Source organism: Crotalus tigris, unplaced genomic scaffold (assembly GCF_016545835.1).
Source record: "Crotalus tigris isolate CLP2741 ecotype Arizona unplaced genomic scaffold, ASM1654583v1 scf7180000024384.25900115:4084858, whole genome shotgun sequence".
Taxonomy (NCBI): domain Eukaryota; kingdom Metazoa; phylum Chordata; class Lepidosauria; order Squamata; family Viperidae; genus Crotalus; species Crotalus tigris.
In genome coordinates, this window is record NW_024100554.1 from 2,903,322 (window position 1) to 3,191,679 (window position 288,358).

The 288,358-nt window shown below is 38.0% G+C and overlaps 3 protein-coding genes and 2 long non-coding RNA genes across 7 annotated transcripts in view; 3 read left to right on the plus strand and 2 right to left on the minus strand.

Moving 5' to 3' along the window:
- The first annotated feature begins 1,916 nt into the window (after positions 1-1,916).
- LOC120301495 (dendrocyte expressed seven transmembrane protein) lies at positions 1,917-34,822 on the plus strand. Of its 3 annotated transcripts, XM_039328878.1 has the most exons (5): positions 1,917-1,969; positions 7,026-7,081; positions 25,174-25,667; positions 33,525-33,851; positions 34,365-34,822. In XM_039328878.1, the coding sequence occupies exons 1-5, from the start codon at positions 1,950-1,952 to the stop codon at positions 34,455-34,457; spliced, it is 990 nt and encodes a 329-aa protein (XP_039184812.1). In that variant the 5' UTR covers positions 1,917-1,949; the 3' UTR covers positions 34,458-34,822. The 3 variants fall into 3 exon arrangements, with proteins under 3 accessions (XP_039184812.1, XP_039184810.1, XP_039184811.1); XM_039328876.1 differs by lacking the exons at positions 1,917-1,969; positions 7,026-7,081 and adding an exon at positions 23,461-23,535 and having other exon boundaries at positions 24,622-25,667; XM_039328877.1 differs by lacking the exons at positions 1,917-1,969; positions 7,026-7,081 and having other exon boundaries at positions 24,537-25,667.
- A 721-nt stretch (positions 34,823-35,543) lies between these two features.
- DPYS (dihydropyrimidinase) lies at positions 35,544-85,266 on the minus strand. Its single transcript, XM_039328923.1, has 10 exons — positions 84,879-85,266; positions 78,359-78,517; positions 76,375-76,554; positions 73,980-74,169; positions 65,097-65,253; positions 63,121-63,262; positions 55,217-55,359; positions 40,321-40,528; positions 38,895-38,993; positions 35,544-36,825 (listed from the first exon to the last, which is right to left on the minus strand). The coding sequence occupies exons 1-9, from the start codon at positions 85,122-85,124 to the stop codon at positions 38,922-38,924; spliced, it is 1,497 nt and encodes a 498-aa protein (XP_039184857.1). The 5' UTR covers positions 85,125-85,266; the 3' UTR covers positions 35,544-36,825; positions 38,895-38,921.
- Positions 85,267-88,762: 3,496 nt separating this feature from the next.
- LRP12 (LDL receptor related protein 12) lies at positions 88,763-133,209 on the minus strand. Its single transcript, XM_039328862.1, has 7 exons — positions 132,816-133,209; positions 113,326-113,382; positions 99,546-99,681; positions 98,134-98,336; positions 95,630-96,728; positions 94,678-94,810; positions 88,763-92,645 (listed from the first exon to the last, which is right to left on the minus strand). Exons 1-7 carry the CDS (start codon positions 132,892-132,894, stop codon positions 91,785-91,787), a joined length of 2,568 nt encoding a protein of 855 aa, XP_039184796.1. The 5' UTR covers positions 132,895-133,209; the 3' UTR covers positions 88,763-91,784.
- A 99,365-nt stretch (positions 133,210-232,574) lies between these two features.
- LOC120301537 lies at positions 232,575-234,126 on the plus strand. The gene is made up of 3 exons (XR_005554935.1): positions 232,575-232,613; positions 233,017-233,085; positions 233,979-234,126. It is a non-coding gene; the product is annotated as an uncharacterized LOC120301537 (long non-coding RNA).
- Positions 234,127-270,033: 35,907 nt separating this feature from the next.
- Positions 270,034-288,358, plus strand: part of LOC120301501 — a 53,583-nt gene continuing 35,258 nt past the window's right edge. Inside the window, exons 1-2 of the long non-coding RNA XR_005554919.1 lie at positions 270,034-270,072; positions 286,686-286,850. This is a non-coding gene — a long non-coding RNA (uncharacterized LOC120301501). The remainder of the gene's footprint in view (positions 270,073-286,685; positions 286,851-288,358) is intronic.

The window sequence follows — 288,358 nt, forward strand, 5'->3', positions numbered from 1 at the left end:
ATGTGACGACCTAGCTTTCTGGAAAAGGCTCTAATGCTGGGAAAAATGGGAAAAAAGAAAAGGATACCCAGCCCAAAATGGGTGAACCCAGTCACAGTGGAGATAAATGTACAATTGAAACACTTGAAAGGCCAGGTTAGAATAGATCATTATGGAGAAAATCGATTTGGTTTGTAGTAAAAAAAACAACAACAATTGGGTGCAATTCAAGGTGTTGGTCATCACCTATAAAGCCCTACATGGCATTGGAGCAGGTTATCTACAGAACTGGCTTTGCCCCATCACTTGTTCAGGCAGGGAAGGAATGCTGCAGAACCCATCAGTCAAGGAGTTTCATTCGGCAGGGTCTAGAAGAAAGCCTTATCTGTCATATTATGGAACATCTTGTCCACAGAGGTGAGAAGGGACCCCACTCTCTTGGCCTTCTGCAAAAGGGTCAAAACCTGGCTCTGTGGCCTTGAGTGGACGGCACAGAGGACCATGCAACCGTGAGGCTGGCTAGCTCCATGAGAGCCTCCTGTAATAACCAACATTAAATGGCCATCTTGGGATTTTTACCCTTTTGCAGTTTATGAGATTATTCTATAGTTTTAAAGAATTTTTTAAAAATCCTCTTAATTTTAGTTTTTATATGTTGTTTTATTTATTATATATTATATTGTATAATAATATATTTATTATACAATATACAGTATATATATATTGTATTTATAATTTAAGTTATCCTACTTCAGGCACATTATGTGAAGAGCTAGCTCCCTGGAAAGGCTCAGAGCCTCTCTTCGAGGGAGATGGCAATTTAGAAATATAAAATACAAATAGATAATAAATAAAAAATAATAAATAGAATAAAATAATAAAATAAAACATAAAATAAAATATAAAATAAAACATAACATAAAATAAAACATAAAATAAAATAAAACCACATAACAAAACAATACAATAATAAAGTAAAATAATAAAATAAAAATAATAAAATATAAAATAAGCAAAAAAGCAAGCAATGTCACAGATTCTTTTATCTATATCCTTAGTCAGTTGGACCCCAAAACCTTAGAGTTCCATAACTCCAACATGCAAATAACTCTACCACAGTATCCACCACATCAGGCTGCTTTTCTGCTTTGCTGTTATAGCTGCTGATTGCTGGGCTGTCTAGCAAGAGGCCTTATATGGGCAGGGCATTGATGCTAACCAGTTTTCAGGCAGGCTGTCCTCTCATAAATAGCTTCCAGAAACATGATGTGACTTCTGGAGCACTTAAATAATTTAATTATACAAGGGGCTGCCAAAGTATGATTTTTCCTTATCCCCATTCTGAAATTCTGCTCATTCCCAATAGCCAAATCAGCTTTTATCTTGTGCCCATATTGTTTCTTAGCCAACTCTTTAACAATTGCAAAATGGACAAAATGGTGGAGTTCTGGACTGAATTTCAAATAGTGTCCCCCCACCCTTCCACTTGAATTAACATATTTTTTATATCACCATATTATTTGCAGGCCTGATATAAAGCTGAAGTATGTTTTCTGCCACAAAATGCTTGTCAACATTTGAATAAGTTGGTTCTTATCTCATTTACACTGGCACTGAAGTGCCATTGATTTGGTTTCCAAGAATCCTGCAATTCATGGCCTGCTTCTACAAGCTCCAGGTCATGGACTGCTTGCAAAAGGTCTGGTTTTCAAAATTGTTTTTTGAAGAACTGTATAATTATATTGGATTACTAGGAATATTATTAAAAGTCACTTGTCAGTTATAGTAAGTAATGGGTCAGGCTGTAGAAGCCTGACACCTCTCCAAAATCAGCCATTCCTAAATGTTATTAAGTAAAAGGAAGAAGGGTTAGATTAGGCAATTCCTGCTAATTTATCATGACACTCTAGGACACTTCTTTATTGCAAGTCTGCAGTGCTGCTTAAGACCAAAAGCTAATCAGAACAACCATGTTCTTTCTGGCTATTAGGTGAGTAGAAATGCCTCAGCTAATCAGTGCTCAGCTATATTCCAATAATAAAGTGACTCATCTTGCAGTTTCATGCCAAAAAACAAAAGCTCTTTCCCCACAGTAAAATACAGTAAACTGAAAGCATCTTGTCTGGCCAAAATGGCGGCCTGGCATTTCTATATTCTGGTTTCCTTTTTGTAGTAACTGAAAGAGAATGCCAAAGAATGGAAAGGACACAACAGTGGTGGTGACTGATCAGTGGGGGTCCCAGTTTTCTCCCTTAGGTGATTGGAATTACATATGTTGGTTCTCTAAAAACGTGTTATCAAGCCAGCGTACTTGTAGGTAAGTGAGTTCTAGTATTTTTTTCACTGGGTCTTATACTCATCCACTGCTTCCTGACAAATAAGGAAGCTAGTAACAAAGAGTATAGCCACTCCTCATTTAGTGATTACAGGTGATCCTTGACTTATGATCACAATTGGGACAGGAAATTCTGTTACAAAGCAAGGCAATTAAATGAGTCATCTTACAACCTTTTTTTTGCTGCAGTAGTTAAGGTTGTTAAATGAATCTGGTTTCCCCTATTGATTTTGCTTCTAGGAAGCTGGGTAGGAAAGTTTCAAATGGCAATAACTTCGGCCCCAGGACACTGCAACAATTATAAATAATGGCAGTTGCCAAGTGCCCAAATTTTGATCATGTGACTGTGGGTACACTGCAACTGTCATAAATGCAAAGACCAGTTGTAATTCCCTTTTTGCAGGGCAGTTTGTTAACTTTGAATGGTCACTAAACAAAAGGTTGTATATCAAGAGCTATCTATATCTCAGTGACCCTTTTGCAAATATGATGGTAATAAATAGTAAGTAAAAAAATCATTTTCCAACCAATGCACATGTTTATGACCAAAGTTTGTCCACCTGACAACAAGGCATGCTAGAGTAAGAGTATAGAATGGCATAGTTATATGAGAGAACTTTATCTGAATGAGGAATAACTAACACATTTTGCTTGCCAACCGGGTCATTGGAATAAAATTCAGTTGCAAGATGAGCAATGTGTATATTCCGCACTGGACAAAGAGTTACTGATAAGCTGGGGTAAACAGCACAAATATCACATCTGAAGACTGGTTGCCACTTGGCCACAAAAGTTGAGTAAAAAATTGATTTCACAGACACATCTATATGAAAGACGCCCTTGTGAATCTATTTCAGGCAAGGGCTTGTGTAATGCTTTACCAATCTCCTTATCTGGAAGGAAGTTCAGAAAAACATGGAACCAAATAATGCCAGACAATATAAAAACTCAAAAACAAAAAAAGAAAGAAAACAAAACAAAACAAAACCCAGCAATAAAACAAACCTGTATTATGAATCTTCCATGCTGGCAATAAGACACACTCCAGCTGTCAGAGGCTTTGCCTAGAAGTGTGCTAGTAATTTGGTGTAAAAATCATTATATCAATCTGATATACACATGTGTATGTATGTGCAGGAAAAAAACAATTATTGCTAGGTAGACTTTGCACATCCCAACAAAATCTGATTCATGGGCCAAATAGAAGGAAAAGCAATTAGGTATAGTGTGCAAAGGGGAGCTTTAATTTATTTTCTTATCTTCAGCAGCAAGATAAGGAGAAGAGAGGCCTGGCAAAGTGGGGCCTTACTGTTTCCTTATATCTACCTTCTTTTCCAAGGGGTTGGCATGTCAAGGTTGAATTGCTAAGATGCTTACTAACCTCTATTGCCACTCAACTTGCCATAGAAACAGGGGTGAGGGAGAGCCGGGTAAAGAAACAGGAGTTTCAAGAAGACGTCCATGGACCATGAGATTCAAGATTATCCAAAGCAGATGTCTGACAGAGAAGTGGACTATTCCCAAACAGAAAGAATGTGATTGGGAAATGTGAACACATGGTGGGTGGGAGTTATGAAAAGCTATTGTTAACTAACCAGATTTTCATTTGGGAAAACTAGAGTTGATTTTACTTCTTCAGTGCCAGGATGTGTATCCAATAAAGATTATCTCTTATGGCACCTCAAGGTCATAGAGTTTCTTCAATGTTGAATTTGCCAGCCGGATGGTTGACACAAATGGAAGGAAGGAAGGAAGGAAGGAAGGAAGGAAGGAAGGAAGGAAGGAAGGAAGGAAGGAAGGAAGGAAAAATCTCTCTGATAAACTGACAGACAAAAATGACAAGTACAAAAAATGGAAAGAGGGACACATAACTAAGGCAGAATACCAGCATATAGCCTGAATCTGCAAAGATGAAGTCAGGAAAGGTAAGGCACAGAATGAACAAAGACTGGCAACAAAAGTCAAAGATAAAAAAAAGGTTCTTTCAACATATAAATGACAAAAAAGAAAAGTCAAGAAAATGGTCTACTAAAGAGAGAAGATGGCAAGGAAGCAACAGGCAGTAGAGAGAAAGCAGAGCTGCTTAACTCATTCTTTGCATCAGTCTTCACGCAAAAAGAAACTATAGCCCAGCCTACCAAAAATCTAACTGTAAAAAACAGACTAGAAATAAACATTTTAAAAAGCAAGAAAATGGTTAGAGAACATCTGTCTGATCTTGATGAATGTAAATCACCGGGACCTGATGGTTTACATCCCACAGTTCTAAAGGAGCTGGCAGATGCTGTCTCAGAACCATTGTACCATATCCTTAAAAAATCCTGGAACCCCAGGGAATTACCTGAGATTGGAAAAGAGCTGATGTGGTTCCCATCTTTAAAAAAAAAATCAAGCCCAGAAACTACAGACCAATCAGCCTAACATCAATACCTGGGAAGATACTGGAAAAGATGATAAAAAAACAGATCTGTGAACATCTAGAAACAAATAAAGTTATAACAAAAAGCCAGCATGGGTTTGTTAAAAACAGATCACGCCAAACCAATCTTATTTCATTCTTTGACAAAGTGACTAAATTAGTACACCAGTGAAATGCTGTGGACATAGTATACTTAGACTTCAGCAAGGCATTTGACAAAGTAGACCACAACCTATTTCTTGGTAAACTAGAAAAATATGGGATAGACAGCATTACCACCACATGCATTTGTAACTGGCTGACAAACCGTACTCAACGAGTATTCCTTAATGGTACTACCTCTACATGAAGGGAAGTAAGCAGTGGGGTGCCACAGGTTCCATCTTAGGCCCAGTACTCTTCAATATTTTCATAAATGACTTAGATGAGAGAATAGAAGAAGAACTCATCAAGTTTGCAGATGACACTAAGCTGGCAGGAATAGCCAATATCCCAGAAGACAAGCTTAGGATCCAAAAAGATCTTGACAGACTTGAACAATGGGCCCTATCCAACAATATGAAATTTAATGTGGATAAAAGCAAGGTTTTACACTTAGGCAGGAAAAACCAAAGGTACAAGTACAGATTAGGCGAGACCTGGCTCAAAAACAGTGACTATAAGAGGGACCTAGTAGACAATCACTTAAATATGAGCCAGCAGCCAAAAAAGCTAATACAATTCTTGGTTGTATAAACAGAGGCATAGAATCAAAATCATGTGATGTATTAGTATCGCTTTATAAAGCCTTAGTAAGATCACACCTGGAATATTGCATCCAGTTTTGGTCACCACATTACAAAAAAGATGTAAAAAGACTTTGGAAAAAGTGCAAAGAAAAACAACTAAGATGATTGGAGACTAAAACATATGAAGAATGATTGCAGGAATTGGGTTTAGCTATCTAAAGAAGGCTAGGGGTGACATGATGGTAGTATTCCAGTATCTGAGACGTTGCCACAAAGAGGACGGGGTCAATTTATTTACCAAAGCACCTGTAGGCCGGAAAGAAACAATGGATGGAAACTAACCAAGGAGAGAAGCAACCTGAAACTAAGGAGAAACTTTCTAACGGTGAGGACAATTAACCAGTGAAACAGCTTGCCCTCAGATGTTGTAGGTGCTTCATCACTGGAGGTTTTTAAGAAGAGACTGAACAGTCACTTGTCTGAAATGGTATGGGGTCTCCTGCTTGAGCAGGTGGTTGGACCAGAAGAACTCCAAAGTCCCTTTCAGCTCATTTCTGATGACTATTACAAAAAGCACCTGATGAAATATGCTGGCTGTTATTTTTTCATTGCAGTGAGTGATATATTTCACTCGAAGATGCTACATCTTTGAAAATGCTAAGCTAAGTAACTCTGCCATCTGGAGGTTGACAGAAGGCCCGTGTCTTAATAAAACTTGGACTTTTTTTGTTGTTAGAGAGCATGAACTTTAGATTAATACAGATTTTTAAGAATGTACAGTATGAGAAGCATGAGGAGGATGTTTATTATGAATCACACGATGTGCCTATGTGAAGAATATCTTGATAAATTTAAATTGGATGATGTTCATAGAAGTTGCAAAAGTGAAATAGATCCATATCTCTAATAATTTTTCTCCTAGAACTAGCTTTATTGTACTGGAGATTGACAGAAACTTTGTGAAAAATAAACCCTTTCCAGAAATGAATTAATTTTTACTTTGTTTACACACCTAACACCTTATCTTTCTCAGTTTTTCTTATTAAAATCTATAAAATATCTCAACAGAGAAAGGGAGCAATAACATAGATAACTAGTTTCATAGAACAGAACAAAATGAAGTAAGAGACAATCTCCCGATATCTCCACTCTTGTTTAGTTTTTCTAGTGGTCCCAAGTTTCAAGACAAAATCTATCCCCAAAACAACAAACACTCAAAAAGCAAAGCTATTTTTCTCTTGATGAAAATCCTTTTTTTTAAAGGTCTGCTGTCTGATCTCTTTCTACAACAAATATATCTCTTGTGTTACAGTTAAACAAAAATAATTAGCTATTAGAGCTAATTGGACTCCTATTAACACAAGAGAATGGCCCTGATGGGTTTCTTCAGCCACATAAATATGCTTTAAAGGAAATATGTGCACAAATTAATTATTCTGAAATTCATATTGTTTTCACTTAGGTTCACTTAACATTTGAAGAGCTTAGCAGTCATCATTTCCTGGATTCAGTAGAGTCCAGTCTATATATGATGTTTCCATCTGTATATGATTTCTCTCCCTAGGTTTCTGGTTGGCTGTGGTGGAAAAGCATTGCTGGACCAGGAGGCCTTTAACAGAGGTAGCTCTTTTCCCTCTCTTGAATTCTAAGACCATGCAGCACAGTCCTGTGGGCTTAGGCCAGGGTTCCATAAAGTGGTCAATATCAGCCCCCCAAAATAGACGGGGTTGTTCAAGGTATTACAGGTATTTCTTGACTTACAACCTTTCATTTAGTTCTATTCAAAGTTACAATGGCACAGAAAAAAGTGACTTATGACTGTTTTTCATATTTACAATCATTACAGCATTTTCGTGGTCACATGATCAAAATTCAGACACTTGGATTTATGATGGTTGCCGTATCCCAAGGTCACGTGATCATCTTGTAAGATCTTCTAATAAGCAAAATCAATGGGGAAGCCAGATTCACTTAACAACCTTGTTACTAACTTAACAACTGCAGTGATTCACTTAATAATTGTGGCAAGCAAGGTCATAAAATGAGGCAAAACTCACTTAGAAATGAAAATTTTGGGCTCAGTTGTGATCGTAAGTTGAGGATTACCTGTGTTATTATTTTTACTATATGTACAACAATGTGAAAACACAGCTGCTAGTTCTTTATATGCAGCAAGTTCTTCCCATGGATTTAGGATGTCATAATACATCAGGGTAGTATATATCTGGATCCAACAGTGTGGCCTTTTGTAATTGACAGATGGAAATTTTGTCAATGTGCAGATTTTTTTTGTGCCATCCAAGATTTTTTGATATAGCATCCAGTGTGCTGCTAAACACTGTGACCACCAGAGCTAGTTTATTTTCATATAAAAATGTTTGTGGGTTAAGAAATAATCTGAAACTTCATGAAGGAATGGAAGAGTTGAAGAGATTGGGGTCATCTGACTTGGACATAAGACTTGGACATCAAACATTGTGGGTGCTTTATCACTGGTGGTTTTTAAGAAGTGGACAGTCACTTGTCTGAAATGGTACGGGGTCTCCTGCTTGAGCACGGGGTTGGACTAGAAGACCTCCAAGGTCCTTTCCAATTCTATTCTATTCTGATTCTGATTCTGACTTATTATGTTCCATAGGTCTCTTGGTAAATGTGTAGAAGATTAAGAGTGATCTTATTGGTGAGATGAGCAGCATATACATTTAATAAATAAAGAAATAAAAAATTGAAATCTTAGTCTTTGTTGCAGCTGGTCTGAGGACTCAAGAATTAGAACAAATGTTTAATACAAAAGTTACTGTTTTTTGAAAATAGCTGAAGGGAGATGCTCTCAACAATCCTTATGTATTTAGGTATGAATCTCCATTTATATCATTACAAGACTGTAGCTTAAGAAGCATGCTAGGTTGGTCATTTTACAGTTATTTGTTCTACTTGCTGACTTTATAGTTTTGTATGGAGCTGGAGGAATACCTCTGCAAAATAACCATGTACAGCAGGGAGTGAGAAAGATAAAATGTTAGGGGTGGATTTAAATGTCTTCTAGTACAACTAAAATCCATTAGGTAATGTGTGTTTGGGGGCAGGAGGCTGTCACACATCAATCAATAGCCAAGTGTTTGACACAATCTTCTACCAATCTAATTTATGGCTTGCTGTACAGATTTACAAGAACACATGGGGAGCACCTACATGCATTGTACATGGGCTTCCTGCCATTGGTTTAGCATAATAAATAAAAATTAGTTGCAACAATAATGATGCTAAGGATCACCTTGGCACGCAAAAATAAGGAAATGTATTATTAATCATTGATCCAAACTAACTGCCCTAAGTTAGCCCTAAGCTATTCAAAGTTGATAAATCTATCCATTTTCTATTAAAGCACAAAATTTTTTGATATTTATTTTATTTTATCTTACTTGAAGTAGTTCTTGTACAGCACTTGCAGGCAATGATTCCTAACTAGCACAGAGCTGTACTGTGTCAGTATTATTCTACATATTTATTTCTTGCGTTTATATTCCATCTTTTCATTAAGAGCTTTCTATAGCTTTACTCATAACAAACATAATGTAGATTAGCCTGAGTGAAGTTGACTCTCTCTCTCTCTCTCTCTCTCTCTCTCTCTCTCTCTCTCTCTGTGTGTGTGTGTGTGTGTGTGTGTGTGTGTGTGTGTGTGTGTATAAGAGAATAAAAGTATAGAGTACTGTGACAGTCATAATACAGTAATACAATACAACAATAGCTTCAAGCAGTTTAGCTGTGCTCATATGCTGGGTGAATAAAAATATTTTCAACATGCACCTAAATTATGTCAAAGTCAATGCCTGCTTTATTTCTTATTTAAGAGGGTCCCTGCTGTCCCTGTTTGGATAAAAAGGTTGAGTAGAAGAACTGGCTTAAACCTCTAACATCCCAAGGCTAATATGGTTGTTCTCAACTTACAACCAATCATTCAAAGTTGAAACAGATTCCCATCCTGAAAGCTAATGATAACCTGGTTTTAGGGTCACTACAGTGGGCCCATGGTCATTCACCCATTACAGCAGACCCCCCTCCCCATCTACTTTTTTTCACATATCACCCTACACCAGTGGTTCTCAACCTGTGGGTCGGGACCCCATTTGTGGTCGAACGACCATTTCACGGGGGTCGCCAAACAATGCAGTCCACCATTTTTTCCACCTTTTCCTTAGCTGTGCTACTCCTTTTTATTCTATTGGCTTTTGAAAGCCAATAGAATAGACTCTCTTGAATAGAGTCTAATTCTATTGCTTTCAAAAGCCAATAGGAATTGTCCAGGCTGTCTCTGCCCTGCTGAGCCCGCCAAAAGTCCCATTCTGCAAATGGTGCTGCACCAGTTGAGTAGTCCTCAACTTACGACCAGTTGAGTAGTCCTCGACTTACGACCGTTTGGGGGTCGCGGCATTAAAAAGGTTGAGAACCACTGCCCTACATCTTACCCTCATCCCTTACCTTACCCTCCCTAACTTTGATAAATCAACTACCATCCATTTATAACATGTTCTCTCTCCTTCTAGAACTGTGGCAAGAGTGTTCATAGCACGTGGTCAAAAAAGTAAATGCAGTGGCCATAGTGGTTTTGTCTGGTTTTTTTTTTTTAATGTGCTGAAGAAGGGCTCTTTCAATTGCATCAAGATTGTTCCATCTGTGGATGAGAATAATCATGGAGGAATCCTGGGTGCCTAAAGCAGGAACTGAAAACATCTTTGCATTATAGAAAATATTACAGAAAAAACATCAGAATCAGAGAATTCATGACAGCTGGAGCCAGTTTCTCATTTTGATCCTCTTTACAAAGACAGTTTATTAAAAAATGTAGCAGCATCTTCCTATCTGCTTGCAAAACAACTGCAAATGTTCTTATGGTATGATTCACCTTTCAGGACTGTGCTGAATAGCTACATGCTGTGTTCCATTTCTTTAACAGCTCCCTGATTTGGTCCTGAAAAAGGCTGTTGAGCACTGACTTTAGCACAAAATAATTACGTGACACAAATGTCTAGGTGGAATATCTGAATAGCAAAGACTTCTTAGATACATTCCAATGCCTGGGATCAATGAGATATATCTATGAGTGTGAAGGTTCTCTTCCCTCGAGACCAGGGATGTCCAATCTTGGTAACTTTAAGGCTTGTGATCTTCAACTCCTAGAATTCCCCAGCCAGCACGAGGAATGGCTCTTAGTTGCCAAGATCAGACACCTCTACTCTAGATTCTTCTGCTTAGAATACAGCTCTGTGGCAAAAATAGATACTGAAGTCCACAAAGCACTCTAGCCAGTAAATATAAACAAGATTGGATTAGCTCAGGTGTTGCCTACTTAATGGTTTTCAGATATGTTAGGCTACTGGCTTAAAAACAGTAACTGTGAGAGGAACCTTAAAATCCTAGTGGACGGTCACTTGATTATGAGCCAGTAATGTGCAGCAGCAGCCAAAAAAGCTAATACAATCCTGGGTTGTATAAACAGAGGCATAGAATCAAGATCACACAAAGTATTAGTACTGCTTTATAAAATCCTAGTAAGACCACACCTGGAATACTGCAGCCAATTTTGGTCACCATATCACAAAAAAGATGTTGAGACTGTTGGAAGATGTTGGAAAAAAAAATCAGAGCAGAGCAACTAAGATGATCAAAGGCCTGGAGACTAAAACATATGAAGAATGGCTGCACAACTTGGGTCTGGCTAGTCTGAAGAAAAGAAGAAATAGGGGAGACATGATAGCAGTATTCTAGTACTTGAGGCAAAATAGGGGTCACATTATTCACCAAAGCTCCAGAGAGCAGGACAAGAAACAATGGTTGGAAACTGAACAGAGAGAGAAGCAACCTGGAATTAAGGAGAAACTTCCTGACAGTGAGGACAATTAAGCAGTGGAACAACTTGCCTCCAGTGGAACATGGGCACTCCATCACTGGAGATTTTTAAGAAGAGGCTAGACAATCACTTGTCTGAGATGGTATAGGTTCTCCTACTTGAGCAGGGGGCTGGGCTAGACGACCTCCAAGGTCCCTTTCTATTCTGTTCTGTCTGTTCTAGAGCTCCCAGAATTCTCAGCCAGTAGATTATGCTAATAATGGGATTTCCACTGTAATATATTTGAAGGGTAATAAGTTGAGAAAGGCTACTTTAAGCTGTTCTGTTGGTAACGAATATGTTTGAAGGACACAAAGTAGTATACTAGACTACATGAACTAAGATAACCTTGGTCTGAACAACTATTCTGGATTTTGATTGGGACATGAACTGGTCCTCCCTCCCTCGCAATGCCTTTCCCTGATACCACTGTTGATGAGGTGCTGTACTCAGGAGTAAAACCTCATTGAAAAAAGGAATTACTCAGCATTCTAAGACTAAATACAGAAGCTTTGAAATTCTTCTTCTGAATATGTGCAGACAAGAAAATAAGTCACAGTCATTAGCCTTTCTCCTAACAAGGCCATGACTGGCTTATTTCTTGAGCAAAATGTTTTATTTAAAATTACTCAGGGCTACAATGGCATGACCTGACTGGCCAAAACAAGCTGATCATACTGCTGGTAGCAGAAGTGGCAGTTGTTGCCAGTCACAGAACAATGAACAGATGAGGAGAGGAGAGGAGAGGGGGGGGGGAGAGGAGAGGAGACAAAATGGGGACACAAGCAGAAAAGAGGACACACCAGAAAGCTTGCCAACCTGTGGAAGACCTGCTAAGAATTAGAAGGGGTGGTGCCAACATTAGATAAAGAGAATTATAAGCTACAAAAAGAATTATTTAAAGTCAGGGTCATTAATGAAACAACCATTGGACATAAAACAAAGACTTTTAATTTGCACATGCAAGTAAAAAAAGAAATTACTCATGTTTCTGTCAGAGAAAGTAGAACTGAACAAGTTGCCCTTGTAAGCATCTTCTCTCAAATGATCAAGAAGGTGGTAGTAAGAGTGATTTGGTCCTCAGATGACAGAGATCATATATGCTAATGAACTGAATGCAGAATGGGCTTTTTAATGGAGAAGGTGGCAATTGTATTTCAAAGAGTCCTAGTGGCATTCATGAGATGGGTCAAAAGAGATCAGAGTGACAAAAGCTGTCTTGTGACCCATGCCCATGTAATGTTGCTGTCAAGGTTGAATTGCTAAGATGCCTGCTAACTTCTATTGCTACTCAACTTGCCATAGAAAGAGGGAGGAGGGGGTAGAAAGCATCATGAGGAAACGGGAGTCTAAGAAGCTGTCCACAGACCGTGAGAGCCTACAAGAATGCCTAGGTCACTAATGCAAGTGTCTGATGGAGAAGTGGACCTTCTCATAATAAACCAAAGACATATGATTGGGCAACATGAACCCTCGGTGGGTGTTAAGGGTTAAGGGGAAGCTATTGTTAACTAGGCAGATTTTTGTGTGGGAAAATCAGAGCTGGTTTTACTTCTTCAGTTTTGAGATGTGTACTCAGTAAAGTTTTATCTTTTATGGCATTTCAAAGATTCCTTGATTTTGAGTTCACTAGTCAGACAATTGACAGTTGCAAGCTTACTCCAAGGCCAGGGAGTTTGTGGTACAATGCACAACACTGCATTTCTCATTTTGATAAAAATATTAAAATCCTAAGGTGCTGCCGAGGGGGCCTGTGGGTAGAGGCACTTAAACGACTTTGATTGAACCCCAAAAGTTCACTAGGGATGCACTTAGTGCAGGACATACTAGAAGAATACCAGAAATACCGGGATTTTTAGAGCTGTAGGCTAGCCTGGGAAGATCCGTCAAGAAGGCAATAGAAAATCATTTCCATGTCCTCACCAGGAAACTTGACATTATACAAAGAAAATTTTGATGTTAATGGGCACTATTTTGTTTCTTTTCAGAAATAAAAATAAAACTCAGAATATGTGAATGGCTATAGTGGCTGGCAAGCCAAATTAAACTGCAGACATCATCATTTACAAACCAGACCTCTAGCGGATATGCATTGGGCTAAAATATATAATAATCAGCTGGAGGCTAGCAGAATTGATGTACTTTGCTAACTGTGGACTCTTCACAGCAGGCCAGAAAAGACTTCATTGACATTGTAGCACAAATAATGGTAGCTGAGAATGTTAGATGTTCCAGACGGTGCTTTCTGGAAATAATATTTCAGGACAGTCAAGTAGCTGTATTAATGACAGGTAATGGAAGAGATCAGTTTCTCAGAGACACATTAGCTATGCATTTTATTACCAGCAACAGAAAGATCTATATATTTTTCCACATCATTCTGGCAATGTCTAAAAACTTAAGCTCGCTGTTGTTTTCTCTACTGTTTATATTTTGTTATTTGCCTAAGGGAGCTAAAACTTCAGTTCTTCTTTGCCTTAACCCCTATACTTTCAATCCTGTGGAATCAATTTTTCCCCAAGAACTTTGAGGTAGACAATCTAGATGCAGGTTCATTATGGTGGCTGAACAGATAGAACCACCTGTCTGCCGTGAGCCATAATCTGAGATGACATGTATGAGACAGGTATAGGTCTGCAATGGCCTAAATCAGGGGTGTCAAATTGCTGGCCCACGGGCCGGACTCGTCATGATGAAACCGCGCCCACCCCATCGTGACATCGCGAGTTTGATATGTCTGGCCTAAATAATCCCTAATTGGAGTTAGGTGACAAAGAAGAGTTTGTCAGTCACTTCCAAAACTGAGTCTGCCTCTGATGGCCTCTCATGAAAAATTGCAGTTCAGGCTTTTTGGGAGTTTCAGCCTAGCCAACTTCCCCATCCCACGCGAGAATCAAAATATCCTTACACTCTTCCATCATCTCGTCACAACCATAAAGACAAGGGACACATCCTTCTTTCTCTTTTACTGTTGGCACTTTTTGTAGCACTTGTTTATCAGCACTGAATGTGCGTTATTAAATTTAGATCCTGTTATATTCCTGTATTTCCAAGACCCTTCATAAATAAACTGGAGAATAATAAGAAAAATAATATATTAAGAATAAATAGTCAACATTTTTAAAATAAAATGAGCACCAAGGTAGTTAAAACTATAAAAGTTTAATTTAAAAACACCAAGCTTTTTAGTCAACATTTTACATTTCTATAGACCAAAGGGGGCAGGAGTCAGATGAAGAGGAATATCCGTCTATTCTTTAAAAACAAAGAACCAAAGCTTGGACTACATAGCTGACAACATATAACTATGGATTCCATTGGACTGAAGATCTCAAAGAATCAAAAAAAAAAAAAACACCATATATTGGGTCAAGCTGCTTAGTCACCATAGCTTTGGTCACCTTTTCTGTCCAGCCCTTCTCTTGAAGTAGGTTCAAGCAACAATTAGTTTTAACTGGCTTGTCTTTGACAAGAAATGGAGCCAAATGATTTGTTTTTCTGACATATGCCTTTATCCAGACTTATGAATTCTGGCCCAGACCAGCCACCTTGACTATGAAAGCATGACAGTTTCTGGTTGTTTAAATCTGTCAAAGTTTTATAATAGCTGTTATTATGAAAGATCATGGGTGATGTCGCAGTCCCTTAAGTGGGCTTCCTTTTATGATAGTTCCCTTAAAAAAGAAAAGAAAAGCAGAAGTCTTGGTATGATGGTTCAGAATCAGTCATTATCATCCCTTGGAAACAAAAAGTATTTTTAGCCTTTGCTGCTTAATTACTCACTTTGACATTTCCATTCATTGTCAGTAAATGCTTCATTTCTACAAAGTACCAAGCTTTGAATTATTCATGGAAACAGTTTATAACCAGGCACAGGATTAGTTCAGGCAAAAGGCAGATTTCTGTATTTGGGCTTGTGTAATAATAGAATTGGATCTCTCCTTCTCTGAAAGTCTGACCCGAAATTCCAATACTGTAGGAAACTAACCTGGTTATCTTTGCCTTCTGGTGAGACTTCTTTTCAAAAGGTTTTATAATGTTATGGAGCATTGAAGAAGATGTGTAACTTTCCCATGAAAAATGGCACTTGCTTATTGGAGAGCTATTGGGACAAATCAAATCAAATCAAATCAAGCTTTTATTATGGTCAATGACCAGCGTAAGTAGGGTGGGGTACAAGAAGCAAACAAACAAAAAAAACAACCAAAAACCATTAAATAAAATTATATACAAATCTCATAGATATAAAAACAAAAATCTAAAGCAAATAACAATGAATGAACATAAAAAATTGAATCTATGATAATATAAAACAGTTTATAATAATGTGGTATGTGCCCATTAAAACTGGATTGTGGCACAGGGCATTTTCCAAAGAGTTTTAAGTGCTACTACCTTAACCTGGCAATATTATATGCTGCAGCAGGGCTGGTACCTGAAAGCAGCAGGGAGGTGTAGAATTCACCTATGTACCCTGTATATTTATACAATAATAGTAAAATCAAGCTAACACTAATGTCTATAATATAGGCACTGGAAAAGTGCTTGTTCTGTTGTTTCTACACATCCAGAGTGACAGGGACTTTGTGTCTCTGAGTAGTTCTTCCTATATAGGATTTTAAGGACAGCTGAGTGATCAAAATGTTTTACACATTTTGAATGTCCTACTTATATTTGGGAATTTAATAAGGCAAGTTAGCTGCAAGATTCTTCCAGAATCCAAGACCATGCAGAAAAAAACCAGCTTCCCATATATTCAGCAACTGGATATCAAAAGTAACTATTTAGATCAGTGGTTCTCAACCTGTGGGTCGGGACCCCATTTGGGGTCGAACGACCATTTCACGGGGGTCGCCAAACAATGCAGTCTGCCATTTTCCCCCCCTTTTCCTTAGCTGTGCTACTCCCTTTTATTCTATTGGCTTTTGAAAGCCAATAGAATAGACTCTCTTGAATAGAGTCTAATTCTATTGGCTTTCAAAAGCCAATAGGAATTGTCCAGGCTGTCTCTGCCCTGCTGAGCCCGCCAAAAGTCCCATTCTGCAAACGGTGCTGCACCAGTTGAGTAGTCCTCGACTTACGACCAGTTGAGTAGTCCTCGACTTACGACCAGTTGGGGGGGTCGCGGCATTAAAAAGGTTGAGAACCACTGATTTAGATAGAATAGAATCATTTAAAGCTGCTGACTAGTAGAGAGATAAAAAAGATGTCACTTGATATCATAAAGAAGGACTGCTTGTTATTTGTGAAAGAGTAATCCTGTGCATATTTACCAGGAATTCACAATATTCAAAGGTGCTTCCTCCAGGGCAAGTGTACATTCAGTGCAAGTATAGTCTTGGGAATCAATGCCTCCCCCTTAAGCTAACCACCAATAGCTTCAGCATTGTAGGAAAATTTCCATTTTCCTGTTCCGCAAAATCACAGCTGGGATGCGCACCAACTTCCAGGCTCAATTACTATAAAGTTGATATAATGTATTGCAAACAGTGTAAAGTTTGAGGGGTTCTTGGTTTTCTCTGAGCTTGCTTGTTTTCTTGCAGACATTTCATTACCCAAACTAGGTACATCATCAATGCTAGTAAGGAGTGTTATAGCATTCCTTACTAGCACTGATGATGTTACCTAGTTTGGATAATGAAACGTCTACAAGAAAACAAGCAAGCTCAGAAAGCACCAAGGACCCCTCATGTTAACCCTGAGCTACAAATATTCTCCTTTATTAGTGTAAAGTTTGCAATTCTGACAATATGGAGTTCTAGACATTCAAATATATATATTGGTCCTTTAGGAATGCTCAGTTACTGTGACTGCATAAAATCACCCGCTAAGTAAGTGGCTTTGCTTATTTGCATCTACTTCCAAGTTTGCATCACTTAAAAATATTCTGGCCACATCCCAAATTAGTGTGCAGAAGGCAACAGCTTATTTTTCAGTCTGTCTTCTGTAATTTACAACTATTTTATTTATTCTCAGCATTAGATCAGGAAATAAAACTTGCCATCCAGCTTTAGTTTAGCAACTATTAGTGAAAGAAGTGCTACTATTCATCTAGAGACTGCAGTCAACCACTTTGTGGAGATTATATTTTTTAGGCTTTTGTATCCTCTGTATCCTCCAGGGACTGGAGTAATGGTCTACAAATGTTTTTGTCTCATAAGTTGATTTACTTATTGCAGGGAAGCCACCAATAGAAAATGTGGACAAGATTATGAATTCCTGACCATTAATGTATTTTACATTGATCCTGTTTCAAATAACATGATGGAAAGTTTTTTTTAATGCATCTTATGGTTCTAAAGAACTAATCGTTCATGCCCTGTGTGGAAAGGTGGCATTATACGATGCCAGTCAAGACCTTCTCTCAAACCTAAAGAAGCACGGGTCACATCTGAAGATCTTGTCCTTTACATCATTCATTGAAGAAAGGAAGACCAAATTTAATAGGGAACTAGCATTTTGGGAAGCATGAATGAAACATGGGAAAGATACATTTCCCCTTCTGGTTGTGGGAAAAAAAATAAAAGAAAATGGACTAGCATTTCCATTATGTTCATTTTGTTCTTCATGAAACTATTTACAGTTCACTGAACCAAAACAATAGCAACAGCTATTGAAAATGAAAAGAATAGCAATAAAACCCTACAATTCAAATTATAGAGTAACAAACATAGAAAAAAAAATCCACCTTAACTACCTCTATGAGAGGGATTTTGGAGTCCTAGTAGACCAAGCATGTCAAACTGCTGGCCCGCAGGCCGGATGTGTGACGCCAAACCCGCGCCCACCCCATTGCCAACAATGGGGAAAAAGTCCCAATACGTTGCATGATGTCACGTGACATCGCGAGTTTGACAATCCTGTAGTAGACCATCACTTAAATATGAGCCAGCAGTGTGCTGCAACTGCCAAAAAAGGCCAATGCAATCCTAAGCAGAGGGATAGAATCAAGATCACATGAAATGTTAGTACCGCTTTATAAGGCTTTGGTAGATCACACTTAGAATACCACATCCAGTTTTGGTCACCACGATATTAAAAAAATGTTGAGACCCTGGAAAGAGAAGAGCAACAAAAATGATTAGGGGGTTAGAGGCTAAAATATATGAAAAATGGTTGTAGGAATTGGGGATGTCTAGTCTAGTAAAAACAAAGAGTAGGGATGACATGATAGCAGTGTTTCAATATTTGAGGGGCTGCCACAAAGAAGAGGGGGTCAACTTATTTTCCAAAGCATAGAAGGCAACACAAGAAGCAATAGTTGGAAACTAACCAAGGAGAACAGCAATCTAGAACTAAGGAGAAATGTCCTGGCAGTGAGAACAGTGGAACAGCTTGACTTCAAAAGTTGTGGGTATTCCATTACCGGAAGCTTTTAAGAAGAGACTGGACAGCCATTTGTCTGAAATGGTATAGGATCTCCTACTTGAGCAAGGGGTTGGACTAGAAGACCTCCAAGGTCCCATCCAACTCTAATGTTCTATGTTCATATATCAGTGTTTTTCAACCTTGGCAAATTTTAGACATATGGACTTCAATTCCTAGAATTATTATGACTTTTAAAAACATATCTAAATAAAATATATCTCTTTGATCAGACTGCAGTAAACTGAGCTGTGATGTAACCATTTTTAATGTTATTAAACAATTTTGCTAATCCTTCAACAAAACATCCCTCTGAAGTACATAATTGAGTTGCACAAATCAAAACCCAGCAAGAATTCAGCCATAGGCCAAGAGAAGTCATTACCAGGAGAAAGATTTGGATCTTCTGAAAAAATAACAAGTTTTTAATAAGATAGCTTGTTATTTTTCTATTTTTACTCCTGGGGAAGCAGAAAAGTGCTGATGAGTTTCCTTTCTAAACTGGTAAATGATATTGAGTAGATAGTACTCAGAGTTGTATAAAGAGAGTGAAGGTGAAGATTGTGGCCATAGCTATAGGATCAAAGCCCTGCCCCTTTTTATGTGCATGGCATTATTGGCCCAGCCCAACTCTGAGTTCATTTTATCCAGTGCAATTTGAGCCAATAATCATGCTGAGAGAGGAAATTGGGGTTCAACACTTTATTTCTGCACAGAAGTAAAGATGAATGCTTGGGACCCAAGTCCAAATCAAGCATGACTGCTGATATTTAACAAGCTGTTTTATACTATAAAGCCACAGAATTTCCAAATATATCATCACTTTTTTTCTGATTTATTGAAGACATGCACATTTTAGGCTAACATCCCCTAATAAGCATGGATGGGTTTGCATTTAATTACCTTAGCTCTTCACTCTGGCTGTGCTTTTCAACATGCTAACAATGAACTTTTTACCTCCAGACCTTTGCCTGGTCATTCTTGACCACAGTTTCAACAAAGTACCACATTACATTTCCTTTTGTCATTACTGGCCCTACTTACAAAATTCTTTAGCAAAGTTACAAATCCACAACTGATCAGCTTGCCTAACACTTCCTATAACTGAAGCATTTGTGATCAATCTCTTCTTCCGATAAGTTAGATAACGTCAAGATAGACGTTAGCTAACTGCTGATTCTAACAATGGCTATATCAAGCAAAAGCAGGGCCAAGGTGATTAAAATACAGTAGATCTGACTAAAGCAACTTAATGACTTATAAAAGCTCTTAATAGTTTGTTAGCAGGTAGTAGCCTAGGCCCTCAGCAACACACATTAAACAGGGCTAGGGCATTGACCCTGGGGCTATAGCCCCCATGTTTACTTTTTAAACCCATTTCTGCAGGTGTGGTCCTATGCCAGTTTCTAATCCTATGCAGGTGGACCACATAACTGATCATATTTTTTTCTGTATCAGGTTATCTGTGCATTGAGACTATGAAGTCAAATATGTATCCCCTTGTTTAAATCCCTCTCTGTGGTGGCTTTCCTTGGTTCTCAGGGAGCATTTTGGGTACATCCTGCTTTTTTTCCCCATAGCACCCTCTTCCGAGGCTGCAAAAAAACCCCAAAAAGCTGTGTTTCCAAATATCAACAATTGCTATTCCCAAAGCAGATCTTTTGGCTGCGCTTATTCCCTGAAAGCAGAATGCTGAACAAGGAGATCGACAGTTAGCTGACTTTGCTCATATGGACCCATGCGGATAACAACAATAAATGTAATTGCTTGGAAGAGAATATACAGTCTTGGGTAGGTTACTGTTATTTGTTTCTGATACTCTGCTAGACACGCTACAAAAATCTTCCTGGGGACAAAATAGAACATTGCTGAAAGCATTCCATGCTGCATAGTACGACAACAGAGCTAAAACATCACCTTGTATCAGTTGCGCATTAATTGAAAATCTTCCATAAATCAAGACTTGACTGTTGAGAGGACATACAGAATAGCTCTGCAACTAGGAGATATGCTGTGATTATGCTAGGCAAGGAATTTCAAGAATTGAATGGAAGGAAAAGATGAAAATACATTGCAGTTCTTTCTGCAGTTTCTTTCTTTTCTTTTTTTATGAGAGCCCTTTCAGGCCATGAAAATAGATCTGCACTGCAGCAGCAACTCTCTCTCTCTCTCTCTCTCTCTCTCTCTCTCTCTCTCTCTCTCTCTCTCTCTCTGTGTGTGTGTGTGTGTGTGTGTGTGTGTGTGTGTGTTATCATTTATGGAAGTTGTTAAATGGGGCAATGAGTTGGCATCTCCAATTGCTATGCAGCAGTCACTCCTAAGTAAACTTTACTTGACAGTTTTGCCCTCCAACATTCTCTGAGTTACTGGGAATTCACAAGACCACAATATCTTGAAAGAATGGACATATTATTAAGAAATCTCGGTTACTGCACTACAATTTATAGCTGACAGTTTCTGAGTATGGTCACCTGGCATTGCTTTGGAAAGGGCACTGGTAATCTTTAGCAGGGTTTCTCAACCTTAGCAACTTTAATGTGGTTGGACTTCACCTCCCAGAATTCCCCAGCCAGCATAGCTCAGTGACTCAAAATTTTCTCTGGAAAGGATTAAGATAGTTATTGTAGATGACTGGCTTCCATTTTGCTGCCCACAATGATCAACAGTTCTAATCAGAATGCCTATTAGTGAGGAATGTAACTATACCAATATTATTCACTTTATATGGACTGAATTTGAAGAGAAAGTTGATTTACTACAGTCAAGTAGAATTCTGTCCCAGGGACAATGTCAGGTGTGTAAGACCAGGTCCACGTGTGAAGGTTCAATTAAACTGATTTATTGTTAATCATGCCTATGCACAAGAATATTTTCAACTGATAGTTAATACCTACTTGGGGTTAGATAAGGGTCAATGGAATTCAAGGGAGGGAGGTTGAACTTATTTTGCTTATGATTATGTAGGGATTTTAGGCTGATTCCTCTTTTAACTCCACCCCCAGGTTCTGCCACTCCTTCTCCTTTAGACAACCATGTATCCATCTTCCTCAAATGCTATATCATAATAAGTTTATTAACATGACCGTTTTAAAGCAATGCAAATGTTTTTGATTTTTTTATCCCTTCTTTATTATTTTGTAAGTAACTCAATTACCTTCCCTAAAGAGGCCCGCCTAGTACCTACACTGATGTATTTCCAAAATCAAGCTAAAATATTTGTCTTCCTCCAGGCATTTTAAAATTACATTTGCATTTCACTATTTATGTTCCCGTGGAATAGTGATTGTTGTGGATGTTCAGTTTAAATTTTTGTATGTTCATAATCTCTTCTTACTATTTCTTAATATACCTTACTTGTTTCACCTTTTTATTTGAACTTTTTGTTGTGCTTGCTTTTTAAGCTTGCAAATATCCTGTGATCAATCCATAGAATTCTGATGTAACATTCTGATGCAGACTATAAGAAATAAATTAATAATAATTAAAAAATAAGCCATTTTTAAGGCACTTCATCAACAACTGCAATCTGGTACGCAGTCAGATGAATAACTGGTACTTTTAAAATCAAGTTAGATTTTGGTCATCAGAGAACATTTTCTGGATTTGAATCCAATAATACTTTATTTAAGTGCAGACATAAACATGCAATGAGACATAGAAGTTCTGCAGAAACAATCCTAACTTTTAGCTGGTGTCCTCAATGAGAAAAGCATATTTGATTATCCTGGTAACGTGTGAACATTAATACTCAGATAATTATTTTACCACATGTCTTTATAACCTTGGTTGAACTTGTTCTTTCAGACAGATTTCAACATCATTGCAAGCCATTATGAAATAGTTGCAGTTCTTTCTTACAGTTAGCTCTGATTTTCATATTACATATTCATACTACAATACAGTTTTCTTTTGTATTTCTTTTACTGTTTCGTTAAAGCCTTTTTGATGTGTTGTTTTTTTCTTTATGTTCTCTCTTCTCTTTGACAATTTATGTGTTTCCATCTTTGTCATCCTTGTATTTTTTTTCTTTCTTTCCCTTTTTTTTATCATTAAAAGGCAATAAATAAATAATAGTAAAGATCTGAAGATTCCAGATCTTTATTGTTTGTTTTCATCAAGTTGTTTTCAACAAGTGGGCATCTTGTTAATAAATGTGATGGTCAGGATGAAGGACCGTTAACACTCTTCAAATCCTGAAACTTGTTATTATCCCAGGATAGCAACTATTAACTCCATTAGCAGCTTCTCTCCCTGGTGGACAAAAACCACATTGAATTGTGATCCAAGCTGAGCCTACAGAAGAGCCCAGGGTTCCAGCAAGTTTCCACAATTTTTTCTTTTTTTTGCGAGCTGCAGCAGAATAAGTGACGGCTGCTCATATATTTCAGGGTCCATCTAGTTCAGGGGCAGTCAATCTTGGCTCTTTTATGACTCGTGGACTTCAACTCCCAGAATTCCTGAGCCAGCCATGCTGGCTCAGGAATTCTGGAAGTTGAAGTCCACGAGACATAAAAAAGCCAAGGCTGACTACCCCTGAAAGTTGGACCCTAAAGAGTCTGTAGCTAACCTTTGTTTAACAATATTTACTGTTGTGCCCAGATCATTAGTAATTTGTCTTGCAAACAGTTCCACATTTAATCACCTTCAAAAACAGAACCATTTCAGCTGCTTTGTCATTTGTCCCACGCATTTGATGGGTGGATTCCATGAGCAGAGTGATTCATAATGAACTCTTTTATTGCCACCCGTTATTTTTTCTCATCAGAATCAAGAAATATATCACATGAAAGAATTTAACAGGATGCTTGTAGTGGAGAAACTTGTGAGTAAGCTTTAGAATTTGTTGGCTAGGCATAATGTATTTGCTAGCTGTAAGGTTCTTCTAGAAGTCTATGGGATGTTGTATTCCTCTTCTTTGGGGATCAGATGTATAGGATAATTTTCTAGTTTGGGGAACCACATTTCAAAAGCAACACCGGTATTTCTGAAAGTGTTCAGAGGAAGACAAGCAGGATGGTTGAGAGACCAAACCTCAAATCTATGTGGAATAATTAAGAGAATTGGTTATGTTAATCTGGGAAAAACAGATGAAATGAAAGCATATTTGGATGTCTAACAACTGCAAGTATGTCTCCTCTAAGCACTGTGAATGTGGTCCTTGAAGGGAAAAAAACTCATAATAGTAGATGAATATTTCAAGAAGATTAATTTTCAAATGAAATTTAAGAAAAACTTCTTTATGGTATTAGGTATTAAAAACAGATTAGGCTGCTTGGGAGACAATGAAGATTTTGTTCACTTGAGGTATTTCGGGAAAAAAATTCTACAGTGTAGGAAGTTAGACTTATTGCTTTGCTTGAGGCTCCTTGCTATTGTGTAACATTTTGGTTCTCTTTTAGTTCCATTGTACAATCTTTCTTTGTGTGACTATACTGAAACAAGGTCCACTGTGAGCAATGTAGGTTATTTTCTAGGAAAGATTAATACAATTTCAAGTGTGAATTGCATTTGGTCAGTGGACCTAATCAAGCTTACTCTGTTGTAAGCTTGTCTATAATTGCTTAATTAATTACAAGTTGCAAGATTGCTTTAGTTTTGATCTGTATAGCGAGTTCCATTGTATTTAGAACAGCAGCATGCTAGCTAGGGAATTCTGGGAGTTGAAGTCCAGATAGCTTAAAATTACGAAGGCTGAGAAACACTGTCCTCAGCCAATGAAATCACAACAAAGATCCTGGAAATCAAGGTCATTTTCTTGCCTCAAGGTAAAACTATAGAGATGAGCTGCTTGCTTGCTTGCTACATATGCCAAGGATAGCAATCATTTGGCTACATGCTTATTAAGGGCCTGAATAAAGCTCTATGTTGAAGGATTAATTTCCTTTGTTGTTGTTTTATTTCCACCAAGTGAATGTACTGGATCTCTGAAGTATAAAGAAAATGGATTTTGTCACTTTTCTCCAGCAATCATGGGAACTCTTTGTGACCCAGAGGAAGATGAGCTGGAAATATAAGCTGATCCTCTTTGCTCTTTGCACCTCCATCAGTTTAATAGCAAACCTGTTCCTGCTTCTACCTGGGTATTCCTTCCTATTGGACTATCCAATGCTTTCTATCATCACAGTCAATATTTTATGGATTCTCCTGTCTGCAAATCTGTACTTTTTCCGGTCTCTTCGCTGCTTTGTGGTGATATTCTTTCTATCTTGCGGATTACGCGAAGGCAGAAACACTCTCATTGCTGCTGGAACTGCTATGGTGGTTGCTGGCAACATCCAAAATATTTTTTTTAACCTGAAGCAGCTGGCAGATAGTGTGACTTGTACTCTCGATTCCCAGAATTGGACTTTCCTTAACCTCACCCATCTTAAAGCAATTCGGTGGATTTACAGTCAATTGAAGATTACAGAACATCTATTTGTGGTGCGTGACAGCTTAAATGTGTCTTTCTTGGTTTCAGATGAAAACCTGAAGTTGCAGCTGGAAAAAACAAGACTGGGCATTCATAACATTACTAGCCAGATCTCCTCCATAATAGCTCTACAGTCCTTTTTGGGCAAGAAAGTGCTGCCTTTTTTGGGGACAATTTTGGTTCTGCTTGGGACGTATCTCTTCATCCGAAACTTCCTGAGCCCACAGACCATCAAGTTTAAGAATACGTACATTACACGAGGGCTCATCAAGTACAATGAACAAGTATGGCAGCAGCAAAAGCTCTCAGTGCTGCCCCTGAGTAAAGAAGAAAAAAATGTATACTCGATGGTACCATCTTTTTGCCAAACACCTAAAGAAAGGAAATGCACAGCACGCTTTTTTCTCCCTGTGCTTGCTAACCTTTGCATTTGGGTCCTGTTTGCAGCAGTAGATTATTTGCTTTACAGGCTCATTTTTTCCGTGAGCAAGCATCTCCATGATTTCCCTGAGCTAGAGGTCCACTTCAAATTGTATTACCATGTAAGTATCTTAGCTACAGTGCAGCACTTTTTATATTGCTTCAAATACAGATTTTGTACAGAATAAAATTATGCTAAAAAATAGGATTAAAAACCTGGAGGTGGGTAGGCATGGCATTTTAAAAAACCCCAAGGTTTGAAGGGCCTGAATATTAAACAAAAGCAAAAGCAACACCAAGCTTGATGTTTAAGGCAGCTGAAAGCAACCATTGTTTTGTCATGAGGCATGTTTGATGTGCCTGAGAGAGAGAAAGTGAAAATCATAAACTCAATTTTAGAAGGTATGGAAAATGCAATGGGATTGTCTTTATCTGGCTGGCTTAAGTAGGGTCTGTAACTTCAGCCAATATAAAGGCACTTTGCTTATTTTTAGTTTCTTCAATAAGTGATTTCTTAAATTGCCCAAATTTGGAGATTTACTGGGGTAAAAGATCCTTTGTGTAGCGTTCTTCCTGTGTATGCATTTGTTTCTTAATATTTGTATTTTATCCATTTTCAAGTGACGTGTGGGGATGAACTTCATTTTATCCCAACACCCCAATAAGGTAGGAGAGTTGTTGTTGTTGTTGTTAATTGCGAAGTCATGTCCGACCCATTGCGACCCCATGGACAACGTTCCTCCAGGTCTTCCTGTCCTCTACCATCTTCTGGAGTCCATTTAAGTTCACACCTACTGCTTCAGTGACTCCATCCAGCCATCTCATTCTCTGTCGTCCCGTTCTTCTATTGCCCTCAATCTTTCCCAGCATTAGGCCCTTCTCCAGTGAGTCCTCCCTTCTCATTAGGTGGCCAAAGTATTTGAGTTTCAACTTCAGGATCTGGCCTTCTGAAGAGCAGTCGGGGTTGATCTCTTCTAGGACTGACCAGTTTGAACGCCTTGCAGTCCAAGGGACTAGCAGGAGTCTTCTCCAGCACCATAGTTCAAAGGCCTCAATTCTTTGGCGCTCAGCCTTTCTTATGGTCCAACTTTCACAGCTATAGATTGCAACTGGGAAAACCATGGCCTGGACTATACGCACTTTTGTTGGCAGGGTGATGTCTCTGCTTTTTAGTATGCTATCTAGATTTGCAGTGTTTCTCAACCTTAGCAAATTTGAGAGGTGGGGACTTCAGCTCCCAGAATTCCCTGGCCAGTGTGATCGCTCAGCAATTAAATATGTTGAGCTTGTCAGCTGGAAAGCTGACAGCCCAGGTTCACAACCCAAGCAACTCCTGCCCACCTAGCAGTTCAAAAGCATGCGAAAGCGAGTAGATAAATAGGTATCACTTATTGCTATCTATTGGGTAGGAAGGTAACAGTGTTCTGTGTGTGGCGTATAGTCATGCTGGCCACATGACTGTAGAAGTGTCTTCAGACAATGCTGGCTCCCTCAGATAAGAAACAGAGATGAGCACCACTTCCTAGAGTCAGACATGACTGGACAGGGAAAACCATTCCTTTTTTTTTAAGTTTCCATAACTGATTACAACCTGGATCTCACTAGTCTCAATCCTATCCCCTTAACCACTGTGCCACATTGATTTTATTAACTTCATTGTCAGCCAAGTGATCTACATAAATTCCTTGACCATAAAACAGAGGCTGGAACTGTAAAAAGCAGAGACCAAGAAGCCAAAAGCTTGTTAACTATAGACAAAATTAACATTTAAGGCTCACATATATTCAAGAGAATATCTTTTTCATATTAAACTAAAGTCAACCCCAATAGATTTGTTACCAGATTATTTCTAATTCCCATGAGCTACCGGAAGCTGCTGGAAGGAAAAATATATCTTCTTTTGCTAGCTCTCAAAGAGGCACTAGGCATACGACTTAGAAATGTTCTTTTTTCAGCTGAGGTTTTCAGATCTGCTTGCTAGTGATGAGTGACTCAGCATTCAGCAGATTTATGGCCTGTATTTCCTGCCAATTATTGGGCAAACTGGAACATTGCGCAACCCCTTATATTAAGGACACACAATCACTTCATAACTCTGGAAGCTAAATAATTCTCAGCAGGCATCAAAATGTTTCTCTGATACAATGGCACAACCTAAGAATTTTTCTGTTTGCTCACTTGCTTTGCTCTCAGCAAGTTATCTCACATTCTTGCTTTTTAAAAGGAGAGTAAATAGATTTTTTAAAATATAACTGTTGCAAACACCACTTGAAATTTTTCATCTGGGAATTTTTCCTTCAAATATTTTTGACTTCAAGTTCATTGCATAGATTATCAGAAGACTCTTTGAAAATGCTTTTTAGCTGTAGTCATGTGTTTATTGAACTTAATGCATGCTTTTGGATTAGTTTCAGCCCAAATTATGTTGTGACTGATGGTATGCAAAATATTTGCCCTGCTTGTTTTGATCCTTCTGAAAGTATTTTAAGCTAGGAACTCTTCCTAAATGGTTGGGAATAACCATTTCAAACTTGGAAAAGTTCCAGTTTTGCATACTTATGTTTGTGGTGTTTGTTGTAGGTTGTGTTGATTTCTTAGAAAAAAGTAGGATAATAATTCAGAATACATATGTAAAATTAGCAAATGTTGAATTTGACATAAAACTGTGATCCAACACACAGTTCTGAAATATTGAAGCACTCCATAAAACAGCAAAAAAAAAAAAAAGGAATTAGCACTGAACAATAATTTTTCTTCCCACCCTTGAGGAAATTATTTTACAAGAAGCAATTATGAAAAACGTATGTTTTCCAGCAAACAAGTCATTTGGGTTCACTGATGTAACTGGTTCTTATCTTCCAATTACAATAAAATAGGGAAGAATATAATAAATGTTACCTTACAGTGGGACAAGGCAACTTAATGTCTACTATTCCATGTATATGTCAGCTAATTTTATCTCCAGTGAAAAATAAAGTTTTTTAGTGTAATAAAAGTTGTCTGTAGGGTGTGGTCAAAAGAATGAAGAGGTCGACCATGATACTGTGTGTTGTTCATAAAAAAACAGGCAAAGCTTCCATCGCAGATGTGATCTTGAACTTTTTTGACCATACCTTGGAGACATCCCTGAAATTCTAAAAGGTTTAATTCTGAATAGCCAAGGGATTTGTTTGGTTTTCATTATCTCTCTGAAAATTCTCTGTCTTTCCCTACTCCAAAGGGCTTTTCTGAGAGTGAAGAGAAATGTATTTCAAAGAAATGTACGAGAAAGTAGCAATAAGAGAAATGGCCTGCTTCCAACAAAAAAATAAACTCAAAACACCAGGCAGGGAAAACTGAAGTAGGTTTAAAGACACCTATTCAAGACAGAAAAGCAGAAGTTTCTTTCCAAGATCTTCTTTGAGACATTGTATGACAAATTTTGGAACATATAGCTAGAGGAGAGGAGCATAAATGTAAACATCCTGCAAGAGACAATTATTGAGCTAAACAAGTCTTTGCTCCTTTTCACTGATCAATCACAAACAATCTTTGTATACCTACAATGAATGTTAATAGTGGCTGGTTGCCAGAAAAAATAAGCAATTAAGCTGTGAACTAAAATCTTTGTTTAAACATTTATTTAAATTATTCTCCAATATGATAATATTGAGATGTTGAATTAGATCAGCCTAGTATGGCTCTGCTGTTGGAATTGAATGGAGCTGTAGCCCAAAATTGTCCAATGTATGTTTAATTAGACATTGAATTGTCTAATACAATGAAGGAAGAAATGCTAGGATATTGCAACTTTCTATGACCATCATATTGATCAGATAATGACAGTACAGTATATGTGTGCATTGATGGTATTGGTGGGATTGTAGGAGGTTTAACATTCTTGATTCTCTTCACCTGGCTCATCCTAACCTATTTCTATTGTGCTCATCTTATTGATACAGTGACTCTATTGGAACTCTTCAGTTTGTTTCCATCTAAATGCTCACCACATTCAGTTTGTTTCCATCTAATGCTCACCACATTCCTATACCCAACACATACATACACACCCAAAGATATAAAATTCAATCAATATATCCATAAATAACCATCTAAAATATTTTGAGTACCTCTCATTCTTCTTTTAGAATATCACCAAACTCAACAAAAATCATGACCATTGGCTATCTCATTCTGAAAGCTTGATCCACAAGTGGTAAACATCTCAGCTGTCCACAATTTTGGAAATCATAGAACAAAACAAAGTGTTGCAAGGATCCTTGGAAAAACAGAAACATAGAACGGTTCAATTATATTCTCACCCAAAGGGTAAAATGTTCCTTAACGGGGTGATTTTTTTTAACACCTACCTCCTAAAATTGCTGAGCGGGAGGAAATCATCATCAGGAACAAAAATATATTGTTAACTAGTTGAGTTGTTTGTTCACCCGATGACATATAATTAATGAGCAACTTGAAAAGTGTTAGTTCTTTCAAATACCAGTTATTGAAAAGTGAATAGTACCTGTTCAAATCTGGGTTATATTTGTATTAAAACTTTAAGAGGCCCATTTGTGCTGCACTTACTCAAAACTCAACCCTCTGTGTGCTGTTTGGGTCTTATCTCTTAGCTAGTTCCACTTAAATGGATCTGTTAAGAAGCCTGGAGACAGAGATAGTCTCTTAATCAGGGCAGCCCAGATTTAGGAACTTCTGCCGTTCAGTCTGCCTTTTGTGTGCAGGAGGACGGTGGTGGGAGCGCTCAGCCCTCACTTCATCCAGACTCTGCTATATAAATTGGTCAGCAAATCATGAAATATTGATGGCATAATTTCCCATTGATTTCTGACAGAAAGCCAAAGAAATAAAGTCTGGGAAGCTTTCAGAGAGCCTTTGCATGCATAAAACAGCAATTTTAGTAAGCTTTAAAAAATTAAGTAAGGGGAAAACTTCAGCTCTGCATGATATCATCATCCCAGCCTCTGAATCTCAGACACTGGAAATTATACATATAAAAGCAAACCTTTGGCTCTCAGTAGATATGATACCTCATTGTAAGTACCAGCCATTACTGCTTCACAGCAGTTGGGAGAAGATGGGAAAGGAATATCTATCTTTCCTGGCAATTGTCTTTTCTCTTTTCTTTGCCAGAATGCTACTTTCTATTTTCATATCTTAGTGCAATTGTTCTTCTTCATTTGGGACCTTATAACTGCTTGCTCACCCCACACGCCACCTGCCCTCATTACTGTTACTTTAGCCCAACTATGGTTGAGTGATGCTAGAAAATACTATAAATCACAAAGTTATCCAAGGGAAATCATACTATTAATCCAAATGTCCAACGTATCTATAAGGCACAAGGCTGGAGAAGTGTGCTGGTTATCCAGCCCTCATATATTCAGGCAAGGATTTTTTTCAACGGGCATTTGGCACTCAAAGAGAATAAAATGGTGATCTTGTCTAAGGAAGATTTGGCTTCTTATAGATATCTAATCATCATTCAGTTTAGGTGCAGCCTTGGTTGATCCCCAGAGGGAAAAACCTCCACAAATTGCTATCCTTCATGTGGGATGGAACTGGGAGAGGAGGAGGCAAGGTCTGACCAATGGCGAGAGTGGGGGGATTTAACCATCCATCATAATCTGATCTGGATGAGCTCGCAGTGAAGCAAGAAAAGCTCTCAGAGATATCTGCAACAAAGTGGGACAAAATATGGCAAGACCCACCTACTACTACTGTTACCGCACAAGCCCCTCTTTTAAATGCCTATGTCATGATGTCATTGTGGGCAGGGTACATCACCCTGCCCACAGTGACATCAAGCAATGGGTGGAAACTAATCAAGGAGAGAAGCAACCTAGAACTAAGGAGAAACGTTCTGACAGTGAGAACAATTAATCAGTGGAACAGCCTGCCTCCAGAAGCAGTAAATGCTTCAACACTGGAAGTTTTTAAGAAGAGACTGGACAGCCATTTATCTGAAATGGTGTAGGGTTTCCTGCCTGAGCAGGGGGTTGGACTAGATGACCTCCAAGGTCCCTTCCAACTTTACTACTATTACTATTACAACATTCTTGCATGTCTTCAAATTCTGTGAAATCACATTGTGTTCCTTGCTTGCTAGAAAAAATTGAGGCCAGCCTCCCCAATTTCCTTGTTTTCTGTTGGTATGATATCTTGGCAAGGAATAATTAAGTCACCATTTGTTTATATTTTGGTCACACTCCATTTGGGGTTTAAATGTTTAGTTTCTGGGACTTGAGTTATATCCGTTGACTTACTGACTGTAAGGATGCTTCCCTCTCTTCTCCTAAAGCATCTGGTACACTGGATTAACACACTAGAGGCAGCATCCTCTGAATTGTGTTTCCTAGATTCTCAGTAAAGGAGGAGAGGTTTTACTGTGAAGCTCCCAGATCTCCCAGATCTCATGACCTACCCACACAATGACAGAGAGTAGCACTGTACAAACAGACACTTTCTATACAGCCAATTGCAATCACAGGAAGAAATGTACGAATCATTGATAGTCTGGATTCCCATGTGGGAAGGAGTACTGAGGAATAAGAGACAGTGAAGTTTAGATTGTTTGGTTGGGAGAAAGAATGTTAAGGCAGCTCCTCCCTAGGAATTCTCACAATATATACTTAATGATCCAAGTAGTTTTCTTTAGTTTGGTAAGATTTCTGTCTATAGGCGAGAAACAATAAAGGAAACTGTTCAGAAAAGCTCAGCAATGTCTTCCTTGGTTTTGGAGACTGACATCTATGTGACATGTCAAAACCACATTGGCATATGATTGAATTGGGAGTGTTCTTCCTTCCCTGCCAGAAATGTGTCAGCAACACTGGTGACTAAATTGGCAGAACACCCTGCATGGTGTATTGACCAGCAGTCATATTGTTGAGGTGACTAATAGGAGCCAGGCAGGTTCAAACCTCTATTAGGTCATTGGCCCAAGTGTGACATTGCACAAATAGATAGGCTTCTGCAAGAAAAAGTGGGAAATGCCAGGTCAGTTTCAGTTCTGAAAAAATGGAAACAAGCTGGCTTCTGCTATGGGCTCAAGATAACAGAAAGGAGACTCTATGTGGAAACCTCCTTCAAAAATGGTTATCCAACCATCTTAATTTAGATTTTAGAGGGTCATGTAGAAGCCTTTTACAAATTTATGGAGATCCTGCTTCTAATCACAGAACACAGCATCTAACTCCAGAGTTAGTATGACAGCAAATATTTACTGAGGGGGACTGTGTAGAAGAATAAGCAATTTAAGTCTCCTTCCTCCTGATTCAGTATAGGGTTTGGCAGTGCCAAAGCAACATCACCAATAGACAATCTATTCCCAGAATTCCCCCACCAGCCATCCCTCAATCTCTTTAGGCAACACTATTTTAGCCCTCTGATAATCTTGTTCCTTCCTGAAACCATCTGAGTTTGTTTCACAGGTTCTTGCCTATTGTATTCAAAGCACATAGGTGATCGTTGCTGAATCAAGGGGGCAAGAAAGTGGGATCTTTAATCCCTTTCCATCATTATTCTGTTCTTATTCAGGGTCATAATTCAGATGATGATGCTTTTAGCATTGCCAAATATTGCATCTACTGCCAAATGTGAAAGATATACTAATGGCTTATGGTCTAGGCCAGACAGTTAAGAGACTGTTAATATCCTGTTGCAGGAAAATAAACTAAACATCTTATTGAGAAAACCTCCTCATTGCATTGTAATTTGAGGGGTCCTTAGTGCTCTCTGAGCTTACTTGTTTTCTTGCAGACATTTCATTATCCAAACTAGGTAACATCATCAATGCTAGTGCTGCAAAAAAACAACCAAGCTCAGAAAGCACCAAGGATCAACCCTTATTTCAACCCTGAGCTACAAATATTCTCCTTTGTTAGTGCATTGTAATTTATTTAAAATTATTTTGTAGTAGCCATTTCAAAGATCAGCATAGATCTTGGCATAACTTTTATCTTTTATTTTCCGTTATGCAGAAAAATGCAGCTAAATTCATCCTGAACAATGGGGAGATTGTTGACAAGACCATTTACTTTAAGATGCCTCTTTTTGAGGAGAACTGCATTCCCAAACCAGAGATATCCCTCTCTACTATATGGATCCAGCTTGGAATTATTTTGTTCTTTCTAATAGTGTTGGGGCTTCTGACTTCTACACTCACACAACTTAAAATATTAGTGGCAACTGCATTCTTTCCAAGCACAGACATGAAACGGATAAAGTATCTGCACACAAAATTATTAAACAGAAGATCCAAGTTCTCCAAGAAAAACATGAAAAGGAAACTTAATTCATTTGCAAAGGTAAATGGTAAATAACATGAAATGCAATGCTGGTTGGTGCAACTTTGTTCAGAATGTAATTGTAGAATCCACCAAAAAAAAGCAACCTCAATACTTTATCTATAAAGCCAGGATCAATACTACTCTCTCTCCCCAAGATTGCCCTAAAGGGAATCTTCACATATTTTTCAATAAATATGGAAGCTACTCAGGTCATAGACCCACATTGCACTGGTTATCTCTCTATTGTAAAAGTAATGTTTTGACTCACGTAGATATTGTCTCTGCACAAATACCTACAGACATTATTGAAATGCATATGTGTCTGAGGTTATTCTTCCTGCTTCCTCCATCAATACCAGAAGGATGAAGGAGAAGAAATGTTTAGAATTCATCCTCCCTGAAATGAGTCCACTCATAATTTTCTTTCTTCATTAGCTTTTCAATTCTGCTTAGGAAACAGATACCAAATAAAAACCTCTTGTTTTGTAAAAAGTAAAACTAATCTTCTCTTTTTCCTTTCTTCCTTCATAGTTGCATTTTTGGTTTCCCATCCTCCAGGCACTGGGAAATGCCAGGAAGAAAGAAACAAATGTGGAAAAAGAAAATCCTGTTTTACAGCATTAGCCACAGGTTCTCAAGCTCAACATTTTGCCTGGTGAAGAGCTCCTGAACTTGAAATGTTTGTGTGTGTTTTGCCTTAATATGAAATTTGGAAACATTAAAGAAATGCAAGGCTCTATTAGTAAAAATAAATCAAAAACATTTGCTTTATTTTGTTTGTACTGGTTCACATTTGACTGCAAAATTGTGCCATTTAGCTTAAGATCATTCAATTGAGCAGACTATTTTTGACACCCCATCAAAACATTATTTCCTTTAAAAACAAAAACAAAAAACGGAGGTCATTGTAATGAGAAAAGCCAAGATTGAGATTAGAATGATGTTACTGTTAAGAGATTTATTTGTAATTAATGTAAATATGGACTGAGATATCTGTCAAATGTTGATTTACCATGTTCAATGTTTTTAATTCCTTTTTTATTCAATAAAATTTATTTAAAAAAAAAACATTATTTCCTTTCCAGATACATAATAATAATTATTAAACAGTAGAGGAAAAGAGAAAGAAGTGGAGAAAATCAGAAAATACAATGACTTGCAAATAGTAGTAGAAGGACTTTGACAAAAGAAAGCAAAGACAATTTCAATAGTATTAGGTGCCTTGGATGCAATGCCAAAACATGTAGAGCACCACTTGAAAATATCAGCATTGACAAAATTACTACTGGTCAATTGTAAAAAGCAACTTTAGCTGGAACAGTTTATATCCTGAAACAATACCTTTAATATCATCAAACAATAACATCTGCCTAGGCCAGGTTCTGGTGGGGTGGGGCCCATTGGGTGGGTGTGGCCAATTGGATGGGTATGGCCCATTGGGTGGGCATGGCTGCAGTGGTAACGACAGACTGGGTGGGACTAAAAAGTTCAATCAATCAATTCCAACTTTGCGAGATCTTTTTTTTTTCTTGTGAGAAGTTGAAATTGATTGAGTGATTGAGCCTTTTTTTTTTTTTTTGCACATGGCGGCGGAGGTCTAAAGCAAAAAGGTTTTATAAAACCCAGCTGAAGGCCTAGGACTGGGGCAATGGTGCATGTGCCCACAGAGAAGGCTCTGTGTGCCACCTGTGGCACCCGTGCCATAGGTTCTCCACCACGGACCTAGGCTATGTCCTTGGGAAGAACTCAAGAGATGGACAAAAATGCAAATCCAGTCTAAACATCTGGCTGACTATGCGACCAGCTATAATGTATTAAATGTATATGCTGCCCAATTTATTTCAATAGTGTTTTCAATTTGCTTTCTTATACCTTCTAAAAGATTTGCCCAATCTCTTCTCCTTGATTTTTGCCCTATACAGTTTTGTGGCTGGGCATTGTCTTTTCTGATATATCATCACCAGGTGAGTTCAATTCTTCTACCAATAATGACAAATGCACATAGAAAAACCCAGAACCCCTCTTTTGTTTTGTTTGAGGCAAGGAAAAAAGACATTTACTTTGCTGTAGAAAATTACTCAAGTCAGATCCATTGAATTTTCTTAAAACTGTAGAACCCTAGTTCAGTTGTCTTCAGATGGCGAGGCAAGACAGGTCATTGAAAAGCATTGCAAACAGTCCTTAGGGATAATCCAGCTTTGTTCCAAGTTCAGTAAACCAGAGCAAACCCAAAAATCTTATTAAATCATAAGAACAGATACAAATGATGATTCAATGCCATGTGAACAGAGAGAAGCAGATTGCTTCTGGAATGCTACAAAGGTGTTGGATGGGCACATCCTGAAAGGGACCGCAGTAAGAAATCTAACTAGGGTTTTCCAAAATGATTTATGGAGGGACAGCCCATCACTTAGCTCTCAAATACAAATATCAAGTGATATACCTAGTTCAATCAGTTCATTGTTAAGATTAACTCATGCCTTAAAGCAGGGATGTCAAACTGCCGGTCCATGGGCCGGACATGTCACGTGGAAGCCGCGCCCACCCCATTGCCGGCACTGGCAAAACTGTCCCGATACGTTGCCCGACATCATGTGACGTCTGCCTTAAAGCTATACACATTTATTTCAAAGACTGTTGAGTTAAATAGCACTTAAGAAGCTGCATCCTATTCAAATCAAATAATAATTCATCCTCTCCAGATTTTATTCTAGCAGACAATCATGGCAGGTGCTCTATGTCATCTAATCAGATAGCTCTAATTGCTATAAATCCGGCACTAAGAGAAGATCCGAGAATGAGATTATCATGTGCTGGAAAAACAACAGTGATTTCTCTAAAAGTTAAAGTACATGAACAGAGAGAGGATCTTGCTGTAATTTTGCAAGATATAGCAATGATTAAAACATCAACGGGCAGTGCAGTTCCACCAGATTGGTATATCATCCAGAAATCTTCAAGCACACAAATTAAGAATTGCAACTCTTTTGACCTATAGAGAAATAGGGAAATGATATGATATAAATCTTCCAATATATATATATATATAAAGCACTCTTTTGCTTTGCAATTTGTCACCTAGTGAGGCAATATAAAATTAGAGTGCACAAAAGAAGAAGAAAAAAATCCCTCTAAGGATGGTAATATATTCCTCAGGTTTTCTTTGGTCAGAACTATGCCTTCCTCAATCATAATGGGGAAATCATTGATTCCCCCTAAGTCTTTCCATCTCTGCAATTCTAGGACTTTATTGCAGTCATGCTCTGGCTGAAACAAATTCTACAGCACTGTTAAAGGAACGCAAAATGCAGTTAGATGATTGTTTTAGCCTAATCCCTTGTACTAGGTTCTGAAAACTTGTAGCCCACATCTGAAAGGGTCTCTATTACAGAAGTACTCTAGTGAAAGAAACAGTGTAGGACAACTGTATCATCTGAAAGCACACAAATCCTAAACCTGAATAAAGTACAATAATCAATAGGCCAATACTTATAGTATATTGTATTTACTACCTAAGACTTGTGGAATTCAGGACTTTCTCCTGCTTCTTCAAAAGATTTTGATTGTGTTATGAAGCTTTTTTTTAACACGCCACTCAGATTATGTACAGGATCTGCACCCAACACTTTTCTAGTTCAGCTTTCCTGTAATTTGTATTCCATTTTTTCTCTCTATCAACTCACATAACCTTAGCTCATCTCAAAAAGCTAAGTGTGGTCAAATCAGCTTAGTAATGGGATAGGACACCATTATGAAATGACCTGGTTATAGGCTATTTTTAAAAGTTTGGAGGGAAAAAATCCCAGAAAAAGGCAGTTGACAAACCACTTTTCATATTGTTGCAAAGAAAATTACATGGACAAGTCCACGAAGTCACCACTCAACTGAAAGAAGGTTTTACCTTTCTTCAAAGAAGCTCACAATAGTAGGATTGCCTTATTTTATCATCACACACAATCCTGTGAAGTAGCTTTGATTACAGATTAAATTGCATATTCTGCTGTGTCTACACTGAGGAGAGTTAAGCTTTCCCTCTCTTGCCATTGATGTTAAAATCCTGTTGCAAACACCATGAGCTAAAGGGGAAGGGCACTCCAGTGGTTGCAAATGGGTGGGGAAGATTTACCCCTTCCAAATCAACACAGGTTGGTCCTGATCCATATCAGGAGCCATCCACTTATAATGCTAGAAAAATCTAGGATCTGGTGCATGTTGCATATATTGCCCAACCTCCCTTAGGGACTAAGGTGTGATCGTGACTATTGTGCACAAGGGAAAGGGCTAGGTCAACTGTTTGTCAAAGTTACTTTCATAAGGCATAATAAGAACACATCTCCTGTTGGCATCTCCTGAGTGGAAGGAGAAATAGATAAAAAACTAGGAGAGATTTATAAAAGTTCTTTAGAATAATCAAGAACATCTAATGCTGAGATGATTTACAGGATTCAGAACTAACGTGACTAAATTAATTAGGCCCTGGTCTTTAGAGGCTAGAAGAACTGACTACTAAACCCCCAAGGTGGAAAGCAATATTTGAATTGCATTTGTAAAAAAGATGATTAATTCAAGCCTATAACATAGTGTCATAGTTTAGCAGTGAGAGATTTCAGGAGAATACACAAATGGAAATGGGAAGAATCTTACTTATACCAAAACATCTTCCAGTATGTCCAAATAATCAAAACCTTTTGGAAGAAGAGGGAAGATAATGTGTACTTCAGCTTAATACAGATTATTAGTAAAATAATCCTTGGAATCCTATGACACAATACTAATTTAAAAATATTTTGATTTTGGCTCTTCTGTGATGGCCTCCCAAATCATAAGAAGTGACCTTTCTGGAAGGTTTTGTGCTATCTTCTGCATTTTATCTGACTTACATATTCTTACTTTGTCTAGTCGAAATGGTTCACAATTCCAAAGTTCTATTAAAATGATCTCAATATGTCATTTAACATACTTTTACTCCAATAAAGAAATTATTGGATGAAGATTTGAGCCTATTTGTACTTGTCTGCCAAGCTTGGACTCAAGCAAATAATGAATAAATGAGACAGTTACCTGAAGAATACTAACTATATTATGAGGTTATTTTGATTCAGGGAAGTTGTCCACTTTTCCAACATAAGGTGCTCGCTTGACAGCAACAGGCTGACATTCCTGCAACGATATAATTAATTTTTTAAACTTTTTTTTATTTTCTTAATGGTGAAGTGAAAAAAAAAAAAATAGAATACCTAACAGTCTTGATGCTTTGCAACTTGGCCTAGATGTTAAAAAGGAGGAGGAAACTGACAAAATTCTTGTCAATTTTACTTGTCCAGATTATTGAGGGACAGCTGCATGGCCTTCAAGGTAGCATAAAAACTCCTAATACCTCATCCCCCTCCTTACTTCCACCCCACCCACCCCTCAAATTCTAGTTCTGCAGAATTTCAGCACCATATCAATGAATTGAGATAAATCAAATTCTGGTTTCCTCCAAGAATTGTCACATCGTACACAGAATTCTGAAGTTGTTTTTATAAAATTAAAGAAATTGAAGAAATCATTTAGACTTATAATCCAACTCCTTGCTCTATGCAGACATCCAAATTAAAATATTCCCAAGTGATGACAGTCTAGCCTTTGTTTGAAAAATTAATGAAGAGCAATCCAACATTATTCCAGTTAATTGGTTCCATTGTCATTATGCTCTTACTGTCATAGATGCCTCATGTGCATGTACTGGTAGCATTAACTGTATATATAGAATCTGAATATACATATATATTTATTTAAAGTCAATCAGATAAAAATAAAGAGCTCTGGGATGTAAGGTAAAAGGATTTTTTATTAATTGCTGAGCTTTCGTTAACAACCTCAGCAATTAATAAAAAAGCCTTTTACCTTACATCCCAGAGCTCTTTATTTTTATCTGATTGACTTTAAATGTCCATACCTGGGATTCTAATATTCAAAATTATTAAAGACATATGTTTGTATGTAGGTCTTTGGTTATTCGGGTTTTCTCCCGCATCAAGACACTTCCAATTTGACACGGGAGAAAACCCGAATAAAAGTCAAAACATACATAATGAGTGCAGAATTTACTGGAGCACTTCTGACAGATCCAACTTCTGTTTGAAGACCTCCAAATATTATATAATAAGCTTATCTTTAGGTATAACTTCCTCTATATTTTCTATAGCAGGGATCTTCAAACTTGGCAACTTTAAGACTTGTGGACTTCCGCTCCCAGAATTCTCCAGACAAGTTTTTTTTAAAAAAAACCCCACACAAATTAGGGAACCTTCAGATATATGATTCAAAGCCATAAGAACTACGAGTTCAGTTAAAAGACTTAATAAAAATTGCTATGGTTTGATTGTTCTATTTTTGTCAAAGGAAAGAGAAAGGAACATTCTGCAACCTCCCATTTCATGAAACATACAAAACCTCAAATATTTTTTTTAATCAAGAAAAGAAGCAATATATAAATACAGACCTGATCCCGTTGCCCAATTCGCTTGTAAACATATTCTGGGAAAGGGTCACAAGGAACGTATCTCCCCTCTCCTGCTTTGATATGAAAGACTCCACTTTGAAAAGCCACTTTGCCCCGTAAAATGGTCACAAGGGGAACTCCATGGCAAACCATTCCTTCAAATATATTAAAATCATTGGCCTGGTGATGTGTCTTTGCTGAAATAGTCCTGCATTTGAAAGAAGAACATTTTGGGTCTTCTGTTTTAATCCAGAATTTAAACCTCCTGAGAACTTTCAAAGCTCAAAACAACAACAACAACAACAACAACAACAGAGCAGCAATGTCAAAAACACTCCTTTGGCAGTTCCACTGAAGCAGACAGAGTTTTAAGTAAGTTAAGTTTTGAGACAAAATTAATATTGATATTTATATGATTGTTAGGTTTTTAATTGTACAGCGCCCAGAGTCAATCTGGGAGTGAGATAGGCAGTCCCTAAATTTGATATATTAATAAAAATAAATTAGAAATATTTTCCTAAGAAAGGAAAGTCTCTTCCCATTTTGGAACCGTACAGCATGTCTATGAACACTGAAGAGGCTTCTGTAGAACCGTTCATGCAGTCATCAGTTTGAAAGGAAAGAAACTCTGAAATAGTAATATAGTTCATTGAATCACTGAAAATATTCAAATGGAAAAGCTTCAAAACACTAAAAAAAAAAGAGTCTGAAAAATGGCTAAGGAACTGTTTGCCTGAAGCTCCTTAAATCAATGTTGGTGGAACTAAGTAAGAGTTAGGAATGTGATAGGGAGAATAACTCAAAGATAAAGGGAAGGCCCAGACTGATTGAACAACTACCAAGAAGTTACTCAGCATAGAATAATACAGAGAGAGAATGAGAAGAAGTTACTCAGAGGATGCAGGACTGCAAATAGATTCGTTTTCTATAATTCCTATTGCAAACACCATTTGAAATTTTTCAACTGTGAATTTTCCCTTCAAATACTTTTGACTTCCAAGTTTATTTCATAGAATTCCATAAGACATTTTGAAAATACTTTCTGGCTATATTCATGGGGACATTCAACTCACTGCATGCTTATGGATTGGTTTCAACCTAAGTTATGTTGTGACCAGGGCTTTTTTGTCATAGAACATCCAAAACAGAGTTCTGGCGCCTTTTTTGGATGGAACCTTGTAGGGTAGGCAAGGTAGGTTGTATGACATGTGTGAGTTCCAGCCCTTTTTTTTTTTCGAAAAAAAAGCACTGGTTGTGACTGATGGCATGCAAAACATTCATTATGTGGCCCTGCTTGATTGATCATTCTGAACGTATTTTGAGCTAGGATTACTTCCTAAATGGTTGAAACAACCATCTCTAATTTCGAAAATTTCCAAATTTGAAACCTTTTTTGTTTATCTGTGTTTGCAGTGGAAAGAAATAATCAAGGAGATATCTGTGTAAGTTGCCTTGATTTCTCAGAAAAAAGACCATAAAATGCAATTCATGTTCATAATAACACATAGCATAGATTACATGTGGCATATATCCATGATCCCATAGTACACTTCAAATATTGAAGTGCTATTGTAAATAAATCAGTGAAAAAAGGAATTCATTTAGCACAATACCAAGTGCTCTAAGTTACCCATGTCCTTCAAGTTAGGTAAAGAAATGTTTTGACATAAAATCATAGCATTGGAAAAGGTAATTAAGGTAACTGGTCCAACTCTGCTCATTGCAGTAGTAAAACATCCTGAACAGATGGATTCATAGTTAGCATCTTTGCATAAGCCAGACAGATATATTGGTATATAAGGGGTTATACATAAGTGTAATATTCTATAATATTTTTTCTCATGACACTTATTCTAATTTTTCTTCCAATGGTGTTGTCCCTCATAAATCTGCACTCTCACTGCTTCCAATACATTTTTTTCATACAAATACAGCTTTCTTTTTTTTTTTTTTATTGAAATTTTTCAAAAATTTTACAAATAAACATCCCCCCCCTCCCAAACCACCCCACCCTCCCCCCCCGACTTCCCAGAACTGAATATAGGATTATTTAACAAATTTTAAAAAATAACGTTTACAATTTATAAGATAATTAATAAAAATAATAAAGGTCATAATAATAATATATATAATAATAATATGCATAACATAAGCTTTAAAATGAATAATATATACTAAAAAAGAAAGAAAAAAAAGGGAAAAAGAAAAGAGAGAGAGAAAGAAAAAAGAAAAAAGTAGACGAAAAATAGAACATATATATAAAAAAATATATATATAAGTAAATACGTAAAGAAAAAAGGAAGAAAGAAAGAAGGAAAAAACAATCATTACAAGTTACAAAAAAGCTAAATGGTATTTTTCCATATCCAAATTATATTGTATGAAATTTATCCATTTTTCCCATACTGCAAAGAATTTCTCTTGAGATTGCTCCTTTAAAAAAGCCGAAATCTTTGCCATTTCTGCCAGATACGAAACTTTGTGAAACCACTCTTGCAAAGTAGGCAAGGATTCCTTCTTCCAATATTGCCCTATTAACAGCCTAGCGGCTGTAATCAAATTTAACATCAATATAACCTCCTTAGCATCACAATCAGTAACAATACCTAGTAAAAATAATTGCGGAGTAAATTTTACCCTCCGTTTAAAAATTCTTTGGATATTCCACCATATCTTAATCCAAAAAGCTTTTATATGCTTACACGTCCACCAAGTATGATAATAAGTAGCATCCAAATGTCCACATCTCCAGCATTTCGGCTGCAGATTAGGGTACATAATGGACATTTTCTTTGGATCAAGGTGCCATCTATAAAACATCTTATAAAAATTCTCTCTTAAATTTTGCGCTTGTGTGAATTTAACATTTCTTATCCAAATAAGTTCCCAGGTATCCATTGAAATCGTTTCACCAATATTCTGTGCCCATTTAATCATACAATCTTTAACTAATTCAGGTTCTGAGTCCAATTCCACTAAAACCCCATAAACTCTCTTAATATGGGTTGGCCTTTGATCTCTTACTTGTTTTAAAAGAGCTTCATCTTCTCTAAGCCAGCCCATTTTACAATCCATCTTCCATCTGTCCACTATTTGTCTGTATTGGAACCATGAATAAGTTAAATTTTCATGCGTTAATTCTTCCAAAGATTTTAACTGCCAATCTTGGCCATCCCATCTAAGTAACTGTGCATAAGAGACCATATCCATATTAACCCCTTTCCTTATGCCTTCTATGGCATGCCGAGGTATAGCCCATAATGGTATTTTGAAGTCACTTTTATAATACTTTCTCCACACTCTAAGCAAAGAGATTCTTATAATATGAGACTTAAAAACCCAATCCACTTTTTTATTAAATATTAAATAGGCATGCCATCCAAAAAGTAAGTCCCAACCTTCCAAATGAAGTATTTCTATATTTGTTAAATTCACCCAGTCGCTGATCAATGTTAATACTACAGCATCATAATACAATTTCATATTTGGTACCTTGAGTCCTCCTCTCTCACGAAAATCTTGCATTATTTTAAGTTTCACCCTTGGTTTTTTCCCTGCCCAAACAAATTTATTAATACCTTTTTGCCATTCATCTAAATTACGTTCATTCTTTAAAATAGGTAACATTTGAAACAAAAAAATAAACTTTGGCAGGACATTCATTTTGATAACTGCAATTCTACCCATAAGGGATAACTGTAGATTGTTCCAGTTTTTTAAATCCTTCTGTACCTCCATCCACAGCTTTTCATAATTATTTTTATACAGTTTTGCATTAGAAGCAGATAATGTGACCCCCAAATATTTTACCTTATCAACAATTTCAAAATCTGTTAAGTTAACTAAAACCTGTTTATCACCATTAGTCATATTTTTAGCTAATATTTTGGTCTTATTATTATTAATTTTAAAACCAGAAACACATCCATATTGTTGAATCAATTGTAATAATTTTACCACCGAACAGGTAGGTTGAGACAGAGTAACAACCAAGTCATCTGCAAAGGCTCTTAATTTATATTCTTTTTTATTAATTTCTATTCCTTTTATTTCTTGAGACTCCCGAATTTTAATCAACAAAATTTCCAATGTTAAAACAAACAATAACGGAGATAACGGGCATCCCTGTCTTGTTCCTTTTTCTATTACAAAAGCCTCTGACAAACCCCCATTTACAATAAGTTGAGCAGTCTGTTTTTGATATATATTAGATAATACTTGTAATATATTTTGTCCAAAATTCATCTCCTTAATTAAACATAACATAAACTGCCAATTCACTTGGTCAAAGGCTTTTTCAGCATCCAAAAATATCAGGCCTGCAGAGACTTGGTTATTCTTTTCTAGATACTCTAATAAGTTAATAATTTGTCTAACATTATTTTTCATATATCTTCCAGTTATAAAACCCGATTGATCCTTATGTATAAACTGCTGCAAGATCCCCATAAACCTATTAGCTAAAATTTTTGCAAAGATTTTATAATCCACGTTTAAAAGAGATATAGGCCTGTAATTTTTAGGCAATGTAAGATCTTGATTATCTTTTGGAATCAATGATACAAATGCATTACGCCAAGATGGAGGGATCTCTAAACCCTGTAATAAGTTATTAAACAATTCACACAATGGTTGAGTCATCTCTTCTACTAAAGTTTTGTAATAGATAGATGTCAACCCATCCGTACCCGGCGCTTTGCCCAATTTCAATTGTTTAATAGCTGTAACAATTTCTTCTTTAGTAATTAAGCCATTAATCTCTTTTTCCTGATCTTCTGTTAATTTAGGAAAGTTAACTTTACCTAAATAATTGTTTATATCTGTAGTTTGAATATTGGCACTCTTATATAATTTTTGATGGTATTCTAAAAAGGATTTCTTAATCAATTCTTTCTGATAAACCAATTTACCATTATAATTTATTTTATCTATATTCCTCTGTTTCTGTTTCTTTCTTAACTGATAAGCCAGCCATCTCCCTGGTTTATTAGCATTACAAAATATATTTTGTTTCATAAATAATAAATTGGTTGCAGCTTGATCAGCCATCAACATATTAAATTATGTTTTTAACAGTTTTAAAGCTCCTTTCACCTTTTCGGCTAAAGGATTTGAAATTAAAAGTTTCTCTTTTAATTTAATCTCCTCTTCTAAATCTTTACGTTTCTGAGTCTGTTTCTGTCTATGCAAGTTATTCATTTTTATCAAGATACCACGCATAAAAGCTTTACTTGCATCCCACACCATTGACATTGATGTTCCCTTATTCATATTTAAAGCAAAATATTCCTTTAAACATTCCTTTAATTTATGAACATTTTTTTCTTGTTTGAATAAATTCTCATTCACCCTCCAGGATCTCCTGTCTTCTTTCTCAGCAAACAGTTCCATCCATACTGGACTATGGTCAGACAATGTCCTAGGAAAAATTTTTACATTCTTCACCCTGTTGTATAAGTCTGTTGTAATCAAAAAGAAATCAATTCTTGAAAGAGATTGGTGTCTATCTGAGAAGAAGGTAAAGTCCCTTTCTTCTTGATTACGTTCACGCCAATAGTCCCTCAATTCCCAATCTTCTTTCATGTCAAAGAAGGCTTTAGGTAGTTTAGCCTGTTTAAAAAAGGTAGAAGAGCCTTTTTTGTCCTTTTGTATGTCTAAGACACCATTCCAGTCTCCCATTAAAATCACAGATCTATAGTCCAACAAAGTTATTTTCTGATGTAGCAACCTATAGAATTGCTCCTGTTGCTGGTTTGGTGCATACGACCCCACAATAAGAATTTTCTTGCCATATAAACCAAGTTCAAGCATAACATATCTTCCATGAGGATCTGATTCTAACAGGGTAGCAGATAAGTTCTGTTTAACATAAATTACCACACCCCCTTTTTTCCCAGGGGCGGGAGATACAAAATGAGATCCCAAACGAGGATTGTTTAAGTATTTTTGGTCTTTAGATGTAATATGAGTTTCTTGCAAACAAATAACATCATTGTTGTGTTGTTTCAAATAATGGTAGATTTTTTTTCTCTTTTGAGGAATATTTAATCCATTAACATTCCAGGTCAGGAGCTTTGCCATCTCCCTTGGCCTTAAGCCTGGAGAAGATCCCCTCAAATTCTGCTACTGAAGAATATGTTGCAGAGCTTTTGGGTCTTGCTCCTCCCACCGGCACTGAAACAATTTGCTGAGTAGATTCTTTGATTTCTTTTTCTTTTTTCTGTTGTTCTTTTTCTTTACGTTTGTGTGCTGCACGGGTCATTCTCTGTTCTTTAACCTCTGCTTGAGACATCCATACCACCTGTCCAGCAGTCATCGCACCTGTATCTTCAGATTTCTGTTCCATCTCTTTATCACTCAGGACTTTGTGCATCATGGGCAAAGGTGAGCCTGCACCCAGGACCGTTTTATAAAATTCCTTAGCTTTAGCAACTGTATTAAGTCTATAACGTGTCCCCGCATGGCTCAAAACAATGCCCATCGGAATCTCCCATCTAAATGGCATTTGTCTTGCTTTAAGTTCATTTACTAGAAAAGCAAAATCTTTTCTGCTTCTTAAAATTTTAGGTGGAATTTCCTTTAAAATAATAATATCTTGAGCAGCAATCTGGAATCTTTTATTGTAAAAAGTTTGCAGAATCTGATTTCGCAAGGACTTCTTAGCAAAATATATCACCACATCTCTAGGCAGATTCCTCTGTTTTGCAATCCAAGAATTAACTCTATAAATTCTTTCCACTTCCCCACGTAACTCATCTTTGTCTATATTCAAAATAACAGCCAAATCATTAATCACCATTTCCATCAGATCTTGAGTTTTATCTTCTTTCAGGCCCCTTATTCTCAAAGCATATTCCATCTGTCTATACTGGAACATAAGAATATCATCTTGTGAAGTTTCCACTTTTTTCTCCATATCTTGGAATTTATAGTCCAAAAGTTCTACTGTTTCTTCAATTTCCTCCACTCTAGAGTCCAGCTTCACAACCACTGAGGCCACTCCAGATAAAGCTAGAAGTATATCATCCCTCAATATAGTATTATTCTGTTCTAAAAGCTCCTTCATCTCTTTCTTCATTTCTTCCTTGCTTTCAGATTTATTCTGTTCCAAAAGTTGCTTCATTTCCTCCCTAAACTGTGACACAGCACTTACCATTATTTCTTTAATGTCTTGTGCTGATGTGCCAGATGGGGGAGGTGAGGGTGGAGTAGTTTTAGGTTGCTGCACTGAGGGTATTATTTTAAGTTGTTGTTGCACAGTAGAGGTAGCAGGAGAAGAAGTTACCTTAGGAGCTGTAGTAGCTGGTTGTCGTTTTGAAGCCATTTCAATTTATCTTTCTTTCTTCATAAAAATACCAATAAAAAATAAATAGTCCAAAAGTTAAAAATAAGGTAAAATAGGATAAAATGGAATCAATTTAAAAGCTCCCAAAAGATAAAGAAAAACTTAAAAAGGAAAGCAGTATTAAACAACAGTTCAGCCAGTCCGTCTTTCAAAAGAAAAAAAAACTTTCAAAACGCCATTTTACTTTCACTCTCACTTTTCCGCCCGGGAAAAAAAAAAAAGGGAAAGCTCAAAAAATAAGAAAAAATCAACACATGCTAAATAAACTAAATAAACTAAAAAAAAAAATAAAATAAAACTAAACTATAAATAAAATCCTTTAAACAGTTCTGTCCGGTTTAAGATTACTCACGGTTACTTTAAATACGGAGATGGTAGCGGCGTTTCGCTTTGTTTCCAAAGAAACAAAGACAGCTGAGAGGCGGAGAAGGCAATGAACTCCGAGGGAGCACTCTTTCTACCCCCCTAAAATAAAAATCCAGGGAGGGTTAAGAGGTTCTACCTCTATTCATGCGATCTCTACCCCTTCCCTTCGCCCGGGAAGGGGATTGCGAGCCGCGGGCCAGCTGATGAACGCTGTGCTCCGCGGATCTGACACCATCTCAGGAGGACGGCTACAAAGTAGCCGCCATTTCCACCGCTTTAACCACCGGAAGTCACAAATACAGCTTTCTTACCCTGTTAAGTATAAATATAATTCAAAAGGGTATTCTCAGTTTGATTAAGGAACAATGCCTTAAGAAGGTTTTTGCTATTTACGTAAGAAGGCTAAATCCAGGTTAGGACTTTTAGAGGAACTGAGCTACAACCAGTGCAGATAACTCATGCACGATCAGCTTGTTAAATGAAGTAGAAAGAGCAAACTTCCCAAAATGAGGGTAGAGGACTGACAGTATCCCCAAGATGAAGGTGGGGAATAAACACTGTCACCAAGATCTTTGCTTCTCACAAAGGATATTGGTAACCAGGAAAGGCCTGGTTTCTTTCTTTGCTTTAATGATTTCAAACATGCAGGAATAAAGAAATACTTGCTTGAACCTGCACATATTTTCAGACAAAAAAATCAACAAAGCCCAAGCCAGAAACCATAGATTATCCAAATACATCTATTACTTATTCTTCCATAATTGCCAGTTACACTTCATCTCATCTCAATGCAGCAGATGTCAGTGGTTATGTGCTGGGCCTGATGAGTCATTCAGCAGGTGCAGGAGGCTGTAGAAAGGCCCGGGCAGACACGTAAATGCCCGGGACCAGACAGGCTGTCTCCTGCCTTGTGAGCATGCACAAGGCGGGAGAAATGCCTTGCATTGATTGGCTATGACTGTCCCTGCAAGGGGGTATAAGAACAATCCGCGCCATTTTGTTTTGCTTCTGTTGGAGAAAATAAAGAGAAGACTGTTTTACCTCCTTGCCTCGTTTCAATGCCTTTGCGAACGAAACAGAACATTAGCCATTTAGCTTTTAGGAAGGCCTTGAAAACTTGGTGGTTCCCACAGGCATTAGAGCTGGGATGCTAGAGAAGCTTGTGCCCCAAGTGTGTCTTTTGTTGTCGTTTCTATGGATTTTTGTTGTATTGTAAAAAATTTTGCCACCAAGAATTGCACTTTTGTGAGTTGGGGTGCCCATACAAATCTTTAAAATAAATTTAATAAACAAATGTACCTTCAAATCTGATACCACATTTTAGGAAATTACCACTATCCAGAACTATACAAGTAGTCCTTAATTTACAATTGATCACTTAGTAGCCATTCAAAGTTACGACGGACCCTTTCCCCCCCCCAAAAGGTATTTACAACCTTGTTCCAAAGTTCTGACAGCCAGGCTCCCCTGTTGTCATGTGACTGCATTTTGGGTGCTCGGCAACCAACCGCCATTTATGGTTCTTTGCAGACTCCCAGGGTCACACAATTGCGATTTACAACATTTTTGCTGAAAAGCAGCATCTATAGTTTCTGGCAAAAAATACTCTGTAGCAAACATTTCGCTTATTGACCACAGCTTCGCTTAATGACTGTCACATTTGCTTTACAACTGCCAGGTTTGCTTAACAACCACCACAAACAATGATTATAAAATCGGGTTGGTCACAGGGTGACCTGCTTTACAACTGTCACAAGGTATGACCGTAATTAGCAGGCTCAATTACAGTCATACGTTGACGACTATCTGTAGATTCTACTGCCCAAGATTTCTCTGCTGTAATGAGATGTAGGATTTGTTTAAAATTATAGCAATACAGTACATTCTTTCCGAATTAACATCTCTGTCTATAAATTAACTCTGAAAGTTTTATGCCATTCTCTGTTCTCTTTTCTTTGGCGATACCTTCCCCCTTCAATTGGTAATGTAGTAGTAGAAACTCTTTTTATAGGAGATGATCCTAATTTCACAAACAATCAGCATCCAGGGTCAGAGTCATCTCTTGGAACACCACTTATAGACTCCTTCAGGCCTAAAGAGGTAAAAGAACACAAACAGTCTTCTCTTATATCCATCAAAGCTGACGGCGGTTCCAAGCCAGCTCAATAAAATGAAGCAAAACAAAACAAATAAAAAATATAGTAGTTCTAAAATGCAATTTCCCTGAGCAAAACTAATTTAACTCTCAGCACCATAAACTTGCCCAGATCAAATAGGGTGGTTCGAAGGCAGGCTGAAGGTCACAATAATATCAACTTTACAAACTATTACTAGAATCCTAAGGTTTCCTATCTGGAACCAGGGACAAAATACAGGGACAGAAACGTGACACAAAACAGAACATTCAGGGCTTATTAGGGCAGCAGGCGAAGTCAGACACACCTCCCCAATTCACTGAAATGATGACTTTCATATGCCAATATAGATCTGTTATTTGGACTGAAAATCAGGATCCTAATAATTCCAAAAAGTAGAAGTTGCATTACTTTTGTCATAGTTAACCATCTTACCGAAATACCACATATTTAATACTACACCTTCAATTTTGTAGATTTTAATCATACCCTCCAGGGAGGCCCTTGAGGCTCTGTCTTAAGCTCACTCAAACTCTGTAAGATATTTAGCAGCAGAGTAAATAGCCACAGCTTTTGGGCCTGATATATCTTCTCTGCCCAGCAAACCCACATTCCCAGAATACAAATTTATGCAACATTTTCCTTTTGAATGTCACAATACAGAGCTTTGCGGATGATTGCCACAAAAGATACCTTCCACCCACTTTCAGATTCTCTCTTCCTCCCTGTCCTTCTATACTGCAAACCATCTTAAAGGACTTAGGCAGATATAGCTTTGGTTAAAATCTAGTCATATAATAGGGCACAATGCTTTTACAAAAGTAGGCCAAGTGTAAACTGAATGTGGCTAGGACAGCTTCCAAATGAGAGGCCCTTATAAGGCATTCCACTGAATAAAAGGTAGGGTGAAAAGGCTGTCTGTGGTGCCTAGATTTCTTTGGCGAAAAGGTAGATCAAAAATGTACAGGTAATCCTTATGACTGTAATTGAGCCTGGAATTATGGTCATAACTTATAGCAATAGCAATAGCATTTAGACTTATATACTTATATACTATCCCATAGCATTTTATAGCACTCTCTGGGCAGTTTACAATGTAAGCATTATTTGCATATTGCCCCTAACAATCTGGGTCCTCATTTTACTGACATCACAATAGATTTTACCTATCAGGATCGAACTCCAGGCTGTGGGCAGAGTTTGCCTGCAATACTGCACTTGAACCACTGTGCCATCAGGTCTTAATACCACCATTAAATGGATCATATGTGACTGCACCTGATTTTACATCCTGTTTTGCCCTGATCATTAAATTAATGTTGTGTCCTTAAGTGAATCTGGTAGTCATTAAGCAAACCCATTTTAGCCAATGGGTGTTTTTTTGCAGAAAACTGGAAGTAAACACCAGTTTGGGGCAAAAAATATAATAAATCACAGTCACATGACCACGGGATGCTGCAAATGGCCATAAATGTGGGCTGGTTGCCAAGTGCTCAAAATGTGATAATGTGACTGCAATGTGAGGGGCAGTTGTTGTTGTAACTCTGAAACCAGGTTGTAACTATCTGTGGGGAGGTCTGTCATAATTTTAAATAGTTGGTAAACAGCCAGTCATAAAACAAGGTCTAAATCAGAGGCATCTTCAGGATGAATAAAAAAGGCAAGATGGTAGCACATGTAAAAAAAAAAATAGGGTGCAACTGAAGTTAAATGCCAAACAATTATTTTAATTTATCCAGGTTATAAATTTATAACAGTGAATTAAAAATAAATAAAATACATCCAATTTTGTTCTATCTACAGCATTGAGGTTTATCTATCTGTTGTGAATGAGGCCATTTGCTATTCAGCATATATTTTATGATGGACATCCTTTCTTAATAACCTTTTATTATTTTTCATCCATTTTTCCACTTATCATTAAAATAGATTTCCAGCAAGAATTAAAGTCAAACCAAAATAACAATAACACTTAACATCATCATACTTTTTCATTATTGTAAATTATTTATAAAAGATAAAGGGCAAATTCATCATACTATGTTGTTTTTGTTTTATGCTGTCACAGAAGTAAAACAATGATATTTAAAAAGAAGCTAGCCAGGAAAATAGCTTATTCAGAATTAAAAGTTAATAAAAGTCGTTCATCAAATATTTCATGATGATAGGGTCAACTAATTAAACCTGGACAATTTATATTGAACCTAGCAAAGTTTTACATTTAGGCAGAAAAAATCAAAGGCAGACTGGGCGAGACCTGGCTTAAAAAGAGTAACTGTGAGAGGGACCTTGGAGTCCTAGTGGATGATCACTTGACCACGAGCCAGCAGTGTGCAGCAGCAGCCAAAAAAGCGAATACAATCCTGGGTTATATAAATAGAGGCATAGAATCAAAATCACACAAAGTATTTATACCGCTTTATAAAACCCTAGTAAGACCACACCTGGAATACTGCAGCCAATTTTGGTCACCATATCACAAAAAAGATGTTGAGAGTTTGGAAAAAATTCAGAGAAGAGCAAGTAAGATGATCAAAGACCTGGAGACTAAAACATATGAAGAACGTCTGCGGGACTTGGGTTTGGCTGGTCTGAAGAAAAGAAAAAATAGGGGAGACATTGTAGCAGTATTCCAGTATTTGAGGGGCTACCACAAAGAAGACGGGGTCACGTTATTCACCAAAGCACCAGAGGGGAAGACAAGAAAGAATGGTTGGAAACTGACCAAAGAGAGAAGCAACCTAGAATTAAGGAGAAACTTCCTGATAGTGAGGACAATTAACCAGTGGAACAGTTTGCCTCCAGAAATTGTGAGCGTTCCATCATTAAAGATTGTTAAGAAGAGGCTAGACAGTCACTTGTCTGAGATGGTATAGGTTCTCCTGCTTGAGCAGGGGGCTGGACTAGAAGACCTCCCAGGTCTCTTCCAGCTCTATTCTATTCTATTACAGCATGAAAATGCTTTGCCATATTCTTCCTAGGTAATGTTTTGGTCTATCTTGCAATCTCAGAACTCTCTAATGCTGAGGTTTAAACTAACAGTAATAACCAAGCCCAACCACGATTCATTTTTGAGTGGAGATAAAATAGGTCTGATTTGTCACCTGCTATCTGGTACATGATCTCAAAATCCTGTTCTTCAAAAAAAAAATGAAGAAAATAGGGAAAAACTAGGACCAGAGGTTAAGTCTTCAGAGCTGGCCCTGATGACTGATCGAGATTGGATCCTGCAACATTATCCTGTGACATGTATATTTGCCTTCTGTCAAAGTTGGTTTGTTGGTAGGTAGTTTTATGAAAACTAGCCTTCTCTCAGATGAAGCTCTCCAAATGCCCTAGAGCTCATTTCCAGTGTTTATGCGTGCTGTAAATATAGGAGTTAGAGTGCCTAATCTTGAGGGTGCCAAGTTGAAGGAAGCTGGTTCACTATGACTATGAAATTCATCCAGGCTGTTGTCACAACAATGAATAATGCTAGAATTTAAGGAGGAAAGTATAATTATCTGTTACATCCTCAGGGAAGATAGCGCTGGCATGTTAAATTTATGGATTCAGAAAAGATATAAAATGAGTCCGAAAAACAAATAAACCTTGAGTGTATTGTTGAAAAACTGGGAGAATTAAACTACTTTGACTTACAAGCTGATTTTGAAAAGCAAAACAGGATTTATAGATTTATTTACAGTATGTCCAGATAAATAGCTACAGCATTATGTTAGCCCTCTTCAACCCTCCTGTTGTATTGAGTCAGTGATTCCCAGACTGTCTTAGTATAGCCTTTGTGTCATGAGTCCTTCAAATGCAGAACTGAGGCTATGCCTCAGCCTTTCTCAACCTAGTATATTCAGAAAGGCTTCCAAAATTCCATAACCAATATGATTGGGGAATTCCAGAATTTCCAATTCCAATATAGTTAGGTTGCATCAGGTTGAGGAAGGGTTATATACCTTCTCCTATGGTTTCAAGAAATACTTATCCCTAGGTTAATATTTGGGATCTGCTGCCTGGAGCTGGCAGAGATTAAACACAGAATCTTGCACACAAATCAAGTGTACACCATTTTCTTTGAATACCTGGATTATTACTCAAAGATGCAAAACAGTTGTGTCAATAGCTTGTAGTTTCACTTGGTATGCATCCCCAACTTGCTGTCCTCAGACATATTGGATTTCAACTATAATCCCCAACAATATATCTGGAATGCACAGACTGCAACCATTATTTAATTTAATTTAATTTATTCAATTTCTACAGCTGCCCATCTCAATCAGTGACTCTGAGAGGCTTACAATAAAAAATAAATAATAATACAATTGAAACAATAAAAACATTTTAAAACAGCAAAAAAATAAAAAAACTAAATGCAAATTTTACCCAAAATAAATAAATATTTATTTCATTTCCCCCAAATTAAGGGATTACGTGGTCATAAAAGGGGAGTTTTATATAAGGGAATTGTTATTTTCCTATCTAATTAGCAGTTCAGACAGATTTCTTTAAAAAGAAACGTCCAGCTAGAGCAGTGGTTCTCAACCTGTGGGTCGGGACCCCATTTGGGGTCGAATGACGATTTCACGGGGGTCGCCAAACAACGCAGTCCACCATTTTTTCCCTCTTTTCCTTAGCTTTGCTACTCCCTTTTATTCTATTGGCTTTTGAAAGCCAATAGAATAGACTCTCTTGAATAGAGTCTAATTCTATTGGCTTTCAAAAGCCAATAGGAATTGTCCAGGCTGTCTCTGCCCTGCTGAGCCGCCAAAAGTCCCATTCTGCAAACGATGCTGCACAAGTTGAGTAGTCCTCGACTTACAACCGGTTGAGTAGTCCTCGACTTACGAACGGTTGGGGGTCGTGGCATTAAAAAGGTTGAGAACCACTGAGCTAGAGATATTCCTCTGCATAGAATGCACTGTGCCTGGGACCAACTATCTGACCGAATAGTTCAAATCAAATGTCTTCTGTTCACCAGAATTTATGTCTTAGAAATATATTCTTTTTGCTTTACCCAGAGACATGATGGACAAATGGGGTTGGATTGGTCAGGCCTTACCTTGTAGCTTTGGCGTCCCAAATGACAATGTCCGCATCAGAGCCCACGGCTATTCTTCCCTTCTTTGGGTATAGATTAAAGATTTTAGCTGCATTTGTGCTAGTAACGGCTACAAATCTGTTTTCATCCATTTTGCCACTGTGCTGTAAAACAGCATGGGTGGAATTTTAATAAAAACATACGAAGAAGGCAAAATATTCATAAGCTTAGTGCAAGTGAACCCCATTTTGTCATTGGATATGAGATAGGCAGCAAATAAATGTTATACAGGTAGTCCTCCACTTACGACTACAATTGAGCCTAAAATTTCTGTTGCTAAATGAGAAATTTGTTAAGTGAATGTTGCCCCACTTTATGACCTTTCTTGCCACAGTTGTTAAGTGAATCACTGCAGTTTTTCAGTGGTTGTTAAGTGAATCTGGCTTCCCCATTGAAATGTTTGTCAGAAGGTTGCAAAAAGAGGGTCACATGGCCCCCGGGACACTGCAACCATCACAAATGAGTCAGTTGACAAGCATCTGAATTTTGATCACATGACCATGGGGATGCTACAATGGTAGTAAGTGTGAAAACACTCATAGGTCTCTTTTTTCAGTGCTGTTGTAACTTTGAACGGTCACTAAATGAACTGTTGTAAGTCAAGGACTACCTGTATGTATATATATATATATATATATATATATATATATATATATATATATATATATATATATAAATACAGTTCCTAATCTGGGGAAAATAATTCCCATATACCAAAGGTACTGTACCAGGACTTTCACAGTGTGGTGGGGGTGTAAAAAAAAAAAAGTAAAGATGGCAGCCACGGCCAAGCAGTCAGGACTCCACTCATTTTCATGTCCATAAAAAGGGAGCACAGCTTTAATTGTATATTTATGGTTGCCACTTTGGAATTTTTGACACCACCTTTGTATTGATCATCTGGTCCTGGACAGAATATTTCAAGACATCAAATTTCAACTCCCAACAGCTAATCAAAAACATAGCACCAAGGTAATAATTTTCTAAGAGAAGCACATAGTTTGGAAACAGCTCCAAATTTATAACCTGGATAAATTAAAATAACTGTTTGGTATTTGGCTTCAGGGAAATCAAACAGATTAATACAGTACACGAAACCTGCACACATTCTTAAAATTCATACAGCTTATCACTATAATAATCCTGAAGTGGGAGCCCAATAAATAAATAAAACCAAAAGAAGTCTTTTCAAAGGTGGCAATAATTTAGAGAAAATATAGAGAAAGGAACTGTAGCAATCAGCAAAACTGAATATGTATATTATAGATAAAATTCCTGCCTAAACAGAAAGCTTGCCTAAATGAATTGCTAAGGTTCTAAATTTGATGGATATTAATATAAATTGCTTCAATAATTTTGCATATGCTGTCAAGAAAGCTCTCGCCGTTTCTTAAAAGGTGGAACTTAGGTGCAAATCAAATACTAGATTACTCTCAAATTTAGCCATCCTGTGCATATTTAAAGTAAAAACACATATAGGAACTCAATTCCAAGCGGGTAAAAAGGTTTTTACTCTTCTGCTATGGAACTGATTTGGTTCCTTATAATTATTAACTGTATTTGAAGAATAACTTTCAGTAGTACAAATGAGATGTTCCCTTTTGGTGTATAGAAAGATGACATTCCTATTGATAATGGGACAAGAATAAAGACATTATCAAATAACTGAATCCTCTTTAATCCCACAAAGGTCCCAATCCAGATTGAATTCTTATGTCTATTTTAAAACTCTTTTTATCTCCTTGCTCAAAATCTATATTTGAGTAGCCTTAGTAGACAATGATCTAGTTATTTAGAATATTTTATCCTACTTGTATTCTTAAAAGGCATTTAAAGTGACTTAGCTTGATCTAGCTAGATGTTAAGGATTAAGAAAGGACATAATGATAGAAATATATTTAAGCATCTAGGACAAACTGTTATGTCCCGAGCCTTGCAAACGGCTCGGGCGTTTGCAGGCAGTCCCGGGCAGGTGCAAAGCTGCCCGGGACCAGACAGGCTGTCGCCAGCGCCGTGCGCATGCGCGGGTGCTGGCGCGGGAAAAGTAACCCATTTACCCGGGAGTTGCCTATATAAGAGGCTGTGAGGCGTTTGGGCTGAGCTGAAGCCATCTTCCTGTAAGCTGAACGCTGAATAAAAGAACTGAGAACTCCAGCTGCTTCTCGTGTCTGTTTTCCCGCCAAGGACGCAACACTGGCGACGAGGGTGGGATGCCTTGCACTACCTGGAAAGGAAAAAGTGTAAGCTTACCCAAGGAGTCCTGAGCGGCGGAAGAGGAACGGTGTTGACTCAGCAGCTGCCCGCCAATCCAGTGCGCATTCGGGGGTAGGCTGGCTGATAGACCCGTCTCCTGAAGATCCGAAGATGGCGAAAATCGGAAGGCTTGCGGAATTCGACGTCTCACATCCAGAGCGGTGGGAGTCCTACGTATCCAGAATGGAGAACTACTTCAAGGCAAACCAAGTGAGGGAAGATAGCTTGAAGGCTGCCACCCTGCTTTGCGCTTGCGGCCAAGACGCCTTCGAAATCGCAGAAAACCTTGCAGCACCTGTTCCAGTAGAGTCTGTAAGCTACGCAGACCTGAAGAAGCTGCTGAAGGACCACTTCCACCCCAAGGTGTCCGTTATCTCATGGCGCCACACCTTCGAGCAGAGGGATCAACGGTCCGGGGAGTCAGCCAAGGAATACATCGCCGCGTTACGGAAGGCCGCCAAGCCCTGCGAGTTCAAGGACCTCGAGGAACGACTGAGGGACCGATTCGTGTGCGGGTTGAGGCATCGAGAGCTACAACAGAGACTTTTCGCTAAGGAAGAATTATCCTTCCAAGACGCTTTAAGGGAAGCCACCGCGGAAGAAGCAGCAGGCGGCGCCGTCAAGAACATGCGGCCGATCAGAAGCAGTGCAGAGGGTGCGTCCGTGCACCAAGAAGACGTCCGACGAAACTCCGAGGAGGATCCGGACGAAGAAGTCGACCGTCTACACCCCGCGAAGGGAGAAAATCAGAAGGAAAGCTCTTCAGCTCCGCTCAAGTGCATCGGCTGTGGAGGTCGCCACAGGAGAACCGACTGCAAGTTCCGCTCCGCTACCTGCCGGGCATGCGGCAAACAAGGGCACATTGCAGCTGTGTGTCTGGGCCGACGAAAGGCACAACCTCAAGAAGAACGCCTGAAGGGTACCAGAGTCCCCAGCCAGAATAGGGTAGGTTTTTGCGCTTCGCGTAGAAACATTTGTAGGACAGGCACACACAAGCCCATGAAGAAAAAGCTGTCACTCAACGTGAAGCTACAAGGGGTTCCATTATCTATGGAACTAGACACAGGGTCCGCCCTTTCCATCATTTCATTGCATACATTTAGGAAGATTTGTTCCAGTAGTGGGACTAAGGCCAAGTTAAGGCCTTCTGATATTGTATTAACTGATTTTCAGAACTCAAGAGTGTGTGTTTAGGGGGAGGCCACCCTTAACGTGCAATACAAGAGTTTTGAAGGTCCACTAGACTTGTTAGTAGTAGGGGGTGAAAGAACGAGTCTCATAGGACTCGATTGGTTTGAGGCCCTGGGATACACGTCACAGGACTCAACAGCTTACAAACACTCGACCTACAGGAAGTCTGCAAGGAATTTGCAGATGTTTTCAGCCCCCAGCTGGGCACATTCAAAGGACCACCTGTGTCCTTAAAGCTAGACCCCACTGTCACTCCCATTAGGATTAAAGCAAGAAGGGTCCCTTTTGCTTTAAAAAGTAAGATTGACACTGAATTAGACAAACTAATCCAACAAGGAATCCTAGAACCTGTTGATTCCAGCCCATGGGAGACCCCCATTGTCACGCCTCTAAAGGCAAATGGGGACATTCGCATTTGTGCTGATTACAAATGCACACTCAATAAGGCATTGCAGCAACATGCCTATCCTGTTCCTGTGGTCAGTCACATCCTGGCCTCTCTCAAGGGGGGGCGTGTTTTTGCAAAGCTTGACCTAGCTCAAGCATATCAACAGCTGCCTGTTGATGATGATGCTGCCATAGCTCAGACTATTGTGACCCACAGGGGAGCCTTTAAGGTAAAAAGGCTGCAGTTTGGAGTGAATGTCGCTCCTGGGATTTTCCAAAGCGTAATGGAAAACACACTACGAGGTATACCAGGGGTCTGCCCTACTTTGACGATGTCTTGATTGCAGGAGACTCCACACACATTCTAGCTGAAAGGCTTAGGGCTGTCCTGTTAAGATTCAGGAAATCAGGCCTTAAGCTCAGAAAAGACAAATGCAAGATTGGGGTGCCTTCTACTGAATTTCTGGGATTCAAAATTGATGCTGCTGGGATTCATCCTGCTGAATCCAAACTAACTGCTATTTTAGAAGCACCCAGGCCAAAGTCTAAGGCCGAACTTCAGGCCTTCTTAGGCCTCCTGAATTTCTACAATTCTTTTCTTCCACATAAAGCTAGTGTAGCTGAGCCTCTTCACAGGCTACTAGACAAACAAGCTGTGTGGCTGTGGTCACAAGCACATGAGGCTTGCTTTAAAGAAGTCAAGGCCTTGCTCACTTCTAACAGTGTTCTTGCACATTTCAACGAGTCTCTTCCTGTGTGCATCGCTTGTGATGCATCCCCCTACGGGGTTGGAGCTGTCCTGAGTCACCTCAGGTCTGATGGAACTCAGGTTCCTATTGCATACTACTCCAGAACATTGTCTTCTGCCGAGCGCAACTACGCTCAGATAGACAGGGAGGCTCTGGCTGTTGTTGCTGGAATTAAAAAATTCCACGATTTTCTATATGGCAGGCATTTCACGGTCTTCACTGACCATAAGCCTCTGCTGGGACTGTTTACCACACGTAAGCAGACTCCCCACATCATTTCCCCTAGAATGCTTAGGTGGTCTATTTTTTTGTCTGCATATGATTTTTCATTACTCCACAAGCCTGGGAAAGAAATGGGCCATGCTGATGGCCTCAGTAGGTTGCCTCTGCCAGTAGTAGAAGCTGACCCCGCGCCAGCTGTCAACATTCTATCAATCCAAGCCTTGCCCGAGCTTCCTCTTAGTGCCAGGGATGTTACCGCTGAAACAGGTACAGATCACACACTTTCACGTGTCCGCTCCTGGGTCCTGTCCGGGTGGCCTGAGCACTGCCCTAGTCCTGAGTTTCAGAGTTTCTGGTCCAAAAGGAACGAATTGTCCCTTTCTCAGGGTTGTTTGCTTTGGGGAAACAGAGTTGTCATTCCCACCTCAATGAGGACTAGGGTCTTAGAATCCCTCCACGAGGGTCATCCTGGCATTGTTCGCATGAAGGCTCTTGCACGCAGCCACTTGTGGTGGCCTGCTTTAGATAAAGATATTGAGGCTAAGGTACACGCATGCCACATGTGCCAACGATCTCGCCCAGAGATGCCCCAAGCTCCTGTGCATAAATGGGAGGAAACACAGTCCCCATGGTCTAGGGTGCACATTGACTACGCTGGGCCCTTTCAGGGCCAGTTCTTCTTGGTCCTTGTTGACAGCCATTCAAAATGGCTTGAGGTTGTGCCTGTCTCGTCCACCACCACTGCAAAGACTATTCAGGTACTGAGGGGGATTTTTGCTGCACACGGGCTGCCAGATGTCATTGTGTCTGACAACGGCCCTCAATTCACCTCCTCCGAATTCCAAGCTTTCTTACAGGCAAACCTGATTCGTCATGCCACATCTGCGCCTTTTCACCCATCCACCAACGGTATGGCTGAACGCATGGTGCGCATCGCAAAGGACGCCTTGAAGAGACTCACCTACGGGGACTGGCATCACAGGTTGGCTGACTTTCTCCTTTCTTATCGCACCACACCGTCCACTTCTACAGGGAGAAGTCCAGCTGAACTTCGTTGGGGGCGCCAACTTACTACGAGACTTGACCGGTTGCATCCGGACAGACTGCCTTCATCTACCTCACATCCTAGGGCACCTAGACAACTACTTGTGGGTGCCCCGGTTTGGGCTCGCAATTACGGGCCTGGTCATACATGGGTCCCCGCTTCTGTGTCCAGGATCACAGGTCCTCTCTCCTACGAGGTTGCCCTGGACAACGGTCGTGTCCTGCGTCGGCACATCGACCAACTCCGCTCTAGGCGGGACTTTTCTGCTGAAACTCCTGGGTCTTTTCCAGGGGGGGAGGGGGACCCTTTGGAGCAAAGGGAAGGGCAAGAGCTACTGCCCATCGCCACTGAGGGAGCCACAAACGGCTCGTCCCAAGGTTCTGCAATTGCTCCGAAAAGGAAGTCTTGGAGCTTACCCACACAACAGGCACTCACGCCTACTCCAGCCAGGGAGTTACCCCGGGGGCATACTCACTTTCCACACACAGCACACAGCACTCCAGCAACGGAGGATACCCGGGGGCATCCCAACAAATCATTCCCCGCAAGAGAGCTGGCACACAATGCCCAAGGTTGGCCTGACCTTACCCCAAATCCTACAGGGGGTCAAACATACACAGAGCTAGTCGAGGAACCAAGTCCCGACTACAACACCCCTAGCACAAATCAGGGGACACCTGAGTTTTGGGAGAGTACAGAAACCCACACGAGCCCAAACACAGAATGGGGTTCAGGGAATAGACAGCCTCCTGACAGGTCTTGGACTGACCTAGGGGGTTCTACAGAGACGCCCAGCAGTGGCTATCACTTCAAGGGGCCTGAGGGTCTACAGCTAGGTAGGACAACCAGGTCACAAAGCAACAGAAGCCCTGGCCTGACGAGCCCGGTGGGCAAGCAAGCAGGCCAGGCATCGGGGCACAGTCCTTGGAAGACACCAGGGCACAGTAGAGAGAACAGGCTCACGCCTCCCTCCAGTCAGGGGACTTATGCCAGTAACCCAGAGCTAAGAAGGTCACAGAGAGCAAAGAAATCTCCTAAGTACCTAGAAGATTACATAACATTGTTGGCAAGACAAAAGCCAGTAAACAGTGGGAACACTGGGGAGCAAATTGTCGTGTAAAATAAATGTTGTATGTTGATAGTAGTTTTAGCCCGGGGGAAAGGGGTGTTATGTCCCGAGCCTTGCAAACGGCTCGGGCGTTTGCAGGCAGTCCCGGGCAGGTGCAAAGCTGCCCGGGACCAGACAGGCTGTCGCCAGCGCCGTGCGCATGCGCGGGTGCTGGCGCGGGAAAAGTAACCCATTTACCCGGGAGTTGCCTATATAAGAGGCTGTGAGGCGTTTGGGCTGAGCTGAAGCCATCTTCCTGTAAGCTGAACGCTGAATAAAAGAACCTGAGAACTCCAGCTGTTTCTCGTGTCTGTTTTCCCGCCAAGGACGCAACACAAACATTTATATTAACCCCAGTTCCTTGGATTTATGTAAAACTCACTTTTTCTCTAACAACAGAGCTTGTAGAAAGTTGGAGTTCTAATGTTCTTTCCAGGCAGCTAATTCTAAGAATTTACCTGTCATAGTCGAGATCATTTCCAGGTGCCATTTCCAGGTATCAAGAGCAACTCAGAGCAATTTATATAGTCAAATCAGAAATATTACCAAAATAAGTACAGTAAAGAACTTCTATCTTCCAGGAAAGAGAAATCAATGATAATTATCTATTCAAGCCATACCTTTGAAAGAATTTAGTTCAGATCAGAAAGCTAGAGAAAGGAGCAACCATTTTTGAGAGTGCATGCACATGCTTTAGATTTAAAAGGGAAAAAAATATTTTAGTGCATCCAGAGGGTGCTCATGAAGCACCTTTCTGCAGCCCCTGAAGTTAAGCATGTCTTTTGTTGGGGCTTCACCATAGTTGAAATGGCAAGCATGGAATACTAGGGAAAAATGTAGCTGCTTTAATGAGGACACTTTGTTCTTGTCTTTACCATTGTATTAGAGAATGAATTGAAATCCCACTTACCACTCCTTTTTCCCAGATTACAGACATCCGGTCTTCTACTCCATTCACTCCATTTGGGATCTTCGTGAAATTATTTTTTCCCATAGCCTTCTGGCAGATATCAAACGTACAGTTATCTGTTCCAGTCACAGACAAGTCACCACTTCAAAAAATAAGGTAAAAGAAGTACTATTACTGAAGTGGCATAAAGGGCAAGATAATTCCAATTATGAATATACATCCTACTTGCTTCATTGTTTAAATCTTAAAAACATTTAAGTAACAAGAAATGTGCTGAAAATGGAAAGAAAATAAAAAATGAACGACCTATAAAGAAATCACATCATCTTCAGGTTAAACCAATAAAACCCTATTTGTGGAGATATCAGCTTGTATTCAACTATACCCCTAAATTAGTTGGAACAATGGCATAAGATCAATGAAAATAAAGTTCTGCTAGACCAGGTTTATTTTATGACTCGTGGACTTCAACTCCCAGAATTCCTGAGTCAGGAATTCTGGGAGTTGAAGTCCATGAGTCATAAAAGAGCCAAGGTTGCCTACCCCTGTGCTATTCAACCACCTCAGGAAGCTCCTCAGATATTGATAGCCCTCATTTATTGCTTCCCAAGATGATATTGCTCCCTAGTGGCACTAGAGTCATCATTCTACTGTAGTCCAGGTAGTCCTCAATTTACAACAGTTTATTTAGTGTTCAAAGTTACAATGGCACTGAAAAAATACTTATGACGGTTTTCCCACTTACGATTGTTATAGCGTCCTATGATCAAAATTCAGATGCTTGGCTTGACTCGTATTTATGATGGTTGCATATGCCGAGGTCATGGAATCACTTTTTATGACCTTCTAGCAAGCAAAGTCAATGGGGAAACTAAATTCACTTTACTAACTTAACAACTGCAGTGATTCACTTAACAACGGTGGCAAGAAAGGTCATCAAATGGGGCAAAACTCACCTAACTGTCTCACTTAGCCATGGAAATTTAGGGCTCAGTAGTGTTCGTAAGTAGAGAACTACCTGTACTATTTTGAGGGGGGCAGATTTAAATTCCTTTCATTAACCAATGAAAGGAAACCTGGAACACTGCAGTATAAAGGGTATCAATGCCTTGGAGCCACATAATCCTTTCAGGAAATAGATATGATAAGTGGCTGCAGTCCAATGCGTTCTATGGAAATGTTCCAAATAGTTGGAAATTGACCAAGATAAGCTGGACAAATTAGGAGGAAGCTGGAGTCAGGCTAGAAAAGGAGAGAAGGAAGAAGAAAGCAACCTATTGAAATTGGCCCCTAGTAAATAGAGACTTGTTACAATATGGCCATCTAGAGGGCAATAGCTCACCAAGGGGCTGATGTGGAAAAGCTAAGCAGGATTAGACCTGGTTATTATTTGCCTGGAATGTCACAAAGAAAAACCTGTACTGAAGCTAGATGGGAAGTTGAAAAACATCTCAGGATACAGCAGTGGCAAATCATTTCTATAGTTTTGCTAAGTAAACAACATGGATATGTCTCTAAGATCAAGCTTGACTCAAAGGACACTTTCATTTTTATCTTGGTGATTGGTGAAGTTTCCCTTCCAAAATGAGCTATTTTCTGAAAGGATCCATGATATCCTCTCAAAATAAGCTGTATGACTTTTATTCAATATTTAGCTGTTTCCAAGCAAACTGGGAAAACCATACTAGAGGTGACATATACATATATATGTATGTATGTATGTATGTATGTATGTATGTATGTATGTATGTATATATGTGTGTGTGTATGTGTATGTGTATACACACACACACACACCAGAAACATAATTATTTTCCCCAAAAGGAACATTAAAAGTCCTTTTCACATTTTTTACATTTTTCCTTCAAAATCCATCGAAACACATTACTGTATTTTGCCTTTTTGTTTATGTTGGTTTTAACAGCCACTTAGGGCCCGTTTATTAAAGGGCTCTTGTGAATGCTGAACTTTTTTACTTTGCTAGAAGATTCATGAGGAAGTCTGGAGTGGAAGCATCAGGCCTCAGCGGAGGAGCCATGACGTGAGCTGCCGCCCAAGACCAGTCCTTATGCCAATAGTGAGTGCCATCTGTACAAAGGCTTGCAGCTATAGGCTCACCATACACAACTTTGCCTATGGAGACAAGAACAAGGCAAATTAATAGTAAGAAGAATAAAACTAATATTACTAAGTTGCAATTCCACATCAGTGGATTGGCTCAGGTATAATACAGTCAATGCATGTAATCTAAGTTTGACCAACTCAATGAATGGCTGAGCAGATGTTTGGGGGAAAAAACTAATGAAGGGGTGGGCAGTTTTGGGGAACACACGTACACTCTCTTCCCAGCTTTTCTGTGGTCACTGAAGCTTGCTACAGAAATTATTAGTTTTTGTAAATCATCTCAATGATTGTAGGTACAGACTGGTCTTCCAATTATGTGTACACATAGAATCAAAATATATGCATGCATGTTGGAATCAGTCCATGTATAAAAAGTGATCTGACAGGCAAAATGATGATGCTTAGAAAAGATGATTAGAAGTTAAATATTACATTGTGGTTCACATAATAATTAAAAAAAGGATTGATGTCTGTCCTCTTAAATAAAATAATGAAGAAAGATAACTAGGTAGACCAAAATTTAGTAGCAAAGTGCCAAGAATATGGTAGGCCATGGCATACATCTTTTTGATCCCTCTCAGTTCATTTTTCTGTGAAGGAAACCCTAATTCCACTCATCTTAAAATTGCTAAGGTTGACAAAGACTGCTCTAGAGCAGAGTCCCCAACTTTTTCAGCTTTGTGGGCCAGCGGGGAGGGAAGGGAGACGGGATGGTTACGTGTGAGGAGTGGGCACATGGGCACGCCGCCCACTGCTTCCACAAATGGAGCATGCACACGCTCGCCTGCTGTTTGTGCAAGTGGGGGGATGCACACATGCGTGCCCGCCCACCACTTCTGCAAACAGGTTCCAAATGGCTCAAGGCCCAGAGATGGGCCACAGCCCGGGTGTTGGGGATTACTGCTCTAGAGGAAAGGACGATGAAATAATAATCTATTAATGTAGAATCAGTAACAGGGCTGTAGCACGACTGTTAATTAGAGGAACTACTCCAATTTACCACCGATTAATTGTGATCATTCCTATCCTTTCCTGTCTCCCGAGTGATCTTTATATTAATAATCACAAACATTTTTTTAAAAAAAATTGTATTTTTGTTCTGCTTTTAAAGCTACTGGTTGTAACTATGCAATAAAAGATAATATTACATGTTCACATGCAGCTACCCACCATCTGCAGAATCTTTAAATCAATATTGTTGAGGTCTCATCTACTTTTGACAGAGAAATCAAACAAAATAGAATAACCATTTATGGTTATAAAAGCAAAAGCTTTGGGGCAGCTGAAAATAATGCTGCTTTGTAGAGGGACAAACTAAGAATGTTTACTCAGTAGCTGATACTTATTTAAGAACGTTGCAAACTGCATTTCATATTATTTATCCCAGGGCTGCTTACCATGCAAATTAAAGCAAAACAAAACAATAACATTTATCATAAAAAATAAAACCACAAAAAGATTTTAAATTCAAATTAAAGCAGCCCTTTGAAAACTTGATATTTGAATCCTAGGCTGTTGAAGGCTACAAAAATTGAAAAATGAATCTATCCAACACACACTTTGCAAAATTGGCAGCGTAGTGTCCCAGAAAACCAAGTAAAACTTTGACTGCTATATTTTGAACAAAGGCTGTAGCTATTGAACTACAACCGACAACAAAGACATCTCTAGAGTTATGTACAAAAGATTTCAGTGTACAGATTACAGTATTACGATACTTAGGTTGCAGAGACAATTAGTTGGCAGCAAAGAAACACTGAAAGCTAATTTTTTGGTGTTAGCTAGTGATTGTCTGATTTACTTTTGCAACCCAGATGTTATACAAAAAAGAGAGAGAGAGAGAGAACCAGTTTGATCTAGGTGTTAAGGTACACAACTAGAAACTAGGAGGCTCTGAGTTCTAGTCCTGTCTTTCGCATGGAAGTTGGTTTGGTGACTTTGGGCCAGTCATTCTGCCACACGGCCTCAGTCTACAGCATTAAGTTTGGAAAGGAAGCCACTTGGTCAATTCCTACAACTAATAGAACAATACTTGGTTGATTCAAAAAAAGTAGATGTTTGGAAGAAAAAAAGTAGTTACAGGCAAGGGATGGGCTGCACCTCACAAAAACAGGGGAAAATATACTCGGAAAAAGACTGGCCCAACTCATCAGAAGCACTTTAAACTAAAATTGAAGAGGGAGTATGACCAATCATTAGAATCTCTAAAATCCAAAACCAATCATGAATCCCAAGAAAACAAATCAAACAATGAGGTAGGCAGAGACGAGAAAAAAGAAAAACCCAAACAACAATCAGGAGATGCAGGAAACAAGTCCACAAACAGGCATAAAAGTCTTAAATGCTTATTTACAAATGCTCAAAGCTTGGGGAACAAACAGGGTGAACTAGAAGCAATAGTACACAGGGGAGGATATGACATAGTTGGCATTACAGAAACCTGGTGGGATGAAACCCATCAATGGAATGGACTGATAGATACAAATTGTAGGTAGGAAAAAACAAAAGTACGAGTACAGATTGGGCAAGACCTGGCTTAAAAACAGTAACTGTGAGAGGAATCTTGCAGTCCTAGTGGACGATCACTTAACCATGAAGCAGTAGTGTGCAGCAGCAGCCAAAAAAGTTAATACAATCCTTGATTGTATAAACAGAGGCATAGAATCAAGATCACGCAAAGTATTAGTACCGGTTTATAAAACCCTAGTAAGACCACACCTGGAATACTGCAGCCAATATTGGTCACCATATCACAAAAAAGATGTTGAGAGTTTGGAAAAATTTCAGAGAAGAACAACTAAGATGATCAAAGGCTTGGAGACTAAAACATATGAAGAATGGCTGCACAACTTGGGTTTGGCTGGTCTAAAGAAAAGAAGAAATAGGGGAGACATGATAGCAGTATTCCAGTATTTGAGGGGCTGCCACAAAGAAGAGGGGGGGTCACATTATTCACCAAAGCACCAGAGGGCAGGACAAGAAACAATGGTTGGAAACTGAACAAAGAGAGAAGCAACCTGGAATTAAGAAGAAACTTCCTGATAGTGAGGACAATTAACCAGTGGAAGAGATTGTCCCCAGAAATCATGAGCGCTCCATCACTGGAGATTTTTTAAAAGAAGCTAGACATTCACTTGTCTGAGATGGTATAGGTTCTCCTGCCTGAGCAGGGGGTTGGACTAGATAGAAGACCTCCAAGGTCCCTTCCAGGTCTATTCCATTCCATTCCATTCTATTGCTATAATCAGACTAGCAATATTTTGTTATTATAGCCAATAAACATAGTTTTAGCCTTCCTGTGGAGTTGATTTTCTGGTCTGGCTCATCTGGTGGAGTGCCACTGCCTGAAGTTATCTGAATCTCAATGTAATTTTTCCTAGAAACTCCAGTAGTGAATGTACTGCACTGAATACAATATGTTTGCAAGTGGCCATAATAAATGCTTAGCAATAGCTGCAGTTTATTGCCTCTTAATGTTCAAATCTGACTCCTCTCAGCCAAATGTGCTTAGGCGGTGTCTGCAAAAACATGTGATGATGATTAATGGTTCACATTAAGGAGAAGGCTGGGAACCATTGACTTAATTGATTAACAGCCTTATAATGTTGACTCCAAAATAAATAAAGTAATGATATAATCCCCAACAAGAATTTATATGAATATACATTTGTGGGATCAGGTGATTGTTAACAGATGTACATTAATATTTTCTACCTGGCCAGAACTCATATACAGCTGAATAGGGGTGATGAACAATACCATTAAAGTTGTCTGGTCCCACATCAAAAAAGTTATTCAAGAGCAGACATGGTTAAGAGTTGTCTAGTGCTGTCAGACTTAGTCATCTGGAATGTCCAAAAATCATTTTGGGAAAAGGCAATAGAAAATCTTTATGGTAAGACATGGCCATATCCTGTAGTGGGATTCAGCCAGTTCGCACCGGTTCAGCAGAACCGATACCTAATTTTTTGTTGAGTTCGGCAAGCTGGTTATGATAAATCTGTGTTTTCCAGAACACGTCAAGTTTTTGTTCAACTTCCTTCCAGGCAGGGGGGAAAAACCCTCCCCAAAAGTCCGAGAGGAGCAACAGAAACTAAATGGAGGTGCAGCGCCTTGGATCATGTCACTCAGGGGGAAACTAGGTAGTTCTTCTCAGAGGTGATTTCAGGAATAGAGGCTTCATCTCTCTGGTTTCCTGATTGGTGCATATGGGAAAGGGAGTGAGGCCACCAAGTATTAGCTGTGGCTCTGGCTCTGGAACTTTTTTCTGTCTAGCTATATAGAGCGCAACTAATGATGAGTGGGAAAGCTCTTAAAGGGTTCTGTGATTTCATGTATTAAACTCTAATGTAGTTCTTTGTAGCAGAATGGGCTTTCCTATTTTATACCAAGACCTATGATTTAAATTTAAATAGCAGAATTTCAATTTCATATATCAAACCTTAGTTTAGTGTTTTAATATAATAAGCACCGTTTAAGTGACAGGTACTATTTCAAATGGTCATTAGGGCAGAGAGCTGGTTATTAAATTATTTGAATCCTACCACTGGACATATCTTTATGGTCACCACATTATTCAGTCTGGTTTCTTCCAGTTGTTAGATCATCTCCCTGCAAGGACAGGGAGGAAGCATGATCTAAGGCAGGGATCCCCAACCCCTAGGCTGTGGGCTGTTCGCAACTGGGCTGCAGAAAAAGCGTGCGTGTGAAGCTCAACTCATGTGAGCGGACACCACTTATGCTGACGGGCGAAGCTCCACTCATGTGAGAGGAGAGCACTCGCTCGCGAAGCTCCACTCGAGTGAGCAGATGACAACTTACACTTGCATGCGAAGCTCCATTTCCACAAATAGAGTTTCATGCACAAGTGTCCTCTGCTCACACAAGTAGAGTTTCATGCACAAGCACAAGTGTCTACTGCTCGTGCGAGTGGAGCTTTGCGCACAAGTGCAAGCACCTTCTGCTTGTGTGCAAAGCTCCACTCACATGAGCAGAGGGCACTTGCACTCTCACAAGAAGCTCCATTTGCGCAAATGGAGTTTTGTGAAGAAGTGCCCTCTGCTTGTGCGAGTGGAGCTTTGTGTGTAAGCACAAGCGCCCTTCGCTCGTGAGTGCCTGTTGCTTGCGCACTAAGCTCCATTCATGAGAGTGGAAGGCATGCTTCTCCTGCGCTGGGCTGGGCCACCAAATTGGGAAGGTTGGAGACCACTGATCTAAGGTGTACAAATATGATAAAATATATTAATTTAGGAAAAAAAAATTTTTTTGCAGGTGAGCTCTGCGTAGAACAGTATTTCTCAGCCTTGGCAAATTTAAGTTGTATAGACTTCAGCTCTCAGAACTGCCCTGCCAGCTATCCTGGGAGCAAAGGTTACATGTCTTAAAGTTGCCAATGTTGAGAAACACCGAATGTATATACTTACATGATGCGGCAAAACACTCTAATCTTGCAGTTTGGAAGCTTCAGGATAGCCTTGGGAAATTTTGCTCTGACCTACATATTTTAGCTGATTATACAGTTTATTACACTTGATTCTGAAAACACATCATTTTTCAGGAAAAATAGCTATTCCAACTGCAAACTAAACTCATTGTATTGTCAACAGTGACATCTTGTGGTCGTCTAGGGGACAAAGAAAAGGAACTCAGCTCAGCCTTATATTTAAGTTAATTAAATATTGATTAGTTACAGGGAAAAGAACTGAAGCCTAAGCTGCAGAAGTAAGTAAAAAATGTTCTTGAAACCCCAAGACAGCCTCCATTTGGCTGAACAATTAATCACCAAGAGCTAGCAGTTTCATCCAAAAGAAAATGCAATGTTTCATAGTCATATCTTCATGTAACCCGGACTCCAAATCTTCTCAAGCTTTTAATACAAGAACTTGACCTCCTGAATATTAATCTAAGGCATATCTGAGAACATATTCTGGACACTCAGACAAAATGGCTGCTAATGAGGGATAAAATGAGGATAAAATGGTGAGGTGGTTCTTCACGAGAGTTTCTAGCTCACAGGATGTATCCTTTTCTAAGTTTACCTTCAATATTCCCTATCCCATGAACACATTTACAAAAAAAAAAAAAATCCTAATACAAGAACCCATAATTTTTATTTCATATTAATATCTGCAGGTATTATGAGGAACCTGAAGCATTTTTCTAAATATAGTGGCAAAAAGTTGGGACTTTGTTTTGCAACTTGTCCACTTCATTTTCTTTAATTAAAGACACTATAAGGCAGTGGTTCTCAACCTGTGGGTCGGGACCCCATTTGGGGTCGAACGACCATTTCACGGGGGTCACCAAACAACGCAGTCCACCATTTTTTTCCCCCTTTTCCTTAGCTGTGCTACTCCCTTTTATTCTATTGGCTTTTGAAAGCCAATAGAATAGACTCTCTTGAATAGAGTCTAATTCTTTTTTTTTTTTATTGAAAATTTTTTATAAATTTTTACAGAAAAACAAAAAAATAACAATACAACAACAGCATAAACAAGAAATGAAACAAAACGAAACAAAACAACCCTTCCCCTACCCCCCCCCAGAATACCCACTCCCTCCCCCCCCCGGAGCTTCCCAGAGCAGAATATAGGCTTAATTAAGAAAAATTAAAAAAGTTATATATATATATATATATATAAAAAAGAGTATAACACTAAGATATATATATATATATAAAAATAAAGGTTATGAAAAAGCTAAATGGTATTTTTTTATACCCAATTTAAATTGTATAAACTTTATCCATTTATCCCAAACAGCAAGAAATTTCTCTTGCGATTGTTCTTTTAAAAAAGCCGAAATCTTTGCCATTTCCGCCAAATAAGACACTTTAAAAAACCATTCCTGCAAAGTAGGCAAAGATTCCTTCTTCCAATATTGTGCTACTAACAGCCTTGCGGCTGTGATCAAATTTAACATCAATATAACCTCCTTTGTGTCACAATCCGTAACTATACCTAACAAAAATAATTGTGGAGTAAATTTTACCCTCCTTCTAAAAATTCTCTGAATATTCCACCATATCTTAATCCAAAAGGCTTTTATATTTCTGCACAACCACCAAATATGATAATAGGTGGCATCCAAACAACCACATCTCCAACATTTAGGCTGTAGGTCAGGGTACATAAAAGACATTTTTTGTGGGTCAAGGTGCCATCTATAAAACATTTTGTAGAAATTCTCCCTTAAATTCTGTGCTTGTGTAAATTTAACATTTCTCACCCAAATGGTTTCCCAGGTATCCAGTAGGACTGGTTCGCCAAAATTTTGCGCCCATCTGATCATACAATCTTTAATTAATTCTGTTCCTGAGTCCAATTCCACTAAAACCCCATAAATTCTCTTAATATGAGTTTGTCTTTGATCCTTCACTTGCTTAATAAGATTTTCATCTTCTCTGAGAAAACCCAGCTTATGATCCATCTTCCATCTATCTACTAATTGCCTATATTGAAACCAAGAGTAAGTAATGTTTTCATGTACTAACTCTTCCAGTAGTTTTAACTGCCAATTTTGTCTATCCCATCTAAGTAACTGTGTATAAGACACCATGTCCATTTTAACACCTCTTTTTATTCCTTCTATCGCATGCCATGGTATAGCCCATAGTGGTACTTTAAAATCACTTTTATAATATTTTCTCCAAACCCTAAGTAAAGAGATTCTTATAATATGAGATTTAAAAGCCCGATCCACTTTTTTATTAAATATTAAATAGGCATGCCAACCAAAAAGTAAATCCCATCCCTCCAAATGAAGTATCTCAAGGTTTGTTAAATTTACCCAATCACTGATTAATGTTAAAACCACCACATCATAGTATAATTTCAAATTCGGTACCTTGAGTCCACCTCTCTCACGGAAGTCTTGCATGATTTTAAACTTAACCCTTGGCTTTTTCCCTGCCCAAATGAATTTATTAATACCTTTCTGCCATTCACTTAAGTTAATCTCGTTTTTCAAAATCGGTAGCATTTGAAACAAAAAAAGAAACTTGGGTAGAATATTCATTTTTATCACTGCAATTCTTCCCATGAGGGATAATTGCAACTTCTCCCAATTCCTCAGGTCTTTCTGTACACTGACCCACAACCTTTCATAATTATTTTTAAACAATTTTGCATTAGAAACAGATAACAACACCCCCAAATATTTTACCTTATTAACAATTTCAAAACCCGTCAGGTTAGCCAGAATCTGCTTCTCCCGAATAGTCATATTTTTAGGTAGGATTTTAGTCTTATTAACATTAATCTTGAAACCCGAAACCAAACCATAGTGATAAATCAACTGCAATAACTTTACTACAGAATGAGTAGGTTGCGACAAAGTAACCACCAAGTCGTCCGCAAAAGCTCTTAACTTATATTCTTTTTTGTTAACTTCGAATAGAGTCTAATTCTATCGGCTTTTGAAAGCCAATAGGAATTGTCCAGGCTGTCTCTGCCCTGCTGGGCCCGCTAAAAGTCCCATTCTGCAAACGGTGCTACACCAGTTGAGTAGTCCTTGACTTACGACCGGTTGAGTAGTTCTCAACTTACGACCGGTTGGGGGTCACGGCATTAAAAAGGTTGAGAACCACTGCTATAAGGAGTGGGGGCTGGAGGGGGAAATTAAAACTTGGTAGGCAATCAGTTAGGCAGCCTCCACTGGAGATGACTGTAGAATCATATTTGGAATCCCAGGTCTAACCAAATAAGAACATTCAAGCATCTTTAACAAGAACCTACCTTGCCTCCGGGCATCTGCCACTATCTTGGCTGAAGACTTACTCATCACGTGTACAACATAGAGAGGACAATTCACTGAGTTTGCAATGGTAATTGCTCTCAATGTGGCTTCTGCTTCCACTTCTTCTGGTCGGGCCATTTCATGTCCTTCTGGACCAGTTATTCCCAAAGCCAGCATCTTCTTTTCACCCTATATGTAGGCCAGCCATAGTGAATACATTACCAGATTTGGTCAACAAATGGCTGTAAACATTACAATCCCATTCATTTGCTTGCCATGGAACAGGAAGTTTTACTTCAAGTTTCCCAACCACTAAACTGATTATACCATGATACTGAGAATCCAGCAAACCAATTGCATTATATTCGACTCCTAGGTGAGAAACTACTTAGGTCCAAGCTACAGGTTACATGAACAAGTGCAGAATTTTTCTGACAAAGAAAAGTCAGAATGAATGAGCTAGTGTTGTTTACAGGGATTGAGTGTGTGTCAAATGAGTAGGTGTATTAAAGCATTGTTGTGCTGTTGTTGATGCAAACCCTACCCTTTTGTATGGGCTGTCACGCACATCCCAAAATGGCAGAGCTTGCAGCCCAACACTGTTTTCATTATTTTGACAACAGCAGCTGGATTTTATTTATTTATTAATAAAATTTCCTGTAGGTGTTCTAGCTTTAGAGGTATGCTCTCCATTGCATTCTCAACATTAATTTAAAAATCTCTGCCTTCTACCAAAGAAGAATTCTCCTCTACTTCAATGAGAACATACAGGCTGAGAGAGATCACCTATGACAGATTCAGTATCTCAGTCTAGAGTAAAGATTATTCCTACTGGCTATTTCTGAAGAGCAAATTATGTAATTAGCTTTTTGTTTGGCTTGGTTCTTTCTGGATGTAAGTAAAGAATGAAAAATTAATTACTGATATAAAAGGAAATAAGTACACATGGAAAAAAAATTCCATGACTTTAATTAGTGAATTCCTTAAAGGAAATAAGTACACATTTATTTCCTTTAAGAAATCAAGAAATAAAGTCATTATTTAATTACTTTAATTAGTGGATTTCTTAAAGCAGTGGCATCTTTCTTTTTAAGGCTATGATGGTCAACTGGAAAAAGACAGACTCCTCTAATGGCTGGCAGAGATGAAGTGCCCTTTCTCATGATCCTAAATACTTCTTCCAAATCATTTGCAAATCATGAACATAATGGATGTATTTGTAACTGCTGAGTGCTTAGTTTACATGCACATACATACATTGTGACAGGTGCATGTAGTAGAATTAGGGTGGCTAAGGACTATGTATGTATGTGTGCTAATTTTTGTCTTCTCCTTGGTTTCCTGCATTTTAGTCAAATACATTTTCAGCAAATTTCATCCATTGGATTATTTTTTAGATTGATAAATTTGGGCAGCCAGAGTGGTGGAAGTTATATAATAGAATATTGTAGTTCCAGCATCCAACAATAAAATAAGCTTGGGAATACACCTGAGAAATTCAAAAGAGATCCTTAGGCATCCTGAGTGTAAGTTGGAACAACCTAAGTTCTTTGCAGTACAAGAAGTCCTGAGAAATTGCAAGGTGAACTGTGGCCATTGACCTGTATAGACACCCTGATTGAATAAAGCAATTTATTGGGGTGTTTATGTCAAGCAGACATAAACACCCCAAAGGGAATAAGAAGGAACTTGGAGGCATTGGAGTGGATCTAATGTGTCAGGTTTCTTTGCCCCTCCATGTATAAATATCTGTATGCATGACAGGGTACTATTAGGACTGTGGAAGTCTTGGATGCTCTGCTTTGACGGAGATCCCATCTCCAAGACTAAAATGATCAGGATGCACCTTCTCTGATTGCCTCAGTTGCCACTGAAGATTGCAGGGCAAGACTGTGTAGTGAGGCTAATGCCTTATCAAACAATTTGTGGAGCTTCAATCGTGTAGTTGCAAGCCACCATCTTGACCTTTTAAAACACACCCTTCCCCGATGCTTCTATAGGGTCCTTGATGTTCTCTGATCTTGATTGTATTCTTGCAGATGTTTCATTACAAAACTAGGTAACATTATCAGTGTATTTTACCACTGTGCATTACCAAACTAACATCATCATGAGCACTGACAATGTTACCTAGTTTAACATTTTAAGGAAATGTCTACGAGAAAACAATCAAGGTCAGAGAGCACAAAGGCCCCCACAATTCAACCCTGAGCTACAAATATCTATCAGTACCCTGTTCAACTAAAAGAATTGTACCATCCCATGGAACAATATCCTTTAGCAAGAGGAATCCAAAACCATCTCACAAAGGCCCAGTAATTGCTGAATATATCACATATACAGTAGATTATAATTGCAAGCTACTGAAGAGATCATCTTTAACATGGGTATTACCTCTGCAATCAAATCCCCATTCTCTGCATGAACTTGAGCAATTGCACCAATCTGTTTACATTGACTGAAGATTGTATGTAATTCTACATCTCCAACCATATAGACATCTTTATATGCCATAAACATTTTAAATGAATTGACACCCTTTTCCCTGGTAAGAATTTTCATTTCCTCTTTGACCTGAAAAAAAAAGTAAAAAATACCTTAAACAGCATTCAACTCCTCAATTTGTTCTATGCATAGTACTGAAAGTTTTTCTAGTTCTTTTTAAATCAACGTATCTAACTATGATCATTCCTTTTTTCATTGTTACTCCCATAATCATTTCTGTAACAGTAATTTTTCATTTAAAATCACCTACAGCAGTAAAATATAGTTGTAATTCTCCTTAATAAGGTGGGGAAAAGAAAGACTGCTCCACTGATTGTAGAAAAGGCTTCCAAGAGTTATTAAAATTGTAATTACTGAGAAATTCAGTTTTAATTATAAGAAAAAAAACCTCACATGGGACATGTCATTCTTCCTGCATCAACTAATTATTGGTATTTTAGATTGACTTAATCACCAGAAGGTATGTTGAAGGCTATAAGCTAAGATGGCTTTAAGGGGAATTAGACAAATTTAAGAAGAATAGATATATTTGTTGAAACATTTCCTAAAACATTTGTATGATTAAGTACTGCCCTTTCGTGACATTAATTATTTTTATAGTTGAGTGTAGAAATCACTTACATTTCTTGGAAAATTATTATCTGGGGTTATCCACGTGAAAATCAATAAGTGGGTACTCCATGACTGGAAGTTTTTAAGAATAATTGGACAACCCTTTTCCAGAATGGTACAGGGTCTCCTGCCTGAGCAAGGGTTGGACTAGAAGACCTCCAAGGACCCTTCCAACTCTATTATTCTGTTAAGAGCTTGCAGTTTTTCATGAGTGACATGCTATACCAACTTGCAATGAACATTCCTAGGACAGATCATACCTTAATTCCAAACAATAGTTATGGGAAAGCATTTAACTATTTCCAAATGGGTGAGTTCCAGATTTTTTGGGATTGCAACATCCCATGCAATCCAGGAAGCGCTTTGATGATGTTGAAATGGGAGATGTGACCAGATGATGAAAGCCCTGCCCTCGTTTATATGTTCTTGAGTTTCCAGGAACTGTTGGCTGAACAATCCTAGGAGATTTATTTATTTAAAAAATGTATATAGCTGTCTATCTTCTAACCAATTCTGGGTGACTCCCAATCAAAAGTTAAAACAGGATACAAAACCATATTGAAACTATAAAATCAAAAACATTAAAAACAACAGAAACCTGTCACCAAGACATGCTTCTAATGTCCAACTTTATCCCGATGTGTGAAGAAAAAAAACAGATCTTCAAAGCTTTATGGAAGGCTAGAAGGGTGGAGGTCTGTCAAACTTCAGGGGGTAGAGTGTTCCATAGGGCAGGGGCTATCTTGGAAAAGGCAGGCTTCCTAGCTGCCATCACAGGGCAACATTTAGGAGAAGAGCTTAGAAGCGTGCCTGCCCTATCTAATCTGGTAGATTTCCTTAAGGAAAGGTGGTCCTGTGGATGATTTTATGCATAAACCATCAGAAGAAGGCCAGATTAGGAAAGGCTAGTTTAAAGATTGGGTTTTGTCCACATTGTTAAATAACCCACAATCCCACATTAATATCATATGCAAATTAAAAAAATTGTTCTAGTTTTTGCAGCTCTTTGAATATTGCAATGTATTTTTCAGACCTCAAACTATTCTGGCTGGCTAGGGAATTCTTAAAGTTGCCAAGGTTGAGAAACACAGTCTACACTCAATAAACTGTCCTCAAGGCTGAGAGAGTTGCATCTCTATGCTCCAGTTCTCATATGTTTGAGTCAAGCCAATGACTCTTGATACTTGTGCCCAGGAAAATGGCAAGCAAGTTGCATGCTGGACTTCCTTAAAATATACAGCTGATGTTCTGCCTACCCTACCTGCTCACTGCACCATGTGACGGCCACATGTAGTGCATAATCACAGAAGACTTTAGGATCAGCCCAGCTCCTCCACTGGTTATAGGCTTCAATGAGGGAACAGCCTTTGTTAGGGACTGCAAAATCCATTATCATAGTGGTACCTCCTGCAAGGGCAGCCTGAAAAGGAGAGGTTGCAATTAAATATTTACTTTGCCATTGGGCAATGAATAATATTAGAAATACAACAATTTAGAAGCATTCCTGACAAGAAAGGAACCTGTCTATAAGCTATGAAAAAATAGCAAAATTAATGATACAAAGCTATAATATTATTGTATCACTAAAATCTATATATAAAGATTGTAAAATAATAATAATAGCAACAGCAACAGCAGCAGCAGCAGCAGCAAAAACAACAATAATAATAAAGTTGGAAGGTACCTTGGAGGTCACCTAGTCCAACCCCCTGCTCAGGCAGGAAACCCTATATCATTTCAGACAAATGGCTGTCCAGTCTCTTCTTAAAAATTTCCAGTGTTGGACTGGAATTTATGTCCACATTAAGAATATAATCTCTTTTTATGACTCAGTAATCCCTTAATTCAGGGTAGAGTCAGGGTGACTGGGTGGATCTAATATAATATAAAATTCTGTAGTATACATGTAAATTTATGAAAAGTTATGGAAAGATAAAAATCAGAATTTCTAACACAATATGAAATTACCATAGAACTAAAATCATTATATATAAATCATAATATTGACATTAAAATATGTAAGTCTAATATACAGTACACTAGAGCAGTGGTTCTTACCCTGGGCGATATTGCCCCCCAGGGGGCGATTTCATTTTTCAGGGGGGTGATGGAATAAAAAGGGACAATGTGGGGGCGAAGGAACGAAAAGGGGGTGATATGGGGGCGATGGAGCGAGAAGTTTTGGGGACACTTTTGAGACTTTTTCGTACAGTGAATCGCTGTATATCTGTCGTACAAAAACATCAGATCGCTTGCTATTAGTGGATTGAATTGTGTTTTCAAATGTTCTTCCAGCTAGCTTCAGTACAGAACACCGTACATATGTGAATATTCATTGCTTATCTTCATGCGCGTTGCGCAGCAGCCTCTACCCTTTTTATATATCTTTTTGCGTCTTAAATTTTACTTGTAATTCAATCATTAAATATTACTGTTTTTCTTTTTGGGCATTTCACTTTCTTACAATTGAATTTTGTTTTCAAAGTGGTCATTACATTTAAGTGTCTTGAATAAATAAGATAATAATGAAATATATGTATCACGAAGTTTGGGAATTAAAGTGACGGGTGGCACCAAACTTTTTCACACAGTTGAGATATGGGAAAAAGATTGGAAATAAATTATTTGCATCAATATGTCCTGATGACAATTTTAAAGAAAATAAAACAAGTGTTTGCATAAAGTGAAGAATTATTTCCTATGTTGTGATTGAGAGGTTATGTTGCGGGAGTGGGGCGAAGACAACTACCTCATTGGCTCAAGAGGGCAATTTGTTCAAAAAGGTTAAAAACCACTGCACTAGAGTATAAAAAAAGTTAAAATCATACATGCAGTCAATTTATAAAACAGCTAGAAAAAAACTTTAAGAAACCTAAAAGACATGTGATAAGCCAATCTCCCTGGCTTGAGGGAATAACCAATTTTTCACTAATTTTCCTAAAAGCTGGAAAGGGACTGATAACACATCTGGGGGCTACTAAAACATAAAAGTCTTTAAGGGTGACAACCAGCACCTTCAATTACATTCAGAAGCTGACTGGCCAAAAGTGCAGATGTGAAAGCTAAGGTATTATGTGGGCCCTTGAAATACAGGTTGATTTACAACCATTTGTTTAACAACTGTTTGAAGTTGCAACAACATTGAAAAATTGATTACCATTGGTCCTCACACTTATGACAGTTGCAGCCTCTTGGGATCATGCGATCACCTTTTGCGACCATCGTAGCCTGCTTTGAACAAGCACAGTCAATCGGAGATGCTGGATTCAGTTAACAACTGCAGTGATTTGATTGATAACCATGGCAAAAACCATGGCTGTAAAACTGGGTGCAACCCATTTAACAACTGCCTTGCAGGGGGTTGGATTAGAAGATCTCCAAGGTTCATTCCAACTCGTTATTCTGTTGTTCTGTTGCATTCTGGACCAGCTATAGCTTTGAAATACTCTTCAAGGGCAAAAGCATCTCCTCAGTTAAGTGAGGAAATGTTTTAAAGATGCACCGGGTACAAAGCAAAGTTCTCCACACTGGAATGCTTTCATATGAATATCCATGCACGTGTTCAAGACTATGTGTGGCATCAAAGGCTTTGCCTGGGAATTTCTGCAGCATTTATGTGTTACTGAGCCTCACCAGGCCAGATGGTCTGCAGATAAGGAAGAAGGGAGCCAGAAGCACCTAAGGCACACAATTAGTGGGAACTATTTTCCAAGTGACTGCTGAGCTGGAAAAATAAATCTGTGTCTCAGCAGAACAATAACAGAAGTGGAAATGATGACTTTGAAATATGGCAGTTGCGACCCAGAAGAGTAAAGCAAAGCTCCTCAGGGGCTCTGAGGGTTTCACATGAAATACCTTTATCCGTTCTCAGGGAAATATATCAGTAGAAGAACTAGAGAAGGGAAGGTAGATTGTTCTTGAATCTTTTCTGCCCATTAATATGGGCAGAGAAGATTCAAGAACATCAGAGAGAAGAAAGCCAATGGAGTGAATAAGATACCAAGGCAGACAAAGCTTGCAGTTCATGGTTGCTGAAAAAAGCACCCGGATGAAAAGGACAGTTGCTTTCTTAATGGTGCACATCTCTCCAGTAAGACTGGTAGCACTGTGTAATTCTGGTATTTTTTCTAATCAAACTACTTCATAGAAGAAAAGAAGCAGAACTGAAATAGCCTTGACAAAGTGCTATTGGTGCTGAGACAGTATATGTAGAAACCATATTGGCTTTTGTCTTCATTGGTTAGAGAATAGTTAAGTTAATTTTAAGGTTGCTTTGGAGCAGGGATCTTCAAACCTGGCCCTTTTATGACTTGTGGACTTCAACTCCCAGAATTCCTCAGCCAGTGTGCCTGGCTGAGGAATTCTGGGAGTTGAAGTCCACAAGTCATAAAAGGGCCAAGTTTGAAGACCCCTGCTTTGGAGGGTGCTTTTAAGAAAACAGCTTGTAAATGGAATTGACTGCATCCTGTTAAGAGCAATGAGTGAAGGGCTATTTAATTGGTTTTTCATATGCTAGCAGGAATCGAAATAATTATTTCTGTATCATTACTTATTTATTTATATTTATTAATCAAATTTATACAGCCATCCATCTTTCCCAAAGGGGATTCTGGGCAGCACACAATAAATAGATTTTTTTAAAAAAAAATCTAATAAATAACACAAAAGTAACATAAAGATAAAAATACTAACCCTAGGCAAAGGGAGGATAAAAATGGCTTTCTCAGGTCCCCTGGGCCTGGCAGTTTCACCAGGTCTGGAGAGCCTTGTGAAAAATCAAAGGGATAGAACTGATCCCATTAGCAGGTTAATTCTTGTTTCTCTGGGTGTTGGCTGTTGAAGAAGATGTGTTCTAGTCTTTTTGTTTCCTTTTTAGTTTTTTTTTTGTTGTCTCTTTGGAGATATGTAAATGTGGTTTATCTATATGTGTTTAGTGATGGCTGATGTGTCTATGTTTCCAGGAATTCCTAAGCATGGAACCAGACAAGCAATGAAGCAAAAAAAAAAAAAAAAAGCCTTAATCAAGGAACTACCAAGGAGAAAAACTTGGTAGATTTAATCCCATCAACACTGGCAGGGTAAACTACAAACCTCACATTCACTAGCACTGATGATGCTATCTAGTTGGGTAATGAAATGTCTTCAAGCAAAGAATCAAGCTTAGAGAACACCAACGTCTCCATAGTTCCATCCTGAGCTATGTATGTTCATTTTGGCAGTTTAATAACACTTCGTGCAACTTATTTATTTTTACCCTGACTTTATTGTTTTCATAAATAACTCAGGGTGGTGAATATACCTAATCCTACTTCCTCCTCCTATTTCCCCCACAACAACCCTTAGATTGGACTGAGAGAGATGACTGGCTCAAAGTCACCCAGCTGGCTTTCATGCCTAAGGTGGGACTAGAACTCATAGTCTCCTGGTCTCTGAATTAAAATTGCATTATTCTTTAATGTATTTTCAAGGCGATGTGATGAACTCAAATGATAATAACTTACTTGTGATAGCAGTCTCAACCAAAAGATACAGACCTGCTTAAAGAAGAGGGAGTCAAGCTATTCTCCAAAGCACCTGAAGGCAGAACAAGAAGCAACAGATGGAAACTAATCAAGGAGAGAAGCAACCTAGAACTAAAGAGAAACTTCCTGACAGTTAGAACAATTAACCAATAGAACAACCTGCCTCCAGAAGTGGTGAATGCTCCAACACTGGAAGTTTTTAAGAGACTGGACAGTCATTTGTCCGAAATGGTGTAAAGTTTCCTGCCTGAGCAGGGGATTGGACTCGATGACCTCCAAGGTCCCTTCCAACTTTATTATTATTATTATTAATTATTATTATTTCCAAATTAAAGTGTCAAATGATTGTTCCTCTTTACTAAATTAAAAATAAAACCTGATTATGAGATTTTATCTCCTGACCATCTAGAACAGGGGTGTCAAACTGCCGGCCCGCAGGCCAGACATGACACGGGAAGCCGCACCCACCCCATTGCCGGCAATGGCAAAATAGTCTCGATATGTTGCGTGATGTCATATGACATTGTGAGTTTGACATGTCTGATCTAGAAGTTGTGGGTAGTGATCATCCAAACATTAAACTGGTTTTCAGGAAGCACAGTTTGGGAGGTTAAGTGTTAGAGGAGAGAGTTGGATTCCACATGACCTGCTCTGCACTCCTAATTCAATTTTGGTCCCAGGTTTCAGTGTAGATTAACCTCGTTCTGTCACCTTTTCTAAGTGGAACAGAAGCTGTGTCAGCTCTGTCCTCTTCACCTTGGACAGCCAACTCTCCTGATTATGAAATTAAAACTTCCATTAACCCTAGTGAACATAATCAATGGTCAACAATGATGGCAGCTATAGACTAACAATATCTGGAGAACTAAACACTGCCCTTTTCCTAAAGTGGCTCTCATTATTCCATTATTCACAGCCCCAGATTATTATTGGCATTGTGAGCAATATCCCTGCAGTTATACTTTTGAACTCAGACAATTTGTTGGTTTGTATTAACTCATGCAGAATAGAAATTGTATTTCATAATTCAGCTGTGGAAGGAAAATAAGTTTGATGGCAACATATACCAGCTATAGTGACTATTTCTTTAGGTGGCCATAGGTGCTGCCCAAAATATTCAGTGCATGGAACAACTGGATTTTGGAGCACGAAAATGGAAAGAAACATTTTAAAAATTATTGGGTATGTAAAGAATGAATGAATGTGTTCTTAATACACATAAAACAGTTGTTTTAAAAAGTGTATGTATGCATGATGGAAATGGGGTAAGAAGACATGATTGGTGATAGCCGAGGAAGGAATGGGAACAATGGAAGATAGGTAACTTGAACATTTGCTCTGGAACCACAGCAGTTGCTCTCTTCAAAGCAAATAGGTTGAGGGTAAGACCATCTCAGTGGATCATCTTTCTCTGGAAGCCTTTACTTGCTTTGCCTGTTTCTGCTCTAAGTGATCTTTGATTGAACTAGGCTTATCCCAGCAATTTCTTCCTCCAATCTAGCCAGATTTCAAACATTTTCCCTGGACAGTTTGGCTGGGTCCATGTTTCTGCCCTATTCTTGAATAAGGAAGAGAAAGGAAGTCACCAGACAGCAGCAGAAGGCTTGAAAATATCTTCTCTACTGGTCAATACTGGACATGACCTGAAACTGCGAAGCAGAATCTCACAAAGGAAGAGATGTGGCCTCCGAGTGTGATAATAGGGAAATATATGAGAATGTTGTTAAGAGTGTTGTCTTAGTTACTCCTATCTTCTTAAAGGGGATCTATAAGAACATGGTTTGCAGTGTTTCATCATCTGCACAATTTATCAATTGTCGAAAAAGCCTGGAGGGAATAAAGAGAAGGACCCTTGTTAGCCTTAAAAGGAATCTTTAAGCAAATGTTTTGCAATGTTTCACCATCTGCACAATTTGTTGGAAGAAACTGGAGGATCCTTGTTAGCCATCTCCATCTCAGAAAAAGAGCCCAACCCAACCAGGAAAAGATGCTGTTGCCGATTTGCAGGGCCCTGTAAAAGGAAGTGGGAATGGGCACATCTGCACCAGTGGTTCTACTGTTCCTAGGCAGAGATAGGCAACCTTGGCTCTTTTATGACTCATGGACTTCAACTCCCAGAATTCCTGAGCCAGCATGGCTGGCTCAGGAATTCTGGGAGTTGAAGTCCACGAGTCATAAAAGAGCCAAGGTTGCCTACCCGTCCTAGGGGGACCTCACGGAATCTAGGGTGGGCAGGAGAGGCTGCCTCGAATGCGTTACCTTCGTTCCTTGATAGAAATCGTCTTTTGACCGCGACCCCATGAAGGGGAATTGCATATGCGTGTGCGGGTCGATCCCGCCGGGAAGCACCAGCTTGTCCGTGGCATCCAACACTTGGACTCCGTCGGAAGAAGGCTGGAGATGCGGCCCCACCGCCCGCACGACCCCGTCCTCGATGTACACATCGGCCACTTGCGAGACGTCCGCGTTCACCACTTTCCCACCGCGGATCAAGAGTTTCTGCATGATGAATCCTTCTGCGGGAGTTTCTGCTCGCTCAGTCGCTACGGGGGGAGAGTTCCGCGGAGTCGCGTTTTTAAGGTTCCCTCTCGACTCCGCCCCGCCCCCGGGGAAGGGGTCCCCGCCACCTCCCCTCTCTGGCGGCCTGTTCTAAAGAAGGGACTCAGATTCGCCCCTGCGTTCTTGCTAAAGGCTACTTGGCGCATTGTTGCGCCACAAGTGGGGCTGGCTCTCGAGGCGCAAATCGATCCCGGGTCATTAGTTGATGGCCGTCCGGAAGAGTAAAGGTCTCGTAATGATAAAGACCCCACCACCACCACTATACTAAACCCGCGAATAATTACTGTGGAATAAGAATAAATAAGGGACATCAAGTAATTGGCATTACTGCTCAGTGATTTCTTACTGAATCTTGTAGCTTTTTAGTGAAGGAAGGCACGGAGACATTCCCCCCCCCTCCCCAAAATGGCACATTTGAGATAGTCCCTTTTTTAAAGCATAATTTTGAAAAAATGTTTTTGTAAAATTAGTTTTCCTATTTTGTTCTGGATTCTAACTCCATAACTGCTAGCCAGGCTTGCCAACTAGGGTTGGATTACCACTACATGGAGGCAAAGGCCATTCTTTCCTTATTGCCAACTAGTGGTGATCCAGATTTTTGCAGCCTAGATGAGATAGTCCTAAATTTGGGATTATAGCTGTTGAAGTCACACATTTTAGGGGAAGGGGAAGGTGTTCTAGCCGATGAAATACCTTTAAGGTAGAATAGATCCTCCTTTGAGTGAGGTTTGACTCCTGGTGAATTGTAGATCTTTCAATGTAATTGGGTAACACCGTGGAAGTAAGGGGTCCTTAGTGCTCTCTGAGTTTGGTTGTTTTCTTGCCGATGTTACCCAAACATAATCAATGCTATAAGGAAGTGGGATTTGCTCCCAATTTATACTCCAGTGGATTGCCCTGTCAGTGTTGGTGGGAGTAATATGATAAGGCTGTTGACTCTTAGCACCACTACCCTAGAGGAACAATATTCCCAACCAACCCAATCCTAATTTCCCATTTCACATATGGTTAACCTATACTGTATTACCATCTGCTGAGTCACTGAACTTTTTTTCTCTCTCTTTTTGGTTTGTTTACTTTTCTGATAAGAAGTTGAAATTTAAATACTTTTAATGTTTGGTCTGCAAACATTCAGTGGCCTTGTGTCTGGAGATTCTGGGTCATCCACATCAGCTATCTCAAAGGTGTTTTTTCAAAAGATAATTGGAGTGTTTTTTCTCTGAGGTTCTGCTCCTCATCCAAGAAGCTTCATCAAGCTGGTCACAACTGATGAAGCTTCTTGGATGAGGAGCGAAACATCGTCTTCTTCTTTCTCAAAGAAAAAAACAGCCCAGTTGCCTTTTGAAAAAAGCACTTTTGAGATTCAGTGGCCTTGACCTCAAACACATTTTTTGCTTAGATAATGACATTTACAAAGTGATAAAGGAAAATGAATCATGTTCTTGAGAAATAACAGCAGAGGTGAGAAAGAAAAAAAAAGTCTATTCACAAATTGCCATAATGCTACCTCCTACCATTGCCTCTAGACTTCTCTGCCTGCAGTGATGCTCTCTATTGCCTCCCCTAACTTTAATTACTTAATATAATTTTATAATGTGTGGGCTATGACTATCCTATGGTTATTTTACAATGGCCAAAGTGTAAGCATTTTTAATTAATAAATAGAATTACAGGTAGTTCTTGAACCAAAATTTCTTACTAAGCAAGATGGCTCAGGATGGCTTATTATCTACCAAATAAAAATAGAGAAATCTCTAAATGTTTTATTGTTATGGTAGGAAGGCTTTATATGCTTTTGGAAGAGTGGCTTTTCTATGCCAACTGTAAATAAATTAAATACAACAGAAGGCATATAAATTTAATACATAAATAAGAAATTTTGTTTTTGCTACAATAAATAGGGTTCAAATCAGTTCAAAAATTGTTCTCATTTAACAGTACATTTCCCAAATGTTCACTTTCTTAGAGACCTGCTTAAAACAGCCATTTCTGTAATAATATGTAATATAGAATTATAATATATATCACATAATATATAATCTGTAATAAAATTATGGTAATCTATAACACTTCTGTCTCCCTCTCTGAATTATAATTGCAATCAAAGCATTTGTGGTAAGTCACCTCTATTTCTGCAAGCAGGTCTTTTCCCTCTTACTTCACATTGCGGGGATATTAAGGTCATCAAAAAGAATGCAGCTAGTTTGGCAAACCTTATCTTTGACTGAAACATACTTTGCTCTTTCTGAAAAATTTCTCAATTTCTTTGAAGGAAATTTTATTTCTATTCTTTTCAACTTCTTCAGTACATAAAAATGGTCTGCTTTTGACAAATCATTTCCCTTTTAATTACTATACATTATGCATAGAAAAATAATGCTATTCTATGTAAGCCATATTAATAATTTATTTCCTGCCTCTATTATGTTTATAAATAACTCAAGGAGATGAACATACCTAATACTCCTTCTCCTATTTTCCTCACAGCAACCACCCTATGAGAGGGATTGGGTTGAGAGAATGACTGGCCCAAGGTCACCCAACTAGCTTTCATGCTTAAGGTGGAACTAGAATTCATGATGTTGGTTCTAGCATGGTGTCTTAACCACTAGACCCAACTGGATCTGTTGTTGACTCTTATGGAGAAGTTAGCAGTTAAGCAGGTGAATAATGATTCTGACACCACAGTGACTCTGAACATAGCATGGTAGAACTGGTAAAGGGTCTATCCAAAGAAATATTCCCTCCCTAAAGTGTCCCTCTGCTATAAGACTATAAGAGAGTCAACACACAATTTCATACAAATGTGCTGCACAATCAAGACAAGAACTGGTTCTTACCTAATGTAGTTCTTCAAATATTCATGCTCACTGGTGAGACATCTATACAAAGGCCCATTAGAAACCTTACAGGACTAAATGGCAGGAGCCCTATCCTCCAAGTGTACCATAAAATTATGGTCAGCTTCTGCTAAATGCTGTTTTTAAGATAAACACAGCAGAGTTGAAGACATTATGAAGTCCTGCGACTAAATGGGTTAGCATTATAGGTCATGTGAATGCACAGATTAACATTCAAAGGCCCAGGAAATACAGTTCATTTCTTTGCTTAAGTGTAGAATGTTGTCTATACATTTGGGAGTTTGTTAAAAGAGACCCTCTAATATTGCTTTGGAAATTTTTTAATCATCTCTGTGAATAACACACACTGGTGAGTAGTAAAATATAGTCTTGGCAAAATGATACCATAAAATCTAAGCAAAAGGCAGGAATTTAATAAGACATCCAGAGAACAAAGCAATGTTTCCATTGGTGTTAAGGAATTGGTAAAAATACAGGAAATAAGTTGCAATTCAGGTGGAAGGTAAAGTCCAACCTTGGAAGGAAGTAAATCTTCAAATCAAGAACTTTGTAATGAGCAAAGTTCTCCAGCTCAACTAGCCAAACTTACAACAAAAATTGCATTTCCATTGGTGAGGGGTTTGGGATGGCAGCCGCAAACTCAAAGGATTTCAATAATAAAATAGAGCAAGAAAGAAGCTCCAGGACAGAAGTGGTAGAGACACTGGAGAGTAGAGGCGTGCGAAGTCTTTCATGAAATGTTTTATTAGCAAGTTAAAAAACAAAGAGCCTAACGACAGAAGAGGCCTGTGAGATATGTTTTTACTTAAAGAAAGAGGCAAGTTAATGAAAGAGAAAAGCTAAAATGAGATGGATCTGATATTACAAAATCAGACTAATCTGAGATCTTTACTGGTGTAGTGGAGGATGGAGAGCCATTGGCTTCACATCTTTCTCCGCAAAATTGGATGGAAAATTATTTTTCCACATCCAGAATGTGTGATTGCATCTAAAGTTGCAATCTTATGCATACTTACTTAGTGTGAAGCTGCTTAAACAAACAAACAATAGGAAGGGACTTACACGTGTAAGATTGCACTGAATAACTTGTTTATAATGCAGGATAAAACAAATGTCTTATTCTTAGAAACAAAAGTCGTAAGTCTAGTCAAGCCAATAATTTGATTATTTTCTTGAAATCACTGAAAATGAAATGTTTTAATTTTAGGCATTCCTCTTTTGCGATAGGCTTCTATGTTTTTAAGTTATTTTAGCTTAATTCTATGTTAAGTTTAAAGTAAAAACGACCTGATATTTAGCTTCAAAGATTAAATAATATTCGAAACTTAGCAGCCAATTTTGCAATTAGAAATCTTGAATTTGATTTTCAAGAAACCACTCTCCGCCCCCAAATATGAAGCATTTTGAGTACTCTGTCAGGGGTCCCCAATCCCTGGGCCACAGCCCACTATCGAGCCATGGCCTGTTTGGAACTGGGCTGCGCAAGTGGAGGGCAAGCCCGTGTGCATGCACAAACTCCTCTCACGCAAGCAGCAGCCATCTGCCCTTGTGCGCAATGCTCCTCTCACATAAGTGGCAGGTGCCAACACCCGTTCTCACACAAATGGAGCTGTGCTTGCTTGCACACGCCCACCTTCCACTCCCAGGGAACTATCCTCTGCCCCCGTCAGACCGTTAAGCTAGAAGGGTTGGTAACTGCTGCTCTATGTCCTGTTCATATTTAAAAACTGAGGTAGAAACTTTTTTACTGGCTATTTTGGAGCATGGAATTAATTAAACTGATTATCTTCTTGTATGAGCCCTATCCTTGTACTTTTGGGAAAAGAGAAATCTGCATTTTTTCAATTTTCTCATTTACTGAGAAAATATATCATTCAATCATATGATAACATCAAAATTTTCAACTTACTGAAAAATGATCACACTTTCTAGTTTAATTTTATATGTAAATCTTTCTACTTGTGTTTTCTTAAAAAAACACTAGCAGAAAACAGATACTTTGGTTTTTCTTTAAAAAGTATCTCAATACATGACAAGTTTTTTAATGTAATATATCTTAAAACATGAGGGTTGTTTCGATAGCATAACAAGAATTCCACAAGTCTTTAAACATGCTTTAAAATGACATTCAGTAATGTATGTAAAATTTAATAAATAGGACACAATCATACACAAATACATTTTTCATAATAAATCAGTAAGCCTACTTAGACTGCCCAAGTATAAATATAACAGCAATTCACAACCTTTATCTTCTCAAAAGATTCATTTCTTGGTATCATCAAGAAGTAACAACTATCAATTGGCCATTAAACTGGAAACTCATTTTTTTTCCTATTGCTGATATATTTTGCACTAACAATGGGATGTAATAAAATAAAAACCTAGAACTTTTTGTTGTTTTAAGGCAAGTACTGATACTACATAAACTAGTTTTTAAATACAGTGAATAAATAGGAAGTTAGTAAAGCAAATTCAATTGTATCAACAAACCAAAGACAGTTAGAACCCAAGAACAGAGTTTATGGAAATATATATTCATTGTTGTATTAGAGGCTAATATTTAAAGTTATAGTGCATGTGCACTAATTCTTTAGAGACCTTAATACAGGTTTAGTGCAAATCCCTTTAGACTGAACAAATTTAAACTCTATTAGGGAAAGATCTATTGAAGTTTTCTAAGGTTATGTGTACCTATTTCAGCTTCTTAAAAAACACATTATATACAAGAATCAAATGCATATTTATCTGCTTTAAGTATCTATCTACAAAGATAGATGAAAAATTTCTTTGAATTTTTACACCTTATTTGGTTGTACCATTCTAGACCAACTTATTAAAGTTAATGTTATAAAAGCTACAAAACATTTTTTTGCCATCAGTTTCTGCCATTTTAACATTGACAAGAAAAAGAAAAAACAAATACAGTGTAGTGTACTGGAGAAAATCCCTCCTTTGGGGGAAAAAAGTTAACTAGAGAACATTCAGTAATTTGACAATATAAATCACAAGAGGAAAAAATAAGAATACTTTCAGCAATAATTAGCATTTAGTATATTGTATTAAATTAAATTGGCAATTTACACTGGATTTGATTTTAACATGAAATAAATATTACATACAAAACAGTCTGACAAATGGGAGTGAATGGTAGGCAGCCAAAAGTGTGGATGAGCAGCCATGTTCCTACTGTAAATTACACAATGTTAAAACTATTTGAAATCAAGGACCACTTCCTAGATAGCTCTATTCTTCTTTCTTCCAGAAAGCATGAGTAAGGAACTGGCGATAGATGCATGCTTTTACAACACTGAAAATGCACACGTACAGGTATGCCAGAAACTTGCATGCTGCAAAATTCCACCAAGTTCACTGGTTGGTGACGTGTTTTATAAATTTGAGACAACCTACTCTGTCAACTCCTTGCACAGGCTTTAAGGAGTCTAGTAGAAAAAGCAGTACTAGGAAAAGCTCTCAAGAAAAAGATCCTTAAAGGGTAATAGTTAACAACAGCAACAACAAAACAACCACCCTAGCAACAAACATACATTATGTATGTAGACTGGTAACAATTTTTCTTTGTTGCAACAGATTCATTCAGTCATGCACAATCAAATTTGGAAGTCATGTGAGTTGCCCTGGAATCTTTTTGAAACAAAAATCTATTTTTTTTTCCTTAAAGAAGAAGTACAAAAACCAATCACCATATTGCTCCAACTTGCAGACATTTCCACTCATTCAATACTTAGCAGAGTAACAAAGCCTCATCATCGCTACTTTCATTTTTCAACATAACTTCTAAGCACGAGTCAGGTATCTGAGCAGTGTGTACTATTCCACAGCGCTCACAGGGGCCATCTCGATTAGAGGACTGTACTCCATTATGTGTTGCACTGTATGTCTGTCGAAGCCCTTGTCCTTGATCTGAAGTGAGATCAAGCAGAGGTTGTGAAGAATCATTCACATCAAAGTCTGATGCTATATCAGAAACCGGAATTAGCATTTCAACATCGTCATCTTCATCTCTTCCTTCACTTATTCCATTATCAAGCTGTCTCAACGGGCTTTGGTTCTGATTAACTGGACTTGATCTTCCTAAGGTGAAGCGTACCCAACGTAACCCTTGAGTCATTCGACTTAATGCACTAGAAAACTGATGGCGTCCTGGACTAGAACTCAGAGGTTCCATGCTTGCTGGTTCTCTTCCACTGTCTATACTACTGCTAGTATTCTGTGTTGAGGAAGTTCCACAGAAAACAGTTGCTTCCACCGCTGTTGCAGGAGGGACTTTCTGAGGCAATGTAGCAGCAACACCACCAACTGCACCTGTTGTGTCTCTTCGTTCAGTTTCTGTATCAGTATCATCAGATTCCACTGAAAAGAGGCTTCGGTGTGAACTATTTCTTTCTGCTTCTCTGTTACTGTTCTGGCTGGTAAGATCATCTCCATCTGATGACACCAATGACATGGATGCAGAATGACGGGATCTTGCAAAATTAAAGATTCGGTTCCAAATGTTACTTGACCGGCCAGCAATTGGAAATCTAATAGATGTAAATCCAAGCTGAGATCTCACTGCCAGTCTCAAATTTTCTAAGACCGAGGCCTGAAAAACAAACATAGGTAAATCTAGTGCTATAAAGAAAAAGGTAAACATGAATGTAATATTGGTTTTAATTTATTTTTTTCTGCAATAATAACCGAATCTGAGCAAAAGAGAGAGGAGGCAGCCAAGAAGCCTACTTTTGCTAAAAATTCCATGAGTAAAAGTATTAGTCATGCTGACGTTTGAACTTCTACTTCATCTAAGTATAGTCTTTCAAAAGAAAATATCCCCTACTCATTAATAGGCAAACAATCTAGAGTGGACTTCTGCTGCATTAGTTTTAGTTTCATAAGCAGCTTGAAACCCAATCCAGATTGTTTCCTGAATCCTACATATCATCTACTTGAAAAAACAAAGCATATGTTTGAGTGAGGCGTGGACAAACAGAACTCTTAAGAGCCCCACTGTGGACCGTGAAAAATAATTTTAGACGAGGCCTCCAAGATGTCAAGTGGAATCTCAAGACCCTTGAGACAGGCCCAACAGTATTCCAAGATACTGAGCAATCTTCAAAGTCAGAATACAGGCCCACTAAACATTGTGCCAGAAAGAGGCAAAAAGATATGTGGACTTATTCCAGCCTTATTATTTCAGTTCTTTAGTTCAACACACACACAGGTTTGGTAGTGGATTTAATTAATGGTGCAATTGTTATTATTTTCCATATTTAGATATTACTGACATGGTGTTCTGATAATATTTGAAGAACTATTTAGAAATTCGACATGGTAAAAAATTGGACATGGTAAAAAATTCTGGCATGGAGTTTGGCGCAATACTTTGTCAACAATAACATGCGTCCAATTAAATCATTACAATGATAATATAAATATTATGCATATGAAAATCTGTATAATTACATGATGACAAACAGTTCCTATTGACTTTATCTTTATTCACTTCACATACATTGAACTGTTTACACAAGTACCGAAATCAGAAAAGTGAAGAAAAATAACTGTGCTTTGGCTTTCTGAAAGATCTCTGAATTTCAAATTTTAACAATTAAGGACTTTAGCACATAAAAATAGTTAAGCAGTAACTGAGTTGAAATATAAAATTAATGTGTGATAGATTTCTGCTTTTCATATTTTTTCCCCAAAGACTCCACAGAATTTATACTGAAACTAGTAATCAGAGAAAAGAAGTTATTTCAACATGTTTCAGGACTATATGGAATATTTTTTGAAAACGGGAAGAATTTTCAATGGAAACTGAAACACAATAAGCAAGCACTCATGAAATAATAAAAAAACAACTGTTACTGTATAATGAGCAGAACTATGTGTAATGTATGTAGGATAGTATATATGTGTAATGTATGTAGGATAGTATATATATTATAGTATGTATGTATGTATGTATGTATGTATGTATGTATGTATGTATGTGTGTATATATATATATATATATATATATATATATATATATATATATATATATATATATATATATAGTATATAGGTAGCATCCAGGTGCAGTTTATGAATCTGAAATATTTTTCAGATTTATTTCAGAAATATTTCAAGAACCCACGAAATGTAACTGTTTCAATATTAAACTGAAGCAGCCTGAGTTTTATGACCAGAATTGTTTGACCAACTTTGTATCTCTGTAAAAGTCCTAATCTTGTGGCAATTAGATTTAGCAAAAATATTCCCAAACTAATTATTTTGAAGAGAGGGGGAAAGACAGGATAAAAAAGATGCTGGGTTGGATCTAAAGGATCCAGTGTGTCAAAAATTATACATCTGGCAAATTATATATCTTATTCTCTTTAAGGGAGATGGGGTGTTCAGAAATGTGAAATGTAAATAAATATCATTTGAGTCTAGAGAATCCTGTTGTAGTAAGGAGCTGAACTAAATAAAATAGTGCTTGATTTTCCAGAGCAACCAATTTATAGTTGCCATAGAACAGGGGTCTTCAAATTTGGCCCTTCAACTCCCAGAATTCTTCAGCCAGTGTAGAGTTGAAGTTCACAAGTCATAAAAGGGCCAAGTTTGAAGACCCCTGCCATAGAAATTCTTACCTGATTTGGTGAACAAACTGGGAAATCTTCGACGGGTGGAATTAGGCCTTGTGCAATCAGTTGTCCATAAGAAGGAGGCGCTTCTCTTCTCAGTAATTCTGCCTCAACCCTTGACAGCTGTGTCTCAAATGACCTGTCAAAAATAGAGACATGCTATATGGAGTCCAACTCACTTGTTTCAATATTCATATAACAGCAACAACATTTTATGCTATACCATACCTTTGTGCTACACTTAGACTGCAACTGTCAAGAACAGAGACCTGTCCTCTTTTAATCTAAGACATATTTGCACACTGATGGTGCAAAAATAATTATGAGAGCAATAATAATTTTATCAAAGGAAGAACTGACTTTGTATAAGCCTATCAACTTCAATGTCTTATATTTTCATGTATTTCAAGCAGTCAAGATTTTGTTTACTTTTTCTTTAACAAATAACATGTAGAATTCATCAGTGATAAAAGCCATTATATATATATATATATATACACTACCGTTAGGCCTCGACTTACAACCACAATTGAGCCCAAAAATTTCTGTCTTAAAGTAAGACAGCTTGAAGTGAGTTTTGCACCATTTAATGACCTTTCTTTCCATAGTTGTTAAGTGAATCACTGTAGTCCTTAAGTTAGTAACACGGTCGTTAGGTGAATCTGGCTTCCCCCATTGATTTTATTTGTCGGGTCGCAAAAGGTGACCTATGATCTCAGGACACTGCAACCATCATAAATATGAACCAGTTGCCAAGCATCCGAATTTTGATCACGTGACCACGTGGATGCTGCAACGGTCACAAGTGTGAAAAACGGTCATAAGTCACTTTTTCAGTGCCATTGTCATTTTGAATGGTCACTAAATGAATGGTTGTTAAGTCAAGGACTACCTGTATAATATTTTCTGACAAAGAAAAAAAAAACCCAGCAGTTTAAACTTTAAAGAGGTTGCTTACCTTCGTTCAAACATTCTTAATGAATACAGTTTACAAGTACATCCCAATGCAATGACAAGAAGCAACCCACAGATAAGGCTTCCAATGACAGCAGCTGTAATTACTCTGGTGGGCACAATCACTGGACAGTTCTCTTCGTCACTACCATCCCCACAGTCATCTTGGGAATCACACACCCAGCTTTCAAACACGCAGCGATTGTTTTTGCAGTGAAAGTTCCCTGGCTGGCAAAAGAAGCAATTCTTTTCATCAGAACCATTGGGACAATGATTTTGGTAGTTGCAGCGATCAGAGCGTGGGTAACAGACACCATTTCGGGAGCACGGAAATTCTTCCTTCTGACACATGGTGCAGTTGGTTTCATCCCTGCCATTTGGGCAATGCCAGTAGCCATCGCAACGCTGCTGCTCGGTGTAACATCCCCAATTTCCACCACAGGGTATTTCCCACGGCAGACAAAAACCATCTACTTGATATGTAGCATTAAACCCTCTTGCTGCATTTACTTTGTCAGCACAAAAATGCACTCTGATTTGACCAGAAGATGAAACAACTGTAAGAGGTGCATGAGAGTCAAAGGCAGTTAAAACACGCAAAAGCTTGTGTGCATTTTCTTCTAGTCCATCGTATATTTTGACATAATCCCCATAACCAGTACCATCAAGTTTAAAGTCAGTGAAACGCAAAATAACTTTGCGGTGATCTCCTGTATCTATCAGCCAAGTGCAATTGCTCCCTGGTGGATAAAAGTCTGGATAATTAGGAGAACTGAAAGTACCATAAAAATATTTTAGTAACTGCCCACAACTTGGCATGCCACAGTCTATTTCATCTCCTAAATCAAGACAGTCAAGGTTGCCATCGCATCTTGAAGATTCTGGAATGCAAGTATAAACATTGAAACGTGAGAGACACTGGAACTGATTGTATGCACATGGCGGGAAGGGAGCAGCAGTTGGTGGACTAGCCTTGGGACATATTTCTTCATCAGAATTATCTCCACATTCATCCATGTCATTACACTTCCAAGATTCCGGAACACATTTCCCATTAGCACAGTGGAACTGGTTACAGTCACAACTCAATTCACTGGATTTCCCTGAAACCGATATATTTAAGAAACGTTTAATTATTTAACCACTTTCTACCATTATTACTTTCTAATTTTACATTAGCTCCATGTATCTATAAGATAAACTGTAGAAAAGGGAACTGGAGTATAAAGACCTGGTTTTGTTTCTGCTTACTCACATTTCTGTGGATATCTGAGGTTTGGAAAGCCATCCTAAAATAACTAGGTTCCCCTAAACTTTTGCATGCATGATGTAACAAAATCAAGAATAGAATCCTTTTCATGACTTTTGGCCAGATGGAGCATCAACTGTCAGCTCTAAAAGGTATATCCAATCAGGAAACTGACTCTATGTGAACAGTAGAATTGCACTTTACTGAATGTAAACTTTATAGCACAGAATCTAGCAAATATGGGCTAGATTGGGCCTTCTGTGTCTCAAATGCTCTACTCTTCCCCTCTACTGCTTAATGTATGCTTCAGCACTTGCTGCTTCCTAACAGCTTCTCCAAGGGGACTCTAAGGCTCCCTACACATTGAGAGGAGATCTCAGAATGAAAAATCACTTTTGTTTCTAAATACTTTATTCCTGTTCATATGTGAACAGTCCTGTAACTTAATTTTGACATAATTAAGAGCGCTTTTGGTGTAATGGTTAAGGAATCGGTCTAAAAAACAGGAAACTGTAACTTCTAGTTCTGTCTTAGACAAAAAGCTACCTGGAAGACCTTGGGCCAGTCACTCTCTCTCAGCCCTAGAAAGGAGGCAATTGCAAACTATTTCTTAAACCTTGCCAATAAAATTGCAAGGACTAGTTAAGGCAGTCATCAAGAGTCAAAATTGACATAAAGGCACAAGAAATAAAATATCCATAATTAATAACGCTTTCACTAATTAATACAGGAATGATTGATCTGGAAATTGTATTAAGCGATTTGATAGTGCTGGCTACTGATATATAATGTAAATTCAGTTACTTTATTTTTCAGAGAACATCTTCACAATATTGCCAAGATTAGGTACTCTTCCTGAGTTGTAGATCAACTATTAAAAATGCCTAACAATCCTCAAATGTTTTTAAAAGAAAAAAGGAAAAAATAATAATTACTTGTTAGCAGATTTTGCACTTTAAACACTAAAAAAATTATAGATTTCTATCATAAAGGGGGTTTATATATAGACTAAAGCCAATGATAATGAAATTCATTGGGTTTGGACTTAGCCATTCATGTTAACTGAACCATTTTTGTTTGTAAATCACAATTTATGAATTTGTATGTTGTGTAATTTGATAAATGCAATTTAAACAAAATCATGGCCTAGTGACTTGTTTGACTCTAGTCATTACACTGTCCATATAAAACTATACTGAGCCCACATTCTACACAAATGGGTAACATATTGACTATACCATTTTTAAATTTAAACATACCTGCAAAATAAGTCAATCTGAAGCCCTTTCGTGATATGATATCATCTGAATGAAATCTGATCCAAACGTGATCTTGTGAAGAGATATATGGAGATGGAACAGAGGATCCACATACTCTGTAATTTTCCATGTTTTTGTAGGTCCCTATTGTTAAGGAATCTGAACTGCATCGCCGTGATCCTTGAACATCAAAATCCTGAAAACTACAGAAAAAAAAGAATCTTCTTTTGTTAAGAATTACCATCAGTATTTAAAAGGCAAATTTCATACTCATTCTGATAAAATTTTGACATGACAGTTTTTAACAAGGCTTAAAGAAATATTTATAACATTACCACAAGATTATGTATTTATTTTATTATAGCTGCCCACTCACATATAGGTGACTTTGGGTGGCTTACAAAATTTAATTATTTACATATATTCTATAAAATAACTAATACATTTATCTTATTCAACCTTTTGCCTAATTTTTTGAAGGGAAAGGAAAACCTTTGAATGCCCTACCTGTTTAAAACTAAACAACTGCATGCTATAATAACTAAAAACTATCTGCATCTATTAGTTTTTTCTGTCATTATAAATATATAGTTATTCCACTTCTCTGGCTTAATTGAAAACAGAGTTTATGAGGGAAATTAACTTGTCAAAAAAGCAAGATATCAGGCAGTATATTCCTTTCTCTGTTTTATCCATCCTAAGCAAGCAATCTGTATCTATGTCAGAGCTGGATAGACTATTATTAAGAACCATAGCAAATTTTATATTCCTTCTTGTGCACAAGATAAATTGGAAACATTTTTCAATTTTGTTTCATTTTGTAAGTTTTGAAAACTTGTCACATCCCTCCTCAGCAAGTTAAAAATTTATACAATGGTCCAATAAATAAGCACACCCAAGAATCAAAAATATATTCAGTATAATTACAATATTGTTTTTTTGTCTATTGAATGTAGTTTGTTCAAAAGACTTTGCTACTTTCAATGAATAGACTCCTAGCCACAAAGAAACTGCTTTCAAAACAAAATTGTGATGGGACATGGAGAAAAAGCAAAAGAAGTACATGATGACCAGGTTTGCTTGACCTTTTACAAATATTTACTTTGTAAATTTTATTTCTTGGCTTATTAAACTCTGCTACAGAACCCAATATGTGAAATTATGGGAAATGTTATTGGGCTTCGTTTTTACTTTAGGATTCCACATTCTGTCTTAACAATGGAATGATTTGTATTTGAAAGTCTAGCATAAGGATGCTTTTTTAAAATAATCAAGCGATACTGATAAAATCTGAAGATAAATGCAATTAATCAAAGTATTTGTAAAGCGCTTAATTTTCAGTAGAGAAGCACCTAACCAAGAAATTTAATTTATACTTTTCACATTATATCCCTAAAATATATATGAGTTACCTTATTGTAATAATTTCTCCTGGATTTGCCTGGATATACCAGCTACAATTCAATCTAGCAGGATATTCAAGAGGCCAGCCTGGGCTTGTAATTATCCCACTTGGGCCTTCAATTTGTTCTGGAATATCTCCACAACCTGAAAAAATATGTAGAGTTGATGTTACTAGTCATAGAGCGTTCTGTTACTTAAGTTTAAGTGAAAGAACATTTGGAGTTGAACCCAATAATGGTCCTTCTATCTAGTAGACCATCTTGCCACCTGAAGCCAAACACATATCTCTAGATCTGTCATAAAGAACTGGAGGTTGCCAAAAATAACATTTCTGTCCCCTGGTGGTCACTTTCCACTATTATCACAACTGAATAAAACTCATAAATATTTAGATAGTCATTATTGATTTTCACAGAAACGAAGCTATTTTTTTTTTGCAAAAAATCATTAAAATTCAGATGAAATGTCAGCATATTATAATAATTTTAAAAGGAACATATATGTAATTATTTAAACAAAACATAAAGATGAAAAATGAAAAAGAAAAAGCAAAATAACAATTATTATATTATATATTGGAGTATATTCTTGCACATATATAAATTCATATAAATGTTTTAGTTAATTTCAATAAAGAAGTAGCTTTTATTATAATAATCCATATAATCTACATAGGTAAAGAAGTTGTTTGTAAGTCACAAACAGTATCAGATTTTCAATCCAGTATGTAAACTAATCATAGGACATTAAACATGTTTTAATTTAATATTATTTTCACTGCATCTCTAACAACATGAACTATTCATAGTTTTTCCATGTAAGCGTAATAGAATCTGAGTAACTCTGAAATTTTATTATTTTTGTTGCTAAATAGGCTGAACACTAAGATATACAGCATTATTTTGACAAAAATGGGATCTCCAATTCAGTTCTTAAAAATTTTGCATCAAATTGCTTAATCAATAACAAGTACTTATAATGACTAATTGCAGATTTTTAAATATCTTATAATTACATCTACTAATTTTGGTATCATTTAAATAATTGATTCTAATAATTTAAGTGTCTCTAAAGCTAAAAATGCCACTTGTCCAGATCTATATGTCAAGAGATATTGTTAGAAGGCAGCAACAGTTAAATGATATTTATCTTTTAAATGTCAGTACAATGTATAGCCTTTGCAAATATTTTCCAAAACTTTATACAAACTCACATAAACAAGTGTTCAGAAATGAGATAAAAATAGTGAAATACATTTAATATTTCATTTATTTATTCTAAAGAGAACAAGAAAAGAAATACAAGACCTATATGATAAAAGAATAAAAAGAAAAATAAAATGAGTGAAAATTAATCTTGTTAACAAAATAAATATAAATGCAGCATCTCCCTATTACATATGAACAATGAAAGATCCAACACCATATTATGGAAAATACAAATGCACAAATGTAATATGGTAAAGATAACAGGCTATAGGTAAATCTCTAGAAAAATGTTTTCTTATAAATAGGCACATGGTATAAAGTAAAGAAGTTTATGCTCATCAAATAGGATAATTACAGGGATTTTTTTAAAAAATGCAAACCTTACAAAATTTAGATTTTCCAAAAATATATAGCAATGATTTGAGTTTATATTTTTTTTTTTGTTTAACTACCCATTAGATGGTGCTCTTATGCCACCATTTTGGGGGAACGTCTATATTTATTTACATATATTTAATCTTTTTGGGAATTCATGATATGAGCTAGAACAGATGATTTCATTTCCATATAAAGGTCAACAAACTTCAAGACAAATCACTTCCCTTCCAAAGAATTTTGAAATTGTAATTTAAAAACTGCAGCTATATCATTAATATTAGTTGTTTGAAAAATGCAATTCGTTCAAAAACAGAAGTTTCTCAAACATCATTCTCCCAACAGACCTTTAGTAATAGAAACACTGAAAAAAACCTCAAAATTATTTATTTTGTTTTTATCTTTTAAATGGTAGTTATCCCTCATTTTGTAAAACCCCTAAGTCTAATTCAAGCTACTTGCTTATGAAACCCAATATAGCCAGAATATTAGATGCTTTAGATAAAACTTTTGGTAGGAAGATCCTTCAGCCTGTTGAGGGCAACAGATGGAATGTGGTTGAACTTGTCTAGACTCAGAAGCTAAATGAACTTGTTAGGTTTTGAATGGACTTCCTATAGGAAATACCAAATGTAGGCTTGAGAAAACACCCTGAGAGAAGCTAATGGCAAATTGCAAGTCCATGACATCACTAAGACCCTAAAGCAATAGACCAGTGATCGCGAACCTTTTAGAGACCGTGTGCCCAAACTGCAACCCAAAACCCACTTATGTATCGTCAGGTGCCAGGTGGGCGTGGCCCATTGAGTAGGCATGGCCCATTGGGTGGGCATGACTGCAGTAGTAACGGCAGACTGGGTGGGACTAAAAAGTTCAATCAATCAATTCCAACTTTGCGAGATCTTTTTTTTCCCCGCGAGAAGTTGAAATTGATTGATTGATTGAACCTTTTTTTTTGCGGAGGCCTAAAGCGAAAAGGTTTTATAAAACCCAGCTGAAGGCCTAGGACTGGGGTGACGGCGCACATCCCCACAGAGACAGCTCTGCGTGCCACCTGTGGCATGCGTGCCATAGGTTTGCCACCACAGCAATAGACCTTTAAAGCCATTACTATGTTTTTTCTGGGATCCAAGTCCATCTGGGGTAGCAATGATCAGACATCTGAGCCTCCAGATGCTATTTGAACTTACCCAGGAATTTTACCACTAAAATCTCCCTGTCTGCCTTTAAGAATAGGCATTGACTAGGGCCACTGAGATAGAAAAGAGGATGCTGACTCACTTTTGCCCATCTCCTTAGTGCAGGGGTTCTCAACCAGGGGTGCGAGATGATATTCCGGGGGGATGCAAAAACTTGGGTTTAGAAATTTCAAAATTATAGTGTATATGCATAATTCACTGCCGTTATTTCAAAATTTTGTAAGGGGTAAGAGAATATATCAGAAGCTTTCTAAGGGTGAGGGATCTAGAAAAGGTTGGGAACCGCTGCCTTAGTGGGACAAACTGCTCTCTACAACAGGCCCTGTCAAGTGCAATATTATTGCGCACTGCACAAACTAATTTCTCATGAGATGGGTGGCTATATAAATTTGATAAACAAAATATGGGTCTGAGGATCTTGGGATGGAGTTTTAGGAACACAGGAGCAAAACAAGGCAGGAAGAATTCTAAGTACAAATAGATTCAGTGCTAGAATGTAATCTGATAGGATTCTTATTCTATACAGACAAATCAGATAGGACCTCTGCAAATTTGCTTGACACTCCCTAGGGGGGTTATAACTCATAACCTCAAAATTACAATACAGGATTTGAAAGCAATAAAGCTAATGGAGCAGACAATTGATTATAGTTCTATCAAACACTGTGATTCATTTGCAGTTCTTTACTATATACTGTTTAGCTTGCCTCATGCTTTTGTTAGAAAGAAAACGACCAAGGAAAAATATATTCCCACTTTTCTACTATTAATGTTCTTTATTCATTTTGAATAATTCACAAAACACTTATAGGATCGTCTTTCTATCTTTATTAAAATTAAAGCCCAAAATATTTAAATACTTTGGGTATACAGTGATTCCAGTATTCCCAATTCCTGATTTCTATGGAATTTTCAGATTGTTAATGCCTTCAGCATATGTTCACTCAATTTTTTATAGCTTGTGAAGTAAGTCAGCATTATTATCTCCATATTATATATGGTAAAGGGTTGCTGGCACAATGCTTATGCCAGAGGCTAGTATCAGCTATAATAATTAAAATGTAAGATTACCAGGAAAAAGTGTAAGAGCCCCACTAAATTAGGATGCATACTATTAAATTCTGTAGAATCATGATGATTTCCAGTCATACAATATTCCTGACAATTTGAACGTAGTTCAGTGAATGCACAGCGGATACATTGAATTAATAAAGTATATATTTGTTTTAAACTAGAAGGGGCGTTGGTCTTACCTGAACGCCTTTTCTCAGTACGGAGATGGATAATCCATGGATGGGTTTTCTCTGTCTGCCTGCTCTTGAGACCAAGTAGCCAAAGCTTGACACGCCCCCACTTCCTGTGGAGTCCATTCTTAATGAGGGCGAATTGGCTGATGATTGACGAGGTATTGGCTCTCAGCTCCCTACTAGCGGCCTGCTGGCCTTGGGGTGGGTGTGGATTATCCATCTCCGTACTGAGAAAAGGCGTTCAGGTAAGACCAACGCCCCTTCTCCAGTACAGGAGATGGATAATCCACGGATGGGACGTACCAAAGCCTCACTGTCCCAAGGGGTGGGAAACAGATAAGGCCGGTAGATTGATCTCTGAGACAACTTGCTGGAGGACCCTCCTACCAAAGGAGGCGTCCGCCGATGCAAAGCGGTCTATCTTGTAGTGTCGTATAAACGGGGAAGGCGAGGACCATGTCGCGGCCCTGCAAACTTCCTCGATTGACGCCTGGGTAGCCCATGCCGCCGAAGTTGCAGCGCTTCGGGTGGAATGGGCTGTGAGATGACTTGGGGGCGGCAGGGATGATACATTGTAAGCTTCTGCGATACAGCTTCGGATCCACCTTCCAATGGTGCCCGCGGAAACTTTCCGCCCCAAGGTGCCCGCTTGGAAGGACACAAATAGGGCCTCCGATTTGCGGAAGGGTTCTGTACGCTTTATATAACGCCGCAAGGCTCTGCGGACGTCCAATGTATGCCACTGCCGCTCCCGGTCATGTGTTGGATTTGGACAGAAGTTTGGGAGAATTACTTCCTGTGTCCTGTGAAAGAGTGAATTCACCTTCGGTATGAAGGCAGGATCTAACCTAAGGACCACCCTGTCCTTGTGGAAAATGCATAGGTCGTTTCTGACTGACAGTGCGGCCAGTTCCGAAATTCGTCTGGCCGATGTGATGGCAATCAGGAACGCCACCTTTAGCGACAGGTGTCGCAAGGAAACGGTCGCCAATGGTTCAAATGGTGACCGAGTGAGTGCGTGAAGGACTCGCGGTAGTTCCCAGGACGGGTACCTGTGAATTACTGGAGGTCTGGTGTTATAGGCGCCCTTGATAAAGGTGCAGATCCTGGGGTGTTGAGCTAAGGGAACCGAATCCGTGCAGGTGAGGAGGGTGGACAAGGCCGCCACTTGCCTGCGGATGGTCGCGGGGGCGAGGCCTCTGTCTAGTCCCTCCAAGAGGTAATCTACTATCTGAGGGATGTAGAGTTTGTGTAAGTCAAACTGCCGTTCCCTGCACCAAAGGCAAAAATTTTTCCAAGTGGAGTCATAAATGCGGTTTGTTGCCGGACGGCGTGAAGCTTGAATTATGGTAATGGCCCCGGGAGAGAATAGTTCCTGTGCCATTATCTGGCGCTCAAGTGCCAGGCGGTCAGTTGTAACCATTGGGGTTCCGGGTGACTGATGGTTCCCTGGTGTAGGGACACTTGATGAGGGGGAATGTTCCATGGGGGCGACTGAGACAGGTTCATCAGGTCGGCGAACCACGGTCTCTGTGGCCAATATGGTGCTACTAGGATCACTTCTGCCCGCTCCTGAATCAGCTTTCGGATGACCGCCGGTATGAGTGGTAGTGGGGGAAAGGCATAAAGCAGACCCTGAGGCCATTGAGTTCTCAGAGCGTCCGTCCCCTCTGCTCGCGGGTTGAAGTAACGAGAGTAAAATCTGGGGAGCTGGGCATTATCTGATGATGCGAACAGATCGAGTATCGGGTACCCGAACTTGCGGGAGATGTCTAGGAACAAGTTCGGGTGTAGCCCCCACTCCGAAGGGTCCACTGTGGTGCGGCTTAGGAAGTCCGCTTGCTGGTTGTTGACCCCCGATATGTGTTCCGCTTTTAGTGACTTCAGATTGGGCTCTACCCAGCTGAATAGGAGTCGTGACTCTGTCATCAGGGTTTTTGATCTGGTCCCCCCCTGCCGATTGATGTGCGCCTTGGCTGCTACGTTGTCTGTTAGGACTAGAACGTGGTGGCCTCTGATTCTGTCTTTGAATTGTTGCAAGGCTAGGTGGATAGCCCTGAGTTCTAGCCAGTTGATGTTGTTTCTCAGATCCGTGGCGGACCAACGTCCCTGTACAAACTGGGAGTCCAGATGGGCTCCCCAACCATACAGACTGGCGTCTGTAGTGATGGTAACTCTGACTGGTTCCTTGAAGGGTGACCCCTTGGTCACGGCCCGAGAGCACCACCAGCGTAGCGCCCTGCGGATTTGTGCCGTGACCCTGACTAGGTGGTTGGATGCGCTGGTGTTCTGCCGTTGGTACGGGAGCAGAAACCACTGTAGTTCCCGTAGGTGGAGCCTGGCCCAGGGTACAATGGCTATGGCCGATACCATCTTGCCCAATAATTGGGAAAGTGTTAGTATCGGAACTGAACGTTGCCTGTGAACCCAGCGAGCCAGTTCCCTGATGCCGGCCACCCGGTCTTGGGAGAGATAGACCATACAGTTGGTTGTGTCTATCATGGCCCCCAGATGCAGCAGCCTGGACGAGGGAACTGTCTGGCTCTTCTGAAAGTTTACTGAGAATCCGTGTAATTGGAGGACGCGAATGACGGTCCTTACGTCCGCCTGAGCTGTCTGTAGGGATGTTGCTTGGATTAGTATGTCGTCTAGGTAACATTGGACGCGTATTGGGATTTTTCTCAGTTTGGCGGCTACCGCTGCTAGTATCTTGGTAAATACCCTGGGTGCCGAAGATAGACCGAAGGGGAGAGCTCTGTATTGGAAGTGTTTTCCCCCGTAACAGAAACGTAGGAACCGGCGGTGGTTTGGGTGGATGGGGATGTGAAGGTAGGCTTCCGTGAGGTCTATCGATGCCAGGAAGTCTCCTTCTCTGATGCTTCCCAGGATGGACTGAAGGGATTGCATCTTGAATTTTTTGTATGTGATGTAGCGGTTGAGGTTTTTTAGGTCCAGGATTGCCCTCCATCCTCCTGAAGTCTTTGGAACCACGAAGAGGATGGAGTAAAATCCTCTGCCTCTGTATTCCGCTGGGACCGGTTCTATTGCTTGAATGTCCAACAGGTGTTGGATGGCCTCCTGCATGAGTTTGCGTTTGGTGGGGTTCCTGGAGACCGAGCAGTTGATGAGTCGGTCTGGGGGTGTGACCAGGAACTCCAGGGACAGCCCGGACTGGATGGTTTGTAGTACCCAGTTGTCCGTGGAGGTCTGCTCCCACTGGTGGAAGAAGTGAGCTAGTCTTCCTCCAATGGGTAGGTCTATGTAGGAGTCATTTTGTCTTCCGGTACGGACGACCCGTTCCACGAAAGGGTCGTCTCGACTGGTTTTGTTGTCTGGGCTGGAACCCCGGTCTGTCGTAGGGGTGGCCGTACGGTTTGTTCTGCCTGGGAGTGAATGGCTTGGGTGCCTGACTGATAGGCGTGGTTGTCGGTTGGCGAAAGGACTGCCTACGAAAGTAAGGTGTGGTACGTTTGTCTGACCTTTTGTTCAAGTGTGCCATGACCTTCCGCTTGTCTTTGTTCTCTACAAGATAGGGGTCCAAGGCCTCCCCAAACAGACCGTTGCTTGAGTAAGGGGCGGTCGCTAGCCGCCACTTAGCCTTGGTGTCAGCTTGCCAGTGTTTTAGCCATAGCATTCTCCTGGCAATTATGTTGGATGCTATGGATCTGGATGAAAAAATGGCCGATTGGAACGTTGCGTCTGCAGCGTATTCCGTGGCTGCTACCATCTTAGCCAGGTCCTGGTGTGTTCGTATGTCCTCCATAGGAACTATGGTTTGTAGTTGTTGCAACCAGATGAGGGTGGCCCGGACAAAAAAGGAGGCCGAGGTGGCTGCTTTGATGGCCCATGCCGCTGTCTGGTGGGTTTTGCGAAAGGCTTGTTCCCACTTTTTGTCATCTGCCTTAAGGGCCTCCACTAGGTCCCCAGCCATGGCTGTCTGGGAGACCAAGGGGGTCCAGGCTTCATCTACTTTAGGAATTTCTAAGGCCTCATTGAGGTCTGTGGCAGTGCTGTATAATTTTTTGTCCGTACCACTCACTGATGGGAAGGAAGCGGGAGAGTCCCATGGCTTCTTGATCCCTTTCAGGAAAATGGCGGGGCAAGGTATATGGTGTTGCGTTGTCACCTTTTCTACGAATACGGGTCTGGATGTGGTGGCCGGTGTCGCTTGCGGCTGAGAAAACTGATCCGTCCCCATGTCCGCAATGGCTGTGGCCTTGCGTAGTATTGTGAGGAAGCGGTTGGGATTAAATAATCCCCCTGAGGGGGGCTCAGGGGGAAGTTCCTCATCCTCTGACATAGAGATCCCAGGTTGATCCTCCTCTTGTGGTGAAGAATAACCACTCATGGAGGACTGGGCCGGGGAGACGGGTTCCTGAATGCCTGAGGACTCTGAGGGGAGTTCCGAGTGTGGCATGGCTGAGATGGAGGGCCCCTGGTCGTGGTGGGCGGAGCGCTGTGCTAGGGCTCGGTCCACCACTTTGGTTAATAGGGCCTCTAGCCGTCCATCTGCCCAGATGTCCCCTATGTCATTACCTTTGGGTGTGGTGACCGCAGGTGGAGAGTTGGACTCAGTGGTTGTGCCTGCCGCCGTGGTTGTTTGTTGGGCTGATGTAGATGGCGGATCCAGTGGTTGCGGTGTTCCTGGAATGGACCACGCGCTCTGGGTTGATGTGGATGGACCCAATGGTAATTCCATCTCGGTGGCCGCTATTTGAACCAATTCCAATTGGGCCTGCCTCTGCGCTCTGGAGAACTCCTTCTCCAGGGCCTGGTGCCTACGGCTGGCTTGCTTTTCCGCCAACTTGGAGGGCCTCTTGAGCGAGTGTTTTGTCTTCGCTTTGCACTTGCCTGCCGCCTTCTGGTCAGAAGGTGTGTTGCAGCCGTAATTGGGAGGTGGAGGGGTCGTGCTCATGGATTGAGGCAACGAGGGTCCCTCCATTCCGCTTGAGCAGTCCCAGAAAAACTGAGAAGACGCTCAGGCAGGCAAGTATTGGCGGGAGCGAAATTGGAACAAGTACCAGGACTGTTCCCCTGATCACCCGACCACAACAAAAATATTCTCTCTGGGCTAAGGTCACGGTAGCTGAGGGAGGTACCGAAGGCACGTTTGGAACCACTCTTTGGGTTCCGCCCGGAGGCCTTAGGTGACCAGGCAACGTGCACCAGTAGAAAAAGGAAAAGGGAGGCAAAAAATATCAGTGGCGACCTCAAAAGGGTCTGTAGGCCTGACTTAATACACAGCAGGTATCAAATGGCGGTCACCTAGAGCGGAATTTATTCTTATTAATACTATTACTATTATACTAATAATAGGAACAACAACAATAATAAAATAATAATAATAATAACAACAACAACAATAATGGTGATGATGATAATATTGTGTGTTCTGTCTTTAGGCCTGTTGGCCCTGCAGTCGCTTAATTTTTAGCTTTAAAAAAAAATTTTTTTTAATTAATTATTATTATTATTATTTTTAAAATTTATGTATCTATTTTTATTATTATTATATTTTGTCCTATTATTATATGTGTGTATCGGGGGTGGAGTGCTGGTTGTGTGCTCCTATTCCGCCTCTATCAGTGATTCCAGATATGATGTAGAGCTTCCTTAAACTCGGTTTGCCTTTCTCTGGCAAGAGATGGCAGCCACAGCTCGTTTCTCCCTGAAAAAGAGCTTTGCGGATCCCAGGAGGGTTCTCTAGCCTCCGTTTCTTGGTTGGGGCTTACTCCCTTCCTGTGCTTCGTTTCCCTCTGAAATAAGCTCCGCAGCCTCCCAGAAGCTGCTTGTGCCCGGGGATTTAAATTTGGCGCGCTGGTGACGTTTTAAGGGAATCCCAGTCAGGGATTGCCTTTGTTGTCTGAAAACGGCAACTAAAATGGCGCCCGCGGTTGCCCTGGGCTGCTAGGGAATCTCCGATGATCCGAATTCAAGTTTGAATCCGGACCTGGAGATTGTTATTTTTTCCCCCAATTTGAGGAAAAAATCCCTTGGAAGGTTGGGGAGAAAAGCTCAGCAAGTGGTCTCTGCTGATGCCTTCCCCCCCCCCTTTTCCACCTCCAGAGCCCTGGGGCTGACTGGGATCCGTGGGGAGTTTTCCCCCCCCACACCCCCTTTTTCAATTTTAATATAGGATCAGGGATGATCCCAAGGAAAACTTAGTGGTTGGGGAAAAGGTTCAGCAAGTAGTCTCTGCTGATGCCTTCTTCCCCCCCTTTTCACCCCCCAGAGCCCTGGGGCTGGCTGATATCTGTGGGGAAATTTCCCTCCCCACCAATCCCCTTTTTAATTTTAGGTTTGAGATCAGGACTGATCCCCAGAAAATTTTGTGGTTAAATTCCTATAGGTGGCAATTTTTTTGGAAGGGGAAGCCAATTATCAAGGGATAATCAATCAATGGATTTCTTGTCTAACCTGATAAGCTGAGAGCCACGCCAAAACGAGTCTTCTCCGAGCAGAGACCAAGTTAAGAATGGGCTCCACAGGAAGTGGGGGCGTATCAAGCTTTGGCTACTTGGTCTCAAGAGCAGGCAGACAGAGAAAACCCATCCGTGGATTATCCATCTCCTGTACTGGAGAAATGTACATTTGGTTTGGAAGAACTTTAATTCCAGAACTTAAAAGAACTATTAACCTATTCTCCAGTCAACCTATTCTCAAAGTACCTGAAGGTAGGACAAGAAGCAATAGATGGAAACTAATCAAGGAGAGAAGCAACCTAGTACTAAGGAGAAATTTCCTGACCGTGAGAACAGTGGAACATCTTGCCTTCAAAAGCTGTGGGTACTCCATTACCGGAAGCCATTTGTCTGAAATGGTATAGGATCTCCTACTTGAGCAGAGGGTTGGGCTAGAAGACCTCCAAGGTCCCATCCAACTCTAATGTTCTATGTTCATATAAGTCAGGGTTTTTCAACCTTGGCAAATTTTAGACATATGGACTTCAACTCCCAGAATTCTTATGATTTTTAAAAACATATCTAAATGGGCACTCAGTCTCTAAAAGGTTCACCATCACTGGTATAGGGCTTCCTGCCTGAGCAGGGGGTTGGACTAGAAGACCTCCAAGCTCCCCTTCAACTCTGTCATACTGTTTTGAAGAGATTTGGCTGAATGAATAAACACATTTGGGTCAGCTGTAGATTTTGAGAGTGATTTTGAAGCAAAAAAGCTACACTTTTATGTGTTTAAAAGGTGATATAATTTTTCCTGTGTTTGCTCACTATCTAAAAAAGGTCAAAGTACAGAAGAAGTAGCTCCATAATAATAATAAAGTGTAATAAAGTATTATTATTATTATACACAAAATTTAAATGTAGAACATTTGAACAAATCACTCGTCAGCCCTTTTCCAGCACTCTCCACTGTTTCCTCTTGAAGGTTTATGTCATGTTACATCTTCCTGCTGATGTCCAAGGAGCATGTCCTTGCACAATTGTTTTTGCTTCATCCTCAATATTTATGCTTTCTTTTAAAGCAGTGGTTCTCAACCTTTTTAATGCCGCGACCCCAACTGGTCATAAGTCAAGGACTACCCAACCGGTCGTAAGTTGAGGACTACCCAACTGGTCGTAAGTTGAAGACTTTCCCTGCCCGGGAGCACCGTGCATGCGTGGTGCCGCCCCCTGCACTAGCCAAGGTGTAGCTGGCAAGCGGCAGAGATGGCGCAGGCCGACCACCGGCTGGGCCACCAGCTGGCCCAGCCCAAAGGAGGTAAGGCACCCGCTGGGCCCCACACACGCCAGCAACCCTCCCTGTGCCCGCTGGCCTTCCACCTCGCACCCCTGGCCCTCTTTTACTTACATTTTTAGTAGTTGCTCAGCAGGGAGGGGTGGAAACTTCCAGACAGCTCGCCTTCACTGCAGACAACTTGCAGCACTGTTTGCAGAATGGGACTTTTGGCAGGCTCAGCAGGGCAGAGACAGCCTGGACGATTCCTATTGGCTTTTGAAAGCCAATAGAATTAGACTCTATTCAAGAGAGTCTATTATATTGGCTTTCAAAAGCCAATAGAATAAAAGGGAGTAGCACAGCTAAGGAAAAGGGAGAAAAATGGCGGACTGCGTTGTTTGGCGACCCCCGTGAAATGGTCATTCGACCCCAAATGGGGTCCCGACCCACAGGTTGAGAACCACTGTTTTAAAGACACTTGGATTGCCACAACCGAAGGTTTTTTTAAGTGTGTCCTTATTTCACTTCATATATATAAAATAGCATTTGTTTTTGTACTTTCAAGTCAATTTTTCATGTCAACTACTGAGATAAGTTCTTGCAGGTTTCCTTGGCAAGGTGTTTCAGAAATAAGTTTGCCAATGTCTACTTCCTAGAGTTGACAGCTTGTAACTGGACCAAGGCCACCTAGCAGGCTTTGTTCCAAAAGCAGTATTAGAACTCATGTCTACTGGTTTCTAGCCTGGCACCTTATCCACTACACCAAATCCACTGACTCTCTTAGAATTTAGGTGAAATTGATTCACTATGCAAGATTAGTCTTAATTCAGATTCTATTCATGGCAACCCAACTATGCTTGTACATTAATATAAAGCTGGAGCTACAGATGTCCATGCTATTTATCTATCAGGTAGACAAATAAGAAAGGTCAAAGAAAAAAAATGTGATTTCAAAAATTTTTTGAAAACGTGTTCTGATTGGTTTTAAAGCAAATTATTTAAATGATTGTTTTCACTGTTTATACTCTATTTGTGTTTTATGTTCAATAGTAGAGGTCTTTCTTGCTTATCTACATTTTGAGACAACTAAAATAACAAGTGTACAGAAGATGGCCTTTTCTGTAATCATAGCCTAGCTGTGCAACAGTTTCCCTCTTAAAGTCCATTAAAGCCAATCATTATAGGTTTTCCAAAAATCTTTGAATACCCTTCTATTTTTTTTCTTTTCTTTTGCTTTGTTTTATTTGGCAATGGAAATTTTCTTCAATTATTTAATTATGAATAAGAATGTTTATTACTGCTCTTTTAATATACTTTATTAATTTTGCTCTTTAGGATGCAAGAAACCTGGATGGCTTTAATAATAATAATAATAATAATAGTAGTAGTAGTAGTAAAGTTGGAAGGGACCTTGGAGGTCATCTAGTCCAACCCCCTGCTCAAGCAGGAAACCCTATACCATTTCAGACAAACTTCCAGTGTTGGAGCATTCACCGCTTCTGGAGGCAGTTTGTTCCACTGGTTAATTGTTCTAACTGTCAGGAAGTTTCTCTAACTGTCAGGAAGTTTAGTATTTTAAATACACACATACATGCCCAGAACAATTCAACCAAGCATCAGGAATTCTTTGTATTTTTTCCTTTCGGGCTACAAAGGAGTAGACAAACCTTAAGGACCTCACCCTATTATTCGGTAGAGTAGATGGTAGTGCAGTCAAATGAACAGCATACTCAGATGTTGCATCCTGTTTTAAGATGTGTAATACACACTTTAAAAAGACTCAAAACATTTAATTGTACAAAACTGATATAAGAAATCAAATTAGCTAACTTTTCTTTTTAATGTTTCTATGGAAATATAATTAAACAGAGAAGAATAATCTGTTCGTGACCATGGTAGTGGTATCAAATTTATCTTATGAAAAAAAATTTCCATGTTCCAGTTGCTTCACTCCTTATTACATGCTGCAAAAGGCAGTAATAATTTTTATAGCCAAATATCTCTTCATAAGATACCAGGTGGCTTTCAATATTTACTATTTAAGTCATGCATGAAATTTAAACATTACAAAAAAGAGAGACTTACCAGTCGAGCTTCCTGAAATATGCACATTTTCAGAACGTTCTGCAAGAGCACTGTTTCCTAAAATTAAACATAATGAATAAACTAATTTTCAAGATAAAATTTATAAAAAAAATTCAGATACAGTATTGCAGAAAAGAACAAAAAAGTGAACTACTTTAATATTCTAATTTAATACTACGTTAACATTTAATTTTCAAATACTGCAAATCCTAGGTCTCTTGTGCTGTATTTTTAAAAGAAAAAGAAATGATGGGTGGGAATAAAATGATGATATAATTAAAGAACCAAAGGAATCTGTGTTATACAATGTATAAGTTATACAAAGAGCCAAGCTAGCTTGCAACAGACAAGGGATTTGAGCTATTTAGTTTAGTTTAGTCTTCCAGTGCTCTTTCACTCTTTTTATACTCCCTTCTTGCTTTTAAAGGAAGAATATAATGAGGCACGTAAAGATAATACAAGGAAAAACATCAATGGCTGATGTTTTTTCAGATTTTTTTCTTATAGGGCGCCAGTATATGAACCCAGATCAAGTAGATACTAATTGCTTTTGAAATAAGCTAGCATCTGCCAAGTTTAAAAAAAAAAATGTTGCCAGGTGCTTTAACAGCATCATCTGTATGATATTGAAGTACACACTACATCTCCGTTCCATTTATTAGATGGGCAACTACACATACCACACTGCGGAGTGGTTTGTTTCAGTGACCAAAAACATAAATCATGTCACCATTGATAATCAGGCAGCATATAAGTTTAATGAGTAAGTAAATAATATTTATTACATAAAAACAGTAAGAATATGAATTCCTATCCAAACAGAATTTAAAGTAGTATTTTCTATTGCCTAAGGCGCTCTGTTCCCATGGCCATGTTCCCTTTGTCTATGGCAGCGGTTCTCAACCTGTGGGTCGGGACCCCATTTGGGGTCGAACGACCATTTCACGGGGGTCGCCAAACAACGCACTCTGCCATTTCCCCCCCCCCTTTTCCTTAGCTGTGCTACTCCCTTTTATTCTATTGGCTTTTGAAAGCCAATAGAATAAACTCTCTTGAATAGAGTCTAATTCTATTGGCTTTCAAAAGCCAACAGGAATTGCCCAGGCTGTCTCTGCCCTGCCGAGCCCACCAAAAGTCCCATTCTGCAAACGGTGCTGCAAGTTGTCTGCAGCGAAGGCGAGCTGTCTGGAAGCTTCCACCCCTCTCTGCTGAGCAACTACGAAAAATGTAAGTAAAAGAGGGCCAGGGGTGGGAGGCCGGCGGGCACAGGGAGGGTTGCTGGCGCGCGTGGGGCCCGGCAGGTGCCTTACCTCCCTTGGGCTGGGACAGCTGGCGGCCCAGCCGGTGGTCGGCCTGCGCCATCTCTGCCACTTGCCAGCTATGATTCGGCCGGCGCAGGGGGCGGTACCACACATGGGCAGCACTCCTGGGCATGGAAAGTCCTTGACTTACGACCGGTTGGGTAGTCCTCGACTTACAACCGGTTGGGTAGTCCTCAACGTATGACCGGTTGGGGGTCGCTGCATTAGAAAGTTGAGAACCACTGGTCTATGGCGATTCTTCTGGGTCATGGTTGTCTGAAAGGCTACTAGACTTTCTTGGGTTTTTTTCTTTGAAAATATTTCACTTCTTATCCAAGAAGCTTCTTTAGTTTTTCAGGAAGAATTTCAAGAAGCTTTTTGGATAAGAGCAAAATGTTTTCAAAGGAAAAAAAAGAAAGTCCAGTTGCCTTTTAAAAAAAAAAAAAACAAAAAACTATTTTTGGGTCCCCCCCCCCTTTGTTAATGTTCTTTTATTATTACATACATGAATATGAGGGGATGTTCTTGTGAGCATGATTTTTGTCCAGCAAGACAACACTAACCTAGGAATGATATATTTATTACAGTTAAGGAGAAAACATTTGCTTCAACCTTTTTATCCTATGCCAGAAAAGAACCTCACAGCACACTCCAAATATTTATGGATTTCTGTATTCTGTCTGAAACTGCAGACTGAAACCTCTGGCAAACTGGACTTCAACACTGGTCCTTCTTCCCAACTTTACTGCACAGTACAATATGTAAATCTTAAAAAAATCTAAAATCTAAAAAAAAAGGAGGCATAAAGAAAGCACTTCTTAGTAAAACAGATGAAATCTAATACCCTTCTAAACCTCTTGAGAACTTTTGGTCTTCTAACCCCCCCACCACCAACAACTGTTTGAGAGACTTACAACCTTCCCAGAGCAGAATTATTTGGGGGGAAGAAGGAAAGGGCACAAGATGAATGATGAAAAAACTGAGTTGGATTAAACCTGTCCTCATTTCATGACTACATGGTGAGAGATTTTGAGCATATATAGTGGTCCTCACTCAAGGTACTATGCTGGGGAAATCAGATATAGGAGGAAAAAACATGATAATTTGGCTAAAAATTTGGTTCAAATCTAAAAGAATCTGAGGTGTTTTAGTTAAACAAATGTAATTCTCAGTTAACTTTCAACAATTTTCATGACCAAATCTAACAGCAAAAACATTATGTTAGCTGTTCATAAATAAATCATGATAAACCGTAACAAAATAACAGCTTTTTAGATAAGTGATATAAAGGGAAAAACTTTGAGCTAGCAATGAGTAATAATATTTGGAAGGTTAATGTAGAATTGACGCAACTACTCAAAATGATCACTGACATGGGAAGAGATGCTAGAAGGAAAACAAATAATCCTCACTGAGTCCATTAGAGAATGCTGTGTTATCTTTGGCTTACATAAACAAGGTCTCACAAAGAGGATGTACTGCGCAATATTGTACTGAAAGTTATTTAATATAACTGAACAAAAGCTTTAAAAATACTGTAAAAGTATTATAAAAGAAATACAACTCATTCACCATTGGTTGACTCTAAACCTAAAGAAAACTAGTTATCTTTCTTAGCATTATGTCCTTGACTCAGTAAACACTTATTTAAAATTGAACATTTTATATTGTAATACCTTTTTTTTAAAGTTGTCAACAATTGCTCAATAGAATTCACAAGCTACATTAAGTATTATGCTGAGAAATGTATAATGTAGGCAATTTCAACTTAAATGTAATGAAATGTAACTTCATGTGTTTATTAGCATAACTGATACAATGTTGTTTGTTGCAATGAGTTTTATTTGAAAAAGAAAGACTGCTACTTCAGAAATATTTAGCTACATAACTGAATCCCAGACCTAGATGGAAAAGACTGTAGAGTATTATGACTGCTTTCCTAAAATATACTTCTTCTCCATAAAACACTTCCATTTCCCATAAATATCAGTAACATAAAGCTGATGGAAGGGTGGATTGGGGAGAAAAGCTTCTTTTTTATATTTTAATGAATTCTAGCTGCAATTAGTTTGTGTCTGTGTGTGAGGGTGTGTGCGCATGCATGCATGGCTTTTAGTCAGTGTTGACTCTTGAGGCTACTTGAACAAGACTCTAGCAAAGTTTCTTGGCAAGGTTTTTTCATAAGTGGTTTGCCACTGCTTCCTTCCTAAGACTGAGAGAGAGAGAGAGAGAGAGAGAGAGAGAGAGAGAGAGAGAGAGAGAAAGAGAGAGAGAGAGAGAGAGAGAGAGAGAGAGAGAGAGAGAGAGAAAGAGGGGGGGAGGGAGGGAGGGAGGGAGGGAGGGAGAGATGCTGAGTAAATTTACAAAAAATGTATATTATATGATTGCTTTCTTAAAATATGCTTTTCCCCCTAAAAGATTTCATTCCTATAAATATACAATAAAGCTTACAGGCACAGTGGATTAGGAGAAAAATTAATGATTTAGGTAGTCAGGATAGGACTTGGGGTTTGTACTGCAGCACAATCTGAAAAATCTACATATTAAAAGAAGGGGAAAGAAATAGAAACAATAATTCAAATTGCCTTAAAATATGTTTAAGTACTGATCCATTTTCCTTTTATGAACAATCTTAACATTTTGGAACAATGTAGTAATAAAAATCATATAAGTTTCCAATTATAACAATAGAAATGAAGACAAATCTTTTACTGTATTTTGTGAAATCAAAGGTTTCTGCACAGGCAATTCTCTATTGGGGGCAGACAATATTACAAGCTAGGACAGGCTCTGTAAGCAGGTTTCTTTATCATTTTCTTTTCTTTTTGGAGAGAAAGGCAATTCTGTGTCTCTCTTGGTTAATTTACCTATATTACCTATATTATATTTTATTGTTGTGAGCTGCCCAGAGTCATGAAAGTTAGATAGAATACAAATTTGATAAATAGGTTATTATTTGTAATAAACTTATTTTAGCATTTACTTTTGCCTTATGACTTGCAGTCACAACGGCCCAAAAAGCACTTCTGGCAATTGTAAAACATCACTGCCAATTTCTTCACATGATCACATGTCATGTGCTTGGCAATCAATTGCCAAGTGCCCCGCAATCATGTGATCACCATTTGCAATTTTCTCCAGAAAGTCGATGAGAAAATGGCAGGGAAGATTGCAAGACAGGGAAAATCTTCTCATACACTGGAGGAATAGACTTCAAATTTGGTGAAAATGTTAGCAAATGCCATCATTCTGAGCCTCACTGGCCTTCATGAATGCTTTAGTAGAGGGTGTCATGGTTCTGATAGATGAAACCCATTAAAGAACTTTAAGGCAAGAATTCTTCCTTAGAGAACATTTTATTCAGGAAACAAAGTATCGGTACTACATAACTGAACCCAAAACTAGATTCCCTTCCCCCAGATACAAAGTAACAAGTTGCAAGTCCCACCTCCACGAAGCAGTCATAAATCACATTCTCCAATTAGCCTGGAGCACGGGCTCTCTCCCCAGCTCCTCAGCCTTCCAAAATGTTATTGGTTTGTGTCCTTGAGTTTCCACCGAGCTGCATTGTTATTATGGCTAGCTGAGCTCAAGCATCCCCCCCCCTTCAACACCTAATTTCTAAACAGAAGAAAAAGCATGTTAAAAGCAAAGTAAAAATGGCTGCAATTTCCATCAGTTGTCAGAGCAGGAACATCCAATGTTACAGTGTTGACATCGGGGTCCTCAACCTGTGGGCCACGGCCCACTACCGGGCCATGGCCTCTTGGCCACTGGGCCACATGATAGGATGGCCAGTGCATGCACACTCACCCCCCCATTCATGCTAGTGCTGCCCAAGCATCCTGTTGGTCCTAGCACTGCCCTGCCCCCAAGCATCACAACAGCAGTAGTGCCACTCCAAGCGTCCCGCTGGCACTAGCACCACCCCACCCCAAAGTGTCCTGCCAGTGCTAGCACCACCTCGAGCATCCCGCTGGTGCTAGCACCACCCCATTTGCAGCACTCGCACAGCCGTTTGCATGTGCACATGTGCTTGCGTGTGGTCTGTTTGCGCATGCATGTGCGCTCGTGCATGGCTCATTTGTGTGTGCCTGCACGTCTGTAATGGTGCCTGCCTCCCTTTCCTGGCCGCCAAACCAAAAAGGTTGATGACCTCTGCTTTAGCAAATGTTATTGTTTCTGCCTCTTCAGAGGGGAAAATGCTAGTGAACAACAGTGTACGGAGCCTTTCAGTAGTATTGGCTAGTGTTTTTCACTAGATTTGTGATCTACGTCTCCTGGCACCAAGGAATTAAAGAAATCCCTCAGTTTACTGGAAGAACAGATCTCAAATTGGCAAAGCACTAGTGGATGCCATTATTCTCACAATCATTATCCTGGTGGGGCTTCAGAGGGCCTGGGGAGGAAGTCTGGGCCCTCTCCCTGCCGCACCATACTCAGGAGTCCCATGGCCTCTTCTCAGTACTCCGCTGATTCACGTGGTCGCTTAATGACCTCAACTGGGTAGGCTGGGAATGTGGTTGTTTCACAAAGTGAATAAGTGGCATCTTGCTTAATAATTGTTTTGCTCAACAACTGAGATTTTAGGCCCAGTTGTGGTTGTAAGTGGAGAACTACCTGTACATTACTGAATTTGTGTTTCTATATGAAAATATGAGCAAACATAACCACCAGTATTCCATTATAGTGATCTAAGAAAGTTCTGGATTCTTATGTGAATCCAGTATAACAATTCACTCCTGCTTTACATCATAAATATTTATCCAGCTGCCTTTTTATTCATTATTCAATGTTAGTCCAAATCAGATAATGCATTCCAAATAAATATTTATACAGATAATTCCTCAGTTAAGTCAGATTTTCAAACACTGACATTTGGCTTCTAGAATTGTAAACTGGATAGATTGAAGAAGGCTCAATCCTTTCCAACAGATTTTTGTTTTCTCCTGCCAGACAGAGAAGATTATATATATATTGTAAAGTTATAATTGTGAGTTTTATTTTGTCAACTTAAAAATCCATCCTTTCTTCCACATGTATCACACTGTGTGAGATCAAATGATGATTGGTTAGTTCTGCATTATATATATACATAATGATGAACCACAAAGTTCCTCATAAAATCAGAATGATGACTAGATTAGGTTATTATTGTTACTTCCCTCAAGAGCTCGGCAACTTTAAAATGTGTGACCTATTCACAGAATTCACCAAGGGAATTCTGGGAATTTAAGGCCATAAATCTTATAGTTGCCAAGTTTGAAAAACTGAATTAAATGCTTCCAAGTTATTTTACTGGCATGACTGGAATTTATTGATAGATTTTATGTTGGTATTTTTTTTAAATCACTAAGTTTTAAATATTTAATCCAAAAGAAAAGAAAAAAAACTGGTTCCCTCCAGATGTTTTGAAATTTAACTTTTAACAGCCTTAATATAGGAGAATTTCAGTCCAAAGAAAATGGAAGACTCAGTTCCCTATCCTTATTCTACTGCACCGGACAATACTATAAAATCTAAATATCTGCCAAGTAGGAAAAAATGAGATTTTCTAATGTTTATAATTTTCTTAAAATTTGAAATTTGAATTAGGTTCTTTGTATGTTAGCTATTTTTATTGTTTTAGTGATTAGTTTTATAAAGAAGGCTGTGCTTTTTCAACTGTAATATGTAAATATGTATAACTATTAGTTGTCAATATTCTGATGTTTTAATATAATAATAATAATAATAATAATAATAATAATAATAATAATAATAATAATATTAATAATGTGGCATGGATTGACTACAAAAAGGCATTTGACTCTCTGCCACATGATTGGATAATAAAGTGCCTAGAAATAACAGGAGTCAGTAGAAACATCAGAAAATTTGTGCAAAGATCGATGGCACAATGGAAGACACAGTTGCAGATCAATGGTGAGAAGCTGGGAGAGGTTAATATCAAGAGAGGAATATTTCAAGGAGATTCATTATCACCATTACTATTTGTTATTGCACTGTTTCCTCTGTCAACAATACTGAATAACTCAGGACATGGCTATCAAACATCAAAAACATCTGCCAGACTATCCCACCTCCTCTATATGGATGATCTGAAGCTGTATGGAAAAACATCATCTGAAATAGAATCGCTGCTCAACACTGTCCGTATATATAGCCAAGATATTTTAATGGAGTTTGGCTTGGACAAATGTGCCACACTTACTATCAAACAAGGAAAAATAGTGAAAACTGAAGGAATCAAGATGCCCCACGAAACTAACATTAAGAGTCTGGACGAGGAAGAATACTACAAATACTTGGGTATCCTTCAAGCTGACAACATCAAGCACACTGAAGTCAAGAAAAAGATTAGAGGTGAATACATCAAGAGAGTGAAGAAAATCTTAAAGTCCAAACTCAATGGAGCAAATACCATAAAGGCAATCAACACCTGGGCAATCCCAGTAATTAGGTACACAGCTGGAATAGTGGACTGGACTCAAGCAGAACTAAAAGCAATGGATAGGCAGACCAGAAAAATAAGGACAATGAATCATGCCCTTCATCCACGCAGTGACATTGATAGACTTTATCTACCAAGGCAAATAGGTGGGCGTGGAATGCTACAAGTACATCAGATGGTTGAAGAAGAAAAAATGGCTTTGGAAGCATATCTGAAGAACAATGATGAAGATGCACTGAAATTAGTATATCAGGAAGGCTTACTAACTACTGGAGAGACCAAACTGGCCTACAAGAAAGACCAAATGAAGAACAGAATAGAGGCATGTGAAGACAACGCACTACATGGCCAATACATGAAAAAAATAGCTGGGAAAGCAGATAATAATAAAACCTGGCAATGGCTAAGAGCAGGAAAATTGAAGAAAGAGACCGAGGGACTAATTCTGGCTGCACAAGACCAAGCCTTAAGGACAAATGCATACAAAGTCAAAATTGAGAAGACAGCAACAGACAGTAAGTGCCGCCTATGCAAAGAAGCTGAAGAAACAGTGGAACACTTGGTAAGCTGTTGCAAGAAGATTGCACAGACTGATTACAAGCAGCGGCATGACAAAGTAGCAGCAATGGTGCATTGGAAGATCTGCAAAAAATATCATTTGCCTGTAAGCAAAAACTGGTGGGATCATAAAATAGAGAAAGTCATATAAAATGATAAAATTAAACTGCTCTGGGACTTCAGAATTCAAACAGACAAGCACCTGCAACATAACACCCCAGACTAAACAATTGTCGATAAGAAAGACAAAAAAGTCTGGATAGTGGACGTGGCAGTGCCTGGAGATAGCAGAATAGAAGAGAAAGAACTGGAGAAGATAACAAAATACAAAGACCTACAAATAGAAATAGAAAGACTGTGGCAAAAGCAAGCAAGGGTAGTACCAATAGTCATAGGCTCCTTGGGTGCAATCCCAAAACAACTGGAGCACCACTTGAACACAATTGGCATTGACAAATTCGATATTAGTCAATTGCAAAAGGCGGCCTTATTAGGAACTGCTTCCATCCTGCGACGATATCTGTAATACCATCAAACATCCACATCTGCCTATTCCAGGTCCTGGGTAAGGACTCGATAGGTAGACAAAATGCCAAATCCAGTCTGAACATCTGGCTGACTGTGCGATGATCAATAATAATAATAATAATAATAATAATAATAATAATAAGAAGAAGAAGAAGAAGAAGAAGAAGAAGAAGAAGAAGAAGAAGAAGAAGAAGAAGAAGAAGAAGAAGAAGAAGAAGAAGTAGAAGTTGGAAGCGACCTTGGAGGTCATCTAGTCCAACCCCCTGCTCAGGTAGAAAACCCATACCATTTTAGACAAATGGCTGTCCAGTCTCTTCTTAAAAACTTCCAGTGTTGGAGCATTCACCACTTCTGGAGGCAGGTTGTTCCACTGGCTAATTGTTCTGTCAGGAAGTTTCTCCTTAGTTCTAGGTTGCTTCTCTCCATGATTAGTTTCCATCCATTGCTTCTTGTCCTGCCTTCCGGTGCTTCGGAGAATAGCTTGACTCCCTCTTCTTTGTGGCAGCCCCTGAGGTATTGGAACACTGCTATCATGTCCCCCCTCATCCTTCTCTTCATTAAACTAGACATACCCAATTCCAGCAACCGTTCCTTATATGTTTTGGCCTCCAGACCTCTAATCATCTTTGTTGCTCTTTTCTGTACTCTTTCTAGAGTGTCAACATCTTTTTTACACCATGGTGACCAAAACTGGATGCAGTGTTCCAAGTGTGGCCTTACCAAGGCATTGTAAAGTGGTATTAATACTTCACATGATCTTGATTCTATCCCTCTGTTAATGCACTGTGTTGGCTTTTTTGGCAGCTGCAGCACACGGCTGGCTCATATCTAAGTGATTGTCCACTAGGACTCTGAGATCCCTCTCACAGTTGCTACTATTGAGCAAGGTACCTCCTATACTGTACCTGTACATTTGGTTTTTCTTGCCTAAATGTAGAACCTTACTTTTTTCACCATTGAATTTAATTTTGTTATATAGCGCCCAGTGTTCCAGTTTGTTCAGATCCTCCTGTATCTTAAGCCTAGCTTCTGGAGTGTTGGCTATTCCTGCCTGCTTGGTGTCGTTTGCAAATTTGATGAGTTCCCCGTCTATCCCCTCATCCAAATCGTTGATGAAGATGTTGAAGAGCACTGGGCCTAGAACATAGTCCTGGGGCACCCTACTACACACTTCCCTCTATGTAGATGCAGTTCCATTGAGGACCACACATTGAGTACGGCCGGTCAGCCAGCTATGAATCCATCTGGTAGTGATGCTGTCTAACCCACATTTTTCTATCTTATCAAGTAGTAGGTTGTGATCTACTTTATCAGATGCCTTACTGAAGTCCAAGTAAATTATATCCACAGCATTTCTCTGGTCCACTAATTTTGTCACTTGGTCAAAGAATGCAATAAGATTTGTCTGGCATGATCTGTTTTTGACAAACCCATGTTGGCTTTTAGTCATGACTTTGTCTCTAGGTTTTCGCTGATTTGTTGTTTGATTATGTTTTCTGAATTCTTTATTATGTGCTTTGCTGAAAGATGTACGGTAAATAAGAAACCTGAACTGTGATTTGATAGGAGACTACCTGATACCCTATGTAAACCCTATATAAACTACTCTTATATTTCTAAAGAATGAAGAAAATTAGATATGCAAATAATAACTTCTACTTGCAGATCAGCAATAGCCCATCTTATAAGAATAATGTGAGACAAATTGTTTATTTCTCATGGTCCATATATGGACAACTCAGGAAGATTTATCCTTGATCTTGGTCTAATTTTTTCAATAAGAAAATGTGCCCCTGATTTTGTCACTTGGTCCATGATATGCATGTGCTGAAAATATATCTTGGTTAGGAAAGCCTGCATTGACTTATTCATAAAATGTATGCGCAAAAATAAGCACACTAAAATTATTATGGAATAATTATTCTTTTTGTACAAAACTTTAACTCCACAAAGCTTTATCTAATCCAGTTGTCTATGGCTAACTCATACAGTTTGTTCAAGCTAACCGATTTTTCTGTTTCAATTTAAAACTCATTAAAACACATGTTATAACTTTACTTTAGCTTGTAGCCCTTGTTCATCCATATATCTTTATAAGACTCTTATTTTGAGTTAAAACCAGATGATTGAGAGGGGAGGGAATGTAGAGGAATGTTACCCCATTCCATGTCTTTTCATGGTCAAAAGGCAGCTGAGCCCCACAGACTTATTGAAAAGTCTGTTTCCTGCCTGAGCAGGGAGTTGGACTACAAGACCTCCAAGATCCCTTCCAACTCTATTATTATTATTAAATTATACATAAAAATCCTTAAAATATAAATCCATAGATTGTATTGGATCCCTTCAATACTAAAAGTGAACTGGTCCTCCATTATAGTATTATCTTGTATAGATTCATAATCTGATTACTGGTGATGCATGGATGAACATTTGCCATCTCTACCTGTTTCCAGTAATAATTTGCAGCTCTTTCAAAGATATTTCAGCAATTGTCTATTTTCTTTCTTTTCTACTTCCATCAAACTTGGCAAGCACAATCATATGCTTGCATTACATACTTAGCATATGAGTTTCTATTTATTCATCAGAATCTCAAGAGATTAGTTGGTCTTTACGGTATTTGGATCAGGATTGAGGAACTGATTCTTCTTGCTACCCATCTTATTCTCAGTAACCATCTCCAAATTGATAATTTAAAGGTGTCTGTGTTGTTTTTCTTTTTAAGTGTCTACCTTCCACATCCATGCATTATCATTGTTTCAACTATTCTTAAGGTTTGCTCTCACTGAACTGTCCTAATCCTTTGTAAACTTGTCTACATTTACATATTCTCTTCCTTTTCTCTTTAGTTCTCCAGGATCCTCATGTTTATTCTAAAAAAAAAAGGGAAATCTATCTGCCACGTTCATTTCTTTGTTATCAAATTCACTAAGCAAGAAGGTTGATGTCACCTTTGTCTTAATATTTACGAAGACATTCAACCCATCTTAAACTTCCATAATGAGCTCTTCTAAGTCTTCTTTGCTTTCAGCAGCGTTGCCATCTTTATATTTCAGACTGTTATTGTTTCAGCCTCTAGTTTTGATTCCAGTGGTCATCTTTTCCAATTTTGCCATCCTTACACCACCACTAGTCTTAACAGATAACAGGATCTTTCAAGCTGCTGTTATTATAGAAAGAAATTCATAAAACTTTGGATATCATATTTGACCCCTATTTCATAATAAAAACCATACTATACTATTTCAAAAGTTCATTTCCCTTCAATTTACTAAATAAATAAAATAATAGGGGATGTTTAGTATACACTCCTTCTACAATTTCTCCAATTCAATTTGAATTGAATTTTGTTAAAAATTCTAGTCTTTGCAATGCTTTTAACGCTTAAAAATCTGCACTTGTTAAATTCACTGCATACAATTATGCAGTTCATTTTAAAATGTTTGTTCAGTATGTTAAATTTCCAATATACCATGCTATGCAATATTTGTATATACTCTCTGCATATAATATTGATTTGGTATCTGTATTTAGGTATTAAAGTTAGAACACATATTGGCATCTATATCAGACAGACACAGCTGATGAATTCTAGATCCCAGAATAACGATTTCTTTTTCTTTCAGAAACTCAGTGTAATTTATAAGAAAACATCTGAAAATGTAAGACTTAGTCATGGCTGGATATGATGGATATTTGCAATGTAGCATTATCTTGCATTACAAGGATATTCTCTAAAAGAAATCTTGGTTTTGCTTTGCCTATTTCATCAGGTGAATATAGAAGATGACTGTTAATTCTTATTATCTTCTACTGCTGTTCTAGTATTTAAATTTCTGAACTACAGTATGTTTTTTTTTCCCTTTTCCACACAGGACAAACATTTTATTTCTAAAGTTACTAATGTTTTCTAGTGCACCCATTCAAGTAAACTATACATTAGGTACACTGTACAATGAGGCACTGCTCTTAAATAAATTATGTATGCTTGAATTGATATCTAAGACTGTCTATCAGGACAAAGATGCATTTCAATGAAATCTTTGTCCATATACCTTGCCACACATAATTATCAAACTAAAACCACAGTACACCGACCCTTAAGCATGCCCCAATTTTCTCATTCAGAAAGAACAATAAATCATGTATGTGCTACTATTAACCTCTACTAAAGCAGCTTATATAGAAAATGAGTGTTGCCCAAGAATGATGAAAAAGAAATCTGCAAGCCACTTAAGATGTTTTCTTTTTTTTTAAGGGAGAAATTAGCAATAGCTTTATTACTAATCACTTGTGATGCATAAGCCAAGGCAGGTTGGCAACCTATATCTGCAAAATGTTGGACTAAATGATCTCTGATGTACCTTCTCATTTTATCACTCTGTCTCTTAATAATTTCTAATATGATTAGATATTTTGAAATTTTTTTAAAATCTGTTTAAAAAAATTTCAAAATATCTAATCATATTGCTTCTCCACTTCTTTCCTCAAAAATTTACCAATCAAGAGCAACACAGTAGATGTCAATCAAAGCAGTTTTGACTCCATTTATGATGTAAAAAGTTATAGATAGCTAGATAATATAGTTAAGTTTTATAAAAATACTAGAATGGCATTCCTGATTTCTATCTTTCATCCATCAGAATTAAAGATTCAATGGCAAATCTGTTTAAAACTTAAAACGATTAAAATTTAAAACAATTATATTTCTTGATGTTTCCTGCCTTTAGGTGAATATCTACATAAAAGGTTACAAACTCTAATTCATTATAGGAAACTGTAATAAAATATTTTCACCAATATTTGCATTTATAAGCACTTAGTTGGCTTTCATTCACCAAGTCTTCTCCCATCCCAAATGAAAATTCCTGTTGCCATATCCTTGCCAACTTTATTTAAGAACAAGCTATTCCATTCACTAAATGACAGATTACAAAAATCTTTAATTAGATTTAGTGGGAACAGGAATCAATCACATATCCACAGATGGTACATGTTTTAAAAGCTGAGGATAAATTTATGGAAGAATGCAACTGATGATATTATAATGTAGGGTAGATGAACATTCACAAGGTCCCTTTTCTGTATGACTCTTAAACTGGAACATGGCAATGCAACTTCTAGAAATAGGCAGAAAACAGAAAATATGTTTTGTTCCATGCACAAAGAAGCAGGAGTTCACCAGACCTGTTCCAGACAAGTCATTATCCAGCTGAACTGCCTCTAGGAAACTTTGAGTACAGCAGTACTGATGTGCCTCATGCCTCTCTCCTCCTCCGTTTGGTTTCTGGGTCAATCCACCCACCAATTTTTGCAGAATATTCCTTCCCCAAATTGTGTCAAATCCAATTGGTCCATGCCCACTTGCCTCTTCCCAGGAATTTGCCTTTCTTCTGCTACTGAGCTTTATTTTAAATTATATACTGAGCTTTATTTTAAATTATATTCCTTATATTTCCTGGCTTCTCTTTAATGGTCCTATGCCCAGAACATGAGTGTTCCAGGTCTCTGCTCCAAGCAAACATGGTACAGGTGGAACAAGAGGCATGGAACACCCAAAGCTTACACATCCTGCAGATCCTTAGCAGCTCTACAAGGTTGGAGCAGATCTTTCTTAGTTCAAGAGTAATAAATGGCTATATCCCCAAGAGAATAATACATTAGGAAAATGCAAGCTATCTTGAAATGGTGCCTTCAGTTGAAATTTTGGTTAGCTAGGGCCACAAGCATGAAGAGGCATAGAATGAATAGGAAGAGGGTTTAAATGAGGAAGAAACAAAAATCTAGAATGGGGTGGGGAGACAAAAGTATAAAAAGGAGGACACTGAGTAAGGGAAGTAAAGAAAGGGGTAGTAGAGGGGGGAAAAGGGGAACCCAAACATGCAGCAATACTGCTGCTCTTGTTTTTCCAGGCTTTAAGAGAAAAACATGGCAATTTTATATTCCTTTTCTCCAAAGAAATCAGGGTGTATAAATATGTGTTCATATTTACATGGTTATATAGAAAGATGTTTTCGTATGCACATAATCATTTGTGCCCTGGCAGATATACTCTGAAGGCCTGAGAGATGATTGATGTACAGTATCCCTTTGTCCCCAAAGTTGCTTACTACTTTTGTGAGTAATTATAAAATACTGGCTATTTGTGAACAGCAATAAGTTTTATATCTTGATCTTTTATTTATGACAGGCAACCATGCAAGCTCTAACTTAAATGTGATCTAAAATAGAAAGCTTTGCTTAAAAGAAATAACCTTTCGTGCAGTTTTACTGAGGTTTCTGAGGATAATTTTCATGTTAACTGTGTTATAGCTAGGCTCATAGTCTTTATAGCAGGTTTTCATGGCCAAAAGGAACTGATAAAGCATGACAGACTTACAGTTCATTATTTGAAAAAGGTACAGTGCATATTAAGTATTGTGAAATAGAGGAGGACAAAGAACATTAAAGAAAGGGAACACTAGGCCCATATAGCCATGCCTGAAGTGTGCCATCATGCTGTTCCATTGTTTAGCATCCAGAACACCAGCACTGAAAGCAGTAAGGCAAGACAACTTGAAAAGGCATTTAATGCAATCTCTGTCACACTTCATGACATAATTAGTATTGCCATGGAGCAAAAGCAGCCGTTGAGCTTTTCTTCAACCTACCCATCCACCTTCCCCATAATATTTGACAAGTGGCATATGTCATTTATAAGTGTGACTCAGAATTAGCTTTAATCATTGTTAGACTATCTAATACATTAAATAAATTGGAATTATTATTACAAAAGGTTTATAAAGGTAACTGGGAGGTATCTCACTTCTTTATCTTAAGAAATCATAGCAAACCTTTTAATAAAAGCATAGAATGTAAACTTCCAGCAAAGATTTAAATTATTGAATATCTACCAAAGAACACTATAGTTAAATTTTGTTATAGGAGGGGATGTTATTTATTCACAATATGTTAAACTGGAGAGACCACCATCATAGTAATTTATGTTGTATGGTTAATGTTGCCATCATGCATCATTTTATGACGTTTCACTGCTTGTGAAGTTTACCATGTTGAACTCCATAAACAAGCTTTCATTGTATTAAGGAATGTTTGGATCAAGAAAAACAGAAAGCAGCCTAGATAGTAAGGTTTTGAAAGAAAAAATGACCTGTAAACTTATCAGATGTACTAGTAGTATAAAATTAGGAAATCTTGGACAATTTTATCTACATTCTAGACCAAGGGTCCCTAACCTCCGGTGTATGGACCAGTAATGGGCCACGGCATGCTAGCAACCAGTCCACACAAATAAGAAAAGCCAGGATGAAGGCAGCACACAAAGCCATGCCCCCTTCGGTCCACGGAAAAACCTTTCTCCATGTAACCGGTCCCTGGTGCCCAAAAGGTTGGAGACTTCTGTTCTAGGCATCAGAATAATAACTTCTGGGTAAGATCATGTGAAACAATAAATACATGTCGATGTGTCAGTAGTCATTCTGCTAGCTTATTCAGAGTTAAAATGAATCACAGCTCAACAACAATTCCATTATATACTGCTTGTATTCAATGCTGCAGAGAACCTAAAACTTTCATTACCTACTTCCAGAAAGACAATAGTTGATAACTTACTTATTGATGATCTCTAGATTATGATTATGATCTTTATAATTGGTCAACATTGGTATGTGTTTTGGGCTAGTGTTGCTTCCCTATCTTTTCTAATTTCTAATCTATTTCGTCCCATGCAATTATTCCCACTTTGGCAATTTATTTACATGTTTTGGGTCTTAGTTTGGAGAGTTGGTATTATTAGCAGACTACAATGTTCCTCTACCCAAATATTACTACAATTTGCCCCCCCATTCTAATCACATGATTTATGGTCCACTCATTATTTGAACAACATAGTACAGTTGTTGGATTTCTTTTGATCTGCCAATTACATTAATTATTTTGTGGAGAATAAACCAAAGTTTCACAATAAGTTCCCTGCTGGAAAAAAAAATCATTTGCAGAAATATGCAAGGTTGGATTTAACAGTAAGAATGCTTTCATTTTTTTTTTGATAAATAGAAACAAAGAGGTTAAGAGATACTTACAGCCTTGCCTTTTAGAGAGCTTACTATAAACATGAGTGTTTTCTGAGAAGTAATTACTATTAAGCCAATTTAGTCATGTAAATGCATAAGATCTTTTGCAAATGTGTAAACAAGAGGCCCACTATTTCCACTTCCCCAGACTTTGGCACTCCTAAGAAGCAGAGAGCAAAGCCAACCACATACAATATACCCTTTATTTTTAATCATTTGGTAAACTACAGTAACAGAAATATTTACATACTGCATAAAAACGTTTTAAAGGAGACAAAAACTTCATATTTATGAACACAGAAAAAGTTCACCCCTCCATAATCTGAAAGCAGAAATATTGGAAATTAAGAACATTAAAATATTAATAACATCCTTCTTTGAGAATGAAATAAATGACTTTTAAAACAGAATTTTGACAGTTCAAAGCACATTAAAGGATGTTGATGAAAAATCTATAGCATTAAAATAAAAGTAAGCATAACGAATATTACTGTATAGTTCAATATATCAGTGTTTTTAGCTTTAATGAGATAGCATGAAAATTTTCAACTAATCAAAGAACACTAATTCTATATTTAGTGTATACTTAAATTCTATAAGCAGTAGTCTTACTCAAAATTCTAGGCCAGATCTCCCCAATTTACTGCCTAGGAATTAACAGGATTGAATTCAATGCAACTGATTTGTCCCATTTTGAGGAAGCTGATTTTATGTATTTGGCCACAACCCATCAATTAAATGTATTGGTCTGTGGCTTTTGGCTTCAAGAAAATGATAGACAAGATTGAATCCATGTATCACATTAATCCATAATGTGGTTAGTTTACTTTTGGCTTAATACAGTAAGTGAACTCTTCTATTGCAACAGAGTATGTTTAAAACTAACCATGGCTAACTGTGATGCACAGACCCAAGGGGAAATATCTCTTCATTTTCAGTTTCTATCCATGTCTTGCACTCAAGGTTGTTTGCCTTATCATCTTGATGTAATTAAGTTGCAAAACAAAAGAAAACATCACAGGATTTAGATTACATTCCCTGGAAGGATACAGATTTTATGCAATGGAAAACTAATACGTTAACTGTTATAGCAACCAATTAATATACAGTTCTATTCTGTAAAAGCACAAATGACACCCTGGAAACCCAAGATTTAAATCATTTATTATTCATAAAGAGAAACAAACAGGATGTCCAAAAACTCAGATAAGAGTAGTTTCTAATTATTCAGTCACTTCATCTTTTATGTCAGATCTACTGGGTGAAAACAGTATTGACAGAAAGGCCATGCTTTGAAACATATTTCTTTTGACTTCCTAATAACAGAAATCAATTCCTTCAATGGTTCAAGCTATAACTGCTATCACCTGCTACAATCTATTAGATCAGGGGTTCCCAACTGGATATGCTCGCACCCCCTGGGAGTGCGAGAAAATATTTCAGGGGTTGCGGAAACTTGGGTTTTCAAAATTATAGTGTATATGCATAATTCGTTGCCGTTATTTCAAACTTTTGCAAGGGGTGCGAGAATATATCAGAAGCGTTCTAGGAGTGTGAGGTACAGAAAATGTTGGGAGCCACTGCATTAGATTGTAATGTTTCTTAAAAACTGCAATTCAACATTTAGCAAAGTTGTGTCAACAGCCTCTTCCCTTGATACCACCCTCAAAAATATAGTATCAACTTTCTTCCAAATGCAATGCTGAAATTTTTACTCAGAAAGAGCTTTCTGTTGCAGAACCTGTAAATACACCAAGTTTATTCCTGCCAAAAACTGGTGCCAATAACCTATTTCAGAACCAAGTTAAGATGTAGAACCAGATATTTTAGAGATCATTTATACACCTCCCAGGCAATTTTCTAAACTAAAAACAGCTATTCTATTAAGGATGCAAACAAATGATTTGACATTTAGCACCCCCACCCCACCCACGCAGAATATAAAAATCTGAGGAAATTCGGCCACTCAGAGAAGGAATTATATATAATGATCTTAAAATAGGCTGCAAAGGCTGGTGCCCTAGATATACTTCTAGATTTAACTTCCATTGAACTTAACGGGCACCAGAGAGACAGTTCTGGTACTGCATTGTAACTGCTGACAGAAATGGGATGAAAGCGCTTATGGATAACGAAAATCAGCTCAGAAAACAGAGGTCTAGGGGGGAGCACCAAGACCCCCCGAAGTTTAAGGGGTCCTCCCATTGTCTTAGCACTAACAATGGATGGCTTGCATCTCAGACAGCCGGATCCCCCCATTTCAAGAGGGAGAAGAAGGGAAGTCTTCCAGCGCGGCCAGGCCCTGCTTTAACCCAAGAAGGCTTTGACTCATTCGCAGCGCAAACCATCGTTCCTGGGAAAGTCAGGGACGGCCCGCGACTCCTATGCCCAGGCAACACGGGGAGAGCGGTGCACGAGAGGCAGGGCAGACTTCCTCGGAAACAAAAGCCGGGCTAGGAAGTCTCGTCCCGCCGGCTTGGAGTGGAGGGGGGGGGGTTGCCGAAAGAGAAGCGGCGCTTCCTTCAACGACAGCCCAGCAGGCCGGCTTCCCGGGCGGACACAAAGGACATCACCTACCGCAACAGGAGGCGACGAGGAGCAGGAGTTGCGCTGACCTCCAAGCAAGGGACCCTTCTGCGCCCCAGCAAGAGGCCATAACACTGCCGCGCGGGGGAGGGGGGAAGAAGAGGAGGAGGAGGAGGAGGAGGAGGAGACCAGCCGGAGTTGTGTCGCGAGCCCCGCAGCGGGAGGGCCTCGCCGTCGCCTGGCCGGGGAAGAGCCCCCTCCCGCCGCCGCCGCGCGCGCGCCCCGCCTTCCTCCTCCTCCTCCTCCTCCTCCTCCCCCTCAGCCTCAGCCTCCTGCCGCTCCGGGAGCCATGAGCTGTCCGCCGTTGCCGCTACTGCCGCTCCCCCCGCCGGCTTCTTCGGCTTCCTCTCCTTGCCCGTCTCAGGAGCGCTCTCCTCCGACGGACAGGAGGGGCTCCGCCGGCGCAGCTGCGCATGACAAAGCGGAGCCGCTGCCTCCCGAAGGGCTGGCCGGGGCGGGGAAACCCCGCTTTTCCCAGCAGGAGGAGGAGCAGCACCAGCTGCAGAAAGGCTTCGGCTGCCGAGCAGGGCGCGTGTCTGGATGTCTGGGTTCTCAGTTCAGCTGCCTCACTGTGGGTGGTGGTAGTCTGTCTTGCTGCCCGAGGTGCCAGCCTAGACCTGCCCTTCCACCGGAGGTGCGTCGCGGAGGGCAGGCAGGCATGCCATGCTGTTCCCGCGCCTGTGCACTCGGTCTCTGCTCCTCCGAAGGGAGCCCTTTTCTTTCTGTCTGCGGCAGTTTTTCGCCTCCTGGTTCCTTCCCAGATGGCTTGGAGTTCAGCATCGGTCATCCTTCCCGCCTCTATTGTCCCCAGGTCGTAGGAGTTACTTTGAAATAGCTTCCCAAAAGCTAAAGAATGGCTCATGGAGCAAAATGGGCAGTCTCCAAATTTGTTATATTAAATAAAGGTGATCCTCGACTTAGGACCACAATCGAGCCCAACGTTTTGGTTGCTAAGTGAGACGTTTGTTAAGTGCATTTTTATGACCTTTCTTGCCACGTTAAGTGAATCACTACAGTTATTAAGTTGGTGACCTGGTTCTTAAGTGAATGTGGTTTCTCTATGGACTTTGCTTGTGAGAAGATTGCAAGCGGTGATCACATGACCCCAGGGCACTTCAATCTGTCATGAGTCAGTTGTCAAGTCCAAATTTTGATCATGTGACCATGAGGATGCTGCAATGGTTGTAAGTGTGAAAATGGTCATAAGTCACTTTTTTCAGATTGTAACTTTGAACGGTTACTAAAGAAACTGTTGTACGTCGACTACCTGTATAAGTAAATACGCTTTGTCATTTCTGTGTAAAGCATCCTTTGGGGGGTAAAATACTTAAGTACAGGCAGTCCTCAACTTACAACAGTTCATTTAGTGACCAAAGTTACAACAGCCCTGAAAAATGTGACTTATGACTGTTTTTCATATAATCATTACAGTATCCCCATGGTCACATGCTCAAAATTCAGATACTTGACAACTGGCTCATATGACGGTTGTAGTGTCCTAGGGTCATGTGATAGCCTTTTGTGATCTTCTGATAAGCAGTGGGGAAGCCAGGTTCACTTAACCATGTTACTAACTTCACAGCTGCAATGATTCACTTAACGGTGGCAAGAAAGATTGTAAAATGGGGCAGAAGTCTACTTAACAACACAAATTTTGGGCTCAATTGTGATCACAAGTTTAGGCCTACTTGTATAGGCTATACAGGTCAAACACCCTGTACTAGAATTAAATTTTGTTTACTGTGACAGCTTGTCAGTTGCTACACTCCCCATTCACCTACTTCATATAGCAATGCTGATTCATTGTTGCTGTATTCTCTGACTTTCACTATACAATATTAAAAGAACTCGGTAAATAATAAGTTTTTCTTTTTCTTTTAAAAAAAACAAACACTTTGTAAGGAGTTACTTAACCAGAGGAGTCCTACTGATATCCAGAACTTAGCTGATAAGGAATGTCCAATCACTGCAAGGTAATTTCATGCAAGATTTTTAAAAAAGAGTTTTGGATGTTGCCTGCTCTTTTAATATATATTTTACTACCATTATTATTATTATTATTATTTAAATTTGTTTGCTGCCTGACTCACAACAACTATAAGTGGCTTACAACAATCAAACAAAGAAATCACAATAAAATCAACCATAAATAATAAAGGTAAAAGATGGCAAGACTAATAAAATGACTCGGTTTCCTTCTTCCTTACCAAAGGCCTATAAGCAAATATATGAATCAGTTTTGCAGGGAAGTTTTTTTTAATGTCCAGTCTGTCTCGAGCAATCTGATAAGATTTTAGATTAACCTTGTCTCCTAGTTTGGATGACCATCACGTCCATTAAGTATCCAAGATTAATTATTAGGTAACAGAAGTGATGGTGGTGAAGAGGACAATCTTTATCTAGATTTCTGGCTTCATCAGATCAGTTAAATGTAATCAGGAAGAATCCTTTGATTTAAGCAGTTTCTGCCTATACCAGTGGTTCTCAACCTGTGGGTCGGGACCCCATTTGGGGTCGAACGACCATTTCATGGGGGTCGCCAAACAAGGCTGTCTGCCATTTTTTCCCCTTTTCTTTGGCCATGCCCCTGGCACCTGGTGATGTATAAGTGGTTGGGGGTCACCACAACATGGGGAACTGTATTATGGGGTCGCGGCATTAGAAAGGTTGAGAACCACTGGCCTATACGTTGAGTGCTTCAAAAACTACTGGTGCTTTCACATTAATTCAAAGAAGACTTCCTTTTCTCTTAAGCAATCTGCATCAGGGCAAAAAATGTTTATCTGATAAAGAAAATAAATATAAGTGTTATGGCCCTGCAGTATTTTGCAAATTGCCTCTCTCATTCCTGTGCTCAGAATTCAACGGTAAGGCTTTCCCCTCATTTGACAGTTTCTTTACAATAACAAAAAAAAATGCACTGAGTGTTTAGAAAGCCTTTAGGATCTCCATGTCAGTCTCCAAGAAATAGGACACAAGAGGCCTCTAACTGCCTTGAGGAAACCTGGAGGATGTAGCTTTCACAACATTTATAGTATCTTGTCTGTATTAGAAATAAAGTACTTTGCTGAAAGATATTTCTCCTTCTAGTACTATAGAATTAAATTGGTCTTATATATCACTGAGTGCAAGATCTTTGCCTTAGATTTTCCAGGCAAGGATTTATGTTGATAAAGAAGAGGTTTTTAATTATATAAGAGACACAGGTAGTTCCAGAGTTCTCAAAATAGAATCAAATTATAAAGTCATGCTTAAATTCTGTGCAATATTTTAAAATTAAATAGAAATATATAGTTTATTGGTTGATTAGCCTTATGACCATATTAAAAAAATAAAGGTAAAATACAAGATCTATTTCCAGGATAAAAGAGGTAAAAGAAAATGCAGTAATAAAATAAATACATGCTAAACACAAAGAATCAACATTCATATAAATACATTGCCTTTATATGATAACCTGATCTGTTCAATATAATGGTTTCTCACATTAGCTATAAACTTAGCAGTTCTGCTAACAATGTATATGTTAGAGTCCAGGATGAAATAAAACAATCTGCTATTCTGATCCCAAATGTAGAGATCTGCAGTGTAGATCTACACATTTACATTGAGAAAACAAAACAACTACTTCATCTACACTGGGGAAACCAAACAACGACTTCACAAATGCATCACACAACATAGGAGAACAAACCCATCGGGACAAAATTCAGCAGTCCATCTGCAGCTGAAAAACAAAGGTAATTTTTTTTCCACATTCTGGACAGAGAGGACCACTGGTTTGAAAGAGGAGTTAAAAAAGCCATCTATGTTAAAATTCAACAGAGAAGGAGGCATATGATACCACCTATCTCCTGCCTACAACACAGTCCTTTCAGCAGTCTCAAGAAGGTTCCACACCCATCTGCACTCTGATTCAGATGAACTTGAGGGTACAGATAAATTCCCAAGTGGCCACAACAACTCTCAGAGTGCTAGCAACCAGATGACTGGAAAGACTATAAATCCTTCTCTTTTTCATCATTCAGTCAGAACTCAGGAAGCTTCTTGGATGAGGAGCAAATGTTTTTAAAAGAAAAATAAAAGTCCAGTTGCCTTTTGAAAAGCACCTTTGGGATAACCACGACCAGGATGATGGAGAATCTCCAATAAACATTCTTAAATATGTATTGTTGGAAATCTGCATAAGTATTGTATGAATTTAGGAATAGGCATGGCTCATTCAAGGAACCTCAAAACATACAGTGAGGATTCCCATGTTAGATATGAAGCATTTTTGCCTTGTTCATATCCAAATACTGGCTTAGCTGATTTGTATTGAATTGTTTTGGTCTGTGGCTGCTTGGGATGGAAACAGCAAAGATGATGGATAGTGGTAGGTTTTTCTTTATGGTTTTTGGAACCAAGAACAAGATGGGGGAAAGATCAATCTTCTACCTTGGATTTTACCCAAAGACCAGGAAGTGAGTTATCTGTTTCTGTACAAAAGACTGCCAACAGGAGATTGTAAGTCCTTTTACTCTCTGTTTCTAAAAATAAAATAATGTAAGAAAGAGCACCTATGAAGAATGTTGTTTATTAGTAAAAACATTTTATTTTTAAAATAAGAATGAGCTTTTATTTATATGTATGTAGCTAATTTAGTCTGACAGAAAGCACACAAATAACCAAAATGAAAAGGAGTTTAATAATGGTGAATAGTTAGAGAAGCAATCAAGCCAAACGAAGTACAATCCTCAATAGAAATGCTAAGAACAGCAAAGGAAGGTTCTTGCTGAGTCAGCACAGTTCAGGAGAGTTTTCATTTATGATATTAAACAACTGCCAAAATGAAGTTATTTAGAATAAAGGTAAAGACAGGAAAATCTATTCGTAAAAATTCTTGGAAAGTTTAAGAAACATGGAAGCCATTACAGGTAGTCCTCAACTTAACGACCACAATTGGAGCCCAAAGTTTATGTTGCTGAGAAGTTTGTTAAGTGAGTTTGCTCCATTTTACAAATTTTCTCGCCACATTTGTTAAGTGAATCACTGCATTTGTTAAATTAGTAATATGGTTGTTAAGTGAATCTGGTTTCCCCATTGACTTTGCTGGTCAGAAGGTTATAAAAGGTGATCACATGACTGGGATGCTGCAACCGTCATAAGTGTGAGTCAGTATTCAAACATCCAAATGTAAATCATGTGACCAAAGGGATGCTGTAATGGTCGTAAGTGTGAAAAATGGTCATAAGTCACTTTTTTCAGTGCCGTAAGTTTAAATAGTCATTAAATGAACTATTGTAAGTTGAGGATTATCTGTACTAAATATAGGATAAGAATTGATATCAGATCCAGACCACAGTTACAGTTGACTTTGAACTTAGGTTGAACAAAAGGTCTAAGTATCATTTATAGATCTTGTAAGTGTCTATATATTCTAAATGTAAGTCTCATTTTATGAACTAATATAAACCTTTATTCTTTTTTTGTAATTTTGCCAGATCAGGTGGACCAAAAATTCAGCTATCTGTTCACTGTAATCTTTGGCATCACTAGTGGGGCATAATTAAACATCTTTGTCTCTAAATACCACTCCCACACTACACTTCTCAAGTTTTCACATGCATGTATCACTTGATTAAGCCCAAATCTTCAGGTCTGGGTTAATGATGCAAACAACTTTAATGATTCACAGCTGCTGTACAGAACGGAAGCAAATAAAGACTGCTCATTAAATAAACGTGGATTTGCAATGTGACCACAACAAATTATTTTTATGGAAACATAGGCAAAATAAGAGACCTTGGTTTAATTGGTTTCAGCTGAATTTCTTAGGGCTTATATTGGTAATCCTGGTTCTGTTCCTGCTGCAAATCTAATCCTGAAATTGTTGTTTGATCAGAATTAGCATTTTCATATTGTACTAATAACAGCTCTTCTGTGGGTGACTCAGCTTCTTGGTAAAAGTTTTAAAATTTTTGAAAACTGGTATCCAAAATACTAGGAGAGTTAATTTTGATGGAAAAAAGATTACTTTTGGCTCCAAAATTTAGATGCTATACTAACCATCTTTTAATCTTAAAGTGGCATTAAAAGACAGAGGAATTACTAAAATGGATCACAAAATCTTCTCTTCTCTTCTCTTCTCTTCTCTTCTCTTCTCTTCTCTTCTCTTCTCTTCTCTTCTCTTCTCTTCTCTTCTCCTCTCCTCTCCTCTCCTCTCCTCTCCTTTCCTCTCTTCACTCCACTCCACTCCACTCCACTCCACTCCATTCCATTCCATTCCATGATAATTCTGATTAACAAGTTATAAATTAGGGGCTAGAACCCATGATTCATTCTATGTGATAATGTAGATGTAGAAATGAAAAAGAAATAGTCACTGAGATAGATTGGGGATTCTGTCACAGAAGCTTTCTTAGTAGAGGGTTCCCTAGTGCTATAAAGATCCAAGGGAGATTGCTACAGATTCTGCATGAAGTCAACAATAAACACAACCAAATTATTGTTTTTGAAACTTTGTGCACTGCACATTACTAACACAATAATGAATTTTTTAATGCACCACAACTACCTGCCATTTTGCTGTTGTTATAAATATTGAAAAGCAGAGATTGTGTAAGTTAGAAGATACTTGTATCATGATGTTTTGGGGTGTGTGTGTGTGTGTGTGTGTGTGTGCAATTTTTATGCAGGTGGTCCCTGAGACTTGAAAATTATTTCGAGGATTCCTCAGGTTGATAAAGACTACATTATGGTAATTTATAATGATGCAAATCATCAAGAGGTCTATCAGTGGATCCCACTCTATTTTCTATGGTTATCTGGATATTACTGAAATCAAGAAAAATTAGTGTTGAAGAAGAACTGTTTTATTTGATGATGATGAAGTAAAAGAGAAATAAAATCTTGTGATGGACAGAGTATAAATAAGTAGCATTTTGTGTTTGGTTTCCTTTTTATACAGACTCTGTCCCTGTGTAATTCAAACAATAGCATCTTTTTGAAATTCATGGCCATTTGGTGCTAAATGAACAGTATTATAGATGCTGTTGATGATATAATCATTTCATGTCTCATTTTCTTGGAAAGCTATTTCTGAATTTTCATTATACATACAGACAATTTAAACAACAGGGAGGAATATATTGCTAAGAGGCTCTGAGGCATGTACTTACTTGGTATGTATGCTTTCTTGCTTTGAGTTCTGTATAGTTATTTTTAAACATCACTTTTGTTAGTCTGATGAGAGCATGGGAGGGCAGGAATTGAAGCATGCAATTTTCATTACTGTAGTAATGTACAAAATATGAAATGTGGCATCTGTATTATTTAAGCAATAAATGTGATGACAGTTATAGACTTTGTATAATAGAAATCAGGAGAAATTAATTTAATTTAATTTTAATGGGAATCTCCTTAATTTTATATTTTCAAGCCAATTCATAAGCAAGACACACAGTTCTTTAGATTTTTCAATGCAATTCACTAACAATTAAAAAGGGTTATGTTAGGGGAAAATGTATATAAAAATAGCCAAATTCACGCAGTTTCCCAGCAGCAAACTTTCTGAAGAAGCAAACCAAATGAACAGGACTTTGGTGACAGAATTCAATGGGAAGAAGAGTCAAGAAGCCAAATGAATGACTAGGGAATTGTGTTCTGAACAACTGAGCTCAGTTATGTGGGAAGAAAAGGTTATATTTTGAAGAGCTCTGTTTGCAGTGGGTGGGTATCCTGAGAATTGGCAATTACGATTGTCTTCAGTAGAAGAAAAAGACACATTGTTGAACAGAGGAAAGAATAGAGAAGATGGAGCTATACTGTGCAAGAAGACAATAAAGCTGTGGCAATTAGTGACTCCCTACTATGAAGAACTTCAACAAATTGTACCAGCCAGAATCACTTACTAGGTATGGATCAGGGAAGTAGCAAAAGAACACACAAGGTTTATTAAGTCCACTGACAATTATTCTTCCCAAATGGGGACAACTAATACTGGAGAAGCAATTATATAGGTAGTTCTTGACTTACAACCATTTGTTTAGTGACCATTCAAAGTTACAGCAGCACTGAAAAAGTGACTTACGATCGGTCCTCGCACTTATGACCATTGCAGCATCCCCACATCAAGCTGCCACTTGGCAACCAGCATGTATTTACAACAATTGCAGCATCCTGGGTTCATGTGATCATCATTCCTAAAGGGATGCCTAACCAGCAAAATCAATGGGGGATGCCAGATTTTCACTTAACATCCATGTGATTCACTTAAAAACCAGAGTGATTTGCTTAATGTTGTGGCGCAAAAGGTCATAAAATTGGGTGCAACTCCCTTAAGAACCGCCTTGAAATTCTGGTTCCAATTGTGACCATAAAGTGAAGATTATTTGTACAGTAATATCGCTATATACGGGTATTGAAGATCTAGGAAAGAAGCTGAAGATCCTGGGGGTTCACTTGGTATTCTCCTGCATTGCCTGGCCGAGGACTGGAAAGGGTAAAAAAAAAAAAACCACACTGCAGGTAAATGATAGGTTGTGTTGGATAGGAAAGCTTTGTTTCTGGATCTGTGGTCTGACAGAACTGGATAATGGATTGCTAGGGTAAATGAACTGATCTTCATAAGGTCTGACAAAAAATCTGTTTGCTTTGATTTTGAGGTTTTTTTTAAACTGAATCCTATGGAGGTTGGACATCAAAACTCTGATGTAAGATTTGTGTGCTATAGAAAGAAAGGGGAGTATTGCGGTAGAAAGGCTTATTCATCACTATTAATAGGTTCCTGAAATCTACTGTTTGTGATTTATATACTAATCTTCAGAGTATGGGACCTCAGAAATAGGAGAGTAAAGAAGAAGTAGGTAAATACGATGAATATAAAATCACAAGAGGAAACAGCTGTCCTTGACTGATACCAATTAATAGACAGAACTAACAAACATGGGGAAAATTACCATCTGATGGCAGAATTCTTGATTTTAAGAGATACAAAACTAAATGTAATTGAACGTAATTTTAGTTATAAAAAAAGTAGATTATAATAAACTCAATGTCATGATAAGTAGAATCAAAGTGATACCTTGAACATTTTATCCTAGTGTCTGGAATCTGAGTTTCAGCTAAGTCCTGGCAAGACTGAATGGCTTTAGATCTGGTGGCCTACTGGTTCCATAGCTATGCCATTTTTGGTGTTAGATGGGGTTGCACTGCTTTTTAAACTTTAAAGCCCTTCGTAGCATGGGACTGGGCTACCTGAAAGACTGCCTCTCACCAGTTACATCAGCCCATGCCTTCTCTGTTGTGGTGCTCATTATGGAACATTCTTTCCCATGAAATTAAATTAGCTCCATCCCTTTTGATATTCCTGAAGGTCCTCAAGACCTGGTTATGACATTAGGCTTGGGGCTTCCAAGATGTGTTTAGATCAGACATGTCAAACACAAGGCCCGGGGGCCGGATGCGGCCCGTGAAGTAGTTTCATATGGCCCGCGAAGCCACCCTGGAAACAGTGAGGGAACGGCCCCCACTGCCTTGGCCTGGCGCAGGCCGTCTGGGAGCCAGTGTACAATTATCTTGGCACTTGCCCCAGTGGACCATGCCTTGGTGCTTGCCCCGGTCCCACACCCTTCTGCCAGAGACCCTCAGATCTTCCCCACTCCTGCCCAGGCCCCCACAGGCACCCTTGATGCAAATGATGTAGAACTGGCCACACCCACCCAGTAGGCCATACCCACTCTATCCACGCCCACCCAATAGGCTGCACCCACTCTGGCCACACCCACCCGGCCCCCCAAGGGCAACTGCAATGCTGATGTGGCCCTCAGTGAAATTGAGTTTGACACCCCTGGTTTAAATGGTCCAATGTTGAGATGGCCATTTTTATGCTCTCTTTGCCTAGGATTTGTAAACTTGTTTTTATAATATTTATTAATTAATGTCAATTTTCATATTTTTTTTTGTATACCTGTGTTTTCTCCTATGGTCTTCACTTAATGGAACATGCTCACCCTCCCCCAAAGTGACACTGGGTTCATCCCTTTTAACTTTCTGGAAGTCCCTCAAGACCTAGTTATGTGATCCAGCCTGGAGACACTAAGGGATGGGCAAAATATTGGGATGGCTTCAGTATAATTAACATCTGCTCCTTGCCCAATCTGATTTTATCTTGATTTGTGCCTTTTATAATTTTAAAGTTTATATGTATAGTTTTCAACTTTGCTGCCCAAAATAATTTGATGGGGAGATGGGCGGCCATATAAGACAGACAAATAAATAAATAAATAAATAAATAAATAAATAAATAAATAAATAAATAAATATTGTCTTATATCTCTATTCAGTAATTTAAGAAGCAAAATAAAAGAGGAGACAGTGGGCATTACTATCTTGTTTCTTTTTTGTATCTCATGGGGTTTTGTTATATCTCCGTTAACAATTATTTGTGCTTTCTGCGAAGTGTAAATCAATCTTTCCCATTTTTTAAACTTCTTTCCAAAATCCATATTTTCCAAAACCTTGAACAAGAAAGCCCAGTTCAAATTATCAAAGGTCTTCTCTGCATCTAAGATCAATACAGTCTGTTTTCCGTTATGTTGCTCCAAATATTCTAAAATGTCCAACTTATTTCTATCACTGTCCTTTAATTGTCTTTTAGGTAAAAACCCACATTGATCCTCGTGAATACATTCTTGCAAAATTATTTTCAGTCTATCAACTAGAATAATTGTGAACAACTTGTAGTTATTATTCAATAATGATATTGGTCTATGGTTTCTTGTTAAAGTCAGATCTTGTCCCTCTTTTAGTATTAATGCTACTGGCTTTCTTCCAGCTCTTCGATATATTTCCTCCATGTAGGATTGTGTTCATAATTTTTGTAAAGTATGCAAAACATTTATAATAAGACCCTGATATTCCATCTGGCCTAGGAACCTGTCTAGTTTAATTTTTATAGCTTCAGAAACTTTGTTAGTGTTATATAGGAGTCCTTGACTTACAGACTTAATTGGGACCAGAATTTTGATCACTAAGTGACATAAAGAGAGACATCACATGACTACACTATTTAACAATTGCAATCCCAGAAGTCCTGGCTGTTGTTGTTAACCAAGAAAATGGTGAGTCATTAAGCAGAAAGAGCTGTAAGGAGCTTGGGGGGATGCTGTGGGTGGTGGGGAAGTCCCTGGGAGACTGTGCGCAAGGTGTGGGAGGTGCTGCTGTGATCTGTGATTCTTCAAATTGCATGTACCATTTCTTTTACAAATAGACTGATTATTTGGAAAAGAAATGGAAGAATTTCCAGAATGAGGTCTTCCAAAGCAGGGCTCTTGCTGTTCTCCAAATTGCAGGCCTATTTTTGTGAGACCTGGGGAGGAAGGTTTCTGAAGGATTATGAGAATGGGATGGAAGGTTTGGAGAAGGGTGTGGGTGTGAGGCAGCAAAGTTTAGTAGGGTGTGATAGATCCTTGGGAGTGCAGGGCAGCAGGGGGTTTGCACAATGGTGCTGGCATGGCTGGCTGCAGTGTGGGGCTTGAGGTGGCATTTTTCAGTTGTGGCAGCAGCAGCAGTGCTGGAACTGAAGTAGACGCTTAAGGACAGAAAACCTTGGACCTCCACTTTAGCCCCTGCCCCCTTCCTGCTACCAAGTGCCGCTGTCAGGGTGGCTAAAAGGGCAAAGATCATTGGAGATAGGTGGATGGGGAAGATGTTGTGCCCCTGTGATTGGAACTGCAGATGGGCTGCCAAGTGTCCAAATTTTGATCATATGTCTGCAGATATGCTGCAAAGGCCATAACCTCAGGCATGGGTCGTAAGTCCTTTTTTTCAGCATCATTATAATTTCAAATGGTAGCTGAACGAATGCTTGTAAATCAAGGATTACTTATTAGTCCATCTACAGTATATTCTGTTTCTGTTCTTCTGTAATTCTAGATAAATTTTGTTTTTTTAGATATTTGGGGCATAAATTCCCATTATCAAAGCCTTAATCCCATGTATAAACTTCCACCCCAACAAATCTACTATGTTCATCATTCAGTACAATTTCTGGTTTTATTTGGGGTTTATATACAAAATAACTCCATTTCTTTCTCTTTTTTGTACATGTTGAAATAAATTATTCAAAATTATTATATAATTCAAATATTCCATGCCCTTTTTTTCTAATATGTGTCTCTTATAGGTGAATTATAACTTGTTTTCATTTTTTTTAAAATAATGATTGTTTTTTCTGTTTTACAGAGCATTTATATGTTATGTTAAGCAATTGTAATCCATAATTCAGCCCAAAGTTTAGAAAAATTAATACCTGTAGTGTATAATTCAGTATCATTTCTGTTTCCTGTTGCAGTTTTGAATAATCTCCTCTGATATCTCCATTTAAATCTCCTTCAATTCCTCTTTGAATTTTTCTAGAAATTCCCTTGCATTCTGGACAGTATTCAATCAAAACCTCTGCTGTTTAAAAGCAAAAATCACACTTTCCAATTTCTCTCATCAAAATAGAATCTTTCTGCTAATCTCTTAGTAAAAAAAGAAACTATTTTCTTTTATGCAAAATTCTAATAGGAATTTTTTAAAGAATAATTATATCTATCCCCTTGCCCTTTCCATGGCAAAGTATACCAAAACATTCCTTGGAACATTTTCTATTCTTATATTTTATCTTATATTTATTCTATACGTCAATTTCTGCCTCTATATTCTCTCACCCCAGTCCAAGAAGAATTCGCTAAGAAAGAAAGCAAATTTGCTAAGACTTTAATAATCTCCTCTCTATTATTTTCACTAGAATCCTCTGGGATTTCTTTAATTCTCAAACAAAAATCATTCTCCCTCAATTCCAGCAGAGTCAGAGTATCTAGTTCTCTTTCCAATTCTGTGGCTTTAAGTTCTGTCTTACTCTCCAAAATTTCCACTTTGTCATTAATTTGTTTTACGTCTCCAGACTCTAGTTTTACAGCGCTTGTCATCTTCTTAATTTCTTTCATCTTCACTTTCATCTTTACAAGTCTTTCATCCATTTTTTTCAAAAGCTGTCAAGTTAGTATCAAGTGATTCATCTAACTTACTGCCCAATTGCTCATGCATTTTCTGAAGCAAAGCTGGTAGGATTCCTCATTCTGCCGGTTGCTTCAACAATCCTCTCCTGCCCTCCATTCTTGCCACATTTCTGGTGGTTGCCATTAAGCTATAATCCAAAATTGAATAAATAAGGGGGGGGAAGGGAAACTTCCCTCTTTACTTTGTCTTCCTATGCCCTTAATTTAATCAGAAATGAAACTCCATAGTTATATAGTCAGCATCACAATCTGGCTCGTATTACCTTTATTTGTGTGTCTGTGTGTGTTTATAAAATCCAGTATTGTCTGCACTCTTTAACAGTAAACAAAAACATTTCCATGAAGATTCAGTTTGCTTGTCTAATTTAATTTCTATTTTTCAAAAGCACTTTCACCGAAAATAAATTTCAAATTAACTGTCCCCTTAAAAGGTTTCTTACATTTACTTTTTGTTAAGCTTTTTCACAAAAGTTTTTAAAAACTTTTTTCTTTATTTCCCTTGTAATCCAGAAAAAAAAAACTCACAAAGTGGAATTTTCTTATCCTTTTGCCCAGAAAAATCTGTTTAGCTGTAAATTAGTTATATCTGAAAGTGGTTAAGAAATGAAGTTTGTATAAACTTTATATTCATATAGGCTGAATTATGGCTACATTAAAATGCCTCAACTGTCAGTTGCTCAACTCATGAGTCAACTGCAAAAACTTTAGTCTACTCATGAGGAGCAGCTGTCTGGAGTGCAAGTGGGTGATCTCATGATCTGTCTCTTTCATGGAGACACTTTGCTAACCACAATTCAAAATCTGGCTGCCATCTCTGCTGCAGGGCTGTTCCTCTTCCTTCAGGGACATCTAATTCACCATGAATCTTCACCAACAGCTCATCTTATCTCCTTTTTTCATTAAGCATTTTCTTTATACTATTATGAGAATGCTTAGGACATTTTTATTTTTAGCAAATCATTTCTCCAGAAATACATGACATTTGGTCAATCTGCTGCACTGTACTTAGATGTGGGTTGGATGGTATGAAAACTAATCAAATAGTATTCATCAGTTTTTTTCTCATCAAACTGCACCAATTTTCTGGATCTTTTATTCTTTGACACTTTAATTATTTAAATGACAAGACAGAAGAAATGTTTCAAAATGGCATGTGAAAAAAAAATCAGGTGGATAACTAATCCTCCAGAAGAAAAAATAAAAAATAATATTAATAGTGACAGGATGAAGTTGAATCTAAATACAATCTAAATTGCTAAATTACTGTCATATTAAACTACAAAAATACTAGAAAACTACCACACCAATTCTCTACAGCAGTCTTCTTTCATTTATTTTTATCATGCCTTCTCTGCAGTGGTCTCACAAAATTTTGCCAGTTGTAATATAATATTATGATCTTGTTTTCAGGTATTTGACATAAAAATTATCAGAATTTTAATGAATTTAGAAATTATACTGTAGGAATTAATGTCTTCACAACTATCCATAACAAAAGAAAAGGAGGAGAGAACCTGGCTTGCTACAGTCCAGGGCAGGGGTCTTCAAAGTTGGCCCTTTTAAGACTTGTGGACTTCAACTCCCAGAATTCCTCAGCCAGCGTGCCTGGCTGAGGAATTCTGGGAGTTGAAGTCCACAAGTCATAAAAAGGCCAACTTTGAAGACCCCCCTGGTCCAAGGCATCACAAAGTCAGACACAATTTAGCAACTGAACAACAAATTACAGAGACCACCATTCTTAATCCACAGAAGATTTTTTTTTTTTAGTTTTTGCAAAAGGGAATTGATTTTTCCTGCATCTGAATATTAGGGACCAAGACCTTGTAGGAAAAAAAAGTCAGCTTAAAGTGCTAGTAGAGAAGGCCTAGACAGCTTAGGTCTCTCCCTTTGATAGATCTAATTCTTACCAGAGTGCAGCACTTGGAACAATACAAGACTTTAAAAACTTTGCATAGGAACTTGGTCTGAATGACTTCCAAGACACAGACCTACTTTCTAGGCTAAGTGCCATCACAAGAGAGTTATGCCAAAGATCTGGCAACACAAACCTTTATGACAGCTGGAAAATAATGGGCTGTCCTGATGTGAAAGAAGGACAACGCAGCAACTAAGATCCTTTGTGAATTCTGAACAACATATAAAAATGAGCCTTGCAGTTGCCGAAGGACATTAGGTAAGTCATTTAATTAATGCAGAGCAACACATTACCTCTGTAATTAGGACCCTCATGCCAGTTAATCAACCATTTTATTTAAATTCAAATTAACACTGGATTTTAAAGGAAATTTCCCGGGTCTTTTAATTGCCATGATTTATGCCCAATAGCGTGGAGCTGGTTTTGCCTAAGGAGAATGTTGGTTGAAGACAGGGAAATTCAGGTGTACATAACATCACAGATGTTATGTACCAGAATGATTTTAAGTCTAGGGCACAAAACCAAACATTTGTAATTTCCATCAATAGTAAGGTTCCAATTAATTCTGAATATACACAAATTTTGAAAATCATCAGTCTGACAGGAAGAATCTTTATAAATTAATCTATATACAGCAGGTTAGAACTAGGAGTATAAAGTAAAAGTTTTGATTATGAGAGCCAATCTAACAGCTGGCATTTCTAGTTTCAAACTTAATTAAGCAGCTCCTGGATTATAGCAGCTTTAATCCATCATTAAAAAAAAATTATCAGTCTTTTAAAAACCAGCAAAAGGAAAGTATAAAAGAAGCCCCAAACAATTAGCAAACAAAATGAAGCAACAGAATCAAAACAAGTTTAAAATTAAAGATATATTCACTTGTGGGTGGATTATGTAACCCTTTGGGCAAATGATTCCTCAAAGAAAAGCTTTTTTCTCATATATTGCCATATCAGAACAAATGGTGCAAATACCAGAAAGTGCTCTTAAGGGTAGGTTTAAAGTTGTAAGTAGCATGTTAAAGTATTTTAAATACATTGTGGTTACCTAATTTTCATTTAAACCAGTGGTTCTCAACCTTTTTAATGCCGCGACCCCCAACTAGTCGTAAGTCGAGGACTACCCAACTGGTTGTAAGTCGAGGACTTTCCCTGCCCGGGAGTGCTGCGCATGCATGGTGCCCCCTGTGCCGCCCGAGGCGTAGCTGGCAAGCGGCAGAGACGGCACAGGCCAACCACCGGCTGGGCCACCAGTTGGACCAGCCCAAGGGAGGTAACTCACCTGCTGGGTCCCATGCACGCCAGCAACCCTCCCTGTGCCCGCCGGCCTCCCACCTCTGGCCCTCTTTTACTTACATTTTTAGTAGTTACTCAGCAGGGAGGGGTGGAAACTTCCAGACAGCTCGCCTTCGCTGCAGACAACTTGCAGCCCCATTTGCAGACTGGGGCTTTTGGCGGGCTCAGCAGTGCAGAGACAGCCTGGACAATTCCTATTGGCTTTTGAAAGCCAATAGAATTAGACTCTATTCAAGAGAGTCTATTCTATTGGCTTTCAAAAGCCAATAGAATAAAAGGGAGTAGCACAGCTAAGGAAAAGGGGAAAAAATGGCGGACTGCGTTGTTTGGCGACCCCCGTGAAATGGTCGTTTGACCCCAAATGGGGTCCCGACCCACAGGTTGAGAACCACTGATTTAAACACAAGGAAAATGTTCTTGATGGTCAATTCAGTTTCAATTTATTATGGCCATTTGCTAGCAACTAAATGCAAAAACATGGAAAGATCAAAGCAAAAAAAGCAAACAATAAAATACACTGCAAGTATATACACATTTTAGGCTTATTATTCACTGCAGATGCCCTGATGCAGTCTTGAAGTTACACATTATGCATACATAATCTTGTCTGCAAGAAATGAATCAACATAGAAGTAAACTGAATGGTTGGAGATTGCTGTTGAAGATGGATAAGATGATATTGACACCTTCTCTAACAAAATCTACAATAAAAAATAATGGGTAATCAATTCAGCCTCATCTATCTCACATGGATAAAAACAATGTGCTATACGAAGACCCAAAGTTGCTTTTCCAAAAGGCAACTGGACTTTCTTGGTTTTTTTCCCTTGAAAACATTTTGCTTCTCATCCAAGAGATGAATGAGAAGATGACACCAAACTGGGAGGGATAGCCAACATTCCAGAAGATAGGCTTAAGATACAGAAGGACCTTGACAGACTTGAACATTGGTTGCCATTTAACAAAATGAAATTCAATGGTGAAAAAGGTTCTACATTTAGGCAAGAAAAACCAAATGCACAAATATAGTAAAGGTGGTACCTGGCTCAATGATAGTAACTTTGAAAGAGATCTTGGAGCCCTAGTGGACAATCACTTAAATGTGGACCAGCAGTGGATTGCAGCTGCCAAAAAAGCCATCACAGTTTTAGGCTGCATTAACAGAGGCATGGAATCAAGATCATGTAAAGTGTTAATACCACTTTATAATGCCTTGGTAAGACCACACTTGGAATACTGCATCCAGTTTTGGTCAGTTGCTGGAATTAGGTATGTCTAGTTTAATGAAAAGAAGGACTAGGGGTGAAATGATAGCAGTGTTCCAATATATCAAAGGTTGCCACAAAGAAGAGGGAATCAAGAGATTCTCCAAAGCACCTGAAGGCAGGATAAAAAACAAGGAAGCAACCTAAAAGTAAGGAAAAATTTCCTGACATAACAATTAATCAGTGGAACAACCTGCCTCCAGAAGTTGTGAATGCTCCAACATTTAAGAAGACTGTCATGGTTCCATAGATGAAAGACATTGGACAACCATTTGTCTGAAATGGTATAGAGTTTCCTGCCTGAATGGGGGTTGGACTAGAAGACCTCCAAAGTCCCTTCCAACTCTGTTATTCTATTATTAAGAAGCTGAAAGAGAACTGAAGAAGCTTCTTAAATGAGAAGCAAAATGTTTTCAAGGAAAAAAGAGCAAGAAAGTCCAATTGCCTTTTGGAAAATCACCTTTGAGACAATCATGACCTGGATGATTGAAAATCTCCATAGACATCCTATAGGAAGAATATTACAATATCTGCCCATATACAGAGCAGTGGGAAGAACATTGTCATATTCCCTAATAATGGTATGATATTTTTGATATTATTTGAGTAGGAAGATAAGGAAACCATATCTCTCCCACTAAATACTTTTGGTATCTTGCAGTATTTGGTTCAAATTATACAGTACTATAATTCAGTTTGTAGGACTATCTTTGCTTGGGACCTGCCAAAGTTACATAGAGCAATCTGGGAAATCAATTCCTGCTTCAGGGACTTCTTCCAGTAGACTGAAATGTGTCAAACAAAGTAGAACAGCTGATAAATGAGCTTGAACCAATAATTAAAAGCAATTATCCAAACTCTTTTTTCCAAAATCTAATCAGCAGAGATTCTAGCCTAAGGACTCATTAGAAACATGTTTAGGAGTGCAAAATATATAACTGAGAAATATAGATTGTACACATTCAAGTGGTCTAAAGTTAGAATATCAGCTAGATACTGTCCAGAATAATATATAGTTGTGTTAAGGCTGTTGCCTGGGAAGGTTTTACAGCCACAGGCAATGTCTATGACAGTGTTTCTCAACTTTGGCAATTTTAAGGCATGTAGACATCAATGCTCAGAATTCCTCAGCTGCCATGTGACTAATTGTGCTGCAAAAGTTATAAAATAGTTATTTTGGCTAAATTGGAGACACGAACAGCATGAGAGCCCCTTCTTCCAAGATTCTTGAACATTTAACATTTTCTAACCTGTGACCATTAAGGATCTATCTAATGTTTTTAAGTACAGTTCGAAAAAATTGTCCTTGGTTCTTTGGGAATTAACTATAATGTGCTCTTCATGACAAGGCTGATTTAGGGCAGAAATAGTTTTCTTTACGCCAATGCAGGCCTAGGATAACAATAGCACTAGCACTTAGATTTATATACCACTTCATAGTGCTATACAGTCCTCTGTAAGCAGTTTACAGAGTAGCATATTGTTCCCAACAATTTGGATCCTCATTTTACTGACCTCAGAAGGATGGAAGGCTGAGTCAACTTTGAGCCTATCAGGATCGAACTCCTGCCAATGGGCAGAGTTAGCTTGCAATTCTCCATTCTAACCACTGTGCTACCAGGGTGCCAGAAGGATAAAATAGCAGTAGCAGTCACTTACAACTGAATTGCAAGATATACAGTATTATTCCCAATTTGGCAGCAAAGCTTGTATATAGATTTAAACTGCTGTATGAAGGAATTAATACAATAGTGAAATAGAGTGGGTGCTTATATGAAGGCCAAACTAGATTTGGATGGAAGATCTGCATTGTTATATCAGACTCACATAGAAGGCCTTTTATGTAACCTATGAAGACGAAGTAGAAGGTATTTAACAATCAAAATTGTTTCTCAGTTTGCAATTTCTAATTGCTTGCTACAGATCCCCTTTGAGTCAATCTTTAATTCTACTAGTCACTCCAAGTTCTAATTGCAGTTGGGGTCCTACTGTATGTACATTAACAGTCATATAGCTCAACAAAAGTTTTTAATTAATGTTTCAAAAATTATAAAATGACATATTGGAGAAGCTTATTGTGCTGAGTAAGCTGTGACACAGTTGGAACCATCAAAAAAATAAGTTCCGAAAAATAATTAAGCATGAACTGGTAATCTATGTTTTTGAGAAGAAATGAATCAATTCCCAGTAAGTCCTTTCAATGAATCATCTCTGTAAGTGGATCTATCCCTCTCTGTATTTGCAGAAAACTGATGTGACATAGAAGTTAAGGTCTGAACTGTGGAGATATGGGTTCAGATTAACCATGAGTCACAAAACTGTCTGAATTATTTTGGGCTGTTCTCTATTTCTCAGCCCAACAGGCCTCACAGAATTGTTGTGGGGAAATCTGAAGGAGGAAATATTCACTCTCTTGATTTCCTGAAGAAAAGGTAGGATGATGTAGGAGAAGAGCAGGCAGGGCTGGGAGGGAGGGGGGACAAAGTTAAGTGAGTCTTCAGCCTAGAATTGTTACATTCTCACAAATGGTCCAAGTCCAATCCCTCTTGAATTCTATTGACCCTTATCTGGCACCAATTTAGTACTGAAATTTAACTGACTAGATTCTTGTGCATAGGCTTCAGTAATAAATCTTCTTAACTGCAGCTTAAAAGTATGGTCTTCCTTCTTTGTGCCTGATAGACAGAAATCTAACAAATACAACTGTTTAGTAAATACCTTACTAATGTTATTTTGTCTAGTATGGATTACACTTATGAACTAATATGCTCTGTCTGGTTTTAACAGAGCAAGTTACATGAGTAAACATCTCTAAAAATGGTTGAACATCTTCCTTGATGAGATGGCAAAAGAATTGTGCCTTCTCTCCTTGGATCAATATGATTCATTTTCAGATACTCTTTCCAACACCATCAAGTAAACAAGTTTTCACTTCTACTTGGTCCATTTCAGCCACCAATTGCTCTCTGCAACCTTTAGTAATCAGAATCATGATCTCCTTCTGTCCATTAGAAGGTTGCCTCCAATTTATATTTTGATGATAGCAATGCCCCCACCAAATATTTGCTGTAGTACCTTTTATGAAGCATTTGAAGGCCAAATGAATGTCTATAAAACTTTATCTTCCAAAGCCATATTAAAAATATACAGCCTTGAAGCTTTATTATCTAGGTGAAATTGCTAAAATCCTGCATCAAGAATTAAAAATATTTTTATTAGCCTGTTTACTAAGTACCTAATATTGTGTGGAAACAAAATACTGAACTTTCAAACTAATTATTAGTCTCATTTGGATTTACTCCCTCTCTCCATATTTTTTATGCTGACAAATTAATAAATTATTGTAATGTATTTATTTGTCTTGATAATCTGTACTTTTCAGGGTATTGCTGACAGCAGAACTAATAATCAGATCCAAAATATAGAAAAATAACAATTTGCATCAGAGGCAGCAGATGATCTAAGGCAGTGTTTTTCAAATTTGGCAACTTTAAGATCTGTGAACTTCAACTCCCAAAATTCCTAGCTGCGGATTTCTGGGAGTTGAAGTCCATACACCTTAAAGTTCCCAAGTTTGAAAAACATTGATATGATAGATTGGAAGCACATGAAGAGGTTCATATACATATCATGTTTGACTAATATAAATTTTATTAGTTACCATAATGTAATTCTGACAATCATTTCAGTAGAGTATCCCATGTACGCTTCTGGAATAGCTGGCTAGCACTAGAGTCTATCTCATTATTCATAGCAAATCTATTCATATTTTAAAATCGAATTCAAAAGTACTCAACCCCACCTTGCACTTAAAAAGACTGTACTGGTATTCCTTGAGTTACTACCATAATTGAGCCTGGCAATTACAGTCATAGGTTGTGATCATCCTGCATCAAGAATCAAAAATATTTTTTAACTAGCCTGTTTACTAAGTACTATGTAAAATACTATTCTAAGTTGTAGAATACAAATTTTTTATGACAGCTGTTAAGCAAATTATTATGGTTGTTAAGGGAATCTGCGTTTTTTAAGCAAAATGAACCCCATGTTCGTTATGGGGCGTTTTTGCCCCCCCCAAAAAATAGATGTAAACACCAATTTTCAGCAAAAAGTTGTAAATTAGTCATGTGATCATGGAACAATGCAAATAGTTATAAATGCAAGTCAATTGTTGAGTGCCCAAAATGAGGTCACATAACCACAGAAGATCATTGTAACTCCTGAGTCATATCTTTTTTGTATGTCTGTTATAACTTTGAACAGTCACTAAGTGACCTGTCGCAAATCCAAGACTACCTTAGTCATTTATGCATGCAGAAGTTCCAACAACTTTTGTAACTTGTCACAGTAGGAAAACAAGATGAGAAGATGCAGGTGTTAGTCTGGAGACTACTGAAACTTAGCATATTGTACAGAGACCAAAAGAAAAAAACAACAACTTGCAAAACCATAAAAAGCCTTAGGTGGATTATGAAATATCAGTCTTTCTGGTTTTTGAATACCTAATCCATTCATTTTGGGTTCTTCTAATCTTGCTTTCTCTCTCCCTTCCTCTTGTTTTTCCTTTGAACTGACCCTCTGCCTTGCCTATCTGTGTTTTTCAATAAAAGCTAGTTTTTAATAAACATTTAAAGAAGTGGTGATTATTAGCTCTAGTTAGGATGATTCTCAAGAATTCCAAATCATTTTTAAATCCTATAAGACAATGATTCAAAAATAAAAAGACTATAAATGTATTATTTTCCTGGTAGCAAGAAAGAAAAGGATTTAATTTATTTACAAAAAGCTATTTCATTTTTTCATTCTATCTGGTTCCTGGATTAATCATTATCACCATGGTGATATCAGGAAATGTATGTTACTAAAGACTTCCATTAAGTAAAAAGATTTATTTTTCTTTTACTGTTTATCCTTTGGAATACTTGTACATGTTAAGTAATTTACTCAGGAGCTCATGTCAGGACTAAAGAGAAGGCAATGATTGTCTTTGTTACAGGACAGATGGGATAATTTCTCACTTGATTTTCTTATAGCAAGAGCACTGAGAATTATATACCGCTTCACAGTGATTTACAGCCCTTTCTAAGCAGTTTACAGAGTCAGCATATTGCCCCCAACAATCTGGGTCCTCATTTTACGAACCTTGAAAGGATGGAAGGCTGAGTCAACATTGAGCCGGTTAGGATTGAACTGCTGTCTATGAGCAGAGTTAGCCTGCAATACTGCATTCTAACCACACCACCACAGTTCTATGAGATAATTTAAATTATAATTTAATTTTGATTTATATTTTAATACAATTAAAGCCCGATTTTCTTCCCTATAAAACTAAAGGCAGCACACTTAGAATCGCTAATTATCTTTCATCCAGAAACCATGTAGATCTAAACTTAGTTGATTTTAACAATATAAACACTTGGCATATCTAACATTTTTCTTCCATAATGTTACTTGCTATGAGGAACAGTACTTAGCTTTTCCAAGAGGTAGATCAGCTGTTCCAAATCTTGTATATCAAGATGGGCTGGACTTCAGTTCTCTACAACCTACAGTGGAACTTCTTGAAAACAACTTAGATCATCCCAGAATTACATTGACAACAGAAATATAATATAGTTAATTATTATTTCACAAATCCTGGGAATTTTATTCATATTATAGCTTGTGAAATTTTTGAAATCATGTAGAACAGTGGTTCTCAACCTGTGGGTCGGGACCCCATTTGGGGTCGAACGACCATTTCACGGGGGTCGCCAAACAACGCAGTCCGCCATTTTTTTCCCCTTTTCCTTAGCTATGCTACTCCCTGGAATTGTCCAGGCTGTCTCTGCCCTGCTGAGCCCGCCAAAAGTCCCATTCTGCAAGCGGTGCTGCACCAGTTGAGTAGTCCTCGACTTACGACCAGTTGAGTAGTCCTTGACTTACGACCGATTAGGGGTCGCGGCATTAAAAAGGTTGAGAACCACTGATGTAGAAGCAAAACAAGACCATCAGAAACCTAGAAGAGCAGTTTGTTAAAAGAAGAGAAGGAACATACATTTTGATCCAGTCTAATTTGAACTATTAGTCTGGGTTATGCATTCAATCTGATCTGAACTGTCTGTTTGATTTGGATCTCTGAATTTATTTACATTTAGAAACGGGATTATCAAATCAGGTTTTAAATCCAGTTTTAAAAGTGGATTTGGTTCAAGGTAAAAGACCTTTGAATTTTTGAACTGAATCAGATGCTTCTAATTTTGCTTGACAGTTTGGTTCAAGCTGGCAACCTCATTCCGAATCTTGATCTGGAGATCCAGGTGAATTGCTTTCAAATCCAGTATCAAAATTACTTGCTCTGTCTTTCTTTTGGCTCTAGAAACAAAGAAGCAAAACCATATTCTGAGTTTCTCTGCTTACAAATCAGCACCCTCTAGTGGAAGGAAAATGAATTTTTAAAAAATTAATTTGCCAATACCTTTATTAGGAGTACCTTTATTAGCAGCCATAAAAAAGATCAGCTTTTGTATTAACTTCTATAATTCCAATATCTATTGATGATTAATTCATCTAATTTACCCATCTTGATGAGAGTGATTGCCTTCTGTAGCACAATAATGTTTTGTGTTATTCGATTCTTACTAATACAGTTTTCCTAGTTGTGGAATTGTTTTGTTCTGCTCAGTTTTACTTTTAAATTTCTCAAGAACCAGCATATATTTTAAAATACTATTTTATTTTTTACAAGTGGTGAAAAAAAGTTATTAAAACTGTACTATTCTGATTTATTATTTCTAGTGGCAAATGCAGACTGATGACAATAGGATACACATTGTATCACTGTATGTGTTACATTCTTGCAAATGCATTTTAAAAAATAAATTGAGAAGAACTTAATGATAAATGTGTTAATATGAAAACTTTATTGTTTTAACACATTGAAAACAAAACAAAATATATTCTTAAATGTTAAGTGTAACAAAATAAAATTCTATTAAAACAACAACAGCTCATTAGATTGCCTAAACTGAATTCTTTAAAGAGTTATTTCCATGTACAATGTGTATTTTATAACCATTTACTTGAGATGGTTGTATCATCCGTCTGGAATTTGGGAGGCCCTATTTTTAAGGAATATATAGCGGTCTGTTCTTGTATTGACAGATTTTGCACATATCTGTCTGCTTTTACGCCCTTGTCTCTCTTAGAAAAGATTTACCCTGATCCTAAGTCCTGCCTTAGGCATGAAAACTGGAGGGTGACTTTCAACCCATCTTTCAAGGTTGTTCTTGGGGAGAAATAGGAGGAGGAAAGTATTAAATATGTTCACCACCTTGAGTTATTTATAAAAATAAAGGCAGGGAATAAATAAAATAAACAAATGCAGTTTAGAATGGAGTTGCATTCACACTTCACAGTTTGTGCTCCCTCTTTAGCAAGATGACACTACATAATGTTTTGGATTAAGACATTTTTAATAATTTTAATCACGCTTACCATATTTAAATGACCTGTTTTTCTTTGGAGGCCTTGAGTGTTCTCTATGCAGAATGGCTATAATTTGTGTCTTTGTATATGTGAGTGTGTGTATAAAATCTTCTTTGGTCCTATTCTTGATTTTAAGAATATAATTGAGCTGGTCAGATTTAGATCGGGTAGTGTAGGTATAAATCAGACTGCCATCTTTTTTATATATAGTAATTTTATTAAAGATTATTGTTACAATAATAAAAACTAATACAAGCCAAAAAAGAAGAATAAAAGGAAAGAGTAAAAAGTACTGAAAAGTGAAAAAAGGAAAAAGAGAAAATAAAGAAAAGCAAGAATATATTAAAAAAGAGAAAAGAAACAAATGCATTTCCCCAGAGGAAGGGTTATTTATAATTAATTTCCAAAGTGTTATTTCAAATTTATCTGGACGCTTATACCATTTATAACTTTCTAAAATAAAAGTTTTCATCATCCTTTTGCTGTTTATTCCCCTTCTCCTCAATTTCTAAGTCCTCAAACTTGTAATTGAAACTTTATTTTCACTAAGGTTTGAATAAAACTCATGGTACTGTCAAACTCCTTAATCTAAAGGTTTCTAACAGCTGAAAGGAAGGAAGAAATGGTGGACTAAAAATGAGTCCATGAAAAATGGAGCTAGTGACAGCAGCAGAATGAAGATGCTGGGAGCAATTGGGCTCTTCAAAACTCTTCTGGTCAAGGAGAGAACTTGGGATCACCCACAAGTACTCCAGACAGTTGCTATACATGAGGAGACTGCAAGATAACAGTCCCTGGTGGGTTTGGAACTTTGGTAGACAAGGCAATAGTCATCTTGTTCAAACCATAGTCAGTGTGTTTGAAAGGACATCAAGTTTGCATGCTTCCTTTTCTAATCACTTTCAGAAATGCTTGTTCAGACTGCAAATCAGACCAACATCTTAATATGGACTTTATCTAGAAATATGGTGGTGTTTTTATTGAGAGTTACATTCATGTTCTGCACAAGTAGTCAGCATATGGAAATATGAACAAGTAAATCTGGACCAGCTGCTGATGTATAAATATTGTATTAGTTGAATTCTCTACCAGACATTTCTTTCCTGAATATAAACAAACATGCATTAGAAGGGTTACAAAGAAACTCTTTTCTACAGCATTCACCTTTTTTTCAAAGATCTGGGCAATATTGCAGCCACTGCCCCAAGCTGTCTCCATTGACATGGTACTTTTTGTAAAGTATCGTTTTCTAAAGGATTTTTTTCACCCTTCCTCTAGGGTTTGGACTCAGTTGAGCATTGAGCTGCATTTGCAACATGGCTAACTGAACACTCCAAACTCTATAGTTCTGTTTGTTTATTTATTTATTTATTATCTTGTGACTCATGGTGGTTTACAGAAAATTAAAGCATAAAAAATGACAATACAATGTAAATCAGGTAATAAAATAAGCCAGCAAGGTACTGAAAGCCAAATGATAAGCAATGCAATACAATATACTTTAGATGAAAATCCCATGGAGCTCAGAATGGCTTATTTCCAATTTCCAGGGCTACTTAGAAGATCAGAAGAATCCTACTAGGTCAGACAAAAACTTATCTATTCTGGCACTCTGTTCCAATAATAACCATGTAGGTATTTAAAGAAGCCTGGATAGTATCATTTTGTGGTCAGTGTTAAATGATAATCAGATATCCCTTAAATGTTGATTGTGAGCTACCCAGAATTTATTGATTGGGATTTACCAAGAGTTTATTGATTAGGAACTGGCCAGAGTTTGATATATGATGGGTGGCTGTATAAGTATTTGAAATAAATAAATAAAGAAGGCATTTCCTTTTCAAGCCATCCAAATTAGACATTTTAGCATCTTGTGAACAACATGACTTATTCTCAGCTTGCCTGCTTTTATGTATTTACTGCTTACTGGGATTTTATCTGTAAATCGTTAGGATTTCATACAGTAGTGTATACAAAGTCAAGAACGAACGAATAAATGAATGAATGAATACAGTGATGTCAGCCACTTGTTTTCTAATTTTAGTGAAATAGAGAAATTCTTTTGTTTGCTGTCATATATTTGCCTAAACATAAAATATGTTGTTGGTTGTAAATTCTCATCTAGAGTTCAACAGAAATGGTTCTTGAATGTCTCTGCTCTCCTGGTGATTGTATTGTATGCTGTTAATTGTTTAATTGCTTTAAATGTTTGTATTGTTTGTATGGTTGTTGTTGTTTTATTCTTTGGTACTGTTTATGTTTTAATTGTAAGCCACCAGAGTTATGAATATGAGATGAGCAGTTATGTAAATTGAATACATTGAATAAATATACTGGATAAATAAATAAACAGGAAAGTACTCCTTAATGGAAATAAGAGAAGAAAAAATAATCCTAGAAGCAAAGTGAAAAGAGTGAAATAATAAACAATAATTATTTCTCCACGTTGTGGCTGTGTTTGTATGATTGTGTGGGGAGGGTATATGTCTGTTACAATATACTAATGGAAAATGAAAGGGCAGGATATTGTCAATAAACGCCCCCCTAAGTTATAATTTTGTAAACTAAAAGGAAAACGTTCTTAGATGCTATTTCTATCAGAACAATGCTCTGCAGGATTCTGACAATATTCCAGGCCTCCTGAGATATCCACTTTACCTTTTTCCATTATTCACCCATAACTACTGGCAGCAGGAGCAGAGAGGCCTGTTCACCATTTTTCTGGCATAGTAACCAGGAGAACATGACTCTTCTTTCATGTAGACTGCAAAGGCGCTAGCTGGAAGGGTTGAATGGCTGGAAGTGGCAGTTCTTCTCAGGAGCTGTTCGACTGAATGAGACAGCCATAGCTGTAGTGACCCTCTTAAGAGAGTGACAGCAAAGAGTCATCAGTTGCAACAAATGACTCTTTGAGCCTCTTTTTCCATTTGCTCTTATGGTAGTAAAGGAAACCAGAGTTCTTGCATTTTGGCCAGTCAAGCAGAGGAAGAACAGGATACAGGATTGATTTGAACTGGCCTTACACTCATCCTGTATTACTTTTGGAATGGCAGATGATATACATGCAGGGGAAAATAAGATGGACATTGCACAACCTCAAGGAAAAAGATCATAGCAGTTTATGATCCAGAGGTAGAGGAACAGATTGGCAGGTGTAAGTAGATAGTCTAAAAACTCTTCTTATGACCGTTTTTCACATTTATGACCATTGCAGCATCTCCATGGCCATGTAGATGAAATTCAGATGCTCGGCAAATGCTTATATTTGACAGTTGCAGTGTCCTGGGGTCATTTCATCTCCTTATGTGACCTTCTGACAAGCAAAATCAATGGGGAAGCCAGATTCACTTAACAACCATGTTACTAATGTAACAACTGCAGCAATTCCCCTGACAACTGTGGCAAGAAAAATTCTAAAATGGGGCAAAATTCACTTAACTATCTCACTTAGCAACGGATTTGTGGGCTCAGTTTTGGATGAGGACTACCTCTATGATAGGATCAACCATCAGAATAAATATAAGATCATGTTTGTTTCCTGAGCCGTCATTTGCCCTAATCAAGATCCTACAGCTCAATCCTATACTTTTTTTACACAAAGTCTCTTTATCTTCAAAATGGGAAACTTCATTTGGGTGTAGCTTAAGCCAAGTTTTTTCCCCGTCTTTTCCTTTAACAACATATTGTTTTCATAGAGCAATGGTGGCAAACCTATGGCACGTGTGCCAGAGGTGGCACTCAGAGCCCTCTCTCTGGGCACATGTGCCGTTGCCCTAGCCCCACCTCCCCCTGTGGCCCTCTCCTCACCAGCAGCCTCCCTGGAGGAGAGTCACCCCCAGGCATGGCCCGCACAGAGCAGTGCAGCCAAGGACTAACCTGGGCAGCAGGGACAAGACTCCACCCTTGAGCCCCATAATGTGCAGATGCTGCTGCGGGGTGTGGGCAGAGGGCGTGGCTGCCATGGTACTGCAGGGCTGCCTGGGCGATCTGCGGCGGGCCATGGAGGCTATGTGTGGCCTGCGGGGCAGAGGGCAGGTGGGGGTGGAGCAGGAGGCAGAGCTAGGGCGGTGAGCGGTTTTGGGGCACTCGGTCTTTAAAAGGTTCGCCATCACTGTCATAGAGCATCCAAGGCAAACTGCCTCATTTAAAAATATAGTTAAAACTGATTAGAATTAAAATTGCTCTTGTGGTCATGAAAGGTATAATTCCAAAACAGGATTCAGGCATCTTTAGGAAGGTCTTGGAAGCAAATGGTGCTAGGTGTGTCGTGATGGCCTGATACAAATAACATGGCTTATATATCTGTGGCAAATACTTGATGCAAATACTAAGTTTGGTCCTTTGACTATCTTGAGATCTATACTTGTCATTATTTGCACATGTCATTATTTAGGTAGTGATTGTGAGTAGTTATGGATACCCCTAGAAAAGGGGTAGGATGCTTGCTAGACATTTTGGATTACAGTTCTCACAATTTCTTTTCATTGGTTCTTCTAGCTCTGTGGCCTTTTGGGCACCAGGGACTGGTTCTGTGGAGAGAGCTTTTTCCTCGGATCGGAGGGGGCATCCCATGGATGGGGATTCACTTGTTTGTGTGGACCGATTTCTGACATGCCACGGACTGGTGCCAGTCCCCAGACATAAGACCCAGAACATCTGGAGGGCCTCAAGTTGCCTATCTCCATGTAAAACATTTAAATGTCTTACAATCCACCATGCTGTAATACCATGCACCACACTTGGAAAATCCTTTTGTTTCCAATTTAGGTGACAGCAGATGGTAAAAGACAGCATTAAAAACTGATTTATTTATAATCCCAGACAATTTATCCAGCTGAAGCCTTAATCTTTGCCAACAAATCGTCTTCCAAAATGAAAGGGTCCTAATGATAGGAGATGTGCAGTCAAAATGACCAGAATTTTATCTCTGTGTCCCCTGTTAATGTAGCCATTACAGCATAATGCTTCACTTTGTGAATCATGGTTTACCTGAAGAATTGAAATCTGATAAAAATGGGCCCAGGTCTGTATCTCAAATAATGAGGAACCTTTGCCAGTGCGATAATATTTGACATGTTTTTATCTGCTCTCTGCCATCAGAGTAAGTGCAAATGGGAAACCAAATGTGTTTAGAACTTTTAAAACTGCCATGAAAACTGTGAAGGCAGATATCCTATCTGTAAATCAGAAAATAGCTTCCTTCCAGCTATCTTATCAAGCAGCACTGCATAGTTCTACAAAATGTATGCCCATTGAACTAATGGGAAGAGAGTTCCTGGCCTAGGAATAAGAACACCCAATTTTTAGTAACTTGGGGAATAACCAAGCTCACAACCATCTGGGAATATTTATGGAAGAAAGAAGATATAGGCAACAACTTATAGAAATGCACAATGCAAAGATAAGGCAGCTTTCTCCAACCTGGACCTTCCCCAGATCCATTGAACCTTCCATTACATCAGCCAGATCAGGGAAGCCTGTAATAAATGAGGGATGATGAATTGTCTAAATATAACTATAGTCTGTACATATTAGAGCCAGATGCTGGGCTTGCTAATGTTGTTAATATTGGTAGAACAAACAGATACTTCATGTTTTCTGAATTGATCAAACAAGATGTGAAGAGCAATCTTAAGTGCATTAACTCAGGAGTTAAGACTCACCAATGGTATTTCCCACCTAAGCTAAGGTTTAGGTTGCAGTGTTGAATTTGTTTCTGGGCAGGCATGAATAGATTTGCATTTTAAAGTTGCAATTATTTAGGCGTATGCCCTGTTGCCTAAAACTCAGCTTACTTTAACATATGAAAGAAAGTGACATGCAAATACCATGTTCACCTATAGTATATAAAGAAACAACATTTCTTGATTCAAAAGCTAACCTTTATTTTTAGTTGAGAGCTATGAAGCTCTTCTAGAGGCTGACCACATGGCTGAGGTGGTTCGTTTGAGGAGGTATCTGATGGATGAGACAGCAACAAGTATAGTGAAGGCTGCTGAGGAGACAGAAGGAAGAAGAAGAAGAATCTCTCTCTGATGCCTCCCTTGTTTTCATCATGGCCTTTCAAATTCTGCTGAGTTCAGTGAGGCTTATTCCCAGGAAAGTAAATATCTGAATACAATCTTGGAGGTGAATTCTGGTTTGATTTCAATGCTCTTTCAGTTTTCTTCAATTCTAGAAGACTAAACTTCAACCACTGGAGTGAAACAGCAGTCTGTCTCATCCTCTAGTTAGTCTCCAAAACCTAGGTTTAGGAACATGGTTTAGGAACATTTCCTAAATTTAAGCAAGTTGTTATTCTAGATCCAAGTGCCCACAATTTGGGTCTTCCAGATATGTGCACTTCTGATAACGGAATTGTCCACTCAATACTGAGAATTCTAGAAGTCCATACATCTACAGAGCATCCAGACCAGGAAAGGTTCCTCTAGGGCATAAATTAATTAGTTTCTGTTGCCTTTCCTATGGTTCTCAAAATAGAGATCCCAGGATCCTGGAATGTTTTCAAATGAACTAGCTTGTATATTCTGTGAATATGGAAAAAGTCTGTCCCTGCGGACCACCACTGTTGGCATGCTGATTGTGGTCAGCAGACCGCATTACTCCCACTTGAAATTGTCACTGGAAACATTAGAATAGGAAAAGTATAGTCAACAGAAGACTATCTAGATGTCTTTATTGTAGTTATTGTTAATTACTTAATTTGTATACTGTTATTCATTAAAAAGAAACTATGATACCTAGAATCTGCTGTCTGAGATAAGCAGGTCACATTTTGCCTAATGGAAGGGCTGGTCTTGTGTTTCATGAATTGAAATTAAACACTGTAGGGGAAAAAGACATATTGAAATGGAATATTAAATTTTGGAAATGAACATTAAATCTTGTGTAGCCACTAGATGGGGGTCTTGAGTTATTCATAACTAGTGTTGGACTTAGTTGTCTCCCTCCTCCCTAGATCTCATTAATCTTTAGCAAAATTCATGGAATGCAACTTTATTCTTGAAGTATTTGAATTTTTACCCAGTCGTATTGGTTAAAAAGTGTAAAGTCATGGATCTAATATATAATTTTTAAACATACTGTTTCAAATAAAGGTTTTATTACTTTATTATATAAAGGTTCCACAGTAACAGGAAGTTACAAATCCTTTTTGTCTAATCACTTTATTTAATTTCCAGGAAGTTTCTTCCCCCCCCCCCCCGACTCTTTTTTTTAAGGAAGCACAGGGCTTTTTTTTTGAGGAAGTTTTATTTTCTAACAGGTTACTGGGAGGAAAAAAAGAACAATCATTTGCTTCTTGAGGCTAGGAATTGCTTTTATTTCTGATGTATTTGCCTGTATCCTTTCACCTGTCCCAATATTGTGGATCATAGCCTTTTCTCCAGGGCCAATTTTACCTGAGATTTATTTGGCTTTATGTACTTTGGGTGTTAGCAGGGCAAAATTTCTTGGCTTGATGTAGCTTGGAGCATCACTGGAACAAAACTAGGCACCAGCACAGAAATAATATCCATGGAGCACCTGAACTTTGCTCAATATACTGCAAGTTCCATGGGGTTAAAAGATAGGCCCTTCCTTAGTTGCTGGGGAGGGAGACAGGCTCTTTATGATTTATTGGATCATGGTTAGCAAAACAGACTACAGTATCTGCATAATGGCTCTTTGTAAAACTCCAAGATCCCCGTGAACTCAATTCCTTATGTAGAAATTGAATACTTTAAATAAATACCTCTGCAATCCACATCTGGAATTAAGGACGGGTATCTTTTTTGGTTTGCTCTGCTTGATAGCTTTGTTCCTTCAGCACTGTTATAAGAAAGGGAAACAAGATGGGTGTTAGGCAAAAATCAGGGAGAAATGCAAGATGTAGTTAGGCTGATTGAATCTGATAGCTTTCTATTTAATGGGAGTGCATCACTCTTCTTTTATATGTGAAGTGTCACAAAAATGAAATTCTGAATTTTCTTCTTAGCCCTCTTTCTCCTTCTGCTTCTTGAAAATGACATTGCTTTTAAGACATTCTACTATCTGTCACATAATGCAGCTTTGAGCAGGGTATCAGGGGTTCTTTAGCCTCTTCCTAAAATTAACCTTGCTGTTGTTTTCCTCAAGGGTGTAAAGTACACAAAAGTCCTTTCATTCTGGATTATTCTTCTATCTTCTGTACAGAAGTGAGACAATAAAGGACTGAATTATTCTTAAAAGCTCAAGCTGACTGCAGATCATTCTGGGACCATAAAGAGGAATATGGAGCCAATTTTGATACATTAAACTCAGGAGTCTGTTCATTTGCAGCCTCCTTGTGTGAAGGCATTTTTCCAAGAGAATAAGGCATATGGTGGAAGAACAAACTTACCGCTGTGCTACAGTCACCTGCTCTTCTGAAGCAATCAATAGATTGGGGAAAGGGAGGAGAATTTATTTCAATAAACAATTGTTTTCACAGTCTGGACAAATGATTTTATGGACTGCTACACGGGGTCAGACAATCTACTATGATGGAGGTCTGTCAATATAGAGCTAGACGATAATCTATTAAAATTACAAGATGCATGAAAAATATCATTAAATAAGTCTTTAATAGCCTTGACATGGTGACCATTTGCATAACTGATTAATCAAAACACAGCACTCTTTGGTCACAGAAATTATTGTTAATATGCTATAAAGTCACATCATTTTTATACTGATAAAATATGCAATTTTATGTTTAGACTTTTCCAAGATTTAGGCTTTCTAACTTTATAAACCTTAAATAGGCAAATGGTTCTTAACAAATAGCTGGAGGGGGGAGGGAAAATCAGGGTGTTTTTGCACTACAGAAATTTGAGCTTGAATTGTATTTATCTCACTATTTTTGACAGAGCGGAATCTTACAATGTAATCTGGACTGGATTTGGAGCAATTATTATTGGATTATAGCTCATTCAGTACTGTCCATAAAGCTCAGGTTGGGTACTAACCTTATTCTTTAAAAACCATCCCAATAGGTGCTTGATTCCAATAATTCAAAGCCAATGCAATTACTATTCTTTAAAAATGCTTGGGGAAATGCCTTAATTAGCAATTTGCTAAATCCTTCAGAATAAATCCTTGAATAACTATTGAAAATATTCTGACTTTGTCTTTGTGACCTAAATTTGACATTGTTCATAGAGTTTTGATTATCATACAACACATTTCGGAGTTTTTCCATGTAGCTTCTATAGCCCATGGGTCCAGAATATATTTTAAGATTAGTAGTATTTGCTTTTGTTCAGCTTTTTGATTCTTGGGGGTTAGGCTGATGAGAATAAGTAGAATCTATCTGGAAAGGATAATTTTGTAAAAGTATAATGCAGAGTGGATCAAATAACAGAATCAGTAGATCAGTGCTACTGCAAATAAAGAATTATAAGAAGCCCCAATCTGAACAAAGTTTGCCACGAAATAACTTGATAGCCATAAAAACAGAAGTTATATAGAGAACAGTAAGTTAGATGTAAATTTATCATAATACAAAGCAGCCATAAATATAGGAAAATAATACATGGGTTAAAAGTTATTAAAATTGGTCTGATATAAGAAACATATCAGTTTATGACCCTCATATTGAAAAAGTAGGAAATTCTGAACAAAACAGCTTTTGGGGCATGTTCATTACAAAATCTGAATTATGCACATTAAAATTAATTTCTAGAATTCAGTGGTATCAACCTTACTGGCTTTAATAGAATTTACAGCTGTTTATTAAATACATCTAAATTTTGAACTAGTATCCTGTGTAATATTAAAATACAGATGCATAATATAAACCAAAATTATTAATAGATCTAAATATAAGGCCATGTTTTTTTATTGATGGGATTCAAATAAAATACATCAGGATTGTCAGATGCCATCTTGAATATTAAAATAAGGTATTTGTGGAAAAAAAGACTCAGTTCAGACAATATGAAAACCTTTTCCTTCATGATCCAAGGAAAAATATTGTATATACTTTAAAGATTGTTTTATAAATGTATTTATTAAGTTAATTGATTAATTTTAAGCCTGCATATGCATCATAGCCTTGTTAATATTTGTCTCTCTGTGGTTTGTAATGTAAATTCAATTGCACGGGTGATATTTTATCCAAATTAAGGATTTATTTCAGCATAGTGAATTAGAAGCGGAATTAATTAGAATATTCTGAAAAACATGTTATGACTAATCTTGGAAGTAAGTCTTAGTGAATTCATGATGTTGTAGGTGGTTGTGTTTTTTTGTAATTAAAAAATGGTACCTAGATGTGATGTTTAGATTCAGCTGATCTGATGGAATGTAGTAGGCTAGATTTCCAGCAGGAAGAGGATGCATTCTAGAGAAATAAGAAGCAGCTCAGTCCAGATATTTTGCGTGAGAGAAAGAGGGTGAAGACAGCTCCTCCCTAATAATTGTCAGAATACTGTACGTGCTTGATGTAGAAGGTGTTCTGTCTATAAGTGTGCAACAATAAAGAAACATGCTTGGAAGAATCACCATGTTGCTTTCTTGGTTTGGGTCCTAACAGCTGACCAGGGTTTTTGTTGTTCTTGTTACTGTTGATTTGGAATTATTATGGATGTTGAAAATTTCTTCAGATGAGTGAAAATGAGAGAAAAAGTAAATTAAGGAATCTTTGAATGAGTGGATGTGGGTTTGTTATGGTCTGCTGTGAAGAAGAAACTGAGTGGAAAAGAAATGGGCAGGAAGTGCAAATTGCTGATAATGAGAAGAAAAAAGCAACAATATGAACTCTGTGAATTCTACCAATATCTGTTCTTCTGAAGATGTTGTTCAGTTTCAGAAATAGGCAAATTACATTTGTAGAGCCTTCTTGGTGGTGGTATTCAGTAGTGATTGCCATTATAGCATAGGCAACTAAGACAGAGAGGGCAATGGTATAGAATGGCTAACATGCAAGTGGGTGATCCAAAAGTGCTTTTCAAAAGACAACTGGACTGTTTTGCTGGAAGATATTTTACTTCTCATGAAGAAAGTGAAGAAGCTTCTTGGAAGAGAAAGGAAATGTCTTCAAGCAAAACAAAAAAAGTCCAGTTGCCTTTTGAAAAAGCATCTTTGGGACAACCATGACCTGGATGACTGAGAATCTCCATAGACATGCAAGTGGATGATTGGATTGCCCCAAGACGGGGAGCAGAAGCAGAAGCAATGGAACAGAGATAGTTAGAAGATTAGGAATCAATGGGGAAAATGAAAGTGAGTTTAGTTGGACTGGAGAGCTTTTGCTGGGAGCAACCATGCTACATACTATATACAAGTTTGAACAATAACTGATGAGTGACATAACCAGAGGACCTCCTATATATAAAATATAGCATGGTTGCTTTATTCCCATCACAATTGCTCCAGTCCTGCTGAATCTATTTTTATTTTTCATTCTTTTATTCTTTCCTAATGTTTTTCACTCTTTCATTCTTTCCTAATGTTCTAGGAATTCTGAGATTGCTGCTTTTATTCTCGGTGGCTGGAGCGTTTATGCTACCACACTTTCAAATTAGTTGTAATAATGGGGTTTTTTTTGTTTTAAGTGGCTTATGGTGCTTTTGAGTGGCATATAAATACTGTTAATAAAATAACAGCTAATAAATACAGAAATAGAAATATTAATATCTTGAGTGAACCAATGGGAACAGAACAGAATGCCTGCGAAGAAAAAAAATCAGGTGTTGCTCACAACATTAATATTTAATGCTTGCTGACAAATCAAATACTTTATTTCTTACAAAGGTTTATTTAATGCAGCTACTTTCACAGAAAATTGGTGGTGTGTGTGTTGCAATAGATATATATGTTCCCAGTTTCTTTCTTGTCATAGTCAAATGCTGCCATAAATCTTTTTTCCTTAATAAAATAAATTATTTCTTTGCTGAATGATGTCTGAAGCTGATGTATTTTAATCTGCCAGGCATAGAAATGAAATTTCCACGTCACTGAGGTCTTCTGCTTAATAAATGTTTTAAAAGGAGACAAAAAAGAAAGCTACAAAGGTAAGGCTATATTCTTTGGATGGGCTGTTTTTAAAAGCATTCTATCCCCTCTTGACAATAAAGTGTTTAAATTTATGTGTATACATATTGGAAAATATGTTATAATGGCTCCATAAAAATAATGATTTATACACATTGATTTAGACTCATTCCTTTTTTTTTTCCTGCCAGTGATCTATCTACTTACAAAGGGGATTTCTATTTAATACTTTTACAAGTGAATGTTTGGCTTTCAGAATGTACCTGCCCCAATTTATCAGGCTTTCAGGCATTTTATCTATTCTGTTTGCTTAGATTTGTGTTTATATATTTTTTAATCTAATAAAGAAGAAAACATTGTATATTCAAAAGGAGCTTAAATAAGGTTCATCTTGTAAATCAGTGTTACTCCAAATGGCTGCTAAATTAGATAATGGTATAATGGCTAAAAATGCCAAAATTGCATATAAGAACCCTTTTATTAGTTGTACAGCTACAGAAATGCCATTTTCCCAAATACACATTTGTCTTCCAATAGTTAGAATCAAATTACTACTAAAACAATGTAGAAAAATGGGTGGTGATGGTGGCGAGGAAATGAACTCAAATTATGTATAGTTAACTATTGATTATCAAGGACAATCTGGATGTGAGAAATGTACTAAACTACATTTGATCTACTTCTGAATAAACACACTTAGGACTGCATTGCCCGACTGTGCCCATATTTTTCAAATTAAGGTATTCAGAACTAAGATTGGGGCTTACTTCTTAACAGTTGGAAAATGGATGAGGAAAGTTTGGAAATATTCAAACAATATTTATTTTAAATATCTTGCTTTGAAAGGCTGGGTATTTTTGTACCTTTCAGCCAGTGAAACTCAGATGAGTTCTTATACATTTCAGTTTTTAACAATGAGGAAGAGTGATTGACAGATGAGAGTCTGCTTCACTATATCACAAGCCAAGTTGGTTGTGCTACTCTAAAACATCATTGTATTATTAATAAACTGGGGATTGGTTGAATGGATTGATTCCAAGCTCTGAATTAAGCATACAAACTGAATTAAGTTGTAAAAACTGAATTCTCTGAACTGAACTCTCTTAAGAGTTGAGAAAGAAAAAGGTCTTTCTCAATGTATATCCCCAAAGAGCAATATTCCAGAATATTTTATCAAAACTAAAGTTTGAAAGTCTTGTTCTTAACTCCCTCTTAACTATGAAAGAAGTGATGTTCCTTCTTTGTTTCTCATCTCCCAAGTAGTAAGCAGTGTGATCTTCTGACCCAAAATGTCCCATTCCATGCTATCTCAATTCATGGACACCTGAGATGTCCATGGAGAATATTTTCATTTCATTTCTCACTATGTGTTCATTTTCATTTTACTTACATTCCACTATAATTCTATCATTGCATTCAAATTTTTAAATTTGTAATTTAAAATTGTAATTAAAAATGTCTTTTCCTGCATGGCAACATCAACATTCCAAAGGGTTTAATCTAGTCATGTCTTCTTCAGTAGCATGTTAAATGCCATCCAGCCTGAGGAATCCATCACATGGCACCATTTCAACAATCATTTTATATTTTCTATCCATGTGGTTTCTTTCTAAAATGCCAAAATGGGTTACACACCTTCTTCCATACAATATGAATTGATGGCTTTGTCAATGTCACTAAAGCGATCGTCTGCCTCCAGCATCTTCTTACTGTGTATCACTGCTTCCCTGTTTAGGTGCCTGATTGCTTTTAGCTGGGCAACTGGGAATATGTCTTGGATGACCTCGTTGGGAAAATATGGTCCCAACCCTGTTAGCCTTTCATTATGCTCAGAAAACCTTTGGTGCTAAATATGGTAAGGGCTCTACTTTCTGACTTTATTGTATCTCAGCTGCTAAGTGTATTTATTTTGGATTTTTTAAATTGGAAATGAAGGTAAATATATGTATTCCAGGATAATGTTGCAGAATCCAAACTGAATACATACATACATACATACATACATACATACATACATACATACATACAAACATACACAAACACACACACACACACACACACAAAACATGTACTTGTTCTAGCTTATTGCCTTAAATGTGCAATTTGCAAATGTTTATTCAATTTTCTCTGTTAAATACATTAATTTTCAAACAACTGCTCCTTGTTTTCATAATATTTCTGACTGGCTAAAGATTAATTGGTTTTTGCCTCACTACCTTTAACTCTAAAGATTAACTTCCCCCCTCCAATGTTTATTTTCATCCACTATAAAAGATGATCTGTTCCATAATCAAAGCTTCTCATCAACCTTATATTGTTCACTAATTCTCTGAGTTTTCATCACAAACAGTCCAATCATACTTTTAAGCTTCGCCTTTTCCATATTTTGTCATGAACAGACTTGTGCTTAAGCCATGTACTCAAAACAAGAACTTTTTACTCAAGAACAATTATCATTCTTGTTCATTCTCGGGTACCTAAATGGTCCATTATATATTGTCTTAGTCCATTCCTGTCATCTAATTCTCTTCTGAACCCCAATTGCACACGTTCAATAACATGTTTTAATCGCTGGGCATGTAACACTACTCTAAATCTATTTATGAATTTTAATAGTCAAGACTATTTTGATCTATTATAGATAGTCCTCAACTTATGACTACAAGAGGGACCAGAATTTCCATTGCTAAGCAATGGGATTGTTGACGTTTCTCAGATTTTACAAACTTTTTTCTTATGGTTGTTAAGCAAATAACTGCAGTTGTTAAGCGAATCTGTCTTCCTTCATTTACTTTGCTGGGAAAGACTAAGTGGTGATCACATAACCCTGGAATGCTGCAGCTATCATAAATGCAGGCTGGTTGCCAAATGTCTGAATTTCAGTCATATGACCGTGGGGATGCTGCAATAATGTAGTCATAATAGCAATTAAGCAATTAACTTATATATCCCTTATATATCCCCCTGCTTTACAGCCCTCTCTAAATGGCTTACAGAGTCAGCATATTGCCCCCAACAATATCTGGATCCTCATTTTACTGACGAAGGAAGGAAGGAAGGAAGGAAGGAAGGAAGGAAGGAAGGAAGGAAGGAAGGAAGGAAGGAAGGAAGGAAGGCAGACAGAGTTAACCTTGAGCTGGTCAGAAATGAACACCTGGAGTGAGCAGTGAGTTAGCTTGCAGTACTGCATTCTAACCACTGCGCCACCGCGGCTCTGTAAATGCAAGGACTGGTTGTAAGTCACTTTTTATAGTGCCATTGGTCGTTAAACAAATGGTGTGAAGTTGAAGATTACCTGTTTATCCTTTCCCTTTTTTAAAATAAAAAGAGTTTGTTTAAATCTTTTTCCACCCTTTTTTCCTCTTGTTGACATTATTGTTTCAAAGCAAAAGATTCTTGATGGGTCATCAGAGTAAATGTTTGGCCAAGATATAACTTGATCAATTTGTTTAATATTCAGTGTAGGACAAGTACCAAACCCAGAAGTGCAACAGTTGGTCCCATATATGCATCAAAAAGTACAGTTGTATAAAAATAATATTCAGAACAAAAGGAAAAAGAGAGAGAGAATGAAAGAGAATGGATGAACGGATGAATGAATAAGTGAATCAGGGAAAGGTTCATATTATTAATTTTACCATAAAGCCATTTATTTCATCATCAGACAACAGTGCTAGGAGAAACCTTTATCTGGTGATTATTTAAGAACATACAATTTTATTTGTAGTTTTTTTTTAAAAAAGAAGCTAAGATTGAGCTGTTCATGCGTGACACTGTAGTTGTTCAAGCTACAGAGGAATTTATCTTTCATCCTTCACAATAGAAAACCTGATTGAATAATTGTTGCAAGGAGACAAGAAAATACGAGTTAATATTGGTAGTTCAAAAGCTCAATATTTTTTAAAGAAGAAACTAAATGAATCTGTGATTGTGACATTGCAGCAATTTGCAATAATCAAAAGCTTTCAGGAAACAGGTCCAGCATATAAGTAAAAATGAGCAATCAGACTGCCAGAAAGTGTGTATCTATAATTTATGTTTTCAGTTTGTCATATAAGTGCATCCATCCCCTCCAATTCAGTGAAAGGAGTTTTGAATCTGATCAGATTGATTATATCCGTGGAAGGTAACACTATATTTTGTGGTAAATGGTTGTCTTTATGTTTTAACTTTTCATCTGGTAAGAACTAGGAAGAAGGGAATCTTTCCTATTGAAGAAGAGACCATTCCTAAATTGCTTTACCATCCTTTCAAGAGCAAGATCATTTTCATCATTAAAAATATACGCCATTAATGTAAGCGAATTTCATCAGTGATGCAAATGCAACCATTACTTTCAACCAAGCCTCCTCCAGATATGACTCCCAGAATCCTTTTTTATTCTGGCTTAGAATTCTGGGAACTGCAATCCTAACACATCTGGAAGATGTCACTTTGGATATAACTGGATGTGAGAATAACCTTTGAAGACAGGAGGAAGAGGAACCATAACCTAGGTAATGGTCAGACAAGAGATGTCTCAACCCACAGAAGGACTGGGAAAATGGGAAGCAGCTCAGTAGGGACCTCCTGGAAAGTAAAACAAGGAAGTGGAGAAGTGCTTTCAGACTTGCAAGATTTGGTTGCCATAATCTTGCAAAAAAGGTAGTATTAGTACTTATGGGTTGGGCTCCTTACCTGGGCTGACATTGGGAAACTATATATAGGGTGTATTCAATCCATATGAAATTGACACAGGAAATTCAATTGTGAAGGGCCCAACCAGGTACTACTTATTGGCTTGACCCAAACAAATAAGCAAGCAAACAAAAATAACCCAATGACTCCTCTTTCTTCCTTTCTTTCTCCATTTCTTCTCCAGGGAATCAGAAGGGATTAAGGTTGAAGCGGGAACCAGTGATTCCCAGACTGCTTAGCTTCCAAGCCATCAGGCACTTATTAATTCAGAAGGGAGAATGGAAGAAGCCACAGATGTAAACTTCCAAGGATAGAAAGGTTATCTACATTTTTTTCTTTGGCAATAAGCTCTGCCTGGTAGACTTTTGCCGAGTGAGGCTGAGAAGTTGACTGAGCTCAGAAATACCGGGAACCTGAGATTTAATGCTGGCCCCTAATCAGAGCACCTGACTAAGGGCAGATAAATTGGTATTTAACACAGAGTGCTAGAATTGTACACAAAACATGAAGACCTTTTTCTAAATACAATGTATACCATGGGTCGGCAACCCGCGGCTCCAGAGCTGCATGTAGCTCTTTGAGCCATCACTTGAGGCTCCGGAGCCTCCTCCGCCATTTGCAGAGAGAGAGAGAGAGACAGAGAGGCACTTGCGCTTCCCTTCTCTCTCTCTTATGCAGACTTGCCCCCTCGCAGGACTCCTGATTGGCCCTGCGTCCTGGTGCCCCACCTCTGCCTGGGAAAAGTGCGGCCAGGAAGTCCCTTTCCCGGGCTGGCCTTGTCTGAGGCACACGTGGCCATGGAACCGCATGGGGATTCCCACTGGAGGCTCTGCTGAGTAGGCCAGCCCTCCCGCAAGCTGCAGCTCAAGGAAGAGCAGCCCCTGCGATCCCCAGCCAGTGTGACTGTTGGCCCCACTGGCCGGGAAGGTGCGCTGGAGTCCTGGCTGCCAGGAAGGAAGAGGGAGATGCAGCAATGGTAGGAGAGGAAAGCCTCCTCCTGGGCCCCAGCACCAACTTCCTTGTCCTCCTCCTCCGGGGGAGCAGCTGGGCCAGTGGAGGGCTGGCAGGGGCCAGTCAAGCAGAGTAGCTGCAGCATTGCAGCCAGGGCCAGCGGCCCACGTGGCACCAGCCCCCGCTGCAGCCCACCACGGCTACATCAGATGGGTGGAAGGCAAGGCTGGGCAGCGCGGAGTCCCAGCTGGGGCAGCGGCGGTGGCTTCCTCACTCTCCTCCTCCTCTTCTTCCTCCTGATGCCCCATGGGGGGCTCGGGCGGGCACCGGGGCAAGAGGGCCACCTGGGGGGCAGCCAGGCCAGCGAAGGGGCTGGCAAGGGCCGGTCAGGCAGAGCAGCCGCAGCATTGCAGCCAGGGCCAGCGGCCCACTCAGCACCAGCCCCTGCTGCAGCCTGCCGTGGCTACATTGGATGGGCGGAGGGTGAGGCCGGGCAGCACGGAGTCCCAGCTAGGGTGGCAGTGGCGGCTTCCTCACCCTCCTTCTCCCCTTCTTCCTCCTGCTGCTCCACAGGGGGCTCGGGCGGGTGCCGGGGCAAGAAGGGCACCCAGGGGGGCAGCCGGGCCAGTAGGGGCCAGTCAGGCAAAGTAGCCACAGCATTGCGGCCAGGGCCAGCGGCCCGTGCGGCACCGACTCCCGCTGTAGCCACCATGGCTACATCAGATGGGCAGAGGGTGAGGCCAGGCAGCGCGGAGTCCTGGCTGGGCAGCGGCAGTGGCTTCCTTGCCCTCCTCCTCCCCTTCTTCCTCCTGCTGCCCCCGGGTTGGCAGTCCCGGCTGGGGTGGTGGCAGGTGCCAGCATCGCTCTCTGGGCAGCCGAGCCGGCCACACATCTCCCCGAGCCGGTCTGGGTGGCTGTTCCAGTGGGGGTGGCGACTGGCAGGGGCATCAATCCCTGGGATGTCCCTGGGCAGCCGAGCTGGCCATGCGTCTCCCCGAACCTGCTCATCTCCGGCAGCAGCATCGGTGCCATCTGGTGCTGTTTACATGGCTATTTGTCCTCGTGACTGAGATAGGCAGTGCCGCTCCGCTCTCGCTTCCCCAGACCAGAGTTGGGGCCACTGCCTATCTCAGTCACGCCGTCCATTGACTTCCATGGGGACGCTTGGCAATGGCCGATTTAAACAGCTTCATGGATCGAGCTGCAGGATGGCTTTGAGTGGCAGAGAGAGACACAGAGATGCAAATGCATCTCCACAGGAGATGCAGCAAGGGCAGGAGATGAGGAGGAGTCAGCCTATGTCTATGCACATGGACAGACTTAAATGGAGGCTTCCAAACCTGAGACCTATATACATGTGGGTGTCTGGAAAAAAAGGGGGAAAAGTGGGCGTGACTATTTAAAGACCTCCACTTTTCCTTTCCTTCCTCCTCTTTGGCAGTATTGACTTCTGCTCTTCCAATTCTGGTTGCTCCTCGCGGTCCCTGACTGCGATGGCGATTTCTGAGAGCGGGGAGCAGCTGCCTGCTGGGCAAGCCCCGAAAGCTTTCTTCCTCTCCCCGATCTTGCCTTTCTTGCTCGCCCTCTGATAGAGGTGTCTGCTGGGTTTCCTCAACCACCCCCAACCCATTTTATTTTAATTCCACCACTGCCTCTCTCTTTCGCAAAGTTGACATTCCAGAGACTCGGACCTCGCTTCACTGCTGGAGTCACTTGGCGAAGCTTGAAGGAGAGGCCGCCTGCTCCCACTTCCTGCAGAGCAGAACTGCTGCTTCCTCGCCCTCCCAGCGAAAGAACCCCAGAGAGGTGGAAGACATCCTTTATCCCACTTTCTGCTTCTCATCCTCTCTTTTCCGAGCACCCCTCCCAGAGCGAGTCAGAAGCCTCAACTCCAGCCTCCCGCAGCAGGCTGAGATAGGCGAGCCCACAGCTCCTTCTCCCCATTGACCTCCTCCTCCGCTCCCTGGGAACCTTCGCGCCAAAAGGCGGAAATAAGAAAGTCCCAGAGAGGGAGAGCATGGGGTGGGGAGAGAGCAGTCTTTTCCAAGGGGAGGAGAAGCCAGGACGGAGCTGAATGGGGGCAGAGCCGGTGCAAGTCTTGCCTTAGGCTCCACTCTTTAATCAAGCCCCCTGCTCCGTGCGCATGCACGTGTGCGCGCGCATTATGCAGCTCCCAGTTTTTTCTTTTGTGAGGAAAATGGGTCCAACTGGCTCTTTCAGTGTTTCAGCTTGCCGACCCCTGGTATATACACACTAATAATTACTATTCTTCTTCATTCTTGGGTCCTGAATGGTCCAATATTTTTATGTATTGCCTTAGTCAATTCAGACAAATTCATTTATGTCATCTAATAATAATTGTTCCCTGATCCTCAGTTGCAGCCATTCAACATTTTGAAATTTGAGATTATTACTGCTCTTAACTTTTGGCTGTGAGATCTGTCATATAAAAATGATACAAGCAATTATTAAAGAAAATATTCTTTGTTTCTCTCTTTTCTTTCCATTTACATTTTATGAAATGTGTAATGTTGATCACTATTATAGTAATAGGAAGCTTGGTTTATACACTGTCCCAAGCCATAATATCTTTTATTTTGTTTGGCTTAGCATGTTATGAGATCTTCGTCATTGTTGTTGTTGATTAATAGTGTTATGTGTTGGAAGAATGTCATCTATTTAACCAATAAGCTATGTTAAACAAACAATGGCTTAGTGTGATATGTGTACCCAGTTGATCCATGTCCAAAACTTTCTGGCTCAAGTATTCTGGTTATTAAATTGAGTATAAAACAGAATACTCTATGCTAAACACTTGAAAAAAAACAGATCACAGGATTATGTTATAAGGACATAAAAACATACATAGGAAAGCACTGATGTTCCGATTGAACATGGAATTGTTAATTCTTTTATTTGATCAAATGTTGCCTGCAAAATATATTCAGACTACTTAAATTAAACCCAGGTTTCCTCCACAGCAAAGTGCAAACAAAGTCAGTGAGAGCTTCTCTTATTTTTGTTACGGTGTCAATGTTTTCAAAGTTGGTGAAAGCTTGTTCTTCAGTTTTATTAGCTTGTTTGAAAGAAATCTCATTTAACTGGCGGTCTCTTACATCTACATTAATTCTTTTAAAACACTGACGTGAGTGTTCTACAGCTATGTAAAGAAATGCATTATCAAAGAATTAAGATATGATTAAACTGACATTTTCTTAAGAAAACGAAAGGAGCAGGAAAAAGCCATTCTAAAAGGACTGAGTGCTACATACTCCAGATATTATCTTCAGTGCTTGCTCAGGGATCTTTAAAGAAGCTTATTACCAAGTACCCTAAGAAGACAAGTGTGGATGTGTACAGATCAGAGGAATGCAAGTTAATGCACCTGCCAGATTTTACTATCATACAAAGCTTGTCAATCAGCACTCAGACCTTGCATTTAAAAATATGTTCCCTCAGATTTTCCCCAGCAATGGATCTTACATTATGATATTGCTCCTTTTGGCGATTGCCTTGTATCAGAGGCATCATAATTATGTTTTTGAATATGCCTACAATTAGCATGGATTTTCTTAATTAGTGTCTGCTTGCTGGTACAGTCAGTGCAAATTCGTTTGAGGTTGGTGGGCACTTACGGAATTTGGAAAGCATGTTCTGGACACTTTCATAATGTGGCTTTCAGGATTACAGTGGCCAGAAAGAAAACTGAAGAAGTTATTCCTTCCTACAGTCTCTCCCCCAGGACATTTTCTATCTCCTGGGACTTCTTATTTTCATGTTTTGACTTCCAAGCAAAGCGCTGCATGGCATATTATCTTCTGTATTTTACTTAAGTTTCTCTGGGATCTCTATGGGACCCATAGACACTCTTAGAAATAAAGATGATGCTTGAGGCTGGTATTTTACTTTGCAAAATACAAACTTTTCTAATTAAATAGCACTTTCAGATAATTTAAAAAAGTAAAATCAAGTTGCCTGAGGAGGTAGGGACCATAAGATAGGGGAAACTGGACAAATGGCTGCTCCTGGGTGCCACTGTAGGGACCAAGATTTACAACAACAGTTCCTAATGAGAGGAAACCATGCGAAGGTAGAATTTACCTTGTGTATGTTAAGTTAGCAATGTTGATCTTGTTTATATTTTAAATTAAATATTTTCTTGTCTAATTTTGCATATCCATGATTTCCAGGAGAGCGTACTACAGTGCTCAGAGTTGGAGATCTGACCTTACATATAATTACTTTATCCCTATGTAAACCATTACCATGATTGTTTTTCAGTTTCTGAAGTTCTAACATAAGAAAAAGAAGACATGTTCCACAGAGCTATAAAAAGATGCCAATAGGCTGTGATTTCATATATATCATGAAATTAGATGACCAACTCACCATCTCCTTGCCAGTCATCAGGAGAAATTGAATTGTGATTCTTTTCAAATGTTGGAAATGTAACTGAAGAAAGAAAACAAGATAAGCTCAGAATAGAGTAAAAGCTTTCAGGATAGAATAACAAGGTTGGAAAGTATCGTGGGGGTGTTCTAATCCAACTCACTGTTCAAACAGGAGACCCTATACCATTCTGGATTTTCTTTGCCTTGATGGATGGATACAAGTGATCATAGAAAGAATAACAGAATAACAAATCAGAATCATAGAGTTGGAAGGAACCCTGGAGGCCCAACCCCCCAACTCAAGCAGAAGACCTTATACCATTTTGGACAAATTACTGTCACCTCCAGTGATGCAGCACCCACAACTTCTGGAGACAAGTCATTCCACTGATTACTAGTTCTTACTGTCAGGAAATTCCTCGTTTCTAGGTTGGTTCTTTCTTTGAATATAATCCATTGCTACTTGTTTTGCCTTAAGCTGCTTTGAAGAATAGGTTGAGCCATCTAGGACAGGCCATAGACGTATACATTTCTTGAGATGAAGCCCAACAATGATGTAAATGTACATTGTGGTTCTTTTTCAATGTTGGGAACAACATCTGAAAGGAAAATCAGTAGACATATTGGCACAGGTTCAGAGGCTACTGAGGACATGAATTTGCAAAACAACAAGTGTTATAATCCACCCAAAGTCAAAGTACAGATACTCCTCATTTAGCAATGGTTCACAGTTACAATGATGAGATGAAAAATATAACTTTGTGACCAGTTCTTGCATTTACTACTGTCACAGGTCTGTAAAGCGAAGGAAAGGTAAAGTTAGATTATAAGCACAATTATGGTCTCATTTAGTGACTGCTTCGCTTAACAATTACTGGTCCCCAGGGCTTTTTTTCTCATAGAATGCCCAAAACGGAGTTCCGGCACCTTTTTTGGATGGAACCTTATAGGGTAGGCAAGGCGGGTTGTATGATGTGTGTGAGTTCCGGCACCTTTTTTTTCAGAAAAAAAGCACTGCTGGTCCCAGTTGTGGTTGCTAAATAAGGACTAACTGTAGAACTATGAAACAAAGACCAAGAGCCAGGCTTGTTTTAATAGAAAGGTATGGGAAACCATTATAATGCATCTGTGCCCATTGGTGGGATTCAGCCAATTCACATCAGTTTGACAGAACTGGTAGCTAATGTTTTGTTGCCCAGGTCCAGAATGGACTTCTGGAAGCAGCATCCACACATAGAACCAGTTGTTCACATATTTGAATCCCACCACTGTCTGTGCCTGACAAATCGTTGTTCCATGTTTTTGATGCAGTTATAAAAATGTCCTGGAATTAGCAGAGGCATCTGATGTTAAAAGGAGTACATGCATAAAATAAAGCCAGTTTCGTGTAGCAGTAAGACGGCTATAAACCAGACTATAAAGTATGGTGTAGCAGTTAAGGTACTGGGCTATAAATTATGAGTTCTAATTCTGCCTTAAAATGAAAGCTGACTGGGTAATTTTGGGCCAGTCCCTTCCTCTCAGCCCAACTCACCTCACAAGGTTGCTGTTGTGGGGAAAATAGGAGGAGGATGTTCACCACCTTGAGTTATTTACAAAATAATAAAGGGGAGATATTTGTTTAAATAAATAAACATATAAATAAATAAATAACACTATCCAAGGTAGAAAATATTGCAAATTTAGTAGAAAATTGGGAATAAGTAAGAAGCCAATGAAGCCCAATTAAGAGGTCCCTTTGTCAATTTATCTGGAAACATAAATGTGAATTCCCTATTTGCCATATTTATCTTCCATAAATATGTTCCAGGTGCATCAGAGTCTGCATCTTTTCTGATCTTCTAGTTTTGAATTATTTTTACTATAGTGGACAGGAGAAAATATAAGCAGGTTTTATTCTGAATTTGGGGTTGTCTGTAACCAGAATGCTCCACAATCTTCCTGTCTTTGGCAGTCAAATGGAGAATGCATTACATGGCATGTAATTTCAGACATCTGGGTAAGCTCCAGTTGTGAAAAGCAACCAGTCTTTAGACCTTACCCCAAAAATTGGTGAGGCTGGTTCTCCAATGTCTCAATCTGATATCCAGCAGGTGATTCCTCCTCCTCCTTGTATCTCTAAGCCAGCACTTGTAAATGTGGAAAGGGAAGGACAATAAAACAAGAGCTGAGAGATGATGTGCAGGCAGAGGATGTAGCATGGCAACCTTACTAAAGCAAAGCAGATGTGTAATTAGTCAGTGCCTAGGAAGGAGATGGCAGCTCCATGGGTGCCAGCTGGAATTCCAGCATGAAAATAAATTGGGAAACAATTTTCTTTAAAAAAGAAAAGAATATAGATGTCTCTATGTTATTTTGAAGGGCTGGCTTGCTACTTTACTGTTTTTAATTGTAATATGTACTATTGACAGAAAAATCTTTAAAAAAGGAAAATCCAAATAATTGTTTTCCCTCCCTCAGATGTTATGGGGGAAAAAAACCTAACATCTATATGAGCACCAATTAATACTAATAATCATTCAGTAAGGAATGTTAACTAAGTTGGTATATTTGCACAAAAATAGTAACAGGCGCATGTCTAAGTTTTTGCAGTTCTTTGTATTAAAATAATTATAATTACTACAACAAATTTGGATGGCTCCAAGACTAACAAATAAAAACAGCCACAAAGATCTGTAAGTGAATTAGAGATTTTCTCAGTTTTAAAAATAATTTGTTTTAAACATCCTCCAGTTTCAAATTAAAAAGAAAAGAAAGAAAAAAAGTACATATTCATCAGAATTCAGCAGTCAAATCTATTATCTAAAGACTGATATTTTAATAAAATTTAATAAATTTAAATTTATTTAAATTTAATAAAATGTCAAGGTTCTTGTTAGTTGAAACCTATTTTCATTTACTCATTACATCTTCATCCAAAATGCTTTAGCACTGATGATATTGAGAGAGAATATGGTTTGTATTCAAATTTTATTTTTTTCCAAGTCTGGTTTTTTCCTTTATATAAAAGAAAAAAAAGCAAAGTACAATGTTTCAGGTGTTTTAGCATCTGGATTGCCAAATGGCAGGAATTAGTTGGCTATTACCATTCCAGTAGCAACAGCACTTAGACTTATATACCACTTCACAGTGTTTTACAGTCCTCTCTAAGTGGTTTTCCAGAGTCAGCCTATTGCCCCCAACAATCTGAGTCTTCATTTTACTGACTTGGAAGGATGGAAGGCTAAGTCAACCTTGAGCTGGTGAGATTTGAACTGCTGAATAGCTGGCAGTCAGCAGAATTAGCCTGAAGTACTGCATTTTAACCACTGCGTCACAGTAGTTCCCTGTTGTTTATTTATTTTATTTTATTTTTAAAATTTATAAGCCGCCCCACTCCCAAAGGACTCTGGGCGGCTAACAATAAAAAACACATAAAACATAACAAAACAACAGTACAAAGACAATCATCTGGGGGCTAGGTTTTATAAAACCCAGGCCTGCCGGAAAAGCCAGGTCTTAAGTAGCTTACAGAAGACCAACAGGGTGGGAGCGGTCCTAATCTCTGGGGGGAGCTGATTCCAAAGTGTGGGCGCCATCACAGAGAAGGCCCTCCTCCGCAGCCCCGCCAAATGGCACTGCTTGGCCGATGGGGCCTGAAGGAGGCCCAGCCTGTGGGATCTAACCGGACGTAGAGAACTATGAGGTAGTAGGCGGTCTTGTTATTTTTAATTCTCTAGGACACGAGTGTCAAACTCAACGCATCACGCAACGTGTCGTGATGTGTCATGACTTTTTTTTGCATTGCCAGAGCTGGGGTGGGTATGGCCTCCATATGATGCTCGTGGGCCAGCAGTTTGACACCTCTGCTCTAGGACATCCAAACTACTGCAAAATAAAGAGAATGTTGCAGCATGGGTTAAGAGGGGCCTAAAATAAAAGTGAAGATTTTAGCCACCCTCTTGATTTTTTTTACACACTCCTTATTATAGTTATCCTGGAAACCAATAATTTTTCTCCATATTTTTCATAGGATATCAGGAGATGGAACATAATTTTGCCATAACTGATCTGTGACTGGAGATATCAGCAACTTCATCATTCTACGGTCATCGTTTGATTGCAGACATTGCAATGTTATCAATAACAATATTTGAGACTTACATAAACACAATAGAAAATATGAAAATGTAACACCATCTAATATAACACTTTTCATGAACACAGCAAACTATCTTAAGCCATGCCTATTCCTGCACAGAGATAGCCTGATCATAGCTATTCATTGAACTGGTAACCTCAGGGTTGAATTATTCCACAGTAGGACTGACCTAGAGGGTGACCTAGAAGTTTCAACCATTTTTGAACAATGATACAAAATGCCATGATTAGTTTCTTTAAAGCAGCAGTTCTCAACCTATGGGTCGCGACCCCATTTGGGGTCAATCGACCATTTCATGGGGGTCGCCAAGCAAGTCTGTCCACCATTTTTTCCCCTTTTGTGGCAGATGCCTTACCTCTCTTGGGCTGGGCCAGCTGGTGGCCCAGCCGGTGGGCGGCCTGCTCCGTCTCTGCCGCTTGCCAGCTACGCCTCGGCCGGCGCAGGGGGTGGCACCACGCATGCGTGGCGCTCCCGGGCAGGGAAAGTCCTCGACTTACGACCGGTTAGGGAGTCCTCAACTTACAACCGGTTTAGTCCTCGACTTACGACCGGTTTAGTCCTCGACTTACGACTGGTTGGGAGTCGTGGCATTATAAAGGTTGAGAACCACTGGTTTAAAGAATTAAGTTCAGAAAGGGCTTATGACGGAATATAAAGCTATGCATGGTACATTCTAGGGACCATGCTGCCTGAAAAAGGAAATGGTTTGGCTTATCTACCACTTTGAGTATTAAGAGTCAGTGGTCTTCAACTGAACTCAATAAACTTTCTAATGGATTTTACTTTTCTTCATTCTAGTAACATTCAAGTTGTTGTTGTTGTTGTTGTTGTTATTATTATTATTTTGGTAGCAATACCAATAGCACTTACACTTATACATTGCTTCACAGTGCTTTACAGCCTCTCTAAATGGTTTACAGAGTCAGCAAATTGCCCCCAACAATTTGGGTCCTTGTTTTACTGACCTTGGAAGGATGGAAGGCTTGAGCCGGTTAGGATCAAACTGTTGGCAGTTGGGAGAATTAGCCTGCAATAGTGCATTCTAATTACCACAACATTAATTATGCACAAAAATCAACATGAAAAAATTAATCCACATTATGTGATGGGATTGTTTATAACAATGAAAATGTGGGCTATAAATGGACTAAGCAAATAAATAAACCTGGTAAGGATTAATCAGAGATCTTATTCAACTACGATTGTGTGGAAAACAAAAATTGAAATTTTATGGTTATATCAAAGAAGAAAAGAGGATGTTTTTAAATAATAGAAACTCAATTCTCACCATCATGCATACTTATATGTTTCCCTATCCTAAGTATGTTTATTTGGAAATATTGTAAGTTCCACTTATTTCAATAAGAGTTAATTCTAAGTGGGTACAATTTATAATGTGTGATTTCCCGTGCCCCCATGCCTTTCATGTTAATAAAAAAACTTCTTTCCTGGTTAAATATAGGTGACATTAAATAGAGAGTGTCATGTGCAATAGCAATCACAGTAATATTTTCAAGGAATAGAACAGTCTCTTTTTGATCCATATCAGTTTCACATCTTCTCTATTTCCATGTTAAGGCCAAATTTAAGTTATTCATTGTGGAATTCTTGAAGAATGCATTATTCAGGTTTCCAAGCTGTTTTTAAAAGATTATCTTTTTCAGCTGCAGTTTCAGCAGGACCTGGAAGCCTTTCCTTAGACTATCCCACAATCATCAGATGTGACAGAATAGGAATTCTCCAAAGTCCTAGAGTTATAGTCCCACATCTGGAAGTATCAGACTAAGGAAGATTTGCCTCATTCCCAACTTCCCTATAGTTAAAAAGCTGTGAAATACAGATCTCCTTTTTAATAGTGCACAAATTCTGAAGTGAAATTTCAAGACCTATAATGCACATAACAGAATCATGTCTTGATCCAAAACAGTATTTGAAAGTATTAACAGTAGATTACCCCATTCAACTTACTGATTTCTCTAACTACAGGGATTTCGTGACTTACTACTATTCATTTAGTGACTGTTCAAAGTTGCAATGGCACTGAAAAAATCAATTAAAATCAATCCTCATACTTATGATTGTTACAATATCCTGAATGAAGGCAAATATATGTGTCCCAGGATAATGTTGCAGGATCCAATCTAGGTTGGTCACTGGGACCAGAGTTTCAACTCTACAACAAAACCGGCTGCGGCCATCTTGCTCGTTCTTGGTTGCCACATGAATGGGAGGGGATGTGGAGGATTTTGCTTGTCTAAACAATTCTGTGTCCCAAGGGAACCAAGGTCATTCTATGGGTTATGCTAGGGAGTTGGGCAGAGTGTTAGAAAGTCCACCAAACTATTCTATTAGCAAATGTAGCTGATTACATAGCTCTGGAGTGGAAAGTTTGACTTTGTAATAGTGTAACTCTTTGGAAGGGATTTTTGATTTCACTTTTGACCGTGCCGATATTTTGTATCCAATAAACATATTCTGTGAGGAACCCTTTAGCCTTGGAGTTCTGATTTATTTGGCGTTATCTATTGGAACCATGACACGGAGGTTTAGCCTTCTGAGCTTTTGGACTCATGCTGGAGCTCATCCTCAGGGAACTCGTCCCTCCCAGAATGTAGAGAATGCTCATTCCGGTAGAGACAAGTGCCCTGAGAAATGGGCTCCAGCCCATTCAAAAGCTCGGAAGGCTAAGCCTCTGGCCCCTGAAGTCTGGATCCTGTTGCAATATCCCCATGCTCACATGGTCAAAATTCATGTGCTTGGAAACTGGTATGTGTTTATGATAGTTGTAGTGTTGTAGGGTCATGTGATTGACATTTGTGACCTTCCCGACTTATTTCTGAAGAGCAAATCCAATGGGGGAAGAAGATTAATGACCATGAGTCACTTAAAAATCACAGTGATTGGCTTAACAACTGTGGCCAAAAAAATAAAGTCATAAAATCAAGTGCAACTCACTTAACAATCACCTTGCTTAGCAATGGAAATTCTGGTCACAATTATGGTCATAGGTCTAGGACTGTGGAGATTTGGAAAAATATCTTTTGCACTGAGTGGGTGGCAAGTTTCCTAGTTTCAAACTGATACACAGTCTGTGAAATAGGTAAGTTTCCTTTGAAATACCAAACCTGAAGAACTTGTAAAAAATTGATCTGCACTAGTTTACATTGAAACAATTGCTGGCTTTTTAACATTATAAATTTAGTTTGTTCTTTAACTATAGTTTGTTCAAAAATAAAACTTAGCTGTAGCTCCTCTCATAAATTTTATATAATGACTATTATGATCAGACCACAGATAATAAAACAACCACTTGGTTACTATTTTCTCAAGGAATTCATTAATATGAAAGAAAAATGTGAATGGATTTTTTCAGAATGAGATTTTTAAAATAATCGAACTAAATAATTGTTATTCAGATTTACTGGCCGGTGTTATATATTTGTTTAATTCTGAAGAATCACCAAGTTTCATGCACAGATACGCAAAATTGTTCACCAAAAATGATGTCTTATCAGCCCTAGGACCTCTTCTTCTGAGCCCTTATTCAAAATACATCACTTCATCATCCTTAAAGGATTACATCAGATACTTTTTATGATCTTGGTTGTGAAAGCACCAGCAGTCAGAATTGGCCTACCAATTAGTAATAGTAGTAGTAAAGTTGGAAGGGACCTTGGAGGTCATCTAGTCCAACCCCCTGTTCAGGCAGGAAACCCTACACCATTTCGGACAAATGGCTGTCCAGTCTCTTCTTAAAAACTTCCAGTGTTGGAGCATTTACTGCTTCTGGAGGCAGGCTGTTCCACTGATTAATTGTTCTCACTGTCAGGAAGTTTCTCCTTAGTTCTAGGTTGCTTCTCTCTTGATTAGTTTCCACCCGTTGCTTCTTGTCCTGCCTTCAGGTGCTTTGGAAAATAGCTTAATTCCTCCTCCTTCTTCTGAGATATTGGAATTCATTCAGACTGCTCAAGACTTGAGCCATTGATAAGACTGCACAAATACAATACCTGTTTGCAAATCCTGTCATAAAGTTGCGGCCTGTTTAACCCATCACTGGCTGTTTTTGTCTCTTGGCTGCCTGTGCAAACACTAGTCCTGGATAAGCTTCAGCTGCTCTTTGTGTCACTCAAGGCAGCTCTCCAGATGCTAAAGAAAAGTGGATCTGGCTCAGCATCGATTTAAAAAAGTATTTTTGTACCTCTGCACACTTAGAATTTCTTGGTTTTGGTTTACATAAGAGCCAGGACCTGCTTGAAAGATCTGGAATGGGGTTTGTACAGGAAAAAATTGTATCAATATATCAGTTGGCAATCTGGGATATTAGAGATGTCCAGCAGCCTTCATTCTTGTGTGCATATTTATATGGATATTAAATCTTCTAATTGCTATAACTTAAATGATAATGGAAAGGAGAAAATATTCTCTTGCTAGACAATATTAACAATGCACAGGGACAGAATGCATTCTTGCTTTTATTTCTACATTTTTCTTCCCAAACAATAATCTAAACATCAAACACTAAAAAAGAACTGTCTTAATTCAGTTTGTCCCCCTGTCAGAATGATTTGGAGAAGTTACTGCCTTTTGAGATCTACTAGTCTCCTTTCCATGTTCTCTGTGCCACATCAAACTAGTCCCTTCAGTCTGTGGATACCTTCAGACTGAATTTGACTACTGTCATGATACAGTTGAGTAACTAGAGCCAGGCACAAATGACTGAGTTTTTCCAGGAACTCAGTGGGCCAAAAATCATCAAACAATTCTCGATTAGTCAGTGGCAGGATTATCTCCTTCTCTACTGATAGAGCCCAATGAAGACTTATTCATGTCAGATTTAACGAAATGTTGGAGAGACTGTGGATCATTGGCAGGATGGTATTATTTTGTATGCAAGGAACACTATGTACTAATAATTTTTGGCTCACTGCGCATTTGTAGTTGTTGAAAATTGTATGTATCGATTGGAACATCTGTCAGGCTGGGTATAAAAAAACCCCAAATGATCACATGATTGAAGCTCCACCTCTTTTTTAATATGACTTGCGGAATCTTTTCCAGACTTCAATCATTTCTCTGGCTGTCTTTGTATTTGCATGGCCAGCAATCTTAGTAGCTGTGAAATTGAATATAGGTCCTTGTTCCTTGCTACCAATGAGTTTCGGTCTCCTTGTTTGACTGCTTGCTTGTGTTCTTGCAAATCTTCAGGTTAGCTTCCTCCCTGTCTGTCCTACATAGTCACAAAGGCAATCCATGCAGCGGATCAGGTATATTACATTAGAAACATCTCCTATCTCCAAGCAATTTCCAAGCGTGAATCTGAAAGCTTGGAAGACTAAACCTCTGGTCCTGGTGTCCGACCCAGATTGGATCTTGCAACATTATGCTCGCACAAGTATATTTGCCTTCATTCATCAGTATACATTTTGTTTATTGCATAGGGTGGTTATTTTGATTTTTGTTTTTCAAGTCTACAGGTCTGAATGCAGCTGCCAGTGGCTTGGGACAATGAAGGAGAGTTTGAGTTAGTGAAAAAGTCTAACAATACATATCAAAAAGAAAGAAAGAGGGAACTTTTCTACATATAAATATATATTCTTTTTCAAAATAATGCTAAAGAGCACAAACACTTGCCCACACGAAGTTCTTAGTCCTAAATTTAATATAATGTCCAGCATTATTTTGCCTTGCAAGTAATCCATAGGAAACAAGTATAAACATGTTATATGAACAGCATATCAAATATATGGTGTATTTAATTGTAGACTGTATGTTCCCACATACAGATGGTTAGTATTCTAAGCAGAAGAATGAGCATGCAATTTCCATTTCTCTCTAACTCTAAATATTTTGTATACTCCTCAGAGATTCTATTGACAGATACCATGTTCGATTAATTTGCTCCATTTTGCAGCATTACATTCCATGTTAATATACCTGCATTTCTATAAAATGTATTTCAAGACATGGAAAAAAAGAGCAAAAATAGGCACACTTTAAGCAGTTTACAAGAGACAGATCATTATCTCTTACAAAGGAATGGAAACAGAAAAGCTGTAAATAATAAGTTCTGAATAGGAATGACAAAAACAACCTAATCAATGTCTTCCAGAACTGGCAAGTGACACTGCTTTGTTTTTTGCAAATAAAACCCTTCTTAACATCACAATATGAACCATTATCTCTGCAGGCAAGGTATATTTAGAAATGTACAAAATGTACATTTCCTGCCAGCCAGGAGATCAGTAGGTGGAGATCTAAAGTCATGCAAATCTTACAGTAAATGCAGGCAACCAATTTCTAATTATTCCATATCAGCAGATTTGTGAGGAATATAATTCATTAAAAAAAGAACAGTTTATGATCAGCAGACCTTAGTTATGACTGTTTAGGAATTCAGTGCATTTTGATCTAATCAAAAAATCAAAATATTCATGAAACACAATGATATCTCCCCAAAGCAGCCGGGCAGCCATTAATTTTGAAATTCGGGTAATTTATTAACACTTATCTGTAGCTGTAAAAGCTTACCTCTGTGTTTGTAATACGGCTAAAAGTGAAGGCAGTTTTAAAACTGATTCCTAATGATTTATAATGGTTTGCTGTAATTTGAGCCAGAAATTCAATTAAAATATATGTCTAGTTTTGTTTCAAGATCTTTAGTTAAAAATTCTATTAAAATGCAATTTTATTCCTGCATTAAATGCATTTGTTATCTCCATATACAGAAAATATAAGAAAATGCTATAATTTTTCCCTTCAGAATATCCAAATGCCTTTAACACTGTTTATTTTATTTCATATTTTGACACTGGCATATTTTGGCACTTGGGTGTTGCTTAATGGAGCTAACTCGATTTTACATTATTCTTTTCCTGAAAAGGAAAGACAAAATAAAATACCCAAAGCTTTTATTTCTTACTATTGGATCATTAAAGAAAGACAACTAATTATTAAGCACATGACAACTCTTATAATTATAATTTTTAGTTTTCTCTACTTATATGTTTTACATGATGCATAAATATTATAACACCTGATCATTATAAAAGACATTTCTTGAATAGTAGGTTATCTTGGGAACCAGGTACAAAAAAAACAAGTTAGCTTTTAGTTTTTTAATGTACTAAAAGTAACTTCAAGTGTTTTTGAAATTCTATCAAAGTAGAATAAGAACCAACTATTTGGATCTGGAACTATATTCCATACTCGGTTTTGGAATAGTGCAGATAGATTCAGTTTTTCTCTCCTAATCAAGCATCCAGAAACTCAAAAAGACCAACAAAAAACAGTAAGGGGAATCAGGATTATTTTTACAATCCTGCAAAAATTAATATCTTTGCTTGCAATAATGCAATCTAGCCAGAATTCTAGTCATAGTTAATAGTGACAACAGCTACCATCCTCTAATAATTCCACCATTTCTTTAGTCCTAAAAGCTCTTCTAACCTTTTTATGTAGAAATAAGCTATATCTTGTAGCAGCATTAAAACTGAATACCTGCATCACTTTTCTTTTTATTATTATTTACTTCATTTCTTCCACAAATAATTACAGGGAGTTATATCAACCAACTTATTCAGCCCTGAGATAGTTAATAGTGCTGCAATTAGAAAATACATTCTAATGTTACCCCACTCAGTGTTTCTTCGTGCCAGGCCATTCATCTTGCATTTATTTGTCCTATTGTTTCTCTGGATTCAACTTTATATGGTAAGTTTCTTGCATTTGGAATGTGTAGTAAAATGTGATACTTATTAACAGACACTGTTTCTTTTTATGAGCCCTTTCTTCTTCCACATTACATATAGCTATAACATGAACCATCTAGGAATATAGCGATCAACCTGATCTATGCTGCACGGAAAAAGGTAGAACAAACCAGGGTTCTTTCAAGAACTTTCTGGTATCAACCTCATGACTTCAACACCAGTCTCAAAAATAGTTGTGTTTTAAGTCAAAACAAGGTTGAAACTGTGGCCCTTCTCATAAACATTCCTTCTTGAACAAATGATGTGCCAATCTATGAAAACTGAATGACATATATATAGGTGCTTTTTAATGGAGATATAAATGAATAGCACAAATTAGTTGCTGTAGAATTGTGAAACAATGGCTGTCCAAAATATGGAGAATTCTGAAATGGCATTTGAAAAACACCATTTTGAAATGCAGAATAATTAGGAGAAGATATAAATGATGTGATGACCTTGGCTTTTGGACAAGTAACTTAGCTAACCAATGAATCAGTAGGAATGATGTTATCTAAGCTGACAAGATTATTTAGGAAAATTATGTACAAAAGGTTACGAATGTATTTTGATTGCTGAATAAATCCTGGTTCCTCCATCTCAATTTTGCAGATTTATTTATAAATTTCTGTTCCCAACTTTCTCCAGCCAATTTGGCCAATACTGATATTTCTGAAATCCACACATTTGAAAAATGCTAAGAACAGGAATGCTATTTAAGCCATATTGAATAATACAAGGTGTAGATGCACAAGTGCAAAACCTCTTTAAACAGATGCATTATTTTTCAGGGTTTCATATGAGCCTGAAAAATGACATTACTCCTTTAAATGAAAAAGTTTTCTGTCTACAGGAACAAGTTTATATTAATTGGTTATATGATCAGATGAAAGCAATAGATATCAATATATTAATCACTCTGCTGCCATCTAGTAGGTTTCTAGATTTGTTTTTGGCAGCCCAGATATATAATAATAAAATATTTATTGTATTTTATTTTTGATAATTGTTATTGTTTGATAGCCCTTTGGGAGAATTTTTATTCTTAAAATGAGAAAACAATTAAATCAAGAAGGAACCACTGAAATCAAATTAAAAAAGTATAATGTTCAACAGAAGTAGATATGTTAATATAAAGATATAGACACAAATATGTGTTTAAGCCAAAACTTAAAAATCCATAAGTTAAAGTGTAGACATTCTAATTTTACTGGAACAGCAGATAACACCATCTCATGCTTTGTTCTCTTAGTGATTGAAAGAAATATTTTTTACAACTACATCTCTAAAAATATTGACTGTTGAAGTCCCATTGAATGAGCCATTCCATACCATATTTGTTCTGCCAAGTGAAAAACAGGACGATCCTTTCAGCCAGTGTTCTATAATGGTTTGTAGGATTGTGACATGTTGAAATTAATTTGGAAGAAGTGTTTTAGGCTTTTTCCCCATTCATTAAAGTAGTTCAATGTATTTTTCTGGCTTCTCTGGAAATTTTTTTAAACAAAAAGTACTGCTGCTTTAAAGAACCTACTTATTAAAGTTAACTCAACAATAAGCAAGTAGAACAATCACTACAAATTGTAGGCATGCCGCGGTCCGGTACTGGTCCATGGACCAGGGGTTGGGGACCCTTGATCTAGAGGACCTAAAAGTGAATTTGGAACTATGTTTTCATATTTCTCATTATATACTGAAATAATTTTGTATGTTGATCATGACTGGAAGAACTCATTGATCTTGATATATGGTACCATATTGGAAATTATGGTAAATATTAACTCTGGGCATATTTCTTTTTCTCTTAGGCAAAGTGGAATAAGTATTTTATTTTAGTTTATTTTTGTGCCTTCAAGTCTGTCTTGACTCCAGCAGACTAGTTCCTGCAGATTTCTTGGCAAAGTTTTGTGGAAATGGTTTACCATTGTCTCCATCCTAGGGCTGAGAGAGAGTGACTGGCCCAAGGCCCACCCAGCTGGCTTTGTGCTCAAGACAGCACTAGAACTCATGGTCTTCTAGTTGCCTGCTTGGTGTCTTTAAGCTGGCTCTCAGAACACATATTGGCTTGTCTAAATTTGGTGCTACATCTGAAAGAAAAATGCACTTTTAAAATATTTTTTACAAATATTCTTCCCTATGGAAACCAACAGTGATGCCCACTGAGATTTTCACTTGTATTGCCCAGAAATCTGATTTTAACCATTTGTAAAATGTGTTCTCATTTTTAATCAGCTTTCATATTATATATTATTATCTGTTTAGCCAGCTATTGTCTACTTTGAAAAGCAATGTCTCACTAGAACTACTGCTTTTAAGTGGAAAGAGAATATGATTTTTTTTGGATCAGCAAAGCATGTCTTCTAATACAGAGCTTGGTTCTTCCAATGTTTATTTGCTTGCAGCCAGGTCTGAAAGCCAATGATCTACAACTTGGGTAGATAGTGGGCAGATATTCTTGGAATTTTTTTTTAGAAGACTAGAGCTATCAGCCATCAATACCACCTGCCTCACACTCTATGCAGTAATACAGTTTAAAACAATTCTGACAGGTGATTGTTTGGTCTCTGAATTTATCCGCAGATGGCAAATGCTGGAATGAAAGTTGCCTTCCTTTACTTTTAGACCCTTGATCTGTGTCCTACAGTCTGGGAATTTATGGTGTAAGTGACAACCCTCCAAGTACTTAAAAAGTGCTCTATTTTCTCCAAGCTTTTCAAGGCTAAACATATCAAGTTTCCCACATCTCTTCTTTTCATAAACCCATCACAAACTGCTTCTAAACATCTCCTTACTTTGAATTAAGATTAAACAAAAAAATCATTTTCCAGAAAGGGTGCTGTTTAAATTGTGCTAGATCTATACTGTTTTGGCTGGCTGGAATGAATTATATTATTTCTTGAGTTCCAAGTATGTGGTGGAATTTAGCTATGTGCTTTATGGCATGTGTGGTAATTGTACATAAATAATGTATTCTGTTTATTCCTGATGAATAGAAGAGTTTACAATCTTCTCCCGTTCATTAGAAGAAAGACTAGATAGCTGAAATATGAGAAATAAAGGTTTGTTGCAATCTCATACACCAAGTTAAAAAAACAAAGAATTTTATATTAAATGGGTCTTTGGCTTGATTTATCAAAATGCTTATTAAAGTCTTACATGGTTGCTTCAAAAATTGGTACCATTCTTGGATTTAGGGTCTCTCTTGATTGAGTGGCATCTTAATATTTTTCCCATGTCCTATCCTAGTTGCTCAAAAGCATAGCCACTGACAATGTTTGTTCATCCCTCCCTCCCTCCCAGCTCTTTTATAGGCTTTCAATATTTTGTAAAATGCAGTTTGATGAATACAGTTATAGATAAAGCTTTGTTACATTCCATGATCTAATAGGTCTACATTATTTATATGAAGTTTGTACATTCATGCATTTTGAGATGTTCATACTTTTATTGTTTCATGTCGGTACAGAAACTTTTGGCACAGAACTTTGCCACAATCTACTTTCTTCTTGATCAGAAATTTTATATAGTATACTAGAGATGTATCTGGAAGCTGAGATAGCAGAGGGCTGATCCCTTCATAGTATATACTGTATACATCTTTATATTATAAACAAGGCAAGAATACATGATTATTTCATCTTGATCATCACTACATGGACAACTTTAATTTGAACAGAAACATCTTCAACCCAGAAGAACCACAAAGAGTAAGGATATTATTCTCTTCTCTAAATTGCAACTGTAAAATTTAATAAATTTGGGTGCTATGAAGCCTTTCTACAAAGATCATATTCCTATCAGGCAGTAAGCCCTGAATAAACTGAACATCAACAATCTTTAATTATTATTTCTTTAAGTTTTATATAGCCTACTTGGATCACATCCATAGAAGAAATACATACCAGAGAACTAGTAGTTATTCTTAAATACCAAAAGGATAAAATAATCATTTCACTCCATAGCTAAAAACATTAATCTAGGCTCTCACTTTTATCATGAACAGTATGTGCGTGTGTGGGTTTTTTTAGTTTCATTGGCCACATTTATTCATTTCTAATGGATTCTTTTTTAATTTGTAAATTAATGCTAGGTAGATCCTTGAATAGCCTTGGAATGGAAGACAAACATTTTTGAATAAACTCCTCAGATTGTATATTTCATGGATTGACGATACATCAAGTTAACCCATGTGGCAGCTAGTCTTGATTTTATTATTGGCAGGCCACAAGAGAAGCTTCATATTTTTGTCACATTAAAAGAATGTAGTTGACCAATTGCATTTTATGGCTGTTTTTCCCCAAATAAAAAACATTGTCATGGTTGAAGATATCCATGCAGCCACAATAAGTCATTCCTTGCAAATAATTCTTTTTGTAATAATTTTTAAAGTGTTACAAGCATCTTATATCAGACTTTGAAAAGTTATGAAGGAATTTCAAACCATGAAGGTCTTTTGCTTTTGTCACTGTGATAAATGGGGTTTACACAGAGTGCAAATCAACTCTTAATGTGAAAGTGAAATTCTGTGATGGATTGGCAATCGAAAACTCATATGTATATACTGGCTTGGACAGAGATTTTTTTCCGCCTGAAGCATCTGTTGCACTGAATCCTTAACTACCTTTTGGTAAACCCCCTTGGCATAGATAGAACATGGAATTAATGTAATAGTGCTGCTTTGCTGAAGATTTTAAGAGTTAGAAATACAGGTAGTCCTTGACTTACAACAGTTCATTTAATGATTGTTTGAAGTTACAATGGCACTGAAAAAGTGACTTATGACCATTATTCACATTCACAGCCATTGTAGCATCCCCATGGACACGAGATCAAAATTCAGACACTTGGCAACTGACTCATATTTATGACAATTGTAATCTCCTGGGATCATGTTTTCACCTTTTGTTGCCTTCTGACAAGCAAAGTCAATGGGGAAGCCAGTTTCATTTAACAACTGTGTTACCAAATTAACAACTGCAGTTATTCACTTAACAACTGTGGTAAGAAAGGTAATAAAATGGGGTAAAACTTACTAACAAATGTTTCACTTAGTAACAGAAATGTTGGGCTCAATTATGGTCGTATTTAAGTAGATTTAGTTGATTTCTTTCTCTCTTACTTGCTTGGTAATAAAATTGCTTGCCCTAAAAGTGAACAGCATGATAGATATCTAGGAATGCCCATGAGCTGACAAGTATCTCTACCAGTTGTCACAGTTAGCTTCATAGTTATAAAACTGTACAGGGCGAAAAAATGCTGTTCCTTGCAGGTCATTTAATTTTACAATTAAGATCCACTATAGCTACAATTTATTTAAAACTCTTCTAAGCCAGAAACAGAGCCTAAAACTACCTACAACTACCAAGAAAACTTTGGTTTCCTGGATCATGGACTGCATTTCCTACACGAAGGACTATTAGCAAGGGATGGGCTACACCTCATAAAAACAGGCAAAAATGTACTTGGAAAAAGACTGGCCCATCTCATCAGGAGGGCTTTAAACTAAAACTGAGGGGGGACGATGACCAATCCCTAGAATCTCCAGAACCCAACATCAATCACAAATCCCAAGAAAACAAATCAAACAATGAGGTAGGCAGTGATGAAAAAAAAGAACAACTCAAACAACAATCAGGAGATACAGGAAACACACCAATGGACAGGCATAGAAGTCTTAAATGCTTATATACCAATGCTCAAAGCGTGGGGAACAAACAGGGAGAACTAGAAGCAATAGTATAAGAGGGAGGGTATGACATAGTTGGCATTACAGAAACCTGATGGGACAAAACCCATGAATGGAATGGACTGATAGATGAATACAAATTATTCAAAAGAAACAGGTCTACAAAAAGAGGAGGGGGAGTTGCACTATATGTAAGAGAACACTACATATCTGCAGAAATGTATATGATCAAAGATAAAATCTCTCCAGAATGTATATGTATAAAAGAGAAAAAAAAGTAACATTACCATAATATTACAGGCCACCCAACCAATCAGAAGAAACAGATGAACTCTTTGCCAACCAGCTAAAAAATGTATGTAGAAAGCATATCACAGTAGTAATGGGAGACTTTAACTATCCAGATACCAACTGGAAGACAAACTCTGGAGTGATCAGGAGATCAAACAGATTCCTAACCAACCTAGCTGACAATTTTGTCACTCACAAGGTGGAGGAGGGAACTAGATATAAAGCTATACTTATCCTTACACATAGAAGAAGTGATAGAGGGAATCAAAATTGTTGGAACCTTGGGTGAAAGTGACCACGTCATACTGGAATTTAATATAATACAAACACTAGCAATAGAAAATCCAACCAATGTCTTAAACTTCAAAAGAGCTGACTTTAACAAACTCAGAGAGAACCTAGGAAAGATCCCATGGATGAAAATCCTAAAGGGGAAAACAACCCAAGAACCGTGGGAAACTCAGAAAAATGCTATCACAAAAGCCCAGACCAGCACAATACCATTGAGAAAGAAAAACAAGAAATCTAAGAAGAAACCATCATGGCTGCACAAAGATGTCTCTAACAAATTGAAAGACAAAAAGGACAATACAAAAAATGGAAACGGGGCACATAACTAAGGCCGATTATCAGTAGACAGCCAGAACATGCAAAGATGAAGTCAGGAAAGCAAAGGCTCAGAGCAAACAAAGACTTGCAACGGAAATCATGGATAATAAAAAAAAGTTTCTTCCAACATATAACAACAAGAAAAAAGTCAAGGAAACTGTAGGCCCACTAAAGAGAGAAGATGGCAAGGAAATTATAGGCAACAGGGAGAAAGCAGAGCTGCTTAACTCATTCTTTGTGTCAGTCTTCACACAAAAAGAAACTATAGCCCAACATACCAAAAAACCCCACTGCAAAAGACATACTAGAAACAAAAATTAAAATAAGCAAGAAAATAGTAAGAGAACAGCTATCTAATCTTGATGAATATAAATCACTGGGACCCGACAGATTACACCCCAGAGTTCTGAAATTGCTGGCAGACGTTATCTCAGAACTGTTGCACCACATCTTTCATAAATCCTGAAGCACCGGAGAAGTACCTGAAGATTGGAAAAGGACTGATATGGTTCCCATCTTCAAGAAAGGACAAAAACGGACATCAATACCTGGGAAGATCCTAGAAAAGATAATCAAAAAACAGATCTGCAAACAACTAGAAGCAAACAAAGTCATAACTAGTAGCAGCACGAGTTTGTTAAAAATAGATCATGCCAAACCAATCTTATCTCATTCTTTGATAAAGTGTCTAAACTGAAACGCAGTGGACATAGTATACTTGGATTTTAGTAAGGCATTTGACAAAGTAGACCACACTCTAGTCCTTGGTAAGCTAGGAAAAGATGGAATATAGACAACATCACCACCAGATGGATCTGTAGCTGGCTGACAAACTATACTCAACAAGTAGTCCTCAATGGCACTATATCCACATAGAGAGAAGTAAGCAGTAGGGTACCATCTTAGGCCCAGTACTCTTCAATATCTTCATCAATGACTTAAACAATGGAAATGAAGGGGAACTCATCAAATCTGCAAATGACACTAAACTGACGGGAGTAGCCAACACCCCAGAAGATAAGCTCAGGATCCAAAAAGAACTTGACAAACTTGAACAATGGGCCCTATCCAACAAAATGAGTTTTAATATGGAGAAAAGCAAAGTTTTACAATTAGGCAGGAAAAACCAAAGGTACAAATACAGATGGGTGAGACCTGGCTTAAAAACAGTAACTGTGAAAGGGACCTTGGAGTCCTAGTGGAAGATCACTTGACTATGAGCCAACAGTGTGCAGCAGCAGCCCAAAAAGCTAATACAATCCTGGGTTGCATAAACAGTGGCATAGAACCAAGATCAAAGTATTAGTACCACTTTATAAAACCCTAGTAAAACCACATCTGAAATACTGAGGCCAATTTTGGTCACCATATCACAAAAAAGATGTTGAGAGTTTGGAAAAAATTCAGAGACAAGCAACAAAGATGATCAAAGGCCTGGAGACTAAAACATACGAAGAAGGGCTACAGGACTTGGGTTTGGCTAGTCTAAAGAAAAGAAGAAATAGGGGAGTGTTCCAGTATCTGAGAGGCTGTCACAAGGCAGAGGGGGTCACGTTGTTTAACCAGAGCACCAGAGGGAAGGATGAGAAACAATGGTTGGAAACTGATCAAAGAGAGAAGCAACCTTGAATTAAGGAGAAACTTCCTGACAGTGAAGACAATCAACAAGTGGAACAGCTTGCCTCCAGAAATCGTGAGTGCTCCATCACTGGAGATTTTTAAGAAGAGACTAGACATTCACTTGTCTGAGATGGTATAGGTTCTTCTGCTTGAGCAGAGGACTGGACTAGAAGACCTCCAAGGTTCTTTCCAGCTTCTATTCTATTCTATTCTATTCTATTCTATTCTATTCTATTCTATTCTATTCTATTCTATTCTATTCTATTCTATTCTATTCTATTCTTCAATGTTTAAATAGTTTGATATGTTTATACCAATATATTCTCACCATAGCTGTCATTTCAACAATATAAATTTTAGATGCTCTCTCTCTCTGTACAAGTTTTCCTTTCCTGCACTGTGAAGATAGGCTGGTTAAGTTAACTACTCCTTGAATAATATACATATTATGCATAGAGAAGGTTGTTCAGTAATTCGTTTTAAAGACCTGTTATTTCATTTTAGAAAATGGTGTGATTGAATGAATAGGTTGCACTTCACTGGTTTATATCTCACGGTGTGAATGCACCATTGCATCTAATAGTCCGGGGCATGCTCTTTTGAGCTGGAACTTCTGAAGATTCAATTTCTATATCAATATGTACGGTTTGTCAGCTTCTTTACCCTTGTTTGGAAGAATGGAGGGCTGGAAGTTTGGGGTCGACACCCTCTGGGTAATGAGAATTGGTAATGCTATGTTTTAGTATGCCCTTTTCTAATTATATTTATATTTACAGTATATTATATTTATATAATTCATTTTTGCACACTTTTGCTAGATGTACATATTTTTCCATGGGGATGGATATGCTTTTTAAACACATGTTTATTTATGTGTATTTTTATTTATGGATCAAATGGCAAAATTCTGAAAAGTATGTATTTAGGTATATTAGTTCCAGCTCCAATATTGTGCTGGAGCTGAAAATTTAATAAATTTGTAGACAAATGTGAACTTACGTCTCCTGCTTCCATGCTCTTTTAGGTCACTAAGCTGTTGCAACTATACATAATAGGAAATAGTGAAGATGTGACACTATAAACCAGCTCAGTCTCATCCTGACCTCTATGACTAAGGTTGGCATTAAAAGCCTGACAGCTGTGTAAAGAACTAAGTGCTGTAGACATCTTAATAGCTTCCTCTGCCCCCCAAGCCACAGACTTAGCTTGTGAAGTGTATGGCTCCACTCATAACCTGATGGCTTTCAACTTTCACTTTGTATAAAATAAAATGCTAAATTACAGCCTGACTTAATGCTACTAATTTAGAGTTCTTAATGAAAGAAAGAAAAGATCAAAGCACTGTCAAAAAGGATCACAAATATGCTGATACTGTGGAAGAGGGTGAGACGATAACCATAAAGTCTATCAATGCCTATGTAATATGTATATGAATACTGTATATGATATGAACAAAACATGAACATTTCAGTATGGTTTTGGTGATATTCCCCCTTGTCATACTTAAAAAAATTCTGTTAATTGTAGATCCCAGAACATCTGGAGAATACGATGTTAGAGAAGGTTGGTTTACATAATCTATGCTGTATCTGCAGAGAAAAATGCTACCAGCTCAGTTCTCCAAGAAGTAGAAAATAAAACTGATTCTGTCACTAAGAGCATCCATCTTGGATTGGACAAGATACTGGTTTATTACTGCTAGGAACTGGAGGAAATGGGAGAAATGGCAAGTAAAGATAAAGGTGGTAGTTAAAGTTGACTTATTTAATAAACATGTGTATCACACTTTATCATTGTAAAGCAGGCACTATCAGATTTTCTCATAGACTGAAAATGATGACCAAGGAGTACAAACATAGGATAAAATGTAGACAATTCTTGTTAATGCAGACATAGTTAGGCATTAGTGCAAGCTTTGTGTACCTCTCTCCTTATACCTATTGAGAAGCTATTGCAAGATGTAAGGAAAGAGGGGGTTTGGGTTTACCAAATTTGAAACTGTATTTCAATGCTTGTTGTTTGGTCTGACTATAAGATTGGATGAACCTTCAGAATAAGAGGCTACTTGATTTAGAAGGTCATGAATGAAGATTTGAATGGCACAGTTATTTATGGTATGACAAGGTTAAAGTAAAGGTTGATTTTAACAACCAGTTTGTTAATGTGCCATCCTAAAGAGTTTGCAATAAATTAAAAAAACAGGGTTTTCTATGAAAAAAAATCTCTTTGGGGGTGTCCACTCAGGAAGCTTTTTTCAGAAAAGAAATAGTGGCGAAGCCGGACTGGTGGACCTACGGTAAAATAATATCCTTAAATTTTGGTGATCCTATCCTCAAGTCTAAGAAAGAGTTAGAATCAGAAGGACATGTCTGCCATTGGTTTACATATTTAAAATTGAAAGAAAGATTTAAATCAGACAAAAAGAGTTATGGGTTTGACTTGATTAAAAATAAATTGGAAATCCTACTATGTGGTAGTGATGAACATATTATTGCTAAGGTCTATAAAATGTTATTGAATTTGAATCTGGAAAGTGAATATGTAAAGCATTATATGATTCAGTGGGCAAGAAACTTTAGATATAATATAAAGCTTGAACAATGGGAGAATATGTGGATGAAAGGTTTAAAATTTACACTAAATGACAATTAAAAGAAATTTTTATAAGATGATGTATCGTTGGTATTTAACACCAGATAAGTTATCAAGAATGTATAAAGGTACCTCAAATGAATGGTAATCCTTGAGTTACGAATGTAATAGAGCCTGCCAATTACATTCATAACCCGAGGATTCGTTTGATTGAATCGCATTAAATCAGGGGTGTCAAACTGCCAGCCCGCGGGCCAATTGCATCATGCAGAGGCCGTGCCCACTCCAGCTCTGGCAATGTGAAAAAAGTCATGATACGTCTTGACATATCACTTGACACAGCGAGTTTGACACTTGTGCATTAAATGAACATGATCACTCCCTGCTTTCCCCAATGCATTCGCTAATTGAATGTACAGGTTGTTAAATGCACATAAGGGATTTCTCAGGGTCGGGAAGACTATGTGGGGCCTGGTGTTGGAGTAGGCCACCCAAGGCCTCCCCTGATCCACTGAGATATGATCTCCTGAGGTCCCATAATTGCTTCCCCCCATCATGCCCCGCTGGGTCTACACAGACTGGGCCTGCTTTGCTAGCATCCCGGATTCCATTTACTCCTCCCTTCCCCATTTCCCATGGATTACTTACTTTTTGAAGATCTTCAGAGCTCCAGAAGAGGCTGACCCATTGGCAGGGAGGCTGGAGTGTTTTATTCAGATGATGGCGAAGCTGTAAGCATGTGAAATCTAAGGAAAACTTTTTCACCAGCTTCTGAATAAAAGACTTCGGCTGTGGGCTATGTGGTCAGCAGGCCTCTGGTAGTAGAAAACACCTGAAGCCTCCTGCTTCAGGACAGCTTCAGGGATTGGCGCAGTAACAGCAGCAGCCGCTGCTCCAATCCCTGAAGCTGCTCATTTGAACTAGCCAGTCAGAAGCAAGCAGGAGGCTGCTTGGTGCCAGCCAGACTGGGCCCAAACTGAACCTGCAGACCCTTATGGTGGAGGGGGTCAGTCTTTTATTCAGATGGGGCAAAGCTGTTTTCCTTACATCTCACGTTCTTACATATTCATCGGCTTCTGAATAAAAGACTTCAGCTTCTCTTACATGTGGTCTGCCTCTGCTGGAGCTCTTTGAAAACTAAGTACAGTGAAGCCATGAGAAATGGGGTGGGGAGGAGTAAGTAGAATCTGGGATGCTAGCAAAGCAGGCCTAGTTTATGGAGACCCAGCAGGGTAGGATGGGGGAGGGAAATAGGCAGGGCGAATGACCACTGTGGTGCTGCAATATGCGTAACTTCAGGACAGGATCGTAAATTTTTTTGGGGGGGGTCACAATTTTGAACAGTCACTAATTGAAATGTCGTAACTCAAGGAATATCAGATTTGGAGTAGGATTTACATTCTAATACAGAAAATTCTTAAAGTGCATATAAAGATAAAACCAGAAACTTTTCTTTTTGGTTTAATGGAAAAAGACTTGGGAAAAAAATTGGAACTTTGATGTTATATATGTTGATGGCAGCAAGGTTACTTTATGCATAAAAATGGAAATACGCTTCGATCCTCACAATGGACGATTGGCTGCAAAAGTTGATGGAGTTAGCAGAGATGGCTAATTTGACTGCTTTGATAAAAGGAAAAACACAATTGCTCTTTTTTCTATTTGGAAACCGCTTCTGGACTTTATGGTTGAGGTGGAAAAAAATGAAAATTGATTTTGGGTTTTACCAATTAGATAGATTTGTTGCTATAGAAATGGCTAGTTTATATTATTATGTAAAAGTAAAAAGTTGAGGTTTGATGTTGTTATCTTATTCTACTGCACTAAAGAGAGTTGGAAGTCAATGCCTTTTCTTTCTTTTTCCCTTCTTTTTCTACACTTTTCCCTTCCCCTTCCCCTCCCCTATTTTTCCTATTATTTCTTTTTGTATTTTATATTATAAACTAATAAAAAGGACAACTCAGAGAAATAAAATAGAGATGGACCAGCAAAATAAAAAAAATCAAATTAACAGAAATTAAATAAAACTCGGACAAAGTAATGATTGCAACTGAGGTCAGACCTTGGGGTCAGAGCCAATTGGCAGAGCCAGATTTCGAGGCTTTCAATTTGTATGGCCATTCATAATTAACTTTTAACATTGATTTTTAAAATAATCCCTGTCTGCTTTTAAATTTTAACTTTTATATCAGGGGTGTCAAAGTGCCGGCCTGCAGGCCGGATGCATCATGGCGAAACCGCGCCCACCCCATTGCCAGAAATGGAAAAAAAGTTGTGATACGTCATGTGACATTGCGAATTTGATACCCCTGTTTTATATACTGTTTTTAATTTAATATTTTATTTGAACATTGCCCGGAGTCCCTCTGTGGGGGAGATGGGCAGATTCAAAATGTGATGATAAATAAATAAATAAATCTTTGCATGTGAATCTGGGTAGTGAGCAGTCTTAAAATAAATTAAAAACAAAATTCCATCATAAATACAAAAATTAAAATACATAGACACCAAGGAACATGTCAGAATCAGTGATTGTCAACACATCCAGGAGATGGGGCCTTTCACATATTTGGGGCACAGAACTGGGTGTTTAGGGCCTTGTGAAAGGCCAGCAGAAGTTGGAGTAATCTCTGATTAAGCTAATCATTATCTAATCTCTGAGTAAGAATTTGATGCATTCTGTGTTTTAGATATTGCTTAGTAATAAACTCTAAATCAGTCAGTGATTCCAGATTTTTGGGGGACTACATGTAAATAAATTACATATAAAGATAAGTAGGCTGTTTAATAAGGTTGCTCCCAGTAAGCCCACGTTCCAAGTATGCTATTTCCTTTTGTTCTACCCTCTTTGTTCTACCCCATTTGCAAAGGGATTGGATTTTTTTCCCCCATCCCGAAATTTCTAGTTTTTCTTTGGACAATGAACATTTATGTAGCTTGCTTTCAGGCCAGCAAGTGATAGTGATAGTCCTTGAATCAGAACAGAAAGTAAAAGAAACAACAACAAGGAAAGATGGAAACAATGAAAGATGGAAAGGTAAAGGATGTTAGATAGCACAAAAGTTTTTTTTTTTTAAAAAAAACACTTTTCAGAGGTACAAATTGAGAGAATAAGAGAAAGAGAGAATCAGAAACAGAGAAATTTGATAAGGAGTCAAAAAGGAAGAAACAGCAACCTTTATCAGAAAAAAAATCATATGATACGCTTATAATTATGTCAAATAGGTTAAAGCTTGTTATGCTAGGATTAACACAGGATAAATATATTCACCAAATTACACAAAGATCCATGGGGTGATTATGTAGAAAAATCCCATGTAATGAGATGTATTTATCATCAAAAGGTCTGTGGCCTTTATAAAAATGTTACAACCATTAACACATAAACATGAAAAGTCAATCCTGGTACAAATGCCCATCTTTGCTCCTTTATTGTGATTGGATTAATTTTGATAAGACCATGCTCTTCTGACATTTACTCACCCAGAGAAACGACAAGTGCTTGTGATGCAACCTCTCAGCATGCTCTCTTGACTTTTCATATACCATTTTTCTACTACTGCTGATCTTAAATCTCACTTCACAACCCAGTAGACCAATATTTAGTCAGAACTATTGCATTCATCAGGTTACAGGTTTTTGTTTAAGCATGAACACTTTACTTCAATAGCAAGACAGAAAGAGGTTTTAATATGAAAACATAACCTTCCAAGAAAATCAACTCCTTTTTGTCCTTAGAAAGCATCCCGAGATACCAGCTTTGGAATTCAGGATAATCAACTGATGGATGAAATTCAGTTCTGAAGATTTTGGAGAATTCTCCATCCTATCAAAGTCTTGATATTTTCATGACTAAATACTTAACATGGGTCTCAAAGGGACAACCCCACCCCCATGCACTAAGTAAGTCCTAATGCTGTTCAGCTTACCGCAGTGTTTCTCAACCTTGGCAATTTTAAGATGTGTGGACTTCAACTCCCAGAATTCCCAAGCCAGCATGGAAATTCTGGAAGTTGAAGTCCATATATCTTAATTTTGCATGATTGAAAAACACTGGCTAACAGTTTGATGGAAGAAGGAAAAAAGAAGCATGAAGCGATCTACCTGTTCTTTTAAATAAATAAATAAATTATTTCTTGGTTCTTCATTTAGAAATATGATTTATCTCACATTATAGTTTCTAGTGTTGGGAGCATCAGGCAGTATTGCTACTAAGAGAGAGACTCCAAAGTTGGGATTCTAATTTCATTATTAAAAGAGAGGTCTCCTTAATGTTAAGATTTTGGTCCATATGATTATTGCAGAGTTAAGCAAAAAAAAATAATAATAAGTAAATTCATATTAACAATGTAAATGTAAGTCTCTCTCATCACTAGGACTATCTAACCATTGCTATTGAACACCACGATGTTTAAAAAGACTACAAGAATACACTTGATTTGTTATACAAGAATATTCTTGAATTTAAGAGATAAAAATCTGAAACCATACACAAAAAGTAAATGGTCACTTGACAATGTTTGACTTCTCCATTAATTAACAATCTGACCTTAAAGGAATCCCTCTGCAGCAAGATTTTGATTTTCTTGTAGTGGAGAGTTTGTGTCTATCCATTCATTAATTCTTTTGCCACTGATTAACATTTGCATATTATGGAAAGATATAAGTTAATTATACCCTACACTTGTTTTGTCTAATAAAATAATTCAGAATAACTTGGAAGTATTTCTCTTCCATTTAATCATTTCCCTTTTCTTCCTTTTAACTCATATGCATTATTTATTTATTAAAGAAGTTTTTCAATTTCTCTTGGATTCTAAGAAAGGGCAGAAAAAGATTCCCCTTATCGTAAATGGCAAGGAAAGTTTTATAGCAATCCCCTTATTTGGAACTACAGAAGTTTACAGTATGTTCTACATAAAGGCATCTGCCTGTTTTGGAATTTACAAATAGGCTAATTTGTATCAAAGGTTTTCCTTTTATGTCTTTTGACTTCTAAGCAATACAAGTTAACGGAAAGATAACTAAGCATTAACCCTTATGGCAGTTTTTATCTCTTTTGGCAATCCCCTGGGGTCTTCTACTAAGTACATTAAATGAAGGCATAAATCTTTCAGTTATTTTTATTAAGTCACATATTTAGAATACATGCCCAGTTTATTTGATCAGTTGGAAAATATTAGCTGCGGCACTGAAGATTGGTGACATGGTTTGTAAGGAATGAACACATGTTTCTAGAATTGGCTAAAATGTTACTGGAACTGGCTAAAATTTATATGGATAAGAATTTAACATTTTATCCTCATAATATTCTTCTCACATTTGTGATTCTCTAAACTTCTTCACTTTACCATTTTCTGAGCTCTTATTCAGGCCAATCTAATCCTAAATAAATTCATATTCCAATAAAGAAGATATGAAACATCAATATGAAGAATAGTTATTTACTAATTTTCAGGGTCGTTGTCCAATTGTTATCTTGGTCATTCTAAGAATAGCAATCTGATAGATAAGTTAGTTGAAAAAAGACAAACAATATTTATTCATGGCCCAGCACAATGCCCAAGATATATTAAATAACTAATATATAAAATGTTGGTATATTTTAATAAAATATCTGTCTTTTCATTTTACACACACATACACCACCCTTTTCTCATCCTTCTCTGTACTGAATTAATCACAATATTCCTAAGATTCATTAGGATCTTAGTGCTGAATATACAGTTTTTTGGTTGAAGTCTTGAATTGAGAATATGTTTCCTAAAAACTTCACTTTTATTCTAGAATATTCTGGAATATTTGCCTGCTTTCTAAAAGTGTTCAACATGTTATAGTCCATTAGTTCACTTGCAATGATTGTTCCATAAACAGGAACAGTCATAGGAAAATCAATTCTAACTGAAATAAGGAAAAACTGTTTTCTCTCCTCTTTCTTGAAGCGTCTTATTTATTTAATTTCATTAGATTTTTTTCTTGCCTTTATTAGTTTATAAGTAACTTAAAGTGATAAACATGTATAATACTTCTTCCACTCCTATTTTTCTGACAACAATAACCCTGTGAAATAAGTTGTGCTGAGAGAAAGTGACTAGTCCAAGGTCACCTAGCTTGTTTTCATGCTTAAAATGGGACTAGAACTCACAGCCTCTTGGTTTCTAGGCCAGCACCTAGAAACCTAGACTCTCAGTCTTCCACATTGTTCAGCAGGGAAATAGCCTGAGGTGAGGTGAGGGAAATCGTTGCCTTCCAGAAAACCATACAGTATCTATTGCCATCTCACTTCTGTTGTATCTGGATCAAAGACTTTTTTCAGGTAAAAAATTTTTTTTTCTTTACTTAATTCATTTGCTACTCTTAAAGGCATCTCTGGGACTAGACATATCAATTGTTATTTTAAGTGCCTAAATTATGTAGGCAACTTCGTATATTTTAACCTGAGTTTAAGCTTATATGATCTGTATAATTTTATATTGCCCAAGAGAAGAGAATACAATCTAACAGAGAATAGAGAACTCTCTCTCTCTCTCTCTCTCTCTCTCTCTCTCTCTCTCTCTCTCTCTCTCTCTCTCTCTCTCTCCCCTCTCTCTCTCTCATCTCTATCCACTATCTATCTCTAACTATATCTCTGTTTTGGAAAGCTGATATATTCCCCTTACTGTCTAGACTGCAACCCACAAGCTAATGAAATCTTAACACTTCCTTGTAAAGATCTAGATTGCAATTCTTTGCACAGATAAGTGCTTAAATTCCATTACAGTCAATTAGATTTAAGCAGCCCAATTGAATCCAGGATAGCAGCTATTTATCTTTTGGTCCCTGGAAGAATACAGTTTTACAACTATGATGAATCTCTTTACCTTAGGCTTAATTCTTACCGAAGTAGGAAAACTGTGTCTAGGTTATACCACTTTAGACAATAGCTGGTGGTCCAGTCCATTGCTCAAGAATTATCTCCCTCTATCAAAATGTTGAGCTAGGTGATAATTCCTAGCTGACTTTAGCTGATGCTAAAAAACAGGCAGGGACAGAACTTTAAAAAGTAGCAGACCTTTGGTAGATAGGGAAGTCAAACACCTGGAAGGCGATACCTTTTGGTTGTTGCCAAGTGAATTACTGTACATGGAAGTACAACACAACCTGAAGGTGACTTTGGCTTATATATATATTCGTAGATTTTCATGGGTATAGGTATGAAGATCTTGGTGTATTCTGATCTTTTCCCGTGTAAAATTGAGAGTATCTTGGCGACGTTTCGACGAGGTCCCACTTGTCATCTTCAGGCTGGGGTCTTCGGCTTCATGCTTGTGCGAGCAAAGTGTGATTGGAGCTGCCGTCTCTCTCTATATATTGGTGGGGGTGTGTGGAGTGCTGGCTTAGTTGCTGTAGGTGGATTGGTTGGCTGTGTTGGAGTTATTGTTTGTTGATTGTTTGGCTGTTTTGTAACATCCTGAATAGTTGAAGTGCTGGCTGTGTGCTCTGTCTTTTGTGTTGTAATGACCTGGGTAATGGGTTGTATGATGACATCCTGAGATATAGTGTAGTGATATCCTGAGTTCTGTGTTGCACCATCCTGGGTGGTTGGCTGTGTTGTAACATCCTGAGCTTTAGCGTTGTAGCCTCCTGAGTTCTGTGATGTGATGTCCAGGGCTGAAGGCTGTGAAGTAACATACCGGGCTTTGGTTTGGCTCCGAGTTTGTGGTCTAGCTCTGTGTTCATGGCGGTGTCCATTTGCTTTTTGTGGGGGTCAGAGGGAGGTGCAGCAGCTGGTGATGTCGTCGTGGTTTGGCTTCTGGATGATGGTTGCATTTCGTCTGAACTGAACACCACAACAAGAGAATAATTATGGAAGCCATAAATAGAAAAACACCCCCACAACATGAATAAACCAGCCGGGTAGCGAAGGAACAGCGACCAACGAGCCAGAGATTTCCCCATACCTCCCGAAGCGCCTAGGAGGAGTGACGCCACCCATGGACATCCAGATAGAGGATAACCAATGACCGAGAGGCTTTCCCTCCACCCCCACCCCCACCCCAAAAGCGCATACGCGCCCCTGAAGAATAAGGGGACTATTGAATGATGAAGGGACAGCGGTTAACAAACCAGGGACTCCCCCGTGCCTCCTGAAGCATCTGGGAGGAGTAGCACCACCTACGAACATTCAGGTGGGGGATAACCAAGGATCAAAGGACCCCCCCCCACCCTGGGAGCACGTACACACTCCCAAAGAACAAGGGGGTTGTCGGGTGGTAAAGAAATGACGACCAACAACCCTAGGATTCCACTGAACTCCCTGAATGGGGAAGATGGGAGGTGCTGTCTCGAGGCAGTGACAGACTGACCGCACCCGAGAAGGGGGAGGATGGTTACATCAATCTGCCCCACAGGGACAGCCGATTGCACCAACGGGGGCCACGAAGTGATGCTCGAGGCGTCCGAGATGATACAGAGACCAACAGTATTAGAAATGGGGGGGGAAGGGAAAGCAGATGCCAGACGGGACAGCAGCCACAAGAACGATGACCATATGAATGGAAGGGGGGGATTGGAAAGCAAGAATCAATGAGAGGTGTCAGGGGTGCAACTCCACAAGAGAAAAGATGGCAACTGGGATGTGGATGGGGGATACGGAAAGGAGGAAGGGGAGAGAGAATATATCAAAGCAGGACAGCCCAGACAAGAGGGGAAAAAGTGCGAGAAGAGAGAGAAGCTGAAAGATGTGGAGCTCCTGACTAATCAAAAAAGGGGGGAGAAAATTCCCCCAACTTAGGACCACATGAGGGGAGAATGCGTAACAATACACATGTAGGCAGGAGATGAAAGAAAAGCACAGTCACTGATACGGAAGTTATGACTAGAGCGCAGCTTAGCCAATTAGGACCGGTGACGAGATCTAGGAGCCGGGTGCAAGCAGCATTTTACCTATAAATGAACTCTCCCACCGACTAACATTGTACCCTGATGATGTCGGTAGCTGCCGACGAAAGCTAGGTGACTTATTGTATTAAACTTTTATAGTTTTATAATATTCCTGGCGCTCAGGTAGGTCATAAGTTTTCTGCCCAAAAAAATTCTTAGCTTTCTATATAGTCCAACTTGACTTGGAAGTGAGATTTTATCACTATTTGATATTTTCCCTCAGACAGCAACCTGGATTGGGTCTGATGGATATATTTTAAAGCCCTGAGTTACCTCTTTTTGAGAAAGAAGTTACCATCATTCAAGCGCCCAGCCGTTCTTTTTTTCAAGAAATATAAGTAAGGACAAATCTCCTTGTGATTTAAGTAAGTATTCCAACTGTACTGCCCAGTCTTATCTTTCTTTAATAGCTCAGGAATCTGTAACTCATTGTTAAAAATGGCTTCCACCAGTCTTTCAATGAACAGGGAAAACAGAATTTAGAGATGTTGGGGCTGAGCAAAAAAATTCTAACAATATACATTTCAGTATCATTTATTTCAAATTTTTAATATTGGACATGTCTGATAAGACATTGTTCTATGACAAATTATGTGAGTTAATTAGCAATCAGGAATAAGCATGGGAGGAGGCATTTGGTATGGGAATTTTTTGTGAGAGGTAGGACTAAAATTGAGTTTATAGATAAAAGGCCTAAAACATAAAAGTAAAGGAGGAGCTGATAACCCCATTAAAGGACAAGCTATTAGTAAATACCACTGCTATCCCATCTAGTAAACATTTGAATGACTTTAGATTACTGAATGACATTTTTAATGAGATATGGGGAATAGGCTAAGAAGATATTCACTTCTTATATATGTTCAATTTAAGTATGTATGTATGTATAAAGAGAGAGAGAGAGAGAGAGAGAGAGAGAGAGAGAGAGAGAGAGAGAGAGAGAGAGACCCACACACACATACATATATAATACAATGTGCATATATGTATGAATGATTAAATTGCGGAGAATATCTCAAAGCATCATTTTCCTAGTTTATGTTTATAATAATAATGATGATGATTTATATAGTTTGAACATATGAGAACCCCTATATCCACTTATCCAACATAATGTCCATTGGTTTTAGTAGTGCTTTCTCACCAAATCTGTTGAGGATACCAGCAATAACACATTTTTGTTTGTTTTTAGGATTACAGAGAATATAGCTGCTTTTTGCTTCTCAGCGTGACATCACATCTGCACAGATGTTTATGCTGTTTAGCCACTGTTCTGAGAGAGCTGTCCTCATCAAAGTAACATACTGCTCATTTCAAATCCAAATACAGGTAGTCATTGACTTACAACCACAATTGAGCCCAAAATTTCCATTGCAGTTGTGAATTTTGCCCCATTTTACAACCTTTTTTGCCACAATTGTTAAGTGAATCAATGCAGTTGTTAGGATAGTACACAGTTATTACATGAATCTGGCTTCCCCCTTGACTTTGGCTTGTCAGAAGGTCACAAAAGGTGTTCACACGATCATAGGATACTACAACTGTCATAAATACATGCTAGTTGCCAAATGTTCAAATTTTGATCATGTGATCATCATCCAAATACAGGTAGTCCTTGACTTACAACCACAATATATACACACACACAAACACACATACTATATATATATATATATGTGTGTGTGTGTGTGTGTGTGGGTGGGTGGGTGGGTTGGTGTGTATTTGTTTTCTAAGGTTTTCACAGGTGTTTGTATGTAGGTCTTTGGTTATTCGGGTTTTCTCCCACTTCAAATTGGAAGTGTCTTGGCGACGTTTCGACGAAGTCCCATTCGTCATCTTCAGGCTGGTATTTTCAGCTTCTTGTTTCTAGGAGCAATTGCATACATACATACATACATACATACATACATACAATTGCATACATACATACATATATACAGTGCTTTTTTTGTAAAAAAAAAAGGTGCCAGAACTCACACATGTCATACAACCCGCCTTGCCTACCCTACAAGATTCTATCCAAAAAAGGTGCTGGAACTCCATTCTGGGCGTTCTATGAGAAAAAAAGTCCTGCATATATACATATATACATACATACATACTTGTTTTCTGAGGTTTTCGCGGGTATTTGTATATAGGTCTTTGGTTGTTCGGGTTTTCTCCCGCGTAAAATTGGAAGTGTCTTGGCAACGTTTCGACGAAGTCACATTCGTCATCTTCAGGCTGGTGTTTTTAGCTTCTTGCTTTGAGCAGCAATGTGTGGTTTTAGCTGTTTCTTCCTTTTAACTGCCAGTGAGGGTATGAACTGATTGGGTGGGAGCTTGGCTGTGTTCTGATTGGGTGGAGGTGTGTTCTGAATGGTTAGGGGCTTGGCTGTGCTCTGATTGGCTGGGGGAGTGTTCTGTTTGGTTGTGCTCAGGTTAGTCTGAGTTGCAGAGGGGTTTAAGATTTTGGGGTTAGGGAGTCGTTTGTCAATAAGGGCAGGTTTCCAAATGGCTGGTAGGCGGGAGGTATCATCTCGCTTGTAATAACAGAATAATCAGAGAAGCCATCGAGATAGAAAAACGCCCACACAGCATGAACAAGAGAGATGATACCTCCCGCCTACCAGCCATTTGGAAACCTGCCCTTATTGACAAACGACTCCCTAACCCCAAAATCTTAAACCCCTCTGCAACTCAGACTAACCTGAGCACAACCAAACAGAACACTCCCCCAGCCAATCAGAGCACAGCCAAGCCCCTAACCATTCAGAACACACCTCCACCCAATCAGAACACAGCCAAGCTCCCATCCAATCAGTTCATACCCTCACTGGCAGTTAAAAGGAAGAAACAGCTAAAACCACCCATTGCTGCTCAAAGCAAGAAGCTAAAAACACCAGCCTGAAGATGACGAATGTGACTTCGTCGAAACGTTGCCAAGACACTTCCAATTTTACGCGGGAGAAAACCCGAACAACCAAAGACCTATATACATACATACATACATACATACATACATACATACATACATACATATAATAGGCAAAAAACCTACTAAAAACGTTGATCTCCGAGACTAAAAAATTTATTAAGAACTAAGCTTTTGTCAGCAGCTGCTGACGTTGTCAAAGTATAAGCCAGGATCTGGGAATGCTCATCCTTATAGTCTTTGGGAATCTTAAGATTTAAACAATGAGCGTATCATAGGTCTGTCCATCTCCCGCGCACCTACAATTGGCTGCATCAATCTTGTTTCTGCTGTGCTAACCGACATCCATTTTAATTTTACTGTTCTGCCTCTCCCCGCATGCCCCACCCACCTAGAACTTTCATCTTGTGGAGCACTGTTGTTTGACATCACCGCCTGACTATTCTCCCCACTGTCTTGCTTAGGTGTATCCCCCACATATGCAGTGCTGTTGTTCTAGCTCGCAATCTCTCCGCTGTGCCAGCATTGTTGGTCGTGTTAGTTCAATGTCCTTTCCTGGAGTTTGTAAGTCTGGTCTGCTCTTCTGTACATCCAATCGTCGTAGTCCCTTGCTGCACCAATATGTCAATTGGTATGCGATTGTGGTCTTTCGCTCTCCTGTTTATAAGGGAGAGAAGTGATAGTTGATTCATCCATTCTGGCCCCCTGCAGGTTGATTCACGTTGCCGCAATGCCTGGTAAGCTGGCAACAGTTCAATGTGTTGGTTAATAGAATGTTGATTAGATAGCCAGGCTTCTTTCAGCAGGCGGCTGGCTTTCATCGAATCGTGGGCAATGACTTTGGCCCCTGCAAAGATGAATGTATGGTTATGCTCAGTCATATGAGCCCACACCTGGGATCATTGTTTGTTGCACTTGACAGCTAGTTCATGCTCATGGAACCTTGTCCGAAGGCGTTTTGTGGTTTCTCCAGTGTAATTGCATGAGCAATCATTACAATATATATATAAAGACATGTAGCAAGAATTTACATTGTTTATATAGGTAGGCATTATAGAACCTCTAGTGATGGAGCAGCCGCAACTTCTGGAGACAAGCCGTTCCACTGATTAATTGTTCTCACTGTCAGGAAATTTCTCCTTAGTTCTAGTTGGAGCTTTTTTTAATGATCTTCCACCTGTTACTTCTTGTCCTCAGGTGTTTTGGAGAATAGGTCAACTTTCTCTTCTCTGTGATAGCCTCTGAAGTACTAAAAGATAGTCATCGTGTGCCCTTAATGCCAGTCAAACTTAGCTCCCTCAACCATTCATAGTACAATTTAGACTCCAGACCTCTTTTCATCTTTGTTGTGCTTCTCTACACACATCACAGGGTCTCAACATCTTTTTTGCATTGTGATGACCAGAACTACATGCAGTATTCCAAGAAATGGTTCCAGTATTCCAAATTATCAAGCTAGGCAACAATCTTAAACAAAGATTGAGAAAGTGAATAGAGAGATTAAGATAGGTTATCTGTGAAATCTATTAGGAAGATTTTGGGAATAGATTGTGGATGAAGGTGAAAGTTTTTAAGATAGGAAAAGCCTGCTCCCAAGCCCTGCAGAATGCTGCTATCAAAGATTGTAAACTTTTGTGTCTAAATTCATGGGGAGAAAGCAAAATACCATCAATGAAAATGTCAGATGGGGAAGTTCCTGAATAAACACCTGAAAACAATCAAGCAAACAAATTTTAAAAAGGTATATCACACAAGAAGATGGAACACAATCGACCTTGTAGCTTTTATTTTGAAACCCAAGTGGGAAGCATAGAAACAAAAGCATATCTTTTGTAAATGACTTTGAATCTATTTGTGTAGGAAGCAGCAAAAAATATAATAAATGAATAAGTAAATAAAGAAACACATATGCCCAACTAGGATGGGATATATCTATGCAAGATGTCATAAAACCTTAAAGCTTGATTGACAGTAGCTGTATACACATCTGTTATAGATATCAGTACAGACTTTCCAAAGTGCCACAAATACTGATATATATATAGACTCCACAGTTTACAATACATGACAAATAAATAAAAACTTTCCCAATGATATCAGAGAAAGAAGGAACAACCTTCATTCTTTATCTGTGATAAAATGTTTCAGTCTAAGACAATGAATAAAATATTATGGTTTATATTGCACATTTTAATTTTTTTAAAGAAAGTCTTTAGGAGATAATTTATTTAGCTTAGCTTTTGGTTTGAACTTAATTTAGTCATCCTTTACAAAACCTGAATGCTCTTATGCCTTAAAATGTCTACACTTGATGTCCTTTCATGTAATTCATGGGTGAAGGGAGGGGAGTTCATTTCTAAATTTCTACATGTACCAGCAGTTTATAAAATATATAGGATAGTCTGATTTGAAAACTGGCTTAATTAGAGTTGGTGGGGTTTGGGAATAAATATAAGGATTTAATTTAGAAATATTGTATATTTGAAAAATAAAAATATCCTGAGAACATAGCAGCAAAATTATATTTTTGGAGCAAATAAGTTGTTTGTTAGGTCGGCAAAGTGCCCCAAACCAAACTATGTAATGGCTATTTCTTCATTTGTTTTTCCTAGTATGTTGGCTCACGAAAACACTGTCATTTTCTGATTCCATCTGCTATTGATGATATGATGAATGTAGCCATTCCTTTTTCCCCTATCATTACAGCTGTTCTTTGATCCAAAGCACCTAATTTATATTTACCATCTATCAGCTACCATCATAAGTTTTAGGAAAAGAAGAACACCTAGACAGAGTGAATTTTCTTTGATGCTGTTGGAGAATATCTGAAAATGTGATTAAAACTTATTCATTCTGCTTTTGATGGACCTCAGGAAAATAATCTTTAATTTCTCCAGCAGGAAGCATTTGTTTATTTCCATCATTCTAAACTTTTCTAAATTCATTTGATATTATTATACACTCCCATTATATTACATTCATTTAAAGAGATTTATTTTCAATTATATTGTAAGGTGAAGTTGTCTATTAATTACTCCTATGGCAGGTTCTCTTTCTACTTTAGTATATTTGACATGTAAGACCAAATTAGTGTATAATTTGACATGTAAGACCAAATAAAGTTAAGTGTAAATTCTTGCTACTATTGGTAAATGAATAGGTTATTTTTATATTTAAAAGATGCCTATGGAACCATGATCTCATGTGCAATGGCCAAATCCCCATTGTATGCTTTGCTGTCTCCAATACCTCAAAGTTGAGCAGGAAAAAGATTTAGAGCCCTAAAAGAGCTTCAGTAATTTTCATTTCGAGTAGAAACAGGAGCTCTGATAAGGCAAGCCCTTATTATGAAGAAATCTTTACTTAAAGCCAAGTGGATATGAAAAGAAACTTAGGAGAGGAGGGAAGGGAAGGGAGAGAAGGGGAGGGGAGGGGAGAGGAGGAGAGAGAAGAGCTTTAAAAGGAGTCAGAGGATGGAAGTTGAATAAAGTGAGTGTAGAGTAAATGAAATGGATATAAATATGAGTCAGTATGTAAATAAAGTCTCACTTGTACTTATCTTCTTTGGGCCTAATGTCAGAAAAAACTTTAATGATTTATTTTTCTTTTCTATTTGTGGGCATTATGCATTATAGATGGGAATTATAAGAGTTGATGTCTAACACATCTAAACAGTACTAGCCTGAGAAGGACAATTTGTAATAGCAATATAAAGAGAAATAGATACAGGTGTGACAACACAAGTGCTTTCTTAATAATATTTAGAAGCGGACATGAACAAAAATGGAAGTACTATATGACAATAAAACTCACAAGTGTTTGGCTTGCTACACCAGTTGATAGCTTTCATTCTGGAGAAGGGGGAAAGAAGTTGTTTGTGAGGAGAGTGAGGATGGAGGTTATGCTTACTTTACATTGATTTGAATAACTATCAAGATTGCGATTATATAAGAATAGAGAGGAAAAAATCAAGAAGAAGTAGGAAAGAGCCTTAGTATTAAAGACAAACTCAAACAGATTTGCATCTTTAGGCCAGGTAATTTCTTGAGACCAAATATTCTGGAACAAGAACTCGTCTAGTTAAGATGCTGTTGGTACATCCATTGCAATCCCTTATTATAAAGAAATCTTTACTTACAGTCGAAGTCAGAGTCAGTTCCCATGATCAATCTCCTACATATAAGAGAACAGAACAGAGATGGAAGGGAACTTGGAGGTCTTTTAGTCTAAACTGTTCAAACAGGAGACCCTATTCCACTTCAGACAGATGGTTGTACAATCTTTTCTTAAAAACCTCCAGTGTTGTAGTACCTTCAACTTCTGAAAGCAAGCCATTCCACTAATTAATTGTTCTAACTACCAGGAGAATTCTCCTTATTTCTAGGTTGGTTCTCTCCTTGATTAGTTTTCATCCATTGCTTCTTGTTCTACCTTCAGGTGATTTTGATGATTAGGTTTTTGGCAGCCCCTTAGGTTTTGGAACACTGCTATCATGTCACCCCTAGTCCTTCTTTTCATAAACTAAACATCCCCAATTCCTGCAACGTTTCTTCATATGTTTTCGCCTCCAATGATCTTTGTTATTCTTCTCTTCACTCTTTCTACAGACTCAGCATCTTTTTTTATATCGTGGTGATCAAAACTGGATGCAATATTCCAAGTGTGGTCTTGCCAAGGCATTATAAAGTGATACTAACACTTCACATGATTTTGATTCTATTCTTCTGTTAATGTAGCCTAGGACTGCATTGGCTTTTTTGGCAGCTGCAGCACCCTGCTGACTCATATTTAAATGATTGTCCATTAGGACTCCAAGATTCTTCTTGCAGTTACTATTATTGAGCCAGGTTATCACCTAGTCTAGGGGTAGGCAACCATGGCTCTTTTATGACTCTGACTTCAACTCCCAGAATTCTGGCTCAGGAATTCTGGGAGCTGAAGTCCACGAGTCATAAAAGAGCCAAGGTTGCCTACCCCCTGACCTAGCCTATATCTGTGCATTTGGTGAAGTAAGAACCTTACTTCTTTCATGCCCCATATAATCAATAGAAACATGAAGAGGGTGAAAAACGATATTTGAATCTTGGAGAAAATTCCTGGTATGCCATGGAAGAGATTTGTTCCTTATTTCCTTCCTTTGTTCATTTCCACAAACACACAAAATAGCAGCATGCATGGGTTGACATCAAAATGTGTTTGCCTAGAACATTTTGTATCCTTTAGAAGAGATTCTGTTTTCCTCATCTTTCTCCATTCCTATCCATTCTCTTATCTTATGTTAGCCATGGACCTATCAAAAAAAAAAAAAAAAAAGTTCAGGAATGACTTTTAACTAGACATTTCACAATTGTTTTTTTTAAATTTATCTAAAAAAACAGACGAAGAGTTTAATTAGCAAGCTCCAAGTAATAGTTATATCCTTTTCCCTCAGCTATCAGCTTTCACTTTTATTTACGATGGGAGTCCCTCTTGTATCTCCTTTCCCACAGGACTCGCTATCAGTAATATTTCTGTGATCTGGGAATAAACTAAAATTTAAAGTTACTTATAATCAATGCATTTTAATGATTTTTTGTTTTTTTAAAAAAATATTTCAATCAGGAAAAGCAGCTTTGTAGTCAAAATCCCATGCTGGCCTTGAGTGGGAGTTTTTCCAGCCTCTGCCTAAATCCAAAAAAATACTGCAATCTTCTGGCACAGGCTCACTGTAATGCTTTAAAAACAATTTAGCAACTGTCATTGCTGTAATTACAGTAACTAATTACCATCCTTAGCAAACAAATAGCTTAACATAATACGCAAGCCGAATCAATTTTGAAGAAATGCAAATTCCAAAAGCAAAAAAGGGCATTTTGGCAAACCTGAAAGAGAAGCGGGAAAATAATACACTTTGTTTTATCTCCACATAATTCCCAGGGAATATCATATCATAAATATTTGCATTCAGTTCTTATCAGGACATTTGCATTTGCTTCCTTATCAGTCTGCAGGCTGGACTCTGCCAGATAGAGAGTTGAGCTCCACACCATGTACATATTTCTAATGAATCACGTCTCAGGCTGAAAGAATATTTTGGCTGGAACTTTATCACTCAGATGAAGAGGTCATTTACACTCCAAGTCAGTTCATCTTGGAATCGTCTTGAGATTCTAGGGTGATTCAATGGGTTTCTTTCCCCCCTCCTTCTCTGCTTCTGAGTAAACCAAAATAACCCCAAACCTGGTTTCTTTTAATATTGATAACAGTTCCATATTGAAAACAGTTTTCAAACAGGCCTATGACTGCATTCCTAAAAATGTACAAAATGCTTTCCACTTTGGTTTGTAACATGTGATTCTTGATAGAGCTGAGCATCTTGCCAAACAAATATATCAAGAAGAATTTTCAAGGTGACGTCTCAGTTGAGTTTTGAAATGCAATAGCATTTTGTGAGAGGACCTCGGAGTCCTAGTAGACAATCACCTAAATATGAGCCAGCAATGTGCTGCAGCTGCCAAAAAGGCCAACACAGTGCTAGGCTGCATTAACGGAGGGATAGAATCAAGATCACGTGAAGTATTAATACCACTCTACAATGCCTTGGTAAGGCCACACTTGGAATACTGCATCCAGTTTTGGTCACCACTATGTAAAAAAGATGTTGAGGCTCTAGAAAGAGTATAGAGAAGAGCAACAAAGATGATTAGAGGTCTGGAGGCCAAAACATATAAGGAATGGTTGCTGGAATTGGGTATGTCTAGTTTAATGAAGAGAAGGACGAGGGGGGACATGATAGCAATGTTCCAGTACCTCAGGGGCTGCCACAAAAAGAGGGAGTCAAGCTATTCTCCGAAGCGCCGGAAAACAGGACAAGAAGCAATGGATGGAAACTAATCAAGGAGAGAAGCAACCTAGAACTAAGGAGAAACTTCCTGACAGTGAGAACAATTAATCAGTGGAACAGCCTACCTCCAGAAGCAGTAAATGCTCCAACACCGGAAGTTTTTAAGAAGAGACTCGACAGCCATTTGTCCGAAATGGTGTAGGGTTTCCTGCCTGAGCAGGGGGTTGGACTAGATGACCTATTATTATTATTATTATCGATCATCGCACAGTCAGCCAGATGTTCAGATTGGATTTGGCATTTTGTCTACCTATCGAGTCCTTACCCAGGACCTGGGATAGGCAGATGTGGATGTTTGATGGTATTACAGATATCGTCGCAGGATGGAAGCAGTTCCTAATAAGGCCGCCTTTTGCAATTGACTAATAGCGAATTTGTCAATGCCAATGGTGTTCAAGTGGTGCTCCAGTTGTTTTGGGATTGCACCCAAGGAGCCTATGACTATTGGTACTACCCTTGCTTGCTTTTGCCACAGTCTTTCTATTTCTATTTGTAGGTCTTTGTATTTTGTTATCTTCTCCAGTTCTTTCTCTTCTATTCTGCTATCTCCAGGCACTGCCACGTCCACTATCCAGACTTTTTTGTCTTTCTTATCGACAATTGTTAAGTCTGGGGTGTTATGTTGCAGGTGCTTGTCTGTTTGAATTCTGAAGTACCAGAGCAGTTTAATTTTATCATTTTCTATGACTTTCTCTATTTTATGATCCCACCAGTTTTTGCTTACAGGCAAATGATATTTTTTGCAGATCTTATTATTATTATTATTATTATTATTATTATTATTATTATTATTATTATTATTATTATTATCTTTTTGTGAGATCTTGCGTGTGTGATTCCTTGATTTAAAATAATGTGCTTCCCATTATGCTGATTTCAAAGCACTCTTTATCATTTTTTATGTATCTGTTGGCCCTAATTGGCTTAAATCTATATACCAAATTCATGAAACCTGTGCTTTCTGTGACTGTGAACAAACCCACCTTTTAAAAAAAGTACATGCTTTGCAAAAAGCGATCAAGGAGAGGTTTTTACAAGTATTGGCGGACATGGCATTCTATACTTTCTGTCCCTGTAGGAAATGAACCCAGAAAACTTAAATACCTCTCCTTTCTAAACCACCCATAATTATCAATCGACTATTTTAAATTCACTAAACAATTCATATAAAATACTGGAGGCGCAAGCTGAAAGAAACTGATTTGTCTAAAGAAGCCCTAATATGAATTTTCCTCCCTTGATGTGTAATATCTTCAATAAATGAATTTCTGAGGCAACAGAAATAATAGCAGTATAGGCCAGCCTCAAGAAAAGGCAGGCATGTAGGCAGGTGGGTGGGTATATTCTGGGGAAAGACTGGGTTATCTTTTTCTCTTTTATTTTGCATACCACATTTTGGTTTATCTGGACACAAACTGCAATTTTTAGTTCATCATTATTCAAATATCTGACAAAGCCAATTTGAACCGTGGAAAAACGGTATCAGCTGTTTACTTATAGTCTACTCCCACTGTCCCAATGTCTGCGATTTCTGATAATAGACTTCAGTTTGCATAAGGATAAGAAAAAGAGAGTATCAAAAGCTTAGCAGGAGAAGATGCAGAGCTTTTATATGTATAATACAGATGAAAACAGAATCCTATATTTTAAATGCTTATATTGGACCAGGGAATTTTTGCAGAGAAAATCTGCACCTTTGGAATTATTTTTCATGAGGCATATTCTTGGGTGTATTTGGTCACCCTACTTCAGTGCTGGAAGATGAAAAAGGTAGCAAGAACAGGTAAACCTGTTGCTGAACATAAAGCAGTCCTGCTAATGGGTCAAAAGCAGCTTGTGGCATATGAGTCAATTATTCATGACATAATCCAATTTAGCTAGAGGACTGTGTAAGTTTAAGTATAATATTTTTCTGAAAGCATTGATAAAATTTCCAAAAAATATTGGAAAGTGCATTATAGGAAATCCTCAACTTAAGACCAGTCACTTAGCAACCATTTGAAGTTATGATGGATTTACCTGAGGGTACCTACAACCCAGATTCAAAGTTCTAATGGTCATCTCCCTCTGGTCATTTGACCATAGTTTGCAACCAGTCTGTACTTAAGGTCATTTGCAGGGTCCCGCAATCATGTGACTATATTTTATGATGGTTTTATTGAAAATCCGCATTTACTTCCATTTTCAGCAAACAGGGTCCATACCGAAGCAGCCTTGGCATGCTTCCAACTTGACAAAATGTCTCTTTACTAAAATCTTGGCATGTATTGGAATACTGTATAGTGTAGATGAATTGTAATAGGTTAAACAAGGAATGCTCTGAATATTATTTTGAGATGATGAGTGGATAATGAAGTACATGAAGAGACATGTAAGCTGATTTGGGGTGAAACAATCTTTTTTGCAGTGGAGCTGCTTTAAATGAAAGTTCTATCCATGATATATTATTGATACTTCATAGTTTTATAAAGCAAACTACTCCCCTTTGTTTTCATTTTTTTCATACCCAGCAATGGAGTTGAAGGGGAAAATCCCACTAATATGAAAAAGACCACCAGATTCTTTGTGGGGAATTTGCAAGCTCATCTGGCATAAAAATAATCTTTATCTTCCCTGTATTATCGTTTGTTTTAGCTTTGTCTTTGAGGTGGGAAGGGCTTAAAGTTAAGAGGCTATTATCAGAATGAAGGATGCAGGAAATCCAAAATATTTATGTTTGTCTATGGCACATGGACAAGAAACAGTACTCAGGAAAAGGGTTTTCTGATTAAGTGATTGAAAACACTCTGGTGTGTGTTAATAGTTTCTTCTGTCCAATAGATAACATCATCTCCAGCCTTATCACTGTTCTTGAACTTATTTTAAACATTCTCTCCTGCTCTTCCAATTACTGCATATTAGATCCACTTCGAAGTATGCAGTTTCCTTGCTACTATTCTTCTCATTTATTTCCTTTCCAATTTCTATCACTAAGATGAGTGTCTATTTTCCAGGATGAAGTTAATTTACATGGAGAGAAATAACATCTTGTAGGCAGGAAATGATTTCTTTTTTCCAAAAAAATAAAATGGCTTTAAATAATGCCTGAAATTCTCTTTAACTTTTTCTTTGCATGAGTAGTATGAAATATTGCACAAGTAAAGATAAAGTTGGATATCTTAATAATTTAAAAGAATTTAAAAGAATATCATGATTTCTGATATTTGGATCACAAACATTTATTAATGGAACATAAAGGATAGCCAAAGTGAGCTAGTATTCTGGAAATGATGGAATAAATGTAGACCTTCTGTATCATTTATAGTGCAAATCTGCAAAGTATTCCACAGAGGTGCACATCACTTTAAGTGTTAAAGTATCCAGAAAAAACTTGGGGCCACTTCAGAGTCTGCCTCTACTGTCTGTGTATAGGTGCCCAGACACAGGCACTTTGCATCATCATGTTCCCTCCTAGTAAATGTATTGTCTATGCAGACTTTGAAATAGTCACAGAAGCCTTCTAAATGATACAGCTGCTTTAATGCTTGAAATGCTTTATGGAATGCTTTGTACAGACTCTTTTTTTGAGAGAGAGAGAGAGAGAGAGAGAGAGAGAGAGAGAGAGAGAGAGAGAGAGAGAGAAAGAGAGAGAGAGAGAGAGAGAGAGAGAGAGAGAGAGGCTGCTGCTGCTGCTGCTGCTTTAAAGAAACTTCTCATTAAAGCTATTGCAAACCAAATCATCAGCCCTTTGTCCTCTGGTTCATACAAAAGCCTGACAAGTTGACTGCTTTAATGAAAGGCACAGTTGCTTCACTGGTGCAAGATCGAAAGTACTTCCCAAAATACTTGAAAAAAAATGTAAGTAAAGATGACACATATTTATTCATTCACATGGTTACAGCGGCAAGGATATTATTTGCACAAAAATGGAAAGCTACGGAAGTACCGAGTGGGGAAACATTAATTCAGAAAATCATGTATTGCGCAGAATTAGACAGGATAACTAAAAGATTAAAAAATCAGGATAAATCAGATTTTTATCAAATATGGAATAAATTCTATAGATGGTGGGGGAAAAAAATGGAGGTCATTGTAATGAGAAAAGCCAAGATTTTATTTTATTTTATTTTTATTTTTTTAAAATTTATATAAACCGCCCCACTCCCATAGGATTCTGGGCGGCTAACAATAAAAACAACATAAAACGTGACAACAAAACAATACAGTTACAGTCATCTAGGGGTCAGGTTTTATAAACCCCAGGCCTGCCGGAAAAGCCAGGTCTTAAGCAGCTTACGGAAAACCAACAGGGTGGGAGCGGTCCTAATCTCCGGGGGGAGCTGGTTCCAAGACATGGGCGCTATCACAGAGAAAGCCCTCCTCCGCAGCCCCGCCAAATGGCACTGTTTGGCCGATGGGACCTGAAGGAGGCCCAGCCTGTGGGATCTAACCAGCCGAAGGGAACTATGAGGTAGTAGGCGGTCTGGCAAATAGCCTGGCCCTGAGCCATATAGGGCTTTAAAGGTAATAACCAACACCTTGAATTGGACCCAGAGACCAATAGGCAACCAGTGCAGCTCACGGAGGATAGGTGTAATGTGGGTGTATCAAGGAGCACCCACTATCACTCGCGCGGCTGCATTCTGGACCAACTGTAGACTCCGAATACTTTTCAAGGGTAGCCCCATGTAGAGCGTGTTGCAGTAGTCCAAACGTGAGGTGACAAGGGCATGAGTGACTGTAAGGAGAGCCTCCCGGTCCAGGTAGGGTCGCAACTGGTGCAACAGACGAACTTATGCAAAGGTCCTCCCAGCCACAGCCGTCAAATGATGTTCCAAATTCAGCTGTGGATCCAGGAGGACACCCAAGTTGCGAACCCGCTCCGAAGGGGGAATATTTTCCCCCGCTAGAGTCAACACTGGACAGTCGACATGATCCTTGGGAGTCAACATCCAAAGCCACTCAAGATTGAGCCTGAGTCTGTTAACCCCCATCCAGACCCTCACGGCTTCAAGGCAATGACCCATCACATCAGTTGCTTCACTGAGAGAGCTCGGGGAGGAGATATATAGCTGGGTATCATCAGCATACTGATGAAACCTCACCCCGTGCTGTCTGATGATCTCACCCAGCGGCTTCATGAAAATGTTAAATAGGAGGGGGGAGAGGACCGACCCCTGTGGCATGCCACATTCAAGGGGCCTTGGGGTTGACTTCTGCCCTCCCACCAATACTGATTGCGACCGGCCAGAGAGGTAGGAGGAGAACCACCGTAAAACGGTGCCTCCACTCCCACCCCTTCAAGTCGTCGCAAAAGGATACCATGATCGATGGTATCAAAAGCCGCTGAGAGGTCAAGTAGCACCAAGACAGAGGAATAACCCCTGTCTCGGGCCCACCAGAGATCATCCATCAGCGCGACCAAAGCAGTTTCTGTGCTGAAGCTGGGCCTGAAGCCAGATTGAAAAGGTCTAGATAATCCACTTCATCCAGAGACCGTTGGAGCTGGAGTGCCACCACTCTCTCTACAACCTTCCCCAAAAAGGGGAGATTGGAGACTGGACGGAAGTTATTTAGGTCAGCCGGGTCCAGGGTAGGCTTCTTGAGAAGGGGTCTCACAACCGCTTCCTTCAAGGATAGTGGGAAAGACCCCCCCCCTCAACGAAGCGTTTCTCAACACCTGGAGCCAGCCTCGTGTCACCTCCTTGGCAGCCGAGACCAACCAGGAAGGACACGGGTCCAATAAACAAGTGGAGGCGCTCATTGCTCCCACCGCTCTGTCAACATCCTCAGCGGTCACAGACTCAAATTCATTCCATAAAACTAGGCTAAGACCTGCCCCAGTCATCTCAGAAGGCCCTCCCCAATCGGAGTCTAGGTCTGTCCGAATCCGAGCGATTTTGTCTGATAGGAACTGCACAAATTTCTCCGCCCTACCCTGTAAGGGCTCCCCGGCTTTCCGAACGTTAAGTAGGGAACGGGTCACCCTAAACAGGGCGGCGGGGCGAGATTCCGCAGACGCAATAAGTGCGGAAAAATGTGAACATTTTGCCGCTCGTATCGCCACTAAATAAGTCCTAATATAGGCTCTTAAAAGTGTCCGGTCGGATTCGGAGTTACTAGCCCTCCAGCGTCGCTCTAGACGTTTCTTCTGACGCTTCATCTCCCGTAGCTCCTCGGTAAACCAAGGTGCCCTCCGGGATCCACAATCGCGGAGAGGTCGCAAAGGCGCGATCCAGTCTAACGCCCCTGATGCCGCCTTATTCCAAGCAGCGACCAAGGACTCAGCCGGTTCATGGAGGAGGAAATCAGGAAAAACCCCAAGCGCTATTTGGAACCCCTCCGGGTCCATTAAACGCCTGGGGCGGAACCACCTAATCGGTTCCACCTCCCTGCGGTGGGGGAGTAGGACCGAGAAGTCTAACCTCAACAGGAAGTGATCTGATCATGACAAGGGAGAAGTAACTATACCCCTTAAATCGAAATCATGTCTCCACTGCCCGAGAGGAATACCAAGTCGAGAGTGTGTCCTCCCCTTGAGATTAGAATGATGTTACTGTAAAGAGATTTATTTGTAATTAATGTAAATATGGACTGAGATGTCTGTCAAATGTTGATTTACCATGTTCAATGTTTTTAATTCCTTTTTTTAATTCAATAAAATTTATATATCTATATCTATATAAAAGAAAATACTTCCCAATACTTTTTGAAGTAAGCAGAGATGTGGAGTTTAATATCACCATGCCCTTCTTCCAGAGCCTAAGGTATATATGTGTACATGTGCCACATGCAACATACTTACAAAGGGAACAAAGCTTCATTTATATGGTTGTGATCATTATCTTGCATTTTTTGACCATCCCTCTCTGTGTGGTTTTTGTTGTCTTCTTCATCCCCATATTTTATTCCACTCCCCAGCAGCCAGTTTGGTATAGTCATTAAGACACCAGACTGGATGCCAGGAGACTGTGAATTCTAATTCTGCCTTAGGCATGAAACTGAGCTGGGTGACTTTGAGTTACTCCAGGAGTTCTCAACCTTGGCAACTTTAAGACTTGTGGACTTCAACTCCCAGAATTCCTCAGCCAGCTGAGGAATTCTGGGAGTTGAAGTCTACAAGTCTTAAAGTTGCCGAGGTTGAGAAGCCTTGGGTTACTCTCTCTCACCCCTCAACTCATGTGGTTGCTGTTGTGGGGAAAATAGGAGGAGGAAGGAGTATTGTATGTGTTTGACACCTTTAGTTATTTATAAAAATCAAGGCAGGATATAAATAAATAAACAAATATTAATTAAATGGATATAGAGTTGAACTAAGGAAGAGGAGTGGAGATCATTGCAAGACAATAGTAAAGGGTGAACAGTGATGACTAGAAAAGCATACAGAGCTTGGATGTAGGCACTAGAGGCATCAATTTTATATTTTAAAGTAATTCAAAAGGGATTCCCTAACTGTATTGAAAAGCCAGATTTAATACATATAATGCTAGACCAGGGGTAGGCAACCCAAAACACTTAAAGAGCCACTTGGACCCGTTTCCCACCAAAAACAAAACACTGGGAGCCGCAAAACCCTTTTGATATCTAAAATGAAGATAACACTGCATATATCCTTTTTTATCTTTATTATAGGTGTGTGTGTTTGTGTGTGGGGGGGTATTTGTTTGTGTGTATGTGTGTGTGTGTGTGTATATATGTATATGTATGTATGTATGTGTGTGTATATATATATATATATACACACACACACACACACACCCATACACACACACACATACAGACACAGGTTAAAAAAAGGATATATGCAGTGTTATCTTCATTTTAGATGTCAAAAGGGTCTCTCTCTCTCTCTGTCTCTCTCTCCCTCCCTCTCTATCTGCCCTTGGTCTACCACTCCTCTTCCCCCACTCTTTCTTTCTTTCTCTCTCTCTCTCTCTCTCTCTCTCCCTCCCTCTCTCTCTTTCTCTCTCTCTCTTTCTCCCCCCCCTCTCCTATCTGCTGCTCACCTGGCAAGCTTCAAGCTGTTGTCCAACAAGATCAGGGGTAGGCAACCTCGTCTCTTTTATGACTCATGGACTTCAACTCCCAGAATTCCTGAGTCAGCCTAGCTGGGCTAGCTAGCTCTTTCCTGCCCTTCCTGCTTCCTGCTTCCTGCAGAGACGCAGCAAAGGGAGGAGCTCCGCCCAGAAAGCTTTTCAGCTCCTCGGAGAACGTGTGAGTACACTCTCTTTTACACATACACACACACACACACACACACACACACACACACACACACACACACACAGAGACCACAAACACACACACAGAGAGAGAGAGAGAGAGAGAGAGAGAGAGAGAGAGAGAGAGAGAGAGAGAGAGAGAGAGATTGAAGCAGGGAAGCGCAATTGCCTCTCTCTGTCTCTCTCTCTCTCTGCAAAGCAGAGGAGGCTGGGAGCCACAGGGGAAGGCTCAAAGAGCCGCATGCGGCTCCGGAGCCGCAGGTTGCCGACCTGTGTGCTAGACAAACTACCCCACATGGGTGACCAAGAAACATGCAAACGGAAATCCCAAAGAACAATGTCACTCTTTCCATCAACAATTGACTTGCCGGTTATCAGCAATGAAAATTGGAAAATGGTTCTTCAACCAGGAGATCTTAGAAGCATAGAAATCCTGAAAACCCATTGCTCAAAGTGGCACTGTGTGGGGTTGTTACTATCTGGAAAACAAAGTGGAAAAAATTATATGGCTGAGTCTCATAAAGATTTCCTTTAGGGATGAATTTTAACCATCTCAGAGAATAAGTTTTAAATCTCATTCTAAGATTGTCTCTCAAATGAAAAAAATCTACTGAAATATTTTAAAAACCATTACAGAATCACAGACTGCAACTCCATATATTGCTCCTGTTCAGAAAACATACTTATCTGCTGAGCATAAATATTCTTGTGAATGTAGCTTGTTTATGATAGAATCTTCTAAATATTCTCCATTGGCACCATTCATTTAGAATACTGGGTTCTGGACTCTTTCTCCTAAACATTGTTTCACACAATAATCTTATGTTTCATGAAAACTATTCAACTAGTAATAGCAAGAAATTGTGCAAAGGAAGTTTTAAGTTTTCCCTTTGTAAGGAACCTTACTTTGGGGGGGTTAATCCTCATTCTTCACCAATACGAATTATTATCCGTCCCAGACTTGCAAATAGAGGGACAGAGAAAAGAAAGTATGCTCTCTTTCTGTTCAAAAAGCTTAATACTGATTGAAATATCACCTTGGTAAGTCTTTTTTATAGTTACTAATTGATATAGCCAGTCCAAATGGAGGCATCGCTCAGGATAGTCAGCTTGTTTTTATACCCAATGTACTTAAATTTGGCATATTGTTAATGGGACAATATGGAAAAGAAAACTCATATTTTGATTTATGAATGTTTCCAATTTTTTAAGATTGTCAGAAATGTTGGTTCACCTGTATGGGGAGAGATAGTTTGTTTGGCTAACTGCCTCGTCTGACTGAGTGCCAAAAAATGAATAATGCCACATTCAATATTCTAAATTTGTGTTCCAAATTCTGAATTCTGAATGAGCCACATGGAAGAACACTGATAAGTTACGGATTTTTTTACTCCAAGGATTCTCTTATGTTCAACCTTAAAAGTACTAGCCTTACTCAATTGAAAACATTTTATATGTGAGATGATTTAAAGCCATCCTCTGTTACAACACTGGCATTTCTTTTTAAATTCCAGCTTTCTCCATAAGGTCTGGAAGACAGGCAAATTAGTTAGACACATCTTTTAAAAAAGGAGAAATTCCCACCCTCCATTAAAAGTCCCAGTTCAACTCAAGCTATTAACATTAAGAAAAGAATAATAAATAGTTTATGATGAATATTACCCAAATATTTGAAAATGCCTCAAGAGGTCAGTCCTTCTTGGTAAGTAAAATGGATATATTTTAATGCATTTTTTAAAATTGCACCGTTCTTCATAAGAAATCAGGGAATTAACATCTTAACCTCAAATGTTAGAAAAACTTTGTTGAGAATGTTAGCATTTAATTTGTTCAAGTGAGGAAAAGCATTTCAGGTATTTCTTAGTATATTAATGGAGTAGATTTTCTATAAACTGATTTTTTTTAAAAAAATATATTTTGGATGGTTAATGCTAACAAGTTAACATATAACTGTAATAATCAGCATAACAATTCTATTTTCAATAATATTAGACTTTTTAAATAAAAAAAAGTTAACTTGAGCAAAATCAAAAAAAACAAAACCCTAATCAATTTCTGAAATCACTACCGAGTGAGCAAATCTGTGTCTGAAATAATATTTAAATTATGTTGATACTGAAAATTACAGGTATTATAAATTAATGATACACTGCTAAAGTGGTCTGAAGATTATTGCGAACAATCTGTTGAGCTCTTTTATGCATATGTATATTAATTAAGAAGTCACATCTGTCAGGTTAGCAATCTTATAAAACAGATCCAACTGAGATATGAAAAGACTTTTGAAAGTCTTATTGTAAGCTGGCCAAAGTACCTTTTTATGATGAGAGAGCATTTAGACAGTGTAAAAATCAACCAACAAATAGAATAAATCCTCAGGTATTGATGTACAAATAATTAGTGCCAGCATATAACTTGGGTTCACAGACATTTTATCAAATATATTAAGCACTGACTGATCGGATACCAGAACTGGAGAAGACAGTAGATGAAAAGCAAAGAAAACAGATCAAACCAGGTCTCAGGAGTTCTGGAGGCTATTATAATTAAAAATATCCATCACAATACAATGTACTTTTAAACTGTAATCCTTTATCTGGCATTTCTTTAAATGGGAACAATTTATTATGATTTCAATAGAGTCTGATGGCTACCTTGGTCACTATTCAAAACATCAGAGTGTCCAGAATTGAGTTTTCTAGGCAATGGTGAATATACAGGCAGTCCTCGACTTATGACCATAAATGAGTCCAAAATGTCTGTGGCTAAACGAGACAGTTGTTAAATGAATATTGCCCCACAGTTGTTAAGTGAATCACTGCAGTTGTTGAGTTAGTAACACGGCTATTAAGTGAATCTGGCTTCTCCACTGAGTTTCCAAGTCAGTTATCAAGTGTCTGAATTTTGATCATGTGACCGTGGGGAAGCTGCAACTGTTGTAAGTGTGAAAAATAGTCATAAATCACTTTTTTCAGTGCCGTTGTAACTTTGAACGGTCACTAAACAAACTATTGTAAGTCGAGGTCTACCTATATTAAGGAACAAAAACTTTTATTCCTTATTTTTGTAACTGAGGTTTTTTTTAATCAAGGTTCTAAATCTGTGCATTTCACTACTTTAGATGATCATCAGTATTGCTACAATCAACATATCCAAAGAGCTGATGTGGTGAAGTGGTTCAGGTACTCTTGGAACAGGGAGACCCAGATTCTAGATTATATTTAGCATAGAATCTTACTGTTGTTAGCCTTGTCTTAGCTGAGAAGACTGTTCTACAAGTAGAAGAGAAGTGGTGATGCAGTGGTTAGAAGACAATATAGCAGGCTAATTCTGCTGACTGTCGGCAGTTTGATTCTCACCGGCTAAGGCTGACTCAGCATTCCATCCTTCCAAGGTCATTAATATGAGGATCCAGATTGTTGGGGGCAATAGCCTGACTCTGTAAACTACTTAGACAGGGCTGTAAAGCACTGTGAAGGGGTATATAGATCTAAATGCTATTGCTAGTGCTATATATGCCACCTAAAACTTCTATATAAAATATGGAATATAATCTAATAAATACATTTGATACATTGCTTGCAGCTGAACACGAAGACTCACAGCTTCAAATGTCTGGATTACAGCACAACTTCTTTGCCTGCAGTTACCTTGGTAATATAGTTTTCATGACTATGATTTCAAATCGATTTTGGGGCAGTAAGCCAAAGACCTACACACACTTAAACCCTCAATATAACATATTTTCCTCTATGAATTTTGAGAATTGTAGTCTCAGAGACCTATTATGCCATCTTCCCTTGCCTCTTCTGAGTATAAAGCTATGGGAGGACCAGGTGATGGCTAGGAGTTTGGAAGTACTTGGGGCATTTTAGGGTTAAGTGTTGCCATACCCAGTAGCATTGCTTAACTGACTTAATAGTGGTAGGTCATTAGTGTTTTGGTCAATAAGTCTGAAACTTGGGAGATACAGCAGTTGGTTGGGAAATACAGCAGAATCACCTCCTATCCATGCTGTGAGGGTTGTTTTTTTTAATGTACCTATCTAGTCTCATTGTTACTGATTAGTGGACAAGACTGTGTCTTGGCATAATTCTGCAAAGGTCTTGTTATTTTCTCATCAATATGTGCACTGACCTAGCATAGTAGAGTTTATTATGATTATTTCCTTTTCTTATTTCTGAATGTATAAATGTTCCTCTCCCACTGTTCCAGAGAGACATAGATAGGAGAGAAATATATCTCCCTCTCCCGCTGGTGAGTTTCAAGGGTGTATGGGTGGCCAATATCTCTGGACTAAGATGGACCTTTGCCAGAGCAGCGCTGCAGTTATATTCTTAGAAGATCATTACGTCCAAGATCTAAAATTAACTTATTTCATCACTATTCTTACAGGCAAATTACTGCACATGCTAATTAAAAAGTACATGTTAGAGCAAAGATTAGCCCAGAAACTGTTTTAGCATTTTTTCTAGTGGTTCATCTTTTCTCCATAAAAAATAGAGCATAGTCATCCTGTATTTGTATTTGTTCTCCTTTTTCACAAGAATCTGCTACCCCGAAATTGGATGAAAATCTCATTAGTAAAGCTATAATGAAATAGCAGCCAAGCCCCTTCAAGCCTCTGTGCTTACGGCCATTTGCCTGTTGTCTGACTTTTCATCAGGAACCTGAAATTACCCATCAGGATTGCCATAAAAGGTAAGTTAGAAATTATGATCTCCACTGTGCTGCAGAACATGCTACAATCAAGCAGACCTTAAGGAAGCATCAAGGCTTGTATACAAGTGTGGTTTTGATCTCCATGTCACACGGCAACACAATGGTAAAAAAGGGACAAAGGGTCATGAAGGAAAATGGGGCAATATTGGAACAACACCACTGAGTATAAATCTGAAGCCGTCTGTTATTACTGAAATCAGCAATAACTAAACTCAGTTTGATAATAATTTGGCACAATATCAAAGATAATTTATTTTCAGCTGTTAATTATAATGATTTAGAATCATACAATGACCATGCAACTGACATTATTTTAACATCTGTGTATGATTGAGGCAAAACACATTCAGCGCTGATAAATGTGGGCCCTTCATCTCCTTTGAACATGAACTGAAGAATACATCAAGCAACAGAAAATAAGGCAAAAGTTGGAGCATCTTACTCTTCTGCCTGCAGTTTGCCATGACTGCAATTTTTCTGCTGCTGCTGCTGCTTTTCCACAACTAGATCCTGAGAAACTACAGGATGAGAAGACAGAGGGAAAGATTGATTTTAGGAAAAGCTGCAAGTGGATAAAAAGTTAAGAATCCTATTTGATTCTCTGCTACAAATGTAGCATTTAAAACATAGAGCAGAATTTTGGGGTAAGAATGATGCAAGAAATTCAAATGGCTACCCCAGTAAAGGCTATGAGATTCAAAAAAAATCAAAATCTGTTTTTCATTACTCAGATATTTCCTATTAATATCTGCAATGAAGCAACTGCAAATTGCACTCCTAAAAAGACAGCAAAATAAAAAAATAATTTTTATTTTTTACAAATAGCTGTAAAAAGCATTATTATTTGGAGTACATATACAAATAAATGCACAGTTCTTAAACATTTGAAAACCTGTTACAATATAGGATTGAATAGACTGTAAAGTCCATTTACAGTTTACATAAAGAATAAATACATAAATACATGCTAATTGCCAAGCATCTGATTTTTGATCACATAACTAGGTAGATATGGTCATAAGTGTGAAAACAGTCATAAGTCATTTTTTCCAGTGCCCTTATAACTTTGAACAGTCACTAAATGAATGGTTGTAAGTCAAAGACTATACCATGGAATGAATTCAGAGCCAATTCTAATCAATAGTTAATAAATCATCTTCTCCCAGTCTGGTGCCTTCCAAGTACTGTGTTTCCCCCCCAAAAAAGAGCAAACTGGAAAATAAGCCCTAACATGATTATTCAGGATCTTCGTAATATAAGCCCTACCCCCCAAAAATAAACCTCAGTTAAGATCGTCAACTAGATGGATGCATTTAGTACCTTATTTCCCTGAAAATAAGCCCTAATGCATCTTTTGGAGCAAAAATTAATATAAGACCCGGTCTTATTTTGGGGGAAACATGGTATGCAGAGATTGCCAGAATATTGATTTGGAGAAGACTGTAATAGAGTGCTACCAATGTTTTGTAGTTAACAGGTGCTGTTCTCAATATTTCTGGATATTTATTTCTATTATTCTTGAAACTTTTGTTATATTAGTGAACTGCTGAATGAACAAAGAAAGGACCAAGAAATGTTTCAAGGGACTTAGAAGAAATTTGAGAAATTTGCATGCAAGGTGAATTCAAATTTGACCATCTATCAACACCGGTCGTAGACTATCCATGATTTGGTAATCACAAATTTATTTCAGGTTAATTGAATTTAAAGCTTTTAATACACTTTTTCTCCAAAGGGATGCAAATTAATTTTATTGTATGTTATTTATTGGTAGCATTTGGCTCCCTTCTTCCCCCTCCCTAACAGAGTTTATGAACAGTTATTGGGGAAAACTAACGTTCCGGACAACTTAAACTATGAGATTATTTCTAGATAAAGCAGAAATATTTGCTAGTTCCCCCTCCTCCTTCTGTCTTGTTACTTTAACACATTACATGTTATAATGTAATCTATGAGATAGAAACAATACTAGGAGCCCTAATTAAATTAAAAGTAATTACCACTCGTACAGATACGGCATTCAATTGAGCAGCTGCAAGTTGATATTTTGTCATGCCCAGTTTATCTATATGGCTGATTCTTTGTATCAGTTATTAATGGTGTTTACTCAGTGGCCAAGAAGAGTGGAAGCAAATGGGAATGAGAAAATGAATAAAATTATTTCTTTTAAAAGAGGGTAAGAATTATAGGGAGATGATTAATACAAAATTTCTATTACGATTAAGATATAATCTCATTTTTGAGACTGCTAAGTCACAATTGGTTTCAGTTGTTCATAACTGTACCTCAAAATAAGTACTATTAAAATCTATGGGAATTATTTGAATAGCTATGCTTAAGACTGTAACATCAAATTAGCAAGAAAAAAATAATTCAAATTTATGAAAGAAAATGGTGCTGAATCCAACTCTCTGCAGATTTATTTATTTATTTATTTACAAATATTTATATGCTGCCCAATCCCAAAGGACTCAGGGCGGCGTACAAGGTTAAAAACAGTCATAAAAGAATAAAATAATCCAGTCATACCGCGAGTCCGATCATATCCTGGCCCCCCGGGGACATCAGCCCCAGGAGAGTTTTAACGGCTTTCTTAAAGGCTGGCAGGGTGGGAGTAGTTCGAACCTCGGGGGGAAGTTGATTCCACCAGGTCGGAGCCACCACAGAAAAGGCCCTTCCCCGACATTGTCTGGCCGACAGGACCTGAAGGAGGCCCAATCTATGGGACCTCACCGGTCTCTGGGAGCTGTGCAGCAGAATGCGGTCCTGTAAGTAACCTGGCCCTATGCCATGAAGGGCTTTGAAGGTGATAACCAACACCTTGAATTGCGTCTGGAGACCCACAGGAAGCCAGTGCAGCTCGCAGAGGATAGGTGACACGTGGGCGTACCTTGGCGCGCCCACAATCGCTTTCGCGGCTGCGTTCTGAATCAACTGCAGTCTCTGAACGCCCTTCAAGGGTAGCCCCATGTAGAGCGTGTTACAATAATCCAGTCTTGAGGTGACAAGGGCATGAGTGACTGTGAGTAAAGCCTCCCGGTCCAAATAAGGCCGCAACTGGTGCACTAGGCGAACCTGTGCAAAGGTCCCCCTGGCCACAGCCAATAGATGTTGTTCCAAATTTAGCTGTGAGTCCAGGAGGACACCCAAGTTGCATGCCTGCACTGAGGGAGGTAAATTTGCCCCCCCCAGGACTAAAGATGGACCATCCAGTTGGCCTTTGGGAGGCAAGACCCAGAGCCACTCGGTCTTGTCAGGGTTGAGTCTAAGCCTGTTCACCCCCATCCAGACCCTCACATCTTCCAGGCACCGGCACATCACGTCGACTGCTTCACTGAAAGGACACGGGGTGGAGATATACAATTGGGTATCATCCGCATACTGATGATACCTCACCCCGTGTCGCCGAATGATCTCACCCAGCGGTTTCATGTAGATGTTAAAAAGGAGGGGGGACTTCCGGTGGATTTTGCGCGCGCGATGGCGGCTACTTTGTAGCCGTCTCTCCTGGGTAAGTGTAAGAACCGCTATGAACAGCAGACACCAGCTGTTCAGCGGTTCAAAATCCCCCTCCCGGGCAAAGGGGGGGGGTAGAGAGTGTCTGAATAGTGGTAGAGCCTCTTTTGCACCCCCCAAGTTTTTTTTGGGGGGTGAAAGGAGTGCTCCCACGGAGTTCAGACTTGTCTCCGCTTCCCAGCTGTTTTTGTCCTCAGGGACAAAACGAGCCGTTGCAAACACCTCCGTGCTTAAAGAGAACTGGTGAGTTTTTTTTTATAAACGGACAGAGCTGAGTAGAGGATTTAGTTTTTGCTTTCTTTGATTTATTTGGATTTTAAGTTTTAAGACTTGCTTCTATTTTTATTCTCTCTTTTTATTTTTTTTTTCTTTGTTGAAAGGGAAAGTAAAATGGCGATCGGCAAATCTCTCGGTGTTTTTTTTTTGAAGTTAGAATGCTGACCGGCAGGCTTTTTGGTGTTTCTTTTTCTTTCCTTTCCCTTTCCCTTTTTATTTTCTTATGATTGGAATGGTTGTTTTTGGTATCTCTAAGTATTTTTTTTTTGGAACGGACTTTTTCTATTTAATTATTATTATTATTTTTTTCTTCTCCCTTCTTTTTATTGTAATGACTCTTTTTTGAAGGACTTTTTTCTGTTTAATTTTTTGCAATTTTTAAGAAGGAGTAAAGCTTTTTTTAATTCTTTTTCTCTTCCCTTTTTTTTTTCTTTTCCCTTTTTTCTTTTTATTATAATGACCTTCTTTGGAGGGAGTTATGATTTTTGAAGGAATTTTTATAATTTTTTAAGAAGGGCTAAAGGTTTTTCTTTAAGATGGCTCCAAAGCGTCCAGGGATTTCTACAGCTTCTAAATCAACAGTTTCACCCTCTTCTGGGGGTCAGCTAATAACTATGAAGGATTTGCAAAACATGATGGGAGATGTTATAATTCAAATTAGGGCAGAAATGAAAAAGATTTTAGAGGAAAATAATAAGATCTTGAGACAAGATTTTGTTTTGGCTTTAGAAGGAGTTGCTTCTGTTCTTGAAAAGGTGAACTCCCATGTGGAAGAGGTAGCTGAAAAAGTGGACATAATGGAGGGGAAAATTGAAAGTATGGAAAAAGAAATGGAAAATGAGATTCTTATGCTTCAATATGGACAAATGGAATATGCCTTAAGAATCAGAGGCCTGGAAGAGTCTTTGCAAGAAGATTTGAAAGAAATGGTTGCAAAGGACTTTGCATTGATTTTGAATAAAGAAAAAGAGGGAATACTTAGTGAAATTGAAAAATTATTTAGGGTTAACTCTGTGGTGGCAGCACAGAAGAATCTGCCAAGAGATGTGGTAATTTACTTTGGTAAAAGATCCTTACGCAATCAAATTGTGCAAGCCTATTATAAGAAGAGATTTCAAATTGCTTCACAAGATGTCATAATTTTTAAGGAGATCCCATCTAAAATTTTAAGAAGAAGAAAGGAGTTTGCTTTTCTAGTAAATGAACTTAAAAAGAGAAAAATTCTATTCAGATGGGATATTCCGACTGGAATGGTGGTGAACTACCTGGGGACATGTCATAGACTTAATACTGTTTCTCAAGCAAAAGATTTTTATACTTCGGTCCTGGGGGTATGTGCATCGCCATCTATTAGGTCTCAACAAGTCCAGATTGAGGAGCAGAAGACAACTTGTGTAGCACATAACTCCAAAGAAAAGCAGCAACAGAAGAAGGTTAAGGAAGTTTCATATTCAGCGGTCTCTGAATCTCTGGGAGATGTTGGACCTACAAAGTCTTTGGAGCAATCTTCAAGGGTGGCTCTGGGAGAAGTTAGACCTACAAAGTCTTTGGAGCAATCTTCAAGGGTGGAATTGCTGCCTGAAATCGAAATTGGGAAATTTCAGCTTGAGGGGCACCAACAAGAGAGGAACGGGCAGAGGATAACTTGTACAACTTACAACTGTGAAGATCAACACAAGGAGGAATTCACTGAGGAAGTTTTACAGGTATCGGTCCCTGAGACTTGTGCAACATATAAATGTAAAGAAAAAGTAACATATAAATGTAAAGAGAAAGACCAACAGAAGAAGGAGGTTGAGGAAGTTTCACAGGTACTGATTCCTGAGCTGGTGGGTCAACCAGGACTTACAAACTCTTTGGAGCGATCTTCAAGGGCAGAATTCCACGCATTTTTTTCGATGCTTGCGGGCAAGAGAGACCGATATGGATTGTGCTTATAGTAGATGCAACTGGCTATTAGACAGAAGATTATGGATATTGAATGAAAATTTTAGATAAGAAGTTTGTGTTTATAGTGGGTGCAACTGGTTATTGGACAGAAAATTATGGACATTGAATGAGAACTTTAGACAAGAAGTTTACTATTGAGATTGTGGGAGAAGTAAAACTTATATCGTTTTTGGAAAATGTCTTATGTAATGTCTAAATATGTGTTTTGGGATAATAATATATTTCAGTTTTAAGTTTTAAACCTTTAATGATAATATTGTTTAAACCTGTGTTTTGAAGGGATTATAATTTGTTTATTTCAGTGAGGGGATTCTAATAAATTTGTGTTTCGAAGGGAGTATAATTTGTTTAAGTTTCAAGTAATGCTTAAATTTGGTTTTTAAATATTATTATTAATATTTCTAAGAGAAAATAATTTGTTTAATTAAATGTCTAGATTTGTTTAGGAAAGAAAGTAATGCTTAAATCTGTGTTTTTGGAGAAAGTTTATATAGAATGATGATTGTATTTAGATTTGTTTAGGATTTAAAAGTGTTTCAAGCTTTTAAATATTATTATTAATATTTTTAAGAGAAAATAATTTGTTTAACTAAATGTGTCTAGATTTGTTTAGGATTTTTAAGTTTTTTTTTTTTTGGATAGGTGAGAAGATTATGAAGATTGAAGGAAATATGTATTTACTTTAAGTTCTCTAAGAGTATTTAGTTTTAATGGTTTATATGTTTATTTTTTTGTATTAGGATAAAGAAAGAGGGAGAAATTAGATTTTACATTATAGCTATAGATATTCAAAGAAAGTAATGTTTAAATTTGCGTTTTTGGAGGGAGTTTATATAGAATGATGATTGTATTTAAATTTGTTTAGGTTTTAAAAGTGTTTTAAGTTTTTTTCTCAATTAAGCCTGTACTCAGCTCTGGGAAGTCTAGGGGAGGGTTTGGGAGGTTGGGGAGGAGGGGGGTGAGGTAGGGTTGGGGGGGTATGGGAAGGGGATTTGTTTTTGTAAAAATTTAAAAATTTTCAATAAAAAAATTTAAGAAAAAAAAAATAAATTAAAAAAAAAAAAAAGGAGGGGGGACAGGACCGAGCCCTGAGGCACCCCATAATCGAGGCGCCTAGGGGTCGATCTCTGTCCGCCCGCCAACACCGACTGCGACCTGTTAGAGAGGTAGGAGGAGAACCACCGCAATATGGTGCCGCCCACCCCCACCTCTCCGAGACGACGCAGAAGGATACCATGGTCGATGGTATCGAAAGCCGCTGAGAGGTCAAGAAGCACCAGGATAGAGGAATAACTCCTATCCCGGGCTCGCCAGAGGTCATCGGTCAGTGCGACCAAAGCAGTCTCAGTGCTGTAGCCGGGCCTGAAACCAGATTGAAAAGGGTCCAGATAATTGGTTTCCTCCAAGGATCGCAAGAGTTGAGACGCCACCACCTTCTCTACAACCTTCCCCACAAAGGGGAAGTTGGAGACGGGACGAAAGTTCTTCAAAACAGCTGGGTCCAGGGAAGGCTTCTTGAGGAGGGGCCTCACCACCGCTTTCTTTAAAGGAGGCGTTGATTATCGCCTGGAGCCAGCCTCATGTCACCTCCCTACTGGCAGAAACCAGCCAGGAGGGGCATGGGTCCAATAAACAGGTGGCGGCATTCATTGCCCTCACGGCCTTGTCCACTTCATCAGGGGTCACAGGCTCAAACTCGCTCCAGATAACATGACTAAGACCAGCCCCTGGCAACTCGGCTGGCACTGCCCAGTCGGAGTCCAGGTCTCTCTGAATCTGAGCGATTTTGTCCGACAGAAACTGAACAAACTCCTCAGCTCTCCCCTGCAAGGGTTCCTCCGCCTCCTCCACTTTAAGAAGGGAGCGGGTCACCCTAAACAAGGCGGCCGGGCGAGATTCTGCGGACGCAATAAGTGCGGAAAAGTGAACACTCTTTGCCGCCCTTATCACCACTAAATAAGTCCTAAGATAGGCTCTTAATAGTGATCGGTCAGATTCCGAGTTACTGGCCCTCCAACGTCGCTCTAGACCTCTCTTGTGGCGCTTCATCTCCCGGAGCTCCTCAGTAAACCAAGGGGCCCTCCGGGGACCACCACCACAGAGAGGTCGCAAAGGCGCAATTCGATCCAGGGCCCCGGACGCCGCCTCATTTCAGGCCGTAACCAGGGACCCGGACGAGTTGTGGACAAGGGAGTCAGGTATTTCCCCAAGCTCCTCCTGGAACCGATCTGGGTCCATTAGGTGCCTGGGGCGGAACCACCTAGTCGGCTCCCTCTCCCTGCGATGGGGGAGTGATGCTCTGAAGTCCAGCCTCAATAGGAAATGATCTGTCCATGACAAGGGCGAGATCTCTATTCCCCTTAATTCCAGATCATGTCTCCATTGCCCCGAGAGAAACACAAGGTCGAGTGTGTGACCACCCCTATGAGTTGGGTCCTGAATTACCTGGGTCAGGTCCATGGTTGCCATGGAAGCCATGAACTCCTGCGCCGCCTCTGAGCGATCGCTGAGTGATGGCAGATTAAAGTCCCCCAGTACTATAAGTCTGGGAAACTCCACCGCCAACCCAGCTACTGACTCCAGCAACGCAGGCAGGGCTGTTGCAACACAGCTGGGAGGTAGGTACGTCAGCAGCAAGCCCAACTGAACCCGTGAACCCAACTTCAATAGGAGGGACTCACACCCAACAACCTCTGGGGCAGGAATCCCACGAGGGCTCAAGGACTTCCGAGCGATGACTGCCACTCCCCCACCCCTGCCCCTGCCCTGATGTCGAGATCAGAGATGCACAGCTTTTGGGGACTGAAATCAGTATTTGCAGCATTGACATCATGTCTATATGTATTTAATAAATTTCATTTTCTCAGATCTTAAAGCAATAATTTGGGGGGTACGTCTTGCAAGTTTACTAGAGCATGTAGTAGGCTCAGGACAGTCCCATATAGCCCTTTCAGGTGAAATATCCTGCTAAATGGGAAAACAGATTGCAATACTAAACTGTAGAATTTTCAATCTTTCCCTATGCTAAGAAGAATATTTGCACACCTTAAAGAAAATCAGGGTAACTTTTTTCTCCTGTTTCCCAATTGCTAATTCTCTACCTGTAAGGGTTTTCATTTCATAACCAATGAAAAGCAGAATCAGTAGTTTGTTAAATTTGAAGGAGAAATTGTAGGTAGAAATGGATTAATCAGATAATTTTCAGCAGTACAAGTTTCATAAATTCCACTTCTGCAGTGAAAAAAACTCGATTTATATTTTCCTATTATATACTATTAAACAACATACTAGTTCCTAGCCAAATGCAATCTTCTAAACATACTTTATAAAAGTTTAAAGCCTGCAGCACTACTACATTGCAACCTCTCTTTATGTCCAGGACAATATTTCTCAATTTTAGTAATTCTAAGAGGTGTGGACTTCAGCTCCGGAATTCCGCAGCCAGTGCTGGCTGGGGAATTCTGAGAGTCAGTATCCACATTTTAGAGTTGCTAAGGTTGAGAAACACAGGACCTTTAGTTTTACTACAGGCACTTTAGTTTTGCATTATATATAATTTTAGACTACATCCTGATTAGGGTAAACTGATGCTGCCTGAACTTTTCCTTAAATTAATAGTTGCATGTGTCTCTGTCTTGTACCATTTTGCACAAAAATGTGCAGATCAGCTTTTCCCATTCTCTATTAAAAATTTGCAAGTCCTATCCTGTGGCCTAAGTAAGTTAAATTCCATGGTTGCATATAACCCTGAAAGAGAATGAATGACACTTCACGCAAGAACCTGTCTGGAAGGAATATTAATGCCAGTTTAGTTTTTAAGGTAAATCACCACATTTTAAGCATTTAAAAATGCTTCAGTTGGGCAGGGAAATCAGATCTAAATATTCTTTTGTGATGTAGGATATATTTTTTGTGTTGAGTTACAATTGTAATTGTAATACAAAACTGTATCCACCCTTTCCCCAGGATTGCTTATTTGCTACCTTTTCTCAGGATAGGTTTTAAAAACTTATAATTGTGTGGGAAAGTGTTGTCTATTGGAGTGGCTACTACCTCTGAAAATGCTGCTGCTATAAATCTGAACAATTATACCTTAGGCATCCAAATTATATTTTCATAATAATTTTACCGTTAGACGTAGCCTGATGTCTATTTCACCATTGACTATTCCTTAATCCTATGCGTTAAATCTAAACAAGTCAATGTTTACCAAGATTAATATTTTAATATACTATGCATGGGGTGGTATTTGATTATTTTAGTAATCCTGTTTGCCTATCTTTTGTTCTGGTTCACCCAGTGTCTTCCTACAATCAGATTCCTTTCAACGCAGTATTAACATGGTGACAATTTTATATCAAGGATAATTCTGAGAATATTGGCATTATATTAGTTGGGCCACTCCAGAGATATGTCCATATTTTACAAAAGGAGAAATCTAGGCTGCTAAGAATTTCAGCCAAGCTGGATGTTCAAAATTCCTAGAAGGAAGAGGGCATGACATTTCTGGAATAAGTATTTACTAATGGTAAATATTGCAAAGTATACTGTTTCTTTTTCTATTCCTTTTTTGGAAATAACTTTATTGGGTTTTTTTTTCAACATAAAAAGATGGAAGCTAAGAAAAGCTAATATTTAAAATAGAAAAAAAAGAAGAAAAGAAGAAACAAAGTCAAAAGTGCAGAAAGAAAAAGAAATACAAAGAAATGACTTCTGAATTTCTTTTATAACTGATATAAGTATAGCTATAATACTATAAGTGGGACACATTTTACAACATTCCAAAGAGTTTTACATGTCATAAATACCCTTTCTGGGGCTGTCATAACTCCAAATGGTTCTTAAATGACCCATCATGTTGAGGACTACATGAAATAAATTAGAGTGCTCTAACAGATGAAACACTGATGTTTTCAACACCCAGTCAACAACAGACTAGCAGATCAGAAGTGAGGGTGGAGAGATTATTTGACATTAATTTATACTAGTACCAAGCTGGTTTTTCTCCCCTCACTCCATTTTTTCTCTTTTTAAGACTAGCATTCTTGTAATGGTAGGGAAGGAGGAAGTCCCTGCAGATTTTACTCCACTAGTTGTTGATTATAGGGGGCGGGGCTCATCTTCATTTCAAGGCCTTTGAGCCAGTGCTGTCCAAAGACATTTCTGTAGTCATGGAGCACTGTTACCTTCCCACCAAAACAGTACCTATTTATCTACTCAGATTTACATGCTTTTGAACTGCTAGGTTAGCAGGAGTGGTTGCAAGTAAGGGAGCTCACCCCATTGTGTGGCGCTTGGGTCTCAATCCTGCCAACAAGCCCAGCATCTTAACAATTGAGCCAGCTTGCCACCCCTGGTTTCCCAGCTGACGAGCTCAGGAGGCACTGCAAAAATATCCACAAGGATTGCAAAGAGGTATATGCCATTGGATTCCTCTCTTCAGAGACAGACCCTGTTTCAGACTCAGATTGCCATATATCCGTGGTGGTGAACCTATGGCACGTGTGCCACAGGTGGCATGCAGAGCCCTCTCTGTGGGCACGCGTGCTGTCACCCCAGTTCTAGGCCTTCAGCTGGGTTTTATAAAACCTTTTCACTTTAGGCCTCCACCGTCGTGTGCAAAAAAAAAAAAAAAGGTTCAATCAATCAATTTCAACTTTTCGCGGGGAAAAAAAGATCTCGCAAAGTTGGAATTGATTGAACTTTTTAGTCCCACCCAGTCTGCCGTTAGCACCACAGCCACGCCCACCCAATGGACCACACCCACCCAATGGGCCACACCCATGTGGCACCCGACTATACACAAGTGGGTTTTGGCTTGCAGTTTGGGCACTCGGTCTCTAAAAGGTTCGCCATCACTGCCATATATCCTACAGTCCTTGGATGATAACCCAAATTCAAGGGTTGTCCAAAACCACACACTCAGTAATGCATGATACCATAATCCTTTTCTAAATATTTTTCTCATTTTTGTCCAGGCCTCTGTGTGTGTGTGTGTGTGTGTGTGTGAATTTATTCAATTTGGCATATGTAAAATATTCTCTCATATACATCATCCTATATTCACAATGATGCTGTTTTATCCACTATCATTTGCGCCTATTCTCAGCATCACAAAATGATGGCCATTCCAGTTTGCAAATACCAGTTTATTACCAATCTGACTGTGGTAATAATCCAGGCCAATCTTCTTCCAATACTGGTTTCCCGCCCCCCAAACCCAGAAAAGAGATCTTGAGAGTATGGCTTCCCATTCAGTCTTTTTAGGGCAGGATCTCAATTTATACCTTCTTCCCAAACCCCTTCACCCACATCACTATAGGCTGCCACCAGAGGGCAGAATAAATGAAATATCTCACTGCAGGAAAAGGCAATTGCTCCTTTTGAATTTGTTTTGGCAGTGTGGGCAGAACAGAAGTAAGATCATCCTTTTGCTATTAACCTGCCAGGGGCCTGTTTGGTTTATCCTCCCTGGATAAGATGACATGATGTGGAGAAAGTGAAGGGAAAGGAAAAATGAAATGCACTTATTCTCAAGGTTTCTTCGACAAATGCAGTTTTTTTGTCTGTACCTGGGACTTATAAAATGGAAGGCAGCGTTCAGTGGACTGTGTCCATCAGCACTGGTGAGAAAAGGCAGATAATATGGAAGCAGATAATTACCAAACAAACATCACCAGGCACATTTTCTCAGTCATTTTTTTTTATTATTAGAAAAACAAGTTAAATCCCGATATCTAGTATGTTGGTTGTGTTTTTCTGGCACCCACCCTGTATTTGTATGCCTGCTCGGCTGCAATCCGGAGACTGAAGGGAAAAAAAAATAAAATAAAATAAAGCACACTGCAATTTCTAGCCAGATACTTGGCTGTTCTCTGTGCCTAGCTTCAAAGATTTTTTAAAATATATTTTTCTGCACCACAGCTCCGAGTCGCTAAATCCAGAAATTGAAACATTCTGGGAACCAAATCATTTTGGGGGAAAATCAAAGCTCTTGGAATGCTGCCCTCAGGATTTTCAAGATAGTAGTTAATAGTGAAAACAGTTTAATATTTTTAAGGAAATCCCAATTACTGCAGGCTGAACTATTCAAATCCTTGAATGAAGGGAGCATATCTATCTGAGGGTTAGATGCTGTGAGGGTGAATGGCTGTCTGTACCTCATATATCGGAGTTGAGAAATTAATGGGAAAAGTCCCTGTTGTCCTTTATATCTATTGTACATACTCATAGGAAACCTCTGAAGACTGTTAGTGACTGCTGAGGTGAAGTTTTGTTCTGTGGTTTCTAAAACTCAGGAGTTAAATCCCTTTATTAGACATGAAAATATATACAGTACTTAACAAAACAAAATTATTTCATTTATTCTAGAAATAATGTTTTGATTTTTCTCAATAATAAATTCTGATACTTCTGCTTTGTGTTTGTTGTAAAACCATTTGTCCCTTTGTAGACACATCTAGGGTCTACATTGGTTTTTTTTTTAAAAAAAATCCTCTCACAACAATGTAGTACTTTGGCAAATTGGAAACAAGCTAGGCTAAAAAGATACTACTATCCTTTAATATTACACCATAAGTAGTCATACAGGATTGCACTGCAGGTTGGATGATTTTTTTTTTTTTTTGGCTAAATCAGTATGTGGCCCAATCCTAACATATGGAGGATCAAGACAAAAATTTGCTGTAGCTTATGGCTACTGCTATTACCCTCACCCACAACTTTTAACATTACAAGGTCAACAGTAAATTAGGATATGTCCCTTGATGAAAAACAGCCCTTGCTTCTTTAGAATTTTAATTCCATATTTCTTTCTGAGATGACTCAGTTTTCTTGCTTTTCCAAAATTTATTGATTTCTTCTGATTTATCTCAGTCTCATTGCAAAGTCTCTTTCTCTTTTACCTGTTAGTAATGTTTCCTCTTTTCTCTAATTAATTTCTTTCTTGGTTCATATAGACCTCATCCTTATCTTCTTCCTTCTCCTCCTCCTCCTTTTCTGAGTTGTTTCCAAATTTTCAGCCCTATTCTTGAAGGCTACTTGGAGTGTAGCACTGTCTGGAATATCTCTTATTCTATTATTTCTGGCCCAAACTTCACCTCTGGTGAATCTCAGACAGACTGAGTGTTTGGATCCAGTTTCTTTGGAAGTGCTGAAAGAACTAGGTTTTTGTTTGGGTGAAATACTTTTTGCTATAACAATTTAGAAGCAAATAAATGAAATGACATTGTGTTCAGCAGGACACTTTTGTAATAACAGAGTTGATTTTTCCTTGCAATTAAAATGTATTCTGGAAACTATTTTTTCAGTGCCGTTCCAGTGATCCATGGCTACATTAAATAAGCCATACATCAAGAATTAATCAATAGACAACACTTAGCTGAACAAATGCAGAAACATTGGGAGAACATGACAATGTGTGATATGGGAGTGCTTCATTTAAAGGGAAATAAAACTAAATGTAGTCAAACAGATATCTTGGACTTTAAAAGAAAGGACATTTTAATAAACTCAAAGCAATGGCTATAAAAGCTAATGGAAGGGATGGATTGATCCTTCCTAAAGAAATTCTTAAAAGTTGCCAACCTTTATGTGCCAACAATTTCAAGAGAAGAAAACAGCAAAAGAAATCAGTATGTGTAATTGAATGTGTATATGACCTTGGGGAGGGAGGAGAGGAACACATGCTGTCTGGGAAATAATCAGAGAAGAGAGTCAGGAGCCCTCAGTAGCTTAACAGTCAGAGAAAGAAATTTAAGAAGGACCTGCCCTTGCAAGATTCTGTTAATGTAGCCTTACAATAGAGTAGAATTAGTTCATCTAGTCACGTTTCCTGTCAGGGAAGGATAAGACTGGCTACAATGAGGATTTAATAACGAAAAGAGATACATACAGGAATGGAAAGAGGACCAGATCATAACTGAAGACTATGAAAAAGGTAGCCCATGTCTGAAGAACTGATGTCAGGAAAGCAAGGACTCTAGTTCTACAATATGGGCTACCTTTGCCCAATTTTCTATTGTTGGATCCTGCAACATTATCATGGGACACAGCCATTTGTCTTCATTAGCAAAGAATGCCCTGAATAGGTTTAAAGTTTAAAACAAAAGGAAAATGAATAGATAAGTGTACTAGCTATCCAATGAAAAAGCTAAAATGCTCTTAGATAACAAAAACAGAACAGAAATGTATTCTTGAAAATCATGACAAATAAGATGAAGAAGAAGGTTGAAGCCTGAAATTAATGGAACATGATCAGGGAATGCCTCTTTATTCTGAATGAGTTTAAATCTCCAGGACCAAGTGAACTGCATCATAGCATACTGAAGGGATAACTAAAGAACAGATATTGACCCTATCCTCAGAAAAGGGGGAAAAGAAGATTCAGCAAATGTCCCAGCAAGTGTTTTTCAAAAATCAGCTGGATTTTCAATTACCTTTTAAAAAGTACCTTTGGGACAATCATGACCTGGATGATTGACAATCTCCATAGACAAGATTCAGCAAATTATGGTCTATTAATTTGACAGTGTTACCTGAGAAGTTTCTAGAGCAGATCATAAACAGGTAGGTCTAAAAGCATATTCAAAACAATGCCTGAAGTACTAGAAGTCAGCATGGATTTGTTAAGATTGTTGATTGAATAACATCCTTAACAAATTGTGTGACTGTTGTAGGATACTTTGACTTGAGCAAAATACCTGTCAAAGCACTCCATGTCATACTGATTAGCAAGCTAATAAAGTGTGGGTTGGATGACAATCAAGTGGATACACTGACAATCAAGTGAATACACTGCTGGCTCAAAAGTCATACCTAGGTATTATATTCTTCTGAGCTGGATGAAGATGTAGAAGAAATGCTTATCAAATTTGCCTGTGTTAATTGCCTTCCCAGTTGGGTGGGAAAGTTGCTATAAGATAAAAATAAAAAATGAATATATAAGAGAAATGTATGACAGTGATAGAATGAACTTTAACAAAGACAAATATGAAGTTCTTCATTTACAAAAACAAAAATTAAATGCATGTGTATAGGATTAAGAATGCCTAACTTGGTAATAAAGAACTTGGAATATTAATTGATTGCAAAGTGAATATGAACCAGCAATGTTATAGAAAGAAGGCAAATACAGATGTAGGCTGTATCAAATGAGGTATAATTTCTGAGTTACAGAAAGTAATTATTCCACTCTTTGCAGTTTGAATACCCTACCCAGTTCTGGCCACCAGCTTCAAGAAGGATTTAAAGAAATTGGAACAGTTCGGAGAATGTCAGCAAGGATGAAGTCTAAAAGCCACAGATACATAGAAAGAATGGAGAGAAATTGAAAAAGATGAGCTTATTTATCTTGAGGGAAAACGATTGAAAAAAGAGATACATATGTTTGTCTTCAAATTAGTGTTGACTCCTGGCAATTGCCTGGATAAATCATTGCAGTTTTCTTAGAAAGATTTGGGAAGTAGTTTGCCATTATCTGCTTCCTAGGGCTGAGAGACAGTAACTCTCCTAAGGTCACCCAAGTGGCTCCATGCCTTAAGAGAGATTAACTTCTGAACACAATTTTCCATACCACTTGTGAATGTATGGAGGGTTTAGGTAAATCAGGACAATAGATGCCTTGCTGTTCATTATCTCTTATGCTAATAATGCTTTTGATATCAATGGGAAATGACTGACCTTCTCCAAATTCCTATTCTCATTTTAGATCCTAAGGAATTTTGTTTAGAAGGTAGCTTTGTTTATTCCTGGTTTAGTGGCATTACACAGATTTAAAATAAATGAGAAGTATCAGAGTTTCAGTAAATTATGGACTATTGAACAATGTCTTTAAAATCGTACCTTCTGCATTGATCATTTGTGCTGTTCTCTTAGCATCAAAGAGGGGCATGATAGTCCAGTCATTAAAGATGGTGAGCTTGTCAGCTGGATAGCCAGGGTTCGAGGCCCAAGTGCCATGCAATGGAGTGTTCCTGCCCCAGCTCATGCCCACCTAGCAGTTTGAAAGCATGCAAATGCGAGTAGATAAATAGGTACAGTTCGGTGGGAAGATAACAGCGTTCTGTGTGCCTTGGCATATAGTCATGTGGGCCACATGACCACGGAAAGCTCTTCAGGCAATGTTGGCTACAGAGATGAGGACTGCCTCCTAGAGTTTACTCCTAGAGTTTACTCTTTACCTTTACCTTACTATCAAACATTAGATGCTATACTAAATGAAGATACAGAATAATGGTATAAATCACTGCTTTTGAAACATCAAGTACAGATTAGATTAGATTTCAATCTGTCCTACAGGTATAGACAAACCAATACATGAGTGAAAATATTTGCACTGGACCCAGATCATTATGCAAGATAATAAAAATCCTTTTTTCCTCATAGGAAAAGCATGTGTTACAGAGTTTTGCAAACTAATAGTAAGAGGATATATTTTTAAAAAATTAAGTGACAACAGTTTATTCAAATGTTCATGGAGCTTTGAGGGCAAATCAGTATTAAAACAGTTTTCAAATGCTAACATTTTCCTGGATTTATATAGATGTTGTTTTGTATATTTGCTTTGGAAAATTTTTGGATTTTCATTTTTTTAATTTGTTCTTTTGAAAAATTTCCAGATTTTTATGATTATTTTAATTATGGCAGGTACAGAATAATTTCGCATACATTTAGAAAAATAAGCAATCACAATACTTTTGTAATCACAAAGTCTGCCACTAAATTAGTATTTCATGTGTTTACATTTAAATTATTAACTGTGGCTGAATACAATGGAAGCAGAAAGAACTTGTAATTTCAGTGATAATAATGGAATACGATTAGCCGCATATCTTTCTAAAACCTAAATGTGGTTTGCATTTGCATTTTGTTCTTACTTTAGCTGTTGCAAGACCAAGATGTATGTTTTCCTTCTTCTAAGTCAATGGGATATTTTTAGTTGTCTTTTTTAAATTGTAAAATTAGTGACAACATCTAAAAAAGTATAAATGTACAAGACAAGGGTTAGGGTTTTTTTTGAAAAAAGTAAAGAGTTGGGATAGTATGATGAAAACTATGTGTATTTTTTATATTTGTCCCTTGTACATTTAAAAAATTGTGCCATCAACTTTTATTAATCAGAGTCTGCAGATATCTTTGCACTATTTACAACATACTCCACATATAAATAATGCTCTTAGATTTCTGAGTTTCCCAATGAAATTAAACTGCGGAACGTTTAGATTTCCCATCCATTTTTTATATTTATTTTTCTGCACTTTTAAAAATTAGCAGATCCTTAAAAAACAAAGAAAAAGAATACATAAAATTATAAAAGAAAAAAGCAAGAAAACTAAACAAGCCATAAAAACATAAATATATATTAAAAGATATATATTAAAAGACATGTAAACATTTCAATTAATGGAAGAAAAAATTCATTAGAATCATCCATACATAATTTATATTGATCAATTCTGTAGGTCATTGAATAGTTGGATTTGTATGTTTGTCTTTCTAATAGCTGAAAGTAAGGTATAGAAAATCCACTTTCTTTGCCTGAAATACTTTTCTTTGTTTGAAATACTATTTTGGAATAATATTCTGAACTATTCTGTGGCCTTGGGTGGAGAACCCCAAAATGCATGCAGTTGTGGAGTTGGTTTGTGCCCTTGTCAACTAGTTATAACGGTGTAATTATTGTTGCCTCTTTAACATTTTTTCCAATTTTATAACTTTATAATTTTTATAATTTTTAATTCTAAAATTTTAATTTTAACATTTTAATTTTACATATATTGTTTTATATTTTGGTGCTTTATTATACAGGCCCAGAGTCCCTCTTTGACATATTCAGAAATATTTGTTGAATAGTCTTTCAAAATTGAAATTGTTGGGTTTTTTTTTTTTAGTTAGGTAAAACATATAAACAAAAATGGCAAGACAGAAAGGGAAGAGATACACAAAAGACAGATATAAAATATTTAAAAACTTCTTTTAAAAATCAATGATCCTGATTTATGGTTTATGCACAATGACAGAGCTACTTCATTACTGAAATTCAGCAAATTTTAATACTAGCAACCATGGGTTGGCTTTTTTGTTTTATTTTATTAAGAGGAAGATTCTCAGTCATCCAGGTAGTTTGTCAGGAAATTGAGTTACGGCAACTGTATTTCTTTTCTTTTTTGGTTTGAAATGTTTTGCTACTCATCCAAAATATCAGGCTTATCAGACTGAAGAAGGTACTTGGATAAGCAGCATAATGTTTCAAAACAAAAAGAAAAGAACTCCATTTGCTGTGATTCAATTTCTGGACAATTTATTAAGAACAAACATTATAGGTAAACCTTGACTTACGACCACAATTAAACCCAAAATTTCTGTTACTAAGTGAGACAGTTGTTAAGTGAGTTTTGCTCCACTGTATGACTTTTCTTGCGACAGTTGTGAAGTGAATTACTGCAGTTCTTAAGTTAGTAACATGGTTGTTAAGTGAATCTGGCTTCCCCATTGATTGTGCTTGTCAGAGGATTGCAAAAGGGCATGACATGACATTGGGACACTGCAACCAACATAAATATGAATCAGTTGCCAAGCGTCTGAATTTTGATCATGTGACCATGGGGATGCTGCAACTGTCATAGGTGTGAAAAATAGTTATAAGTCACTTTCTTCAGTGCTGTTGTAATTTCAAGCAGTCACCAAACGAATGGTTATAAGTCGAGGACTACCTGTACTAGTTTCACAACTTATACTATTTGAGTTTGAAACACTCTAACAGAAAGTGAAGCAAGATCTAACTAGAGCAGTGGTTCTCAACCTGTGGGTCGCGACCCCATTTGGGGTCGAACGACCATTTCACGGGGGTTGCCAAACAAGGCTGTCTGCCATTTTTCCCCCTTTTCTTTGGCCACGCCCCTGGCACCCGGTGATGTATAAGTTTGTTGGGGGTCACTACAACATGGGGAACTGTATTATGGGGTCACAGCATTAGAAAGGTTGAGAACCACTGAACTAGAGAGAGAAAAACATCATCTTCAATTCAATACTGAACTGAAACCTTGAGAGATATTCTTCTGGTAGTCACATTATCCAATAATTTTAACCAATTAAAGTTCTGTGCAGCTGGGTAATTTATATTTATAAATTATATTATGGTATTTGTTGGTTAAAGGGATGTTTTGAAACTTCCTTGAAGTCCCGCATAGAAGGAGGGAGAGTAAATATAACTAAAAAGTTTGTAGTTAACAGTACAGGCACTTTTTGGCCTAGTGTTGTTGGTGAAGCGTTTAGCCTCATGTGAATACCCTTTCATACTCTATTTACATTTCAAGCATGCTAAATAATCAAATGTCCACTTGACCTCCAGGAATCCCCAAGAAAACTATAAAAAGACTGAATGACTGCTGGAACAGGATTCTTAATCCTCACCAGAATGCTATGCCAAAATCTGCCTCACACTTTTCCAATGTGTTTTTCAAAAACATCTTCTAAATGTCTAGTATATTCTTGGAAGTATTTGAAAATTGTAGAAGTTTTAAGAATTCTTAATAAATTGTTCCTCATGCCCAGTGGTGGGATTCAAATATGTGAACAACTGGTTCTCTGTGTGGATGCCGCTTCCAGAAGTCCATTCTGGGCCTGGGCAACAAAAAATTAGCTACTGGTTCTGCCAAAGTGGTGCGAACTGGCTGAGTCCCACCACTGCTCATGCCATAGAAACAGTTATGTTTAAAACAATGACATCTCTTGAAATAAGACAAGATTACTAATGGAATTCCTTTGATAATGACTGTTTCTTGAGTATCATTGATCCATGATGCTACATCATATGATCTTTATGGTTATCTACTTTTTAAAAAGATCTATTCAATTTCTACTTTTCTTTTTGCTTTTATGAGCATTCAGGCTAGCAAACTTTTGACCTGATTAAATATGAATCTATCACCCTAATCCCACATTGAAATGTAAAAGTCTCTTTCCAGTTGAGCTCAATTCTTGGTTTTCCATTGCAGCCTTCTGAGATATTTTTTAACTTGTAAGGCCCTGAAATTCCTGGCTAATCTCCCATCTAAGTATTAACTAGACCTGACTCTATTAAGCTTGCCACCTGCCAAGCCTTCTTGAAATGTAAATCCCATTTATTTCAATGAAATACCTTTCAAATAAAAATATTAACTTTGCAGAGAAGATAGTAAGCCATCCCAATTAAAATGATTAGAGATCTGTCATGTCCTAACCACATTTTTAATATTATATTTTGAAATACAAAATACAAATTTCTATATCTCCCTGGTTAAGAATGTCTACAGTTTTCTACATTTTATCCCAAAACATATAATGCCATTTTCTTTCAATACTGTTGTTCCAGAAAAGAGTTTATATTATAATCTGATTGTTCTTTTTTAAAAAAAACTTTGTAACTGCAACTCTATATATTTTATCACCTGTGAGTATTTCACTGATAATAAAATGTAACATCCTTTAAATTAATTAGATTTGATTAAGACTTCAGGCCCACAGGCCACTTAATTATGCAAAAATTATGTTAGCTATTTAAATTACCATTAAATTGATTCTTATGTTACTTGATATCTCACTTATAACCCTTCTTTACACTTCTATAAGTTCACAGGAAATTATTAAATCTCAGTGTGCTTATACCTGAAAATGATTAAACAACCACTCTTAAAATGAAAATACATTAAAATATTTCCTAAAGACAAATACAGTTCTTGAAGAAAGTACTGATCCCTTTTAGAATTTTCTGAAATTTTGAACTTCTTCCCATTTAATGTATCAAAAAACTATATGAGTGCTGATTTCTTTATATACTATCTATAAAGCTCCCTTTTTACGACCCTATAATCCCTTAATTTGGGGTAGAGTTGGGAAAACTAGATGGAGCTGAACATTTAGTGGCCAGATGCTCTTCGTGATGCCATGAGGAGTTCACAGCAGATATTTTGTTGACTGACTGACTGACTGATTGAACTCTCAACCTCCTGAGTGGGAGGCAAGCATCTTCACCAATAGGCCACTACACTGCTCAGTATTTTTTATATATCTGTATACTTCTAAAACTTTAATTGTGTCTAAATGTTTGTCTGTTTGTATCCTCAAGGTAGCCCAAACAGTCCATTTATACTTAAACAATTTTTGAATCAAGTACCTAAAACCCACTAAAATAATGTGTATAAAAAAATCCAGGATCCATTACTCTTGCGCAATTCTAATAACATGTTCTGACCAGTGCTATTCTCAAAGTTGTGGCCATTGCAGTATTCCCAAGGACATTATTTTTAATGCTCCCTGCCAGCTACCCATAAGCAAAGGCAATGGGGAAGCCAACAGGAAGTTAGAAGTCACTCCTATTCCTACTGCTTTTTTGCCTGCCCCTAATCGTTCTGTTCATCTGTTTAGGTTAGTAAATAATGATTTATTATTGAAGTTAGTTTGGGACTACAATTATGTTCCTGTTTCTGATATACTAGATAACCTAATGGGTTATTCTTCTTTCCACATGGAATACAGGCCTACCCCATTTCACTTCTCCTCATGACCCTTAGGAAAGCCCTGGTGAATTCGCCTTCTGCTCTTCCTCTTTCCCTTTTTTCTCCAACCTGCGTAAACTGCCTACCATTTTTTCTGGAGGGAAAGGAAACAAAGGGAACAGTGGACCATAAGAAAAACTGTACCCCTGCTTCCAATTCCAGCATGTCTCCAAAACTCTCTTACCTCTAGGGAGGAAGAGGGATCACCCATTACCTGCTGGCGACTTCTAGTCAGCCCTATTTCACCAGGGTGCATCCCAGTCACTCTCTCATCCTTCCTCTTTCCACATATAATATAGGCTTGCGATGTTTTACCTCCCTTCACAACCCTCAGGAGAACCCAGTAAAGTCTCCCCTTCTTTCTTCATGGCTGACCTATGGAACTGCCTGCCACTGTTGTGGAAAGGGGAACAAGGGAGATATGGACCACAAGGAAAAATGCAACCCAATCCCCATTCCGGTCTTCCTCCAAGTTTCACTTTTTCCCAACATGAAAAAAATCCAGAACTAACCCAATAATAATAAAAAAGATAACACTACACTTCCATCTACTGCTGTGAGCTAAGAGGTCATTGCCAGAACTAGTCCTTTTACTTCAATTTTTCTTTCCTTATAAGATTGTTGGTTGTAGCTGCAGTCATACAACCATTTAGTCATACAACTTAGTCATACATCATTTCCTGGGAGGAATCTTCAGAATGGAAAGTGTAATTCTTATTTTATTACAAGGTAAACTTTTTGATGCAGTGCTATTTTTATTAAAAGGTTATACATTCACACCTTTTCCCCCCTACCAAGTCTAAGATTAAATATTTTACACCAAAGCATAAACTAAACTGAGGCCAAGTTCCTGAAGGCTACATTAGAAGGTGCTGGATTTAAATATTAGCTGTCAAGGAAGTCTATATTTTTGGCAGTTATCAGGCACCTTTATTCTGTGTAGTACTGAAAATTCAACTTTGATTTTTCCTTTACAGCAAAAAGAATCACATATCTTACTTTAATTTCTGATTCTTTTTTGGCTGTTTGGTCCAATGATGCTATGCCAAAGGAATGCTTTAAAAATTTATACTAGCTTATGTTAAATAATGTATCATAAAATAAGCTAATTTGAAATTATAAGTTGAACTTCCTGACTATTTCCAAGAATCTTCCTTCCCCTTTCTTGTGGGAGAAAGTACCTTCATTAATGATTTCTACTATCTTTGTAAAAAATCAGAATATTTTAAATTTTTCTGTAAATTAAGTGGTATGAAGCCTCATAGAAAGTTTGGGGGCAGGGCAAAAGCTCTAATTTTTAAAGTCTAAAAACTTCTTTTTAAGTGCTAGAAAACTTTGGCCTTTATAAGACACCTATTTTTAGATTTCACTTTGGCAAGGGAGATGGTTTCAGTTTTAAGCTTTCCATGTCCAAAAACAGCACATCAAAAGATGGAAATACTTTTCTTAAGGCCTGCTTTGATTTTAGTTTGAACACATTTTACTGACTTAAGTGGTGATAATTGCTTGTCTTAAATAGAATCTAGATTCCTATCAGTGTAATAGGAAGTGGGAGTTCTTGGATCCTAGCTCCAAGAGAAACTGAATTATCTGCAGCTGTTGTTAGTGGCTGCTAATGATATAGCAAAGAGTGTAGTTGGATAGTGGGATGTCCACTAACAAGTTTTCAGTGCTTTGCTCCTTTCTTATTAATGCCCTTGTCTCTCAGAAAAGCTGGTAGAACTTCTATGGATCAAGGATATCCTCATAGCTTTAACTGAAAATATAATAACTGAAACTCATACAAGTAGTCCTCATTTACCTATCAAAATTGGGACTAGCAGCTCTGTCATTAAACAAAGCAATCGCTAAATGGAAAATCACATGATCGTAATTTCCTGACTCTCATGACTTTCTTTTTCTTCACTCTCTGTACTTTGAAATGTTCACCCTGATGCTAGGACAATTAGCAAAAAGGAAATTAATGTTTCTATTTACATTCATTAGAAAGAAAGGGACTGCTTTCCCCAAGTTCATTCAGAGATGGGAATCACAAGCATGGTACACAAACAGCCTGGTGTATTCTCCATTGTGCTCCTACTTACTCTTTTGTAATCCTTTTCTCACCATCTCTTGGCTCTACAAGAGGGAGGAGCCAAGGACAACACATACTGACTGTAAAGACAATCACATGACTGAGGACTCAGCAAGGATAAAAAGATATGGGCATTGGCCGTAATGTTAGATTTTTTTCAGCACTGTTGTAACTTAGAATGCTCACTGAATAAGGCAGTCCATAAGCAAGGATTACCTGCATACAAATTGAAAATAAAAAAATCACATTTGCCATACTGGGCAGTTTATCTCCACAATTTTCATTCTTCAGTTATCAAAAGCAGCTTGAATGTGATCCATGATAGTTTCAATTTCTGAGGATTTGAAATACTGACAACATGGAGCTGCTGCAGACCATACAAACATAGTTCCTTCCCTCATACCATACAAACAGAAGTAAGTCTCCAAGCAGCCTGGCTGAAATAGCACATGGTTAAGTTGCAGGTTTTATTAATATATATATATATATTTCAAACAGATGCCACTGTAGCAACCCACTCCCTGCCATGGATAGATCAGCAGTAATCTATAAAATCAATTGCAAAAACTGCGATGGCAATTATGTGGGTGAAACAGCTAAGCGTTTAAGATCTCACTTGCATGAACATCAGTTAGCTATAAGACGGGACGAGCAGCATTCTCAATTGTGGATGCATATGGCACAACATGGCAACCAGTTTGACTTTGTGAATGTTCGCGTTATGTCTGAGGATGCCACTAAGGGAGGCCAGCTATTGAAAGAGGCGTGGTATTCCAACAAAGATGCAGTTAATCGTCACATTGACTTACATCCAGCGCAACAAGCATTGAGGAAATGGGATTTTAAACACCATGCCAATCATTATAAGCGGTCTGAACAATGCTTGTACAGCTGTAAATGTGACGAGATACCTGGCCTCCATCCTGAACAGATAGATGGAACTTTGGCTAACCCTCGACACTCCAGGGACACCCCCGTTTTGCCCGATCAACACCAATACCGCTCTAATGAACGTCTTAGGAGGCCACCACTGTCAAACACACATAATCATCCACCGATGGAAGACCTCCCCCTTCCCCAATATCACCACGATAGACCCCCACCCCTGGAACTTAACAACAACTGTGGAGAGTGTAGAAGATCCAGCATGAGGAGTCTGCAGCCTGATGCTGTGGGGAACGTCGACGGAGATCAAAAAAAGGGGGGGGGGAGAAGAAGAACGAAAGCACGGCTCAATTGCCTAGGCATACGGTGAAAGGGAGAGACACGGTGTTCTGCCTGGACCCTCTGCAGACAAGGAATACCCCTACCAACAATACAGCCCCCCCCCGGGACGAACACTTTGAAGTCCCCCCAAAGACAAGCACAGGAGAGGAGAGTGAGAACGCGGGGAATCAGAATGCAGAGATCTGGAGACCTGGTGTCCGCCTGAATACCATTCCTATCAGTAATGGGGAAGAGCATGCGATAGGGAGGAGGGGGGATGATGAATTGAGAGATGGAGTAAGCACCCGATCACGCAGCAAACAAATGGAACGGTGGAGAACTGTCGACACGAAGATTGCCAGGACGGAGGAGGAGGGCATAGACCCCCAAATATGCAACACCCGTATGAAAGTTACTCATGACAGTGGAGGAGTGAGAAGAAAGGGTGTGGAGCAGGGATTGAGAAAAGCGTGTGTGGGGGGGAGCGTCTGTGAGCCCAGGGAAGCTTTTAACACTGATAGAGGAGAAACAGATGCCCCCAGGGTGGAAAATGAAAACAAAAAGGGGAGGAGGGCCAGTACTATGGAAGGAAATAAGGATAAAGGGGTGGTGGAGGAGATGAATGTCAGTAATGAGATAGTGGAAGGAACGATCCAGAAGAACCATAGAAGGAAGCGTAAGGAGAGTAATAAAGAAACATCTGGAACACTAATTAAACACCGGCTGGGACCAGTGACGCGGTCCATGAGCCGGGTGCAGATGCCGGCAAAACCCATTTAAGTTATCATTGTTTACTGGCTCCTTAGCCCTGATGATGTTTGGAGTTTCCAAACGAAAGCTTGGCAGCTTTTAGTAAAGTATATTTTTATATTTATACTCTCCTGGTGTTCGTATTTTATTTGTACCATAGACATGCCCAGGAGTCGTATTTTTATGCAAATTTTCCAATATATTATCCTTATATATATTGTCCTTCCCATGTCTCTATTTATATATGAATGAATACAGGTAGTCCTGGTCATAATTCAAATGTGATTGTTAAATGAATGCACTGTTTGCTAAGCAGCATGTTTGCTAAAAACTGGAAGTAAACACTGAATTTTGGCCCATGTGAATTACAGTCATGTGACTGCGGGATGCAGTAGATTGTGATAAATGTGGGCCAATTATTGATTGCCTGAAATGCAATCATGTGATCTCAGGAAGGGGGCAGCTATTGGAAGTTTGGAACCTGATTATAAGTACCTTTTGGGGAGAGTTGTCCATCATAATTTTGAAAAACTGCTAAGCAACAGGTCATAAGTTGAGCATTACCTGCAGCTGTTATTTTTTCATCAATAGCTGTGCTGTTTATATATATTTAAAACAACTATAGAAGTTTACCAATTTTCCAGTTGATTGAGGAAGAAGGTTTCACCCATTGCTGCCTTATAGCCAATGTTGGCTATTTGCTGCTCCCCATTTTCTAACATTGCCTAAAGTTGTTGGAGAGTAAGCTGGGATCCTCTCCATTAAACTCAGTATGAAAACATATCTAGAATTACTCTGAATATTGAATACTCAATAATACAGAGGACATAAATCATTACATGATAGTATTTTCACTGCACACTGAAAGAGCAGGTTTTAATGCAACTCTAAGTATCACATTCTTGTATTCTATAATTTTCAGAAAAAAGTAGCACACTGAAAGTTATTTATTTTCCTCTTCACTTTATAACAAAAAATATAGAACAAAATGGCTTTTCTTATAAACCAAAGTGCAAAGCATGCTGATAAATCACTATGAAGCATCTTTGACAGACTAAAAAAACTAAGATTTTTTTCTGTTTCAATTAAGAATATTTTTGTTTATCAATATATCAAAAACATTTTCTATATTTTTCTCAAATAGAAAACCTTTGCCATAAAAATTAGCCAATGCATGAAGCAGTTTCTGAAATGGCTTCAAACATCACCTGTCTTCCAGGCACTTAAACATGACTATCTATTTCTTGTGATTTGGGAATGTAATAAACCTAATGGTAATTTTTAAATGGTTGAGGATTAGTATATTTCTGCATTGTTCATCTGGGTTCACAGAGTATAATATGCTTCCAGTCAAATCACCTGAAATACAGATGGTGAAAAGAATGTGTGTTATTATTTTGTTTTAAAAGATAGGCCACACATGGCTTGTTATCTTTGACCACAAAGCAGAAGTAAATTTTCCCCGTCAAAATAGATGTATCCATGTTTTATGTATGCTCACTGCAATAACATTTCCCTAAGAATGTAATGAAATAGTCCATCCTTCTTAGTCTTTACACTGTATAGATTTATGCAGCATGGCCCACATAGAATATATTGTATTATCCCAAATAATGCAATTATGGTAGGTATATAATATGTGATTCCTCAACGGGAGCATGAATTATATTCATACAATAGTTTTCTTTCATAAACTACATAATTTATTTTTTTACTTCTCCAGGGCATTTGTTTCTTTTCCACAATTTATTTGCTTGGAATAAATTGGAATTATTTATTTCCATAATATTTATATCTATTTAGAAACAGAAACAGGGAGAAGCATAATTTTATTATCTTTTAAAAATCTGCTTTTCAGTGGGAAAATGTACAAAATGAAGTACCCAGAAAATGTTGTATAATATATGGCACTGATGATCAGTTGGGGATGTGTCATATGTTTATAATGCTCAGTGGTAAATGCTTTTATTCAGAGGTTGCAAAATCTGTGTCCTTTGGGAAAGATTTAAGGTTTTCTCCCCTAACTTTTGCTGAAATGGGAACTGTACATTAGTCAGGGCTTAGAACCAGTTGAGCTTCAGATCCAGAGAATCTAACTTTTCAGACTTTTATCATAGGAAATTTAGACAAACTGCTCCTAAAATTATTTCATTCCATTTCCTTTCAATCTAAAGCAAACATAAAAACAAAATCATTATTGCAGAGACCATAAAGGAAGGAAGGAGATGGGGAGGTGCAAACTACTATCCTGTCTCCAACAGCAAACAACAGTCATTAAAATGCTCCAGTTTTGGGGTATTCTGAAGTTGTCCAGAGCAAGGAGGATAAATGACAAAAGCAGCATTCAACAACCCAGGCCCAGGTCAAGAACAACAAAGAGCAATCTAGCCAAAGTTCAGTTCTATGTTTCTTCATGCCATATACTGTAGACAGAATCTTGCCAGATTAAATGTATACTACTCTAACTCTAATGGACATACTCTGGGAGATTCTAGGGAGTAGTTATCTTAAATCCTGCCTCTGTCTCTGATCTAGCTCTGGGCTGTGTTGTCTCTTGTCTCAAACCATTCCTTAGAAAATGTTCCCTTCTTCCTGGGAAACTGCAACTTCACTGTAATCCATCATCACAATAGATCCTTATCAAAAAAGTTTCAGAAGTTTAAGAACTTGGAAAAATTATTCTGAAATAAATAGCAAAAGAGTAATTAAAACATTGGTTTTGGAAAGTTATAAATGGACTGAGGGGCAGATGGATTGGAAATAAAAAATATTAAATTATTTATAAGAATCCTGCTAGTAGCGTATGAAATTTTCCTGCAGATTAGACAAAAACATGATAAAAGAAGTCTTTGAAGGCTGGACACTAGAGACAACCAGAAAAAATTAAATATTATAATTAAAGGAAAACAGACCCACTAATATAGAATGGAGAAAAATATTTAAAAATATTTAACTTTGGAAGAAGGACATTTTGGAATAATGCACCTAGAAAATTGTCTTGCTGTTAAGATTGTCTACTACCATAAAAAGGGCTTCAAAGAAGAGACAGAAGAGGAAGCAATTAAGAATCAGGCTATTTTGAATATGGATTTTAAAAAGATGAGCTACAAGTTAACATCATCAGTGCTAGGATATTTATAGTTAAGATATGGGACAAAGATATAGTGGGGGGGGTTGTCACATTTTAAGACAAAGTATAAGATATAGTGTTAAAATGAAAGGAAAGCATTACAAAATTGGCTTATTGGTAAGGATAAAATATAGATGTTGTGTATTTCATGTACATGCTAAACCTATGAAGGAGTTTCCTGAGAGGAGACAAATAGAAATGATAAGAGATTAACTTGTGGGACATTATGGGATTAAATCCCTCAAGATTTTTAATATGTTGTTTCTGGTAGCTTTTAATGGATTTTTCTTGACTACATTTGAATGATAAGGCTTTAAAGATTTGTTTATAGATAAGAGATATGTTATGGGGAAAAAGTGATTTTTTTTGTTGTATTTTGGGAGAAAATGATGTTACGGTTTTCAAAGTAAAGTAAAGGAATATGAAACGGTTATTTGATTAAGGTTAAAATATATATGTTGTTATTCCTGGTAACTCTTGATGGATGTTTGGTAATTAAGACCAAATGACTAATAATTTGTATTAGTTTTTTATCTTTATCTTTTTAAATTTTATTGAAAATTATTATTAAAATATAGATGTGCAGAATTTTCTTCAACTGTTGCTTGCCTGGAGGATGATTTACTTAAATGCAGATCCACTAGTTGTTTATGTATGGTACTCAAATAATATACACAAATGTGTGCATTTAAGTCCACTGAAATCAGTGACTTTAAGTCAGAGAGCTTTTGTTTTTGCTTTGCTTTCAAAGGATGGGGAAACAGAGCATCATACTATATGAACCTTGAACTTACAAAGGGATAGATGTCGTTCTTTGAAAATTTTGAAAGGCATGGAATATTAAAAGAACAGTGTAGGAAGTCCTGCAGTTTGGTGTGGTAGTACAACTTTTTATATGCAAATAATGAAGGATGGGTGCCGGCCAGTGCTGAACTGGATGAACCAGTGGTCTCATTCTGAATAAAATAACTTCCAAGGTTCTCGTTAAATCTCAAACATTTACATTTGAGCAACAGTTCAGTCCTGTGCAAAATAGTTATCCATAAGGTCAGAGGGTTAATTGTATTGGCCACAGTGCAACGTACAAGAGGTTTTATTCTTGTAATGCAAAGTTGTCTGCTCTTTTTTCAAACAGATGCCACTGTAGCAACCATTCATTATTATATATGCACGTGCAGAGCATATGAGAAAAGCAGTTTTCTCGGCTTCTTCTTTTTTCCATGTTCAGTGAATGCTATAGAGAGGAAGCGCCTTACCACTAAGTTTTTGAAATGCTGTATAATAGATAAATAGAAGCTATTTTCTGAAGGAACAGACAATTTTGTCAGTTTTGCTGTCTCCAGCGGCCAAGATTTTTTTAAAGTCTCAAGTGCTCTTGTCCATTTTATGAAGAAATTTGCAATTTGTTAAAAGATTCCATTGGGAAGAAGGCAGCTTAGAAAGACAGATGTATGGCTGATAGATATATAGAGATAGGTAGCAATCTGTAGATAGCTAAATAGCTAAACAACTAATAGCTAGCTAGATAGTTAAATACCTAGATAGTTTGATAGCTAGATAGAGATACCTATTTCACAATTCAATATCCAGCTCTTCCTAGCACTCTGAGAACTACATACTTCTTCCATGTGGCTATTACAGTCTTTCAGGAAAAAAGTAGGTGACAACTGTATTACCAAATTTTTAAGAGCTAAGCACTCAAGCACTTCATCTGGTAAATGAACTGATCAGATTCACTTTCTCTTACATTCAGTATTTCCACACTTCAGGTAACTGTAATTTAATTTCTGAGGAACTTATTAATTTTTGTAAGTTCTTTGGTATATTTATTTTTTAAATGAACAAAATTTTCATATATTTCTAATGATGGGACATGACATTCATGCTGTATTTGAATTAGTATGGATTTCCACTATGGTCTTCTTGACAGTGAACAATTTCATGGCACCACCAACTCCTAGATTCTGTACTTTGAGTCTTGTCTGCCTTGGTCAATATAAATTATAATGAAAATTACACCTAAATACTTATGTAGCAAAAAAAACCTGAAGCACTGCTTATTTTTATGGATAAAGCCTCCAGTTCTATTCACTCGTCACCTCTCAAGTTATTTTCTAGGTACCCTACTAGCATTATAAATGATCCCCTTTTGGTACAAAAATTGTTTGTAGTAATGAAATGATTATAAGTTTCTCTATTATAAAACATTTCTTTGAAATCAGTGGAATGGTTTTTAGGTCAATGGAATGGTAGTGGCTATGATAGAAAGAAGGCAGAGCTGGGGTGGGGAGTAAAATACATCATAAGTTTAGAGTCCTTGCATTGCCACAAGAGATCTAAGTCCCACCTCCTTTGAAATCCAGCGACCCTTATATAGTGCCATTTTAGTGCTGATCATGAGTTGACCACATTAACGTCAGGCACAAAGAATCAAGACCATTCATGTAGATTGCAACATAAATAATTTATTGAAGTCTATGCATAAGAATCAGATCAACTAATAGTCAGCACTAAATTGAATTTCAGAATCAGAATAGAGCTGGAAGGGACCTTGGAGGTCTTCTAGTGCAGTTGCCTGCTCAAGCAGGAGATCCTATTCTATTTTGGACAAGTGATTGTCCAGTCTCTTCTTAAAAACCTCCAGTGATGAAGCACCCACAACATGTGAAGGCAAGCTGTTCCACTGGTAATTGTCCTCACAGTTTAGGAAGTTTCTCCTTAATTTCAGGTTGCATATTTCCTTGATTAGTTTCCATCCAATGTTTCTTGTCCTGCCCTCTGGTGCTTTGGAAAATAAAGTGACCCCCTCCTCTCTGTGGCAGCCTCTCAAATACTGGAATACTGCTATCAGTCCCCCTATCCCTTCTTTTCTCTAGACTAGCGATATCCAATTCCTACAACCATTCTTCATATGTTTTAGTCTCCAGGCCTTTAATCATCTTAGTTGCTCTTCTTTGCACTTTTTCCAAAGTCTCATCTGTTTTGTAATGTGGTGACCAAAACAGGATTCAGTATTCCAAGTGTGGTCTTAATAAGGCTTTATAAGGATGAACAGAATCTAAGAGGGGCTAGACTTGGATCTTTTGTGGCAACACAAGGATTCTAAAGTGATGACTTATTTTATTCTGCCATTCCCCTGGCTCTGCTTTGCTTTCTCTTACAGGGACTCAGGTTAAGGACATGATCTTCAGTAACAACTGAAAAGATAGATCAAACAAAGGTTATCCTTGCTGGCCTAGGAGCCATTCCTTTCAACTCCTGTTTGGTTGAAAAGCTGTTTGTTCCATCTCTGTCTAGGAAGAATGTCAGCATACCAGTGGCATATACATGCACCATTGCCAGGTAGCTATTAGCATCATGTTGATCTGAAGCCAACTTGCTTTTATCCAAGCAAACTTTGTCAATCTGGAATGAGAAACTGATGCTTGATTACATGGTATGTTTTACTTTTTGCTATCCAAATTAAAATAACTAAAGTTGTGCAACAATTCAAGAGTTTAGGGTCAGTTGATTAACTGGCAGCATCAATCCGGGGCTATAATTCAATTAAAAAACATCAATAAAAATCTAATTTCAAAAGTCTCGAGCAGAGTGCACCAATATGCCACCAGCAGCAGTTGGAAAGCGCTCGGCTTCTCTTGAATCACTGCCCATTTTTAATAAGTATTCCGAAAATTATACCAAGACTTCAAAAGAAATTGTAAGGAATTGTTAACCGGTTTATTAATGTTTTATGTTTTATTAAAAGTTTGGGTGTACATTTCACAATGAGCAACATCAAAAATCAGACTTTTTGCCTGTAATTCTGCTTCCTCCTGTCTTTCTGCCTTTGGGATTCACTCTTTTCCTTTCATCAGCTGCCATTTTCAGCCGCATGCAGTAATTTCATGGCTCATTGGAAGCGCTGAAAACCTTTGAAACCACAAATGCTAACCTACCTGGCCTGCAGCCATTTAGGAAGAGATTAATTTAGCAAACAGAAGCAAAACACTTTCTACTCCTAGCCTGTGCATAATTTCACTTCTATCTATATTTATTTTACAGGGAGCAGCGTAATGACAATTTCAGTAATTGCAACTCTGTAAAAATTTGCCTACCTAGCTTATCTCACTATCGCAAGACTGTGAGTCAGTCAGATTAGAGGGAAATAAAGTACAGTGTGAAGCTACCTTGGTTGCCTTCCAAAATTAAAAAAGAGAATGTTTTTATATCAAACTTCAGTGATGCTTTGCCACTTATTTGTACACTTATATGCAGGACAATAGAGTTTCTAATATGCTGGGAAGGGATGTGTCTACCTTTAAAAAAAAATATACAGTGATTTATAGATGCAACCTCTTCAGCCCCCATCCCCAAAGACGAAGAAAGAAAGAAAGAAAGGAAGGAAGGAAGGAAGGAAGGAAGGAAGGAAGGAAGGAAGGAAGCAAGGAAGGAAGGAAGGAAGGAAGGAAGGAAGGAAGGAAGGAAGGAAGGAAGGAAGGAAGGAAGGAAGGAAGGAGAGGGAGAGAGAGAACATATGAGGATGCAGCTAGGACATTGATGTTGGCCCATTGCTACAGATTTAGTTACAAATAGCTGTTGATCACTCTGAACAGAACTGCAAGTCCATCTGGGGCAAATTTAGGCTATCAGGCTTGGAAGGAATTCAGATTCTAAATTAGCTCACAAACGGTTAGGTTGAAAATGAAGTTTAAATTATTCTATTGTTGTTAAACCAAGGGGAAAATAATAAATATCAAATCCTATGGGCTGTCTGATAAATCTTTTCTTACAACAGCTGATTTCTTTCAACCTGACTTCTTAAAGATGAGTCCTGTTATTTATTTGCATGTTAAAAATAAAACACAATAGTCTAAACAAGTGTTAACAATCTCTGTGTTAGGGTATTCCTTATTACATAAATATATCATTATTAAATGAACGAGGAATTCCCATTGCATTTAGGGGTGATTTTTATTTTGTTTTGTTTTCATTGAGGAAGTCTAACCATTCAGAGTATTAATTAGAAATCTGAGGTTAATGGACTTACTTTGACCTAGATATTGAATTGTTCAGAAAGCTTCAAGAATATACTATTGTTCTAATAATGTTGTTTCCAAAGAAATAAACAAGACTAGATCCACTGTTATCGTAGTCTGATCGGTTAATAAAACTGAAATTAACAATAGCTAGTTTAGAGTGCATGATACATTTCCACAAAAACATATTTTCATGCATTGAGAATAAATTGATATCTTGTCTTCTTATGAAGGCTACAGTATTACATCTTTCTATACACTATTCTATTATGGAACCTTTCAGCACATGTAATAAGGATACCATTGCATATATGAAAACATTTGGATGACATGGGTAATTTTTATGACTGCAATTTTAACAGCAACAGCAATTTTAACAGAAAAGGGAAAATACTTAACTAAATGACTTTATATAACCTTGTGTCTTAAAAATTTACTTATTTTAATTATGGGATAATGGTTCCACAATTTACAGAGAATACCAAAAAAAGCAGTCTGCTATTCACACACACAGATATAAATTGCATACGATGCATTGAAAATTTAAGCTGGTAAATTCTGCTTATTTTTATAACAAAGAGAAATCAAACATCTTTCTTGTTCTTCATTATGATTTTAGTAAACATGGCAATTTTTCCTATGATGGAAAGTGAAGTGTAGAACATTAAACTTGTTTATGCACTTTTTTTTTATAATAGCTAATTCATTTAAGCACACAGAAGGCAATAGAATGAGTGGCCAACCCACACAGATGTACACCAACAATCTGGCATCTCATCATGTTCATAAAATATGTCAACAGTACCTGGATTCTTTCCATCTTTATTTTAAACTATTGGTATTTATACCATACAAGCAATTTTTCCTATTGTTAAAATTATGTTCCCACTAAATAAGAATAGAAACAGAGCCAAATGTCCATGTTGTTAGCAATTTAACACAAACAGTATATCTTTATAAAAAGAAAAAAACCTTTTCTAAATAAGATACTGTATATACTTGAGTTAATTATATTATTATTGTAGGAGATTCTATTAAGATCAGGAAGTTGTGTCCCTAATAGAACAGATTTATTTATGATGAATTGAAATGTGCAAAATCAACCCTTCTGTTTCAGTGTCCTTTGATATTTGGGATTAATTTCTTTGGAAATGCTTAAGATTTCATTTAAAAATTCTAGCTTGGGATCAGGTACTATATTTTTAAATGTAAATACTTAGATTTCTCTGGACTGCTATTTTGTTTTCACCTCTATTGGAAAGCCAAAGCATGATTTGAAATTTGGTAGCCTGCCCAGAACTGAACATGTTGGAAAATATTTTGGTGAAAGATACATGACACTTTGTGACATAGGAACTCTCCTACTGCTATCCCCAGCGGCCTCTCCGTATTTGTCCATGCCCATGTAGGAATCTGTCCATTTCAATTTCAGTACTCTCTGTTCCTTATTTTTCCAGTGAGAAGGTCAGGCTTCTGTACATTTCTCATATTTAAATATATCAAAATAGTAAATATACCAAGTTTAAATAATTAAAATGTATTTCTTTGTAAAGAATGCATAACATTTGTATTTATTTGGTACATATTTCTCCAAACATGCATTTTGCTTGCAGTTTTATCTAAAGTGCATAGGTTTTTGCAAATAATTTTCCAAGTAAGTTGTATTTTTGTACATTAGGTTTACCAATCTATGCATGTATGTGTTTCTGTAAGAGAGAAATATAACATGTTTGACAAAGTGCATTACAAATTAATACATTTGTGAGTAATGAATGATAAATAATTTAAGTATTGGTTAGAAAATGTAAAATTACAATGTGATCTAAAAGAATTTCCACCATAATGATCACAAAAATCCAATGGGGTGTGCATTTCTTTGGAGATTACTATGTCCTTGCAGAAGATAGAAGCAATTCTCTTTGCACTATAGTTATTATTGTCACTTAAGATATCCTCCATATCAGAGCAGCAACCTCTGGTATCCCATGGAAGTTATTTTCTAAGGTCACCAGCTAAGGCTTTAAAAGCTTGCCAGCTGTAATGTGATCTGAATTTGCTTGCTATGTGCATGGCTAAAGCATAGGACTTTATTCCTATATGTGCAAGCACAGTTAAATTATTTGTGAATGATGCAGAATCCAGGGCTAGTTTAATTCAGGTGTCTGATTTATCAACCCAATGTTGCTTGTAATAAGTTATGCATAAGTCATTATGAGTGGACATACTCCATCTCTTTCTGCAAAGCGGAAATTAATGAAGTGAAATTGGGAACTTTGAAAATCAGGATACATATGCAATGTAGGAAAAAGTGGTGTGGATTTGTGAATCTCTCTCTCTGTGTGTCTGTGTGTGTATAAAAGAGAAACACTGATACAACCTTAACTCTAGTCATACAAATGATGCTGCTATTATTTACTATGGTAACATTATAAAAGACTACACTGTTTGGGACCATTATCCTTCCAGCTCTCTTTTCAGTACAAATCATTATATTTATTATCTGTCGTCTTGTATAGAGGGTCATGAGAAAGGCCAATCGAAAGCAGAAGAAGCCTGCTTTTCAGAAGAAAATTGGACCTATTTCTAATTCTCTTTCATTCTCAAGCATAAGGAAGTGCAGACTTTTTTTGTGTGTGAAAAATTGTTTCATGCAAGATAAAAGTACAGATTATCGGTGAGAAAATGGCACACTCTTTCTGACACCTTGCAGATTCCTAGGAGATATTGCCAGTTTTCCTAAAAGATTTTCATCTTTTATATACCCAAAGAAAAATGTGTTCCCTTTTAGACACTGAGCTGCAGGTGCCAGAATTTAAGGCATTATCTTTGAATATGTTATATATAAGATATATCAATGATTTGGGGATATGTTTTAACAATACGGCATCTTAGAATAAATACCGTTCAGAACATCATGGGGAAAATAGATGTTTCTATGAATATGTGCTCAGCGTTCTAGTTCCATTGAAAAGACATGTCTTTTTTTTTACTTAGAAACAGAACTTTTGTGTGGAACCCCCCCACCAAATAATTAAGTCAATAAGAGTCCTTCATTTATTAGAAATTCTGGAGTTATAATCAAGATACGTAATGTACAGTTTCCTTTCTTAGTCAAGTCTTTTGCAGTAAAAAGAAAGGCAGAAAGCAATATGGAGGATTATAAACCAAAGGCATTGTTTTCTAGAGAATTTTTCCCATCCCTGGTCAATTTCATGAATAAAGCAACTGAGTTGCATCATTAACAGAACTACTAATTTCTGTAGAAAAGCTTCTGTTGGGGATATTTTAATTTGGATTCCTGCCCTTAATAGGAGTTGGACTTACTGACCTAAATGGTCCTTTCCAGCTCTATGACATTGCAGTAATTTTTCAATTCCCAATTACTTTCCATGGACAAGTGTCCATTTGGCACTGAAAGAGCATAGAATCCTGTTGTATGTTAAAGATATACTATACTGCTTCTGTATATATTTAGATGAGTGAATAATACTGTAGTTTGAAAATCTGAATTGCAGTATTCTAATGGTCAATGTCTATCTCCAGTAGGAGACTTCACTCTCTAGAGAAGGCTATAAAACTGGGAAAGGTGGAAAAGAGAGAAGAGGATCAGCAACAAGATAGATGGACTCAGTTGCAGTGATGATAAGTGCACCATTGGAAGACTTGAAGGATAAGTTAGGAATGGATCATTATGGAAAAAAAATCTATGTGGTTGCTAAGAATCAACACATAAGCAATCAATGGTCAATTAATGGATAAAGTGAGGAGACAAGCTTTGGTTCAGCAAGCCACTTTGTTCCAGTTAAGAACCATATCAAGATGGTTAGCTCATGCTATGTTGATTAGTATATATAACATAAAAGTGGTCATTTTCTTGCTCATTACAATGTTTATCTTACAACTATCAAACAATCAGAGTAGAGCTGGAAGGGACCTTGGAGATCTTCTAGTCCACCTCCTGTTCAAGCAATAGACCCTATACAATTTGAGACAAGTGGCTGTCCAGTCTCTTCTTAAAAATCTCCAGTGATGACGCACTCACAACTTCTAAAGGCAAGCTGTTCCTCTGGTTAATTGTTCTCACTGTTAGGAGGTTTCTCCTTAATTCCAGGTTGCTTCTCTCCTTGATTAGTTTCCATCCATTGTTTTTTGTCTTGCTTTTTGGTGCCTTGGGAAATAAGCTGACCCCCTCATCTTTGTGGCAGCCCTTCAAATACTGGAATACTGCTGTCATGTGAACCCTAGTCCTTCTTTACTCTAGACTAGCCATATCCAATTCCTGTAGCCATTCTTCATATGTATTACTCTCTAGGTCTTTAATCATCCTAGTTGCTTTTCTCTGCACTTTTTCCAAAGTCTCAACATCTTTTTTGTAATGTGGTGAGCAAAACGGTTGTATAAAGCTATACTAATACTTCACATGATTTTGATTCTATGCCTCTGTTTATACAACCAAGGATTGTATTAGCTTTTTTGGCTGCTGCTGCACACTACTGGCTCATATTTAAGTGATCATCCATGAGGACTCCAAGGTCTCTCTCACAGTTACTGTTTTTAAGCCAAGTTTGCTATTGTACTTTCTCCATTGAAGAGGCTTTCTCCAACTGGCTAAAAGTTTTCTTTTCCTTAATTACTTCCTTAATTACTTATAAAGGGGCTCCTGGATTTGATTAGCATCATGTCTTCGCTCCTTTTAAACTGGTTCTAAGTTACACAAAATTTAAATCAGCAATGTAAGACACCTGCATCTGTGACAATGGATTAAACCAATTTCTATTTTATTTTCAGTAAGGAGGGAATAAAGTCTTAAAAACATGTCTGGAAATATTATGAGTCAATATTCATGCTGGTGTATACTTCTGTTATCAGTATGATAACTGATGTTAATTCAGTAAATATTTTCAGCATTGTAAATAGTGGGCAGTGTAGTGGTTGTTAATACAAAGTAGACAAAATGACTGACAATATCAACAGAAGAGGCACTGGTTCTCTATGGATCAACAGCAAAGTTTTGAGTTGAGTTTTTGCCAACACTTGCAGGGAAAAGAAACATGACTGTAGATAAATGAATTTCAGAGTTTATAGGTGACAGCAATAGTGCCCTGCCCTAATTTTTTTCCATAAACAAATGGATTTCATTATTAAAAGTCAAGAGAGCAAATTCCTTAACAGCTTTAGAGTTTTATTTTATGTGCATTTAAAGTTTATTTTAAACAATTTTTATGATCCTTTATGAATTTATTTGGAAGAGGAAAACTGATACATATCTGGGCATTTATTTGATTGAATCTAATATCAGCTAATTGATTATCACAATTTATAACCATATGAATAGCTATATAGCTAAAGTTATATAGTTTATATTATAGTTATATGTAACTATAATTAGAATAATATCTATAATGATGACCCAAGAATGGGCAGAGAAAGTGTTCCAATTTGTTTAGCAACAAGAATGCAACCTGTTTTCTGGATATGAAAATAAGGAGAGTTTCTTATTTTCTTCTCTTTTTAAGATCTCCAAGAGCCTAGTAAAAGAAAAAGAATTCTATTGGTAGGGCACTCCAGATTATCAGAAAATAGATGTTATAGGTGTACATTCTGCAGAAGAGGAATTTTCTCTCCATTGGAAATGAATAATAGTGGAATTATTTAAATGTTCACCCTTCTCTTGGTGTACTTCTCATTTGTTCTCCAGACATTTGGCTTGAAGACCTACAGAATCTAGACCACTTTTGGAATGAGAAAGTCACACTTCTCTATGAGCACAAGATTATAATGGACATTTGGCAACATCTCTGAATTTGCCATCTCTTCCTCATTCACATGTTTGAAAAAATGTCATTTCTTTATGAGAACAATCTTGTGATTATGTCTATGGAGATTCTCAGTCATCCAGGTCATGGTTGTCCCTAAGATCCTTTTTCAAAAGGTAACTGGACTTTCTTTGTTTGGCTTGAAGATGTTTTGCTTCTCATCCAAGACCTGAAGAAGTTTCACAGACTGCTTGAAACTGCTTGAATCGTCTTCAAGCAAAACAAAGAAAGTCTTTTGAAAGTTCCTTTTGAAAAAGGACCTTTGGGGTGATCTTGTGATTAAAAAAAAAATAACAAAATCAGTTCCTCACAATTAATCAAAGTTTCTTTAGGAAAACCAATGAAACTCCAAGTTTGATTCTTACATGAGTGTACACATTATTACGCTTATAGGCAATAGTGGAAAATCTGATCTTCACAGTTATATGACTCAAGTGTATCCTCCGATTTATTATTTGTTGGTCTGATAGATCTTTCTCTGTAATTCAGTTCTTTACCTTGATCTAACAAATTGGACCCAGCTGTTGATCTAACAATTTTTTCAGGCTTATTAATTTTAATCAATTATTAAAAATATTTCCCAATGAGAGAAGCAAGCAGCATTTAACAAAAATTAGTGGCTTTGTTTTTTTTTCTAAAAAAAATAACACAGTTGGATATGTTGTTATTTATTACTAAGATTTCTATGCTGCTCTATTCCAACTTGGCTATGAGTTGCACCCAGGAAAATGTAACCCTAAAAACTACAAAGCACACAAACAAACAACCATGATAATTGCAACATCCACTGGGATTGGCCCAGACTAACATGCCTCCCAAATTTTATTGAACAGCCAAGTTTTTATGGCATTGCAGAAAACAAAGAACAATCCAAACCTTTGAATGTTATTAGATATGCAGATGAGTATATATTCAGAATATATAGCCCATATTTATGTGGTTATAAAAAATATTGGGTCAAATCCAGTACTCTATTTCTACTTTTAACATGTCAATCAAATTACTCTTTTGAGTTTATTGTTGGTTAAAAACATGTATTAGATCTTTATTGTGCTTTTTATGCCTCAAAGCATCATTTTGCTACTGTTTCTCTGAAGAATATTTGGATTTTAGTGAATGGTTTATATAATAAAGATGGTAAAGTATATATTTAACTTATATGCTGTTAATAAATGAAAAATATGTTTTAATAAACTGCCTTTGAGTTGTCTTCATAGTCATTGTCATGAAGGAATCCAAACAAAGAAGGAGGCTTTACCCAGCACACAGTCATGCAAGTATGATAGGATTTTATGTTTGGATATAAAAATGTAAACTGAATTTAGACAAGACAACTAATTCTTTCCTACAGTGAAGGAATCATTCTATGTCTCTCATCCCCTTAGCCTGCTTTAGTCACCTGTGATATAATTCTGCAGAGAAGCTAATGTGTGGGCAAAGCTCAATTCTTCATCTCTAGCCTTTGGCATTAAAAATTCTAGAAATTGGTCTATTTGTGCACATATGTTTCCACAACTGCTAGCTGCAATCAATCATATCACTTGATATAATACACAGGTTATAATTTTAGCATAGACAGACTTCACAAACGTACAGTAGGTCAACTAATTTGTCCCTCTTGGCTGGATCTGTTTACTTTAATTGCCCACAGAACAGTTGTTCACACATCACCTGGTCCTTTAAACTGGAAGTGACAGGCTGATGCTGGGAATTTCCTGTGTGCAAGTCTTGTATACTTCTGTTAAACTACTGGTCATTTCCTTAAAATGAATGCATACCCAATATGATTCATTCACTTAAAATGGGTGTTAATGTTCTTTTCTTCCATTAAACACTGACTTTCTTTCAAAAGAAATCTGTCAAAGGTTACTAACTATGATCATGCTTGTATACTACTTTCCACATCCAAGTCCTAATGTCTGCTAGAGGTCTTCTCATAAGAATTTGGAAGACTAGTTGGTTGAGAAGCAGGTTCTGGACTAATTATGACTTTAATTTGATCCTGTAGGATTATTACATTATTAGCATTTTAATAATAAATTAATTGTATATTAAAAACCTGTATAATATCAAATATAATAAAATAATAAATCCATACCCAGAAGCACAAAAGCAAGACATCTACTGAAAAATATTTAATTGCAATCAGATTAAATATTTTTAGGGGAAAGGCACTTAATACATAATAAAAACAGCATTACAAATAGTAACCATTTCTATTAAAAAGCCATTAGAATCAAAATATTTCAGCATTAGTATGTAGAATGGCAATATAAGCTCTAGCATTCATTTTCCTGAAATTATTTCTGTCTTGCACCAGGAACAAACAATGCAGATGGGGAACTGACATAATGCTTTTAAATAATTAAAATTTTGGATGCCTAATAACATCTTTCATCAGAGAATTGCAAAGAGCTTTACCAGCATTAATGAATTAAATAAGCCCACTCCCACCAACCCAATTTGCTTTGCAAAGTTGGCAGGTGGTACCGCACTTCATTTTAGAAAGAAGCAAATTTGAAGTGGGGATGCTCAGAATCTGTGAAACAGTGACCACAAACAAACCTGGAAGGAAGGATGAACAGATTACTCCAAAGCAAACTTGCCTGTTTGGTAATATGTTGACTGAAACCTGACATCAGTTGAGTGAATTGATATCTCTTCCCAAACCAGGAGCAAAATGAAGCATGCAATTGTCCGCTTTCATAAAGACCTCAAATCTGTTCCAATACTGGCCTGTAAATTTTGAAAAATTGGAGAAATATGCTACCCAGAAATGAAGTATCAATATTGTCCTATGTAGATTGTACAGTAATTTAAGAGGTATTGGGGCCATTTAAAAATTGTATTTAGTCCATATAGTGTGGATCACCAATTGTTGACATGGGTGAATGGCTGATTTTCCATGCAATTCTTGCAGTGGCTTTGTTGTGGAAAATGGTCAGGCAAGTAGCTGGCCAGAACAGTAGACACAACTGTATTAAGGATTCCAGCTATAATTCCTTGGACTCTGATTTGGCTTTTTCATATTTCTTGTTTCCTGGGTATAGCCCAAGCTTGCTCAGAGGTAGATCTGCTTATTACTTTCCTGGCCAGCTTTACCAAGTCGTCAGAAGAATAAGAAGTGGACTGAAGGACTGAAGACTTTCTTTTCTAGGTACTCTCTGCATAATAGAGAACAAGCAACTACCTCTGACATTGGCTCCCTAAAAATATATGGTCTTCAACTACCAGGGGAAATTGTATATTAGGTTTCTTGTCATGCTGATATTCAGTGCCATAAAAGCAGCTAACAATAGAATAGTTATTTTAATCTAATAACATTGCACCAAAATCCAATTCAGAATATATATATGTATACTGCTCAAAAAAATAAAGGGAACCCAAACGTATAGGATCCTATATGTTTGTGTTCCCTTTATTTTTTTGAGCAGTATATATATATAACATAAGGAAGGATTGATTTTTTCCCCACGTTCTCTTCTTTATCTGCTTATTTCATGGCTTTTATTTCTTGATTTGTGGAAAATTGTCATTTCATTGTTTTAACACACGTCAACAAGCTCTGACTTCAACTTCCCTGCAAACCTGGATCAATGCCTAGTTTGGCATATTAGTTTACAGGGCAAGCACAAGCCATAATTTTTTAATCTGGATAGTTATCAATAAATAGCATGTTACTAATTTAGCAGCCTACTACCAAAACAAACACAGTGAAAAGAGAATGTTGTTTTCTAAATAGTCTAATAATTTGAAAATATTTCACAGAAGTGCCTTCTTTTAATTTATAGGATTTTGCAAAACATAATAATCGAGAAATATTAAGATCAAAATATAAGTTAACTTCCCTACTTTGGTGTCTCCATATATATTAAGGATGCAGCTTCTCTGCTAAAGCTATGCTGATGGGAAAGTCTAGAAATTACAACTGCAACATGTTGTGTAGCGAGAAGTATGAGGATGATTACATCAGAAGGAAATGCTATTAATGGTTTCTTCTGTGCTTTGTAATTTTTCTAGCTCTTAGATGGTCAAAGACTCTGCATTGGTCTTGAGCATTACACAGTTCAAGAAACAGAGTTATAACATAATTCATCAAAGGTCTACGAAAATTCATTTGGATCTGCCACCAGCTATCAATTTAGGCAAGAAGTGTATCTGATTCAGCTTAATTAGTTTGCTTGAAGGCGTAGAAAACAGGACATTGTCTACAGTCTTTGCAAATTGGGGTGCGGGGACAGAAAAATCAAAACCATGTATTCTAAAACCTTCAGAGATACCACAGCACATCTTTGGTAATGAAATACCAATAAAAAGTCTCACAAGGCATACCAGTTCTTCAAAACATAAGCAAAACTTGATAAAATCTTTGCATCATGTGCTCTATCCATCCAACACAAGGTTTGCAGGTGTCCAGGTGCTGGAAAATGCTTAATTCTTTACCCTTTTATCAAGCAGGTCAGCAAGAATCAATTCACATAAAAGGTCAGACTTGCACAGATGTAGTGCCATAATATTTAGCCAGTCCTAATTTATATCATCAGTCAATATTAAAACAAAATTAGATTTCTAACTGAAATATTCAGATGGGAGTAATGGAATCCACCCAATTTGATTGATGGCACAAAGATTTTACAAAGACATGTGGACCAATAGCAGGGGATTAAAAAAAACATCATGGAAATGCTCAAAGATACAGAACTATAGGGAGACATAGGATCAGAAGTTCCACATGAAGGGAGAAGGGTTACGAGAAGAAAGCTGAAGCAAGTAGTATGGAAGACGCAAGGGATCCTTTGGGATCCTTCAGAGTCTGCTGCAGAGGAATAAGGTGCCAACAGCAATACATTTTTTTTAAAGAGAATTGATTATGTGATTTTGTGTATCTGTTTTCTGGAGCACATGTGGGATGTGTATGTCAAACCTGCAAGCTGGCAAGGCATGTGGTGATCCAAGCCTTCCCTTTTTATACAAGTGTGGGTAGTCCAAGCATTTGCAAAGAGTGTGGGGCTTCCTTGTGATGCTATATCTATCACCTGGCAGATTTTGACCCCCTCCATGGACACCAATTCTGATTCTCAGAGGAGAACATGTGATAATGAAACCCTGATGGTTTGTAGTAGCTCACTATTGTATCTATGTGTTGAATCCATATTGGTGAGTTCTGTAAAACAAAGTGACTTCAGATAAAATAATGTTCATTTAAGCTCCACAGAAGAAAGTTTGAAATAAACAAATTATACCAAATAAATATATTATTTAAAATATAAACTTCATTTTCAGCTTTGAACAGGCATTGTATTTATGCATTTGAAATTTTGGTATGAATTATTATACATGTTATGATAATTGTTCAGGATTCTATTGTACTCCTAGCAATATAAATCCTGATATTTTTTTAAAGGGAGAAAACACTGATTAACCTGGCTTAAAGTTGACTTTCATTTTTATTTGGAACATGTTTGAAGTCCTGTCAGAACCCTCATATATTCATTCCCCCATTTCTATTATCCTTTGTGCTTCAGCTGTCGGGTTCTACCATTCTCTTCAGGGGAAGGGGGGAAAGGCCTGTAGTGGTTGTAGAAAATGCTTCCTCTATCTGCTTTCATGTATCCTCTTCGGGGTATGAATGGAATGCATTGGGGCCATCTGCCTTATCTCGGTGTGGAGGGAGGAAACTGCAAAGACCCGAGAACCTTGAGAGAGGTGCCTTATCGCCTCATTTCCCACAGCCCAATGTCACCTATGGATTGGCCTGTTTGAATTGACCAGATGGACAGTTGGGCTGGGGTTATTATTTCACAGGTTTCACCTATTAATTGGGCAGGAAACCCTCAGATCCTGCCTAGCTTTCCTGCTGTCTGTACCTGCTAATAAAAGTTCCCTTTGAAATGGTGCAAGTTTCAAGAGTTCTACTTTCTTGGTGGGGAAATGGAGGCGGTGCTTACATTTGGTGAATTGAAATTGCTTTGTAATTATTTTTCTTAGAGAAATATGGCACCTAGACTGCTAATGTTAATTAATCTTTGTTGTTATTGTGTGATTGCAAATCATAATTTATCTTTAAATTCCACATTAATAGATTCTATAAATTATCATGATTTTTTTCTGCTTCCTGCTCTTACTTGAACATAGTTAACTTTTGGATGATTTTGGCTATTCATTAATATTAAGTGTAGATTGGGGGAAAATATTGCTGGCAATAATTGTCATTAAAAGTGACAAAGCACAAACTGTGTTCTTCTTATTTTGATTCTGTATACAGTAACTATAGTAGCATTATTCTAAGACAGAGGCCCCCAACCTTTTCAGCACCAGGGACCGGTTATGTGGAGAGAGGTTTTTCCACGGACCAGAGGGGGCATGGTTTTATGTGCTGCCTGCATCCCGCAGATGGGGCTTTGCTTGTTTGTACGGCCCAGTTGCTGGCATGCCACAGCTCGGTACCAGTCCATGGACTGGGGGTTGGGGATCCCTATTCTAAGAACTTCAACAATCATGGAGACAATGGAGATAATAAAACTTCAAAGAGAGAAACTAGAACTATTGTTCATCTTGCCATCAAATTCACTGGCTGACACTCTGTTACTTTATTACTTTTATGTGTTCTCTTAACAACCATGGCAAAAAGGTCATAAAATTGGGTGTGACTCACTTAATATCCACCTGTCTTAACAATCAAAATTCTGGTCTCAAATGTAAGTCAAAGACACCTGTAGATATGTACTCTATGGCCTTGAATATAGCATATGGACTACTGGTCTAACATTATGGAAAACTAGATTCTGAATGAATAGTAAGAAAAATGTGCTAATAGTAAGTGCAACCAATTTCCTAGGCAGGTGGCAGGTGGCATGTAGCAAATCTCTTGCTGGGTGTGTTTAGGATGTAGAGTAGATTCCAGTGCTGAACTAGGAGCTGGGTTTAGTGTCTGAAATTGACAGGAAAGAATAAAACAATTCCAGATGACATCTGTAATTGTTTAATCAAAGCCCAACCCTTTTTCCACTTGGCAAAAGAGAGGAAGGCTTTTGATCACAGTGATTTTTTTTAACTCCCTGCAGATCCCCTCTCCTTAAATGATCTTTTCCAACTGTATGAGTTGTAAATTTGCTAACTATCAATTCCCAGTGCCCTTTATAAATTTCCTTGTAGGATGTTTTAAGTAATTTCCATTCTGCATGTGGAAGACTTCCAAAAATTCTAGGCATGTCCGTGATGAGAAGTTTTGCTCTGTGTTAATACATTCACTCCTATGAACGGACTTTTGGCTACCTTCCAACACCACTTTTGTGTTTAAAAAAAAAAGGAAGAAAGTTTCACTTTTTTGTAATTCAATAAATATTTTAAAATAATCATTTTTCATTTTTAATTCAGTTTTTGGTACAAATTGAAGTCCTGCTGCTTCGGGGTGAGGTGTCAGTGTCAGTGTCAGTGTCAGGGTTTCCTGCCCGAGCAGGGGGTTGGACTAGATGACCTCCAAGGTCCCTTCCAACTTTACTACTATTATTATTATTATTATTAAGGGAGAATGTTTGTGGCAGAATCGTATACAAGGCAAAGAAATGGCTTTTCCTGGGTGATTAAATGCTGAAGTGAAGCTGAGGTGTTTGATAACCACAAAAAGCATTTATTGTGTGTATACTCCAGTGCCATGAACATCATTTCTATTATACAACAAGACAAAGGAATATTCAGCAAACCATAACGAAGAAAGAATGGGCTTTTTTTCCCCTTTCCCTTTTTTCTTTCTCCCCCTACTCCCTCCTCATGAAGTTTTAAAGTTTGGAGTTGCTGTTCCCACAGATTACTTTTCTTTTCATGTCTCCTAAGGGGTGGAGCTTAAACTAATCAAACGGGGTGGGGGCCTCTATGGAAAATGAGGATTCTGGCTTTGCAGAACTCTTATCGCTAGGGTTGTCAATATATATTTTCTGAAGAGAGAATGTTGATTTTTTTTTAATAGGCTGTGATGGGTGGGGAATGTGCCTTCTCTGCTGTATAATATGCTGTAACTGTTCCTCTTTGATAGAGGAAGACACCAAGCCATCACATCTGGAGAGAATGGATTTTACTATCACAAAACATTGCTCATTCTGTTACACATTACTGTTTCAGGAGCATCAGACTCCTTTATTAGAGAAGAATCTTTAATTTTTTTGTTGGAAAATCTAAATGAGGAACACATTCTGGGGAGAAAAGGGGCATATACAGGATGAAGGTCTGACAGGAGTGTGTTTTGTTCTGAATTCTCAGTGAAGACAGGGGGGAAAGAGAGAAAGAACAGCTGAACATGCTGAACATGTGCTGACATATTTCCAGCTTTTGAATGGCAACTTCCATTTAAAGTCACCTAATAGCATGACCGTTTATAAGAAGCTTCTATGAACTGGATAGTGTGAACCTAACCTGGTTCTCAGAAGATACTCTTTGTAATAGTTCATCATTTGCAATTCTTTTTACATATGTTGGAATGGACATGCAGAATTAAATGTCAGTTTTCTTGTCCAGCGTCTATGGAGTCCAGCGTCTATGAATGCTAAAGATTGCTGACAAATCATGCCAAAAGAGAGCTACAGTCAGGAAAGAAACCCATCACCTAAGTGTAATTATTGCTGTACTTTATTATCGCTTATATTCATTAATATAAGGTAATGATGCCTTTTGAATCATGCTCTACTCCTGTTGACTACATGGACACTATGTGGCTTTCTTGGCAAAATTATAGAAGTGATCTGTTCTTCCGTTCTTTCTAGTCTAGCCTTCAGCTCCAAAATTTCCTTATGGTTTGCATCCAAATACTGTACTATGGATGCTTAACTTCTGAGCCTATGCCAGTCAGCCTGGTTGTTGAAAATACCACATGGTCTGGTGTCCTGGCATCCTTGAGATAATTTGGGAATGTCCACATTGGCTTGGAATTCTTGGAGCTGTGTCCCAATGAATTTGCAAAGCTTCAGATTAGAAAAACACTAGAGTTGTATAATTTGAGGGATGAGGACAGACAAGTTCAAAATTTACCTTGGATATTTCAATTGTTTGCTTGCAGTTGACTAGGTAACATCATCAATACAATCTCTAACTTTAACTTTTCTGACATGCTATTCTACATGTCTGGAAATGCTATTCTGTAGGCCTTCTGTTGCCCGTTTATTGGGTGATTTATTTATCTCACTAGCCTGATTTATCAGGAAAATTGAATCATCCAAGCTTTAACTTAATTATGAATTTCCTAACATCCATTAATGGCCACTGCTGTTTGTTAATCCCTCATTTCTCTCCTCCACTCTACTGCAGGGCACAGTTTTCTTTTCTTTTCCAAATACCAACAATTATTCCCATAGTGATTTGAGCTCTCTATAAACAAGCACCAGAAGCAAACAAGTGATATGTTGTTTTCAATAAAAGAGCAAAGGTGATGCTCCTTTTTCAGAAAAGATCCCTTTGTCTGATTCATTCTGTTCAGAAGCAGAAGTATCCTTAATTCAAAGCAGGAGTAACAGCAGTAGGTCATGGAACAAAACTCCCCACAGTAATGTTACACTGAACAATTAATCAGCAGAACAAGTTGCTTTCAAAAGTTGTGGATACTCCAACACTGGATGTTTTTAAGAAGAGACTGGACAGCCATTTGTCTGAAATGCTATGGAGTTTCCTGCATGAGCAAGGGGTTGGACTAGAAGATGTCCAAGGTCCCTTCCAACTCTGTTATTCTGTTAAAGTTCCAAACTAAAATTGAGATGTAAATATGAGAGTTTATGTGCCAGGAATAAAGTCACACTTTGAGCACATTGTGCAGGACATGAATGCCACTTCTAGTTCCTGAATTTAGTCTTGTATGCCACTGATCTTACAAAAAAACAACAACAACCAGAATAATAGTGTGAATCATATTGTGGCATACTTGCACTCTTAGTATAGATGAAGCGTGATGCATGACATCATGTGAATGTATTTCCTTTCCTTTTGAATCTGGTACTTTTAACGAAACACTTCATATTGTCTAAGGCAGTCTTTGCATAAACATCGATTGTACTCCATAAACATGAACTCTGGAAGAGGATGCTGAACAAAAACTGATTTATTCTTTTTTATCATCCATAGTCCCAGACGTTATTGCTGCTGCTCCTTCTGTTGTTGTTGTTATTGCTGCTTCTCATTTCAGTTTTGTTTTTCAGATATGATTTTGGGGGAATGTGTATAAGAGGGCTATGTTCTTATTTCATTTAAAACTGTTTCCTTGACTAATAGTATAATAAGAATGTAACAATGGCAACAATATTTAAGCTGTATTGCCTCCAGATTTATAAAGATACATAATGTAGATGGATATGGCTTAGCAAAAGATCTATATATTTCAAACTCCTGCCAATCTGCAGGGAGCTTAGGAAAACGCATCATTATAAGTATTACTAATTGCTAAATTCTATTCTATTCTGTTCTGTTCTGTTCTGTTCTGTTCTATTCTACTCTACTCTATGTTTCTCTTTTCTATAACTATAAGATATGATTATCTATAATAAACTAATATAAGTTTTAAATTTTAAATATTCTTCAGGTTGTGCTTGACTCTTATTGACTTTACATATTTCTTTATGTTATTTGCCTTCTTCCTGGTTTTTCAATCCTTCAGTCTGATTTACGCTCTGGTCTGCCATTTACGTACTCATGAGACCTGACCTTGCTTAGCTTCAAATCTACAGCCTGGCACTTCTACTTAGGAAATTGTTTATTTTATATCATCTGTTTATATTCCTATACACCCCTTACTCATTTTGTAAGGGATTTGGTGGCTCAGCGGTTAAAGATGTTGAGCTTGTCAGCTAGAAAGCTGATGGGGTGACCTCCCATTACTTGTCCCAGTTCTTGCCCACCAAGTAGTTCAAAAGCATGCAAATGTGACTAGATAAATAGGTACCATTTTGGTGGGAAGGTAATAGTGTTCCATGCCCTTGGGCATACAGTCATGCTAGCCACATGACCACAGAAATGTCTTTGGACAAGGCTAACTCCTTGGCAAAGAAATAGAAATGAGCATCGCTCCCTAGAGTTGAAAACAACTGGACAGGGAAAACATTTACTTTTTGTAACATAGGTTTTCATGTAGAACTCTTGATCTGAATATTTTTAACTTTTTTTAAAAAAATACAGGCGATTAAGATTATAATGTTAAGGTTTTAGAACAATGGACCATTTAAAATTGGCTAGTTTAAGTACTTTATGAAAAATGTGATCTATAAAGACCCACAATACTGTTAAGACAGCTCAATGGTGTTAATCACACTTTGCAACTCTTACAACAATCACTTTATTTTAGTCTGAGCTCAAATACCATTTGAAATCCATTTGATAATTCTGAACATGACATTCTGCTCTGAAATAGTATTGGCTCGGTACTTGGTTTCTCTATTAACATTTTCTTATTGGTTATTTTAGTACAATGTTTGGAAAATATTTCAGTATAAACTACGATATAGTTGAGCATTCAGGCACAAAAATAATTTCTTATGCAAACAGAAAAGTAGCTAACCAGAAACTATAAAACTGATACATTTCTAAATTCAAATTAAACTCCTAAAACATATAGCACAATTGACATCAATGAAAATAAGCTGTAATTTGAAACTTCTCTCATAACATTCCTAGTGATCTGAATGGTAATCTTTCAAGTAGCATAGTATTCCTGTTATATTCTCTATCTTTAACCAGCAGAAGATCTGAAGGCCAAACAGGAACATAGGAAGCGTCTTTTATCAGGATAGACTTTGGATAACTAATTGATACTGACTGACACTGGATCTCTAGAGTCCCTATGGGAAATTTTCCAAACCCCACTTGAGAATACCAAAGAAGTGTTTGATATTTTCTTGATTAAAAGCCATGCAAGGTTTTCATCAGAAGGATTACAGATTACAAAGCTTTCATAAACATATAAGTAATGAAGATATGAGAGAATGGGAAGGAAGGAAAAATATGTTCTCTAATTAAGTGAAGAATGGAATTCCTGAAGGTTTGATATGAATAAATCTTTGTGCTAAACCATTTAGAAGAGTGCAGAGATAAAAGTGAGAACACTAGTGTCTTAACTTCCTTTTATGCTTTATAATTAAACTTATATTCAGAGCAACACAGGAACAATGTAACACAACCAATAAACATATGTGTAGCAGTAGCATTGTTTTTTCTTAAAAAAGGCAAGTATTATATACCATTATATTATATATTATATAGATTTGACTTCTTTGTTGGCTTTTCTTGTAGGAAGCTGGCTGGGAGTGTTTGAAATGAAAATCATGTGATTGCAGCTGACTGTAGCAATGTCATGGCAAAGCAGCATTGGAACATCCACAATTTTGCCAAATTTCATATCTGCTGGAGTCACAGGTCCAGGATTTTGGATGCATTCTTCAAGTTAGCCCATTGAAGGTATGATGATTCATAAACTGTTTCCCTATCATGTACCATTTCACCCAATTAAAGGTTGCAAACAATTAAACAGATGCAAGAGTCGTATATAGTATATAGGTTATAAGATTGTTTGAGATTCCAATAGAAACCATAGAGGGAATGAATGATGAAGGAATTGCTTTTCATAGTATCTTCTCCTCTTCCTCCTCTACTTACTTTTTGGTTAGCACTGCAGTCAGTTTTTTCCCCTAATTGGAAGATTATCTGAAAATTGAAGGAGGAGATCATGCAGTAGAAGTTGATGTCCATTCATTGTTGGCAACTGTTTTTGTTTTTTTAATGAGCTTCTTATGTGGATCAGGAATCCAATAGGAAAGAAAACAGCAAAGGCTTCCTCTTTCTTCCTTTCTCCTCTGTTCATAATTGCTGCATCTTCATATGAGGAGCTAGGCATCTGAACTCTCTCTCGTATTTTTTAAAATATATTTTATTGATTTTTGCAATAATAATCTTTAGAGCTTAGTAAACAGCATGTTGTCTGGGTTCATATATTTGAAAAAAACAATCAATAATAATTAATTTCTATAATTTGATGATCAATATATTAATTAATAGTATGTGTCCTTGATCTTTCCTTCTTCCAATGTTATTCTCCTTTGTCAACATTAGGTAAATATGATAATATTTTCAATACATACAAGGTTGGATATAAATTTTTTTTATATTTGTACAGATAACAATAACATTCATGTATAACATCTTTTCTAATTAAATTGTTTCAATTGTATTTGTAAAAGTCATCTTGTTAGGTCAATATGTGTCCTGTTTTCAAATTTCTTATTTAAACTTAATTTCCCCTCAGTATTCAAACCATTCTTATCAGTCATAGTTTTCTCAAAATTAATTACCTAAATATCCAAACTTTTCATTTACATACCCCATCCCAATATTTTCATATTTCATATATTATAAAAAACCATATTACTTATATATCCTATAACATCCACATATAACATCTTTTCTAGCAGCTTATATTTCAACTATATTTATAAAAATCATCTTATTGAGTCACTATATGTCCTGTTTTCAAAACTCTTATTTAAGCTTACTTTCCCTTGGTATTCAAATCCTTCTTCTCAGTCATAATTCTCTCAAATTTAATTACCTTTAAATGTCTAAACTTTCCATTCACATACATCATCTCGGTATTTTAACATTTTATATATTATAAAAAATACTATACTACTTATATCTCTTGTCCCTCTTACTATAGGGCCCCTTTATATCCAAAATTATCTATTCTTTTAACCCTATTCAAACAAATGTTTAATTATGTAGTACTCGATCTAGTAAGTCGAATCAGATCTCTTAAGTCTAACCCTAGCCTTCTTCTTTTGTCAAATAGCTTTCCAAATTAGTACGTTTCGCTTGCCAGGAAATTCCTGTATTTTTCTAAGTGTTGTTGGGAGTGTGAAGGACAGGTTGACTAGGATATATGCTTTGTGTCTCCAGACTCTGATGATTTT

Bases quoted from the DNA above. Each gene is read 5' to 3' on its own strand.
- LOC120301495 (XM_039328876.1), top strand. From the start codon at position 24,654: ATGGATTTTGTCACTTTTCTCCAGCAATCATGGGAACTCTTTGTGACC. The intron at 25,668-33,524 runs GTAAGTATCTTA...TCCGTTATGCAG, and splicing joins ACTTCAAATTGTATTACCAT to AAAAATGCAGCTAAATTCAT. The intron at 33,852-34,364 runs GTAAATGGTAAA...CTTCCTTCATAG, and splicing joins AACTTAATTCATTTGCAAAG to TTGCATTTTTGGTTTCCCAT.
- DPYS (XM_039328923.1), bottom strand. From the start codon at position 85,124: ATGCAGAAACTCTTGATCCGCGGTGGGAAAGTGGTGAACGCGGACGTC. The intron at 65,254-73,979 runs GTAGGTTCTTGT...TTGTCTCCATAG, and splicing joins GGCAGATGCCCGGAGGCAAG to GCAAAGTTGTGTATGGTGAG. The intron at 55,360-63,120 runs GTAAGTGGGATT...GCTGTTTTACAG, and splicing joins TAATCTGGGAAAAAGGAGTG to CACAGTGGCAAAATGGATGA.
- LRP12 (XM_039328862.1), bottom strand. From the start codon at position 132,894: ATGGCCTCTTGCTGGGGCGCAGAAGGGTCCCTTGCTTGGAGGTCAGCG. The intron at 113,383-132,815 runs GTAGGTGATGTC...GTTTAATTTTAG, and splicing joins CCTCGTCGCCTCCTGTTGCG to GAAACAGTGCTCTTGCAGAA. The intron at 99,682-113,325 runs GTAAGTCTCTCT...ATATTTTTTCAG, and splicing joins TATTTCAGGAAGCTCGACTG to GTTGTGGAGATATTCCAGAA.